Source organism: Dendropsophus ebraccatus, chromosome 2 (genome assembly GCF_027789765.1).
Source record: "Dendropsophus ebraccatus isolate aDenEbr1 chromosome 2, aDenEbr1.pat, whole genome shotgun sequence".
NCBI classification, from domain to species: Eukaryota; Metazoa; Chordata; class Amphibia; order Anura; family Hylidae; genus Dendropsophus; species Dendropsophus ebraccatus.
This window is the reverse complement of record NC_091455.1, coordinates 186252766-186541123: the sequence shown is the minus strand read 5'-3', so window position 1 is coordinate 186541123 and position 288358 is coordinate 186252766. Positions and strand designations below refer to the sequence as shown.

Here is a 288358-nt window from a genome sequence, read left to right as displayed (position 1 = left end):
CGGCCGTTCTGTTACTCGGCCGGGTCACAGAATTGCTGATGTCATACGCTGTGTGAACATGGTTTACACTTATACTATATTTTACTTCCAGAACTGTTAAAATTTTTGCTGTTTGAAATCTTTCAGGCCTCAGAGCTGCAATCTTCCAGCATCCCTTGCTGGATTGAACCTCGAGCGTGCTTGGATTTGTCCGAACCCGAACTCTCAGAAGTTGGATGCAACCCTAAGGCTGCCTGGAAAGCATGGATACAGCCATAGGCTGGGTTGCAAACTTTATAAACTATACCCCTCACTGTGAATGCAGCTCTGGAGTATAACTCAGGATCAGCACAATGCATTTATGATATCACTCATGCAGAGTATAGTAAATCTGGGATAACTTTTGTACTGGGGTCTGGTTGCATCAAGTTACATGCTAGAAGCTTTCTTGTCTAAAGCATGCAGTACATTGAATGCAGCTCTGGAGTACGCATGATATAACTCGGGATAATGTATTTACAAAGTAATCCATGTTTAGGTGTTCTGGGTGCACATTCACTTTAACTCCTGATAACAGCACGTTTCACCGTTTACTTCAGAGATCAGGAGGCCCGCCAATTGATAAACACAGGTTTGCTGCACTGACAAACTCAACTCTGCTCCATCTACAAAATCCTTGAATAATAGTGATAACAGTAGAGAACTCCTGAAAGGAACTAGATTTAGAATTAATTTTGAGCCCTGTCCATGGTGCTGAGAGCAGCAATGAATATTATTGGCTTTTAGAAGTGTAGTGCAGCAAACCCATGGTCACATCTACTGCATCACTATAGGACTAGACTAGAAGGGGTCCCCTATTGGGGCTCACAATCCAACCTCAGTATGTTTCTGGGGTGTGGGAGGAAATCAGAGTAGGAAAAGCCTGCAAGCTCGGGAATAACATACAAACACCTTGCTGGCATTGCCCTGCTTATACTTGTATCCAGTGCTGCAGGGCAATAGTGCTAACACTGAGCCACCAAGCTGCCTGCTGATTCCCATAGGGTTTAGATAGATAGACAGACAAACAGGAACAGGGGGACTCAGAATCCCTAAAGACAGAGGGACTCCCAGAGCTGGGGGTTCGGTGAACAGGGGATAAATGTTCATTCTATTTAGTCATGATTTGACATTTGAGAATATATTAGAGTAGATATATCAATGTATTTACAATTTATCAATGTTGGTGAATATTCTGCACCAGTAGGAGATTGGAATACCACTTAGTTGTTGTACCTGTATTAAGTCATACACACTATATAGACAGTATATAAAATATAATATATATATATATATATATATATATATATATATATAGTATTTTATTTAGTATTTTACAGCAATAAATATATATATATATATATATATATATATATATATGTTCTATTTGAAGACAGCCAATAAACCTATCTCTACTGCACTCACTTTTGTGCTGTAACAACCCTTGTAATAAATAGCCAAGGAATTTTTACAACAGTCTATAAAGGTTAAAACTCAGCTAATATCGCACGGCCCGCTCCACTGTCAGCCAGAGATCAATGGCACGTAGAAGTTACCTCTATCTAGAGTCATTCCACAAACTATTCGCTGATTGTTAAACAAAATGTTATGGTAAGTCTGAACTGTAAATGCCATTCTTATCATATAACTTCTGAACTACCCGCTATACAATAGCAACCTAAACAGACCGGCCGCCTGAGTATATGACCAGTTTCCATGTTCGCTTCTCATAAGATTTATTTTTTACCCCCATTTGGAATAGAAATACTGATTTCTGGGTGTAAAGTTTGCAAATTGGAACTCATGCAATTACAAAGGCTGAAGGAGAGGTTACATCTCTCTATATAGGCACACTTACATATACAGTGGTGCCTTGGATTACGAGCATAATTTGTTCTGGGACTGTGCTTGTAATCCAAATCCACTCTTACACCAAAGCAAATGTTTCCATAAGAAATCATAGAAATGTAGACAATTGGTTCCACACCCCAAAAATAGTTTTTTTTTTATTATAAATAACATGTAAACCTAATGAAAGAAACTTTTAGAAACAGCTGAATATATGATATTATAAGTTACTGTACAATATAGTATCAGCATGTGTATAATGCATAGTAGTGCATAAGAATGAAAACACAGCAGTTTGTAGATACAGGATGGAGCTGCAGATCCCCATAATGCAGTAGCCTAGTACAAGAGGCTAAAACGGTGAAGCAGGCCTCTGTTCAAAGTTTAGTGATTATTTAATATTTAAATAGGTATTCTCAGCACCTAAACTTTTGTTAGGTTAAAGATAAGGCAAAAGTAAAGAAAACATTTTGTATGTTGGCCCCTTTCTCTCTCCCTATAGTTGACAGCTTGTTTCCTAGGTCCCCAACCACTACTCTCCTCTCTGGTAGTGCTGAGTGCACTTTGACTTTGTCACTCAGGTGGTCAGGAGTGGTAAGTATGCTTTTATCCTGCATTCTATGTCTCCCACTGAGATCATGTATGTCTCCAGAGCTTGTGAACAGTCCCTGGAGGCATGTGTAATCCCAGCAATGCAGTGCTGATTCAGCTCAGCACCACTGCATCCTGTCCGCACTCCCCCTGTGACCCCCTGCCAAACCAGGGAGAGAAAAATACAGCGATGCCAAGCTTAAAGTTCTATAGACGAATATACCCTTTACTAAATACATTTACTGTACTTTCTTCCCTTTTTGTTTACATTTCTCCCCTATATCAGACCCACTGCTGCACAATCTATGGCTAAAACCGTAAGAAGAGGAGAATTTAACTTCCTCCATCTGTTAAATAACTCATGAACAGTGGCATAGCTATCATGGAAGCAGACCACGCTACTGCTAAGGGGTCCATAGGGCAAGGGGGGGGGGGATCCATGGGCCCAGGCCCCCATCGGCAAAACACATGTTTTTTCCCCATGGTATTAGCAGGTGGCACTGTCAGCTCACTGTACAACAGCACCTTCCTCCCCCAGAGTAACAGTGGCTCTGTGTGGCAGTGACAGGATCCGACACTGCCTGTAGTGGCCGCTGCCTGCACCTCCCGTCCTCCTGTCAGCAATCCCCGCCTGCACCTCACTTCTTGCCCCCTCCTCCCCCCGACAGAGACTCTGCCTGGCACAATCCTCCTTCAGGTCATAGGAGTATATGCATGGTTGGGCGGGACGTACAGGGGGCCCCGTACAGTTGCTTGCTATGGGGACCCATGAATCCTAGCTATACCCCTACCCACCACCTTCTACTAATCCCTACATACATTAGAAGGTTAGCTGACCCCACCAAAATCAGGTTTTGGCTAAGATTAGTCTAATGTGTATGGTCAGCTTCAAGGGGTTTTATTTCATGATTCGCATGCTAGATACTAGCTGATTGGTTAAAGGGGTACTCCAGCAAAAGCTTTTTCCCAGTAATTGAAACACTTTACAAAGTTATATAACTTTGTAATATGCTTCAATCACCTATCCGCCCCCCTTCCCTATCTTTCCCCCCCTCAAACCCCCCCACCACCACCACCACCACCACCACCAGGAAGTGAAGTAAACTCATTCTTGCCTAATGACTGTTTACCCCAGGTTGCTCTGTGGCAGCCATTTTGTGACAGACATCCTCAAGAGGAAGGCTGGTCCAAGCCCTGTTAAACCAGCCTCTCTTTGTCACATGACTTAGGTTGCTCAGCTCTGATTGGCTGAACAAGATGTAAGCCATCTAACAGTTTTGCAGAGTCAGTTAGACATCACAGGAGACAAAGTGCATCATGGGAAAGCCCAAATCAGGAAGTAAAGAAACAAATGAAGACGCCAACTGGAACCTCAGGGACCTGCAAACTGCGGGAAATTCAAAGGGAGACAGACTCAGGAGGGATGGTAAGTGGGAAAACTATGTTTATGATTGATTGTTTTTTTATCAGTGCCGGAGTACCCCTTTAAGGTCTGACCACGGGGACTCCAATGTCCCCCAAGCGAATTCAGCAGCAGTGCACATATGCTCGACCATTGCTCTATTCATTCTCTATAATAACCTCCAAATTTATCAGATTAGTATAATTATTGGTCTTAAACTACTCCATGTTTTATACAGTCTGGGAGATGATATCCTATAGATACACATATAAAATAGTAAGTAGAAACATTTAACACAATCCAATAGAAGTATCTCTGATTAATTCACAACCAGCTAATGACAGTCATAAGTAACAATAATGAATACATTCTAAGCATTTCATTATTTAACTCAGCAGGAATCCAATTCAGGTCCTCTCATTATGGAGTCAATAATACTTATTCTTTCTGTCTCTATCCTAAGTCTTAAAGATACATTCTTTCTAGTAGATTTTACCAGGCAATGTGCAACATGTGTGAGACAGTGTAGACATTTTAATTTGCTCTTTTAATCTTCATTTTTATCTGATATATTTGATGTATATTTTATCGTATTATTATTATTATTTTATATAGCCTTAAAGGGTTCTTCCCAATAACATTTATTCCCCATCAACCGAGCGGAAGAGAGTGGTAGGGAGGAGTATTAGGTTGATGCACTTGGCTGAATTCCCAATTAGAGTATACAGCAGGAACAAGAATTCTGTTACAGGATGTACATGAGACAGGGCAAAGAAGGCAAAGAAGAAAACAGAGCTAGCAGGAGAAAAACATGAAAGACCACAGAAATGTACAAATATATGTCCCATATATTAGACAGTAGAATTTTTTTTTATTAGAAACCCCCTTTAAGTTGCCTTGCATATTGACATACTAGGTTCAAGCCTAAGCAAAAGTAACATATGAAAGGAGTTTGCATATCTGCATATACTGTCCACACTTCAAAAACATTATGCATTGTCTCTAATGGCCGATTATAAGCTGAATGAGGGTTCCTAGGAGTGCCTGCTCCCAATAATGCGTAACCTGCATAAAGGGGCTAGCAATAAGGCAAAAAACGAGAAAAAACTTGTTTGGCCTTTGATTGCGTCTTGTGTGCACCAATTTAAATCACTATTATCGGTCATACAGGTAATGTTTGTCCAACAGTAATGCATTTAAAAGAATACTCCAGACGGGAGCCTTTTTTAAAATATGCCTAGGGATAGGACGTTTGGAAATAATAAAGTGCACTTACCTCCCTGGTTCCTGCATCGATGCCGGTACCTTACCAATCCATCCCATCGTTCGTCCGCTTTTGGGTCCTTGGACCATGACATTCCAGGCCCGCCCCAGCCAATCAGTGACTGAGGCAGGACACCACTTCCATCGCTGATTGGCTAGGTAGGCCTGCAACGTCACAACACCAGGTCCTGGAAGTGGCCGAACAGCAGGATGAATCGGTAAGATAACAGCGGCTCCGCAGGGGCCAGGGAGGTCCATGCCTGGAGAACTGCCTGTAGAACTTAGAGACAGGATTGTGTGAAGTAGGCTCAAATCTGGAGAAGAGGACAAAAACTTTCTGCTGCACTTAAACTTCCCAATAGCACAGTGACCTCCATAATGCTTAAATGAAAGACGTTTGGAACAACCAGGACTCTTCCTAGAGCTGCCACTCTACCAAACTAAATTGGGGGGAGAAAGGCCTTGCTAAGAGAGGGGACCAAGAAAACCAATGGCCACTCTGGTTGAGCTCCAAAGATCCTGTATGCAGATGGGAGAAACTTCCAGAAGGTCAACCATCCTACAGGACTCCATCAGGCCTTTACTGCAGAATAGCGAGAAAGAAACTTCTCCACAATAAGACACAGGAAAGCACCTAGGGAGTTTGCAAAAGAGCACCTAAAGGACTCTCAGACTGGGAGAAAGAAGATTTTCTAGTCTGATGAAATTAAAGGTGTTATTCGGTGCTGACACATTTTAACATGTTGTTGCCACATAAGAAATCATAACAAACATGTTGTGCTTACCTCTCCGTGCTTCCCCTATGTACTGATGTGGTTGCCGCTGTCCAACGTGGTTACTTACAAGACGAGCTAGTCTCGTGAGTGGCAGTCTGCTCAGCCAATCACTGATGGGACTGCGCCGCAGCCAGTGGTTGGCTGAGCGTGCTGTCACTCCCGAGTAGAAGCGGCTATGGGCAGGGGACAACGGCGACCACAGAACACCAGGGGAGTGCGGAAAGGTAAGCATAATATTTTTTCTTATATGGCAGCAACATGTTAATAATGTCCCTTTGGGATTAACCATTTTAGAATTAAAGGAGAAGTCTGGGGTGTGGGGCAAAAGTAATTACGGGCAGGGGGAAAATAAAAAAGACACTAAGCTTACATGTCCCTGTGCCCACGTTGTGCCCCATGACCGTGCTCCCATACCCCACCGGGTTTCATCTTCTCCTTGGTTCTGGGTATGCCACAACCTGGCTGAAATGTCACTAGCGGGTGGGATTTAGCTCTCTCAGCCAACCAGTGACTGCAGTGGTGTCCTGTCCCAGTCGTGACATAGCCGCAGGGTAGCTGAGAAGACAGCCATCTGGGGTCCAGGAGTGGGACGCGGTGCTGAGCGGGCCCTGGGACAGGTGATTATAACCTTTAAAGGAGAAGTCCGGGCAAATCGATTTTTTTAACAAGTGCTGGGGAGGGTGCTGATAATAGAAATAACATTTTTTGATTTCCCCCACTCCAGCCCTGGTGGTCGCTTACTGCCACTTCGGTCCCGCTTCTTGGTCTAAGCCGGACCCGGGTCATGACACGTGCTGTCCCCTCAGCCAGTCAGCAGCCAAGGCAGGACCCCCCTATGGCCACTGACTTGCTAAGTGGACCACTCACATCACGACCCGGGTCCCCGATCAGACCAGGAAGTGGCTAGGGACCCGGGTACTGGAGCGGCGGTGGGGAAGGTAAGAACGTGGTATTACTTTTATGCTCCCCAGCATCGATTTGCCCAGACTTCTCCTTTAAGTTTAAGCTTCATGTCTGGAGGTACCCAGGCACTGCTCATCACCTGTCCAATATCATCCCTACAGTGAAGCATGGTGGGGTCTGCATTTGGCTGTGGGGGTGTATATGGTCATCTAATTCCAATGCTAATGATAGCTGAAGTCCTCTATATACCTGAAGCACCACAGGCACTTACCAGCTTTATCACCGAAGCGCTAGACCTGAATTTCCTTTCTTATGTTTTAATCCAAAGTATATGCCCGATACCAATAGTCACGGGGCTCCGAAGTGGCATGAAGTTTATAATTCAAAGGTGCTTAAAATTTAAAGAAATATATTCTATTCCTACAGACAGTGATAAAACATTTGGCTGGCCGTATTATACGGCAAAGGACTTTATTTGTGGATTCTCATCCATCACATCGTATCCGCGCTAGATAAAAGTTAAATTAGCATTTTAAATAGCATATTCCAAACTCTAATGCATATGATGAGTAATTAAGCAGCCGGCATAAATATCAGACAAGAAGTATTAGCCGGGTCTTGTATTACGGGATAAAACAGCTAAATCTGATTAATGGAGAAAAAAGAGAACATAGCAAAATTGGGAAGAACGACATGTTCAGTATAGGAATCGAGAGTAACGGAAATCTTTCCCTGCCGCTCTCTGCCTAGAATGTTATGATGCATAATACAGCTTCTTACACCCTAGAAATAAATCTTCACTATATGGTTGGTTGTACGTCGGTTCTGTTGGCAAAACATTTCGATGAGGTAATGAAATTGGAAGCATTTTTTTTTTCTTAGGTAGTCCGATGCAGAATGATGTCAACCACTTTTTTTTCTACATCTCAAAATTGATGAAGAGACAAGATTTGCAAATGGGTTGGCTGGTATCCTCCAGAACATTTTGAATGTGATCAATATAATGAAAAGGCTTTAAAATGATTTAGCACATGGCGCCGATTTGGCGTATTCAGTCTAGTTGACATCTAGTCTTAAAGGACACTATTACCAACGTTGACTGGTCTGGTTTTTTTTTTAGGGAGCAGCGTGGGATGGTCCAATGCCCTTTGCTATTAGATTGCGAGAATCTACGCAGGATTATCCTCTGCACCCTGCAGGGAAGAAGTTGAAGGCTCAGGGGTCATGGAAAGGGTGTGAAGGAGGAAACAAAAACCAGACCCATCTGTCCTGGGTGGCAAAACTTGGCACCGTAATGAGAAGTCCATTTTCATTGTTGCTATTGCCTACACAAACCATGCCACATCTATAGGGCACCATCATGGCTGCTATGCCTGGCAATTCTAGTATCACAATTTTGCCTCTGTAGGAACCCCTAGTCAGACCACACATGGAATACTGTGTACAGTTTTGAGTACCAGTATATAAGAAGGACACAGCTGAACTGGAGCAAGTGCAGAAAAGGCGACTAAAGTCATTAAAGGAGAAGTCCGGTGAAATTTTTTATTAAAGCATTGTATTGCCCCCAAAATTTATACAAATCACCAGTATACACTTATTACGGGAAATGTATATAAAGTGCTTTTTTCAAGGATAAAATGGTGATGTCAAGAGCCGACTCCCAGAGCTGTGCGGGCTGTGGCTGCTGGAGAGGATGATGGCAGGGGGGCACTGGAGGGACACTAAGCATCCCTCTGCCATCATCCTCTCCAGCAGCCACAGCCCGCACAGCTCTGGGAGTCGGGTCGTGACATCACCATTTTATCCAGGAAGTGACATCACCATGTTATCCAGGAAGTGACATCAACATGTTATCCAGGAAGTGACATCACCATGTTATCCAGGAAGTGAAGCCTTGATGCAGTAGTAAGTGCAGGGGAAAAAGCACTTTATAAGCATTTCCCGTAATAAGTGTATATAGGGGATTTGTATAACATTTGGGGGGCAATACAATACTTTAATAAAAATTTTCGCCGGACTTCTCCTTTAAGGGAATGGGTGGGTAACAGTACGAAGACAGGTTATCGAGTTTGAGGCTATTTAGTTTCGAAAAAAGACGGGATAATAGGGACAACTTTAACACATTGTAGAAATATATGAATGGACAGTACAGAGATCTTTGTAGTGGTCTTTTTACTCTTAGATCTGTATCTATGACAAGGGGGCATTCTCTACGTCTAGAGGAAAGAAGGTTTCACCACCAGCACAGACAGGGATTCTTTACTGTAAGAGCAGTGAGACTGTGGAACTCTCTGCCACATGATGTTGTCATGGCTGATTTTAGATTTCTGGTCATAGGATGTTTAGGGATTTATTCAGATTACCATATTTGGAGTCAGGAAGGAATTTTTCTCCCTGCTATGGAGATATTGGCATCTGTCCCATAAGGGTTTTTTTCTTCCTCTGGATCCACACAGTAGGGTTTTAGGTTGAACTTAATGAACTCTCTTTTTTCAACCTTATTAGAGGAGAAATCAGGCCATTTTTGAAATCTGGCAGCCAGCAGGGAGGAATTTGATAACTAGTAGGAACTTAGCTCTCCCCATGCCCATGGTGAGTGGTGGGCTGGCCTCGAGGCCCCCCGCACTCCCGGGGTGCAGGATCTCCAGTGCTGCACACATCACGACCCGGCTGATGGACGGACTGACCACTCAGCCAGTCGGTGACTGAGGTCAGCACAACTCAGGGCACAAGGAGAGGTAAGTTCCTATTGGCTATCAAAATCCCCCCTGCCCTGCCAGCTGCCAGATTTTAAAAATAGTCGACTTCTCCTTTAACTACGTAATATTCAACTAATCACTAAACATACAGAAATAATGATACAAGTATCTAAAAATAACAGTTTTTAATTTTTGCAATATACATGGATTAGTACAACTATTTTGTGAAAAACATTATACAATATTATAATCTCTAACTGCAGGAACTAGAATCAGAATGTCAGAACTAGAAGACCGGACCATTTCAGGGAGAAAATGAGAGTAGCTTCTGAAGTTCCTATATTCAGCGAACTGTCAGGTCTACTCACTGGTCTATAGATACAAAATGTTATTTCAAGAGACAAGTGAGGCATACACTACAGACATCCCCGGATACCGAGAGAGACAAGAAATGAATACGAAGATTTTCTAAAGTTTACAGATTATACTTAGTAATGATAGAAAATATAAAACATTTAGAGGGTTTCACATTTATGTATCATTACATAACTTACACAGAACATTACTTATATTCTTATTTTCATGTTTCTTTGGGAGGTTTACAGTAAATATATAGGTAAATAGTGAGAGTAGGGTAAGAGTGGGACTTAAGATCCTCCAGTGATCAGTCTGGCAGAAATCAGTCTCATTTTATACTGACTTGTAGTTATTTACTATGTCATTGTTGATGAACCAATGCCTGAGGACCACATCCTGGTCCCTGACCCAACATCCAGGAAATGCCCGCTCAGCCAATCAGAGACTGCAGCAGTGATCCAACTAAACCAGTGATTGGCTGAGTGTACATGTCCTTGTATTTAGACAGGGAACATGAGATCAGTGGGTCCTGAACGCCATCAGAAGACCAGCAGGTGCTTACTGTAGTCCTGCCAGACAAACCCTTTGATAGAGCACATGCACAAGTTCTGAATGGAGTAAAGGTAGGCCCTTAAAATTATTTCCTCCAGTAAACTTAAAGGGGTTTTATGGGGAAATATAAAACTGTGTGAACTGCCTCTCTTTGCATTAAGAAAAATAACAGAGCCTATACTTACCCCCCTCACTGCTCTGCTGCTCCCGCTGTGGAATCTTCCAATCCCAGTTGCACTTTTATTCTGCAAGCCTCCGCTCCCCAGCTCAGCTCTGTGGCTGCTAAGGAAGCGGGATGTCACCTGATGCTGGCAGAATGGAACACAGCCAGGGCTGGAAGATCTCACAGTGGGAGCAGCAGGGAAGAGAGGAGGGTAAGTATGAGCTCTGTAAATATATTTTAATGCATGAGAAGGCAGTTTTATATTTCCCCATAAACCCCCTTTAAGAAACTCCTTTCTTACATTGAATAGGATGGTTTGTGTGGGGGGAAATGCATTGCTTAGACCACATACCGAGTACAGCGTTAAAGGGGTTATTCAGCACTACAAAACCATGGCCACTTTCTTCCAGAGACAACACTACTCTTGTCTCCAGTTCAGGTGCAGTTTGCAATTAAGCTCCATTCACTTCAATGGAACAGAGTTACAAAATCCCACCCAAACTAGAGACAAGAGAGGTGCTATCTCTAGAAGAAAGTGGCCATGTTTTTGTAGTGCTAGATAACCCCTTTAAAGGGTCAGGTTACTGTCAAATAAAGTTTTAACATTTTATACAGACATGTCAACATTTTTGATTGCCCACCAATCTTTAGAGATGACTGGCCGACTTGTCAGTCGAATCATCTCATTGCAAGTGATGGGTCAGCTCCATTATAAGTCAAGCAGTGAGCTGAGGAAAGAAGTGCACAGAAATGGGTTTCTCCAGGCTATATGTAGAGATCATATGGGGGGGTCTCAACACCCATGACATGTCTTTGCAAAATGTCAAAACTTTATAGAAATGACAGTAATGCTTTAAGCTGAAGAAACTGAAATATGAAGTGGAGGAGCTGGCACTCCCGGACAGCAGCAATTAAAATATAACTTTTATTCGTGCATTTAAAAACATAAGTGCTTCATGATGGGACCTACGCGTTTCGCTCGGTGGCGCTTAATCATGGTCTAAAAACAATGAGATCTCGAGTGAATAAAAACAAGTCACCGACCAATAGAATTGGGCTGCGTCCATGATCAAGTGCTAGAGACTAAGCACAGGTGCAACCTTGACCCATTACTATACAGATAATGAAAAGGCTAAATAGCCTACTATTCACATTGACTTGGATGGATTAAGCGCACTAAATTAAGGATACATTAAACAGCAAAACAGCAAAACCGTAATAGCAATTGCTTGTAAGCAAAATATATCATATAAATAAACAAAGCTTATGAAACTTACGTTTTTAAATGCACAAATAAAAGTTATATTTTAATCGCTGCTGTCTGGGAGTGCCGGCTCCTCCACTTCCAATTCCAGTTTCCTCTGCTTCAAGCGCCTGGCCAATGCCCAGGAGTCTGTGCACCCACTCTGGTGGATCCACTACTGACTGATGAGCTGTATTCTTTCCTTTTTTCTTTGTTTACAATGCTTTAAAGGGACTCTGTATCCACAATCCTCCCCCCACCCCCTCCCCCAAACCACTTGTACCTTAGGATAGCTGCTTTTAATCCAAGATCTGTCCTGGGGTCCGTTCGGCAGGTGATGCAGTTATTGTCCTAAAAAACAACTTTTAAACTTGCAGCCCTGTGCCAAATTGGCATGGCATAGAGTATCTATGCCCTAGGATTGCACCGCCTCCCGTCCCTCCTACCCACCCTCTTCATCATTAGGAACGTCCCTAGAACAATTTCTCCTATTCATCACCTGTGTGATCATTAAGGCACCTGTGCAGTGTTCAGGCAGGTGATGAATAGGAGAAATCCTGCCCGGCGGCGTTCCTACTGATGATGAGGGCGGGGAGGAGGGACGGAAAGGTGGTGCAATCCTAGGGAACTCATACTTTAGGCCACGCCAGTTTGACACAGGGCTGCAAGTTTAAAAAAAAAATTTAAGGACAAAAACTGCATCACCTGCTGAACGGACCTCTGGACAGATAAAAGATTAAAAGCAGCTATCCGAAGGTACAAGTGGTTTTGGGGGGTCAGATTGTGGGTACAGAGTCGCTTTAAGCTGCCTATAGCTGTACCAGTATCACCAATAATATGACTCACTAGCCATAACCACAACCTCAAAATAACTGGTTCGGATTGATATTTGAGGGGAAAGGGGAATAATTATTGGGCAGGGTATCAAAACTAGTAGATGGCCAAAAATTTGACCTTTATACCAATATAATTTTTTTTTATGAAGATAGAATCAACGTTCAGTGAGAAAATGATCATTCTATTTGTGTGTAAATCAAGAATATTGAAATCCTTATTGGATCAGTCTGAACACTAAGTTCTGCCTAGAAATAATATATGAGAGCAAAAACGAATTAATAAAGCATGGATGAATCCCTCATTAGGTTCTTTCTATCCATCACCAGTGTTATGTAAGACGGAGCTTCTCATTTATCATATCTGTCTGTAAAGGGGTTATCCAGCGAAAATCTTTTTCTTTCAAATCAACTGGTTTCAGAAAGTTATAAAGATTTGTAATTTACTTCTATATAAAAATCTCAAGTCTTCCTATACCTATCAGCTGCTGTATGTCCTGCAGGAAATGTTGTTTTCTTTCCAGTCTGACACACTGCTCTCTGCTGCCATCTCTGTCCGAGACAGAAACTGTCCAGGGCTGTAGTAAATCCCCATAGAAAACCTCTCCTGCTCTGGACAGTTCCTGTCTCGGACAGAGGTGGCAACAGAGAGCACTGTGTCAGACTAAAAAGCAAACATAATTTCCTACAGAACACACAGCAGCTGATAAATATGGGAAGACTTGAGATTTTTATATAGAAGTAAGTTACAAATCTATATAACTTGCTGAAACCAGTTGATTTGAAAGAAAAAGATTTTCACTGGATAACCCCTTTAAGGCCAGGTTTACATATGTCTAGTGATCTGGCATAGCTTTGGCTGTCTAGGAATGATGGTAATTGTAGTTTTACAACAGCTGCAGGTCCCCCACCCCCAAATGACTGATATATCCCAACCCTTTTACAGCCACGAAATAATGTTATTCACTTTACTGGTCAGTGGTTTTTATATTATGGCTGATACATGGTAATATAATTTGTGCTCTATTATATGATACCAATAGCATTTCACAGCTTTTGCACTAAAATTGCATGAATTTCAGTCTGTTTGCTGATAGGACCAGACTGCTACAGTCTATACAGCTTCATGTTTATGCAGACAATGGACCTGAAATGGATTTTTTTTTTGTAATCCTGAGACTGAGAGTAATCCCTTTAAAGAAGGCGTGGCTGTCCGGTTTTAGGCCATAATAATCCCCAAAACACAGTCACTCCAGGTGAAATGTGATGGTGCCTCTGGTTCCTGGGAGTTGTTTGTGCATGTGACTCCAGTATTTCCAACCACTTCTGAGCACCAATCCTGAAACTTGTAACCACAAAACCACCAAACAGCATGATCACACCCACTGCAGCTCTTATGTAATGTGCAATCAGATCTGTCTACTGATCCTATGACATCACTATGCGGCCGTCTCTCCCCACTAGGTTACCCGGCTGTCATGACTGTGTCACACCTGAGCAGTATCACACTAGCTCACATATACAGAATAGATGATTCAATGTCTTTATTAGATAATCAAGGTACAGCGACAATGCATACTCCAGTCTCTACATCAGTGCAGTCTCCTGCATGCAAAGTAGAAGAGGAGTGATCAATTGTACAAGGTTATTAATGGGGGTGTCTCACCAGCCCCCCCAAAAACATGAACACAATAGTGCCGTACAGTTCTTCTCCCTCCTGATATGAACTCAGATGCTCATTGCAACATGGTGTTCACTGACCATTATCATGTGGCTATTATACCTGGCAAGGGATTTAATATATAAGGCTGGGTTCACACACAGTATATTTCAGTCAGTATTTGGTCAGTATTTTGCAATCTTAACCAGGAGTGGATTGAAAACACAGAAAGGCTCTGTTCACACAATGTTGAAATTGAGTGGATGGCCGCCATATAACGGTAAATAACGGCCATTATTTCAATACAGCAGCCAACAGCAAATATTTGCCGTTATATGGCGGCCATCCACTCAATTTCAACATTGTGTGAACAGAGCCTTTCTGTGTTTTCAATCCACTCCTGATTGAGGTTGCAATATGAGGACCAAATACTGACTGAAATATACTGTGTGTGAACACAGCCTAAGGCAGCAGGTAAATGATCTGTGGTCGGGTATACTCTGTTACATTTGCACTGTCAATTTTTATGCTGTGAAACTGTGACGTACCTGTTAAGGCTGAAAGCACTAAGGAGTAACCCACGCACAGCCAGTGCAGTTTAGAGTCTAGCCTCTATGCTGAGAAGAGGCCAGCCTCTCTGAAAAGAGGCAGTCTAGAGCAGCTTCTCTGTAAGTAATTTAGTACAGCTTAGAATGATGCCAGGTCCTGCCAAGAATTTTGTACAATATACTATTCTTGCTTAGTCCTAATCTGTGAACAGGAAGGACGAAAGTGAGAAACCTTCAGACCTGCATCCCACAGTTGGGTATGGCAGTACTGGACAGTCAAGTGGAAGCATCTATGAGTTCTTCCGTGATGTAGGTACGGCCTGCTTAAGGGAAAAAGCTAAAGGACTAGTGACAAGCGCTCGAGTAAAAAAGGACCAGCTCCTGGGACCCTAGAAAGACAATAAGGCTAGGGGTAGATGGTGATTTTAGGAAGGATTCCTGTAACTGTTGGGTTCTGATCGTGGCCAGTTGTGGGTCTCAATGCAATCTCATTCCAGTACCTTAGCCCTGACACAAGACAATCACTGCAGTCATTGGACGCGCAGATCCTGTCCACGTACCATTCCCACCAGCACCTCTATCTACACACCACCTGGACTTACCTGATTAGAGAGGGCACCAGGATTTACTATGGAGACAAATTAAGCCAGAAACGGCCGTGTGATAATCTGGACAATATTCTGCTGGAAATACTTGCATCCCAGCATTCCTTTGGGTATTACTTTGGCACATACCAGCTAAAGGAATATTCTTACAATGGCAGGGTTCTATCATACTGAAAAAAACTTTTTTTTAGGAATGGTTTAAGGGCCATAACAAAAAGCTGACTTGGCCAAGTTGTACAGATCTCAACCCAATCAGATATCTGTGGGATGTGCTAGAAGAACAAGTCCCATCCATGGAGGCAACCCCACTCAAACTACAGGCCTTAAAGGGGTTATCCAGCGCTACAAAAACATGGCCACTTTTCCCCCTCTCTTGTCTCCAGTTCAGGTGTGGTTTGCAATTAAGCTCCATTTACTTCAATGGAACTGAGTTCCAAACCCCGGCCAAATTGGAGACAAGAGAAAAAGTGGCCATGTTTTTGTCGCACTGGATAACCCCTTTAAAGGATCTGCTGCTACCATCACAGTGTCACATACCATAGGACTCCTTCAAAGGTCTTGTGGAGTATATACCTCAGTTGATGACAGCTTTTTTATATACCTATACACTTTAAACTAAGGTTTTTTATAAACCTGTATGGTTTTGTTAGATTAGCCCCTCAGAGTGGTGACAAGGGCCACTGGACTACTGTTTGCCAGTAGTGCACACTCTGGTATTTCTGCCCTTACTTTTCCAGCCAATCACAGTGCAGTGCAGCACAACACAACACAACACATATTCCTCTTTCTTACACATTGATAAGCAAATGAAGAATGTGCATAGGACTGCACACGCTGGCACTGTGTTAAGCTAATAATTTATACATTACAGCACTAAATGGTATATGAGGGTAGACTGGGTTACTGAGGCACTGGGTTTGCAAGGTGCTATGTGAGATGAAAGGAGAGAAACAGTAGCAGCAGGATGACAAAGGGAAAGGGTTAGGAATCACAATAACTATCACAGTGACTATTTAAGCAATATGACAACTCCATTGGAGACGCGCTAACAATGGAAGCACTGATGTAGAGGGGTGTTCTCTATTTTATATACCTGCATCTATACACTAGACCCAGTCCCTTACCTTCTCATTCTTTCTGACAGGGCAGTGTAATATTTGCTACAGTCGTCTTTCCCTTTATCTAATGTGAAGGAATCTATGGACATTTAGATTTCCCTTCCATCCTCTGTTAGAATAAGATATGCAATGTGAATATTTTATTCCCATTACAGTTCATATGCATTTGGCCCATTGTCACAACTCTACAGATTCCACCGGCAGAATTAACACTATACAGCCTCACACCTCCAATATATACTTGCACCAGTGCACAGTCAGCACAGCTAATATACTGATTGTTTCACAACATGAAGGCTTCCAATGTCACTAAACAAATATCTAATTCTGTCCGTTTGTCATAAAGCCTCTTAGCGATCAGCAGTAAGACCTCCAGTCGCTTAAAGGGGTACTCCAGCGGAAATCTTTTTCTTCCAAATCAACTGGTTTCAGAAAGTTATATAGATTTGTAATTTACTTCTATATAAAAATCTCAAGTCTTCTCATACTTATCAGCTGCTGTATGTCCTGCAGGAAGTGGTGTATTCTTTCCAGTCTGACCCAGCGCTCTCTACTGCCACCTCTGTCTGAGACAGGAACCGTCCAGAGCAGGAGGGGTTTTCAATGGAAATTTGCTATTACTCTGGAAAATTCCTGTCTGGGACAGAGGTGGTAGCAGAGAGCACTGTGTCAGACTGAAAAAAATACACCACTTCCTGCAGGACATACAGCAGCTCATAACTATGGGAAGACTTGAAATTTTTATATAGAAGTAAATTACAAATCTATGTAAATTTTAGAAACCAGTTGATTTGAAAGAAAAAGATTTTCACCAGAGTACCCCTTTAACACGTCCATTACTATAATACGAAGCAACCTAGAACTTCAGGGACTATGTATACTGAGACATACCCATGTATAGGCCTAGCACCTAAGCATCTCTCCTTTGCTAGACTCCAAATGGTGTTGTACCCATATTATATACTTCACTTATACACAACTAACTTATCCTCGATAGGCTATGTTCACACAACATCAAAAATAGAGAAAATAACGTCTGTTTTTGCCACGATCTAACTGGCTGCAATGGCAATGCAGTGAAGTCAATAGGAAGATGGACGTCCAATGCACACAATGCATTGAATAACAGACGTTTTTACCGCGGACGTCAAAATAATGAACATGATCATTATTTTCGGACGTCTTTTGCAAACAGCGGACGTTTTTTATTAGTTGTTCACGCGCAGTTTTTCTTTTGTCACCGTTCTTTCTCCGTTTTTACTATTAAATTCAATGGACTTTTCAATAAAGTCGCATCCAAAGAGCAATTAGTAGCCCTAAACTAGAATAATGTACAAACACCCGTCAGTGCACTGAGGGGAGGTCAGGCTTCTAAATAACGTCCGTTATCTTAGACCCAAAATGACTGATGTGTGTGAACATAGCCATACTCTGTGGATGAGTTTGTGCAACTTTTCCAGTGTTGTCCTCCTACTATTTCTGCAGAATGCAGGTAGGTAAGTACCACCACCTATGTATTCATCTGTAGGGTCCTCCAGGCAACTCTATAGCCCAATTACCCAAATGATTGAGACTAAGGCTATGTTCACACAACGTAAGAGACCGCCGTTCCGTGACCCCGGCCAGGTCACGGAACGGCCGGTCTCTGCACGGATCATCCTGGCCGGTACTTAAGTATGATGATCTTTCCGGCCGCAGAGCTCTGATGCGGGCGCATCAGAGCGCGCCCGCATCAGAGCTTCCCATAGCACGCTTCACTGTGTGAACTGACAGGTCTTTCTGTGGCCGGAATTCACTGAATTCCGGCCGCAGAAAACTGACATGTCAGTTATTTGCGGAGGCGCATGGGATCCCGGCCGGAGCGTATACAGTAAGGCATTGTTCCACCGCGGTAAAAGTACAGCCGTTGTTGCCATGGGCAACAACGGCCGTAGTTTTACGTAGTGTGAACATAGCCTAACACTCCTTTTTTTTTTTTTTTTTACTATATATACGTACGGACTCCTATATACTATGGTCTTACGTGCAGAAATGATAACTAGTCATAAGCATAATCCCAGGTCATACAACCACCTCAACCTGTGAAATACGACCTGGAGCGGCTGTAACCCAGAGAGCCCTGTGCTGCCTGGTATATTGATCCTTGCCACATACAAGGAGTGTTCAAAGCCGGCAGCTGAGAGTATAGAACAATCCCACAACATTGCAGGCGGGTTTTATACTTTGGCACAATTCAATCATCTGTTACATCAGCACTGGAGACCACATCAAACAGCCCCAGACTTCCCCTCCTCCCAGCTTTTATTTTGCTTTTATCTGTTTGAACAAACAGCCGATAGCAGACAAGAAGCTGCCTGGTGACTTCCACATATTCCTCAGAGCAGAAGACAAGGGATCACGCAACCAAAGCAAGAAATGGGATTCACAGCATGGCAGATATCTGGGTCAAGGCGGTGGCATCAGGCGTGCAGGTTTTGGTAGCCGTGCATAGACTTGTAGTATTCCAGTGGCCATGATCAGAATGACAACAGCCAGACTAGTAGTTCCAAAATACTTGTAGCTCCACCTACACTATGCTTAGACTAGTAGTTTCACAAGACTTTTAGCACCACCTATACATGCTTATACTAGTAGTTCCACAAGACCTGTAGAGCCACCTAAACTACTATGTTACACTGGTAGTTCCACTAGACTTATAGCTCCACTTACACTATGCTTAGTCTAGTAGTTCCACAAAACCTGTAGTTCCACCTACACTATGCTTAGACTAGTAGTTCCACTAGACTTATAGCTCCATCTACACTATGCTTAGTCTAGTAGTTCCACAAAACCTGTAGTTCCACCTACACTATGCTTAGACTAGTAGTTCCACAAAACCTGTAGTTCCACCTACACTATGCTTAGACTAGTAGTTCCACGAAACCTGTAGTTCCACCTATACTATGCTTAGACTGTTAGTTCTACGAGACCTGTAGTGCAACCTACATATGCTTAGACTAGTAGTTCCACAAGACCTGTAGCTCCACCCACACTATGCTTAGACTAGTAGTTCCACAAGACCTGTAGCTCCACCCACACTATGCTTAGACTGGTAGTTCCACAAGACCTGTAGCTCCACCTAAACTATGCTTAGACTGTTAGTTCTACGAGACCTGTAGCTCTACCTACACTATGCTTAGACTGGTAGTTCCGCAAAACCTGTAGCTCCACCTACACTATGCTTAGACTGGTAGTTCCACAAGACCTGTAGCTCCACCCACACTATACTTAGACTGGTAGTTCTACGAGACCTGTAGATCTACCTACACTATGCTTAGACTGGTAGTTCCACAAGACCTGTAGCTCAACCTGTACTATACTTAGACTGGTAGTTCTACGAGACCTGTAGCTCCACCCACACTATGCTTAGACTAGTAGTTGCACGAGACCTTTAGCTCTACCTCCACTATGCTTAGACTAGTAGTTGCACGAGACATGTAGCTCCACCCACACTATGCTTAGACTAGTAGCTGTGTAAACACTAGCAATTCTACAAGATGTGTGGTTTGACTTTAGCCAAGCATAGTGTAACAGATCCACAAGTCTATATATGTTCCATTAGGAATAAAGCACTAACTTTGATAATAAACAGTGGAAAGATTCCCATATAGGCTTAGCAATGTATGGCTATGTTCACACATAGTATTTCCGTCAGTATTTATTCAACCACATAAGGAGTGGAACTGACAGGTCAAAATTATAATGAAAAAAATTGCAGTTTATTGAGTTTTCGACCCATTCCTGATTTTGGATGAAAAAAGGACTGACCAAAAGATTGACGAATATACCCTGTGTGAACACAGCCTAAACCTGAGCAATGAAGGAAGGGGGCGTCTTCCTCCAAACACTATAGCTAGTAATAGGTTATTAGGGGTCAGGACAAATAGATCTTCACCTGAACCAATGAGATAACAATTCCTCTGCTGTTTTGTCACCTTCTTCCCCGTCTCTTCCTCCGGTATCAGGCGGCAGAGCTCACGTTTGCGGACGTTTTTAAACAAGGTTTAGGCTTAAACTTTAATGACTCCCAATAGGGGGCCCAGGATGACGCCTCTGCAAAAGAGGAGAGGGGATGAGAGAGGAGGAGTGCAGAGTGTGATAGACAGATAGGTACGTGCTATATAGATAGAGCTAGGTTACACATCCTATCCTTGTCTCTGCATTTCTAGCTTCCCTGGAATTAATCTTTCTCTTTTCCATACATAATCACAGGCCTATACTATGCTAATGCCCAGTACACTGCAATCCCCATGCATTGCATATTATTGGTACATATTGCTACTTACATCTAGTGCACTATAGAAGTAGTGTACACAGATAATAAACACATAGGGGGAGATTTATCAAACATGGTGTAAAGTGAAACTGGCTCAGTCGCCTCTAGTAACCAATCAGATTCCACCTTTCATTCCTCACAGACTCTTTGGAAAATGAAAGGTGAAATCTGATTGGTTGCTAGGGGCAACTGAGCCAGTTTCACTTTACACCATGTTTGATAAATCTCCCCAATAGTATGTATTGGGTGTGTACACATACATACAAACAATAAACACACGTACATAAAATAAACACGTACATATACACACCCACATATAATATCTACATGCAATACACAAATGCACAAAGCACATACTAATAGATGTAATACACACGTGAATGTAAGCTATAGATATACTGTACATATAAAACATATAGGTATGAATAAACTACAAACAAAATACATACATATAATATAAACACATTCACGTTACATATACACAATGGGTAAGGTATACATACATATAGACTGGTCACATACATATACATAGCACATGCACATACCTTATATATACATATACATACAGGACACATATGCATGTGCCATCATATAATACACTAACATACATAAACGGTAGACAGGGGATACATATAAAGACATGCACATAATATGTTCACATACATTTTATACACGCAGGATACTTACACACAATGCACATAAATATAACATAATATACACAGAATATGTACATTCAGCAACACTACAGAGAGAGCGAGAGAGAAAAGAGATGTATACATGTAATACTACATATATACATACATACATACATACTTGTAAAATGTACACATATAGACCCAGGATATGTAAAAAAGCACATGCATATAATAAAAATACATATAAGCACATACTAATTGTTATATGTGTAATACACATACAGACACAATACAACATACTGTACAAAATGCACACATACAGTATAGATAGATAGATACGATAGATAGGTACGGTGGGGATGCCTTGTTGTGAAGATCTGTGTGCACATATAATGTGTTCTAATTACGCCGATTCAAGGTTTTTTTTCACTTTTTCACCACTTTGTGCACTCTAACACTGGGAGTGTGTGGACTATATTTGAGGACACTTAACAATATGAATGAATCTGTGTCGGGAATATACACGGAATTGCCTGGAGGCTCGTAAAAGTTTGAGTGACATTTCACCACACCAATGGACTTTGATGGGGCCGAGTAACTGTCCGTTAACACTTTAATGTCTGAAAGCTGTAGCACCAATCACTGCTTTGTAATAATTAACTTTGATGTATTTAACCTGAGTGAGTTTGCTGTTGTATTTGCACTTGAAAATGGCGTAGGAGACGCCGAAACGTCGTGTACCACTTGTGCTGTTGCTGTTATATTTATGGAATAAATCCACGTATTGCACGTTTTTTACACTATCAGTGTGCCGCAGAGTTTTTTACTCTATGTGAACTGCTCCTTGGTCTGGGACCCGTCTGCAGGCACCTAATAAGAATCCTCGGGAGTGCTGCTCATTTTCTCTACATAGATAGATAGATAGATAGATAGATAGATAGATAGATAGATAGATAGATAATAAATAAATAGATAGTTTGAAGATAGGTAGATAGATAGATAGATAGATAGATAGATAGATAGATGATAGATAGATAGATAGATAGATAGATAGATAGATAGATGATAGATAGATAGATAGATAGATAGATAGATAGATAGATAGGAGATAGATAGAAGATAGATAGATAGATAGATAGATAGATAGATAGATAGATAGATAGATAGATAGGAGATAGATAGAAGATAGATAGATAGATAATAGATAGTTACATAGGAGATAGATAGATAGATAGATAGACAGAAGATTGATTGATTGATTGATTGATTGATTGATTGATTGATTGATAGATAATAGATAGTTAGAAGATAGATAGATAGATACATACACAGAATATTGATTGATTGATTGACGATAGATAGATAGACAGACAGACAGATAGATAGATAGATAGATAGATAGATAGATAGATAGATAGATAGATAGGAGATAGATAGATGATAGATAGACAGATTGACTGATGATAGATAGATAGATAGACAGATAGATAATAAATAAATAAATAGATAGTTCGAAGATAGATAGATTGGAGATAGATAGAAGATAGATAGATAGATAGATAGATAGATAGATAGAAGATAGATAGATAAATAGATAATAGATAGATAGATAGATAGATAGATAGATAGATAGATAATAGATAGATAGATAGATAGATAGGAGATAGATAGATAGATAGATAGATGATAGAATACAAGCACATAATAAGTGCATATACTGTATATACACATAAATCAGAGCTCCATACAGACACATTATAAGTGCCCAGCTATATAACAGAGCCGTGCACAGACACCTGATCCATACACACACTATCTGTGCACACACACTCACCCTCGCTCACACACCTCAGTGCAGGCCACGCCCCCCTCCTCCTATACACACAGCACAAGATCTTCATCTCTCCCGTCTTCTATTAGAAGGAGAAGAAGCTCCTCGCAGCCAATCAGCTGGGGGCCCCGCTCGCTATAATATAGAGGCTGTAGCCTCCCTGCTCTCACAGCTCCTGAGTCCTCATTGCTCCTACACTTACTGTCAGACCTTTTTTTTTTTTTTTTTCTTTTTTTTTTTTTTTTTTTAGTTTTTTTTTTTCTTTTTTTCTATGTGTTTTTTTGGGAAACTTTTGTTGGCCCCTTTTCTGCAGCCCCTGCCCTCAGTGTGATCTCCCATGTGCAGCTCACTCTTGTCTGAGCACCTGTCCAGGAGGGAAGCGCTGGATCCTATCACAGGAGGACGTAGTCGGCTATCTATCTGATACTACTACTACTACTACTACTACCACTATTATTGTTATTGTTATTGCTGCTGCTGGGAGTCGCTGGATTCACATGGACGAGATGCTGCTGCCGCTGAGAGCTCTTCTCCTTGGGGTCTTCATCATCAGTGCCCTGCTGCTCCCTCCTGCCTCAGCCTGTGGACCAGGCAGGGGGATTGGCAAGAGGAGACACCCCAAAAAGCTCACCCCATTAGCCTATAAGCAGTTTATCCCCAATGTGGCAGAGAAGACCCTGGGGGCCAGTGGAAGATATGAAGGAAAGATCACTAGGAACTCGGAGAGGTTTAAGGAGCTCACCCCAAATTATAACTCTGACATCATATTTAAAGACGAGGAGAACACAGCAGCAGACAGGCTCATGACCCAGGTACATGGCTTATATCTATATACTACTCCTGTATACATGACCCAGGTACATGGCTTATATCTATATACTACTCCTGTATACATGACCCCGGTACATGGCTTATATCTATATACTACTCCTGTATACATGACCCAGGTACATGGCTTATATCTATATACTACTCCTGTATACATGACCCAGGTACATGGCTTATATCTATATACTACTCCTGTATACATGACCCAGGTACATGGCTTATATCTTTATACTACTCCTGTATACATGACCCAGGTACATGGCTTATATTTATATACTACTCCTGTATACATGACCCAGGTACATGGCTTATATCTATATACTACTCCTGTATACATGACCCAGGTACATGGCTTATATCTATATACTACTCCTGTATACATGACCCAGGTACATGGCTTATATCTATATACTACTCCTGTATACATGACCCAGGTACATGGCTTATATTTATATACTACTCCTGTATACATGACCCAGGTACATGGCTTATATCTATATACTACTCCTGTATATATGACCCAGGTACATGGCTTATATCTATATACTACTCCTGTATACATGACCCAGGTACATGGCTTATATCTATATACTGCTCCTGTATACAGTCTATCCAGTGCTGACACTTTCTCTTCTCCAGGTGTAACTTCTCCCTGAATGCAACATGTTCCCCCAGGATAACTGATAACCGATACTTTCATATCATTCAATCAATCAGATACATTGTATCCATATGACTCACTCTTATACCTTGTATCTCATCAATCTGATACATCGCATCCATATAGTTTAATCTTATACATTGTATCCTGTCACTCAGTCTGATACACTGTATCCATAATCACTCCATCTTATACATTGTATACTCATAGCTCACTCTGATACATTGTATCCATATAGTTCAATCTGATGCATTGTTTCCATATCAATCTGCTCCAGTGTATCCATATCACTCAATCTGATACATTGTATCCTCATCCTCAATCTGATACATTGTATCTCATCCTCAATCTGATACATTGTATCCATATCAATCTGCTACAGTGTATCCACATATTTCAATCTGCTACATTGTATCCATATAGTTCAATATGATACATTGCATCCACATAACTCGGTCTGAAACATTGTATCCACATCCCTCCATCTGATACCTTGCATCTATAAGACTCCACCTGATACATGTACATGGACTTTCTTCTAGTCTTCCTTGTTCCATTTGATGTCACTGATTTACCCTGGACCCCTAGAACCACCAGCAATGAACTCCTGCAATAATCTGCTATATTGTACAGACTGACAGACACTGACCTCCTTGGATGAGGCTACTTTAGTATTTAGTGGCCAGTTATCCCTCCACAATAGCTCAGTCCAATCTCAATCGACCGCCTGCTCCTTTAAATCTGACTCCAGCATTATATCCAGCATTGCCCATCGGAGCGTGAATATATTGATATGTATTTAAGGATGCCCAGTGCCATCCTCTGCTCCATCCTCAGATCCATTCTCCTTGTAACTTGGCTCCATGACATCATCCCTTCTTACATGACATCATCCCTTCTTACATGACATCATCCCTTCTCCAATGAGATACTGTACATGAATAGCTTCCCAGATAGGAGTAGTTGGAGATTTTACCCCATCCACATCCGCAGGACTTTCTTGGGTAGCAGTAGGGGGTATACAGAGGTCAGGGAGCTGTCCCTATGATTGATATATATATATATATATATATATACAGATAGATAATCTATTTGCATTGTGCATCTGGATGATTTCTGCAGCTCATCCATGTGACATGCTCTCCTACGAATCTCTGAGCTGCCACCTTAAATTTCCCTGTCCCTTAAGGAACTGACTGCCAGATCAATTGAATGAGCACAGATCAGACAGCCGGCTTGGGGGTCACCCTTCTTAACCCCAGTCCTGCCACAGGGCTAAGCAGCAGCAGCTTTTTCTTAGCTATGTATGGATCACATCTGTTGATAAGGATACAGGATCTTATCTATATATATATTTATATATGTATGTAGAGAGACAGTAAATAATGTGCAGAGCTGTGCAGTGGTAGGCTGCTATCTGCTGTTATGCTGTATACAGTACAGGCAGTGTGAGGAGCCTCCTCTGCCAGACAGACACAGCAGCTTCAGCTCCACTTACTCCTCAGCTCTGGTATCGATCGCAACGGCTTGTGTTACCGCTTGTGTGACTGTGGACTGCACGAAAATGGACAATGTGGGAGCCCAGGGGAAGAAGAGCCCATACCCCCTGCCAGGGAGGAACTGGGGGGGAGAGACAGCAGACTAATGGGACTGATAGATAGATGATAGGGAGAGACAGCTAGATAGATAGATAGATAGATAGATAGATAGATAGATAGATAGATAGGAGATAGATAGATAGATAGATAGATAGATAGATAGATAGATAGAAAGATAGATAGAAAGATAGATAGATAGGAGATAGATAGATAGATAGATAGATAGATAGATATACAGATAGATAGATAGATAGATAGATAGATAGACAGATAGGAGATAGATAATATATGAGTGAGAGATTAGATTATGTTGATCAAGACAGATGATAAAAAGACAGACAGGTAAACAAATAGATAGATAGATAATGACAGACAGATGGATGATTGATTGATTGATTGATTCATAGGTAGTATATGAGGGAGAGAGTCAGATGACTAACAGATATATAAATAGATGATGATGATAGATAGATGATAGATAGATAGATAGATAGATAGATAGATAGATAGATAGATAGGAGATAGATAGATAGATAAATAGATAGGAGATAGATAGATAGATAGATAGATAGATAGATAGATAGATAGATAGATAGATAGATAGATGTATAATAGCAGAAAATGTTTGTAAATCTAAACAAATGTAAATTTAAATATTTAGATTTAGAAAGATCTGAAAGGATAATGCAGAGCCTGAGTGGGGAGGAATAGGTCCACTGCCCATCTCCGGTTCTGTGCCCGGACATCTCTGTGCCCACTCCTTCCCTTTCTATGAGATGGGTGCCCGCTTCTCCTCTCACCGCAGTATCTGAACTCCTGAACTGCTGTCAACTTTTCTCAGCAGCCCTTCCTCTCCATCCTCTCCTTCCTCTCCATCCTCTCCTTCCTCTCCATCCTCTCCTTCCTCTCCATCCTCTCCATCCTCTCCTTCCTCTCCTTCCTCTCCTTCTTCTCCTTCCTCTCCATCCTCTCCTTCTTCTCCTTCTTCTCCTTCCTCTCCTTCCTCTCCTTCCTCCTCCCTGGCCCTCCTGTAGACAGGGATGATGCTCCCAGGTGGCACTAGATGCCAGCAGCCTCTCTCCCTGTACTGGCACCAGGGCACAACCTGCTGCCTCACCACTTCTTCACCCCATGTAATGAGGCCAATGATGTCTTGCTCAGGGACACTCCTGGCAGGTGCCCGGACCCGCCTCACCAGTCTATCTAGTATGTAAAGATTTTCCCTCAATGGCCCTGTTAAACTTTCAAAATGTTTGTTTAATGCTTTAGTTACTAGTTAATATTAACTGGAGTGGGAGAGACAGATCTGAGAGAGAGAGAGAGAGAGAGAGAGAGAGAGAGACTGGGCAGAGAGGTGCTCCCAGGTAGGGGATGGCAGGAGACTAGTTACATTCTATCTCTATTCTGGGGTGAGAACAATGCATTTCTATGAATGAGGTGACACTTAGGTGCACAGAGCCTATAGGCAATGTGAGGGGGTCAGCCTGGTATTCTGGGAGCCCCCCAGGTTGTTTCCCCTGTCAGGTAACTGCTAAGTGTTTCCATTTGTGAGGAGATTAGGAGCTGGCAGGGAGATCTGGTTGGACAACACAAAGCCTTAGGTCTGGCTGCCCTGCTGAGCTTCTCTCTGGCTGAGCAGAATTGGGGCTGATCTGTGGCACACGACCCAGTGAATTCATGAATAGTCTTAATCTTCACGGTTAGGACTTTGACAATACAACTGGAGCTGGCACAAAGGGACCAGGCCATGCCTAACCCATTTACCCAGGTCTATCTGAGGAGCCTCAGAAATCATGGCCTTGCCAATGTGTAATGAATGAGAGGAGATTTCTGTAACAAATCAGGAAGAATTTGCTATGTATATAGCCCAGGCATGCCTTACATATAGTATAGTAATCCAAAGAACCAGAATACTCATCAGTCCTCTCCAAAACTACAACTCCCAGCATGCCCTGACAGCCAAAGCAGCAATCCAGCATTCCTTCTCAATTTCCTAGATCTCATGCAAAAGTATACATCTAAAGTAGTAGTCGATATGATTGTGTAGAATATCCTCAATTTGTTGGATTTCAAGTAAAAGTATAAATCTAAAGTAGTAGTCGATATGATTGTGTAGAATATCCTCAATTTGTTGGATTTCAAGTAAAAGTATACATCTAAAGTAGTAGTCGATATGATTGTGTAGAATATCCTCAATTTGCTAGATCTCAAGTAAAAGTATACATCTAAAGTAGTAGTCGAGTTGTAGTTTTAGAACAGTGATGGCTAACCTTGACACACTAGCTGTTTCAAGACTACAACTCCTATCATACCTGGGCAGCCAAATCCATATCTATGGTTGCTCAGGCATGATGGGAATTGTAGTTTTGCCACAGCTGGAGTGTCAAGGTTAGTTATCACTGTTCTAGAAAGAAGTCAGGAGACACCCATCTCACTTCTGTGTAGTTCTTACTTCTAGGACAATGTATAGATATGCATAGAGTATCCAAGATGTATGGATAAAGCTGGTGTTAGGATCATGGGAAGGAAGACATCTCAATTCATAGTATCCAAGTTATTTGTCTACAGTAAATGTTAGGACCATGCAAAAGTATCAATATGTGCATCTCAGTTGATGGCCTCCAAGATGTTGGTATATATTAGAGTATTAGAAGTATATAAAGGTATACATCTCAAATGTCTATTACACTGGGTAGACTACATTTTACAGCATGTAGCAGAACCAGAAAAAATATATAAAAAATAAATAAATAAAAAAAAAAAAAAAATATATATATATATATATATATATATATATATATATGTGTGTGTGTGTATATATATATATATATATATATATATATATATATATATATATATATATATATATATAATTTTTATTTAAGGCTAGGAAGGACACCCCACATTTTAGCTTCAACTTCTATAAACTCCCCCCCCCTTTCCATGGTCAGGTCCCACTTTCTAAAGAGGTCCTTGTGAACATGGACTATCCCTGGCTATCCTCTACATTGTAATATGCTATCATGAATCATGCAGCTTCTGTTTGCAGTCCTACCCCAGTCATTTATATTGCTCTTTCTTTTGGCATAAATCCTTTAAAAAAAAAAGTCTTGTGTGACCTGTAGAAAGGAGATGGAGGGTAATAGGGGAAAACAAATGTATTGATGTCATACAACTGAAGGAGAATAGTGACATTCAAGATAAATAATGTTTGTTCACTCCCCTGTCTTAAAGTACAAGTCACCTGTTATTTTAACATTGTTATCTCCTCAGCCCCTGCCCTATCTGGTTTACAATTCCCAGCATGTTTTCTTCGCTGGCAGAAGCGATGGAGTTTTCTAAAGTAGTGATCTCTATAGATGAGTGTGTCTGAGGCACTTTACAAGCTAGAAATACCTCCTGCACTAAGAAGCCTAGTGAGTGATCTGCAAGGCGAGGGCTTGTCCACTACATAATGGTGTGTCAGGGTATTGAGAAAGTTTTCAACAAGGAATTAATGGGAAAAGGATCCATAGACTTTCCGGTGTATAAATCCTGGGCTCCTATTTAAAGACCTGACAGCATTTGTCTTCTGGAACAAGTTTCATAGGGTTAAAGTCCATCATTGCATTAGTGTAAGGTGGCATGGTGATTGAGTGACGGCTTTAGATCCCAAAACACTTTCCTCGGTTCCTTGAACATTCCCAGGCCTTTGGCTTGTTTAGTTTGGTTTGCTAGGATGAACGTCCAAGGGGAGAGTAAGGGCCCTATTCCACGGGACCATTATCGTTCGAAAAATCGTTTGTAATTGAACGATAATCGTTTTGTGTAATGGCATCAACGATTAAACGACCAACGAGAAATGATAGAATTTGGATCTATTTTTGCAAATTGTTCACTGTAATAAGAAGTCGTTCGTGATAGCGACGACAGGACCACGGCAAGAACGATCATAAGTAACGATCGTCGCTTCGTGTAATCGGGTGAACAATTTCAGGTTGTTCGCTTGAGATCATTTATCGTCGAAAAAAATCCCTTTATGGAATAGGCCCCTTATGGACCTTTTACATGGAGCGATAATTCGCCCAATCGATCGTTTAACGATTTTTGAGGAACATTTTTGTTTTTATGCCGGTCAGCGTTTAGACGAACAGATAAATTGTTAGAAAAATCGCTATTACGATCGCTTAAGCCCATCTCACAAACTAGGGTGAACCTTTGAAAGACTGTTTAGAGGAAGGGATTTGCGAATTATCAGCGAACGACTTATTTGAGAACACGTTGAAAGACCACAATAAACGATTTCTCGCTCGTCGCTTGATCGTTCGCTGTGTTTACACAAATGCAATCGTTATCGGGAAAATTCGAACGATAATCGTTCTGTGTAAATGGACGATCAGGCAGCTAGATGATCACGTAGACTGAATGTACTATGATAGGACTAGATGAGACGTCATCCTCCTGCCTGGAGACTTCATGTGGTCCACGTGCGGTTGATGTCTCTGCTATTAGATTAAAAAGAAACATGATTAATCATTTGGTGTTTACCTGGGATCAAACCTCAAGGAAATTGTGTATTCACATGTGTTGTGGGTAATGACTCCTCCAAGGGATTATGAAATGCTTGAAGATGCAATAAGGAAGTTTGACTTTCAAAGAGAGGGGGGGAGTGTTAGAGTTAATGGCTTGAAAGAACATGGCTACTTATTCCAAAGTGAAATACCTGCTCTGACCAAATATCTAGATGCTGATACAACATGCACTAAAGTTTACTCAACAGAATCAAGTAGTAAAATACTGGCAAGTGTACAGGCCAATAAATGTCTTATACCTGAAGAAGAAGAAAAAGATGTCATTGAGCCCGTCTTATCATAAATGAGTAACCTCTATGGCACAAACCTGTCTTGCAGGTTAGTTAGGTAGTTTTTTTGTATCCTTCAAATAATACTCTTTACCTTCTTGTTTGCTATTGCCTTTTAGAGATGTAAAGACAAACTCAATGCCTTGGCCATCTCAGTGATGAACCAGTGGCCAGGGGTGAAGCTGCGGGTGACAGAGGGCTGGGATGAAGATGGCCACCATTCTGAAGAGTCCTTACACTATGAAGGCCGAGCAGTGGACATCACCACCTCTGATAGGGAACGGAGTAAATATGGCATGTTGGCCAGACTGGCGGTAGAGGCTGGATTTGACTGGGTCTACTATGAGTCCAAAGCTCACATTCATTGCTCTGTGAAAGCAGGTAAGAACCTTATATCCTATGATCTATCTACTACTAAGAAGGTCCATCACTTAAAGCGGTTATCCAGCACTACAAAAACATGGCCACTTTTCCCCCTCTCTTGTCTCCAGTTCAGGTGTGGTTTGCAATAAAGCTCCATTTACTTCAATAGAACTGAGTTTGAAACCCCACCCAATCTGGAGGCAAGAAAGGGGGGAAAGTGGCCATGTTTTTGTAGCGCTGGATAACCCCTTTAAATGTTCCTGGTGACTTTCACTTTATACCTATTTTAAGAGTGAGGGGGTAGAGGAAAGAGGGTAACATGAAAGGTTTTGACCCCTAAAAGAAGTTCTCCTTTAAACTATATATTGGTTTATCGTTTATTTATTTATTTATTGTTCAAGTATTGATTTATTTATTTATTATTTGTTACTGTTTCTGATATAGTAGATATAAAGTACTATGGGTGTCAAACTTAGGCCCTGCAGCTGTTGAAAGAACTACAATTCCTATCATGCTAAAGCTTTGGCTGTCCAGGCATGATGGGAGTTGTAGTGTTGTAACAGCTAGAGAGCCTGAGCTTGACACCAGTGTACATAACTTCTTAATCAGTGCAAAACTACAACTTCCAGCATTCCCAGGCAGAGTACCTGGAGAGTCATAGATATCACATATAGTAGAACTTTTCAGCCATTGCTTGTCTGGACATGCTGGTTCTTGTAGTTTAAGGTATTAATTATAGTAGATGTAAATGAACTATCACCTACAACGTCTAGCTCAGTATTCCCCAACCTGTGGCTTTTCAATCTGTTAGGAGTTGTAGTTACTCAGTAGCAGGAGATCCCCAGATATCATATATATATATATATATATATATATATATATATATATATATATAGCAGATATGTAATATAGTAGATATAACTATCGCCTATAACTTCTATAGCAGTTTTCCCCAGCAGTAGTTGATATAGAACAGTATTCTCCAACCAGTGGCTCTCCAGTTATTGTGGAACTACAACTTCCAGCATGCCCACAAAGCAAACGTCTGCCTAGGTATGCTGGGAGTTATAGTCTCCCAACAGCTGGAGAGTCACTGGTTGGAGAACACTATGTGCTACCATCCTTTTTACTATGAGACCCATAATAGGGATAATATTGTAGCTTGATGATAATTTTATGACTTGTAATAATATCTGCTTCCACTATTATTATCCATTGCATTATGTTTTATTGTTTCCAGATATTGTTGTTGTTCTTAGCAATGGAAGGGTAGTAAACCATCAAACGTTGAGGCTTTTCATGATGGGTAACAGAGCCTTTACAAGTCCCCAATAGCCCATAAAGGAAATATGTTTTTAATTTAAAGTATTCCCTGAGTATATGGCTATTTAGCAGTGATACAGCAGTTCATTAACATCTCACCGGCTCTGCGACATTCTAGGGCGCAGAACTTCTGTGGTTTCTGAGATAAACAGAAACTAATAAACTTAAAGACTTCCTTGACTGGCGAATGCATTAGGCTCTCTACCTGCTATATACAGCAGGCTGCTCCTAATGTTATCCAGAGGGACTGGACACAGGCTGAAGCTTTCTGGGACACTACTGCTCTCAGCAATCCTTAGAGTCAGAGGTTTGTTACTTGAGGCAATAGCCAGGGAAGTAGCTTTAGTTTGTATTGATTTTTTTTGCAGTTGTGTCCTCTTTGCATAGGATCTTCTCTTTATTATTCCGGGGGAAGGATTAGGTGTGTAGGCAGTTACAATGTAGCTATTATTATTATTATTATTATTATTATTATTATTATTATTATTATTATTATTATTATTTTAACAAAATTTACTTGGGAATACTCCCAAGAAAGTATATTACTTGGAGTAAGCACCTACCGGTTTTGTCTCTCTGATCTATCATCTATCTATCTATCTATCTATCTATCTATCTATCTCCTATCTATCAATCTATCTATCTATCTATTATCTATCTATCTATCTATCTCCTATCTATCTATCTATCTATCTATCTATCTATCTATCAATCTATCTATTATCTATCTATCTATCTTCTATCTATCTATCTATCTATCTATCTATCTATCTATCTATCTATCTCCTATCTATCTCCTATCTATCTATCTATCTATCATCTATCTATCTATCTATCTATCTATCTATCTATCTCCTATCTATCTATCTCCTATCTATCTATCTATCTATCTATCTATCTATCTATCTCCTATCTATTATCTATCTATCTATCTATCTATCTATCTATCTATCTATTTATCTATCTATCTATCTATCTATCTATCTATTATTCTATTATCTATCATCTATTTATCTATCTATCTACTTTATAATATGCTAAATCCCAATGTGATCCTATAACCAGGTCTGGATAGTCCCTGGAGCTTGTGTACTACGATCCCAGCCTTCTCCTACAGCATAGTAAGCATGCCCTGTTTTGTGGCTGACCTACATTGTGCACTGACCATCTGTCCCCTATGGCCAGCTCTTGCCACCTTTACACCTATAGTGGATGCTGCTGTATCCCTGTCTTTTGGTTAATAAGGATGTGGCTTCGGTTCTATATAGAAAGTTGCAGGCCACATGCATGGCTCACCTTCTGTAAATGAAAATGTGAAAAAAACGTTCACCGAGAAATCATAGGCGACTGTTATAGTCCTGTTTATGTATAGGAATATTATGGCCAGCTAGATGATTTCCTTGTTTCATAATAGAAATTTAGCTAGAACATTGCCCACTACTTCTCTTAGCTGGGTGGGTGCTTATTTGCCCATGTTTTCCTGTTGACACTCTCCCTGCATTAGCTGCCAATATCTGAATGCTTCACCATCTACTAACTTTACTTAAAGAAAATTATTAGATATTGTAAATAAATAGATAGATAGATAGATAGATAGATAGATAGATAGATAATAGATAGATAGATAGATAGGAGATATATAGAAGATAGATAGATAGATAGATAGATAGATAGATAGATAGATAGGAGATAGATAGATAGATAGATAGATAGATAGATAGATAGATAGATAGATAGATAATAGATAGATAGATAAATAGATAGATGATCGATAATAGATAGATAGATAGATGATAGATAATAGATAGATAGATAGATAGATAATGTGGAAAATAGATAGATAGATAAATAAATGGGAGATAGATAGGATCATTATATATATATATATATATATATATATATATATATATATTAGATAGATAGATAGATATTGTAATTATATTGTGACCTATTATGAAATTTATCTGAATATTTATGAATAGATCTATAATATATGTTGAGGTTTTACTATAGTGGTCCAATCCTCTGGCCACTGTTGTGCAGCTATAACTCCCAGTATGCCAGTGTATGCCAGTATACAAGTATACCAGTATGCCATGGTGAATGTTGGTGTTTCCCAAGACCTACAGACCCTAACACGTCAAAAATATTGCCAGACATTATATTTGGGGGGGGGGGGGGGGGGCATTGAGTTCATTGTAGAGACAGGGTGTAATATTATAAGCTGCCTGGGCACACACCAGTCAGGCTCATCCTAATACATTGTCCCCTGACTGTGATGTATTGCTGTGGCACATAGGGTCGTGTGACTGGGCTATCTTGAATTCAAGAGTAAATCTGAGATGCCTACAGCTAAATCTTGGCTGCCATTGTCCTAACTCCATTCCATGCAGGAGAATTTGATGAGGAGATTAACAGCCATAGTTCCTAGGAAGAAGAAGGAGAAGAAGAGTCTTTAATTCAGATATCTTGTTTACTGAAAGTATGATGGTGGACAATGGGTCCCTGAGATGAGAATTATTCTTACCATGACACAGGGGCAGGATGGGAGACTGAACTCTGGAGGGTATTTAGAGAGGAGAAAACCATTACATTTAAAATTCAAATACCAGTTCAGAGTGTCTTGGAAAGTGTCTGGACTGTGCAAACAGTCCCTCTTGGATTTTGGAGTGTATGTGTGTGAATTGGCACACAGTGTTCCTGCACCTGAGTAAATAGGGGGGAAGCTGGGAAGATATTGAACCATCCTCTCCTTCTAAGAGTGCCCCAATTTTCTTATAAGGAATCAGAATGACAATTGGATTTTAATTAGGGAACCCAAACAAGAGCTCCTCAAAGCCTCCAAATCTTCACACCTCAGCCAATTGAATGATGTGTTTGTAGAGTGGCTGGATGGGATGGGATCTATTCAACAGCTCCCAAAACATACAAACAAAGCTGCTCTCTGCTGGAGGCTGCTCTCATGGGACAGCACAGTAGCACAGGGGACACTACAACAAATGCACACATTGTTTCCTACAGGCAACTTCTTCTTTTTTAGTAACTTGTTTAATTTGTTAACTAGAAGTGATAAAGTCCTTAGGAGATACATAAAAGCTCGTTTTCACCCTTGGTTTTCTTCTGGAGAGAAGTAGAAGGGACGTGGTCACACAGTAGCTGGAGATGAAGGGTTAATGCTGAGTAACAAGGGTTCTGGAAGCCAAATCTGAGACTAAATCAACTAAATCAGAGCTTGTTACTCAGAGCCATAGATGAGATCCCCCCCATACACATACACACATACAGCCCACCATATCACTGCAATAGATAGATAGGAGATAGATAAATAGATAGATAGATAGATAGATAGATAGATAGATAGATAGATAGATAGATAATAAATAGGAGATATACAATGCAAGAAACTATATATATATATATATATATATATATATATATATATATATTACAAATAGAGAGATAGATAGATAGATAGATAGATAGATAGATAGATAGATAGATAGATAGATAATAGATAGGAGATAGATAAATAGATCATAGATAGATAGATAGATAGATAGATAGATAGATAGATAGATAGATTATAGATAGATAGGAGATAGATAGATAGATAGATAGATAGATAGATAGATAGATAAAAGATAGATAATAGATAAATAGATCATAAATAGATAGGAGATAGATAATAGATAAATAGATCATAGATAGATAGATAGATAGATAGATAGATAGATAGATGATAGATCGATTATAGATAGATTATAGATAGGAGATAGATAATAGATGCAAGATAATAGATAGATAGATAGATAGATAGATAGATTATAGATAGATAATAGATAGGAGATAGATAATAGATGATAGATAGATAGATAGATAGATAGGAGATAGATAGATAATAGATAGATAAATGATAGATAGATAGATAGATAGATAGATAGATAGATAGATAGATACATAGATAGATAATAGATAGATAGGAGATAGATGATAGATAGATAGATAGATAGATAGATAGATAGATAGATAGGAGATAGATAGATAGATAGATAGATAGATACATAGATAGATAATAGATAGATAGGAGATAGATAGATAGATAGATAGATAGATAATAGATAGATAAATGATAGATAGATAGATAGATAGATAGATAGATAGATAGATAGATACATAGATACATAGATACATAGATAGATAATAGATAGATAAATGATAGATAGGAGATAGATAGATAGATAGATAGATAGATAGATAGATAGATAGTAGATAGATAGATAGATAGATAATAGACAGATATATAGATCATAGAATATAGATAGATAAATAGATAGATAGATAGATAGATAGATAGATAGATAGATCATAGATGAATACAACACAGAGAGATAGATATAAATATGATAGGGAGGCCAATACTATGACTAGAGATACAATTTCCTTGCATTAGTTAGTAATGTCGCATGCCCTGATGACTGAAGGAGAACAGGTCATTCTTTCTATTGTTTCTTATTCTGGTTTTAACCAATCTTTTCTTACTGACAGGTAATAATTCATCCTCTAGTGATAGAGAGAACCAGGTATGTAGATAAGTTATTACAGACCTATTCAGGCTATTGGAGACTATAGAGGAGGATCGGGGGAAGTTACTGGGCTCCTGTATCTGCGACATTTCCACCTCTTATCCTGCATCTTATTTTCTCTTTTCCTTTTGCAGAGAATTCAGTAGCTGCCAAGTCCGGGGGCTGCTTCCCTGGCAATGCCACAGTGTGGACTGAGGGGGGTGGCACCAAAGCCCTGAGGGAGCTGCTGCCAGGAGAGCGGGTGCTGGCAGCAGATGAGACTGGCAGGATGGTCTACAGCGACTTCCTCCTCTTCATAGACAGACAAGAGAGTGTCAGGAAGTTATACTATGTCATAGAGACCTCTCACCCCAAGGAGATCATCCGCCTGACAGCTGCCCATCTAATATTCGTCTCAGAGAATGGCACCAAGTCCTTCAAGTCTGTCTTTGCCAGTGATGTCAGTCCTGGAGATCGGGTGTTCATCGCTGATCACACCTTGATGCACCTGAAGGAGGTGACAGTAGAGAGAGTCCACCTTGAAGAAGACATTGGAGCCTATGCCCCAGTGACCTCTCATGGCACAGTGGTCATCAATGGGGTCCTGGCCTCTTGTTATGCAGTCATTGAAGAACACAGCTGGGCACATATAGCATTTGCCCCTTTAAGATTTGCCTTTAAACTTTTCTCCTTCCTCACCCCCCAAGACTATAAATCCCCACCCAACCACCTTCACCTTGAAGGTGTCCACTGGTACTCCCAAGCCCTGTACCACTTAGGCACATGGCTCTTGGACAGTGACTCTCTTCACCCACTGGGGATGTCCAGCTGAAAGACCACAAGACTTTCATTTTTAATGTAGGACACTTCAAAGTAGACACTAAGGAACAAGACGACCCGACTACACCCCCCCCCCCCCATCTTATTACTATTATTATTATTTTTGTATTATTATGTTGCATCATGTACTTTGGTTTATTTGTTTATTTTTTTTTCCTACTGAATATTTTATTTATTTGTTTCTTCTTGGAATAGATGTTTAATAATATGAACTGGAAATTCGAGAAGCCTTAACTAGTTTCTTTGATAATTTATTGTCATGCGAACCTTCAATGAGCTCACTGAGTTCAGCTGGAACACAGCAGATTCTATTTTTCTACATTGTTAAGTCAGGTATTTTTTTTTTTTTTTAGTACTTATCCACTCACCCATCCTTGTCCTCTTCTCTTTCTTCTCCTGACAGGCCTCTATGGTAGGTGTCCCTAAGGATCTAGCTAGGTCTGGCTGTCACTAAAAAAAAAAATAATAATAAAAAAAAGTGTTAAATAATTGTAAGACTTGTCTTCAGCAGGAGGCTAGTAAATTATATTTTTCTACACAGAAATGTAAATTAGATTTTTTTTTTCTGAGATCAATACTGACTGAATTGCATTTTGTTTTTGTTTTTGTTTTTTTTTGGAAATAGTGTACAATACGAGAATATATTATTTTAATTTAAATAGTTTCACACGGTAACGTTATCGCTTATTATCTGTCGTTTGTTTATATGTTTTTTTTGTTTGTTTGTTTTTTATATTAATTTGTAATCAGCTTTGCATCCGCCCACATTTATAGAACGTTACAAGACTGTTACACCAAATTCCAAGGTTGGCTTTTTTTTTTTTTTTTTTTTGTATTTTTTTTTTTCTGTTTTCTTTAGAAATCTCCTGTTCATTTTAACCTAAAAAAAAGAGTTTATTTAGGAAAGTAATAAGAATATTTTTGTTGAAGAAGAAGATACAAAGTGCACATGGATTAGGACCTCCAGTGGATGAAGACTGTTGATGATTTGCGTTAATAAAAAAATAATTGAATAACCGCTGTAAATTGACTAAAAATGTATTTTTTTGGAAAATACTTTGTAACGGCTTTAATAGTTTTATAGAAATAAAGTGTGCTATGCACATCTCGCTTGGTATTTACTACTGACATCTTGTTCATTTCCCAGAATGCTATGCATTGTATACTTTTGTTTAGTTTTTTATTTTTATTTTATTGTGTTATGTCTGTGTTAGATATATAGCCAGATTCCTGCAAATTGCAGTAATTTATTAGAGCTAGATGTGTGGTTACAATTCCTTTAAGGCCACTTACACTGTATGACAATAAAGAGATGTTCTTCCATTCCTTTACACTTCATTCCTAGTCCAGGATTCCTGACTTGTATCCTTTATTATACTGGGACTCTCCTAACATTCTATCGGTTATACATAGGATTGCAATCATGACGTCATCGTTTTGTTTTCTCCCTATGACCAAAGCAATTAAAGATCGTTTTACAAGCTGACCATTGGTCCAGAGGGATGTCAGCCTATTTCAGGTGCTATACTGGGACTTTTCTAAGAGTAGGGGTTGTTGTGGGACTACAGATCCCAGCATACTGGCTAGTCCTTATTCCCTTCTCCTTTCCCACAAGGCTTTGCTTGGTAATCTGCACAGTTACAAAAATACTTAAAGGATGGCTCTGACATGGCAACTCTGCTTCAAGTGTGAATCAAACCCTATGAATAAGAAGAGGGGTTACACGTGACAGGCTCATTGTCTCTGTATACATTTCCCTCTTCATATAATTTATACATATACATGGGATGACATTTACCCCTGTACATAGCCTGTGTATATGTCCTGATGCTTATAGGAGAAGAGATGAGATGACATTAAATCCCTATATATAGCCTGTGTATATAGGAGAAGAGATGACATTTACCCCTATACATAGCCTGTGTATATAGGAGAAGAGATGACATTTACCCCTATACATAGCCTGTGTATATAGGAGAAGAGATGACATTTATCCCTATACATAGCCTGTGTATATAGGAGAAGAGATGACATTTACCCCTATACATAGCCTGATGCATATAGGAGAAGAGATGACATTTACCCCTATACATAGCCTGTGTATATAGGAGAAGAGATGACATTTACCCCTATATATATATAGCCTGTGTATATAGGAGAAGAGATGACATTTACCCCTATACATAGCCTGTGTATATAGGAGAAGAGATGACATTTACCCCTATACATAGCCTGTGTATATAGGAGAAGAGATGACATTTACCCCTATATATATATAGCCTGTGTATATAGGAGAAGAGATGACATTTACCCCTATACATAGCCTGTGTATATAGGAGAAGAGATGACATTTACCCCTATACATAGCCTGTGTATATAGGAGAAGAGATGACATTTACCCCTATATATATAGCCTGTGTATATAGGAGAAGAGATGACATTTATCCCTATACATAGCCTGTGTATATAGGAGAAGAGATGACATTTACCCCTATACATAGCCTGATGCATATAGGAGAAGAGATGACATTTACCCCTATACATAGCCTGTGTATATAGGAGAAGAGATGACATTTACCCCTATATATATATAGCCTGTGTATATAGGAGAAGAGATGACATTTACCCCTATACATATCCTGTGTATATAGGAGAAGAGATGACATTTACCCCTATATATATATAGCCTGTGTATATAGGAGAAGAGATGACATTTACCCCTATACATAGCCTGTGTATATAGGAGAAGAGATGACATTTACCCCTATATATATATAGCCTGTGTATATAGGAGAAGAGATGACATTTACCCCTATACATAGCCTGTGTGTATAGGAGAAGAGATGACATTTACCCCTATACATAGCCTGTGTATATAGGAGAAGAGATGACATTTACCCCTATATATATATAGCCTGTGTATATAGGAGAAGAGATGACATTTACTCCTATACATAGCCTGTGTATATAGGAGAAGAGATGACATTTACCCCTATACATAGCCTGATGCATATAGGAGAAGAGATGACATTTACTCCTATACATAGCCTGATGCATATAGGAGAAGAGATGACATTCATCCCTATATATATAGCCTGTGTATATATCCTGATGCATATAGGAGAAGAGATGATATTGATCCCTATATATATAGCCTGTGTATATATCCTGATGCATATAGGAGAAGAGATGATATTGATCCCTATATATATAGCCTGTGTATACATCCTGATGCATATAGGATAAGAGATGACATTAAATCCATATATATAGCCTGATGTTTTATAGGGGAAGAGGTGACATTAAATCTCTATACATAGCCTGTGTATATAGGAGCAGAGGTGATATTCATCCCTATATATATATAGCCTGTGTATATATCCTGATGCATATAGGAGCAGAGATGACATCCATCCCTATACATAGCCTGATGCATATAGGAGCAGAGATGGCATCCATCCCTATACATGCACTGATATACAATAGTTTGGGCCAATTTAAAGGGATCATCCAGGATTTTTAATAAATAAATAAGCAGCTGCTTTCTTGCAAAACAGCACCACCCCTGTCTTCAGGCTGTGTGTGGTATTACAATTCAGCTCCATTCACCCTATTGGAACTGAGCTGCAAAACCCACACCCATACTGAGGACAATAGTAGTAGAGTAGTGCTATTTCTGGAAGAAAGCTGCTGTGTTTTTCGCAGCCTGGATAACTCCGTTAGCACTGCAGGCCCCTGGCCATATTGCTATACTTCCCATACAACATAAAGTTGATTGTACATATAATGTAAGGTTTTCTTATGGCCCTAAAGTTGCTTTACCAGCTGTGGCATTATAAACTAAGGGGGAGATTTATCAAACATGGTGTAAAGTGAAACTGGCCCAGTTGCCCCTAGCAACCAATCAGATTCCTCCTTTCAGTCCTCACAGACTCTTTGGAAAATGAAAGGTGGAATCTGATTGGTTGCTAGGGGCAACTGAGACAGTTTCACTTTACAGCATGTTTGATAAATCTCCCCCTAAATCTGTAGACCCAAAGGGGAGCATGAAGACCAGCATGTCCTTATGTGAATTTGCACCAGCTTACACTATATATAATGTATACGGAGGGGCACGCCTCCTAAAAAATCAAGCAGTAAAGTGTAAAAAAGTGTAAAGAGTACGAACAAAACACTCCAATTTTTCAGAGTTTGACTGTGGTAGACTCCCTACAAAATCTTTCTATATTAAAGGATTTAAAATCAGAATAATATGGTTAATAGTTTTAAAAAACAGCACCACCCTTTTTTTTACTGGTTATGTGTGGTATTGCAGCCGGACCCGATTCATTTAATAGGAGTAGTAATATCAGGCCTAACTCATGGTGGCGCTGTTTCTTGAGGAAAGCAGCCTTGTTTTTCCAATCATGGAAACCCCCTTAAGCCACAGCTGTAGCTATACTAACTTCAAGACGACTGCAGTAGTAACTGTCAATCACTCCATAGTTATATACATTTGTAATTTACTTCTATTTAAAAAAAATCTTCCAGTACTTATCAGCTGCTGTATATCCTGCAGGAAGTGGTGTATTCTTTCCAGTCTGACACAGTGCTCTCTGCTGCCACCTTTGTTCATATCAGAAACTGTCCAGAGCAGGAAATGTTTTTTTGTTTTTTAAGATATTTTATTAAAGGTTTTTTGTTATAACTGTACAAATATTAATTCAGTACATTAAGAATGGTGTAGATCTAATCAGGCAGGAGATGTTTTCAAGGGGGATTTGCTCCTGCTCTGGACAGTTCCTGACATGGACAGAGGTGGCAGCAGAGAGCACTGTGTTACTGGAAAGATTACACCACTTCCTGCAGGACATACAGCAGCTGATAAGTACTAGAATATTTAATATTTTTTAAATATAAGTAAATTACAAATCTATATAACTTTCTAAAACCAGTTGCTTTGAAAGAAAAATATTATCACTGAATAACCCCTTTAAGGGACTGAACAGTCATTGACTGCAAATGTTCTATCTTTCAACTGATGTGGATGGTAACAAGTGGATCGGTGGCGCTATTTCTAGAAGAAAGCAGTCGTGTTGTTATGAACTCGTTATTAATAGTAATATTATGGGTATGAATACATAAGTAGATGCGTAAGATCAGTTTCTACATTATGAATAAATTAGACGGTGAAATATTCGGTTTCGGAATATTAAGCAACTCCAGGAATTTATATGAGCTAGCCATGTGGTAACCCTTATTAGCGAGGGCCAATGATTCATTCAAAGCTATGAGAGGAATCTGAAATGTCACCTTGTGCCCAGGTAGGAATGCTCCTATCCAGGAAAAACCCTTGCATGGCCTTCTTAGTGTTTACCTGTGAAATGCTGTGCCAGTGTGCAAGACGTCAGGGGCCGGTGATGAGGAAACCACTGGACCCCATAGAGACATAGAGATGCTTAGAGGTTCAGTATGGAGAGAGGGATCCCTCCCATCACTCTGTAGTAAAATAGTCAGGACATCCCATGAGAACGCAGTCCATAAGATTCCAGAAAGTTTTCACACTACCGTAAAAGTTTTCATACATTGATACAAAAAAAAAGTTCTAAACTCAAAAACATAGAGGCAGACAATAGTCCTTACATTCACTGAATGTCGTGTTCTGCAGACCAGTTAAAGGGGTACTCTAGTAAAAAATCTTTTTTTGGCAAATATCTGGTTTCCGAAAGTTGTATAGATTTGTAATTTACTTCTATTTAAAAATCTACAGTTTTCCAGTACTTATGAGCTGCTGTGTGTCCCGCAGGAAGTGGCGTATTCTTTCCACTCTGACACAGTGCTCTCTGCTGCCACCTCTGTCTGTGTCAGGAACTGTCCAGAACAGCAGCAAATCCCCATAGAAAACCTCTCCTGCTGTGGACACTTCCTGACATGGACAGAGGTGGCAGCAGAGAGCACTGTGTCAGACTGGAAAGAATACACCACTTCCTGTAGGACATTCAGCAGGTGATAAGTACTGGAAGACTGGAGATTTTGAAATAGGAGTAAATTACAAATCTATACAAATCTGACACTAGTTGATTTAAAAGGAAAAAAATGCTGGAGTTCCCCTTTAAATTTGTGTATTCTGCAGATTTTAGTCGCATTTTGTAACAGGGCTACTGTTTTGTTTGTTTTTTGCTGTGGATCCTCTGTGCTGCTGTTGTGCAGTATAAGAAGCCCCCTGGTTATTCATCATAAACCCTTACAAGAAGATGTGGACCTCTGCGGCATGGAAGTCCCAGGTCCTCACATTTTTTGTGGTCTCTATTGGCAGTTGCATAGTACAGAGATAGCAGAAGTGTAGTCATTCAGACAGTAGGTCAGGGCAGGCAGAAATGGTAGAAGGATAACAGGTGGGGTTCACAGGTCAGGATGGTCAGCAGGTAAAAGAATAGAAATTTATAAAGGCAGGTCCAACCCAGAGGAAGCAAATATGTGAACACCTAGTAATGAACCTTATTGCTAAGGCACAGAAAGAAGTCCCTTTAAATAAGTGCAGCAGGGTGAGGATTGGTGGAAAAAAATGGTGAAGAGACACCCTTTAAAACTATAGAAATAAAGGGAGAGATTTATCAAACATGCTGTAAAGTAAAGCTAGCGCAGTTGCCCCTAGCAACCAATCAGATTCCACCTTTCATTTTCCAAAGAGTCTGTGAGGAATGAAAAGTGGAATCTGATAAATTTGATAAATAAATTTGATAAATCTCCCCCAAAGTTTCCATGCTAGGGGCCAGGCAGCAGAGCAACAGTGAGAGAAAGCCTATGGCAAGAGATCAGCTGGTCTGGAACATCTGTTGTACACACCTGCGGGGAGATTTATCAAACATGGTGTAACTGGCTCAGTTGCCCCTAGCAACCAATCAGATTCCACTTTTCTTTCCTCACAGACTCTTTGGTAAATGAAAGGTGGAATCTGATTGGTTGCTAGGGGCAACTGAGACAATTTTACTTTACACAAGTTTGATAAATCCCCCCCCCCCCCCCGGATTTGAAACAGACAATGTACCAGATTCAGGCACCCTTTCTTATTTCTTGTATGTAATATGTCGGTTCTATTAGTCAGAACATTTTTGCAGGTATTACTGGGAGACTGAGCATCAAACTGACAAAGTTCTGAAACTCATTGTGAAGATGTTGGCTGCTCCAAAGGATACTGCAGCAATATTACTTATGGAATCACATGGTCCCAAGCTCAGGAACCTCCTACCATTTACATCTGCTGAGGATTTCCCATTTAGGACATGCCCTTTAAGTATGCATTCTCCCAGATTACCTAACAAGGCTCCCCCCTCAATGTCTTAGGGCCTCCATTTTGGGAGCAGTCACTACACCGAGATGGGTAAAACTTTATAACATATTGTAAAACTCCCTGAGTAGCCCTACATCAAATCTGACGATGATCCAGACAGTATTCCAATCTGGAGGCATTATTCCAATCTGCATACTAGCTGTTTCAAGCTTTCCAGTTGTCATCAGAGCAAGCTATGAAAATACTGGCCTAATAGAGGTATGGTCTGGCAGATCCTAATCCAAAGTAGGTAGAAAGATTAGGTTGAATAAACCTAAAGGAAACCAATTACTACCATGAATTAGGACCTTCTAAGCCCCACCCCCGAGGAGCCATGCTTTCTATAGCCTGCACTGATGAAGGCCTGTATGCTAGTTGTTACATCTCTGTATTTATCAGGCTCTGTCTGTGCTGTACACAGCAGTTCTTGATACATGTTTGAGCACAAGGGACAAGAACTAACGATTTACATGTCTCTGTCTACCATAGAGAGTGAGGATAGTCTACATGTAGTTTGGATATGTGTTGGTGGTGACAAGTCTACACTTACTGAAATACAATGGATCAAACCACTCTACATCATGTTATTGAAAGTCAAATAGATCAAATAGTTTAGGTTTTATAAGGTTTTTTTTTGTCTGAGACCCCAAATATTCCATTAATGTGAGATTTCCTGTTGAAAATGTATTGCAGTTATAGTGGCACGCTCTCCATGTTTTCCTCTATGAAATGGCATGAAGTAACATGTTTCTGTATAGTAACCTTCATTGCTGACTACTCGGAGGTATATTACTGAGCTATATTAGCAGGGTCACATTAACAGCTGCTGCTGCCCTAGGCACTAAACCTGAAGACGCCCCATCTTGGGGAGCGTGGGGGAGAGTGGTTTCGGCCACACGCATCTCTCTACATGTAGAAACATTGTCTAAATCACGTTTTTCATGGTTTTTAACGGCTTAAAACATAAATGAATTTCATTTGCATATTGCCTGATGGAATTCTCACCACAGATTTGGTAATAGCTCCAGGCATTACATTTAACACAGCCATACTAGACCTGACCAATACTGCCATAAACCTAGTTGCAGCATTTTCCCCATTCAAGTGAACAACGCAACACTGCAATGTCTTGCATCATCACTACTAGTAGTGCAGCAATGGCAAGGATGAGTGCAGGTCCACATTAAAGGGGTTATCCAGCGCTACAAACACTTTCCCCCTCTCTTGTCTTCAGATTGGGTGGTGTTTGGAACTCAGTTCCATAGAAGTAAATGGAGCTTAATTGCAAACCACACCTGACCTGGAGACAAGAGAGGGGGAAAAGTGGCCATGTTTTTGTAGCGCTGGATAACCCCTTTAAAGGGGCTTCAGAGTTCACACAAAAGCCGGTTCAAACAGCTGATCAGGTGTGCGGACAGTCAGAACCCCCCTCCCCCCCCCCCCACTTAACGAATATTGAAGGCCTAGCTGGATGATAAACCATCACGTTTTAGACACTAGATAACCCCATTAAGATTCATTATGAAAGTCTGAACAGTGTCTTAACACCGTGACCCCACTGATCCAGAAAATAAGCCATTTACCTGTTGTAATTGTATGTTCAGCTACGAGATATATATTATATTAATATATATATATATATATATATATATATATATATATATATATATATAAATAAAATGAATATGCTGAAGATCTTACACTATAAAACATGTCTGCCTTGTTATGCTGAAGAGTCTATGTACAGTATGTTACAAATAAAAATGATTTTGTTAATAATCTGTATAAAGCAGGCTATAGGCGCTGTCCTGTATGTGCTTTCAAACACTGCCACCTAGTGGTTGGCACTGTTGGTTACCCACACAGCATGATAAAATGGCCCGCTGTTAGACAGATTACATCATGTTACATGAGGTTTAGATTTTTAACATGTTAATTTGTTATTGAGGATAAAACTTGTCCAGTCTGACAGCTATTAATAGAACAAAAGGTTTTCTCAACTAGTTTCTAGATAGAACTAAGTACAGGCCATAGACAGTACATCATTTACATTGTTTTTGTGTTAATAGTTTAGTCATGTTGTTTGTCAATAATTGACCTACAGAGCACATTGTATCAGTAATCAATAAGGGAATTCTGGGGATTCCAAAGGGTTCACTTACTTTTTCCTGCAACTGGTGCCATACCTTATTCTTACTTCTCATTCCATGGGTGGGATGCTTGGTGCAATATAAAAACCTTGTTGCATCCAGGGTTACCATTTGAGTGTGTTGGACATACATCCATGCATACACATTGTATATAATATACATCATGTGTTTCTCTGTCAGTGACCGTGACCCAACAGTCACAAGAAAATCCATCACAGCCGCCAATCAGGTTAGATTTAGAGATATGGTTCTCCAGCGGTTGAATACAAGGCATGCTGGGAGTTGTAGTTTTAAAACAACTGGAGAATGCCGATAAACACTGCTTAGACAAATAAAAGGAAACACTCAAATAACACATCCTAGATCTGAAGGAAGGAAATATTCTCATTGAATACTTTGTTCTGTACAAACTCAAATGTGCTAACAACAAAATCACACAAAAATCATCAATGGAAATCACATTTATTAACCAATGGCAGCCTGGATTTGGAGTCACACAAAAATAGGCCATGTTCTTACTCTGTAAAACACCGGCCATTCCGTGACCCGGCTGGGTCACGGAACGGCCGGTGTCTGAGACGATCATCACGGCCGGTACTCCAGTATCAGCCAGATGATCTTCACTGCCGCTGAATTCCATGCATTCGAATTCCACGCTGCACATAATGGAGCATGCGGCTGGAGCTGCACGCTCCATTGTGTGAACTGACAGATTATCTGCAGCCACTATTCAGTAAATACCAAGTAAATACACTCTGGCCGGGATTCCTTAGAAGGCAGCACTACATAAGTTCCGTACTAATCACGGCCGTTGTTACAACGGACATGTTGGAACATGGCCTTAAAGTGGAAAAACACACTACAGGCTGCTCCAACGTTTATGTTTTGCCATTAAAATAAGTCAAAATGAGGCCGAGTATTGTGTGTGGCCTCCACGTTCCTGTATGACCTCCCTACAATGCCTGTGCTTGATCCTAATAAGGTGGCGGATGGTCTCCTGAGGGATCTCCTCCCAGACCTGGACTAAAGCATCCGCCAACTCTGTAGTGCAACATGACGTTGGTGGATGGAGCGAGATGTCCCAGATGTGCTCAATTGGATTCAGGTCTGGGGAACAGGCGGATAGTCCATAGTAGGGATGGTCCGAACCTGCCAAGGTTCAGGTTCGGCTGAACCCGAACACTCGTCATCGTATTCCCGATGTCTGCCCGCTCCGTACAGCAGGCGGCTACAGCGGGAGGACCGCCTGGAAAACTGGCATACAGCCTATGGCTATGGCTTTATCCCAGTTTTCCAGGCGTTCCTCCCGCTGGATCCGCTGGCTGCATGGAGCGGGCAGACAGCGGTAATCATTGCGGAGGGTTCGGGTTCGTACCATCCCTAGTCCATAGCTTCAATGCCTTCATCTTGCAGGAACTGCTCACACACTCCAGCCACAAAGTCATTGTCCTGCATCAGAAAAAACCCAGGGCCAACCACACCAGCATATGGTCTAACAAGGGGTCTGAGGATCTCTGTACCTAATGGCAGTCAGGCTACCCGTGGCGAGCAGTGCAGCCCTCCAAAGAAATGCCCCCCCCCCACCATTACTGACCCACTGCCAAACCGCTCATGCTGAAGGGTGTTGCCGGTTGTCTCCAGACTCTGTCACATCTGCTCAGTGTGACCCTGCTTTCTTTTGAGAAGGGTACAGGGCACCAGTGGCGAATCTGCCAATCCTGGTGTTCTCTGGTAAATACCAAGCGTCCTGCACGGTGTTGGGCTGTGAGCGAAACCCCCATCTGTGGACGTCGGGCCCTCATACCATCCTTATGGCTTCCTAACCGTTTGTGCAGACACATGCACATCTGTGGCCTGCTGGAGACCATTTTGCAGGGCTCTGGCAGTGCTCCTCCTGGTCCTCCTTGCACAAAGGCGGAGGTAGCGGTCCTTCTGCTGGGTTGTTGCCCTCCTACAGCCTCCTCCATGTCTCCTGGTGTACTTGCCTGTCTACTGGTAGCGCCTGCAGCCTCTGGACACTACGCTGACAAACCTTCTTGCCACAGCTCACATTGATTTGCCATCCTGGATGAGCTGCACTACCTGAGCCATCAACATTCAAAAGTGACCAAAACATCAGACAGAAAGCATAGGCACTGAGAAGTGGTCGGTGGTCCCCACCAGCAGAACCACTCTTTTATTGTGTGTGTCTCACTAGTTGCCAGAAGTTCGATCCACTTGGAGTTATATTGTGTTGTTTAAGTGTTCCCTTTAATTTTTTGAGCAGTGTAGATTAAAAAAAAAAAAACATGATACAAGCCATTGGTGTCAAACTGCGGCCCTCCAGCTACTGCATGCCGTCCAGGCTTGATGGCTGCGAGTCTGACACCCCGAAATAAGCCAATACTCCCTAAAAGTGACAAAATTCTAATTTTATTTCAGAAGTGGCCATCAGGGTTGCTTATTTTACAGACTGTAGTATATTGTATAACATAGCTGCTTACTACGCTGTTACCTGCACAAGGATAATAAACAATCAGGGGTAGGACCAGCAGTAGGAAACAATCTGCTTGTTTTATGCAAATTTTAAGCACGAAGCCCTACTAGCGTCTATTCAGCAGGAAGTTCTAATAGGAATCTCTAATCCAGACAGTATCAGTTAGTTTTGCAGAAAATATTGTGAATGGCGCCATCTGGTGTTAGAGGAAAAGTACGGTATGAAATACATGCTACAGTGAGCTGCCATGGTTGTTCAGCACAGCTGTCTACTTCTCCACACTCTGAATAGTGATGATGGGGGTCTAAACATCCAGACCCCAAGCAATATATTTTTTAAAATATTTATTTTATCTACGCAACAACTGACACTGGCTTTCCGCCAAGATTAGTGACTAGTTAGGAGCTCCGGACCGCCCACATGACTATGTTTCAAAAAGGACTTTTTCTGGACATATAAGTAACGCTCAAAGGGGGAGATTTATCAAACATGGTGTAAAGTGAAACTGGCTCAGTTGCCCTTAGCAACCAATCAGATTCCACCTTTCATTTTCCAAAGAGTCTGTGATGAATGAAAGGTGGAATCTGATTGGTTGCTAGGGGCAACTGAGCCAGTGTCACTTTACACCTTGTTTGATAAATCTCCCCTGCTGATAGTTCCCCTTTAGTAAAGTTATAATACTTTGCAATTTACCTTTATTTTAAAACTTTTTTTTAAAATAAAGTCTAGCAGCCCCCCTGTGTATTGTATATAACTATATACAGTATACGGGAGGAACAGGACCCTGCTCTGCTTAGTGATAGTGCTGCTCAGCAATGCAGTAGCAGAGGGGATGGGGAAGGGCTTAGATCCCTGCAGTTCTCGATAAGAACATTTGTGGCAGCAGAGGGGGCTGTTTCACCTCTTTCTGCTACAACTAAATGAAATTACATATACATATGTATATATATATATATATATATATATATATATATATATATATATATATATATTGCTATACTCGCATGCTATATGTTCCCAAGAGGCTCTGAAGATCAAAAAGAAAGGCCGTTGTTGCTAACCAATGGCCAGAAATAATATTCATGAACATTATTGCCGGCCGTTATTACATCGTGGGAACATAGCCTTAATAAAGTTTTATTACAAAAAAATAAATAAAAAAAAATCTCTCTTTAAGACAAGGTCACACTTATTTCAGGACAGATTTTTTAAAAACTAAATTCCACATCTCTAACATTGAATAGATTTTACGCATTTGCACTTGTGATTATTAAAATGAAGGACGTTTTTCATCTGGTACTTGTCTTATTGCAGAGGCTGCAAGACTTTTACTGAAATTCCTGGGTTTCTAACTAGTTTGCTTGATGCTTCGCAAGCAACACTGCCACCCGGTGGTCACATGTGATAGTACACCCTACCATTCAAAGTATTGCTGTAATATATTACCGAAATATTTTATTTAACCAGTTTTTGCTGCAATGAGTTCTGCATTCGCTCCTCACCTTCTCCATAACTTGTTTTCTATTTTTTCTGTAGTCAGGGCTTTTTTTTTTTTTTTCAGGACAATTTGCACTTTTTATTGACATCCTTCACTTTTTCACATACTATATAAAAAGTATTGGCTCCAGGTTAAAAGGGTGTGACTTTGGGTATGTCAAAAACCTCCCTACGCTGCCCCCCACAGAGGTACAGTCATCCTATGTTTTGGGAAGTGCAGAAATCTTTCTACTTTATATCATTGTATAAGATGTTATGGGCAGTGATCTCTCTTTTACCTTGGTCTCTTTAATCTGCAAGGTTATCTAGAGATTAGAAAGATCCAATATGATCAACCACAATTTTAGCAGACATCTTGGGTGTGAGCTGTTGGAAACATTTTCATAATATTTCATGGAAACATTGTCCAAAATCTCCCACTTCTTTGTAAAATGTATGCACGGCTTAAGGAATCCCTAGAATTTTTTTTCTGTGTCACTTGCAACAAACATATAAGGCAGCAGGTCATTGAGTTAGGGTGACCATACACATTAGATTAATATTGATGAAATTAGACAATGTTGCTTTACAGATGAAATTTGAAGGGAATGAACCTGCTGTTTAAATAAAGTCTTTACGGTAAATATATTTTCTCAAGAAGTTTTTTTTTCTTAACTGTCCTTTTTTTAAATTAGAAAATAATCATGAAATCTTGCAGTTTTCATTCTCACCACTAGGTCTAATACTAAGCTGTTTTGTCTGTGGTAATAAAGGAACTTGCTGTAAAGTGAGCTGTACAGAATTACAGCAACAGGTGGCACCACTAGATAGAATCAGTAGAAGACCCCCATGGAATGACCTTACGAAGGGTCACAGAGTATGCTTCATCTCAAGGGAAAAGATGGTCTATTGTGGTCTATGTCCATGGGCCTTGCTGTAAAGCATGTCACTAAATGCTGTTAACAGCAGCTCAGGCAAGATGGCAGCCCCATAATGTACAAAAACAAACACATAATGTACAAAAACAAACAAACAAAAAAACCCAACTAGGTTATAAATGCCCTTGAAGAACAAATGGTTTTGGCCACACCATGCAGTTTGCTATAATCTAGAACAGGGGTGGGGAACCTCAGGCCCGCATGTGGCCCCTGAGACCTCCTGATGTGGCCTGCGGCTCTCCCGTGACGTGCGCCTCTCTGGTGAGTCAGGAGTCGGCATAGACAGCATTCTCCTGTGTCGGCTGCCAGATACAGGAGGATGCTGTGAGTGCCGTCCCCTTGCCCACCAGAGCGGCGCACGTGTGCTTTCTCCTGCGGGTCACACACGATTACGTCATTTCATCACACGCAGTCTGCAGGAGAACACCGGCACCAACTAGAGGTAAAAGAAGAGGACCTGGGCAGCGTGGGAGCGGAGGAAAGGTGAGTGGGATGTTTATTTATTTTTTTTTATTTGGGACATACACTGGGGGTTAACTAGGCTACCAGGGAGATTACTGGGGGTTAAAGCGACTCTGTGCCCACAATCTGACCCCCCCAAACCCCTTGTACCTTCGGATAGCTGCTTTTAATCCAAGATCTGTCCTGGGGTCCGTTCAGCAGGTGATGAACTTATTGTTTTAAAAACTACTTTTAATTCGGCAGAGCTGTGTCTAACGGCCGGGGCTTACATTTGTATGATCCAGAAACATTTACTGCTGTTTTAGCTTAGCACAGGTGTATTAACAATCCAGCCCATGTTCATTATGCACAAAGCTGGGGAATAGGAAGCAATCTGCCTGGAGTATTCCTAATCATGAGGAGGGCGGGGAGGAAGGACAGAGAGGGTGTGCCAGCCTAATGCATATACTAATGTAAGCCCCGGCCGTTAGACACAGCGCTGCAAGTTTAAAAGTTGTTTTTAAAACAATAACTGCATCACCTGCCGAATGGACCCCAGGACAGATCTTGGATTAAAAGCAGCTATCCGAAGGTACAAGTGGTTTGGGGGGGGGACAGATTGTGGGTACAGAGTCACTTTAACTAGACTACCAGGGACATGACTGGGGGGGGGGGGGGGTAAACTAGACTACCAGGGACATGACTGGGGGTGTTAACTAGACTACCAGAGGCATCACTGGGGGATTAACTAGGACTACCGAGGCATTACGGAGGGATAACTAGGACTACCAGGGGCATCACTGAAGGGTTTACTAGACTACCAGGGACATCACTGGGAGGTTAACTAAACTACAAGGGGCATCACTAGGGGTTACAACTAGACCACAGGGGGCTTAGCTATGACTACCAGGGGCATCACAGGGGGGGTTAACTAGACTACCAGGGACATCAATAAGGGGTTAACTACAGCTATCAGGGGCATCACTGGGGGTTACCTCTGGCTACCGGGTATCACTAAGGATTCATATCAGGTACAAGAGGTAACTACAATAGCAGGGCCACTAGGGGAACAATACTTTGCCTTGCTTCGGGTGCTGCGAACCCACGCTACCCCACTGCAGCGCACAGTATAACTGAGTGCAGCGGCACTCGAATAATTTTATTAATGGCTGAATGGCCCTCGACAGGGAAAAGGTTCCCCACCCCTGATCTAGAAAGAAGCCGGTCATGTTTGAAATATTCAGCAGATAGAAAAATCTTTAACGTGGATAACCTCTTGTCAATGAATGATCTTTCGAGAAAGAATATTCTCAGAAAGTTCCTAGAATATTCTCACAAAGATCGTATATCCTTTTACCTGTATCACTGATCATCTGATGTTTGTAAAACTATAAGAGTCCAATAAGACTAAAACATTTACAGCCGTGTCTGTGAACTGATCGTTTAATTACTTGAAATAAACCTACTTCTCTCTAACAGGTATAGAAATTCCATCCTGGTACAACTCAATCAGCCAATGAGTGAGTAGTGGCTTTTTCCTCAGCTTGTCAGCCTGATTTGAGAGATAATTGACCCATGTAATAGGGGCTTAACAGTTAAAGGGGAACTCCACACAAGGAAAATTTGTTTTCTATTAAAAGCACATTAAAAGTTATATAGATGAGTCTGTATAATGTATTACCGTATCTGTGCGGTTCTGCCACACTGGTAGCTGATAGAAATCCAGGAAGTGAAGAAAAAAGGCCTCTGTGCCAATTCACATTGTCTCCTGCTCCTTCTGCTACCCCCCCCTTAGGAGACAAATCTTTCATGCCTCTGTCTCACATTGTGTGTGTTTGCTGAGATCAGGCTGATGATGCAGACAGGGTGTGATGTCACAGGAGGCTTGGCTGGAACCCCCAATCCCCTGAGTGCTTCACCATCTCTGACAGGCCAGAAGTAGCTGCTGCACTAATTTTGCAGATTGTGATGGGTGGGGGACTGTGATGATCAGCTGAGGGAAAGCATTGCATTCTGGGAACCGTTCAACCAAGAAGGACAGAAACACAATACAGAACAACCCCCCCCAAACAAATGGATTTTTGATAGTTTCAAAACTGGGATAGACAGGTAAGTAATGCTACATGCTTCTGCAGAAGTTTCATTGTTTTAACCTCTACCTGGAGCTCCCCTTTAAAGGATTTTTTTAAACATTTTTTTTTTCCTTAAGAGGCAAAAAGCACACCAATAATCGGTAACAGACATCCATGTGGTAAAAAATGGCTTTATTTATATAAAAAATGCAAATCCATACCAACAATGATAAAATACAAGCTTTGTTACAAAAATATACAAATTTTATTTGGTAATAAACAATAAAAAAACACGTTGTGGATCATTTTGTATTTTATTGTAAAGTTTAAAAACAAATTAAAAAAAGGTGCAAATCGTATTTCAGTACATTCATACATGTCCATAGCAGCAATTATTTATTATATAAAAGTCTTGTACGAATGTAAAATTGTGCAAAAAATAAACTAAAAATCTCAGGACATAATGTAAACCAATCTGACTTCAGTACCAAAACGCACCCGCTCTTGGGAATATCGGCAAACACGATTTCCAACTATTAAAGTTTAGCAACCAGTTTAAGTTAGGAAGGATCACATTCAACTTCATTGAACTCCCAGGCAGAAAGGTAATTTTGTAAAGTACGAAAATAAAAATAAAATAAAAAAAAAAACAACAAAATTTAAAAACAAAGAACAGAGTGAACACAACCTAAAATTAGCGGCTTGCCGTAAAGGTATCTAAAGGAGAAAATGTTACATAAATAGATTATAGTTAGTCTTCTCAGTCAGGAGCTGTAAAAGAGAACAATTACAGGGAAAAAAGAAATTATAGTTAAAGCATCGGCATTGCTAGCACCAAAAGTACCAATAGTATGGCTCTTTTACCCAGGGCCTAGGTCTCCTGACTATTATTGAGCGGATCTGTCAAAATTTTGAGTTTGGTTAACCAAAATCAAACACTCTGCCTTTGATTGCCCACGACTGCTTAAGTTGGATGGCACCCTAGGGAGTCCTGGAAGCCTGGCAGCCCCAGGGCTGCATCCATGGGGAATCAAATGTGGAGCGCTCATGTTCGGATAACGTTGCCAAACTTGAACATTTTGAAAGATCCACTCAACACTACTCTTGACCCCCACTATCATTATATTCCATTGTATCTGCACCCCCCCATCCTTCACCCTAGGTATCTTCAGAGTCTACCAACATCCCTGAAGTGTACCTGTCAAAGAAAAACATGACATGTCAAAAGTTTTGATCAGTCGGGGTCCGAGCCTTCAGACTGGGACTGATGAGGCAATGAGCCAAGAAAAGTCTGTGCGCATAGCACATTTTCTCCCTGCTCTGTTACAAGACCCCCAACGGCCCCCACAATGCAAGTCTATGGGGCCATCCAGGTTAGACGGACAAAGAGTGGGGAGAGAAGTGCATGGCAGCACGGTCTTCTCCTGTCTTTCTTCTGATCGGTCGCAATCTGAACACTCAGAGCGCGATAATCAAAACTTCTGACATGTTAAAAGTTTAATTTCGACCACTCGGGTAGAAGAAACCTGTCGGAAAGAGGTGATTTAATTCGGGGAGCGTCAGTATAAATTCTGCTGTAAAGAAAGAGAGTTAGGAACCGGGAGAGCTGCAAATAAACCTAAAAGTTAACAGCAACCCAATGTCTTTGTCTACAAACCTGTAACACTGTAGAGACCCGTAAAAGCAATTCACAGTAAGAAATGAAAAAAATAAAAGACACATTCACTTATTTAAATGATCCTTCCCAACCATAAGAACAAGCTGAGTATAGAAAATAACACGATCTAATGTAAATCAAACCTGCAGATGAGAATCCATCTTATATACGTAATCGAGTGTTATTGGCCAATCCATAGGATTGAACGTAAAAAGTCAATAGGGCAAAAACCATCAAAACTGTAAAAGCCGATTAAAGCAACAACATAATTTAGTACATTTAGAGAAAATAAATTCTACTGAACTGCTTTCATTGGATAGCATTACACAAGGATAGCTGTGCGTTATCTTACCTTACTGTAATTAACTGAGTGACAAAATAAAAGACTGGAACCGTACTTCTTAAAGGGGTTGCCTGGTTAGTAGAAACTTTTTGAAAGGGTTCAGACGAGCTTTAAGGGAACCTGTCATCACTAAGATGCTGCATGAACCATAAATTAGCAGAACGGTTTCTGGTGGCTTCTTCCTACATTACCGTTCTTGATCGATTTTCCCTATAACCGGAGAGAGATCTGTCAATCAAGGCTGGTGGAGCAGGAAGAAGCCACCGGAAACTGCCCAGATGGTTTAGACACCATGAAAGTGATGACGGGTTACCTTTAAAAAAAATAACAAATTAATAAGGGATATTCAGTTGCCCAGTTCCTTCTAATCAGCACTCGTTGGTCCCTAACAAAACAAGGAAATGTCTGATCACTCTATAGGCGGCTTAGTCAGGTCGAGACGGTGATAATAAACTAAGCATTTTCCTGTGTGCTAAGAGACCAGGGACTGGCAGTGGTGGTGGACTGGGCAGAAGAGTATCCCCCCTTTTATTTACAAAAACACCAGAAACCCCTTTAAATGCGCAAGCAAATATAAACTATGGCAATAATTATTACCATGTGTGCACTGTTCACTACACCAACCAAATGTGTACCGATGGAAAGCAAAGTAATACATATTTCATGCCTGCAAGTGGTTAAACCTGCAAAAACGTATGTATCCAGAATCCAGAAGCAAGTATACTCGTATGCATTTTGTGTATCATTTGGGAATAGATGAACAAATTTAAAATATTGTTCCAACACTAATGACCTATAGTGCCCCTCAACCATCTCATATAATTCATCTACTTGGTAGGAAATAAAATAACCTGTGCAAAACAAAAAAGTGCTGTTATAGAACTTTCCTTAAAAATTTTAAAAAAATAAATAAATAAAAAGTAATCAAGAAATTAACAGTCTGGTTTCTTTTGTGGAAGACTGACAACAATGTCAACACGATTTCAAAATTTCAAATCACCCTTAAATTTTTTTAAATTACAATTGTGGAATTCACAAATATTGTGTGAACACAATGCCATAGCTTATTTCCAGATTCTCAGAATGATAAGGAACCTTGAGACATAAAAAAAAAAAAAATAAAAAAATAAATTAAAAAGAGGTACCTAAAGGGGATGGTCTGGCACTGTGCTAGTCACACGAAGCACAGTGTACTATAAACTGTTAAAAGGTTTAAAAATAATTTTAAATTTATAAAAATTTGTGTTTATCAATAAAAACAAACTAAATTTGTAAGGAATGAATGTTGCAACAAACTGAAGTTAAACTTAAAAGACAAAATGGGTGTATGAGAAGGAAAAGAGGAGAAAGCAACTATGCCGAATAAAAACACAGATTTAACAAATATTCTATAAAAACACAAACAAAAAATAAATAAAAGACTACTCTAGGTGATAATTAGAGCACAGTACGTTGACCGCACAGTACGTTTTTGGAACAATCGGGCTCCCAATATCCAAACTGTATTTCATAAAAACTATTCTTTGGATTTATGAATTAACCACAGCTACCTTGTACTGCAGACAGAACTTCCTGGTAAAGAGGTTCAGCGTTTATTTCTGAGAAATCATTGGCGTGAGTTACTATTAACACTATATAGAATGTTTATACAACACAGGCTTATATTGAGCCCGTCACAGTGATAGAAACTGAAGTCGTTTACGCAGGATACAATAGGGAGATCGCTTACTACATAGCGACAGATGTTCTAAATTAAAATAAAAACAGACAAAAAAAACTGAACGGGAAATGGAGGCATAAATGACTCTGAAGACGAATGCTCAATGAACGAAACAAAGGCATTAGCACACTGTAAGAAAACACAAGTAAAAACGAGAAAAAAAATCTCTCCTAGTAGGCTTTACTCAAAATGCTATATTCTGCATAATGAACAAATACACTGGTCTTGGTAAAATGGGTGACTTACTAAGCAGCTTTATAAAATTGAAGAAATATATATAAGAAAACAAACAGAGGTCTCCGAAACGGAAGTCCGGGTAACACGGTTGTAGAGCAAAATCGTAAATGTCCTTCTCAGTACGTACAAAAGTGGTTAGAACTGCAGTTTGCATTCGGGTCGAAATGCACGGTAAGAGAACACAGATAATGGTTGCTCTACGTCCTTCGAGGGCATTTGCTTTAATAGATCATTTTAGGACTGAAAGGAGAGAGAGAAAAAACTAAGCTAAACCAACAACAATAAAGCCTATGTAAAAGGATATGACTAGGTAGTGTAACATCTAAACCACTGGGCTATACCAAGTGTAGTGTGCAGAAGGGCAGGATGGATGGGCCCTAACACCCCTTAAGATATTAAAAGTTTGAAACGGTCAACCCTCCACTGTACGGACACCTGAATGGAGATTCCCTATGTCGTGGGGAAAAGTTCAACTAAGTCGGCTGCCGGGAATTCAACTACACCAATGTATGGTCAACGAGAAGTCTACAGCCGTTGGTGAACTGCAGGAAAATCTTATGGAGCTCTTGCTCCAGGACAAGATGGCTCTTGTTGAAGAAACTGAATTGGTGTCAGCACCTTAGTAAAGTGCTCATAAACAAAATCTTTAAATCTTATTTGCAGGCAACCCCCCCAAAAAAAACACAAAACAAACAAAAACAAAACAAAAACCCAACCCCATAACTTATTTTTAGCCACTATGTTCCATTTAGGGCTAATAATTTCAATACCCAACACAAGACAAGTGATCGTCATATTTTAAGTCCAACATTCGGTTACGACTCCTTTCTTATTTCTTTATACATATTCTTTATATAGAGAAACCAAATCCACAGCATGCTACTAGCAGACACCACTAGAGGAAGCTTAATGCACATTTGTTTCGAGTTTAGGGTATAATAGTAACTTTCTTACAATGGTGGCTGCAGCCAGAAGGAATTATTTTTAAAGCACGTCTATATTGCAAGGGATTTGGTGCTCCGACCACTGTATTATCTAATAATGAGACAGTCACTAGGTTTATGTTGCCTGGGGCAGCATAACCTAGTGCTAGAAAGTGCTATGCTCTAAGTTCATTCTATTACGTGTGTGGGTAGTCCTCCGTATTCATGGGGTTCAGCTCATTCTGTCAATCCGCCACTGAAAGACAGCTGTCGGCCTGTATGGACAGCTGTCGATCGGCAGCAAGTAGGTTGGAGGGAGAGGCACAGCACTATTTCTCCTGTATAAGAGGGGACTGCAGCATAAAACAAAGTCAATTGTCATTCTGCTCGGCACATGTCACTAGGTTATGCTGCCCTCAGGGTGGATGACATACACCTAGTGACAGATTGCCTTTGAGATCAGCAAAGCATTTTGGCTGATTATAGATGGAGGTTTACTATGTTCTCAATGTGACTGGCAAATGTATGGTAATGTTACATTCACACTGAGAATAGAGATGGGGATAAAGTGGTGGGGGGAAAAATGAAGTGACCCGTCACTTCCTTCCATGTCAATAAGCCCTGAAGCCAATGGAGTCAATGGGAATACCAGGGCTTGTGACCAAGGTGGGCATGGGTTTTGCCCATGTGAACGTAACCACTGTCTTTGATCCTACAACTCAAGTGCTGTTTATCTGAAATCTCTGCTCACCCCAATGTCATGGCTTCTGTAGATAAGTTAAGCCATGAAAGCTATGGTGGACCCATAATTCTGTAGACCAAAATGGTCAAGGGTGGGCCCACCGATTTTAGGCAGCAGAAAAAGATAAGTCAAGCTTTCCAATAATTGCCTAAACCCTTGAATGCAGTTGTTTAGACCTAAGCCTATGTAATGTAAAGCTAGTAATGTAAGTTTGCAGTGGAAGTCTTATGTCAGCATGGAGTCAACATTAGGCTCCACTAGCTATATAGATCACTCAATGGATCATCCAAACGTTTTACCAGGTTGATCCATTTTATGTAAATAATAACAATCAACTTGTAGCTTATAGAATGGATACATTAACAGAAGTTCTGTAATGTTGTACGGGTCTCCTTTCTGCACACCCTTTCGCAATGCTGTCAACCTGCCAGGTCTTTGACTGCCTCCCTGGTAAGCAGGGTGCTAACAATATTCCAATGTACCATAAGGACTAACACATAATGATCATGTGCCATGGCTATGACCATCTCAGTTACAAGTCTTGCCAAGCATGACGCAATATCGCTTGTTCACCTTTGTATTCTGCCCTTTCCGCTAGAGAGTCAGTTATTTTTTTTAAAAACTGAATAAAGCCAACGGGATCAGTCAACATTTGTTGGAATCTACCTTAGCGCTAGTGTGAACACAGCCCAAAATACAGAATCCACTTACATGGTAGGTGGGTGCATAGCCTAATAATGGAAACTTTCATTTCAGATTCTGTATCCTGTAAATTAGACAGACTGGGGTATATATACTGTCCATCTTATAAGTCATGGACAGATATGGCCATTTTAGATTTAGAAGCTTTGCCTACATGACTGAGAATGGACTGATAACTTTTACTCTTAACACCAAAGCCTTAGGACATGGGTCTCCAAACTGCAGCCCTCCAGCTGTTGCGAAACTACAACTCCCATTATGCCTGGACAGCTAAAGCTTTGGATTTGGCTGTCCAGGCATGATGGAAAATGTAGTTTAGCAATAGCTGGAGGGCCGCAGTTTGGAGACCCATGCCTTAGGATATGGTATGTAAACCAAAGTATATACCAAGGAAGAGCTGGTGTCTTAATGGCTGTCATCACCATAACTGTCACAGCTAGTCCTCCGCCATTGCTTTCAGCTAGTTCACTATTTAGGTCTATGGGTGAAAATGAACCGCCAAGCCAGTAGTCACTCCTGGTCATCTATACAAGCCCATGGATGGTAAATGTAGAAATTCCTATTAATCTCTACTTCAAGACTAAGAGAGTAGACGGAACTTTCAGACAGTCACAAATAGAAGGAATGTCCCCGCCCCCCCTACAAATAAAGTCTCTTAATACTACTATGCTCCGATGGCCGTAATATACAGGAGTTTGGGGACACTTGTTTTTTTTTTTAGCATATACAATATAATAAAAGCTACATGTAATGGCTAGTAACTAGATTTACATGGTATAGTTATACCTCACTCAAAGAACTAAACAGATACTAGTAAAATGCCTATAGTAACGAAGAACCTAAATGTAGAATAGAGGGAATCGGTAGGTGGGATGACATATGCCCTGAGGAGAAGAGTAACCATTATCGTGCATTCTTCTCTATATACAACTTCTCTTGTGATCTTTTTTTTTTTCTTTCTTTTTTTTCCGCCAAGTCTGAAATGAATTTTTCACAGCGATAGCCTTACATGCAAGGGTCACAAAACACAACATAGCAGAGATCCATGTAGGAAAGTCCACTGAGCTAATCTCAGTCTTAAGGTTTTAGAAGTCTCCTCCGAGCCGTGTTCTTGAGTCAACAAGTCCAAGCTAGGAGCCAGCGCAGCGTCCAGAAGTCTCTCTTCAGCAGACTGTCAATGACGATGGGTGTATACGGTTTAGTTCATTCGGTAACCAGCGATACGTTGATGTGTGACAAGTCTATCATGTGCCTGAAATGGTTTGGGAGAAGTTATAGCAGGTAAAAGATTTTTTCCATACGTTATGTTTTTTATTTGCTTTTATGCAACATCACCGATCACTTGAGTGAAGTGCTCAGTGCTTCTCTCAGCTCTAAAAGAGTCACTGGAGAACATAGGCTCCATAGACTTACTATAGAACTTGACTCCTGCAACAAGTAGGATAAAGCAGTGAGCCAGGAGGTGAATGAAGCGCTCAGCCGACCTCTTTTCCAGGCTTTATCTAGCAAATCTAAAGGTCTAAAAATACAGATGAGCGATTGTACGGTACTAAAACAAAGTGTTTCACTAGGCTCAGCAGTCGGCTGCCTTTAAACTCCATGCACCAGGAAAAGATGGATCCAGTCCTAGGAAACTGGGAGAAGTTTCCCAGGACTGGATCCAGCTTTTCCAAGCACCTGGAGCAGAGCGACACAGATCAAAGGCAGCTGGCTGACAAGCTAACCACCCAGACTAGCGAGGTGGTTCGATAATACTGTAAATTTGCTTAACCCTAGTCTAAACACTCAGACCCTGACCGATCAAACAGTCTTAGGCTGGGTTTACAATTATCTGGCGATGCGGCAGCATTCCCCTCCAGCGCAGAAGCAGATCTTTGAACTGATCCCACAGTTCAAAGCATGCAGTACTTCAAGTGGGGTGCTAGATTGCTGGAAAGGCCTGATGGCGGAATGCAGCGTTCTGCCGCCCAGCGTTGATGGTTAGGGGAAAGAAGGATAGGATGGCTAATGGCAACTGTTGCATTTCTGCCATCAGATGTGGCATCAGTGATTAAAAGGAGGCCACGTCTGCCATGTCTAGGGGCTTGCCGTCCGAAACATGTCGGTTCAGACTATAGAGTGTTGGTTTTTGCATTGGAACCTTGGACTGGAGCTCGACATCAATCTTTTCTGATTAAAAGGAGGATGCCAGACCGCCGGATATATGTAAACTCAGCCTTAAAGGAATACAAGTTGCACAGATTTAAACGCACAAAACAGACCCATCCCAGTCCCTACTATAGTGCCACATGCAACTGCATTTAAGAGCCCGACCCACTTAGCAGACAAACATGAGAGCAGACTTGCCAAGATAAACACTCCTCCAATACATTCAAGGAATTGTCCTGTATTTAGGAATTACTGCTCTTCCAGTATGGGTAATGAAAAGGCTTTATACAGCAGTTTGCAGTGGCTTCTAAATTAATGTGGGTATACAGCCGCACTGCTCAGATTGTATTAAAGGCAATATATACAGTGTGGTCCTCACGTAGTATCTCTGTTCCGGTTTGTATCATTGCTTATTTAGTTTCTACTAAAAAGGACAAACATATTAAAAGGGGCATTCCATCTATTTTTATACTAGGGGGTTTACTTTTAGGGCCATCACTTATGATCAGACCCAGTCTCCCTCTTCCCCATTTGAATGAATGAGCACTGCCCTGTTTGCCTTTAATACAGAGGCAGTAGCTATTGCAGGGGAAATACAGTGAACGTGACGGCCATTTAAATAAACAGCTGACCGTGCCATATCTGTTCTGGCAAAATAAGAGGGCAGGTTTAATTGCAGGTCCCCTCTATGACATCTGCAGGCTCTAAAGTGTCATATAGGGTTGGGGTGGGAATTTTCAATGTAACGACACAGCATGCCCTCTATAACTCCTTAATAGTGATTAAAGAGAAACTCTGGTAATTTCCTTCATAGTCACCTGCCAGTCTGCTGGTGGTGCATATTGATAACCTACCCATCAGAATGTGCACTTTCAGGATTTCTCCAGAGAAGATGGTTGCCAGTTCTGGAGTGAAGAGGAAATGAATTAAAGAGAAGGTATAATTTTCACAAAAAATAGTAAAAAAATTTTTTAGAAGAGGGCTCAAAATGGAGACGTGTATTCTGGTCGCCAGAGTTTCTCTTTGGTGAACCCTATTGATTGTAAGAGGAATTAAAAAAGAAAGAAAAAAAAAGGTCAAAGGCGGTGAACTATACCTGTGGAACCTCTGCTGGAATTGGGAGGCATGGTGGGGATTCTCAAATGTTGCTATGGCTTTTCTCTGAACAGGAAACATCTGAAGATTCTGCAAGAAAGGAGGTAAAAAAGAAAAACTTGAGAAGGGCGACCACTACACGACTACTGTCTATCCACCATCACAGATTTACTTCGAATTAGAATAAACCTTCGCTATGGGACTGTTGGAGTAAGGAACCACAGACACACAGTTCATAACTATATAAAGGAGGTTAAAAGACAAACAACTTTTTAATTTTTTTTTATTTAAATGCCAAAACCTCTGGTCCTATGCCACATACCTGAAATGTTTTGTTCCATATGGCCCTGGTTCTCACTATCTCCAGTATCTGTAGGCTGCTCAGCATCATTATGCTACGTTCCTAGTTCTGAATTATGGATGGAATTACTCAGATATTCAGGAAAACTACCGCTGACCGTGATACAATGGAATCATCAATATAGTAGGTCATAAAAACTAGGGAGGGTCTTTATAACATGCAAGTGTGTTATATTTAGTTTCGGCATGTTTAAAAAAGAGAATGTATGATGACTCCACTGAATTTGGTACATGTGGCTGTGTCAGGTAGTGAAAGGTGGTGCAAAGTTACTGCCGAAGGGGGCCACATCCTGGTGTCAGATGCTCAATCACAAAAAGATTCGCAATCTACAGAAATGACAGCCCTCCTTATGGGAATGTGTCAGCTGCAAGCCATGTCTCAAACTGCTGACACCGTTAGATAGCTCTTTTGTCAAGGAGACACATGGTACCTTAACTGTATCGGTCTGTGCTTGCCTAATATAGAACAATGTTTTTATTCTGTGTAAAGTATCATATAGGTGTTTCCAAGCCCCTACAGTGCTGAAATCCCCAAATGTGTTGTGTAGCTTCTCCCGAGTACAGCAGTATAGGCATCATACTACTCTATGGGCACACAGCAGGTCTCAGTAGCGAAGGAGAGCCATCTGGTTTATTAAAGTGACTCTGTATCCACAATCTGACCACTTGTACCTTTGGATAGCTGCTTTTAATCCAAGATCTGTCCTGGGGTCCGTTCTTCAGGTGATGCAGTTATTGTCCTAAAAACAACTTTTAAACTTGCAGCCCTGTGCCAAACTGCAGTGGCCTAGAGTGTCTAAGCATTAGGCTGGAACAACCTCTCTGTCCCTCCTCCCCGCCGTCTTCATCATTAGGAATGCCCCAGGCTGGTATTCTCCTATTCATCAGCTGTGTGAGCACGACACATGGGCTGGATCATTAAGGTGCATGTGCAGTGTTCACAGAAGAATAGGAAACATCCTGCCAGTGTCATTCCTAATGATGAGAAGAGCGGGGAGGAGGGAGGTGCAAGGTTAGGGCACAGATACTCTAGGCCACAGCAGTTTGAAACAGGGCTGAAAGTTTAAAAGTTGTTTTTTAGGACAATAACTGCATCACCTGCCGAACGGACCCCAGGACAGATCTTGGATCAAAATGCAGCTATCCGAAGTTACAAGTGGTTTGGGGGCACCAGATTGTGGGTACAGAGTCACTTTAAGATTTTGCTGGAACCACTTTTAGCCATCATATGAAGTTGCAGCACACCAGTGGAAAAATGCTCCCCTAAAAGAATTTATATAGGGCTGCCATAAACTGTATCAGTAGGAGGTGCAATATGGGGTGATCATGTGCTAATGGAGTGGACTTAATGTTTTGATACTTATTTGTGTGGGGTGCTTGTGGGTGGTGCTCCCATAGTGACAGTTTCTTCAAAGGAAACATTTAACTTAAAAATAAAATTGTAAAAAGTACAAATAGAACTAATACTGTACTGATACGTCTCCACCACTGATGTTCTGTTCAACTTTATTTTACATGCCCATACCCCTACCCTAAGTAACCAGTGCAGCCAATGCAGAAGTCACGATCATCAGAGGGCTGGAAGAGTTATCAGTTTTGTTACTTTTTGTGTTTTTTTTATTTTAATTTTTTACTTTCTATTTTGGAAACCCCCTTTAGTTGCCTTCACACATACAGTATTGCAGCGAATTTCATGGTGCGAGATGCAGAGCTAAATCCACTGTGATACGCTGTACTGTTAACCACTGCCTACTTGACGCACCGCTCCCAGATGTCCCGATCAGCCAATCAGTGGATGCGATGGGATAGTGCACCCATTGGCTGAGGGATGTCAGGGAGCCGGAGAAGCAGGCGGGAGCACAGACAGGTAATGTATTAGCCTGGCAGAGATAAGTTACACTCACCGGCCACTTTATTAGGTACACCTGTCCAACTGCACGTTACCACTTAATTTCTAATCAGCCAATCACATGGCGGCAACTCAGTGCATTTAGGCATGTAGACATGGTCAAGACAATCTCCTGCAGTTCAAACCGAGCATCAGTATGGGGAAGAAAGGTGATTTGAGTGCCTTTGAACGTGGCATGGTTGTTGGTGCCAGAAGGGCTGGTCTGAGTATTTCAGAAACTGCTGATCTACTGGGATTTTCACGCACAACCATCTCTAGGGTTTACAGAGAATGGTCCGAAAAAGAAAAAACATCCAGTGAGCGGCAGTTCTGTGGGCGGAAATGTCTTGTTGATGCCAGAGGCCAGAGGAGAATGGGCAGACTGGTTCGAGCTGATAGAAAGGCAACAGTGACTCAAATAGCCAACCGTTACAACCAAGGTAGGCAGAAGAGCATCTCTGAACGCACAGTACGTCCAACTTTGAGGCAGATGGGCGACAGCAGCAGAAGACCACACCGGGTGCCACTCCTTTCAGCTAAGAACAGGAAACTGAGGCTACAATTTGCACAAGCTCATCGAAATTGGACAGTAGAAGATTGGAAAAACGTTGCCTGGTCTGATGAGTCTCGATTTCTGCTGCGACATTCGGATGGTAGGGTCAGAATTTGGCGTCAACAACATGAAAGCATGGATCCATCCTGCCTTGTATCAACGGTTCAGGCTGGTGGTGGTGGTGTCATGGTGTGAGGAATATTTTCTTGGCACTCTTTGGGCCCCTTGGTACCAATTGAGCATCGTTGCAACGCCACAGCCTACCTGAGTATTGTTGCTGACCATGTCCATCCCTTTATGACCACAATGTACCCAACATCTGATGGCGACTTTCAGCAGGATAATGCGCCATGTCATAAAGCTAGAATCATCTCAGACTGGTTTCTTGAACATGACAATGAGTTCACTGTACTCAAATGGCCTCCACAGTCACCAGATCTCAATCCAATAGAGCATCTTTGGGATGTGGTGGAACGGGAGATTCGCATCATGGATGTGCAGCCGACAAATCTGCGGCAACTGTGTGATGCCATCATGTCAATATGGACCAAAATCTCTGAGGAATGCTACCAGCACCTTGTTGAATCTATGCCACGAAGAACTGAGGCAGTTCTGAAGGCAAAAGGGGGTCCAACCCGTTACTAGCATGGTGTACCTAATAAAGTGGCCGGTGAGTGTAAGTGGGCATGGGCTACATTCTCACAGCGGAATGAGAATCCACTGACAGAACGTAGAGCCATAGGAAATGACACTAGAGTATGACAGTGGATATTATTGAGGAACTCGCAGCATGAAATTCACTGTGATACTTAACGTTTAAATAAAATATACTTGACCCTCCAGTTGCGGCCGGGGGTTACATTTACAATATACTCCCAATCCCTCAGCCTAATTTGCCTGGGAACAAACGCCCACTTTAATGGGACCCAAATAAAATATAACTTTAATCTTACATACGAATAAAATCTGTATCAGGCTGTAGAAAGTGTTAAAAACATAACAGTCGAACTGTTACAGTATAAACCATATGCAGTGGGACCAACCAGGTCTATGTCGCTAAATATGGTGGAGCAGTGTGTTGTTCCTTTTAAAAGTCTGCCTATAACCCTTTCAACATGTTTTGCTGAATCCTCAGCAATTCTTCCTGAAGACGCCGTGAAACACGTTGAAGGGGTTATAGGCAGATTTTAAATAGCAATAGCCCACTGCTCCACCACATTCAATGACATAGACCTGGTTGGTCCCACTGCATATTGTTGATATGGTAGCAGTTTGACTGTTGTATTTTTGAAACTTTCTACCGCCTGATACAGATTTTATTCGCATTTAAGGTTAAAGCTATATTTTAGTTGGGTCCCATTAAAGGAGGAGGCATTATGTGTATACTGTACGTGTGAAGGCAACCTTTAAAAAGGAATCAATCAGCACAAATGTGCTCATATAGCTCTGATACCACTGCAGACAATGCTGGTATGGGAGGGGTGCTGTATAGGAGATCTATTGGGTGCAGCTGGGAGTCATGTCAGCACAATTGTGCTGATTGGTTCCCTTTAAGAGTTAAGGTTTTTTTGTATATGTTCTCTGTACAGAGTTCCTTTGAAGTGATTTTTTTTTACTAGTCAGAGCAAGGTACTAAAATACATTCTTTTATTCTAATCTGTTTCTCAATAAGTATATAATTTTGTTTATTAAAAATGTCACACATTATTATGGAGGCTGCCATCTTGCCTGAGCAAGTTTAACATAATTTAGGAGATACTCTATACAGGAAGCCCCATGGACCATAGAGCTAAAATACACAGGATCTGTTTCATTTAGATGAATGAGAAAGGTTTTTGAGCATGCTCAGTGACCTTTACAGAGGTCATTCTACAGGGAGGGGACCAAGTTATGAGCAGCAGCTACTGCGTGTACCTCTGTTATCTGTATACTGGTGTCACCTGTCACTGGACTCCTGTCTGCAATGACAAGGAGGAGACTGCTGGGAAATGATCTTTATCAAACAAGGCGGCTTAAGGCCTTATTACACAAAGTGATTATTGGCAATGATCATAGAAACATAGAAGATTGTCGGCAGAAAAAGACCACTGGGTCCATCTAGTCTGCCCTTTTAGTATTTTCTTTCTTATTATCTTAGGATAGATATATGTCTATCCCAGGCGTGTTTAAATTTTGTTATTGTAGATTTACCAACCACCTCTGCTGGAAGTTTGTTCCAGGTATCTACTACTCTTTCAGTAAAATAATATTTTCTTACATTGCTTCTGATCTTTCCCCCAACTAACCTCTCACTGTGTCCTCTTGTTCTTGAGCTCAGTTTTTTACTAAAAACACTCCCCTCTTGAACCTTATTTAGTCCCTTAACATACTTAAAGGTTTCAATCATGTAATCCCTTTCCCGTCTTTCCTCCAGACTATACAGATTCAAATCTTTTAAGTCTTTCCTGATATGTTGCACCGTGTAATATGGGATTCGGGCAGCTATCTTCCTCCCCGCACTTACCTGCTCGCTGTCGGCATGTGTAATAGCACAGCGAGCGGGAACAAGGAGCAAGCGAGCGCTGACCTGAAAGGTCAGGGCTCGCTTGCTCCTGGAGATCACCTGTGTAATAGGGGCTTTAGTTTCAAGCCTAGTGGCCATAATAAAAGCTGCAAAGTTTCAAAATTTCACCACCAACAAAAAAATTCTAAATACTGTATGTAACATAAAAACTTGGTTTAAACAATAGGTCATTTTACTGATGACATACACTTTAAAAAGGATACTCAGTCACAATCCTCTCTATCCACATCAGCATGTAGTCACAGCTCTCCATGGACACATCTCACACTTAGCAAGTCCCATGCACAACCCCTATTAATTGGAACATGACTTAGGAACCTATAAGATGGCCCAATCATAAAATGTAAGCGAGCGTCAATCTGCTAGATCAGCGCTCGTTTTACTAAGCAATTACATGGGCAGACTATAAGGGAAGTAAGGGTTGCACGGACATTGTTAGTGATGTCTGGGCAGCCCTTGCCTTTAGTGTAAAATAATAAGTATTAACTTACCACGTTCCTGGGTGTCCTCAGAGGTCTCCCCCGATGTCTGCAGCTCTGCCTTCTGTTCCGGTCTCTACATTGACAGGCCGCCGCCTGTCTCTGCTCGTGATTGGCTGAGCTGCAGAGACCAGGGAAGGCCTCCGAGGACACCAGGGGAACGTGGTAAGGTAAGATAATACTTTATTATTTTATACTAAAATCATCAGCCGTTGGCCGCACATTGCTATTACATGTTGCCAGGCACACCCGTTAACCGATGGTTCTAGGTCTGGACCTAAAGAAATTACCGGTCTTAAAGGATACTAAAAAAAAAAAAAAAAAAAAAAAAACCCCTAATACTAGTAAAGAAGCACACAATGGACGTACTCTGAATTCTCATTTATTACAAAGATTAAATGGTTTACATCTTTTTGAAGTACAAAATAAAGTTCCTTCAGTTTACATTCCATACACATGTAAAGAATACAATACAGGGCGACAATCTTTGTCTCTTAACAAATCAATAGAAACAGCATTGGACTAGTAACAGAAACAGATCTTATTTCAGAAGTTTTACACCAAAATGTTTAGCACCCAATGGTTGATTTCTTTATTTCTTTTTACATTTTTAGGTAGCTCTAAACGGGGCACAATTTAAAAAAATAAAATAAAATTGTCCACCTATGTTATTCCAAAACTCTGTATGGTGTCCATTGTGCACCCTTGTAATTGAGTAACCAATAAAGGAAATGTCCACAGCCCTGGCCACCACAGTAATGTGCCCAACTACAGGGAAACAATAGCAAAACTTTTAATTTACCATTAGAAACTTAATGGTCAACTACTTGGCAAATATCTGTAATGAGATTAGGTACACCATATACCAATCCATTATTCAGGCCATCACGGCTGATCCAGGGAAGTGGTCTCAGACTATGAAGCAGAATACTTTTATTGTTCTTGCCAATGGCAAATGGCTCAAGGCATAAAACAGTGAAGAAACAGAATGAAGAATACAGCAATGAAGCGCACTGAAAAGCACTGTATTACCAAGAGAACAGACAAATGGAAGGACATATAGTAAGAAAATAGACAAACGCCAAAGGAGTTCTCCTCTCTAATACCTTACTAGTAACGTATAGTCACAAAAACATTACTTTCACCAAAACTGCATAGTAACCAAATTTAAAGATATACCCAAAAACTAATTCCGTGGCAGGGCATACAGTCTTTTTATGGGCCAGTGTAATACAAAAATACTCATAAAAAGGTCTGTAAGAGATAAACTGGGCCAATGAAAAGTTATCCAGAGCCAATGAAAAGTTATCCAATAGTCTAACCAATAATCAGACCTGTACAAATATTCAACAAACCCATGTAAAGAAAATGCTTCGACACAACAAGAGTGTATATAGCCCATTGGGAGTAAGACTAAGGGTGGGTTCACACTACGGAATCCGCACGATTCTGTGGCTTGTACCCATGCACAGTGGCGTGTCTATCCGCCCGTGCCAAAAACACCATTCTATGGCCGGGCGGATTCTGCCTTCCGCTGAAAGAACTGACATGTCTATTCTTTCGGTGGACAGCGGAATCAGCTCGCCATAGAAAGGTGTCTATGGAGCTGGCGGATATGCACGCCGCCGTGAACAAGCCACCGAATTTATCCGCGCAGATTCCATAGTGTGAACCTACCCTAAGAAAGCTAAATTTCAATAGTTTAAATAAACATCAACTAAGATCCCTCCATGCCGGCTACTAGCTGTGGCCCTCAGCTGCCGGATAATAGAGGGGGCCCAACTCCTGAGCTGTCACTAGACCTAATAATAGCACTATGATGTAACTATACATCAAGGAGTGAAAGGAGGTAAAGTGGGTTCCCCCCTCATCCCTATATTGTTTACCTTTTAGAAATTCTTTAGACAAAGGCATTTGATTTCTATATATTCCAAATTCCTTTTTTTATTTTTTATTTGTTGGTTCAAATAAAATTAGAGAAAAACAGAGAAACCTCACAGGGTAACCGTTCTTACCCAGTACTATCTAAATAAAAACTTCTCAAATATCAAACTCTTATACAACTCGGAGCATTAACACTCCGGTCCGGCTCACTATGAAGAGTCCGGCTCACTAAAGCTATCCTCATGCGCTGCATGTTACATGACCTCAGCAGGTGAACTTCACCGCTAAACTCCCATATACTTATGAGTTGTGGGGACCTGCAAGCCAACTAAAAAAAAAGAAACTAGGAGGCCGAGAATACGCCTGTGCCATCCTTCTTTCTTCTAGCCTTTTCTAGCCTATGTCTAATAATGAAGGGGAGCTCCTGAACCTGGAGCTGCCGGGATGTGGCTCAGCAGTGGCATGCAACAACAGAGACTCCACCATCCAGCAGCAGTGGCCGGTCCTCGGTGGAAAGGACTGAATCGTCATCAAGTAGCCCGACTCGCCTACACATTGTGTAGCCAGGTGTAACCACCATGCAATTCAGCCCTCGACAGAAGCTGATGTAGAAGATCCTCCACCTCTGTAGACAGCTAATGAATCATCTTCCCAACGCAGTTCCTGGTATATACACACCACACCTACACACTGCTCCTGGATTCGGTACAGGTATCACTATCTTTAGCTATGAGCAACCAAATGCCAGAAGCCTGTCCTTAGGACTAACTGAGTAACGTACATACCAATAACACTGAAGGGGGCGTGAGGACATATCCTAACTGAGATTAAAGATAATAGCTAGGTCCATGATTGCATGTGTGCCCCAACACCCACATATTTGGGTCATGGAGGTCCATACAGAATGCAAGGAACGCACAAGTAAAAGTCTCATTTGTGAAGACCCAAGGCACAGACATTGGTCGTCTATCATTAGAATATGACTAGGTCTAACAGTGATGACCTGCCAATCACTAGGATAAAACACGTCCACTAGAATGATGGTCGAGAAAAATCAAGCAGGTCATATTTGGGCCCAATGCTTTTCTAGAACCCCTGCCACTTCATTCTACCAAATAGGGTACTGACGGGCCACCAATGTCTGTAATGAGACAACTACTTTAATATAGTTACCAATAAAGCATACGTCCATGGACCTGGCTAGGACAGCAATGTACTTGACTACAGGTATCGGAGCAGATAAACTCCAATATTTCGTAAATGTAAGCAACTTTATTTTATCGTTTTCTTTTTTACCAGTTACTGGGAAAACATCTATAAGGATATTAGGTACACCATATACCAATCCATCATTCAGGCCTCCACTGCTGAGCCAGGGAAATGGTCTTAAGACTATGAACCAGAATATTTTTATTGTCCTTGCCAACACCAAATGGCTCAAGGCATCGAACGCTGAAGAAACGGAATGAAGAAGCTGCTGAAGTGCCGAGAACAGACAAACAACCCAGGGAAATATAAGGAGAAACAGGGGCAAAGGTAACGTCTTTAATGCCAAAGTAGTTCTCCTGCTTAACATCTTACTAGTAACGTATGGTCACAAAAACATTAGCTTTTCTGTCGCGGCTTTTAACTAAGTCAGTGCAGCCTTCGTATGCGGCAAGTCCGTCACACCTGTCAAAGTTACAAGAACAGAATGGCTTAACCATCAGGTTACATATAATATAAGGGAGTATACTGTGTCAGAGCAGACTACTCAACACATAGAAGCAGCTCTTCTGACATTGTTCGTGAACCTGACTCCACTAAAAGGTCTAAAAAGTAATTGCAGAGACCCCCAATATCCATCTTCAATATTATAGTCAAGGGGAAGAAATGATGATTAATGGGAGGTAGTTTTATGAAGTGCTATAGGTTAGAGGCCAATATAGTATACATACAGATATGCAAGGCCACAGAGAGGGGAAAGCATGCCATCTCATACAGCTGCCATAAAGCGGCACACACCCTGCTGGACTGTCTACACAGACAATTTAAGAAGGAGGAGAATCTCTAATATGGCGTCTCCTGGATAGCCAGGTCAGGCTTTGTTGGTGGCCTAGGAGAGGACAATGAGGGCTCTCTGGAATGGCAGCCATCTGGTAAGACTTTTTGGGAAGGCAGAACTTCAAGAAACCAATCTAAATTTTAGACTTTGGCTAGACTTACTTTTAATGGGGAAATCCATCCCAATCAGATAGGTGTTATAGGATATCCATGATCTAACACAACCATTGATTTCCAGAACTGAGATACTCTATGTTCTCAGACAGATTCCTCAACAGAGATTTTAATTACTGGAAACCATTGTTTCACTTTTAGATGGCAGCTTACCCAAGACGAAGGATGTTCTGTAGACAACGTCAATAGTTCAGTGGACTTCCCCTTTAACAATATAATGGCGGAGGGATTACTTTTAGACTTTAGGTGGAGACAAGCTCTAAATAACCATAATCAGTGGAAAAAAAACTAAAATTTATGTAGAAAGAAGAAAAGCCAAAGTCAAAAACACTTCACTGTATTCGAAAATAATAAATCAATATTCAATATGCCACAAGTGGCAATGAGGGACATTAAGCCCTTTGCTCTAGAAGGTGTACTCATCCAAAAGAATGGATTCTAAAGTCAGCACAAGTGAACAGGATTCTTTTGGCAGATTCATAGTTTTATTCCTCACAATTGGAGGCTTGAAGTGTTTTATCTTGTCTTTTTCCCAGCTGAGTAATTTGGATATTGTTTACTGACAAGCAGAATATGCTTGATGCCCATCAATCCAAACACATTAATATCAGCTATCCTCCCCATTTGACATGTTTTCCCAATTAATTCTATGATAAGTACATAACATATCCGAGATCCTAATGGTTGGGATGATGGAGCAGAACACTTTTTTTTTTTTTTTTATCTCCCCAACCCCTTTGGGTAAAAGGCCATGTTAATGTGTTTGCATGTAATGGCTGTTTATATATTTATATATTAAAAAGAAAAAAAAAAAAATCGAACTAGGTCTGTGTGGGAGGATGGAGTATGCAATTTCAGAATGGACACAAATTGTAGCTAAACAGCTTTATTTACAGGGAATCTTTGGCTGAAAGAATGACCACACATAAATGGATGTGTACACCAAGAGGCTGTAGTAATATACTGTACTGCATCAGCCATGAGTGTATATAGTCTTTTCGTACTATTTACAGGTCTATATCAGGTGGCAATTATTTTTTTTGAAGGTTTCACAGCTGTATTCTAATCCAGAGCTGCACTCACTGTGCACACAGAGTGGACTGCCTGGTCTAAGGTTTAGTAAATCAGGTCCCACTGAGTCAGTAAGGAGTACTGTAAAATTTCCGCTCTGAAGCCCCTCCAATTGTTAATGCAGCTCTTGGCTGTTGTACACTAGGATTGTTACAAGTAAATTCATTCAATGTAAAATGTTTTGATACATTGGAAATAAGTTTCCCCCACAGAAATAGTTAGATGTGTTACTCTATGTAAACCAGTTTTAAAGGGGTTGTCCAGCGAAAATCTTTTTCTTTCAAATCAACTGATATTAGAAAGTTATATAGACTTGTAATTTACTTTTTTTTTTTTTTAAATCTCCAGTCTTCCCATACTAATTAGCTACTAAATGTCCTGCAGGAAGTGTTGTTTTATTTTCAGTCTGAAACAGCGCTCTCTGTTGACATCTCTGGCCTTTGAATCCCCATAGTAAAACGTTCCTGTCTCGGCCAGAGATGTCAGCAGAGAGCACTGTGTCAGACTGAAAATAAAACGTTTCCTGCATGACATACAGCAGCTGATAAGTTTGGGAAGACTTAAGATTTTTTAATAGACGTAAATTACAAATCTATATAACTTTCTGACAGTTGATTTGAAAGAAAGATTTTCGCTGGCCAATCCCTTTAAATACTTAGTGACTTAGACATATATGAAAAAAAAAAAAATTATATATTTATTCACCTATGTTGTGTATTCAGTCACATTTTCATTTATTATACTAGAAGATCCAGACATGAAAGTTCTCTTTTACCTAGATGATCCAAAGTTACTACCGCAAGTTCTAAGAATAGAGAGCAGCAGAGAGGGATGGACATTTTTTAAAACTTATTGATTTCTCCCCCTTTTACATTCATACATTTGATTTCCCACACTGATCACTTCTATGCCATAGCATAGCGGGGATCAGTGTTATCTGTGAACTGCCACAGGCCCCAGGCAGGCTCTATCAGAAGATTGGACTGCACGGAGGAAGGAAAGGGATCCCCAGCAGTCAGACAGTGCTATCTGCTGGGATGCCATTGAGGGTGAGGGCCTGGCTGCAGATAGCAGCCAGTCCTCACCCGCTATGGGGCGAGCTCAGCTCGTGAGCCTGCTCCACAGCCCAGGACCGCGGCAGGGCATACATTTACGTCCTCCTGCCTTAAGGCCCAGGCAGCGGGGGCGTAAATGTACGCCAGTGGTTCTTAAGGGGTTAAAGGGGTCCTCCAATCCACAGTAGTTTATGATACAACAATAGGCTACTCTGACCATGGAAAGCCGCCATTGGTTTAGTGAACAGCAACAACTCATCTAATTCAATGGAGAGAGACTTATAAATAGGACTAAGAAACCCCACGACCGGTCAGACTCCAAGATTTAAATCCTTCTAGAAGCATGTCCCTTTATTGTAGCCACATATGCTAAAGTTACTGAACAGAATTATGCCGACATATTGGATAGAAAAGAAATGTCATGTCTGTCTCTTCTAGTGCAAAAGGTCATTCAAAAATCAACATTAGTTATAGCCTATAGTCTTGGAGAAGATAAAACCGTATGGCCTATGGCATTAAAGGGGCTATCAAGGATTACAAAAGCATTGTTGCTTACTCCCTGTAACAGCATCACACCTGACCTCAGGCTGTGTGCGCCGTTACAACTCCTTTCCATTCACTTCAATGGATCTGAGCTGCAATAAAGCACATATAATGAGGACACAAGTGACGCTGTTTCTGGAAGAAAGCGGCTTTGTGGTTGTAATCCTTGATAACCCTTTGAAGTATAAACTTAACAGGTTACTCAACCGTTTGAAAACCCTTTTGACAAGTCCCAGAGACCACCGCTGATTGCTGGAATGAGCAGGAAGAAGCACTCAGCTTGGAGCTTCTCTTCTCTCTTCACTGCAGCAACCAGCCCCCAACCAACCCAAACTTTTGAAGTGTCTGTAAAAAGACAATGTGTGGATGGGTCAAGATCAGAAGCAAACTCAGGATAAACTATTAAAGAGACACTAAACCTACAAATAAAGGATAACCCCCCCCCCCCCCCCCCCCCCCCCAAAAAAAAAAAAAAAACCAAACAGACTGTAAAAGCAAGGTTTATGTTACAAACCTTGCTTTATTGTACACAGAGGGGTGGGGGAAGGGGGTTACTTTCTACAAGAGCTTACACCGGGCCAGATATGTTGACCTCCTCCTGCCGCCACACTGTAAATTAACGTAGCTGCAGTCTATGCCTGATGCTGCAGCAACGATAATTTACCATCCAGGACGACACAGGTGCAGTAGCTGCGCCTGTCATCCCCGGCGGGTCCCGGCTATCAGTGGAGACCCGCTGCAACTCTCAGCACTGGTGCTGAGAGTAAACCCTATAGATACTGCGGTCAGAACAACCGCAGCATCTATAGGACTTATGACAGAGAATTCTCCCTCTACAGAGGAAGAATTCTCCGTCCGCTGTCCATCAGGGCTCTGCAAAGTGATCGCAGAGCCCCAATGGAAGCCATGGAAACCGGAAGCCTCAGGCTTTCGGTTTCCTGGCTACGGAGGCTGGCAGGGGGAGGAAGGGAAGGCAGGCTCACATCTCTCCTTTGCCGCTGTCACAAGATTGTAACAGCGGCAGGGGACAGAGGAGAGGGGGCAGACATAGGAACATCAGCTTATGGGATCATTATGATCCAATAAGCTGATGTTCAAAAATGAACTGGGCATTGAAAGTGTCGTGAAAGGGTTAAATAGCTGTTTATTCAGTGCACAGTTACCTCTCTGATCCTCCCCACCCCTATACACATGTACACTCGGCTAGACTCCTTTAGTGGGAGCATAATACCCTGAGAACAAAAAGATTGGGCATACTGAATTTTAACTGTTCTCTCCTCCAACATCTGTGGGACAGGGAGAGCCATTGGAACCCGCACACATTAGCTGCCCCATCCTGCCAACATTGGCTGGCTTGGCTGACTTTAATTTGCATGGGCGGCTTAAGCCCCAGCACTAGAGAAGAGCGAACCTGATTGTGCGGCATTTGAACACCAGTGGTTGCAGAAGTTTGATGCAGCCATAGGGACTCCTAAAATATATGGATACAGCCTATGGCAGCATCAACTTCTGCAGCCATCAGTAATCAATCAAATGCTGCACACTTGGGGGTCACCCGAAAGAGTGTGCTTCAGGCTCCCTCATCTCAACCCATCACATACTCTTAGGGTAGCTTCACACGTACCGTATTGCTGCGTTAATAACGCTGCGAGTCGGCTAGGTCCTGGCAGATCACTCACTACATACACAGCGGTCTGAACGACCGTTTTTCCTTGCTTTTTTTAACTGAATGTGATGACCCTAGCAGAATACTAGTTTTTTTTTTTTTTTTTTAGTGTCCCTTTAACAAGTTGAGCTCCAGCCAAAGTCTAGACCCTTGGTTACGTTTATGTGGTCTGCATGCACACAGCTTATAACCTTGATAGACTGAATACGATATATCATTATAAGTTTCTATTTACTAAACAGTGACAACTAATTAGTAAATAAATATTTTGCTAATGACATTTGCTGGAATGAACTTTTTTTGCATAAATATAGGTAGCTTAGAAGGGACAGTTCACACTGAGTAAATTCGATCAAACAGAGACTCTTATGGGAGGGCATGCGCGCCTCCCCTCTCCGTTTAAAGAATTTAAACCTTCAAAAACCGGTCACCAATGGTCTAGACTTGCATCATTATATAATACAATAACCTGATGACTTAACACCCAACTACAAAACTTACTGTACGATAATTTCTCTCTGCGGTTCCAAATTCACGTGCTGGGAAAGTATACAGATTACATTACCGGCTAGACCAGAGGAAGTCCAACACATACAGAAAGCAGGGATATCAGACTGATGTAAGTGAAATATTCAGTCCTGTGTCTGACTGCCTAAACCATTACTTACCTGTGTTCCTGCGATGTAGACACCTCTAGGAACTATAGAACTGTCTCCCGTATATGGACACTATATAGAAAACTCTTTGCTGGATGGAGTAAGGATTTTTTACTCAAGAGTGGAACATCTCAGTATCCGAAAAGCAGCAGGACAGAAAGAAAATGTTCCTCCAACCACCATATTGAACAGTCTACGGACATCTAAATGTAGCCACTGGGCTGTGCTATAGTTCCATAGGAATGGATACTATATACGTCAAGTATCTTTTAATAGAAGAGCGTGCGCTATTTGCACCATAATATAAGATGTACCAATGTGTCGTGGCTTTGTAGGACTAAAATATCCGCTTTTTGGATGGCCATCAGGATCTACTACGTCACAGGAAGGATCTAAACTATATAACTTTAATGACGCAGCCGTGCAGGGCTTCCCAGCCCGTGTTTCACGGATGGTGGGAAAAAGCCTTAACACTTATGCGCTTTCCACAGGAGGGTCTGACTGATGTAGACTGTAAATTAAAGCCCATTAAAGGTATAGTTCACAAAAAAAATGTTTTCTTTTAAATAGACTGGTGCCAGAGATTTGTAGATTTACTTCTATTAAAATCTCAACTCTTTCAGTATATATCAGCTGCTGTATGTCCTGCTCTCCAGACTGGAAATTCCACCACTTCCTGCAGGACAGATTTTCTAGGTTCATGTTTTTATTAGTTTTTTTTTTTTTTTTTAAGAACAGAGGAGGCAGCAGAGAGCACTGTGTCAGACTGGGAAGAATACACCATTTATTGCAGGATATACAGCAGCTGATAAGTACTGGAAGATTTTTTTTTTAATACAAGTAAATTACAGACCTCTGACACCAGTTGATTTAAATGAATTTTTTTTATTGTGTGAACTATCCCTTTAATGTAACGTTGTAACACAGAGTGACGGAGCCATGCATTAAGGGGTTAATGCATTGAGTCAGCTAGCAGCAAAGTTGCAATAATAATGGAGATTCAGACTAAGTGACTGTTTCCGCATAGGACACTCTGGAGGAGAATAGAGAATAAGCCACGTTCTTTCCCCATCACCTAAGTAATGCCGGCCCATAGTGACAATGCGGTAATAAGTCACTTCAGTTCTGCAGACACAATGTCTCAGCTTCATTGTTAATTCCCTAACTTTAAAGATCTCTGCAGAGTCAGACATTTCAGACAAAGGCTCGCTCCGAGGGTGACCTACCTGAATTGGTCCTACCGACATCAGCAAATTTCTCAATTGGTGTTCATTGGTTGATGAAGAAAGCCCTTCAACTGACACCACGCACGGCTGAGGCTTGCACTCCACTACGCGAAGGTTTTGTTTGTTTGGCATCATGCGTCCTCGGCCCATCTGTCCACCTGCACCTCTGCCTCTACCTCGCATAATAACCTGCCAAGAGAGCAAGACACAGTTAGCGGCGTCTTCTCGCTTAAAGTGTCACTGTCGTATTTAATTTTCTTTTTTTGCAGAAATCAATAGCACAGGCGATTTCAAGAAACTTTGTACTTGGGTTTATTAGGCAAATATGCCGTTATCTGCATTCAAAAAAGACTTTCCCCAGGTCCCCCCCCCCTTCCTCTCTCTCATCCACTTCTCATTATTGGAAAATCTTGACTCTTTTACATCAGTCGAGCCCTATGTAACCTATGGAGAGGGGAGGGGGGAGGAGGGAGATTAGTTGCCAGCAGAGAACAAAAGATTACACAGCGGGAACTGTGTGAAAGCAGATAGCCCGGTGATGTAGCTGAAATTAACTCTTTGTTGTCCTGTTTTGAAGCCTCATCTCCCTCCACCCCTCCCCTCTCCAAAAGAGAACCATGAAGACAGGGGGGAGAGCTTCAAACTGCTTTTTCATGATAAAAATGCATATTTCAGCTAATAAACCCAATTACAAAGTTTCTTAAAATCGCCTGTGCTATAGATTTCTGCAAAAAAAAAAAAAAATAAAAAATAATTTTTTAACAGTTACACTTTAAATGTTAAAATCAGCACATGCATTATGAGTTATCCAGGGTAAAATATGCACAGCTTCTTTCATGCAGAAACAGCACCACCCCTGTCTTTAGGTTGTGTCTGGTATTACAATTCAGCTCCATTCACTTCAATGTAAGTAAGCTGAAAACCCAGAGGATAGGAGAGGTGCTGTGTCTGGATGAAAGCGGCCATGTTTTTCTAAGCCTGGACGACCACCACTCTATCCTGCCATACCTTATTGGGCGGATGCTGTCCGTGGATACTATTCACCACATGGTGGGGTGTGGACTCCATCATAGAAACCAGTGGACGGGCTTTGATTTGATACTGTTGTGGATATGGCTGGTTTTGATGCTGCTGAACGCTTCCTTTCCCCAGCGTCACTTTCCTCACAGGCCCCGTTCTCTGCTGAAGCCGCTGCTGATACTGTAGCCTCTGCTGCGGGGATATCCTCTGTTGAGGCTGGACTCGGTTTTGGGTTATCTGTACTTGTGGACTGTTGCCTTCTGTGGTTTGCAATGATATGTTTTCCCCCTAGTAAAGAAAAAATGGTGTCAGAAAAGGTGTTCACTTTGCTTAATAAATCCGCATAAACATCATGGCTGACACCCTATAAATAAAATGGGTAGTGCGGCGTTTAATATTTATTCACTAAATAACACATTACAAAGTTATACAACGTTTTAATGTGTGTTATTTATGTGAATGGCCCCTTCCCCATGTTCCCCTCACCCCGGAAGTGTGGTGCATTATACTTACGTATTCACTGTCGACCTCGGCTGCAATCTTGGGTCGACGACATCATCCTCGAAGGCCGGACAGATGGCACCAGCCGGCCCCCCTCTAGCGCCTCATCAGCTGCAATCGCAGCTAAGCAGCTGATGACGCAGCAGAGGGGGGCCGGCATGAAGGAGGGCTGGAGTGGGCCTCTGAAAGACGACGTAGTCGACCCAAGATGGCGGCCGGGGTCGACAGTGAATACGTAAGTATAATGCACCACACTTCTGGGGTGGGGGGGGGGGGGAACAAGGGGAAGGGGGCCATTCACTTAAATAACACACATTACAACGTTGTATAACTTTGTAATGTGTGTTATTTAGTGAATAAATGTTAAATGCCGCACTACCCCTTTAAAGGGAACTTTTCACAGTCCAACCTGCAGGCAACATGTTAGAGAGCAGGAGGTGCTGAGAAGATTGATATATAGTAATGTAAGAAAACTTTCAGGTTAACCTGTCATTTATTCATTCTGTGCTAAGTAGTCAAGTGGGCGGTCCTACTCAGTGATAGATGTGTGTATAATTGTGCATGTAGAGAGATCTATTAAACAGGACCACCCACTCGACTACTTGAGTCAGTTATATATGACTGATTTCTCCCTACATAGATGTCAGTGGGTGGGCACAAAACTAGACCCCTCCCACATATGGAAATCTGTTCAATTAACTTCATACTAATCAGACGATCTATTGCTGCATTTACACGAACGATAATTCGCCAGATTGTACGATTAACGATGGAGTAACGTTTTTTTTTCATAACGATCAGCGTTTAGATGGTACGATATATCGTACGGAAATTTTTTTTGCGATCACTTAAGTCTATCTTACACATTGGTTAAATTGGCGAATGACTGTTCACACGGGACGATCTGCGAGTTTTTTGAGAACGATCAACAACGATTTGAGAAGTTGTTGAAAGATCAAAATGAACGATTTCTCGCTCGTCGTTTTATTGTTCGCAGCGTTTACACGTACGATTATCGTTCGAATTCGATCGTTAACGTGCAAATTTGCACGATAATCGTTCCGTGTAAATGCAGCAATAGACTATGGTTAAAAAAAAATAAAAAATTGCTCTTTAGTGCCACCCACTGGAGATCACTTGTCTAAAATACAAGGCTCAACCCCAGAACTTTGAATTAGTAGCAGGGATGGTAAGCCACACCAGAACCTCCAGCCTCTTCCTTATTCTCGTTCTTTGCTCTTATAGGGGTTTTCCAGGCTTAGAAAAACACGGCCTCTTTTTTCCAGAAACAGCACCACTCCTGTCCTCAGGTTGGGTGTGGGTTTTACAGCTCAGTTCTACTGAAGTGAATAGTGGTAAATTGCAATACCACACACAACCTGAGGACAGGGGTGGCGCTGTTTATGGAAGAAAGTAGCTGTTTGTATTTTATATAATCCTGGATAACTCCTTTAAACTGTGGCACTAGAGGGCCAGAACTTTCTTTGGGAACTACAATGCAAATAGATCTACACTGCAGGTTGTTTAGAGGGGTTGCTAGAAAATACTCGAGATTAAAGGGGTTATCCAGTGAAAATCTTTTTCTTCCAAATCAACTGATTTCAGAAAGTTATATAGATTTGTAACTTACTTCTATTTAAAGATCTCAAATCTTCCCATACTTATTAGCTGCTGTATGTCCTGCAGGAAGTGATGTTTTCTTTTCAGTCTGGCACAGTGCTCTCTGCTGCCACCTCTGTCCGAGACAGGAACTGTCCAGAGCAGGAGGGGTTTTCTATGTGGATTTGTTACTGCTCTGAACAGTTCCCGTCTCCGAAAGAGGTGTAAGCAGAGAGCATTGTGTCAGACTGAAAAGAATACACCATTTTCTGCAGGACATACAGCAGCTGATTAGTATGGGAAGATTTGAGATTTTTAAATAGAAGTTACAAATCTATATAACTTTTGGACACCAGTTGATATGAAAGAAAAAGACTTTCACTGGACAACCCCTTTAATCTTGAGTATGCTCTAGCAAGTTATGTAATCATCGTGTTATCATCAAGCATAAAGCCGGGTCACTGACTACTATGGAAGCCACACAATACCAACAGTCCTAAAAACACTATAACCAACATACAGACAAACTAGCAGTTGTAATGACTTGAAGGGGACCAATTCAACGACTTAGGGCCCTATTACACGGGACAATTATTGTGCAAAAAAGCGTTATATCGTTCACATTTAAACAATAATCGCTCTGTGTAATTGCAGGTAACGATCGAAACATTGTTCATATGTCGTTGATTTAGAGCTGAACCTAAAATTATCGTTAATCGTTCGCTGTAATTCCACATTCGTTCGCTCAAGGTCCGCATTTGTTTACTAATCGAGTAATTGCACATTGTTCATTGTTTTGCTGGGATCAGATGGAGTAAACGATCATAGTAACGATCGTAGTAACGACCTTAACTAACAACTATCGTTCTGTGTAATATGGTGAACGATTTCAGGTTAATGATAAACAATCTTGTTTGCGATCGTTTATCGTTAGTCGTTAAAAATCGCTCTGTGTAATAGGACCCTTAAAGGGGTTTTATCCTGGCTTCACGCTCCTGTCCTCAGTTTGGGTGTGAGTTTTGAAGCTCGGTTCCATTGGGTGTGAGTTTTGAAGCTCAGTTCCATTGTAGTGAATGAAGGCAAACTGTAATACCACACACAACCTGAGGACAGGAGTGGCACTGTTTTTGCAAGTAATCCTAACCCCTACATAACTCCTCAGACTACATGTTTGGGCTGGAAAACGTGAAAGCAGACGTGATCGGCCACGGCGACGGAGAGAAATATAAGCCAGACGCCTGATAGAAAAATAAAGATGTTTCCAATCGCTTCTGTTCGCGATGAAGACGAAGAGAGCGGCCAAGCCTTCAGTCGACGCGTTAAGTGCTCGGATACAGAGTGCCGTCCCTGTCAGCTTCCTGCAATTTGACAGATCAAATCTTATTTTCCCTCTCAAAAACCCCAAGAAGAGGAGATAGTGGCGACATCCATCCGGAGCCGAGCAAATTGATTAATCCCTCTCTACAGAAATCACATCTCTTGATTACGACGCCGGGACGTTAAGCGGCATTATTCTGAAGTGACAACACTTGACAAATTCCCAACCCGCCCGGCTCAGCCCATTGTCGCCGGCATTAACCCCGATGAAAAATTAATTTCCCTTATCTTCCTCTAAGCCCCAAAATCCAAATCCTCCAAACAGGCTCGTCTTTCTATGCAGGTATTATGAGACCCTCGGAAAGATTAATTGCATGTCTTCAGGTGACAGTAAATTAATTTGGCTGCCGGTGACAGACATTTGATAGTGCATATTGAGAGGACAGATAACATTGTCAGGATACACAGCAGGACACCGGAGCCTTGTCCCAGGGCAGCCGCTCCTGAATTGTGCCGTGATAAGGCCGATACCTCGCTGTCACTGGCGCCATTACCGATCGCCCATCTTGCAGATTTCTATGAGGTCTGACAATGCTGCGGCCTCGCAATAAACACGTTTCCCTAACCAGTCAGGGAGATGAAATGGAAGATGGGAAATCTTTGCCAACACTCGGTCTCCAAACAATATATCACAGGATGGGAATGGCTCCGTGGCTCCCGGCCTGCCATCATGAAACGAATGTGAGAACCGGTATGGGGGACTGGAAGCAATAAAATCCTTGAGATACTGCGGCGATAGGAAAAGTCGCCTAATCGGAGGGGATAAATAATGCTTCATATAAAGACTGCTGTATATTAGTAGGAGGAAAACAAAGACAATGAAGTTAAAGAAGAAGTCTTTTGAAAATTTTTCCAAGTATAATAGTGTCCCCCGAAAGTTATGCAAATCACCAATATACACTTATTACAGAAAATGCCTATAAAGAGTTTTTTTCCCTGCACTTACTACTGCATCAAGGCTTCACTTCCTGGATAACATGGTGATGTCACTTCCTGGATAACATGGTGATGTCACGACCTGACTCCCAGAGCTGTGCGGGCTGTGGCTGCTGGAGAGGATGATGGCAGAGGGATGCTCAGTGTCCTCCCAGTGCCCTGTGTCCCTCAGTGTCCCCCTGCCATCATCCTCTCCAGCAGCCACAGCCCGCACAGCTCTGGGAGTCAGGTCGTGACATCACCATGTTATCCAGGAAGTGAAGCCTTGATGCAGTAGTAAGTTCAGGGAAAAAAAGAACTTTATAAGCATTTCCTGTAATAAGTGTATAATGGTGATTTGTATAACTTTTGGGGGGCAATACAATACTTTAATACAAATTTTCACCAGACTTCTCTTTTAAATAGTAAGTCTAGTTTAGTAGGAGACTGTGGCCAACTGCACCTCAAGAGAACCACAGCCGCCATTTAGTATGTCTTCTTAAACCCTTAGGGCCCAAAAACTTTTATTAGAGCTAGGACTTTTAAGATAACTAAAAAAGAGCACCACTCTTATCCTCAGTTTGTTTGTGGTATTGCAGCTCAGTTTCACTAACTCTCTTTCACACGCTATGTATATCTATCTTTTTTAAGTTGTCACCACATCACCTGTAACTTTTCGTTTAGAACTTGATGAAGTGTTGGTTGACCTATCAAAGTTGAAAAAAAAGGAGTGCTCTAAATCGTATCTTTTAATAATATACATGTTAAAAGTATTGCCCAATTGATCAATAAAATACTGATGGACAAAATTTCCCTACAATAGAGGCCCTATCCAGGCCCTTCCTGACAGGTGTTACTTGGGGGGGGACCCACACAGGATCTTCTCTCACATATATGTCCCCCTTCTCCCTCCCTGTTTTGGCCATGGTCCACCGTAGAGAGCTCTCTGCCACTGCAGGCATGAGCTCTGAGCTTCCAGGCTAGCGGAGTGACCGCAGATACAGTACTGGTTGTAGTAGGCCATATTAGTCTTGGGGATGGTGTGAATGCTTATTTTCTCCCATCTCTAGCAGACACTCCGCCATGATCTCTCTATCTAGGAGCAATGATTGCTAGTCATGCAGCATTATGGTTAGCAATCTGCTCTGTGAGTTTTAGGGGAAATGGGAACCTTTTGCTGCACTTTAGGCTGAATTACCCAGTTTGGTCAGGTAAGGGTATGTTCACACTGAGCAAAAAAAGGCAGAATCCCACCTGTCTCAGTGTCCCAAAGTCCGTTCTCCACTCAAAGAAGTGACATGTCCGCCATATTTGCTCAGTACCCTCACAGAATTATCTATTTGCACCTTATGTTGAATTGCCCTGTTTCACTTTATACCCCACAGTTTTGCTTGGTGGGAAACCGCCTGCACCTTACACAATGTAAATGTCCAATCATTATCACATGGGTGTTGTCAGCAATTGTGGTCAGTCTCAAAAAGTGTGTTTACTAGGGATAAGAATATTTACAGTAGTAGTGAAGCGCTTCGATATGCTCAGCTTTGTCAGCCGGCTGCCTTTGAACTCTGTGCCGCTCCGCTTTGGGTGCCTGGAAAAGCTGGAGCCAGTCCTGGGAAACTTCTCCCAGTTTCCCCGCACTGGATCCATTTTCTCCAGAGCAGCACTGAATTCAAAGGCCAGCCATCTGAAAGCCGAACGCCGAGCATAATGAAGCGCTATGCTACTAATGTAAATTCGCTCACCCCTAGTGTTTACAATAGTTTCACTATAAATTTCGTCTTGTATGCCGAGTCTTCAGCTCTCCTGAGGAGGCCATAGTATAGGTGGCCAAAACACGTAGGAAGAATAGGGACATACAGGAGACTGGGGAAAGTTCCTGTGTGGGGGCGGACTCATCAGGGCAAGTAACAGTTGTTGGGATAGGGACTTTATTGTAGGGACATTTATTCCATCAAGTACTGGAGCATGTGACCAGTATGTTACTGGTGGACAGAATACTTGTACCATGTATGTAATGAAATGGTAAGTTTTGCGGCACTCCTTTTTTCTTGCAACTTGGTCTTACAGCTTAGGAGACCTTTGTTAATGCCTGACCATATCATACCTATATTTTTGACCTATCATAAAGCCCATTATTAACCACCATAAAAGCAAATGTGGGTTGTTACTTAGGGTTTAATGCCCAGAAACTTTAATTATCACACATAACAGTGACATCAGTCTCCATGAATCCATCTCCCTTTCCCCATGTCTTTCTAAAGACCCTGCCAGTGACATCACAGATCATCATACAGTGCTGCTGCGTATACATGTCTATTGCTTAACATATTGAAAGTATTTCTATATGGCAGTAACACTTTAACCCCTTCCAAATTGCCCCATATTACCAAAGTAAGCAAGGGAGAGGGGTCTATGGAGTGGGCTCAGGAGCTTAGCCTTGTCTGTACACTGCAGGTGTCTGCTGCTATGTGCTCATCTATGACAGCAATGGTGGCATCTCAGGTGTCTGATGGGCATCACCACAATTGATTGCTTTACTTCTGCAGATGGAGGCTTGTACTTTCTCTCCGTGGCTGCCTCAGCCAGACTCTGCTAGCAGAACATCTATTTAACCGATACATAAAATTCTATAATACATAAATTCTTTTAAAAATCCACCGCACCATTACCGAGATTTGGCCATCATTCTGTATATGAAAATGAGTCAGTCTGGTGTCCTGGAGGTGGGCCCAGTGCCCCCAATGCATCTCTTTTCCCTTCTCATCAATAAGGCAACTAATAGATATTTGTGGCCCAGATGATCAGACTTCCTGGCTCCGCGAGATTCCGTGCAGTCACAGTATGTGCAGTGTCAGGGCTATGTGCGATGAGAAACAGATCGCTGATCTCAGGGAGACCAGCCAAACGACAACACTGCTAACTGCTAGTTAAAAGCGCTCAATGCAGTGAAGTCTTAGGTGCATTGCCCCCTGGGAAACATGAATATGCAAAAGAGGAGCCCGTGGAGCCTCATCAAAGAGTCTCGAAACACAGGACTAGCCAGGTATCCCTCTGGGAAGCACCCAGCCAAGGGGTGGCTCCTGTAAGGAAACCACCAAAACCACCATATTAAGTAGCCCTATAAGTCAGTGTAATGACAAGGGAAAAAAACCAAGGTCATAAATACATAGTGGAACGCAGCATCAAATCTGCAGATATGCTATAGGTGAATACAACCCATAGGGTGGGTTCACACTACGGAATCCACGCAGATTCAGTCACTTGTTCCCGTTTGCGGCGGCACACCTCTCTGCCTGTGCTATAGACACCATCCTATGGTTAGGCGGATTCCGCCTTCTGCCGAAAGAACTGACATGTCAATTCTTTCGGCGAACAGCGGGATTGGCCGGCTGTTGTCTATAGAATGATGTCTATGGAGCCGGCGGAGAGGCACGCGACTGCTGCGTTTAAGTGTAAGTGACAGGAGCATCTCCTGTCCTTAACAGATCAGGACCCCACAGCGTGTCTGCCACAGGCAGGCTCTATATCAGTAGATCACAGATAACACTGATCCCTGCTATGCTATGGCATAGCAGTGCTCAATGTATAGAATCAAATGTTTTAATGTAAATGTCCCCTAAGGGGACTTCAGTGTAAAAAAAAAAAAAAAAGTTTTAATAATGTCCCGATGCCCCTGCCCCAATTGAAGTGAAAATCACCCCCTTCCCATTTACTACATAAAACACAAAAATAAACAAGTTAATTAACATTTAATATACCGTAATGTGTGTAATCGTCCGATCTATTAAAATAAAAATACTATTCCCGCATGGTGAACGGCGTGAACAAAAAGTGGTAAAAAAAACGCAGATTGCTTTTTCTAAATTACATTTTATGTATATATAAAAAAAAAAATTATAAAAAGTGATCAATACATCTGATCTAGAAAAAAAATGTTAATAAAAACTAGAGATCATGGCGCAAAAAAAATGACGCCCCATACGACCCCGTAGATGAAAAAATAAAAGCGCTATAAGAGTCACATTAGGGCCATTTTAGATACACCTATTTGCAAAAACAAGTTTTACCGCTTATAAAAATAGTAAAACGTTAGAAAACCTATGTAAAAATGCATATCGCTGTGTTCAGACCGACCTACAGAATAAAGAAATAATGCCAGTTTTACCATAAAGTGCATTACCTAAACATGGAACCCCCTGTAAATTTGTGAAATCACATTTTTTGACCCAAATTCAACCCCTTAAATGATATTTTGGGGCTCAATCATTCCTTTTATGGGAGATTGAAAGATGCCTTTATAAAGTACACCTGTTCCTGAAAAAAACAAGCCCTCACATGGCCCGGTAGGTGGAAAAATAACAGTTATGGGTCTTAGAAGGCGAGGAGGAAAAAACGAAAACGCTAAAGTGACAATTGGCCCGGTCCTTATGGGGTTAAGGAACATCTGGCCACAGCATTTTACAAAACAAAAGAAATAAAACGCAGCACAACTGTGTGTGTGAATGCAGCCCAAAGCCATTAAGGATTTAAACAAGCTGTAAACTTGGTCATAGCACAGAACACTGTAACCAGATGGGAAAGGAGGGAGACTTGATTAAATAAGGAAATTAATATTTGGCAAAAGAAAAATGCTTCCCTATACTGAGCCGACAACATAATGCGGCAAATGGCCTTTCCATTCGGAGAATAAGCTTATTCAAGCAAAGGTAATGTATTAATCTAGGGGACAGATTTATGCCCAGTGGCCTTAAGGAAGGATCTCTGTGGGGGTTTCCTTTGTCTCCAGTACAATTTTCTGCCATAATAATCTGAAACGTGACTTTAAATCTGCAGCAGAAAGCGGCTAATATCCTCTAGAAGGAATAGGATTGTGGCTCCACGTCCTCCCCATCTCACCAGCCTGTGCTGCTATCTCTCCATTTCTCTACTTCTCCTATGGGGTTAAATATCTTTGAAAACATATGGGTGATCAATCTAAAGTGTTTGGAGAGCGGTGACATCCTCGAGAGGTGGGCACAATTAAACCTCCATCCGTCTGCCAGGACGGCTTTCCTACTCGCTCCCCGCTGGCGTCTGTCACTCTCCCTTGTATTCAATTGGCCCATGATCTTTTCTTAAAAACCACGTAGGCCCTCGACTATCTGACATGTACCGAGTGCCCGGGCATCTGTGCGCCTCTATGTTACTGATAAGTCTACAGAAAACCGCTAAGGGGGGGAAAATAGCATGGGAAAGGTCTCGCATATCGGAAGAAGCAGAACCTGATTGTATATTCTCATGACCCTTATATGAGAACGTACAAAAAAAAAAAAAAAGGCTAGTACTGGAGGAGTCTGCGTACAGATCATGGATACCATCAATAAAACAAATAGGAAGACTCCTGATGTCTAGTGTAAGATCCTAAGAGCTAAGGTTTCTTACGAATAAGACTTTTAGGATAGCTTCACATGCACCAGAGTCGTAGCGGATTTCACACAGCGAGTTTGAGGCAAAATTCTCTGCAAATCCATGTACTGTAAAGTTGAATGGGTCACACCCGGAGCGGCTGCATGTGAGGCTGCCAGCTTCTGTCGGTCCCCATCAGCCAATCAGTGTGCACTGATTGGCTGATGGGGACGGACGGGAGCCTCACATGCTGCCGCGCCGCTGAGCAGGTAATGTAGGCTCCCGGGTACGGACGGTTAAAGGGGTCGGTTCACATACTAGCAGCGGAATGAAAATTCCGCTGTGTGTATGTGACCCATTCAACTTCACAGTACATGGATTCGCAGTGGATTTTGCTGCAAATTGGCAGCGTGGAATCCACTGGGACTCCGGTACTTGTCTATTACGTGTCCGGTCACTGTCTATTGGACTTTAGAACATTGCAGAGTTCTGCTGATCGTTTCTTTAGGCCCTAACCTACAAATCATTGCCCGCCGACCATGCAACGCTACGTGTAATAGCTGTGCGTGGCCGACGATTAAGCAGTTTACATTACCTGTCCGTCACAACCAGTGATTGGCTGAGCAGCCTGTCAGCTCAGACAGGCTGCTCTGAAGCTACATCGCACAGGATCGGGGAGGAAGACTGGGAACATGAACAGGTAATGCAAAATGTTTGGGAAAAGGCTGCACAGACATTGTTAATGATGTCCCCGCAGCCCTTGCTAAACGATTATTGGGCCGTGTAATAGGCCCAAAAAACGAGCGCAGATATAGCAGATTGATGCTCGTTTACAATATTGATCGGGCCCCCATTGGCCTGTGTAATAGGACCCTTATACTGAAGGAGATAATACAACAGAAAATCATGGTTCCTATTAAGGTTCCATATTACACCCCGTAATGCACAGACGATCCTGTTTAACCTGTTCAGTCCACACGTAAATGGTGGTGGGGACCACGACAGCAATGTAATATTGTTACACAGTAATGTTCTAGTATGGAGTTGGCTGTTCAATAACATATTCAAGCACACAAACGGTTCACATGTATACAGCTTATACATGGGTATGTCCTACAAAAACTTTCTAAACGTTTCAAATAAAATCAGTATCAGAAAAAAACAAGATCAATATAAAAGTGTACATACTGTGCAATGTAATCAATGGATGCGTTAACTGTGGATGGCACGACACCTGCAGTGATTGGGTATATTGCAGTATAAATGATCCCATGATATGAATGTAAGTCTATTGCTTATTATGCTGCCATCACACTGACACCTGGATACTGGATGAAGATACGGATTAGCAACATCTAACCTGCTGCTAGGTCCCTATTGTGCACGGGGCGATGAGGATGGAGGTTAATTTCCTTCATCCTCTGTGTCCTTTCTGCGCAGTTAGAAGTAAAACTTTTATACTAATTAGGCACTTTGGGCGCTGTCTGGCTCTATGTATTCATTAGAAGGAATGGACCACCGGGGGCAGTCCGGAGCACTTTAAGGGTGCCTTCACACATACCGACTAGCAGCAAAAAACTCGCTGCGAGTTTCTGCTACGAGCAGAGGTCCTGGAAGGCCCCTATCACTACATACAAGCAGTGGTCTGAAAGACCGCTGCGTGTATGTAATGCAGCCGCCCCCTTAACCGCTTCGGCTCCCGCACTGCTGTCTCCTTACATTACCTGGCTCTGGCTGCACAGGGTCCCGGGGTCCTGCTCTGCCGCCCAGCCAAACAGTGGCTGCGGCTGGGCAACACACTGATTGGCTGGGCGGCAGAGCAAGACGCAGCCAGAGCCAGGTAATGTATGGAGACAGCGGTGCGGGAGCCGAAGGGGTTAAGGGGGCGGCTGCATTACATACACGCAGCGGTCTTTCAGACCACTGCTTGTATGTAGTAATAGGGGCCTTCCAGGACCTCGGCTCGTAGCAGAAACTCGCAGCAAGATTTTTGCTGCGAGTCGGTATGTGTGAAGGCACCCTAAGGGAATTTCTTGGAAGAATGGCGCCACCCCTACCTCAGGTTGTGTGTGGAATTACAATTCAGGTCTATTAAAATTAATGGAACTGAGACAACCAAACTGAGGACAACCAAAGTGCTGCTGTTTCTGAAAGAAAGTGGCCACATCTTTCTTGGTGGCTAAACATTTAATAGAACACAAAAATGTAAACCAAGTATGTGCGTATTACTCTCATGGCAAAAGTTTTTGCTAACTATAGTGACAGTAACAGCATAGTCTTTGTTTTGTGCTATTGCTGTAAACTGATACACTAAACAATTGAGCCTAATTCTGAGCTCCAAATCAAACAGGTTTTCACTGGAAAAAAAATTTTCTTTTTTTTTTTTTTTTTTTTTTTTTTGGGACTTACCGGTCCGGCCATCTTTATTACACGAACTTTCGTGGCAAAGTGTGCTTGGTCGCCGCTACTGCTGTTCGTCCTCTGCATGACAGTCCTCTTAGTACCTGTGGGTCTTTGCTCCTGCTGCCTCCCCTGAACCGAAGCGATTTTTAAAGTCTGTTGTTGGCCAAATGGGGCGGCAGTGCCGGCAGGGCGTAGCGGCTGCACTTTTAACGCCTGGGTCTCCACCGCTACCCTATTCTGTACAGTCTGCTTGATGACTTTCTTCTGCATTGGTACACTGGGCCCAGCACTCTGCAGAAGAGGGATTTTCTGTGGCGTCATAGTCACTAACACGTCTGACTTCTTTGCGACGAGTCTGTGTTTCACATTAGGCCGAGCCTGCTCGGTCACGTGAGTCATTATTGGACTGCTATTTTCCACTTTAACTGTCTGTTTATCGGCCTCCGATGGGGCCTGCTGGGCTGTGTTGGGCGTCTGCTGCTGCTGGGAAAGCCTCTCGAGCAGCTCCTTCTTCCTCGCCCCGGCCTGCTGCTGCCGCCGGAGCTCCTTCTGCCTTAATATCTCCTCTCTTAAGCGCTTTTGTTCTTCAATCTTTAATCTGTATTTTCTAGTCTCTTCATCTTCATCAGGGAACTTTAAAAGGAAAAAAAGAAGAATATTTGTGAATATTTTCTCCCACCTCTGCTTTTTGCTCCCATCCCCTCTCTCAGCACAACCGGGGCAGCAATTGGCAGTCTGAACACGCACAGAGATTGTTTGCGGCACTCTATAAATACAGGATGAAACAAGTATGGAGATACCGGAGCGCCCTTCTGTCAGATCGCTTTATCTCGTTCCCTCCTGACAAACTAACAAAGGTAGTGAGGTAAATGACCTGAAAAGGTTTCATTAGAAGTATTGATTTTTCTTACAGAATTTTACAGCATGATCTCCAAGTCATTTGTCACACAATAATTGCTTATAATGAACAGCACAAGGCGAGAGGCTGACCTTGAACTCGTGCTCCCTTCTCAAGAATCAGAATCGTGTCAATTGCAAAGCTGGAATATTAATGGTATACAACAAAGACTTATTATTCCGTCTTCATGCCTTCTGTGGTGGAGGACAATAATAAGCATCAAATAACCTTTGCTCGCTCTCTGCACTCTAATAAGAAGCCAAAGGCACTGGACTGCTCGGCAGTTTATTAGGGGACAAGTGGACAGGGCGTCTTACTTGAAATTCAGGAAAGGACACAAGGCCCTTACAGGAATCCTCTAAGGAATAGTATAAATGAAGCATGGGCTGGGTACACATAACCGGACCACTGCAGTAATTTAATACCAAACATGTCTGAGGCAGGCATCTGTCACAGAGAGAGATCTCTAAATTAGGCCGGTTTAACATGAGCAGGCTACATGCGGATTTTTAAGTCTGTATAAAGAGACATGCGTCTATGATATAGGCTCAAAAATACACATGTAACACAGGAAACCTTAACCTAGGGGGTGCAATGTCCACCGCTAAATAACTTTCCTAGATACCCCATGATAGATGGGAACCTGGACATGCTCGCCTATTATAAAGCAGGAAAACACGGTAAGTCCTAGTCTGTATATAAGATACCTTTTAGGAAGAGAATTTCGGGCAAAAAAGTGTGGCAGCGTCCTATATTCCACAGATAGGGCGATCCTACAGTGTCACCAGCCACCCTGACTGCTTCCCCTACTGTCTGGTAAAGCACTAATCCATCCGAGAACTTACTCAGAATGGGAGCTGAAGACCTGCAGGACCTTAGATAGTGTCAGTCATGTGATTAGTCATATGACTGCGAGAAATGTACAGTCCAGAGACAGATACTGTATGTAGGGACAATGTGTATTAAAATTTCTGTGTGTGTCTGTGACTGCATGTAAGTAGCAGAACTGTTTGTGTATGGTGATGTAGCAGAGTAGTTTGTGTATGGTGATGTAGCAGAGTAGTTTGTGTATGTTGATGGTGAGGTGTGTGTTTCTGTGGGTATGTTTATGGAGCAAAGCTCAGTATGTCTGTATGTAGCAGAGGTGTGTGTGTCTAAATTGATGTATGTAGCACTGTGTCTGTGGGTCAGTTTATGTAGCAGAACTGTGTGCATATTTTGATGTAGCAGAACGAAGTGTGTATTGTGTATGCTGCAGAGCTGGGTATGTGCAGGTATTAAGTACTGTCATGGAGATTTTTGAAGTCCTTTAGAGACCTGTCATTTTGACCTACTTTGACTCCTCTGCTGCCTTAGACCACCAGAGGAGTTTAATTCGCATTATTTTTTTATTTTTTCTCCAGTTTTTAGTTGTCTAAACCAGGAGCGAATCTTATAAAGCGAAAAATATGGTACTGCTATATTTACAAATTATAGGTTAGAGATGATCCGAGAACGGGGTGATAAGTGCGGTCCTGCTGAATCCTCCCCACCAGACTGAACTTGATTGATAGGTTTCTCTCCATGTATGAATCAGACCTACAAACCAAGCCTGAAGAAGCAGGGAGATGAAGCGATCCAAGTCCAGAACATGTGACCAGAGCCTGCACAATGTATGTGACATTGGAGCACTATTGGTTAGGGACAAAAGGTGTGGCTGCCAACTAAGGAGCGAGATTAAAACGAATGGAACTGCTTTAAAGGGAAACTAATAGCAGGTTATATAAATCTAACCTGTTGATAGCTCCAACAGCACCCGGGACGCTGAGGAGGAAGGTATATCTCTTACGATGACGCTGTGGGGGCGGGGCAGTGCTCCAAACAGTGCTCCTGCCTGAAGATTACACTGCTAACAGCGCTGGGCCGGTGCCAGGGAGGAAGGTAAGAAACATACCTTCCTCCTCAGCGTCCTGGGTGCAATAAGGAGCCGTGTAGCTGTGTAAGCAGCACGTTATCAGGGGAAGCTTTATACCTTTGGAGGCAGAAAGGAACATTTCCATAGACAAACACCAACATTTTTTTCCTTATTCAGGGATTTCCTGTAATTGTCCTATTTAGAGTCATGAAGGTTCCCCTCCCCCCTTTAGGATGAAGAAAGTTTCCCTTACCTCACAAAGGGGTTTTGCAGAAGACCCTTAATGCAACTTCCTAAAATAATTGTGTAGGTTCAGCAAAGAACAACTGCACATTCAGGCTATGTTCACATTCCATCAAAATGGCGGGCATTTTTACAGGATGGTAGTCAGTTAATGGCAAATAACGTCAGTCATTATAAAATAATAAAATATAGGACAGCGCTCCATAGCGTAATTCAGACAGGGCTAAAGTGGTGAAAGTAAGCATATAGAACTGTCACCTTAGTAGGTTGTGCTTGTGTAAGGCACAACTCTTACCGATAGCATGTGAATGAACCGCAGCCACTCCCGACTAATCCCCACAGGGATTAAAGACGATCAGTATCCTCCTCCACTCCAAGGCGGGTAAAAAAGGCACAGGTCCAAGGGGTAATAGTGATATAAAATATTATAAAATGTATTAAAAGAATTCCAGCGACAACGCGTTTCGAGACCGGTCCGGTCTCTTTATCAAGTGTCTAATTAGACACTTGATATAGAGACCGGACCGGTCTCGAAACGCGTTGTGTCTCTGTCATAATTCTTTTAATAAATTTTATGATATTTTATATTACTATTACCCCTTGGACCTGCGTCTATTTTACCCGCCTTGGAGTGGAGGAGGATACTGATTATAAAATAATGGCTGTTTACCGTTAAATTGCATCCGTCCAATAAAAACAGACGCCATTATAACGGTGTGAACATAGCCTTAAAGAAGTTTTCTGAGCTCCCAACACCTTTGGCCTAAACTCTAGCATTCTGTGGCAGAAATGCAGGGTTGTCCCATTCACTTGAACAGAACAAGGTTGCAATACTCTGTACAGCCACTGTAAAGTGTATAGTGTGCCGCTTTAAATAGCTGATTGCTGGAGATGCAGAGAGCCGGCCCCTCTTTCATCTGATATTGATCGCCTATGACAATGGTCCATCAACAGCGGCTTTTAAAAAAAGATCCTTTAGGCGATAAGATATATAATTCATGGACCACTACTTACCTGTTCTTCAATCTTAAGTTCTTGTTTGATCGGGCTGGGAGTGCTGACAGATGGAGTTGCCTGTGTATTGCCATGAGTTTCTGCCTTTGCTTGTGGTGTTGCGGTACCAAGAGGCTTAACCTGTGCAGACCTCCTCCTGTTGGTTTCTGCAGCTGGGTTGGATGGTGCGATGGGTAACTCCCTTAGGTTGCTGTTCCTCTGATGTGGTGTTTGTGCATTGTGAGCCTTGGTCATACCTTGACCTGGAGTATTCTGTAATAGGAAAAACACTCAATTGCAGAAACCATGTGTATGGTTTAATTTTATTCTTGGGCTACCAAATTACTTTTTTCTTTCTTATCTTGTTTTATAGGGGGTAATGAGTACAAAACCTCTGTCTCTACCTATCTGTATAGGCATATCATGGTATCTGTTGGCATATCTGGTTCAACAGGTCACCTATTCACTTTCTCCCCTTTTTTATTTTGCAATTTTCTACTATAATCTGGAAGGGCATAATGGCATCCACAGCAGTCGCTGCATGCGCTGATATGCGGTGCCCACATAATCATCATTACTTTTATTTATTAGGCTAGGTTATTGCTGCCAATTTAACTGACCCGTTTTCAAACATAGAACTTTAAACGTACAGAAGAACATGGTCAACCACATTTTTGTGTACACTAAAAAATAAAAAAAAACTTTACGTAAAATTTTATTTTATAATGTACGGCAATAAATCGGATTTTGATGGATGGTATACAACTGCATCCGTTTTATTCCATAAAATGAATCCATTAAACAGACAGCAAAAACGCACTATGCCCCTAGCCTAACACAGTGCTCTCTGAACACTAAGTAAAAAAGGAGACGATAAAATTACCTAAAAATAACTTCTTTATCTTCCTTTGGGTACCCAGAGGGCTAAGACAGCCAAGAACCAACCTGTTCCTGCTAGACTGCACCATACAGTTACAGTGGGATGGGTGTAAAGGCCAGGACCATGTTATCAAGTTAAACAACAAGGCCGTACTAGCAATACAAGGATAAAGAACACTCTGGATGCCACATACAAATATACAGCATATAAACATCACCCACCAGTCTTTGTTTTGGAGGACCATGTCTTTGTTGCCCAGTCATTCTATGGGAAGGCGTCTGAGGAGTCTGTGCTCGAAACGGAGGTGGTTGTTGGTTCGATCCTAGAGGTTTTGGTGGTACCCCATGGTGGTGATGCTGATGTAATGGCTGCATTGGAGGCTGCATATTGCCCTATAAAGAGAAAAACATGCTAAAGTCGAACAAAATAAAATATAAAAAAAAATAAAAAATAATAATATATATATACACACACACAAATGGATAAAAGTTACTTGAGAATATGAAAAAAAAACTGGACCAGCCATATGTTCCTTAATTTTTTTTTTTTATATATAAATTTTAGCACTTAGACATAAGAGAAACACATGAAAACATGCATGCACATAAACAAACCTGCATGTTTGACTGGGAATGGGGCATGAACGGTTGTCCCGGGCCTGATGGAAACTGCTGCCTTGGTGGAGGGAAAGGTCTTATGTTGCCTGAAGGTTGGTTGAAAGGAGGCATTCCCAGTGGATTCGGAGAAGACATGTTGATGCGAACAGGTCGCTCTCTAGAAAATCCTGGGGTGGTAAATGCTGGCTGCGGTCCAGGGCCAGGCTGAGGGAAGTTGGGCGGAAGACCAGATCCTGGTTGGTTAAACCCTGGCTGTGGCCCAGGGTTTAATGGGTTGAATCCAGGCTGGTTAGGTCCTGGTGGATTAAATGGTGGTTGAGGACCGGACTGATTAAACCCTGGCTGTGGTCCTGGTTGGTTGAAATTTGGTGGGTTAAATCCTGGTTGGTTACCTGAAGGGTTAAACACAGGCTGAGGACCAGGTGGGTTAAACCCTGACTGAGGGCCTGGTGGGTTAAAGCCAGACTGAGGACCAGGTTGGTTAAAGCCAGGCTGATTGAAGCCTCCTTGTGGCCCAGGTGGATTAAATCCTTGCTGTGGACCAGGTCCAGGAGGATTGAAGTTAGACTGGGGCTGATTGAACCGGGGCGGCTGGTTGAAACCCTGGCCAGGTGGATTGAATGGTGGAATGTTTTGGTTGGGAACTGGGTGGTTGGTATTAATAAGGGGTGGAGGAGGAACGGGGGGAGGATTTCTCTGATCAAAGATATGGTGGTTGGGAAACCGCGGATCTGTAAAGCATAAAATACAGTGCTAAGCTTAACCAGAAACGTGAAAATATGACGTAAAAACAAATAAATAAAATACATCCACTAGAGCTAATACTTACATTTACTAATACCATAAACATATAGCCTACATATATTTTAGAATAAAAATGTTCTTTTGGGAATTTAAAGCAACACTCGGCATAGTGTCTCTTTAAAGTAGAAGTGCATCCATGGGAAATAATAACTAACTAATATACTAACTCACCTCTCCCCATGCCTTTCCAGCACTGGATCACAGCTCCGAGACATCCAGCAGAGCTGGCGTCACAACCTGGCTGATGGACTGGCTGCTCAGCCAGTCACTGGGGGGGGATGCAGCTCCAGTCACTGATTGGCTGAGCGGGCTGTCCATCAGCCAGGATGGGCACATGTGACATCATGAAATCTTAAGGGGAAATGCCTTCCGGCTGGGACCCTGGGCCCATCACGCAGCACATGGCAGGCACAGAGAGAGGCAAGTAATGCTTGCTTGTTATTTTCTCCCCTGCCACCTGACATTTTTAAAATGGCGGACTTCTCGTTAAATCCACTTACTCCTAAGTGCAGCAGGTCATAGATCAATCACCTACAAGGCCTTACATCTAACTCCTATATCAGTGTCTCAGTGTATTCCTTAGAGACGCAGCTGCAGCCTATCACCTTGTGATACTCACAGTCAGCACGCATCAGTCATGCAGCAGGCAGTGTCAAGCTGCATCTCATAGGAATATACTGGAGATTCTGCATAGAGAAAATGGCTGAGAGAAAGCATTAACCAGGGGAGTTTAACAACTGTAGCTAACCAATGTGGGGACTTGCCTATTATACTGATGATACTTTGGCTACAGAGAAAAGAGCATAGTTTACCAATCACAAGAAGGGGGATCAAAGTATTTTAGGGTGGCAATAAGGCAAGCATGCAGCTATGTAATTTATGTCTATGGAGCAATGTACTATTTATGGCAATGCATGGGGCAGTGGTGCACATGTGGAAAACCCATTCAAAACATAAGGGTCCCCATTCTAGAGAACACAAAGGGGTAGTAGGTCAGCAAAACTACAAGACCCGGCCTGCCCCAATATCCAAAAGCCACTGATTGAGGAACAGCGCTGTATGCAGTTGTACCGGGCAACATTCACTACAATTTATGAAAGAAAAACCACTGTCAATTTTGTATCAGCTGAAGAGCCACAGGTTGGAGAATGCGGAAGAGATGAGCGCAACTCGAGTATGCTCAAGCCAGATCTTTTGGCATTTGAATACTGGTGGCTTAAAGGGGTTACTTATGTAAAATAGGTCAGTATACAGTATTAGTAACTGTACTCACTGTATATACTGACAGCAGCTCCCTGTGTACCTCAGAGCTAAAATCAGACTCCCCTTCTCCAGGCTGGGCTGCCCTGCTCTGTTTTGTTTCTGTCCATAAAATGGCTGACATGGAGGAGCATGTGACCATGCCCCACCCCCTGTGCCCTCCATAGGCATATACAGGCTCAGTGGTGGACACTGGGGAGCGGGGCACGGTCACATGCTCTTCCATGATGGCCAATGTATGGACAGGAACACTACAGAGCAGGGCAGCCCAGCCTGGAGGAGGGGAGTCTGATATTTGCTCTGTAAGGTAAACAAGGAGTTGCTGTTGGTAACTGCTGTGAGTACAGTTACTTATACTGTACACTGAACTATTTTACTATAAAGTGGCCAATTCCTTTAAGTAGTTGGATGCAGCCCTAGGGAGTCCGGGATAACATGGATGCAGTCTATGGTTTTTCCAGACTCTCTAGGGCTACATAAAACTTCTACAGCCAACGGTGCTTAACTCAAATGCAGAACAATTAGACTTGAGCATGCTCCAGTTGCACTCTAGAACACGATACTAGGCAGACCATCTCAAAAATTCTTAAAAGGTGTCAAGTGCTTTACCTCCCATGAAGAACGGTTCTCGCTCAGGCTGTGGCGGTGGTGGCGGCGGCGGCTGACTTCTCCACGGCTCCTGAAGTCTAGGTGGCTGATTAAAGTTCCCCGACACAGGACTCGAAGGAGGCTGAAAATCTGGCATGCCCTTGTAAATAAAAAAATCAAATGATAAACTTCATGAGGGTCAACAGCCAAAAAAAACATAAGTTCACAAAAACTACTTATGCAACAATGGACAAAAATGGCTACTTAATTCTAACCCACCAACAACCAGATAATTTACTTTAAATGAAAAAAAAAAGTTCATTGTTATATGGAGCCAATTCGTAAGAAAACGACAGATTCCTCATTAAACGTGGCTTTGGGCTTCATAATATGCCAAACATCCCACCACCTCACGAACAGGAGATAAGGTGGCCTTAATCCTTTTATAGAATTATCCTCTATTTTTCTGGCTCTTTTATCCCCTTAAATATCCATCTAGTTAAGAAATTAACATTCTCTCGCACACAATCACGACACAAATTATACTTTACATTTCCACATCTCTTGTTAATTACATGATGCTATCTGCGCTAATCTATTCAGGGCCCCGCCGATAACTGGGCCTACCGGTGAAAAGAATGGAAACTTAGCATAAATTGCTTTGCGCACAGTTCATCGGAAAGAGAAAACTAGAAGGAAAAAAAAAAAAAAAAAGAAAAAAAATCTAAGAGCTATTATGAGACTTATCAGCTTTACGGGAAGGGTCACTTCTACTTTCAGAGGACTAATTAAATGTGTTAAAGTCTTTGTAACTTAATGAATCTCTCAATAAATTACTTCCAACGTCTACAACATGTTTTCATTTATTAATTTCCCTTCATATGGAGCGTTCTATTAGAATTCTAATGATGGTTAAACAGGGTCAGGCAGACAATGGAGAGCGCGGCTCAGAGATTAATGACCAATATAGCCCGCCACGCACATTCAGCTCTGCGTTCGGGGGAAAATTAAACCTTTTAAAAAAGTATTTGCTCTTTAACTTTGTGACGGCGATACGTCTTCTGCCGGCCCTTATGGAATCTATTAGTGGTGAAAGCAAATGGGAAGGTTAGCGCCTGGAGGAAATTAAATGGTGCCCATTTGCTTAAAGGATAGACGAGATCCTATTTCTACCTTTAACTGGCTCTACGGTTGCTGGCCGTACAGACGTACACAGCTAGGTCTCGATTTCCCATACACATTGGGCCAACGTTCACGTTCTGAATTGCCAAGTCCATTTTGTCTTTTTATCTATAGTGCATGATAATATTCAATTTTCCCTATATCCACAGTTGGGATGCTCCATACAGTACAGGTCAGTTCCACTTAAATTCTGTACGGCCACCACTAATCTAACAGCAATAGTTTTAATCTGCAGTCGTATTAAAGGGGTTATTCCACTCAGGTAAAATCCATGTTGAATCAATCCCCTCCTGGAGACTAACAATTCATTCCATACTTATCTTTTCAGTCTCTGTCCCCCAGTTCTGAGGCTGCTGCTTTCTGTTCACGGCATAGAAAACTGTGCGAGTCCTTATTGCCATCTTTGCTCTGAACCCTCTTCCTTCCAAGAGAGTTCATGTAAACAATGTCCATGGCCAGCTGTCTCTACATTTTGTCATGTCGGGAGGGTCAATTTTAAATCAAGTTGCATGTGACCTCACTGGGATTAACACTCCTGGCATCACAGAGTGCAGAGACAGCCGGCCACACACAGTTTTCTGTGTCTTCAGCAGAAAGCTGCAAACTTAGAACTGGGGGGTGGGAATGAAAATATAACAGGTATGGAACAAATCCAGGAAGAGGAAGGGTGATGATTCTGCATGTATTTTATCTGAGCAGAAAAGCCCTTTAAGTTGCTGGAAAAAAAACAACTGACTTGTGTAATCAGCATTTGCAGATATACTTTACAGAAGTCACAACTGAAGAAACAACAGACTTGAGCTGACTTATGGACTACTATAAGTTTTCTGGGCATGCTCTGTGACCTGTGCAAAGGTCACTGTGCAGTAAAGGGAAGGAGTTATTGCGAATGCCCTCCTCCCATCTTATCTCCAAGTGTTACAATGCATACTTTGTAATCCTGCCTGTGATAAGGAGAAGACTGCTGAAAAATTCTCTCTACAGAACAGGACTTTTCAGCTTATTAAGTTTAGTAACCAGAACTGCAAGACTTCAGGATTTGTAACATTGAAAAATATATTTAAAAAAAAAAAAAAATCACCAAACTTTATTACAACAGGTAATTTTTCTGATGACCAGTCCCTTTTATATATTAAGCCACCTATTGGTATGTGTGGGACTTTTTTTCTCAACGTACCCCAACAACATGAACCCAGTGTGAACACAAGCCTAAAGACGAAAAAGTCTTTCATTCCATAATTCGTATACATGTTAAAAGCTAAACCTTACCAACAGTCCTCTCTCCTGACATCGAACAGCCAGGTGACCACCATACACGTTAGCCAATCCCAACAAAATAGGCAGTTTCAGTCTAACTTATGTAAAGTGTATAGCTCCCTGTACAGACAGCTGATAACCAATGATCACGATAAGTTATTGACTCTACATCTAAGTGTCACAGTTTTTTTTTTTTTTGCAGAAATCAATAGTAAAGGTGATTTTTAAAAACTTTGTAATTGGGTTTATTAGGCAAATATGTCATTATCTGCATTCAAAAAGACTTTTCCTAGCCCCCCCCCCCTCTCTCTCATCCACTGCTCATTATCAGGAAATCACGTCTTGTTGCATCAGACATGCCCTGTGTAACCTATGGAGAGGGGAGGGGGGAGAAGGAAGGAGAGAGCAGAGAACAAAGGATTACACAGCGCCACCTGTGTGAAAGCCTCTAGTTAGGTCAGTGCTGACTTCAGAGGAGATGTAGCTCAGTGATGTAGCTGAAATTAACTTTTTGTTGTCCAGTTTTGGTGCCTCATCTCCCTCCACCCCTCCCCTTTCCATAAGGGAACCATGAAGACAGGGGAGAGAGCTTCAAACTGCTTTTTTATGATAAAAAAATGCATTTTCAGCTAATAAACCCAGTTACTAAGTTTCTTAAAATCGCCTGTACTATTGATTTCTGCAAAAAAAAAAAAAAGAAAGAAATTAAACGTGTGACACTGAGTGCATGTACTTGTGTCTGCTACCATGGCATCCAGAATAAACACCTACCATAGGATTCCTAGCAGTAAAGCTGCACCAGCTCTGGGTCTTAATCACGGTAGAAGCTGGAAAGCATAAACTAGCATGGTGAATGGCGTCTTATTGAGATGAGCCAACAGCTGAAGGGAATTCATTGATATGATTAAATGTGATGGTATGATAATGTATGGTAATTGTAATTAATCAGAGGCCCACAAGCAAATGGAGGCTGTGCAATATTATGTAAGCTGCATTCTAAGCTGCATCCCTTCTGTACTAGCCTGACAAGATCTGACAGCTGGATGAATCTCAGGTTGCATCTGTTCACCAGCACTTTTGCATCACATATGACAAAATGCCCAGTGTTACTTTTTTACTTCAACTGGCATCATTATGGAGCTTTACATGTGTGTGAAGACAGTAGGTGTCCAAAATCAAAACTTCATGTTGAATCCAATAAGACGATACTGCTTTGTGTATCACTGCAAACATAGGCAGCCGGGAAAAGCCGCTTCATTCAAGGATAATTTCCATGACATGCCATGTAGAACATTGAGCAGGAAATGTCAGCCTCTGCCACCTGATACCACGGCCTCTGCTCACGGACGTGACAAGTCACAGACACATTGACTTCTATCCTCCTTACTGGACCACCAAAAGCAGGAACGATTTGGAATTACACTGAGCGATTAGTGAAAGAATGTGGAATTACAGCAAACGATTAACGATTATTTTAGGGTCAGATCTAAATCAATGATCAACGACACACAAACAATTTTTCGATGGTTGCCTGCAATTACCCAGGGCGATTATCGTTTAATTTCAAATGTTATAACTATTTTCCGCGCGATAATCGTCCCGTGTAATAGGGCGCTTACCCTCAGCATACCGATACGTCCATCTATTCCTGCACAGGTGGGCATAGTGATACAGTTTTTGAATTTTTTTTTATTATAGGCCAAGGAATGTTAACTTTTTTATTTTCTCCAACTGAGAACTATGGCATCCCTTACCCCCAGCAAAATGTAGTGTCACAGAGGCATGTCTGTGACACTGATGATGCTGTGCTGCCCACCTCTACCACACAACATCCTAAAAGGCCCCTCGCACTGTGAGCTGCAAGCTAAGCACCAACAGCCCTGATGAAATCCCACTTGTCCAGGCAGTCTTCAGCTTTGGTCTCAAAGACTCCGACAGCTCAACCATTAGAGTGAGATTAGCGCCAGCAGTGGACCTTTGAGGCTGCCATTAAAGACCAGACACACAAATTCTTATTTTTAGCAATAATAAAGGAATGAATGGGCAAAATGCACACACATTTTATTTATATTATTTTTAAGAGTAACTTGGTTTAAGAGTGTTTTGGTTTAAGAGCTCACAGTTTTTCAAAATTGTGACTTTGTTTAAGAGCATTGCTTTGGTTTAAGAACTCCCTGTACTGGGTGGAAGCGCGAGTGGAGGAGGGGCATGGCCTGCATAGCGGGGTCTACAGCCCTGTACTCTGACCCAGGAAGTCTCCCTCACCTTCCAAATAATAGCAGATCCACTTCAGGCTGAGGCTTACATCAGGGGACAGGACTGTGGAGGTAATCTCTCCATAGCTGTAACCCCTCTCTCCCTGGACAGAGAGCGCTGCATGTATGTGCCCACATCTGTCCTGCTCATTCCTTCATGCTCCCTGCAGTCTCTGTCCGCCCTTGTGTTTCCCATCCTTTCCATTACTGTACAGTAACTTATAATATCACATATTCTGCTGTTTCTGAATGTTTGCTTAAAGGGGTTGTCCGGCGATAAAAAATTATTCACAGAATAACACACATTACAAAGTTATACAACTTTGTAATGTATGTTATGTCTGTGAATCGCCCCCTTCCCCGTGTTTCCCCCCACCCACGCTAGACCCGGAAGTGTGGTGCATTATACTCACCGCATGTCGTGTCGTCCACGGTCTCCGATCGTCAGCAGTGACGTCTTCTTCGTGAGTCCGGCGGATCTTCCCGAGTGCCGGCAACCCTCTGCAGCGTCATCCGAAGCTCAGCCGCGATTGGCTGAGCATAACTGTGCTCAGCCAATCGCGGCTGAGCGGCTGATGACGCGGCCACGTCATCAGCTGCTCAGCCGCGATTGGCTGAGCACAGTTATGCTCAGCCAATCGCGGCTGAGCTTCGGATGACGCTGCAGAGGGCGGCCGGCACTCGGGAAGATCCGCCGGACTCACGAAGAAGACGTCACTGCTGACGATCGGAGACCGTGGTCGGCACGTGAGAGGTAATGTATAGCGCATCACACTTCCGGGTACACGGGTGGGGGTGGTGGGACACGGGGAAGGGGGCCATTCACAGACATAACATACATTACAAAGTTGTATAACTTTGTAATGTGTGTTATTCTGTGAATAATTTTTTATCGCCGGACAACCCCTTTAATTAGTTTTACATGTTAAGAATAATAAATCATTATTTTGGGAGTTTGGAACCAATTGTCTGCATTTCTGATTTCTTATGGGAAAATTTGCTCTGGTTTAAGAGCGGAATTGGATTACAAGTGCGGTCCCGGGACGAATTATGCTCGTAATCCAAGGCACCACTGTATGTAATTTTATTTTTAAAAATTATATGATATTTTTATATTATATATTTTTTTTTTTCCTTTTTTTAACATAATCTTCTATACACTTCAGTTAATTTTTTTAAAAATATTACAGTGTGTGAACCAATTCTAACAGAAACTGTGTCATGGCTTTCATAAAGCCTACCCAGCATCTTGAAGAGGCTAAAGACCAGATTCATTTTCATTAGAAATAGATTCTCCAAGTTCAACCTACAAATTCTCTAATGAATCGCTCGGGTCACCAAATGGTACTGAATTATTCAGCACAAGCTGACTGTGGATATGCCACATTTCACACTCATCAATCATTAGATTCTGCCAACAAATAGACGCGTAAAAAGTGGGCAGCGAGCATTGTTCCTTTTATATATCAATTTTAGTGACATTTTAAGCAAACTACTTTATATGAGCAAAGCTTAGGTCCTATAGGGAAATGCACAATCCTGAACATTCGTAACAAAAGGTTAAAAAATAAATAAAAATACAGGAATCCTATAGGCCTACGAACATTGCTAAGTTTTTTAAAACATTTTTAAAGGGGTATACCCATCTGGGTTAGTTATGGCCTATCCAGAGTATAAACAGGATAGGGCATTACTAACCCAGATGTGTATTTTCTGGGCTCTGTATATGGTTACAATCTAGCAAGTGACTAATGTGGCCAATCTACAGCCTCCAGCCATGTGCCATACCATTAAAGAGGTTATCTAGCGAAAATCTTTTTCTTTCAAATCAACTGTTATCAGAAAGTTATATAGATTTGTAATTTACTTCTATAAAAAAAATCTCAAGTCATCCCATACCTATTAACTGCTGTATGTCCTGCAGTAAGTGTTGTTATATTTCCAGTCTGACACAGTGCTCTCTGCTGACATTTCTGGCCGTGACCGGAACTGTCCAGAGTAGGAGAGGTTTTCTATGGGGATTCATAAAAAACCAAGAGAGTTCCTGTCTCGGCCACAGATGTCAGCAGGGAGCACTGTGTCAGACTGAGAATAAAACAACATTTCGTGCAGGACATACAGCAGCTGATCAGTACTGGAAGACTTGAGATTTTTTAATAAAAGTAAATTACAAATCTATATAACTTTTTGATATCAGTTGATTTGAAAAGAAAAAGATTTTTACTGGACAACCACTTTAAGTGATGTGAGCCATGACGCTGGTAATATGACACGTAGACCAAATCAAGGGACAATGAATCGCTTAGGTACTGATAAGGGGGGCATTATTTTACTTTTCTAAACCTATATTAGGAAGTGACAGATACTCACAGAAAACCTGGGTGGCCCCATGGGTGGTCGAGACTGGTTTGGGACAGGCAGAAGGGGAACTGCAGTGAAAAAAGAAAAACCCATCAGCATTTTTATCCTCTTTAATATGACGGTCGCTCAATGTTCACATCTTCTATGACCTAATTATATCGGCTCCGAGGCTTAAGGGCAATTAACTGGTCAGTTTCATTAACACCGAGCTGTTCCCTTTTTTTCACATAAAGACAAGAAATATTAACACCAAAAAAAAAAAAAAATTAATTGTGGATCAAATACATTAAAGCGGACCTGTTGGTGGGTAAACAGGAATGTGAATACGCGCATGGCTAGACAGGACTAGTCATCATGATACTGGGCACACCTTATCGCCATACTGGTCTCCATCAGCGAGATAAGCCTATTTTGTTAATATGTAAATAAGGCTCAAAAGCCTAGGGGTGTACCCCAGCACAGCTAGATGCAAGTAAAGGCACTATTACACCAAGCGATTATTGGCCGTGCTTGGCCGATTACTGGCCGTTCCGGTGGATAATCGCTTGTAGTAATAGCACATGTTAAAAGAGCATGATCAACCGACATGCACAATGTTGGCCGATCACGGTCTTTTAACATGTTGTAATTGGAGTAATAGCACCATTAGGTAATAGGAGGGGCGGCAGCAGACAGCCATTGATTACAATGGTCCACTGGGCCCAAGGATCGTCCGGGCAGTCCCTCTCGCTGTCTGTACATGTAATAGGACAGAAAGCAAGCGAGCGACAAGGGGCAAGCGAGTGCTCAGCTGACAGGTCAGTGGTTGCTTCCCCCTGAATATCGTGCTGTGCAATACAGCCTTAAGTCCTGTCCAGGTCTTCTTTATCTAGAGGGTGCAAGCAGGTACAGAGGTGGTGAATAAGAGGACATACCTGGAAGGTGATGAGGAATGCCCCATGGCTCTTAATTAGGCCATTAACAAAAAAGCCCTAAGTGAAACTGACGGCATAGATATGCATATATTTGTGCTGCCAAAATCCATATGCCTATCACACAAGCAGTGCATATATAATTTAGTGCTGCCGTGTGATCTAGAATCTTTGGTAATAACGTTATTTCAGACTGATAGTGTCCAATGGTCACCTCTCGCCTTGCTCTTTGGCCAGCAATACGTTTGTCAGGCCGCCTCGCCTCCTCCAGAATGATTGACAGGCGGCTCATTTTTGGCTGTGTGGGATATTTACGTGAGTGAGACGTCAATCATTCTGAAGGAGGCGGGGTGGCTTAAGACACAGAAGTGGTCAGAGAGCGGGGCAGGAGCAGAAAGTGTCACAGACCCGCCTCTGTGAATGTTTTTACCAAAGATACTGGATCACCGAGCATTGCTAAAAGGTAAGTTTGCACTGTGTGATCGCCATCTGGAAACTGGCAACACAGATACAATGCATATTCATGCTGTTACCTTCCTTTTAAATCTTCAATGGAGAGAACAATCGCTTTTCCTGCTGACAGGTCCGCTTTAACATTATCTCAAAAAAAAAAAAATTAGCTCATATAGTAGAAGTCAAACGCCCTACGAGAGTGCCCAAAAATTAAGGGACCAGCATAGTAACTGTGCACACGATCCACTGTACTTATATGTACATGCCAATGACTTCTTACCTTGGACTGGAGCCACATTCCCTTTAAAATGTGGATTGATATGAATATTTTTAGGCTGTTGTGGTGGTGTGGCCAGAAGAGAGTTATTCCCCATCCTGGACTTTTCACGTTGTGGAGAGTGCAGCCCATCGGATGATGATGGGTTCCGAGATCGCGGCATTGGAAGGAGCGGCTGTATATGCTGCTGCTGCTGGAACAGACTGCGAACAGGCTGCTGGGAAAGGGACACAGAAACCCATTAAGTACCAATCAGATATTCTAGTGCACATCAAAAACCTAGTGAACCTGCAACTGAGGGGAAGGTCTAATACTTGGCGTGCACCACTCCCAGCTTGTTCTAGTGATCGGTTGGGATCTGGACACCCAGACCCCAACCCATAAAAATGTCTGATATGTCTCTATGACAGCACCTATTTGATTGTTTTTCTGTGCTATATTTCTTTTTATTATCACTAAGTCTTTTTGTTTCACTGTAGATGCCACAGTAAATGTATCATATGGCGGTCATGCGGATGGTTAACCATGCAAGATGGCCTAAATATGCAATCTAGAAATATAAGTAAAATGAATAGTTACCCCTTGGTTATGCCGATCCCTCAGGTTGCGTCTGTCATTGTCATTTCTTTGATCTCTCATACCACGATGCATTCCATGACTGACCCCTCTCCCCCGGCCACCTCTTCTAGCACCGTAGTTTCCAAGTTTGCGCTGACGTTCCATCTCTTCAAACTCCATCAACGACGCCTTGGCCTCCTCAGAAAGCTCTGTATTTTGGGGGGGGGGGGGGAAGGAATTCTGTTAACAGAGAGTATATAACAGCAAAGCAGCTCAAGGGCCACAATGGCCTTATACCACTGGGATGGGATTCATAGAACAGCACATGTAGCATTTACAAGGGTAACCAATGGCGTTTTCCTGAACTTTGAGACTAATGGCCTATCCACTTCTGTCCCTGGTATTGCAGCTCACTCCTAATGACCACAAGGGTCACAATACCAAGCACAGTCACTACAGGATTTGGTGCGGAGCATAGTAAACTATTAAAGGAATTCTGCCTAGAACAAAACCATATTGCATAAAATCTACCCGTACTACTAGAGAAAAATCTAATCCTAACACCAGATTTATCATAGAATATTGTTTTAAAGGGAATAGGTCATCGTTTTCTCACATATAACTATACCAGTACATCACAGATGTGGGCTCATACAATATGCAGATGTCCTTGGGTGCCAAAAGCAATGCCCCTATACCAGAAAAATGCACTTTTCTGTTGTATGCCATTTAAGCATATAAATGTCAAGAAGTAGGAGATTTATTATTCTCTAAAAGAAATGTATGTATATTAGGTGTCAAGGTGGAGATGCTGCTGCTTAAAGTCCACCTGGGGCAACCTCTCTGATACCCAATACATTGCTGACAAGGAATTACAATTTTTGGGGTTATGGGGACATTGCTTTTGTCACCTGTGGACACTTTAGCAATCGGTATGAGCAGATCACAAGAACACAGAATAAATGCCCCCCCCCCCCTTAGTTAATAGGGCACGCCCCCACTGCTTCTTATGAACTAATTTACATATAAATTTTTTATTACAATTCACGAAAATTGGCAAGACCGATTAATGGTACTTTTACACGGAGCGATAATTCGCCCGATCGCACAATTAACGATTTCGATTTGAAAATTTTTTTCATAACGATCAGCGTTTACACGAAACGATACATCGTACGGAAAAATCGTTTTGCGATCGCTTACGCCTATCTCATACATAGGTGAAATTGTTGAAAGAATGTTTACATGGAACAATCTGCGAATTTTTTGCGAACGATCGACGATTTGAGAATTGTTGAAAGATCAAAATGGACGATTTCTCGCTCGTCGCTTGATCGTCCGCTGCGTTTACACGTATGATTATCGTTCGAATTCAACCGTTAACGTGCAAATTCGAACGATAAATTGTTTCGTGTAAAACCACCATTAGAAAAGAAGACCAGCGCTAGAAAAAAAAAAAGGTGAACAGCTGCAGGGAGATTGCATGAACCTGCTCACAGTTTCCCTTTTATCTTTGAATAACTCTATAAAGACTAAACCAGGACTGAAACTAAACACCAAAAACAGATTCTTGCTTATTAATTTCCTTCTAATTTTGGCTTTAAGTGTGTGACGTGTAGCGTCTGGCAGGAACACTCATTGCTAACAATTAGCCAATGATGTGCGGCACATAGGATTTTCCTTACTTACCGTAAACACTCTCTCTCCTAGCCTTCATTGGTGGGGGGGGGGGGGGGGGGGGGGGGGGGACACAGATACCATGGGTATAGGCTGCTGCCACTAGAGGGCGCTGACATTAAGTGAAAAATAGGAAGTGATTCTCCCGAGCAGGATATACCAGCCCACTGGCAAGGAGCTAAACTGGTTTGTGACAAATAAGGTAGGAAAACCAGCAATTGAAGCAACCACAATACCAGAGAAAAACCTAAAAAAAAAAATTTGTGGGTGTGGTGTCTACAAAGACTATATGGTAAGCAAAAAAAATAAATAAAAAAATCCTCTTTTTTGGGCATCTTATTGGGGGACGCAGATACCAAGGTAATAAGTCATATAAAATCATAACTAGCCTATGGCTGTATCCATGTTTCCCAGGACTCCCTAGGACTGCATTCAACTTCTGCAGCCGTAGGGAGTCAAATCCCGTGCGTTCGGGTTTGAAGAATGTTGCCGAACCAGGACACTTCGGGATCATCACTAACTGGCTATGTAAACAGGAAGGTGTGGTAGACACTATGACGACATTATTGGGTCACATGAATGATCCACCAACCATGTGTGTGGAACAGCTGCACGGTTGAGTAAAAGCTCTGCAAACAGGCATCAATCTCACTGATCGATGCTCGTAAGGCTGGGTTCACACTACGTTTTTGCAATCCGTTTTTTCCATCCCTTTTTTTTGTGTGCAAAAAACAGATGAAAAACGGATGCATGTGTGTGCGCATCCATTTGGTCAGTTTTTCCACTGAATTCCATTATAAAAAAACTGATCAAAATGGACACAAAAACAAGGTCAACTATGTTTTTGTGTACGTTAAAAAAAATTTAAACGGATCCGTTTTGATCCTTTTTTATATAATGGAATTCAATGGAAAAACTGATCAAAACGGATGCACACACACATGCATGCGATTTTTCCATCCATTTTTTGCAAAAAAAAAAAAAACGGATTGAAAAAACGCATTGCAAAAACGTAGGGTGAACCCAGCTTAAATGGTCTGTATATTTCCATTCTGTGACGTAAAATGACACCTATATTTCTCTATGAGGTTGTTTCTACTACAATCATATGAAGTTTTGCAAGCCCCACAAATTTTTTTTTTTTTTTTGGGGGGGGGGGGGGGGGGAATCTTTATAGTCCTAAACAATATTCTAAAACGTGCCCATAGAAATAAGAGAAGCGAGGGCGCACATAGCAGAATACGTAGCGCTCCAAGAGATAATGTTGAACACTTAGCCCTCAATAAGAGAGGTCATCATGAATAGTGGATGGGAGTTCTCCACTGTAGGAAAGTGTTAATTAGAAATCCCACAGATAACATGAGAGCTGCGCTCTTCACCCCCCATGCCCAGCCCCCTTCTCTCCCCGGCGCTCCTGCCCGCTCTGGACTACCATTCACAGTTAATGCCGTGAATCAGCAATTATTTTTCATCTGGCTCCAAGTGTCAAGATTAATTTCACCATCCCTGGTAATAAAATGGTTTCAAATGACATCTTTAATCAGCACATAAAAATCCTCCCCTCCAATAGAGACAAGCTGTCACAAAAGGTCACCAATATGTGACAGGATGGAAATTATGTTTGTTACTTCGGCTGAAATGTTAATTCATCCTTTTAAGTGTTTCTTTAGATTGCTCAACAACGAAAAGTTGAAACTTCTGTCATTGAACTAGGGCAGGATATATATGTAAAAATAAAATGATTTAAAAAAAAAAAAAGAAAAAAAAAAAAGGCCATTCTTAACTATTAGGTTGTTTCTCCATAAAAATGAGAAGTAAATATAATAATCTATTACATAAAAATTAAAGAAAGATACCCATCATCCGCCTTTACCAAGTTACCCATTACATTAAAGGGGTACTTCAGCAAATAAAAAAATAAAAAATAGTAATCATAAAATAAAATCATAAAATAAAATCTCAAGTTTTCCAGTACTTATCAGCTGCAGGAAGTGGTGTATTCTTTAAAGTCTGACACAGTGCTCTCTGCTGCCACCTCTGTCCATGTCAGGAACTGTCCAGAGCAGCAGAAAACCTTTCCTGCTCTCCATACAATTTTTTTTTTTTTTGCTGGAGTATCCTTTTAAATGCTATGGCCCAGAACAAGAAAAATCCCAGAAGACATTTATTGTTATCATACACCTTTAATAAGTGTTAGCCGAGCATAGGGCTGGGCGATATGGGCCAAAATCAATATCGCGATTAATCGCACATGTAGCCGCGGTAACGATAACTGAACGATAATTATGACACGCCCCTTTTTGCAAACCACACCCACTTGCTATGAAAAACTGTCAATATCAAAAAAGTAAAAAACTCACTGAGCATGACTATACAGGGGTGGCGGACAGGGGTGTATAACTATACAGGGGTGGCGGACAGGGGTGTATAACTATACAGGGGTGGCAGACAGGGGTGTATAACTATACAGGGGTGGCGGACAGGGGTGTATAACTATACAGGGGGCGGATAGGGGTGTATGACTATACGGGGGGGGGGTGGACAGGGGTGTATGACTATACAGGAGGGATAGGGGTATATGACTATACAGGGGGGATAGGGGTGTATGACTATACAGTGGGGGGGGATGGGGGTGTATAACTATACAGGGGGGGGGGGCAGGGGTGTATGACTATACAGGGGGGGTAGGGGTGTATGACTATACAGGGGGGACGGACAGGGGTGTATGACTATACAGGGGGGACGGACAGGGGTGTATGACTATACAGGGGGGACGGACAGGGGTGTATGACTATACAGGGGGGACGGACAGGGGTGTATGACTATACAGGGGTGTATGACTATACAGGGGGGATAGGGGTGTATGACTATACAGGTGGGGTGGGCGGACAGGGGTGTATGACTATACAGGCGGGGTGGGCGGACAGGGGTGTATGACTATACAGGGGGGGGGGACAGGGGTGTATGACTATACAGGGGGGGGACAGGGGTGCATGACTATACAGGGGGGGGGGACAGGGGTGTATGACTATACAGGGGGGGGGGACAGGGGTGTATGACTATACAGGGGGGGGGACAGGGGTGTATGACTATACAGGGGGGGGGGACAGGGGTGTATGACTATACAGGGGGGGGGGGACAGGGGTGTATGACTATACAGGGGGGGGGGACAGGGGTGTATGACTATACAGGGGGGGGGACAGGGGTGTATGACTATACAGGGGGGGGGACAGGGGTGTATGACTATACAGGGGGGGGAGGACAGGGGTGTATGACTATACAGGGGGGGGACAGGGGTGTATGACTATACAGGGGGGGGGACAGGGGTGTATGACTATACAGCGGGGGGGGGGACAGGGGTGTATGACTATACAGAGGGGGGACAGGGGTGTATGACTATACAGGGGGGGGGGCAGACAGGGGTGTATGACTATACAGGGGGGGGGACAGGGGTGTATGACTATACAGGGGGGGGACAGGGGTGTATGACTATACAGGGGGGGGGACAGGGGTGTAGGAGTATACAGGGGGGGGGACCGGGGTGTATGACTATACAGGGGGGGGGACAGGGGTGTATGACTATACAGGGGGGGGGACAGGGGTGTATGACTATACAGGGGGGGGGACAGGGGTGTATGACTATACAGGGGGGCGACAGGGGTGTATGACTATACAGGGGGGCGACAGGGGTGTATGACTATACAGGGGGGCGACAGGGGTGTATGACTATACAGGGGGGCGACAGGGGTGTATGACTATACAGGGGGGCGACAGGGGTGTATGACTATACAGGGGGGGGACAGGGGTGTATGACTATACAGGGGGGGCGGAGAGGGGTGTATGACTATACAGGGGGGGCGGAGAGGGGTGTATGACTATACAGGGGGGGCGGAGAGGGGTGTATGACTATACAGGGGGGGGACAGGGGTGTATGACTATACAGGCGGGGCGGAGAGGGGTGTATGACTATACAGGGGGGGGACAGGGGTGTATGACTATACAGGGGGGGGACAGGGGTGTATGACTATACAGCGGGGGGGGACAGGGGTGTATGACTATACAGCGGGGGGACAGGGGTGTATGACTATACAGCGGGGGGGGGGGGGGGACAGGGGTGTATGACTATACAGAGGGGGGACAGGGGTGTATGACTATACAGGGGGGGGCAGACAGGGGTATATGACTATACAAGGCGGCGGATAGGGGTGTATTACTATACAGGGAAATGTAGTTCCCTAAGTAACAGTACAGGGCTGTAGCATAGGAGGAATGAATGGGCTGCAGCAGGATGTCTCCTATAACTTATCCTGCCTGCTGCAGCCCATTCATTCCTCCTATGCTACACTCCTGTACTGTTACTTAGGGAAGTACAGGACAGCCGCCCCCAAATGCTGCTCCTCCAGCTCTGACACGCCGGCGCCCCAGCACACACAGGAAAACATGGGCAGTGTTCGCCGGACGGGTGTGTGGGGGAGGAGCCTCGGAGGGGAGAGGTGGGGGGCCTCGGACAGGACGGGACCAGTGGGGGGCATCGGACGGGACTGGACCGCTGGGGGTGGGGTGGTATCGGACAGGTGAGGAGCCTCAGACGGGACCGGACGGGTAAGGAGGGCGGGCGCTTGGACGGGACTTGCGGGGGGCGGGGCCTTCTTACACTGCTGCTCCTCCACCACCTCCCGCTCTGATATTAGCGCCCCTGCACATAATGTACAGCGCTAATGCCAGGCGGCGTGCGTGTGTGCGGGGGGCGCTCTCACAGGATGGGCGCAGTGAGGGGGCACTCTGACAGGGAGATAGAAAAGCAAAAATACCGCAGATACCGTCCTGGCTAAGTTGAGGTCGGTTAACCGACGCCAGTGACGGTATCGGTATTTTTGCGGTATACCGCCCAGCCCTAGCCGAGCAACAGTTATCTCTCTGACCCTCCGCATATACAGGAACATTCAACATGGCAGAACATTCCCGAGTTCTCTATGGGAAGGGGTAAGCCGCAGCCAGAAGGCTCCAGCAGCAGCTTATTTCTTCAAGAACAAAGGGGTCAGGCAATGGTTGTCCATCATGCCCGTCCCCTATCTCCATTATCATCATCTGTGAAGCCTCCCCCCCCATTCACTTCATATCCACTTTGACCAAGTTTGACCACCATATATACAGTATACAGTATTTGGGGACCTAGGGACCTCAGATCGGTCCAATCTCTTAAGACAGAAACCTGCCCCTACTTATCAGTCTTCACTTGGCAACCAGGTAATGCTTTTCACGCAGTTGTGTAGTGTCCACATTTGGGTACACCCGATGGAGGCTACTTAGTGGCAATCATACATGAGGTCTCATGTTAAACATGCTGGGTTACTGCAGCTCAGACACCACTAAAGTGAAGGAGAACTGAGCTGCAGTAACCAACCATGGCCACTACACAATGTACGGAGCCATCTGCTTCCGGATGTGTCCACTGTGTACATGTAGACATATGTATCAGAACAAGGAAACTGAGCACCCGCTAGGAGAGGGGATCTGGGCATCAGCCTAATGCTGGGAGGGTACAATGCAGGCAATAGGGGAACATTACAAGAACACAAGACTTTGTTATAACAAGGAAATTGTGTTAGCAGTAACCAATGAAAACCCAGGTTTTAATTTCAAAAAAGGATATTCACAATACCTGTCGCTAAAAATAACCTTTGACACATCAGACATGTCAAAAGTGTCTGAGTGCACTGCAACGTCCCCTCCCTGGCTATGTCTCCTAATCCAATCCGGTCTCAGCAGCAAGATCGGTGGGATCAATAATTTGTGACATGTCTAATGACATATCAAAATTTATGATTAGCGACAGGTACTCTAACTTATCCCCTATTCACAGGATAAAAGATAGGTGTCAGAATGCTGGAAGTCTAACCATTGTGAGCCCTGAAACGACACTTATCCTCCATCTTGTGAGTAGAAGATGACTTAACATTTCACCCAGGCAGCAAGACCCAAGTGCAAAACCCTGTCAACTCTGTTGTGGATGTCCTGCTGGATGTCCTATAGACTTGCATTGTAATACACTTGCAATGCAAGTCTACGGTATACAGAATCGGCTGTAGTCCAATGTACAGTAACTGTAACAGAGGAGAACAGAGAGGACAGGATCTTGTGCTTGGAACTTGCTGCCTGGCAAAGCAGCCATATTTTTCTAACTGTGGATAACCAATTTAAAAAAAATCTAAAGAATTTGAACTATAATAGTAAACATATTTATGATAATATTTACAACCATTCTAGTCCCATTCTGGAGAATTTGTGAGGGTTCTTACATCTGAATAAAGCTCCCAAAGCACATAATACAAGATGATCCAAGTCTAGCCATATGATACACCTGAACAGGTAGCAGTTACCTATACAGCACCATTTTAGAAATTTCCCTATTTTCATTCTTTGCTAGTCCATAATTATAATCATGGAAACTTCACAGTGCTATTAAAAGCCACCCACATATGTATGCGAAAGAAGAACCGGTGGAGCCTCATCTACTAGGCACTGCTCCCACCAGAATCCTGCTCCATACTGATGAGGGGAAACACGCCGAAAAAGCTTTCTGTGGATGGAGACCTGGCCTTTGTTTTTCCCTCGTCATTGACTTATGGGGCCATCAATATGTTGGTTTTGGTGGTTTCCCTATAGGAGCCACCCTTTGGCTTGGTCCTTCCCCGATGGATATCTGGCTGGTCCTGTGTTTTGAGACTCTTAAATGAGGCTCCACGGGCTCTTCTTTTGCATATTCATTTTTCCCAGGGAGCAATGCACCTAGGATTTGACTGTATCGAGCCCTTTTTTACTAGCAGCAGACCGTGTTATCGTTTGGCTGGTCTCCCTGAGATCAGTGATCTGTTCCTCTTATGACCCACATATGTAGTATCAATATGGTCTAGTAATATGGAAAAACTGGCTTATATCAAATAACAGGTCACCTTTCATTTGTCAGACAACTTATAAAGAGACCGTGACCTGAACACTACTGTGTAAGAACTCATCAGCATGAACGAATAGGAATCCACCAATACTCTTCTAGTAACTGATCACTAAACTAGTCAGCCTGTAAGCACAGAATAGTAAGGTGATGTCAACAATGGATGTCTGGAAAAAAAATACCTAAAGTTTCCGGAATATTTCGCCTTTCTCGGTTGGTGTCAGAAAGCCGGATTATTGTTCCCTCTTTACGCTCAGTCTTGAAGCGTAAGCGGCCGCTCTCTTCCTCCTCTTCATCTTCGTCGTCTTCATCAAAGGCTTCTTCTTTAGTGTGTGAGGGATGTTCTTGGGACTCATTGAGCACCTAAGAAACAAGAAATTTATTAGAAAGACTACAATGGTCAATGATAAAATATATTACATAAGCCACAAGACACCTAGCCAGTCCAAATAACAGACTTTGAGGGGGTTTTTGGAGGCTTCTATCAGGATGACTTATTCTTGCAATATCAGGTCTGATCCCTAGAACCCCCTCAATCAGCTGATTGAAGGGGCAGAGGCTGCAGCATCTCCATTTCTTACCAAGCATAGCTCTGAACGTTACACAGTGTCTATAGGTTTGCAGTTCAGTCCCATTCACTTGAATAGAACACAACTTTAGCTAATTGAACTAAAGGTCCCCATAGGCCTTATACTTTCGTCTGCTGTACCCGCAACTCACTGAGGGTTGGGATAGCACTGAAAAATCAGACTGATCCCTTAGTTCTGGAAGAAATAAGCTGCAGCCATGGAGAACACAGGAATGCTTGTAGAGCTGAAAATTCCTGTATATGGGGAGGACAGGAAAGATAACTAAAGGCTGAGCAATCATTTGGCACTCAGGTATTAAAGGTGTATAGCCACCTTAAGACAGACTACTGAGCCATGTCTAGTAACCAATACACTGTAAGTGAACAGGGCCCTCACTCCCCTTAAAGTGTCACTGTCGTTTAAATTTAGTACAGCCGATTTTAAGAAACTTTGTAATTGTATTTATTAACTGAAAAATGCATTTTTATCATGAAAAAGCAGTTTGAAGCTCTCCCCCCTGTCTTCATTGTTCTCTATGGAGAGGGGAGAGATGAGGCATCAAACCAACAGGACAACAAAGAGTTATTTTACAACTACATGACCCGGCTATCTCCTCTTGACAGTCAGCACTGACCTCTCTGACCTCTGAATACAGCGGTCAACCAAATCCATGCCTGTAATCCTTTGTTCTCTGCTCTCTGCTGCAGACTCATGTCCCCCCCCCTCCCCTCTCTATAGAACAGACAGGGTTGTGTCTGATGCAACAAGTCACAGTTTAATGATATTTTGCAGTGAATGGAAAAGAGGAGGGAGGGGGGGACCTGGGGAAAGTCTTTTTAAATGCAGATAATGACATATTTGCCTAATAAACCCAATTACAAAGTTTCTTAAAATCGCCTGGACTATTAATTTCTGAAAAAAATAAATATATATGACAGTGACTCTTTAACTAATTAGTGTGCAACTCTGCAGAGTCCATTTATGTACCCACAGAATTATACAAAGATGCTGAATATGTCAGCGCCATATAAATAAAAATTATGGGGATTATTGTGGCACTTGTCCCCAATAAGAGCTGATCAGCTGAGGTGCTATGAGTTAGAACCTCACAGTCTAATATTCATGGCTCATTCTAAACAAAAACATAAAGGGACTAGGAGACCCCTGTGACAAGGTTACCTCTTCAGATTCATTTACAAGGTCTTGTGGTTCCTGTATGTTTTCAACCGTTTCTTCCTCAAAGTGTTCTTCTGTGGTTTCTTCCACATATTGCGGTTGTTCTTCACTTGTTTTCTGCCTCTTGAATGACTGTGAATATTCTTCATCCTTAAAGATGTAAAACATTAACATTTTTACTTCCAGGTGTGCACCAAAATGACTGTACATAGAAATCAAACAGGGCATTATATAGGTAGGTTATTTTCCATCTTTAACCCCAAACACTCATAAATTCTTATACCTGTATAATGCAACATGTCACATGCTAAGTGTTTGAGGGGTACTGCAGCAAAAAAAAAAAAAAAATCTTTCAAATCAACTGGTGCTAAAAAGTGCCAGGGATTTGTAATTTACTTCCATCTACAGTGGGCTGTGGCTGCTGGAGAGGATGATGGCAGGGGGACACTAAGGGACACTGAGCATCCCTCTGCCATCATCCTCTCCAGCAGTCACAGCCCGCACAGCTCTGGGAGTCGGGTTGTGACATCACCATTTTATCCAGAAGTAAAGCCTTGATGCAGTAGTAAGTGCAGGGAAAAAAGCACTTTATAAGCATTTCCCGTAATAAGTCTATATTGGTGATTTGTATAACTTTTCAGGGACAATACAATACTTTAATAAACATTTTCGCCGAACTTCACCTTTGAGGTAGGCTGAGTATTGCTAGTGCTCCATGCAGCAGTGCTAGTGAAATGTAACTGCTGGAACCAGGGCTCGTGCAGTCCTGCAGTCCCTGACACAGCCACTGGGGGCAGCAGAGGGGCTGCTGCCAATGTAAAAATTTGCCAATGTAATTTTTTTGTGTACAATTAATAGATAGAGACATATCCGACCATATAAAACTTAAATTTTAATAAAGTTCAAAGAAATAAAAAAAAAACAAAAAAAAAACGATTTTCTCCAGAATCCTCCTTTAATACCACATTTTCCTGTATTCGCCTCCACTTTACCAAAACTGGAAAGTAAGACAGCTGCAGCATAGGACACTATTTTTCAGAACACAAATTTAGAGGGATTTTGGGCCTTGACCCATAGTTTTAGGATTCACAGGTCAAGCTAGAAAAACAAATCGCTCTGGCCTGAAAAGCCTCCTCCATACATTACACAAGATTAACTCTTTTTGTAAAAGCACAAAGGAAGCATCTTTTTATAAATCTATTATCTCGGTGGGTAAACATGGATCTCCAATCTCTTCATTCAGCCTTGGACAGCTATTAGTTACAAAAATGACCGGCGAAAGCAATCAATCATTCCCTCCGAGTAAGCACCTTAAAGATGTCTTTAGGAAGTCAATAATCTTTTAGCTTTAGATGACTTTATCAGATCTTGCTCAAAAGCCTGGATAATAGCTTTTGCATTAAACAGTAGGAACAATTGCGAGTGGACCTCAGAACACAAAGCGGTTTTCATCCATGAGGATACAATCCTCAAGGTCATGATTCTCTCCTGCCATCGAGCGGAACAAAGGGCCGCTACCTGACGACAAACAAGCTGTCAACGCAAACTTTGTCACCATCTAGATAAAGAAACTGGCAGCCACTGATAATAGGTCTAATTTTCATCTCTCCAACTGGAAGGGAACACATCTCACACTGTCCTCCAACCCAAGTCCCATGAAAACCCTTGATCAACACAGATACAAGACGACTTACTTGGAATTCATCCAGAGGTTCATTGATCTCAATGTCCAGCACCTCATCTGTGGTTTCCTCTTCTTCGTATTCTACCTGATCCTCGCTTCCCTCGGCATAGTTTTCTTCATAGGCCTCAACGAGGTCTTCGGGACCGGTCTCCAGCTCCTCAGTTTCCTCATAAAGTTCTTCGGTCTCTTCTTCAAACTCTGCTTCTTCTGCCGCACACTCTTCATTCACGCTTTTAGAAAGGTCAAAGGATGACATGCCGCCGATGGTTGCATTAAGACTAACTGTGACTCCTTGTGAGCTAGAATTAAAAAGCGCATGTTACGTAGTGGCATTAGATTCTGGTTAGGTCACACGAAGATCTAAATTTTTTTATATTTCCAGTATTAATCCTGTGTAGCTACTGTCCTTCAAAGGGGTTTTCCGTTCAAAAAATACTTGTCCCCTATCCACAGGATAGGGGAGTAGTATGAGATTGCAGGGGGTCAGACCTCTGTGCCCCAGGGGATTTTCTATCAGCCCCAGGCTTTTTTATATTAATCGAGCCACAAGTACAGCACATGACCAGCTCCAGAAAGAGTGGACACACTCTTATCTCTCTGGCAGCTCCATAGAGAATTTTTAAATTGGAAAACCCCTTTAACGTGGAACTCCAGCAGGTTTCACTAGAAATGTAAAATGATCCATCACCTTCCAACAAAATGGTAGAAGTTTATGTAGCTTAAGAAAAAGGCCTCATTCTCCCCTCACAACCCCAACACACCCATATTCATCAGTCTGTAAAACTGCTAGAAATCATCCTAAAATGATTACTGAGGGATAAGGTTATATGCTGCCCACAGATGTGTTAGGAAATGGTAAAGAAAGAGACAGTGAACACAACAGAGGCACAGACAGAGAAGGTGCTGAAGGCTCTACTGTATGTGTCCCGGTACCCAGCTTACTACTGCTCTAGAATGATTCCGGGGTGCTCCTGAAAATTTAATCTGCAAAGAGGAAAACTGGTGGTGAAAAACTGTGAGCAGTGATGGACTTTTACTGTTCTAGAAGCAGAGTGAGCAGTCATAGTAGTCACCGCTCCCTCTGTAGAGGCTGCTGCACACTCTTAGGTACTGTATATAAGAATGAACAGTACCTGGGGATAATGGGACCCTGCTGTGCCACACAGCGCTAGATCAGAGCAGGGGATCAGGCTCTGCAGTGCCCAACACAAACACTGGTGGCAGCAGAGGGGGCTAAGTCTCCCCTTACTGCTGGCCAGTCAACCAAAGGGAAAATCAGAGTAAAACTATAAAGTTTTTTTCTACTACATATAGAAATGATCGAATTTACAGTAATAGGGAAGCAAAGCGCTTCGCTTCTCAGTGGTCGGCATGTCACCCGGCGGCCTTGAACTCAGAGCTGCTCCTCCCCGGATGCCTGGAAAAGCTGAATCCAATCCTAGGAAACTTCTCCCAGTTTCCCGGGATAGGAACCAGTTCTTCCAGGTACCCGGATCGGAGTTCAAAGGAAGCCAGCTGACAAGCCGACGGCCAAGACTAGGGAAGTGCTTCGCTTTGCTATTACTGTAAATTCCCTCATCCCTAATTACAAAGTAATATACCTTTATTAAAGCAATGTATTAAAGGGGTTATCCAGTGCTACAAAAACATGGCCACTTTCTTTCAGAGACAACTCTTGTCTCCAGTTCAGGTGCGATTTGCAATTAAGCTCTATTTACTTTAATGGAAACCTGCCCAAACTGGAGACAAGAGTGGGGCTGTCTCTGGAAGAAAGTGGACCTGTTTTTGTAGCGCTGGATAACCCCTTTAAAGACTAATATTTAGTCTGCGGAATCCCCCTTTGGAAAAAAACAAACAAAAAAAGAACCTTTAATGTCCACACGATTTCTGCCACCATAAAGCAGCAGTTCAACCCCCAGTAAGAGAACAGAAATCAACACAAGTTGAATAGTGGTTCAGAGGTTACAACTATACCTGTAATTGGTTAAGTCCAACTCCTCTTCATCGCTCTGGAGAAGATCATCATTAAGTTCTTCATCTGACAGATCTACAGAGGTCTGGAGACCAAACACATACAGTCAGTCATTCAGTTTACATACCCTGGAATACCACCATACACGACATGTTTAAGATTAAGAGTTTACCTTCTTCCCAGGTAAGAAGTCCTCCTCAAGTAGATCATCTTCTAGTTCACTAAAGAAGAAAACAGAACAGGTAAATTAACAAAAACCATGAGAGAAATATGATCTATACAATATATCTCACAGCAGCCATCCCCTCCCAATGCTCTGACTGCAGGCTCACCGGTAAGATTAGTCACATACTCCATTATTTGCCGACATGTAGCGCGCGTCTAACATCTTCATTAGAACATGTATACTTAGTCTGACAAACAAGGTGCCGTCGCTGCTGTATAATGGCTTATCAGAGGGGGGGGGGGGGGACATATCTACCTGTCCCAGTCGTCATCCTTAGTTCTTCGTCTCCGAGACCGTTCTGCGCCAGGCTTATCAAACTGATCAAAGTCGTCATCTGCAAAGAGAGAAATCTTGTTAAGACGACTATTTAATAGATCGCTCAGAAACACTTAGACAACGTTCAAGATGCATAAAATATTAAGGTAAGATGCTGTAGAAGAAAACCATCTCCGCTGTATACTTTCTGCATGTTAGTTATGTGACTAGGGCAGAAGAGTGCTCTGTAAACAAACTATACTCAGATTGAAGAATTCACACCTCCTGTCCTGGAGGTTGTTGTTTTTGGCCCCTATATGTTGCTATATAGCATAAGATGTGCAGACGCGTTAAAGGGGTTATCCAGTCTTGTAAAACTAATGGTCCATGCTCACTATATGACATCGCTATTTTAATAATGCAGGTCCGATTTCCAACAGGGGAACATGGAAGAATGCGGCTGTCAGAAACCTTTGGCAGCAGCTGATCTCCCAAAGAACAAAGGGATCAGACATACTGAAGTCCAACAAGCCCAACTTGTCTCATCCGACATCTGCAGTTAGGAGGCCCCATGTACATTAGATAGTCAGCCGATCCAATGACCTGAATGGATGTCTTATAACATGTCACTAAACATCGAGGGATCTGCTGGGTAAAAGTAAATGCACACAAAGCATTCAAACTGCATTCAGACCCCGAAGGATATAGATTATTCCCCTCCCGGTATAGAGGACACAAGCACACTCAGCCGAGCAGAGTACATGTTTACAGGGAATCTGACGGAGTACCTGTCAGTCAATCGAGCATTATCTAATGCAGGGGTGCCAAACTAGCAGCCCTCTAGTGCTTGAAAAACTATAATCCTCCATCCCCTGGAAGAAAAGGATTTAGCTGGTCAGGCATGATGGTAAGGAACTGTAGTTTTGCAACAGCTGGAGGGCCGTGAGTTTGGGACCTGCAACCTAATGTATATGGCTGCCAAAATCGGCAGGAAATAAGGAAATAGTGGAGCACTAACAGTTTCACTGACTTAAAGTGTCACTGTTTGTTTTTTTTTGCAGAAATCAACAGTACAGGTGATTTTAAGAAACTTTGTAATTGGGTTTATTAGGCAAATATGCCAATATCTGCAATCCTTCCTTCTCTCTCTGTCATCCACTGCTCATTATCAGGAAATTTCAACTCTTTTATATCAGTCGGGCCCTGTCTGCTCTATGGAAAGGGGAAGGGGGAGGAGGGAGATTAGTCGCCAGCAGAGAACAAAGGATTACACAGTGAGAGCAGAGTAAAAGCATATATAGAGGTCAGTGCTGAACTCAGAGGTGATGTAGCTGTAAATTTACTCTTTGTTGTCCTGTCTTGGTGCCTCATCTCCCTCCACCCCTCCCCTCTCCATAAGAGAACCATGAAGACGGGGGGGAGAGCTTCAAACTGCTTTTTCATCAGGGGAAATGCCAAGATAATAACTTGAAACCACAGGACTGGTTTCAACATCTGATCCTCAGGGGTCCAGATACTGGGACTTCAGGGGTCCATACTGGGACTACCTACAGATCTCCTTAACAGGGGTCCCTTGCACCACAAGCAGTAGAGCTCACATACTCGACTGCACTCCATAAGAAACCTGTCATTTCACAGAGGGGGCCGGGGGTCTGTGTAAGGGGCCCCCTTCATGTGAATGGTTGGGTCACATAGGATTCAGGGCTGACCAAAGTTGAAGTAAGAACCCACAAAACCAAAGCATCATCAGTGGATGCATTCTGTCGTTCCGCATTACGATTGCTTGGTAGGACTTCCCCAAGGAACTGGAGCACCTGAAGAAGCGCTTGTCAAGTAAAACTTCTCGCCCCCCTGCCCCCCCCCCCCCCACCTGATTCTAGTTTGGCTCATCTCTGATTATATTTTTGGGAAACCCCTTTAAACGTGAGCTCCGGCAGCACTTGTGCGACTACATACAGCTATAGTCCATTCCCCACCGACACTTTTACTATCTGATATCCGAGATTTTCAAGGCATATTTAAAACCTGATGCAAACTACAGCGAGAGATCCATATATGCAAAGAGAAAGCGTCAGCTGTTTGGCGGTATTATTCAGATCTGTCCCCACACCGATCGCATGTTTAATGCCGTTCTTTCTTCCCGTATCGCATGACCTTCAGCTGTGAATCCGGGTGCTCCCCGTTCCCAGACCTTCCCCTCTTGTAGCTAAAGATAACAGCAAAACAGAAGGGGGGGGGGGACTATAGAAAGAACCCAGAGGATTATCCCAAGCCAAGTATCAGGTTGTAATCAGTCAATCTGTGCGGATCATTAGCATAATCAATGACAGAGAATCATCATGATAGCATCTGATCGCACAGAGCGCCCGCCGCCGAATGAATAGTCATTCTTCCCCGGGACAATTATTATTCATCGCATATACATTTTTGTATTGATCGCTGGTCGGAGTGGTATAGCTTGTTGATAAGAGTGGAGCCAAGGGGGACCTGGGGAGCTTCTTGTAGAAGGATCACAGCGATATAAAAGCACTTATAAACACATTCGCTCTGCCTTAAGAAGGTCCCGGGCGGATCTTAGCATATAATCACCTACAAGAGAGTACGTCCGCTACATCGGCATTTTAATCAGGACTCCAAACACGGCCTGGTGTCCCACGGGTAAAGCTTTAACATAAGGAGATGGGGGGGGGGGGGGGGCATGTCAGCGATCGACGAGTCATTCTCCGGCTACACAACAAATACCAGAGCAGCAACTCATTAAAAACGTAAAAGAATGGCATGAAAATTGGATAACCTTCTGTGGATTCACAAACTACATTATAGCCCTGACATGGGGAGGGTCAGCCGGGGCGCGTACTAATCTGCCCCTGACTTACGTACAGCTTCCATTTTTTATTTTTACAAAGAAACAGTACACACGTGGCACGCGGATCTAAAACCACCATCCAGAAAAACTGGAAATCTTTCACATAGGGCTGGACGATTCATACAATTAATTCAATCTTAACGTCAAAATCGATTACATTTTTTGTAAAAATAAAAACAATTAGAAAAAAAAAAAAAAGTGCGAGCATGCTGCAAATTTTAAATACCCAATGCATGTACATTCTATTGGGTAAAGGCAGGATTTGTATTCAGCAGAATAATCGACACACATCCAATTTCACCCTAAACACCTAAATGAGAAGTCCGGCGAAATATTTTATAAAGTATTGTATTGTCCCCCAAAAATCTTATAGAAACCCTATATAAACTGATGATGCTTATAATTTACGTTTGTACATGCACTTCCTACTGCATCAAGGCTTAACTTCCTGGATAACACGGTGAAGTCACTTCCTGGATAACACGGTGAAGTCACTTCCTGGATAACACGGTGAAGTCACTTCCTGGATAACACGGTGAAGTCACTTCCTGGATAACACGGTGAAGTCACTTCCTGGATAACACGGTGAAGTCACTTCCTGGATAACACGGTGAAGTCACTTCCTGGATAACACGGTGATGTCCCTTCCTGGATAACACGGTGATGTCCCTTCCTGGATAACACGGTGAAGTCACTTCCTGGATAACACGGTGAAGTCCCTTCCTGGATAACATGGTGATGTCCCTTCCTGGATAACATGGTGATGTCCCTTCCTGGATAACATGGTGATGTCCCTTCCTGGATAACATGGTGATGTCCCTTCCTGGATAACATGGTGATGTCGCTTCCTGGTTAACATGGTGAAGTCACGACCCGACTCCCAGAGCTGTGCTGTGGCTGCTGGAGAGGATGATGGCAGAGGGATGCTCAGTGTCCCTCCAGTGCCCTGTGTCCCTCAGTGTTCCTCTGCCATCATCCTCTCCAGCAGCCACAGCCTGCACAGCTCTGGGAGTCAGGTCGTGAATAGAGATGAGCGAATTTTCCTAGGTTCGGGTTCGTATGAACCTGAACTATCGGCTTCTGATTCCCGCTGTCTGCAGCCTCTGTAAATAGGGTGGATACAGCCTAAGGACTGCCTGGAAAACTGGGATACAGCCTATGCCAATGTCTGTATCCCAGTTCTCCGGGCGGTCCGTAAGGCTGTATCCACCCAGACAGTAGGAATCAGAAGCCTATAGTTCAGGTTCATACGAACCCGAACTTAGGAAAATTCGCTCATCTCTAGTCATGACATCACCATGTTATCCAGGAAGTGAAGCCTTGATGCAGTAGTAAGTGCAGGGAAAAAGCACTTTATAAGCATTTCCCGTAATAAGTGTATATTGGTGATTTGCATACCTTTTGGGGGTTTAATAAAAATATTTTCGCTGGACTTCTCCTTTAGGAGTACTGTACACGGCCTAAACACCAGTGTAAATGAGAGACAATCTACAGCTAGAGCTACACCACTTATCACTTAATGATTGTGCAGCCAGGACTACATGTTCATGCAGCCCTTTCCTTTAAAGGGACACTATCAGCAGGTTAGAAAAAAACCTTATCCTTAATCTTCATCCTATGCGCCATTTCTATGACATCAGCAGTTTAATTACTATGGTAATTAGGCATTTTGGTGCACTGGGGGCAGGACTTTCACTCCCATTGCACCAATCCACCCTGGCAGGCCCAATGCACTGGGAATGGTAGTCCCACCAGACAATGGTTACATGTAATAAGACCTTTACTCACAAGCCACTAACTAGTACAGACTAGGGATGTCACCATACCAAAATTTTGAGTTCGATACCGATACCAGCTTTCGGATTTCGATACTCAATACCAATTCGATACTAAATAAAAAGTTTGAGAAAAAAAAAAAAACACGTAAAAATACAAATATAATTTCCCTCCTCCCTGACTACAGATATGTTCCCCCCCATGCACAACATTTTTATTTATGTGACTTCTTGATCACTTTGTTACATTTTATAGTTCGGACAATTCACATGTAAAGGATGCCGAATTTTTTTTATTTTTTTTTTAAAGGGAAAAGGGGGGATTATTAGAACCTTTATTATTTTTTTATTTTAAAAACACTTATTTTTACATTTTTTAATTCCCCTCTAACCTCAAACATACCTTCCTGTGCACAACAACTCCCAGAATACCTTCTTGTGTGGAGTTGTAGTGCACAGGGAGGTATGCTAGGAGTTGTAGTGCATAAGAAGGTATGCTGGGATGTTTTGAAAGGCTGCTGCCACGCAACTGCAACTCCCAGCATACCTCCTTGTGCACTACAACTCCCAGCATACCTCCTTGTGCACTACACCTCTCAGCATACCTCCTGGTGCACTACAACTCCCAGCATACCTCCTGGTGAACAACAACTTCCAGCATAATTCCTTGTGCTTTGCAACTCCCCACAAGAAGGTATGCTGGGAGTTGTAGTGCACAAGGAGGTATGCAGGGAATTGCAGTTGTGCAGCTCCTGACACATACATGCATACAGCATACATTCTTGTGCACTACAACTCCCAGCATGCCTCCTCGTGCACAAAGAGGTATGCTGGGGGATGTAGTGCACAAGGAGGTATGCTGCTGGGAGTTGTTGTGCCAGGAGGCTGCTAATGCATTACAACTCCCAGCATGCCTCCTTGTGAACAACAACTCCCCACAAGAAGGTATTCTGGGAGTTGTTGTGTCACTGTATCGGTGGGCCCTGCGGGAAGGGGGGGGGGGGGCGACAGGATTGTGGACCCGGAGGTTGGGGAACTGGCTGGTGTAAGGGACCGCTGCCGCAGCACTGGCGGGTCCCGTATTTGGAATGGTTGAATGACTGCCGCCCGCGGGATTGCGGGCCGCAGTCATTAGCAGTGAGGGGCCGATCCATATGCAGCAGACTCGTGCTGCATATGGATCGGCTCTGCGGGGGTTAAATGCCGCTGTCGGTTATGACAGCGGCATCTACCCTTTAAAATAGCCGGCACTAGCGATCGCTATGTGCCGCCTATTTAAATTTGGCGCCGCCGGGAGCGGAGAGCGTGCGGGCGGAGGAGGGGACGACAGGGGGCGGCACACAGAGCACACGGCCGGCGCTCAGGTAGCTGCCAGCCGTGTTCTCTGCACCATACTTCATGTTAATCTGCACTATTATGCAGAATAACATGAAGTATCGATACCAGGAAATCCTGGTATCGAACCATTTTTCTGCCCGAAATATCGATAGTAGTATCGATATTTCGGTGCATCGTGCATCACTAGTAGAGACCAGGTGCTCCCTGTACAATACTCAATGGTCAACAGAAGGTTTTTGTTGGAATTTACAGACCTTTTGGAAACCTGTTCCAAACTACTTGTGGTTCTACATTTAGCAGTCAATGTAAGAATAGAGCAGGTGGATAAAAACCCGAGGATACATCTGGCATACATTAATTTTATATATAGTGCCATAAATGTTAGCGTGGTTGAGGACTGGGGGTGGTTTCTCTCTCAAGAAGAAAGGGGTCAGGCAAAAAATTCTATCACACCAACATCATCTGTCAGTGGAGTCCCCAAACAATTTATACTGACGGCCACACCTGTTATGTCGCCCTGTTCACAAGTATAAAGTGTATAGGCACCATCAGTCTATAGATGGGAGAAAACTGCATCTTGGGATAATCCCTTTAATAATATTAACATGTAAAAAAATAACACTTAATCCTGTAGGAATATTTAGGGAATGGTTAGGGGTTCCTATACGCCAGTGATCATAAACCCAATAACCCCTGGATCACCATGTGGATTGACTTGTGGCACAATGACACTTCCCCATTTAGCTTCCTTACACCTTGGAGATTTGTTCCGGAGTGAAATCAGATCTGAGACATTTCAAAGGAATTCCACTGGGAACCGCAGCAGAACCCTGCCAGGAGGTGATAATGTAGATACAGTCAGGACGAGCGGATGAAACAATGGCATTTTGATTGAGTTGTAGGAAACGTCCCTGCAAGGTTGACTTCAAACTCTGGGTTACAGAAGGCCGACATCAGGAGCAAAGAGACGACTCTGCCAAAGCAGAACCTCCTCCATGGTGGACCGTCTCATCTTATCCCCAAGTACACCAATAACCAACATTCTCAAAAGTAACCGCTCCCTACTCATTCTTCTACTTCCGCTCATCCTCTAGTCCAGGAACAGGAAGAATCCTTGCAGAAAAAAAAACGCGGCAGATTTTTAGATATTCTGAATTACTAGACGCCATATAACAAAGTCCCCATGATGTCTACAGCTAGAACTGGAAATGTCACTGGTGGACTCTGGTCAAGAGAAACCATATTATACTGCAGGTCGGTGATACAAAGTTTGGATTATGGGAATTCAGGATTTATAGATGCACAGCTTTAAAGGAGAAGTCCGGCGATTAAAAAAAAAAAAAAAAACGGGAAGCCGGGGGGGGGGGGGGGGGGGGGACTTACCTCTCCACATGCCCATAGTGAGCGGTGGGAACGGCCTCGGGACCCCCACCAGAAGGCATTTTGCCCAAGCTGTGATGAGTGATGATGTCAGGACTCAGGAGAAAAGACCTGTCCTGGCTGATGGACTGGGCACTCAGCCAGTGACTGGAGCGGCGTCCTGCCCCAGTCACTGACTGCCTGAGTAGCCAGTCCCTCAGCCAGGTTGTGATGTCTCAGCATCGGAGACCCTAGAGGCTGGCAGGGGTCCCAAGACTCACGAACAGCATGGGTATTTGTAATCAATTTTCCCCCTGCCTAATTTCATAAGTCGCCAAACTTCTCCTTTAATTTTTACTGTACATAAAGAAGTGACTATAGTGTTCAGGTCACTGTATTGGGTGTCCAAGCACAATGGGAACAATCCATGGGAGCCAAGTATGAGCCAATAAAGGCCACCATACACATTGGATACATGTTAGCCAAACCAGTTTCTGTAAGATGGGCCGACGTATGACAGACACAACAACATAACTGCTATAAGGGTGCATTCACACTGTGTATAACTCTGACAACTGCCAGTATATACAGTGACAAGAATAGTCTATAGACTCCAACGTCACTGGAAGTCTACATATAAGATGTGCGAATGAAGTCAATGGCCCAGTCCCCTGTTGGGTGGCCAGGAGGGCTGCTTTACAGGGACAAACATAAGGAGAAGTAGTGCTGACCGTCCTTCCTCAGGACTGGTGGGGAATCCAGATGTTGACATCACTAGGACACCACGTTAAAACTGGTGAACCTGGCAGGCACATCTGATGGGTATTATGGTAAAGATACGATAGAACAGTGTTCCCCAACCAGGGCCTACAAAGCTACAACTCCCATCATGGCTATAGCAGTCGTGTGTCACATCTTCACTACAGTGACATAAAGAGAGGCTGACAGTGAAAGCGGACCAGAATCTAAATAGTGGTTGGGGGCAACATTGTTATTTAAAATGACTGTACCACCAGGCCCAGGCCGAAGCACTGGAGGCAGGCCAACCCACCCCCAATGGGAAGAAACCCCAGCCCCTCCATGACGTGACTCAATTAGAATCAATGGAACCCTATCATAGAGGGGCTAGGGTTTCCTCCCACTAAGGGTGGGTCGGCCCGCCTCCGGTGCCTCAGCCTGGGCCTGGTGGTACAGTCACTTTAACTATAAATGATTGTCTGGGGGTTTAACCCCTTTTTGCCCCTCTACTTATACTGATGTGGTTGCATGAGGCCTTGTTTTCGGCCCAGTTATACTTTTCAATCGGATCTCTCGAGATCCATTATGCATCGGAAGACCAAGCACCATTTTTGTGTTGTGCACGGACTGTGTGACACAGATGTGAGCTCAGCCTTATGGCTTCTTCCTGTGTCGGAGCCATGATGCACACTCAGCCAGTGACAGGTTGAGCTGGCACAACACTGGACTGGACAGTGAGTGTCAGGTTCTGCCTCAACCCACTGTCCTGGTCACAGGGAGCAGAGTAAACAAGTGGGGGACTGGGGTAGGTAAGTATCACTTTTTTTCCCATCCATTAGCCACATGTATAATATATATTTTTTTTACCATACTGGAATACCCTTTTAATTTCTTTGCTGACTTTGTTATACGCTTTGATATTTTTTTTCTTTTTCCATCCCATTATAAAAATACTCGTTATCAATTTATTTTTTATAAGTAAAGTATCAGCATAGTCCTCTATGGTTATATCATCCTGTGTGCAGCTATGGAATTGCCTGATGTTAAGATAACACTTTATGGTCATATAAATAAACTTCTGAGCTGTCACACAGACACACAGTGGGGTGCAGAGACCACTACGATCACTAGATACAGCCAGGTAAAGCTTGTGGCAATGGGCTTCACTCCCTGGCACATTGCAGGAGGGGGCTCCATAGACTTATAATGAAGCCAGTCTCCTCCAATCAGTAGAGGGCGTAAAAGTAAAGCACAAAGGCCGGCGCTTCACCCAGCCATGTCTGGAGATCCTGGGAGTCTCAGCACTAACCTGTTAGGATGACTTCTCAGAAGTTTAGTTAAAGGAGAAGTCCGGTGAAAATTTTTAATAAATTATTGTATTTCCCCCCAAAAGTTATACAAATCACCAATATACACTTATTACGGGAAATGCCTATAAAGTACTTTTTTCCCTGCACTTACTATTGCATCAAGGCTTCACTTCCTGGATAACATGGTGATGTCACTTCCTGGATAGCATGGTGATGTCACTTCCTGGATAACATAGTGATGTCACTTTCTGGATAACATGGTGATGTCACGACCTGACTCCCAGAGCTGTGCGAGCTGTGGCTGCTGGAGAGGATGATGGCAGGGGGATGCTCAGTGTCCCTCCAGTGCCGTGTCCCTCAGTGTCCCTCTGCCATCATCCTCTCCAGCAGCCACAGCCCGCACAGCTCTGGGAGTCGGGGCGTGACATCACCATGTTATCCAGGAAGTGGCATCACCATGTTATCCAGGAAGTGGCATCACCATGTTATCCAGGAAGTGGCATCACCATGTTATCCAGGAAGTGGCATCACCATGTTATCCAGGAAGTGGCATCACCATGTTATCCAGGAAGTGGCATCACCATGTTATCCAGGAAGTGGCATCACCATGTTATCCAGGAAGTGGCATCACCATGTTATCCAGAAAGTGGCATCACCATGTTATCCAGAAAGTGGCATCACCATGTTATCCAGGAAGTGACATCACCATGTTATCCAGGAAGTGACATCACCATGTTATCCAGGAAGTGGCATCACCATGTTATCCAGAAAGTGGCATCACCATGTTATCCAGGAAGTGAAGCCTTGATGCAGTAGTAAGTGCAGGGAAAAAAAGCACTTTATAAGCATTTCCTGTAATAAGTCTATATTGGTGATTTGTATAACCTTTGGGGGGGCAATACAATACTTTAATAAAAATTTTCACTGGACTTCTCCTTTATAGGTCAGTAACACTTTTAGGGTACGTTCACACTTACCGGATCCGCAGCGTAATTTCTGCTGCGGATAACTGAACACAGCATCAAATCCTGTAGGTGTTAACGCACCCTAAAAGTGTTTTAACGTACACAATAGTAAGGTCAGCTAGGTTTTTGTGTACGTATGATATGATTGCTGGGGGTCTGACCTCTGGGACCCCCAATGATCAGGTGCATGGAGCGACAGCTCCATCTAATCTCTGTGACTTATGACCACAGACGATCACTGGACAGGACACTGGGTAGAGCCCCCATGGGAATGAATGGCGCGCTGGTTGTATGGGTGCCTAGGCTGCATCCCATTCACATGGAGAGAATATTCCTCTGCTGCCATGACTGGGGGGATCCCACTGACCAGCCTATTTCCTACACTATAGATAGGATGTGATATTAGGAAGACCCCCTTTAAATCCCCTATTACTCCAGTATCTGCTGTTATGACATCACGACCACCCATGTGCAGCCAATCACCGTCCTCCATGGTGATGCCACCAGACTGCAGGGGTCACAGGTGATGTCATCACCACAGCAACAAAGACCAGCGGGCGGTACCAACTGCACTTGGGCCTGGGGGGGGGGGGTCAATAATGGGGACTCTTCATATGTTATTATATATCCTGCTATCAGCTTATTGTTACTAACCCGAAGACAAACCCTCTAAGAAACATCCATCATGGCGGATAGAAGGAGATGAGAGACACAGATAGGAGGCCTGATAGACAGCGGATCCCCAAGGCCTCAGCCCGGGCCTGTGCGTCACAATGTGAAGAGCCCCCCAGCAGGTACCTTCCAGCATAGCGGCCATGCTGCTCCGGCTTCTTCCCTCTCACATAGACTAGATAGAAGCTCCGATCCTCTGTCGGTGCGCTGCTGTCCCCCCGCCTCGGTCAGGATACCGGGACTGGAGCAAGCTAAAGCGAAGGGGGGAGGGAAAAACAAGCAGCAATCACAACATGGCGGCCGTCAGCCACCGCTCTCCGGCCTCGGCGCTGTGCATTGTGGGTAGGATTTGGAAGGAGTCAGCGCGAGCCGGAGAGGGGGGCGGGGCTCGGGGGAGTACTGGTAGTGAGCGCGCATGCTCTCGGCTGTTACTGAAGCGGGGACGCGCACGTCGTGAGGCGACAAGTGAGTAAGAGGGCGGGCGGAGTGGACGTGTGTGGGGTGCCGGCAGTTCTCACTACTTATCGATACTTATAGCCGTAGTTCTATGTGAGTCCAGGGAAGCTGGATGTCACTAACGCTATCACAGTACTTGTCCTAAGTCCAACCTGCGTTTTATTGGAAGTCCCCGTTTTGCCTTAGCCCAGGGATAGGGAACCTTCGGCCCTCCAGCTGTGGCAGAACTACAATTCCCAGCAATGCCTAGCTAGCCCAATCTCCGCTTTAGTTGTCCAAGCATGATGGGAATTGTAGTTTTTTAGGGTCTAGGTTCCCATTGCTGCCTTTAGGTCTCCAGCTGTGGTAAAACTACAACTCCCATCATCCCCGGACATGCAGGGTCCTAAGCGGGGGCTGTGTCCAGTCCCTGAGATTAGGGGGACAACAGCTTCATATGGAATCTACTAGGGTGCTATTACACAAAGGGATAAACGAACTCAAACGACCGCATTACAAAATCGTAAATCGTTACTGCGATCGTCCGAACATCTTATTTCATGCGAACGATCAACAATAAAAAATGGCTCCAAATTCTATTAAACGACCAACGATTTCTCATTGGTTGTTTAATCGTCTTCTATTGCACTTTTGAACGATTATCGTTCAAATCCGAACAATTTAAAGATTTTTTGAACGATAATCGTTCTGTGTAATACTACCCTTACATTGACAAAATAATCCGTCACTATCATGGTATACAGTATATAGATACAGTATATAGATATGGAAAAAGTACCTGGATAATTTAGCAATTTATTTCATGCTAGAATAGTCAAGTGGGCGGTCCTTATGAGTGACTGATAACTATAAGCACACCTACACAGATGTCAGTCACTGAGTAGCTCCGCCTACATGACCACTTAGAGCAGATTGAGCAGAGATTAAAGGAGAAGTCCGGCGAAATTTTTTATAAAAGTATTGTATTGCCCCCCAAAAGTTATACAAATCCCCAATATAGACTTATTATGGAAATGCTTATAAAGTGCTTTTTTCCTTGCACTTACTACTGCATCAAGGCTTCACTTCCTGGATAACATGGTGATGTCACTTCCTGGATAACATGGTGATGTCACTTCCTGGATAACATGGTGATGTCACTTCCTGGATAACATGGTGAAGTCACTTCCTGGATAACATGGTGATGTCACTTCCTGGATAACATGGTGATGTCACTTCCTGGATAACATGGTGATGTCACGCCCGACTCCCAGAGCTGAGCGGGCTGTGGCTGCTGGAGAGGATGATGGCAGGGGGACACTGAGGGACACAGGACACTGGAGGGATACTGAGCATCCCTCTGCCATCATCATCTCCAGCAGCCACAGCCCGCACAGCTCTGGGAGTCGGAGCGTGACACCATGTTATCCAGGAAGTGACATCACCATGTTATATAGGAAGTGACATCACCATGTTATCCAGGAAGTGAAGCCTTAATGCAGTAGTAAGTGCAGGGAAAAAAACACTTTATGTACATTTCCCATAATAAGTGTATATTGGTGATTTGTATAACTTTTGGGGGGCAATACAATAATTTAATAAAAAATTATCGACGGACTTCTCCTTTAAGGGTCCATTTACACAGAAAGATTATCTGACTATCTGCCAAAGATTTGAAGCCAAAGCCAGAAACAGACTATAAACAGAGATCAGGTCAAAAAGGAAACCCTGAAAGTTTTCCTCTTTTCAAATCCATTCCTGGCTTTGGCTTCAAATCTTTGGCAGATAATCTGTCAGATAATCTTTCTGTCTAAATGGGCCCTTAGATGAATCTATAAGTTATCAGCCTAGAGAACACCGACCTTTATTAACTCTTCACAGATGTGTCGTTATGCCATTATGCAACTATATGACTATGTCTGGTAGACAATGGCACCTACCTTTTTGGGGTACTGAAGAGGAAAAAAAAGCATTCATTTTAAATTAACTGGTGTCAAAAAGTTATATACAGATTTGTAAATTACTTCTAAATAGAAATTTTAATGGTGCGTTTACACAGAGAGATTTATCTGACAGATTTTTGAAGCCAAAGCCAGGAATGGATTTGAAAAGAGGAGAGATTCCAGTCTTTCCTTTATTACCCGTTCCCTGTTTATAGTCTGTTCCAGGCATTGAATTCAAAGATCTGTCAGATAAATCTCTCTGTGTAAACGCACTATTAGTCTTCCAGTACTTATCAGCTGCTGTATGTCCTGCATGAAGTGGTGTATTCTTTCCAGTCTGACACCTCTGTCCATGACAGGAACTGTCCAGAGAGTTCATAACAATAAGGATATTGGAGGGCATCAGTATAATATTCAGAATAAACTGTATCTCAACATTTGGAACTGGCAATTTGTAATTGATTGAAATCGTCATGACGTATGGTAAGTACAAACCTATTGGAGATCTCTGGAAAATCGTATAAGATAAAACTCATTACCTGGCAATATGAGAACCCCAAGCACATTGCTGTAAAGGTTGGGGGGGGGGGGGGTATATTGAGCAAAGAGGCAGAATCTGCAGGACATTGCAGCTCAATTCTATTCACTTGTCAGGGCTCGATAGCACTACAAACATGGCAAACCTAGGATCCTCTTTGGAAACCCGAGGGCACCCTGTGGACATGTTGCAGGGGGGTGCAAGTGAGAGTCCTCTCTCCTTGAAACCACTAATGCCATGGTCACTATTGAACTGGTCATCTAAGGGGTTAAACAGGATCAGATGTATTATGAATCTCAGCAGGTAGAGCAAGATCCTGGCCGCCATTAGCTGAGCCTCTGCTATGCCCTGTGTGCTATGTGTGGGACGCTCATGATGGTCTATTCCTGCTGGTTATCCAGCGCTACAAAAACCTGGCCACTTTTCCCCCTCTCTTGTCTCCAGATTGGGTGGGGTTTGAAATTCAGTTCCACTGAAGTAAATGGAGCTTAAAGGGAACCTGTCACCCCCCGTGCCGGGGTGACAGGCTCCCGACCCCCCGTTAGAGCCCCCTATACTCACCTAATCCCGCCGGGTCCCGCTTCTGGAGGTGGTCGGGTGATGAAGATCTCAGCCGCTGCAGCCCGGCGCGCGCTGAGAGATGAGTCCAACACCCATAGAGAATGACAGGAGAGTCCAGCGATCCGTCATTCTCTATGAGCGTTGGACTCATCTCTCAGCGCGCGCGCCAGGCTGCTGCGGCTGAGATCTCTGTCACCCGACCACCTCCAGAAGCGGGACCCGGCGGGATTAGGTAAGTATAGGGGGCTCTAACGGGGGGTCGGGAGCCTGTCACCCCGGCACGGGGGGTTACAGGTTCCCTTTAAAGGGGTTATCCTGCGCTACAAAAACATGGCCACTTTTCCCCCTCTCTTGTCTCCAGGTCAGGTGTGGTTTGCAATTAAGCTCCATTTACTTCAATGGAACTAATGGTCCTGTTAGACGAAGCGATAATTCGCCCAATCGCACGATTAAGGATTTTGAATGAATGATGTGTTTTTTAGAACGATCAGCGTTTAGACGGAACGATACATCGTACGGAAAGATCGTTTTGCGATCACTTGAGCCTATCTCACACATAGGTGAAATCGGTGAAAGACTGTTTACACGGAACGATCTGCGAATTTTTTAGCGAACGACCAACAATGATTTGAGAACATGTTGAAAGATCAAAATAAACGATTTCTCGCTCGTCGATTGATCGTTCGCTGTGTTTACACGGAAGGATTATCGTTCGAATTCGATCGTTATTGTGCAAATTCGAACGATAATCGTTTCGTGTAAAAGGACCATAAGTTTGAAACCCCACCCAATCTGGAGACAAGAGTGGTGCAAAAGTGGCCATGTTTTTGTAGCGCTGGATAACCCCTTTAAGATGAGCGTATACCTTCAGTAGCTTTTCTTTCCCAGCCTCCCCATGCAGGGTACCGTTCGCCATTGCCAAGCATTACCATATTCTCTTTAACTCGTGGCTTATCTCTCTGGGATCAAAGGGGTCGAGCACTGATCTTCTATCACACCCTTATCTTGACCAACAACATCTGTCATTTTTAACTCAAATTAGTTACATAGGGGGACATTTATCAAGGGTTTTGTGCCTAATTTTCATGAATAATTGCATTTTCCACCCACTTTTGGTCTATTTTTGGTCTAAGTTCTATTTATGAGCCAGCATTCGACAGGTGAATATTTTTTAGATGCAACTTTTTTTTAATCTGCCTGTTTTAAGTATTCACCCAAAAGTTCGCATAATCTGGGATTATCGCCCAATTTATCATTTTGCGACTTTTCAAAAAGTCACATAAACAGGCGCAGGCTTACATCTGGTCAGTACCAGGTGAATAAAACTGCGCAATTTTTTTTATTTTTGCGCCTTTTTATGCCTTTTTAATTAGATACATTTACTATGGCAGGGCTACATGTTAATAAATCAGTCACAAGATATTGGAACAAAATACACACCAATCTCCTTTAGAATAGTTGCACATATTAGACTCCTTAGTAAATGTCCCCCATAGTCTCATGTAATAAAAGACCCTTTTGTCCTTTTGTTGATTGAATAAATCCATGTTGGAAGGGCTCCCTCCTATCAGGCTAAGCATAATAATGAAGGACAAGTCCAGTACAAGTGTCCACCGCTGCATCAGCGTATGTGCATGGTTGTCTATTGTCCACTTAGGTCCTGATCACTGCCATTTAAAGGGGTATCAAATGGTGTCAGAAAACTACAAATGTGTAAATTACTTCTATTTTTTTTTTTTAATTAAGCCTTCCAGTACTTATCAGCTGCTGCATGTCCTACAGGAAGTGGTGTATTCTTTCCAGTCTGACACAGTGCTCTCTGCTGCCACCTCTGTCCATGTCAGGAACTGTCCAGGAAAGGTTTTCTATGGAGATTTCCTATTATTTTGGACAGTTCCTGTTATGAACAGAGGGGGCAGCAGAGAGCACTGTGTCAGACCGAACATTATACACCACTTCCTGCAGGACATATAGCAGCTGATAAGTATTTGAAAACTTTTTTTTTTTTTTTTAAATAGAAATAGTTTACAAACCTCACGTCAACGTGACCGTGAAATCCAGGGGTCTTCCCATTTTTCTGCAGAATTTAGCTGAATATATCCGCACCCGACCATCTGTTTATCTATAGACAGATATATATCTGCTGCCGGTTTGGTTTATTACGTGTCGTAGATTTCTAAAAGGGGATTGATTTGTATGGTGCCAACGTAAAGAAGAGCGGCCTAGGGGGACCTGGCTGACTCCTACCCTGAGAACGGTGCTGACAAGTACAATGTGGAGAAGGAGAGGCTTAATACTGCTCTGTTACCAGCTCCTTGAAGCCTGACAACAAGAGTCAGTACCTTTAATAAAGTAAACTTTAAAAAGGTGTATACAGGGACCGGCAGACAGGCTATGACACCAGGTTATGAAAAGTGGCAAAATCCTATTTAGAAAGGTCTGTGCCCTGCTGGGACGCGGTTTTTGGCTGTAATGCATGACAGGTAGAGCTGCTCCTGACTTCATACAAAACTCAGCTGGATTTTGTTGTCCAATAAGGCTTTTTAATTTGTGGTAAGAGCCTCGGGAGCGCTAATAAAAGTCCCATACCATCCTGTCATCTCCTACCAGCGCAGTATATAAACACTGACAAGATGGAAAAACACCGGCCCCACGGGGGATATTTAATCACTCGCAGATTGATTCCAGGTTGACCCCTAGAAATTGTGGTACAAAGAGATTGTGTCAAATGCTGGCGCTCCGCTCTGATGGTGTCATCTGTATCTAGTCGCGTTCAAGCCCCAAACCCTTTCACGGAAGCAGAATTTAGAGGATTACAGAGAGACGTCTAAACAGTCTTATAATAATAGCGGTATATAGTAAATTACCGACTCATTCTTTACTGTTACATCTATTCATTTCAGTATCTCAAATCCCTGCAATCACAATGACACCGTAGCTATTGTCATAATAAGACCTTTGTATTGTGTGTACTAATGGTCCGTGTACACAAAGCGATAATTTGCCCAATCGATCGTTTAGCGGTTTTGAAGCAACGATTTGGTTTTTATAACTATCAGCGTTTAGACGGAGAAAAATCGTTATTAAGATTGTTTTTTTACACATAGGGTGAATCTTTGAAAGACTGTTTACACTTAGTGATCTGTGAATTTTTAGCAGCGATTTGGGAACATGCTGAAAGACCAAAATTAACGATTTCTCGCTCGTCGCTTGATTGTTTTCTGTATTTACACGAAATGATTAACGCTAAAATGCGATTATCCTGAAAATTAGAACAATAATCGTTCCGTGTAAACGCAGCATAAGATGTCATCATTGATGCAGTGCTAAAATATGCCTGTGCCACAGACATACCTATTACAACACTAATATTACCCCATAACGTCCCCATATTATTTTTATTTGGCACCACATCCTTAGTACACAATTATTTTGTATTATTTTAAAATTTTGTGTTTTTGGGAAGAAAAAAAAAAAATGAATACTTGCCAACTCCTGTTCCTTCTTGGTTCCCCCGCCGTTCCTGTTCAGCTGCTTCCGTCCCCGATCTTCTGTCTTCTGCTTCCAGGACGAGAGATCGGAGCAGGACTGCCCGCACTGGTGTGTTGTCTGGGCCAGTGTTTGGCTGAGCGGCAGGTCCTGCTCCAATCTTGGCACAGGGGTGGAATGAACAGGACAGCAGAGGATCAGGGGAAGGTAAGTATCTGGGGTTTTTTCCCCATTTTTGACAAGCGATATATAAATTTATGTGAAACATCAGAATACCCCTTTATTGTTTAGGATGTTGTGTATGTATTGTACTGCTGCAGATTTTTTTTTTGTGCAAAGTGCAGGACACGCTTTTAGGCTATCTTCACACAATGTATTAATTTAATAAACAACGGCCTTCCTTTGAATGACCGTTGTTAATTAAATTAATACAATCCCTTTTATTTCAATGGTACAATGGCTGTAGTGTATACACACTGTATACACCACACCCATTGTTCACTGTGGCTGCCGAAAATAATTGACAGGTCCATTTTCTACGGGTGCAATTCGGTGAACAGTGGCCGTAGAAAGTTGTCCGGGTACACAATGTAAAGTACGGCTCTCATCTGTACTTTATATTGTGGTCAATGGCGAATTAGATTGCGGGCACACTAAAAGGTTCTCTCAATCCAAATAGTGAAAAGATAATGTTCCTACGGGGGATACTCTAGAACATGCTACATGCCGGCTGGTCACTGTGTCGGCCGTTGTATTGCAGCGTGTGAACATAGCCTTAATGCTATTCCTATACATATCATTGTTGACTTTCCACTGTGTTCATTATAATTCTTATCAGAAACATTGGGAAATGTGAGTAGATGACTTATTAGGCTTTCCCCGATATTAGAATTGTAAATCAGAATTTGACATGTCATTCACACTCAGCAGGACCATTGTTATATGTTCATAGGTTTCTATTACTCCCTTTGACTTCACAGCTGCCTCTTCACATAACACACTAGTTCAGGATGTCAGCTGGGATCCTGGATCCTTCCAATGTCATATTCTGGCAGGCTTGATTGACATGTCATAAGCTTTGGGAGAAATGAGTTTTAACATGGATATTCCATCAGTATGTGACCATCAAAGATCAACAGAATAAAGGGGCCAGAGCTCACCTCACTGGGATCCCCATCCATATACCATTAGCATTGCAGTGATATATGGGACAGAGCTGTAGTCATAGGCAGAGCTGCACACCTATGGGCGACACTGCTTATGGGTACAGCTAGTGGGGATCCCGAAATTGAGAAACCCTAACGATCACATTTTGATGGCCTCTCCTAAGGTTGGCCCTAAAACCTATACACCCCATTAACCCCTTAAGGACAGAGCCTGAAATGGCCTTAATGACAGAGACAAATTTTATGAATATGACCTGTGTCACTTTATTCATTAATAACTTCGGGATGCTTTTACCTATCCGGCTGATTCTGAGATTGTTTTCTCGTGACATATTGTACTTTACATTTCTGGTAAATTGGAGTCGATAATCATAACAAATCTTTATGAAAAAAACCCAAATAATGTGAAAAAATGCATTTTTCCAACTTTGAAACTTTTTTGCGTATACAGAAAGTGGTTATACCACATAAATTATATATTAAATAGCATTAGCAACATGTCTACTTTATGTTGGCGGCATTTATTAAACTATCTTTCATTTTTTTTAGACAATAGGAAGCTTAAAACATTAGCAGCAAATTTCCAAATTTCCAGTAAAATTTCAAAATCAGATATTTTTAGGGACCTGTTCAGGTTTAGGCTGGGTTCACACACAGTATATTTCAGGCAGTATTTGGTCCTCATGTCAGGTCCTCATAGCAACCAAAACCAGGAGTGGATTAAAAACACAGAAAGGATCTGTTCACACAATGATGAAATTGAGTGGATGGCCGTCATTAAGGGTACAAACCCACTTGACGTATTTGCTGCGTGAATCAGTCTTAAAAATAAGCAGGCAAAACGCAGGTTGGCTTTATACGATTGTTCTGCGTTAAAATACGCAATTGCGTATTTTTGAAGCGTGAAGCTTGTTGTTAGTAAAGCATCAGTTGTTAACAACCTGTGCGAAAAACGCATGTAGCTTCACGCTTCAAAAATACGCAATTGCGTATTTTAACAACTGATGCTTTGCTAACAACAAGCTTCACGCTTCAAAAATACGCAATTGCGTATTTTAACGCAGAACAATCGTATAAAGCCAACCTGCGTTTTGCCTGCTTATTTTTAAGACTGATTCACGCAGCAAATACGTCAAGTGGGTTTGTACCCTAAATGGCAAATATTTGCTGTTATCTTAAAACAACGGCTGTTGTATTGAAATAATGGCAGTTATTTACCGTTATATGGCGGCCATCCACTCAATTTCAACATTGTGTGAACAGATCCTTTCTGTGTTTTTATCCACTCCTGGTTTTGGTTGCTATGAGGACCTGACATGAGGACCAAATACAGCCTGAAATATACTGTGTGTGAACCCAGCCTTTAAGTGTATTTGAGGGGCCTGTATGTTAGAAAGCCCCACAAAGCACCCCATTTCAGAAACTGCACCCCCCAAACTCTGCAAAAGCATATCCAGAAAGTGTTTTAACCCTTTAGGGGAGTCACAGAAATAAAAGCTAAGTGTGTAAGGAATTTGAAAATTTTTATTTTCTGTGCAGAGATTTTATTGTAATCCAATATTTTTCATAATTATAAACCTATTACCAGAGAAATGCACCCCAATAATTATTGCCCCGTTTCTGCAGTTTATAGAAATACCCCATATGTGACCCTATTGCGCTATTTGACGCAACCACAAGCCTCAGATATAAAGGAGCGCCTAGTGAATTTCAACGCCTCCGTTATATTTGGTCATTTCTGACTGTACCACTTCAGGTTGGCAGAGGCTCTGGGGTGCCAAAACCTAAAAAACACCCCTAAAGGGACACCATTTAGAAAACTACACCCCTCAAGGAATGTAACAAGGGGTGCGGTGAGCATCTGGACCCCATAGGTGCTTCACAGATTTTCCGAACAATATGGCGTGAAAAAAGAAAAATTTATTTTTTACACTAAAACGTTGTTCTAGCCTTCAATTTTTCATTTTCTTAAAGGTATAAGAGGCAAACAAAGACAAAAAATGTGTAGCGCAGTTTCTCCCGAGTACGGAAATACCCCACATGTGGCGATAGAGTGCCAAGGGGGCGCAGGACGAGCCTCCAAAGGGAAGGAGCGCCAATTGGCTTTTGGAAGCTGAATTTCACTGAAAAGGATTTCAAGGGCCATGTCGCATTTACAGAGCCCTCGTGCTGCCAAGACACTGGAAACCCCCCACAAGTGACTCCATTCTGGAAACTACACCCCTCAAGGAATCTAACAAGGGGTTCAGTGAGCATATGGACCCCACTGGTGACGGGCACAAATGTGGAACAATGTGACGTGAAAGGGAAAAATTTCATTTTTTCACTTTCATGGCACAAATGTGCCCGTCATCAAGGGGTCCATATCCTCACTGCACCCCTTGTTAGATTCCCTGAGGGGTGCAGTTTCCAGAATGGGGTCAACTGTGGGGGGTTTCCACTGTCTTGGCAGCACGAGGGCTCTGTAAATGCGACATGGCGTTCATCATCCATTCTAGCCAAATCCAACCTCCAAAATCCAAATGGCGCTCCTTCCCTTCGGAGGCTTGCCCTGCATCCACATGGCGCTTTATGTCCACATGTGGGGTATTTACGGACTCGGGGGAAATTGCTCTACACATATTGTGTGTTTTTTTCTCTTTTAACCCCTTGTGAAAATGATAAATTCAAGGCTAAACCAACATTATAGTGTAAAAAATGTAATATTTCATTTTCACGCCACATTGTTCCACATTTGTGCCCATCACCAGTGGGGTCCATATGCTCACTACACCCCTTGTTACATTCCTTGAGGGGTGCAGTTTCCATAATGGGGTCACTTGTGGGGGGTTTCAACTGTCTTGGCAACACAGGGGCCTTTTGAATGCAACATGGCCCCTCGAAATCCATTCCATCCAAATCCAGCCTTCAAAAACCAAATGGCGCTCCTTCCCTTCGGAGGCTTACCCTGCACCCGCATGGCGCTTTATGTCCACATGTGGGGTATTTCCGTACTCAGGGGAAATTGCTCTACACATTAAATGTTTTTTTTTTTATCTTTTAATCCCTTGTGAAAATGAAAAAATCATGACAAGATTAATGATTTAGAGTAAAAATTTTACAAAAATTACACTAAATGTTGGTCTAGCCTTGATTTTTTTCCATTTCCACAAGGGGTTAAAAAAGAAAATGAACACAAAACGTGTAGGGTAGTTTCCCCTGAGTACGAAAATACCCCACATGTGGGCATAATGTGCCATATGGGCACAGGGCAAGTCACCAAAGGGACAGAGCGCCATTTAGAGGCTGGAATGGAGGATGGAGGCCACGTCGCAATTACAAAGCTCCTCTGCTGCCAGGACAGTAGAAACCCCCGACAAGTGACTCCATTCTGGAAACTACACCCCATAAGGAATCTAACAAGGGGTGCAGTGAGCATATGGACCCCACTGGTGACGGGCACTTACGTAGAACATGTGCCGAGAAAATAAAAAATAAAATTTTTTTCATTTTCACGTCCCAAATGTGGCCGTCACCAGGGGGCCATATCCCCGCTGCCCCCCTTGTTAGATTCCTTATCGGGTGTAGTTTCCAGAATGGGGTCACTTGTGGGGGGTTTCTACTGTCCTGGCCGCACAGAGGCTTTGTAATTGTATCATGGCCTCCTCTAATGGTAATGGCGGCCATACCTACTTAGCTGGGGAAAAGGGACAATTCTAATTTATTTGGGGGTATTAGGCCAATTATTAGTTTATAAGGTTGAAAATGACAGGTGTCCATCAAATTCAACCTGTGTTGATCCAGAGGAAGGCAAAAAACCCTCGTGAGGCAGACGACAGTAGCCTCATCACAGGGGAAAAATTCCTTCCCGACTCCATAATGGCGATCAGAATAATCCCTGGATCAACGTGACCCCTGAAATAGGAATAAGGAACAGAATTTAGATAATGTAGAACCCCAGTGACGTGTGGTGCGCCTTGAAGCGATCCAGTATGCAGAGGCCGGGGTGATCAGGACAGGTGTCACACTGGAAAATGGTGTCCTTCCTGATCCCCCTATTACCCCACACTCTGCACTTCTTCTGGGGTCTCCTGTTTTCCAGTGTGGGGGACGTCACCTGGAAAATGTTGTTCTGGTGCGATACGGTGTCCTTCATATCCAGAAGCGCTGGGTCCGCTCCATGGCTGCTAAATATTAGGGCTCTATTACTACTTCTGATATGTTCGGATCGTGCCGCAAGCTACAGTAGCTCGGGCAGCGAGGGACCAGAAGAGGGGGTGCTGGTATAAAAGTTATCCCCGTACAGGTGGTAACCTTTATCCAGCAGTGGGAAGATCAGTTCCCGGACGATCTTCCCACTAACTCCGAGGATGGGGGGGGGGGGGAGGGGGCATCTGGGGGCTGCATTCGGGTGTCCCTTCCTACATACACTCTAAGGGTACATGCACACTGCGGAATCGCGACAGATAACCCTTCGTGCATTCCACAGCTGGCACCCACCGGCGGACTGATGCAGGCGCACGTCTCCGTCCGTGTCATAGACTCCATTCTATGCACGGGCGGATTCCGCTCTCCGTCCAACGTGTTCATTCTTTGGACGGACGACGGATTCCGCCCGTGCATAGAATGGAGTCTATGACACGGGTAGAGACATGCGCCCGCATCAGTCCGCCGGCGGGTGCCAGCTGCGGAATGCACAAAGGGTTATCCTTCGCCATTCCGCAGTGTGCACGTACCCTAAATCTGCAAGTGTACCCTGAGGTACTCTTACAGAGTTTGTAGAATTTCACACCATACCGTGATCTCTTATTGGGACGGTACTGGCGGAAAAGACGTGTCTGGGGGGCAGCGTACGCTACGCTACCCCCAGACACGTCACTGGATGATGAGGATGATGAGGATGAATGGAGGAAAGAAGGATCCCCCCATTCATCCTCACTGGCTGTTTTGGTGTCGGAGGCAATAATAACGTATGCGTCTGACGCCGAAAACACCCTGGGGGCCATCTTTATATGGGGATTGGTATATGGGGTATGTAGTGGTGTAGTGTCAAACTTTATTCAATGTAGTGTGGTGTAATGTAGTGTTTTTTACGTGTTTTTTTACAGTAAGTATAAAAAAAAAACCTACGCCAACAAAGGAGTTGCTGATAAATGCCGCACTTATGTGCAGCACTTATTAGCAGACTGTGGCAGTAGAATATAGAAAAAAAACACCCTACGCCAAAAAGGAGGAGTTGCTGATTAGCAGCGCACTTTCGTGCGATGCTGATCAGCGGCGATAGGGTGCGGAAAATAGAAAAAAAAAAATTTGAAAAAAAAAAAAAAAAACAAATTTCTACATCCTGAACATCCCTGTAGCTGCTGATAAGTGTATTACACATATCAGCCGCTAGAGGGCAGCAGAGCGCAAAATACAGAAAAAGCCGACGCTGGAGCCGAAAATAGCCGAGAGAAGCTGAACGTGACGTCACGGAAGAAGCCGAAGACCCGAACGAAGACGAGGACGCCGCGAACCCGGAAGACGCCGATCAGGAGCCCGGGACAGGTGAGTAATGAACAAATACCTGCTCTGGACCCCTCGGCTACCTAGCTGAGGGGTCCAGGGCAGGTATTTACTATATTGTGGGACTCTGATCGCCGTGCCACCGGCCCGATCGCCGGCCGGCCGTTCACGGCGATCGGGCCGGTGGCACGGCGATCACCATTACTTTTTACAGTAATGGCGGTCGGTGCCGTCCTCGGACAGCACCGACCGCCATTTTTTTCCGGGTCATCGGGTCGCCGATGACCCGGAAAGGTTCCGATCGCCGCTATTGGCTGATCTGAATTGAGCAGCCTATAGCGGCGATCGTAAGCACGGGGGGTGTTAACCACCCCCCGTGCCGAGAAGCTATGATTGCCTGCTATGATTTATAGCAGGCCATCTTCCCCGACCGCTGTGTGTGAACACGCAGCGATCGGGGAAACATCGGGCGTAAATTTACGCCCTGATGCGCCAAGTACCAGGGCGCGAGGGCGTACGTTTACGCCCGATGTCGTTAAGGGGTTAAGAGCTGGATTAAAGGAGAAGTCTGGCAAAAATGTTTATTAAGATATTGTATTGCCCCCCAAAAGTTATACAAATCACCAATATACACTTATTACAGGAAATGCACATTAAGGACTTTTTCCCTGCACTTACTACTGCTGATGTCAGCACTTACTACAGCACTTACAACATGCTGATGTCACTTCCTGGATAACATGGTGATGTCACTTCCTGGATAACATGGTAATGTCACTCCCTGGATAACATGGTGATGTCACAACCCGACTCCCAGAGCTGTGCGGGCTGTGGCTGCTGGAGAGGATGATGGCAGAGGGATGCTCAGTGTCCCTCCAGTGCCCTGTGTCCCTCAGTGTCCCCCTGCCATCATCCTCTCCAGCAGCCACAGCCCGCACAGCTCTGGGAGTCGGGTTGTGACATCACCATGTTATCCAGGAAGTGACATCACCATTTTATCCAGGAAGTGAAGCCTTGATGCAGTAGGAAGTGCAGGGAAATAAAGCACTTTATAAGCATTTCCCGTAATAAGTGTATATTTGGAATTTGTATTACTTTTGGGGGGCAACACATTTTGATACATAGTGTTGCCATAGATAACTTTTTTTTTTTTTTAAATACTCAGAATTACCTATATGTAATATTGAAAAAACACAGTTACACTGTAGAGTGTTAAAGGGAACCAATCACCCAGAAAATCAATGTAAAGACAAGGATATGTGCTGATAGATCACCCAGCACACTTCCCAAATATGCCCCTGTAACCTCTGTGCCCCCCTCAATTAGACAGTAATCTTACTTTGTTCAGGTCACGCGCTGTATGTAAATTTTTGCTAAGTAGTCCTGGTGGGCGTATGTAGTCCTGGTGGGCGTATGTAGTCACGGTCCGGGGGCGTATCTAGTCACGGTCCGGGGGCGTATGTAGTCACGGTCTGGGGCTGTAATCACGCCCAGAGGGGCGTGATTCGGAGGCTTGCGGTCCAGTGACGTCATCCGGCGGCTTGCGTTCCGCGTCGCGGCCGCGCCGACGTGTTCGGGAACCCGCGCATGCGCAGTACGTCAGCATCGTCTCCCGCCGTACTGCGCATGCGCGGGTTCCCCAACACGTCGGCGCGGCCGCGACGCGGAACGCAAGCCGCCGGATGACGTCACTGGACCGCAAGCCTCCGAATCACGCCCCTCTGGGCGTGATTACAGCCCCAGACCGTGACTACATACGCCCCCGGACCGTGACTAGATACGCCCCCGGACCGTGACTAGATACGCCCCCGGACCGTGACTACATACGCCCACCAGGACTACATACGCCCACCAGGACTACTTAGCAAAAATTTACATACAGCGCGTGACCTGAACAAAGTAAGATTACTGTCTAATTGAGGGGGGCACAGAGGTTACAGGGGCATATTTGGGAAGTGTGCTGGGTGATCTATCAGCACATATCCTTGTCTTTACATTGATTTTCTGGGTGATTGGTTCCCTTTAACCCCTTAAGCTCTTATGACCTATCTTCAGGATAGGGAATAAATCATTATGGGGGGTCCGACTGCTGGGATCCTGTGTAGTCTCGAAGACTGGCTGCCCAAAGCTCAAGCTGGGTTAGAGGAGAGATTGAGGCCACAGAGTGATGCCGTTATACTCCAATAAGAGCTTTAGGAAGCTGGTTCTCGAGACTGCGGGGGTCTAAGCGGTTGGCACGGCTGAATATTTATGTGTTCCCTATTGCTCTGGCACTGGCTTACCCCTCTGAGCACAATAGTGTCACACGTTGAGAATTAACTCTTCCTGACCCGTCTCTTAATGAGGGTTGGGGAGAGTTGGGAGGCCTTAAGGCCCTATTCCACAGAACGATTATCGTCCGTATTCGGCTCATGGAATAGAAGGCAACAATCAGCCGAAATGTCTGCTGAAAGTTGCAGTTGTTTGTTTTTCAACATGTTTAAAAACAAACGACTCATACAGCAACGATCTGCTGCCATCGCTCCGTGGAACAGGAGTGGCGGCAGCAGACCGCTGTTATATGCTATGGACTGCCCGGACGATCTAGCGAACACCCAGACAGCCCCCCTGCAGCTCCTCCGCACTCACTTGCTGCTGCCGCCGTTTGTGCTATCGTCGGCAGCGAGCGGGAAACAAGGAGCAAACGTTTGCTCCTCACAGTCGGCCCGTGGAATATGGGCTTCAGAGAATTATCTGGAAGGTTAAGTCGACTTTAGTATAAGGTGTATGAGCACCACCAGTGTTTATGGTGGCATAACTCATTTAAACAGGGGGTCTGACCTCCGTACTCCTCGCCGATTACCGTATCGGGAACCGGTTTCTGTATTATGAATAGAGCTGTGGGTTCGGCACGTGACCCGCGGCTCTATTCATTCCTATGGTCTGACCCCCGTGATCTCCTACTTTTGGATAGGGGAAAAGTTGTTTTTTCCTGGAACACCCCTTTAAGGGCGTGATACAACTAGAATGTAAATACATAAAAAATAAAGACAATTTATATATCACTGATATGTTAGACAATTACATAAAAACTTTTATTTCCGTTGCTGGTGTAAACAGCGTCAGAGCTGATCATCCTCCATGAATTTTGATGTAACGTTTGACGTTCATACACCGGTGTTATTCTTCTAAACTAGGTTTATTGATCCGCAACCAATGTACAAAAACCATAGCACATTGTTGAACACCATACAGAAGTCCTCAGCAATCAATAATGACTATTATATGGCGGTAATGAGACACTTGACTGTTTCTGTAGGTGTCAATCTTGCTGACAGTTTCATATAAATAAAGCAACGCAGACAATCCGATTAGAAAAAGTGTCAATCTTCATCCCCCTCTTACTGTTTGGCAGCTGATAAAAACATAAAAGATGATTTTCTCAGGGAATGACTGGGAGAGTATTAAAGCGAGCAGCTAAATGTGATAGCCTAACCTTTGTAGAGGGAGGGTATGAGCATATGTTTAACCCCAAGTGTCCCTCTCCCTGAGACAGCTCTTCTCTTGGCTTTATTCAATAACTCGTCCTATGATCTCCAGGATTGATTTATATCCCCAGGATTGTTCTCGCCCCAAAATAACTATATAGTACCTAATTGTTTTACAGGTTATTAATCACTTCTGATGAATCCTGTAGAGTCTGTTCACATGGAGCTGAATTCTGTAAATCAGAATCATTTCCATACATAGGTTTTTTTATATATATAACAGGTAGTGTTGAGCCAACCTGTCAAAATGTTCGGTTAACGTTGCCAAACCCGAATGCTTTGCGTTTGCTTCCCTGTAGCTGCATAAGTTGGATGCCACCCTAGGGCTACCAGGAAAACATGGGTATTGTCTGTTGCTGTGTCCATGTTTTCCAGGACTCCATAGGGGGGCATCCAACTTAAGCAGCCATGAGGAATCAAACGCAGATCTTTGGGGTTCGACTAACGTTGTCATGGTGCTTGTTCCAGTAAAAAGTGATCTTTTATCATCTGCGGATTGTGCTACCTGGGAGGGCTTCATGACGACCGCAGGGCCACTTAGCCCAGCCCACATTGACACCGTAGGCCTGCCCCTCCGTGACGTCATCAACGCATAGCCCCCCCTCGGTGGCCATTGGTATGGGCTGACCTAGAAGGGGTGGGGCCTAGACCTTTAGGCCAGCCCGTGCCAATGTATGATATAAAATAGGGTATGAAAACTGCAAAATTTACCCATTTCACCTGTGTATTAAAGTCATAATGCAAAAAGGGGGTGACAGTATCACTTTGAATTTGTCTCTTGATAAGGTTGTCTTATATAAGGATCTTACATAGTCATAGGAGGATTTCTGTTTTATTTTACTTAAAGGGAAGGTCTGTGCATTAGCAGTGCATTTAAAGGGGTTACAAAAACATGGCTACTTTCTTTCAGAAACAGCACCACTCCTGTAATCACTTTGGGTGTGGGCTTTGCAGCTTAGTTCAACTGAAGTATATGGAGCTGTGGATAGGGGTGGTGCTGAAGGAGACATCTCCAACATCTCCTTGATGTCTCCAGTATCATTGGCAGCCAGAATTTCTGTCTCAACTTTCATCAGTAAACAGCACTGACGCCCACTTGTTCCTTGTCCAGCGTAATAGGTATTATAATTGGGGCAGGTGTGTTTAATCAATACAGAACTACCCTACACTTATGGTACACTGACAAGCCTATAGTACTAGAATAACATCAGTAATCCAGTCATTGTGCCTCTGCCTGAACAGATGGAGGACAATGCTCCAGCTCATTGAGATCACATCATTAGGGAACGGCTGCTGGAGACTGGGGGACCTCACATGGAGTACTGCACTTTCTCTAGACCTGAATCCCATAGAAAACCTATAGGAGTCACCGCTAACTGCCAAAGCCTCACTTCAATACTCTGTTCTCCTTGCCCGACCTATCTTCTGCCTTCGACTCAGTTGACCATTCTCTCCTCCTACAAACTCTTTCATCCCTTGGTGTCACTAGCTTAGCCCTCTCCTGGATCTCCTCTTACCTCTCCAACCGCACTTTTAGTGTCTCCTACCTCCACACCACCTCCTCTCCTCGTCCCCTTACTTTTAGTGTCCCCCAAGGCTCTGTACTTGGGCCTCTTCTCTTCTCCATCTATACCTCTGGCCTGGGACACACCCTAGAATCCCACGGCTTCAAGTAACACCGCTATGTTGATGAAACTTGGATCTACCTCTCTAATCCGAATGTCACCTCTCTTCTATTCAGGATCCTAAATCTTCCTCCTTCTCCTCCTGCTTTCTAAAACTCAACATGGACAAAACAGAACTAATCATCTTTTCCCCCATCTCGCTCCACCCTGCTGTCTAATCTATCAATCACTCTCAATGGCTACACTCTTTCCCCTGTCCCCCAACTTTGCTGCCCGGGTCACCTTTGACTCTGCCCTGTCTTTTAAACCACACATCCAGACCCTGACCACCTCCTGCCAACTTCACCTCAAAAACATTTCCCAAAATTCCACAAAACTGCTGGTACACGCTCTCATTATCTCTCGCATAGACTTCTGTAACATCTCCCTCTCTGGCCTTCCATCTAACACCCTCGCTCCCCTCCAGTCTATCCTTAAAGCAACTCTGTAACCACAATCTGACCCCCCCCCCCTCAAACCACCTTCGGATAGCTGCTTTTAATCCAAGATGTGTCCTGCAGTCCGTTTGGCAAGTGATGCAGTTATTGTCCTAAAAAAATACGTTTAAACTTGAAGCCCTGTGCCAAACGGGAGTATCTGTGCCCTAATTTTGCACAACCTCTGTCCCTCCTTCCCGCCCTCCTCATCATTAGGAATGCTCCAGGCAGATTGCCTCCTATTTTCCACCTGTTTAGCTGTAACGCCTGGAGTCGTGGATCCACTGAACCGTCACTAGCGATGGTATTAACCGCACCAGGGAGCGGAGTCTAAGGGGCCGCTGGTTTTCACCAGAGCCCGCCGCAAGGCGGGACGGACTTGCTGCGGCAGGCGACCCCCAGGTCGCTACCCCTGGTTTGGTTGCTAGTGAGGGCAGGCGAGGCGTGGCAGGAACAGTAGGCAGGAGATCAGAGAGGTCAGTAGGCGTAATCGCAGGTGGCAGACAGAACTCAGGAACAACGGGTAAAGCAGCGGACAGGAGCTAGGGACCGGGACCTCGGACAGGGACTAGGAACAGGGACTGAGGTCAGGAACAACAGGGAGCTGGGCCAAACGCTATGGGAAGCATGTAGAGGCTCCAACACGAGGGACAGGGCATGCTGGGATTATATAGGGAGTGATTGGTGCAACTACCAATTAGGGGCGGACTGGCCCTTTAAATCTGAGACAGCCGGCGGGGACGCGCGTGCCGGCCGGCACAGCGGGTGACAGGAGCGGGGCGAGGTAAGGTGTCCCCCGGGGCCGAACTAGTAGCAGCGCTGCGGCCGTGACAGTACCCCCCCCCCTTTGGCCTCCCCCTCTTTCTTGCCTGCAGATGGAGGCAAATCAGTGATGAAGTCCATCCCTATGTGGCGCCAGGGACGGTCTGGAACTGGCAATGGCTCAAGTAGGCCGGCAGGTCTTTGACGGGGTGACTTGTTTTTGGCACAAACGGCACAGGTGGCCACAAAGTCCTTGGCATCCTGGAGGAGATTGGGCCACCAGTAGTGGCGAGAGATCAATTGCCCGGTCTTTTGAGCTCCCCGATGTCTGGCCACAAAAGAGGAATGACCCCACTTCAAGATTCATCTTCGAAGTGCAGGGCGCACATAAGTCTTTCCGGGAGGCACTCTCTGAAGAGTAGAGGTGGCGATTGGCACTAGGCGATCGGGAGGTATAATGTGGCGAGGGGTTGTGGATTTGCGGATGAAACCCTAAAGTTCTCCCGGATGTAGGAGGACATGGCCTCAGTCTCGGGTACGGAGATAGGGTACACCCGACCTTGTGGAGGAGAAGTTCCAGGAAGGAGGTCTATGGGACAATCGTACGCCCGATGAGGTGGTAGAGAGTCCGCCTCAGTGGCAGAGAAGGCATCAGGCAAGTCTTGGTATTCCGCCGGTAGCCCGGATAGAGGCTTGGCGGGGTCGGGTGATGACTAGTGATTAGGGCTGGGCGGTATACCGCAAAAATACCGATACCGTCACTGGCGTCGGTTAACCGACTTCAACTTAGCCAGGACGGTATTTGCGGTATTTTTATGTCCTTGCGCCCGTCCTGTCAGACACACACACACGGCCCGGCACGAGCGCTGCACGTCATGTGCAGGGACGCCGGTATCGGTGCGGGAGCTGAAGGAGCAGCAGGGCCCAGGTGACCGCTAGCACCGCCCCTGTCTGGTCCAAGCGACCTTCCCCCCACCCCCCACCCCGTGCGCGCATCTGTCCGCCCTCTCTGAGGCCCCGTCCTGCCGCACCTTCCATGTGCCCACCACCAGTCCGGTCCGCCGTCCCTGCTCACTGAGGGGAGTACAGGACAGCCGCCCTCACGTGCTGCTGCTCCTCCAGCTCTGACATGGCCGCGTCCCTGCACACACAGGACAACGTGTGCAGCGCTCGCCGTCCGGGTGTGTGTGTGTGTGTGGGGGGGGGGGGGCGCTCGGACGGAACTGTGCTGGTCCCCCCCTCCCGGACCAGTCCCGTCCGAGCGCCCCCCCACTCCCGGCCGGCGAGCGCTGCACATGTTGTCCTGTGTGTGCAGGGACGCGGCCATGTCAGAGCTGGAGGTGGAGGAGCAGCACTTGGGAGCAGCTGACCTGTCATCTCATCCCCTCAGTAACAGTACAGGAGTGTAACATAGGAGGAATAATGGGCTGCAGCAGGCAGGATAACTTACAGCTGTGTGTGGTATCCTGCCTGCTGCAGCCCATCCATTCCTCCTGTGTTACAGTCCTGTACTGTTACTGAGGGGACTGCAGTCATACACCCCTGTCCTCCTCCCCATACAGTCATACACCCCTGTCCTCCTCCCCATACAGTCATACACCCCTGTCCTCCTCCCCATACAGTCATACACCCCTGTCCGCCCCCCCCCGTACAGTCATACACCCCTATCCCCCCCTGTATAGTCATACACCCCTGTCCCCCCCCCCTGTACAGTCATACACCCCTATCCCCCCCTGTACAGTCATACACCCCCCCCCCCCTGTACAGTCATACACCCCTATCCCCCCCTGTACAGTCATACACCCCTGTCCCCCCCGTATAGTCGTACACCCCTGCCCCCACCATATAGTCGTACACCCCTGTCCCCCCCGTATAGTCATACACCCCTGTCCGCCCCCCTGTATAGTCATACACCCCTGTCCGCCCCCCTGTATAGTCCTACACCCCTATCCGCCCCTGTATAGTCATACACCCCTATCCCCCCCTGTATAATCATACACCCCTATCCGCCCCTACCCCTATGTGCCCCCTGTATAGTCATACACCCCTGTCCCCCCTGTATAGTCATACACCCCTGTCCCCCCCCGTATAGTCATACACCCCTGTCCCCCCTGTATAGTCATACACCCCTTTCCCCCCTGTATAGTCATACACCCCTGTCCGCCCCCCTGTATAGTCATACACCCCTGTCCGCCCCCCTGTATAGTCATACACCCCTATCCGCCCCTGTATAGTCATACACCCCTATCCCCCCCTGTATAGTCATACACCTCTATCCGCCCCTACCCCTATGTGCCCCCTGTATAGTCATACACCCCTGTCCCCCCTGTAACCCCTGTCCCCCCCGTAGTCATACACCCCTGTCCGCCCCCCTGTATAGTCATACACCCCTATCTGCCCCGCCCCCTGTATAGTCATACACCCCTATCCCTATGTGCCCCCTGTATAGTCATACACCCCTATCCCTATGTGCCCCCTGTATAGTCATACACCCCTATCCCTATGTGCCCCCTGTATAGTCATACACCCCTATCCCTATGTACTCCCATGTATAGTTCTGTACCCCCATCCCTATGTACCTCCCTATGTACCTCCTGTATAGTAATACACCCCGATCCACCCCCATATAGTCATACACTTCTATCCCTATGTACCTCCTGTATAGTAATGCACCCCAATCCATCCCCCCCCCCTATAGTCATATCCACCTATCCACCCCCCATATAGTTATACACATGTATTCCTATATGACCCCCTGTGTATACACATCCTGTAGAGGCTGTATACCTGTATATACACATCTAGGTCTCTGCTGAGGCCCCTAATAATGACAAATAGTAATAATGATAATAGACTAACCATGGGTTGCTGTTCAGTTCTTTTTTACTTTTTCTAATCAAAATATCGCCAGTTTGGCATGGCTAGTGGGTGTGGTTTGCTAAAAGGGGCGTGTCATAATTATCGTTGAATTATCGTTACCGCGGCTACATGTGCGATAAACCTCAATATTGATTTAGGCCAATATCGCCCAGCCCTACTAGTGATGCACGATGCACCGAAATATCGATACTACTATCGATATTTCGGGCAGAAAAACCGTTCGGTACCAGGATTTTCTGGTATCGATACTTTATGTTAAACTGCCTAATAACGCAGCTTAACATAAGGTATAGCGCAGAGAACATGGCCCGCGGCTATCTGAGCGCCGGCCATGTTCTCTGTGTGCCGCCCCCTGCCCCCACCTGTCACTTTCTCGGCCCGCTCGTACCCCGCTCCCGGCGGCGCCAAATTTAAATAGCCGGCACATAGCGATCGCTTGTGTCGGCTATTTTACAGGGTAGATGCCGCTGTCACACCTGACGGCGGCATTTAACCCCTCCTGAGCCGCTCCATATGCAGCAGGAGTCTTCTGCATATGGAGCGGCCGCCACTGCTAATGACTGCTGGCCGCGACCTCGCGGGCGGCAGTCATTTAACTATTCCCCCCCCACACACTCAGGACCCGCTGCTGCAGCCGGGTCCCCCGTACACGCCAGTTCCCACTGTTGCGGTCCCTCGCAGTGTCACACCCTCCAGTGTCCACAATACTGCGCCCCCCCCCCTTTCCTTTTGGCTGTCCGGTACAGTGGCACAGCAACTCCCAGCATACCTTCTTGTGGGGAGTTGTTTAACACAAGGAGGTATGCTGGGAGTTGTTGTGTCAGGAGGCTGCTAATGCACTACAACTTCCAGAAACACACCTTCTTGTGCACTACAACTCCCAGCATACCTCCTTGGGCACAAAAAGGTATGCTGGGGGTTGTAGTGCACAAGGAGGTATGCTGATGGGAGTTGTAGTGCATTAGCAGCCTCCTGACACAACAAGTCCCAGCATACCTCTGTCCACTACAACTCCCAGCATACCTTCTTGTGGGGAGTTGCAGTGCACAAGCAGGTATGCTGGGAGTTGTTGTGCACAAGGAGGTATGCTGCTGGGAGTTGTTGTGTCAGAAGGCTGCTAATGCACTACAACTCCCAGAAGCATACCTCCTTGTGCACTACAACCCCCAGCAAATCTCTTTGTGCACAATGAGGTATGCTGGGGGTTGTAGTGCACAAGAAGTTGTGCTGCTGGAAGTTGTGTCAGGAGGTTGCTGCTGCACAACTGCCACTCCCAGCATACCTCCTTGTGCATTACAACCCTCAACATACCTCCCTATGCACTACAACTCCCAGCGTACCTTCTTGTGCACTACAACTCCCAGCACACCTTCTTGTGCACTACAACTCCCAGCATACCTTCTTGTGCACTACATCTCCCAGCACACCTTCTTGTGGGGAGTTGTACACAAGGAGGTATGCTGGAGATTTGTAGTGCACAAGGAGGTATGCTGAGGGTTGTAGTGCACAAGGAGGTATGCTGAGATTTGTAGTGCACAAGGAGGTATGCTGAGGGTTGTAGTGCACAAGGAGGTATGCTGAAAGTTGCAGTTGTGCAGCAGCAGCCTCCCGACACAACATCCCAGCATACCTCTTTGTGTACTACAACTCCCAGCATACCTCCTTGTGTACTACAACTCCCAGCATACCTCCTTGTGTACTACAACTCCCAGCATATCTTCTTATGCACCACAACTCCCAGCATACCCGCTTGTGCACTATAAATCGCCACAAGAAGGTATACTGGGAGTTGTAGCGCATAAGAAGGTATACTGGGAGTTGTTGTGCACAGGAAGGTATGCTGCGTGGTAGAGGGGAATTAAAAAGTTTAAATTAAAAAAAAAAATCATTATAAAGGTTCTAATAATCCCTGTTCCCTTTTTTCAAAAAAAAATATTATTTGTATTTTTACATATTTTTTTCAAACTTTATTTAGTATCGAATTAGTATCGAAATAAGAAAGCTGGTATTGGTATTGAACTCAAAATTCTGGTATCGTGACATCCCTAGTGACGACATAGAGTACTTGGGCTGAGGTGACCTCAGACACCGGTTGGAACAGTCCTGACCCCAACTGAAAATCTTCCCGGTTCTCCAGTCCAGCTCAGGGGCATTTAATCGCAGCCAAGGGAGTCCCAGGAGGATGGTGGAAGAAGAATGGGGCAGGACGTAGAAGGAGATCTTTTCCTGATGTGAAGTGCCCGCCTGGAGGACTAGAGCTGCGGTCTGGTAGTGCACACGGTCGGTAAGAATCTCGCCCGTGACCGAGGAGATAGTCAGGGGTCTGGCTAGTTGGGTCAAGGGTAGCCGCCACCTTTGGACCAATGGTGCTGCAATAAAACTGCCTGCTGACCCAGAATCGAGAAAGGCAGTAGTCTGGTGATTTTGTCCCGTGGGTGTCTGGATGGAGACAACCTTGGAGAGGTGGCATTCACACTTAGGGAGGCCTCTCCCACCGGACCTAGGTGCTGGCGTCTCCCGGACGCTTGAGGACGTTGGGGACATCTCAGCCGAAAGTGATCCGGACCACCGCAGTAGAGGCAGAGATTCAGCTCCAAACGACGAATTCTCTCATCAGGCGTCAGGTGAGCCCGTTCCACCTGCATAGGAATTTCAGGAGTCGGCTGGGACACCGGAACGTCAGGCTTCTGGAAGACCGGGACAGGCTTAGTCGCCGTTCATGCCGGACCTCCTCCTCTCTCTCAGAAAAACGAGTATCGACCCTGGTGGCCAGTAGGATGAGTTCGTTCAGGGAGGTAGGTAGGTCTCGGGCGGAAAGCACGTCTCTCACCCGACTGGACAGGCCCTTCTTGAAGGTGGCTATTAGAGCGGCCTCATTCCAGTCTAATTCTGCTGCCAGGGTGCGAAACTGGATGGCGTAGTCGCCAACGGAGGAACTCCCTTGTGAGAGATTGAGTAGAGCAGTCTCAGCCGAAGACGCACCGGCAGGTTCCTCAAAGACGGAGCGGAACTCGGCCAGGAAGGTTCGGAGATCGGCAGCAGCAGGGTCATCTCGGTCCCACAGCGGCGTGGCCCAAGCCAGAGCTCTACCCTCCAATAGGCTGATGATGAAAGCCACTTTAGAGCGCTCGGTGGAAAACTGACTACTTAAGAGTTCAATATGCATGGTGCATTGAGTCAGGAATCCTCTGCACAACTTGGAGTCACCACCGTATTTGCTTGGGAGAGCCAGTCGAAGTGTCGAAGAAGCAGCAGGGGGTGGTGTGCGCTAGGCTGTAGTATGCTGCTGTAAGGCGGCAGTGAGTTGCTGAATCTGCTGCGACTGTTGCTGGATTTGTTGAGCCTGTTGGGCGACCACCCTGGCTACGTCGCGGATATCAGGCACCTCGCCGGGATCCATGGTTGGAGCCTACTGTAACGCCTGTAGTCGTGGATCCACTGAACCGTCACTAGCGATGGTATTAACCGCGCCAGGGAGCGGAGTCTAAGGGGCCGCTGGTTTTCACCAGAGTCCGCCGCAAGGCGGGATGGACTTGCTGTGGCAGGCGACCCCCAGGTCGCTACCCCTGGCTTGGTTGCTAGTGACGGCAGGCGAGGCGTGGCAGGAACAGTAGGCAGGAGATGCAGGCAGAGGTCAGTAGGCGTAATCGCAGGTGGTAGACAGAACTCGGAACAACGGGTAAAGCAGCGGACAGGGACTAGGAACAGGGACTGAGGTCAGGAACAACAGGGAGCTGGGCCAAACGCTATGGGAAGCATGTAGAGGCTCCAACACGAGGGACAGGGCTTGCTGGGATTATATAGGGAGTGATTGGTGCAACTACCAATTAGGGGTGGACTGGCCCTTTAAATCTGAGACAGCCGGCGCGCGCGCCGGCCGACTCAGCGGGTGAAAGGAGCGCGGCGAGGTAAGGCGCCCCCCGGGGCCGAACTAGTAGCAGCGCCGGGTCCCTGCACAGGGACCCTGGCGGCTGCATGGAGAGGTCGCGGCGGCGGCCCGGAGCACAGGACGCCGCCGCGGCCGTGACATTAGCCCAGCACATGGGCTGGATCGTTAAGGACATGTGCAGTGTTCAGCATGTAGAAAATGTTCCAGTGGCATTCCTAATGATGAAGAGGGCAGGGGGGAGGGATGGAGGGGTGGTGCAAAGTTAGGGCACAGATACTCCCGTTTGGCATGGACCCCAGGACAGATCTTGGATTAAAAGCAGCTATCCAAAGGTACAAGTGGTTTGGGGGGGTCAGATTGTGGGTACAGAGTCGCTTTAACTCTGTTGCCCGACTAATCCACCTTTGCCCTCGCTTTGGGTCTGCTTCTCCCCTCTGCCAATCCCTTCACTGGCTCCCATTGTCCAACATATTCATAAATTGTTGACCGTGACGTACGAGGCCATCCACAACCTGACTGCTCGTACATCTCTGACCTGCTCTCCTGCTACCATTCCTCACGCAACCTCCAATCCTCCAACAATCTCCTTTTGTGCCCCCCTCCCCTTGTTCGTACCACACTCAACCGCCTCTAAGACCTTGTCCGAGCCTCCCCCATACTCTAAACACACCCGAGTCTCATCCACCATCAAGACTAGGGATGGTCCGAACCGAGTTCAGTTCTGGTTCGTACGAACCCGAACTCTCGGTAATGATTCCCGCTGTCTGTCCGCTCTGTGCAGCGGGCGGATCCAGCAGGAGGACCGCCTGGAAAACTGGGATACAGCCATAGCCATAGGCTGTATCCCAGTTTTCCAGGCGGTCCTCCCGCTCTATCCACCCGCTCCACGGAGCGGACAGACAGCGGGAATCTGATGCCGAACGTTCGGGTTCATACGAACCCAAACCTTGGAGGGTTCGGACCATCCCTAATCAAGACCTTAAAAAGTAACCTGAAAACCCATCTCTTCAAACTAGGCTACAACCTATAATAATTCTGCATCATACTGGCTGCACTTTACCTTCTGTCTCTCTCCCGTTACCTTATAGATTTTATGCCCTCGCGGGCAGGGTCCTCTTCCCCATGTATCAATTGGCCATTTGCCTTCAATGTGTTTTGATCTTGTATTGTTCTTGTTTGTTACCCCTATCACTTGTTTAGCGCTCTGGAATTAAGGGGGCTTTATAAATAAAAAATAACAATAATAATAATAGAGGCTCGTAACTCTGTACCCCAGAACCACAATGACCTCAGGGCTGCCCTTCAAGAATATTTGGATGCCATGCCTCAGCAGACAATATGTCGACTTTTGATCAGCATGAGACGTCATCATCAAGCTGTAATGGATTCTCAAGATCACGTGCCACATTGACATGATTGGTGGGGGTATACCCACCACTGTTGTTGGCTTTTGTTTAAAACATTTTTTAGATGGGGAACTCACCATTGCTGCTTCTACTTATATGCCTTACTTTCACAATATAACATCACTGGAGCCAGAACTTTCTACGTTTTCATACATTTCATCCGCAAGCCAAATATTCCTAAGTTTTTGTTTGCAGAGTCATTATTTTTTCTTATATTTACCATTTATATAACTGTTTATTAGGACTTTAGAAATCAATATTTTTTGTCCCTAATACATGAAAATTTTTCCAGTGCGTCTTCTGGTTTTACAAAGATAAATGTATTAATTTTAAAGTTTTCCTTCCTGCACTAGTTTCAAATTTGTGGGCACATACGTGGCCTTTATGTGATGCCAAGTACATCCTTCTGACAGTCCTCTCTGTCAGCAAGTTCGTTTGCCAAGCGCAACTCCTGTGCAGACAGAGAGCGAACCATGGCTATGATCCCTGCATGGGATCAGACTTTTCAAGTTCTCTGCACTGTGCCTGGAAGGAATCTGCATGAAAGCTGGAAGAATAAAGGTGATCGGACCTCATAGAGAGAACACAACAGAGGTCAGAGGAGTGGAAAAGAAAGCCTTAGATGAAGTTTTGTATGCATACCCAAGAACTTGCCGCATGCCGCATAAAGCTCTGTTGATTAAATTATGAGCCGAGTAATTTCATCAAGTATTATTTTATTAATACAAAGAGCAAGAGCTGTAGCTATAAAGTGATGCGTTTTTTTTTTTTGTTTTTTTTTTAGTCGGAAACTTCCATTACTTTAAATTCTGAAGAAAGTTTTGTTAGAAGGGTCAAGCCGCTCATAGGGTGGTTTCCCCAATACCACCCCAAGAGTGATGAAGTATTACACAAATATCTTATACACCTTGGTGGGTGCTTCAGTCACATGCAATAGTCTCATGCAGGACATACTACTGGCGTCACTACCTGCTTCATAGTGGGTGCCATGAGGCCAGTAGTACGGCAGATGACCACTGCTTGGTTTTACCATATATGTAAATAGGGTCCATGGCGCCCATCAGAGCTTCTGTGTGTCGGATCTTTTTTTTTATTTTTTTATTTTTTTTATTACAATTGCGGCTTTTTTATGTTCTCAAAACATAGATAACCATATTAATAGTATGAGAACTGCATTGGTACCGCTTTATGGCTAAAGATCTACAGCAGTACCCATGAGTTGAGGTGATGTTGCAGCATTATCACAGCATATAGTAATAAAGTTTTTTTTGTTTGATCTTGTGCCATTCTCTGTATAGTGGCCTGATGTCCAAAGGCCACAGTACGTTAGATTCCTAACATTACAAAGAGCTCTGTTTGCTGTCTGTGAAGAAGAACATTGAGGCATATATCACAATTATGGAAAACCCGTACACACTGCTGTGCTTAGTAGTTATCTTTCTATCACATTCGTGTATCCTTGTGCGTAGTATTAAACACTTATCCTTGTGCATAGTGTTTAGCTTACTATTGTGTATACTTGTGCATAGCATTAAAGCGACTCTGTACCCACAATCTGACCCCCCAAACCACTTGTACCTTCGGATAGCCGCTTTTAAACCAAGATCTGTGCTGCGGTCCATTTGGCAGGTGATGCAGTTATTGTTCTAAAAAAAACAACTTTTAAACTGGCAACCTGTGCCCTATGGGAGTGGCCTAGATTGTGTATACATTAGGCTGGCACAACCTGTCTGTCCCTCCTCCCCGCCCTCCTCATCATTAGGAATGCTCCAGGAAGATTGTCTCCTATTCCTCACCTATCCTTGTGCCTAGTTTTTTTCTTACTATTGTGTATACCTGTGCATAGTATTTAGCTAACTATTGGGTAAACTTGTGGTGCATAGTATTTAGCTTAATATCACATATGCTTCTGCATAGTATTTATCTTAATATCACGCATACCTGTGCATAGTGTTTAGCTTACTATTGTGTATGCTTGTGCATAATATTTCTTACTATCGCGTATACCTGTGCATATTGTTTAGCTTACTATCGCCTATACCTGTGCATAGTATTTACCTTACTATCGCGCATACCTGTGCATAGTGTTTAACTTACTATCGCCTATACCTGTGCATAGTGTTTAACTTACTATCGCGCATACCTGTGCATAGTGTTTAACTTACTATCGCCTATACCTGTGCATAGTGTTTAACTTACTATCGCCTATACCTGTGCATAGTATTTAGCTTACTATTGTATATACTTGTGCATAGTGTTTAGCTTTTTAACGTGTATACTTGTGCATAGTATTTAGCTTACTATTGTGTACACTTGTGCATAGTATTTAGCTTACTATTGTGTATACTTGTGCATAGTATTTAGCTTACTATTGTGTACACTTGTGCATAGCATTTAGCTTACTATCGCGTATACTTGTGCACAGTATTTATCTCATTATCCTGTATACTTGTGCATAGCATTTATCTTACTATTGTCTATAGTTGTGCATAGTATTTATCTCATTATCCTGTATACTTGTGCACAGTATTTATCTCACTATCCTGTATACTTGTGCATAGTATTTATCTCACCATCCTGTATACTTGTGCACAGTATTTTTATTGGTATTACCTATGCTTATACGAGTCATGGCAGATGCAATGGCAGAAGCAGAGTGACTTCATAGAAAACTTCAGCACACGTGTTTGTTCTTCTCTGTATGATTGAGTTTCAAGGTTTCTCTCTGGAATCCCAGATGGGACATTCTCACCGGAGAGGTAGTAAATGATTTGCCAGCAGCTTCCCTGCCTTCCTTCTGATTGGCCTTTTCACATGTCAATCGCCTGAACGTGCATGCTCCTGCAAGTTCGTGGCAGACGTAGGAGACACCACGTGAATAATGAATGGACTCTTGAAACACCTGTTATTCTTGTATTACTCTACAAGAAAGCTATAAATGCAGATGAGACCTGGCAGCTCCGTCACAACAGGTTACTATATATTGTGACTAATAAAGTGGTCGGGCTCGCACTGTGATCAGAGGTAAGTAACAAGATCCTTGTACCAAGCTGAGATTAGAGCCAGGAAGTCGGGTGCAGGGAAAATACTGATATTTATTGAGTAATGGCTGTGCTCGTTCTACCTATAAATGTATAGTACATACCTATATGTGGACTAGTGGGTTAAAGTACAGGTACAGAGAAGTATTGAGGCTCAGGCAATGTGCTGCTTATCATCCAGTGAAATCAGTAAAGTGTAACATAGGACACCTCTATTACCTGAATCACACCGGGCACTGGTTATATAGAGTCTTTATTGTATGTCTGTGTTATTACATGTGTACTCTATAGCAGGCAAATATAAGAGATTTCACATCTAAAGGCCCTATTATACGAAACAATTATCGGCCGTATGCGGGAGATATCTGTCATTACGGACAATAATCGTCTTGTGTAATAAAAAACATCGATCAGCCGACATGCACGGGACAGAGATAGTAAGTATAAAAATATTTATTATGAGGTATAGGGCTGTTTGCCTCGATCTCCACATGAGAGGTTCTGTGCCAAGGGATGAAAGAGCTGAATAAGCATAACCTTCAGTGTAATATCATTGTTTCCTGTGGTTAATATTGTTTAACCCCTTAAGGACGGAGCCAATTTTCGTTTTTGTGTTTTAGTTTTTCCTCCTTGTGCTTAAAAGGCCATAGCACTTGCATTTTTCCACCTAGAAACCCACAAGAGCCCTTATTTTTTGCGTCACTAATTGTACTTTGCAATGACAGGCTGAATTTTTGCATAAAGTCTACTGCAAAACCAGAAAAAATTAAAGTGTGGTGAAATTGAACAAAAAAACGCATTTCTTTTATTTGGGGGTATTTGTCATTACGCCATTCACCCTGGGGTAAAACTGACTTGTTATATATGTTCCTCAAGTCGTTACGATTACAACGATATATAACATGTATAACTTTTCTTTTATCTGTTGGCCTGTAAAAAATTCAAACCATTGTCAACAAATATACGTTCCTTAAAATCGCTCTATTCCCAGGCTTATAGCGCTTTTATCCTTTGGTCTATGGGGCTGTGTGAAGTGTCATTTTTTGTGCCATGATGTGTTCTTTCCATCGTTACCTTGACTGCGCATATACGACTTTTTGGTCGCGACCAAAAATGCGCAATTTTGCACTTTGGGATTTTTCGGCGCTTATGCTGTTTACCGTGCGAGATCAGGAATGTGATTAATTAATAGTTCGGGCGATTACACACGCGGCGATACCAAACATGTTTATTTATTTACTTTTATTAAAAACATGGGAAAAGGGGGGTAAGTCAAACTTTTATTAGGGGAGGGGGCTTTTTTACTAATAATAACACTTTTTTTTTTTTTTTTTTTTTTTTTTTTTACACCTTTACTAGAAACCCCCCTGGGGGACTTTTAGTATAAGTATACAGATCTCTCACTGAGATCTTTGCTGTATAGTTATACAGCAAAGATCAATGAGATCGGCACCGTGCCAAGCCGGGATCAGCGCCATTTTGGCGAAGACCCCGGACGGCACCAGTCACGGAGATCGCTCCTCCGGGACAACGTCCGCGGGGGGAGATCTCCGCCACTAGACACCAGGGAACTGCTGCGTCCGGTAATCGGATGCAGCTGTCATCTTTGACAGCTGCATCTGAATACTGTATTAGCGGGCACGGCGATCGAAACGTGCCCGCTAATACCCGTGGTCCCGGGCTACAAATCCGTGTGCTCCCACATCCCAACTCACTGCTGCACACAATGGAGTGCGCGGCCATTGTGAGAACTGACATGTTTTGTGCGTCCGCTATTCAATAAATAGCGGCCACAGGAAACTGCCATGTCGGTTTTTCGTGCGCCCAGATGGAATGCCGCCCGGAGTGTATACTATGTGTATATGCTCAGGCTGGGATTCCATTTATTCACATACAACGTATATGTTTTGTATAAATCACGGCCGTTGTTGCAAATTGCAACAACGGCTGTGATTTATGCAAAACATATGTTGTGTGAACATAGCCTATTTCTATAAAGGGGTTATCCAGCATTAGAAAACATTAGAAACATGGCCTCTCTTGTCACCAGTTCAGGTGCAGTTGCACTTAAGCTCCATTCACTTCAATGGAACTGAGTTGCAAAACCTGCGCCTAAACTGGAGACAAGAGTGGGGCTGTCTCTGGAAGAAAGTGGTCATGTTTTTCTAATGCTGGATAACCCCGTTAAAAGCTGCAATCAAGGCTCCATATATTAGACCATTGGCCTATCCTGCCAGTGGCTAGTATGTATGGCCAGCTTTAGGGTTGACGTTTTGTGCTGCCGTTTCCTTTAATGTTATCACAGTAGCTTATATCTACCTAAACGTCAGATGTTTTAGTATTAGAGCAGGCACCACCATCTTTTCCATAAAGGTCACCATTTTATGCCAGAATGGAAATAACGTGAACTCGAGGAGTATTCCATCATTAAAGATCAAAAGTGACAGCTTTCTTGATGTTGTTGGATGTGGTTTGATCAATGACCTTTAGTGTCTGAAATCTGATGTCAGTTCTGTGTCTTCAATAAACAAATTGGTACATTATCCTGTATTGTAGCCAGGTAGCTTCTGAAGCATAGATGACGTTTCCATCTTGGACACTGGTGACACTGGTATAAGACCTAACTCCGGCAAATAAAATAAAAAAACTCCTGTTTTTTAAATATAAACACACTTAGGTTATGTTCACACTAAGTATAACACCGTCCGTTGCATGGCAACGGACTGTGTTATACTGCTAGTCACTGGGCAGCGTTTGGCACATTCCTGCAGCGTCCATTATTTTCTGCAGCAGCGGCATTACATTGAATTTAATGCAATGCCGTCCGCTGTGTTCCGACTCATACACCATAATACATCATTACAGCACATATACTAGGGATGGACATACCGTATACCGTAGTGCACATTTACAGGGCAGTCAACACTGACATTCCTTGTAGATCTTTCTGATATCAATTGTTAATGTAAATGCTGAGACTTTGGGGTGAACTTATTTTTTTTTTTATTTTATTTTTTTTTAGGTATTCAATATGACACTACTTTTGTTCCAAATTGGAATGCTATTTACGACTGTTTTATACCACAGTGTGGAAGGAAAGAGAGATCTAATCACATATTGTGGAGGTTAGTAAATCTAAGCTTTCTAAACATATCTTACGTTGACATACATGTTAAGCAGAGAGAACAGTGCCAGAAGTAGTGGTGGCAGCATCCTACTGCAGCTTTGGCTTCAAGTAAATACAAGCCAAGGCTGCAGTAACCTGGTGCCACCACTACAGAGGTGCAAACACCAGCTGTAGTGCTGTACCATCCCTGTCAGTGATTGGTTGAGGGGGCTCTTGCTGCCAGACCGTTCAATTTCGGAAGTGGAGGCAGAATGGTTCAGCAGGGGACCTAAGCTGAATTAGGAGCACATCGGGGGAGCGCGGAAAGGTAAAAATAGCTTGTTTGTTATGTTCTGTACCAGGGCATAAACATATTAAGGGTACAAACCCACACACCGTATACGCAGCAGATACGCAACAAATACTCAGCAGATTTGATGGTGCAGATTTGATGCTGTGTTCAGTTATTTAAATCTAATCTGCTGCGTATTTGCTGCGTTTTGCAGCAGTAAATACGCTGCGTATACGGTGTGCGGGTTTATACCCTCAAAGTTAATTCTGAGCAGAATACCCCTTTCATTTAACATAAATTTTATAACAACATGGACATAAACAGATGACCATTGACTAATGCATACCATTAAAGTACATCCACTGAGTATAGTTCTTGAATGCATTCCTAAAGCTGCATTCACACATCCCGTAAAATTGTCCATGGTCACGTATCCACGACCACTGACAATTTTAGGGACCATTGAAGTGAATGTGGCCTTTCACATGATCCATGCTGCGACCCGCACCGCAAAAAAAACAGGACATGTCCTGGTGTGGATCGCGGCACAGATCACCTTGCCCCCCCACACACACCCCTGCCGCCCGGCAGCAGAGATAACAGGAGAGAATGATGTGCTCTTCTGTCATCACATCCACTACTCACCTACTCCCCCGTGCTGACTGGCTTCATGTTCACCTGAAGTGGCCTGGAGTACGCTGCTTTCTTCTCCCGGGAGCGTAGTCCCAGCTACTTCCAGTGATCGCATGTAGCCGGCCTGCACAGGGGAATAGGCGAGTAGTAGATGCGATGACAGGAGAGCACGTCATGCTCTCCTGTCATCTCTGCTGCCAGGGGGATCCGTGGTGGGCGGCGGGTGGGCTCCGGTTAGGGGATCCGTGCTGCCATCCGGAGTGTGAATAAGCCCTAATGTGATGTTCACACAGTGTTGTTTTTTTTTACTGTATGTTATGTGTTTTTTAAAGCAAAAAAATAGTCCTGAAAAAGAGGATGAAATAGCCCAAAAACAAAAAAAAAAAAATAATGTTTCTCACTAGCTTATTTGTGTAGATGTTTTTGGGCTGTAGCAAAAGCTAGAGCCCAAGGAATGACTTTTGATTCGGGATTCATTTTAGGCTATTACAGTCCAAAATATGTATCACACTACTGCATGTGCTGAAGTCATAGCCATAGCTGTAATGAAATCAAGTTTTGGATTATATATTATATATATTTTTGTGCGCTAAAACAATTAACTTTTGTAACTTAGTGATTTAAGCCAAAGGAACAAATTTCAGGGCCACCACTCTGAAGGGACCCTCACAGGGCAGATCTTCATGATAAGCTCTTTTCTTCAGGGATCTGATATGTACATGCAGATCATCACTAAAAGATTATGCTTATTTATTTATTTTAAATTATCTTTTAGGTCGGCTTTTTATGTGTGTGTAAATACGTCCCCAATACAGATCTGTAATACCGATATATTTCAGATGAGGTGCCATCAGTATTTCATCCTTCTATACAGTAAATACCGAAGAGGAGATTAATTAACCTTTTGAATATTTTGATGCATTACAGATTTTGGGTGTATTTTATCCACAAAACAAGTCACAACAACAACACATGACTAGAGATGAGCGAATCCAGAGTTTGTGCCATTTGATTCCCTTTGGCTACAAAAGTTGGATGCAGCCCTAGTGAGTCCCGGAAAACTGCTGCCAACGATAATCAAATGCTGCACACTCTGGTTCGGATGAACCCGATGGTGCTCGAGATTCGCTCACCTCTACAAATGATGCATTAAAATTGGTGCATATTTTATGCAGCATATAGATTAAGGCTATGTTCACACTACGTAAAAGACCGGCCGTTCCGTGACCCGGGCGGATTATCTTTCCGGCCACAGAGCTCTGATGCGGGCGCATCAGTGCGCGCCCACATCAAAGCTTCCCATAGCACACAGTGAAGCAAGCGGCTGGAGCCACGCGCTTCACTGTGTGAACTGACAGGGCTTTCTGCGTCCGGAATTCACTGAATTCCGGCCGCAGAAAACTGACATGTCAGTTATTTGCGGCCCTGTATGGGATCCCGGCCGGAGCGTGTACGATGTGTATACGCTCCGGCCGGGATCCCATTGAAAGTAAGGCATTCTTCCACCGCGCCAAAAGTATTGCCGTTGTTGCCATCGGCAACAACGGCAATACTTTTACGTAGTGTGAACATAGCCTAACTCTGTATTACAGGCTTCTTGTAAAACCGACCTTAGGTATCCTAGAATCACGGAACATCGTTGATATTAGGAATCATGCATTATGCCTGAATACAAAGCAAGAAAATAGCACTAGATCGACCTGTTAGCTAATGTTCACCTGCTGTCACTCGGCACAGCCAGGCTTATACTCCTAAAGTAAATGCAGATCTCTCTCTATCCTATATAAAAAAAATTAACTAGATTCTCCAGGAATATATAAATATCAAATAACAGAGAACTAGACTTCCTCTAACTTTCTATTATAGTCTCTTCTAATACAGCCCCAAGACGGCAGGCCAGGATTATTTGTTTATTTAAGTCTTGTCCATTTGGAGTGGCTATGTACATAGATTCCTTCTGAGGAATCCCAAGTCAATGGACAAGTATACATAAACATAAAAGTCTTCTCCCGCAGCCTTACTGCTCAAAATCAGTGCTCTGCAACTACAACTTAGTACACTGGGAAACTAGAGCACATATAGTTCTGTTGTTTGAGCTATATTTTATGTATTCCCAGAGAATACCTTTAAGGCTGCATGCACAGATATGTCATCTTACTTTGTGCTATTATTGTAACTTGTCAGTGTTGTAGGTCAACAACTCTGACAGAAAAGAAAGAGACAGGTCCGTACCCGAAGTACACAGATGCAATGTAACAAAAAGGTCCAGACGGCATCTTAAGGCCCTATTACACCAATCAATTATCAGCTGTTTTTGCACGATGTCAGCTCATCCGTGTCTTTCAATGTGTTGAAAAAACTTGAGCAATAATGGCGGTCTGCTAGCCGTTGCTTCATGTAATAGGAGCGGCGACAGCATACTATCTCCTATGGGCTCCCGGATGATCTTTAGATCGTCCATGTAATAGGCCCTATTACATGGGCTGATCAGGAGGAGCAAGCAAGCGCCGACTGTCAGATCAGCACTTGCTTGCTCCTCACTCCCCGCTCACTGCTGCCACTATTACACATGCCGATAGCGAGCAGGTAAGAGCGAAGGGGCTGCAGGGAGCTACGGGAGGGGCTCCCCAGATGATCTTTAGATCCTTTAGTCCATAGGCGATAGTGGTTGTCTGCTGCCGCCTCTCCTATTACACAGAGAAATGCACAGCAAACCATCATTATCGTTGAAGAATTTTTCAACATGTTGAAAGACAAGGACGATGACGGCTGATCGTTGCCATTAACCACTAGCTTTTACACCAAGCAATTATTGGCCATAACGGCTGATAATCGTCCGAATACGGACGATTATCGCTTGGCGTTAAAGGGCCTTTAAGAGTCGAGACTGTGCACATTATTCTCCTGCTGAATAACATTAAACAGATGTAAATGAGTCTAATACACGTGTCTTTGTTTTCCGACAAAGTTGCGTGCAATTTGGGGAGAAAAAAAAAAACATTGCCAAAATTATTAGTATAATATTATCGAAAGTGGAACAAATTAGATATTTATCTCGTTTCTCCAATCTTCTAACTATCTGGCACGCTGAATGCAGAAACTCACTCAAGGTGAAATTGCAACAAAACATATATGAGGGGGGCAAGACCTTTAAAAACCACATTTTCCAGACTGTGCCCCCCAAAATAGGCACGGTTACAGCTGTCACTCTGATGCTAAAGAAATGCAGCAGCCAGGGTCATTGCCGTGCCCTGCCAGCAATGTACACTGCATAGGATAAAGAGAAGCATGAGAAATTGGTGAAACAAAACCGTTCAGAGCCAGAATGAGTCTCTGCAGAGCAATCAGCAGCTCGGGAATAGACAGGAGCACAAATATTTGTTTCACTATTTTTTATTTTTTTTTTCTCTTCAGTTCCAATTGACTTTCTATAAGCGATTGAAGCACAGAATTGGCAACACTTTTATTATTGTTAGGAAAAGAAAGGGGAAAAAGCTCTGCATTATAGTTTAAAAAGAAAATCGGAACTTGTTGATTTTATATTAAGCACTCCTCTAACAATGCACGCAATGGCTATCAGTGATGTCTATATTAACAAAAATTAGCCAACAAAAATTATAAACTTTTACAGTTCCTTCATAGTTATTGAAACTTTGTTAAAGAAAATCTCTTTTTTATTTTCTTACATTTTTTTTTCTTTGGAGTGGCAGAAGTAAAGAGCAACAGAGCCCCTCTGCTGCCACCAGTGGTTGTGTTGGGAACTGCAGGGCTGCACAAGGCCTGGTCCTGGCACAGTTACATATTGCTAATGGCCGATAGTTCGGCGCTTACTGACCCTATTACACAGCTCGATGATCGTGCACCAAGGGCTGCACAGACATTGATGGTGTTGTCTGTGCAGTCGTTGCTCTATATATAGAAAATAATAAAGCTTTACCTCTCCATGCTCCCCAGCTTCCTTCTGCGCTTTCAGCCTCTCTCTGCTTCCCCTGCAGTGCCGCTGGCACTTCAAAACGTCTGTGAAGTGACAAGCCACTCAGCCAATCATTGGCCGAGATGGGACAGAGCCGTGGCCAGTGATTGGCTGAGCGGCCTATCACTTCCCAGACGGCTTCAGCGGTGGCTGCGGTGAGCCAGAAGAAGCCAGAGAGACATCGGGGAGTGTGGAGAAGTAAAGTATAGCTTTATTATTCTTTCTGCACTCTTACTGACCACACGCCTCCTATCACACGTAGCAATACACGGTCAGCAGCCATTACTTTTTAAATCTTCTGAAAGAGAACGATCGTCCGATGTCTTTATTAACACGGGTGCATAGTCTGTTCTTAGAGTTGCTTACTCCTGATCTTCAGCAGTGGCCTATGAGACCTACTTCTCCTGCACTCTCCCTGACAGCCCAAACACTAGTGCCAGGTCTCCTCTAGATTTTGGCCTTTCAGTGCGAATTTGTGGCTCGGGTCATACAGGCCTTCTTGAAACACACCTCAAACAAATAGAAGAAAATTGTTCGTCTTTCTACATGAAGTAGAATTAAAAAAATTATGAAATCATTAAACGTTGAGAAAAAATATGGAATCGGCTTTGCGTGTGCATTTCTAAAAACAAATACCGGCACAAGTTGGAAAATGCAAATAAGTCTGCAACTAAAAGGGAAAGTGCTTACAGACCTCACCAAGCTGTGGACTTGGCTAATTGAAAGCAAACATGGCCCCAACAAGAGAGTTGTCAGTTGAAATAATGGAAAGGATTAGAAAACTCATCTATATGTATAGGGCTGGCACCATGAAAATAACGTCTGGTGCCACAAATACTGCATACCCAGCAATGTAGAACAAACAGCAAAGCAAAAGATTGTATGCATCGTAAAAAAATATATATATATATTGACACAAACAAAAGCATTAAATGCGCATAAAGTTACTTGTTCATAACAGTATTAGGCTAGGTTCACACTGCGTTTTCAGCATCCGTTTAACGCATCCGTTTTTTGCAAAAAACGCATGAAAAACGGATTGCAAAAAACGGATTCATTTGTGTGCATCCGTTTTTCCATTGACTTCCATTATAAAAAAAAACGGATCCGTTTTTTTTGGCGGACCAAAACGGACCAAAAAACGTTGCTGACCCTATTTTTCTGGACGTTAAAAAAAACGGATCCGTTAAACGGATGCTAAAAAAACGCAGTGTGAACCTAGCCTTACTTGTATAAGCTCTACCAACGTGGAGGCTTCATGTCCTAATGGTGACAGCGTGCTTTCGTAAGTATATATTTTTTAAAATAGTGCTTGCACTATTAAAAATGCAATCTGCACGTAGGGTTTAAATAGATGTACAATGAAGCAGTGGATGTATACTGATATTCAAATATACAGCACAGTAAACAAAATGCATAGGACAATATGTTGAGCAGAGTAAAATAAAGGTGCAAGTGACAAGAGAACAATACGCTATTTATACTAACATGAAGATAAACTACATAGTGAATGAAATTGCTTCAAGCTGGAAATATAACGCAGAGTGTGGCTAAAGATGTTGGTTGTTCCCAGTAAGATGTGTGTAAAATATGGTGCATGTACAATCAAATTTGGAGAGTTTATAAAAGGAAAACATACAGGTAGACCAAGAAAGACTCCATAGTTAGAATTGCACACTGAAAGCAGTATGGCTTGAAAATAGAAAACGCACAAATCTAATTAAAAAAAAAAACAGGCGGGAATATGTGACAGAGTCAGTGTTTGTGACAGATAGAGATGAGTGAATTTACAGTAATAGTGAAGCAAAAAATTATGTCTGCAATTTGTTCATTAGCTACTTCTATTTACCTGACTGCTGATCGATGACGCTCCTCCCTGGGTGCTGGGAAAAGCTGGATCCAGTCCTGAGAAACTGGTTATAGCAGTTAAGGGCTGGGTTCACACTACGTATATTTCAGTCAGTATTGTGGTCCTCATATTGCAACCAAAACCAGGAGTGGATTGAAAACACAGAAAGGATCTGTTCACACAATGTTGAAATTGAGTGGATGGCCGTCATTTAATGGCAAATATTTGCTGTTATTTTAAAACAACGGCTGTTGTATTGAAATAATGGCCGTTATTTACTGTTATATGGCGGCCATCCACTCAATTTCAACATTGTGTGGACAGATCCTTTCTGTGTTTTTAATCCACTCCTGGTTTTGGTTGCAATATGAGGACCACAATACTGACTGAAATATACGTAGTGTGAACCCGCCATAAAGTGTAAATAGGCCAGTGTAATATCATAATGATTGGATAAATGTATAAGGACTCTGGTGAAAAGTTTACATGCTAAGCTTTCCGATAGCAAATATGTGTATTATTACAATATCCTTGTGGTGATTAATCCTTAGTGGATTTTTTTGCGGGAAATCTGTGTTTTTGTGACAATTTTTTATATTTGCGTAAAATTTGACTAAAGGAAAAGTTGTGAGTGCACTGTTATACATTCTTTTACTGTATTGAAGAAAATTACATTTCCCTACTCATTTATGATATGGGGAAACATGGCATCAACAGGGATCATAGCTACATAGTACAGGAGGCAGCATGGGAGCCAGGGGAGGTAAGTGCGTGTTATTTTTTATTTTTTTACGGGTATAGTGCTTTAAGAAGTTCTGGCCAGAGAACCCCTTTCAACATACTCCTCCGAATCCATTTGTTGATAAGTCTATGTTCACATGTTCCTACGATCACACCATTCGACAAAATTTAGCTTGCTATATTTTTTCAGCAGCTTCAATTTTTCATTCTTTGTGGTTGACTCATTGCTGCTAAGTTCTTCCTCTGCCACACATCTTCGCTTCATGACTAGTTCTAGCAGAGAAGAAATTTGACAAGATTACTTAGAAAACAGGCTTCCTATGATTGAGCTTCTCACTTTGGCCCATTCTTCTCCCATCATTTCAGGGTGTACTGTATTTCCATTTGCTACCTTGAACCGGGGTATTTTATTTAGTTGTTGAATGTTAATATAAACCATCTTTCGTCATTGGGGAATATGTCATGGTTATACATTACCATACAGCGGCACACATTGTGGAGTTGCACAAACTCTTTTAGTTTTTTTTTTCCACACTCTGGAAACTCTGTTTGCCTTTATTGTGCTATACCGTGTTAGCAATTGACGTCAAATGAGCTAAGACTACAGATTTAGTCATTATCTTCCATTACTGACAAGCTCTAAGTAAGTCATGAAACCAACTCACAAATTTGTATTAGCAGATGGGACTAAAAGAGGTCAAGTACCCTCTAAAGGGACAGTTGCTGGATTGTTAATACTGTGCCAGTTAGCCTGAAAGGCCAATATTGTTAGCCGTGCATGACATGTATCACTATATTCATCTAGAGTGAGTGTGGCAGCCCTGGCACAGTTGTTGCAGCACTGCGATATTACTCTGTCATCTATAGAAAATGATTAACGCAATGTTCTAATTTTGACTGGCGTGAGCTTGAAGCGCCAGAGCGGCGCAGACAGGTGTGCGGGAATGAGGAAGCATCTTAGTTTTTATTTACTTCTCCGTCCCAGAGATACTTCATTTAGGTGGCATGACATGTTCATTTAATGTTCCCCTCGCTCCTATTCCTGTCAGTGCAATGTCTCCCACTCCATTCTTCCCCCTCAGTCACTCCATGGCACTGCATACTCTTTCCACCTCTTTTATTTTCTTACAAGATCTGTCTCTAGAAAAAGCCTTGAAATAATCTCCGATTCAGGCACCTGCAGGATAAGAAGCCTTGTGCAGCTTATGTGACATGTCAGTCTCTTCCAACCCTTCTCTGCTCAGAGGGAGAGATTTATCTAGTTATACGTATTTCTTTTAGAAATCGGCACCAGTGATTTTTTTTTTTTACTTTTTTCTCTTCGAGACCCAAAGTCATTCCTATACTTGTACTTATTATGTATGCAAGTTTTTGCTACAGAACCTAAATTTAACTCTCATAGTAGAGAGTTTATTTTTTTCATACGGAAAGCGGCACAGACGTAATTTACACAATGCTTTCCTTTTAATTGAGGTTCATTTTCTACAAGAATACGTGAATTAGCCTTAACAGAGCCCTTGTGCTCCCTTGTAGGCAGCGTAAATTAGTTAGGCCTATTCTGATGCATTTGTAGCACATTTCTGCTGTTTTCAGGTGGATAAAAAGATTTCTGCTCCGTTTCCCCTCCCCCCCTCGCCACCTGTCATTTTGGAAGCTTGCCACCCCTCCCTTGTGCCTGGCATCAGAACAGAGAGGGAATGAGCTCTGACTCTATATACAATCAGCAGCCGGCACAAGGCATTTCAACCGGCTGTAAAGTGATGTACCTGTGGTTTTTTTAGGACTCCTGTGTCAGGACAGTGAGTTGTTACAAGTCCATGTCAGACGTTATCAAAGTTTAAGTTTATCCTATTTTTTTTTTTTTTTCAATTTAATTTTGGTCTTTTTATAGCGATTAATAAAATTGCTGTAGAATGCATAATTGTAGTAGATTTTAGTCATTTTGCATTTCCGTGACAGCTCGCTCTTCACCTTCCCCCATCCGGAAAAAAAAAAAAAGATCATGAACATGTCACTCTTGATGTAATCAATTTCCATTGGGAGATCATTGTTTTTAATTTAGGTCTTTTTTGTCTAGCAGGAAGTCATGCAAGTGCTCTACTACCAGGGTATCACTTCATTCATTTTCAATTTTACGCGAAGGAATAACTGTCCTCTCGTAGTCCATCGCCAAAGGCTATTGGATGGGTCTTTGTACTTTAGAATTCTGGGGAGAACATTTGAACATTTGGGTACCAGACTGTCACAGGTTGAAAGGTAGTCCCTCTATTTGTTTGCTAAAGCTTAAAATATCAATTATACAAAGTACCTAAAGCAGCCTTACTAGCACGCTTTGCACATAAATTCGCCATAGAAAACATTTTGACTGCAGATGGGTCAGTCTCCTTTGGTCCCATAAGGACCACCTCCAGTTCATTGTATTATAGTTAGCTGATTTAAGAATAGTAGTCATAAAAAGAAACTGCAAAAAGGGGTGACATCCTAAAGTTGTTTTTCTACCTCTTTGTTTCCAGTCCAGGAGATAATCAATGACTCCACAGACACAGATTGTTATAGGATTATGCAAAGGGAACACCTATATTTATAGAGAGTATGGTTGATTCATGAAACCACCCACTAGAAGTACTAAAGGTCATAGGTTTGTTATTTACAGATTGGCTGGCTGGCAATCCACATTAGATTTATGTCCAAATTTACTGGTTTTGACAGTACTGGTAAACTATCCAATGTGTATGGGGACCTCCTGACTCATTACGGCTGGCATCTGAGGAGGGGAGTTAGAGTTCCTTTTGCTCTGAAGGAAAACAGAAACGTCTGGTAGAAGTATCTTCTTTCTATTTAGAGCACATACACACTATGATAGTTTGTCAATTCCTACCAACATGTAATGCTTTGAGGATTTCCTTAGTATTTCACAGGTGTTCTTAGCATGGGATATCCTCAAAACATAACCTGTTGGTTGGTCTTGAGGACTGGAGTTTAGAAACACTGTGCTGTGCCAAGGGCTCATTGTATGGGGTGTTTGAGAGAGAGAACTCTCAGCAGATGTTTAGATGACCGCTATCTAATTTGTGTGGCTAGCCTTATTCCTATGTAAAAGAATAATTTGTTGTGGAGAAATTCCCCAATGTAAGTCTTCTATATGTCTAAATTTGTGGGGACATTTGATTGACAGCACTACTAGAGTTGAGTGACCTTCGAGCAAGCTCAGGTTTGTCTGAACCCAAGCGTGCAGCATTTTATTAGCGGTGGCTGCTGAAGTTGATGCCACCATTAATCAAATGACACAAGCTCGGGTTTAGACAAACCAAGGCACCCTCGATGTTCTCTCAACTCTAAGCACTACCTACCTAAATAGTGAAAAGGAAAAAAAAAACTTTAAAGGGGTATTCAGGAGCTTTCAAAAAATTGAAAATAAGTTGCTGAGACCATAGGAAAACAATATATATTTACCAACGTCCGGTCCCTTACAGGTCTCTCCGGTTCGACTCCTTATAATCCTCTGCTGCTCCTGTCTGATACCTTTGTGCCTTTGTCATGAGAGCTCAGAGCAGGACCAACGGTGTCCCATCATGGTCAGTGATTGGCTAAGTTGGCAGATAGAACTCTAAGCTCATATCTCGGAAGCAGACAGAATAGATGACTGGACCGGATAGAGATGAAAGAAAGTTACAACAGATCAGGGCTACAGCTTTATTTCTGTTCTTCAATGACCCCAAAAACATATAAACTTTTTTTTTTTTAAATTTCAGAATACTCCTTTAAGTAAAATTTAGCAGGCTGAGAGCTTTTGGCTTCATCTGCCTAAAGCGAGAGGGAATGACTTTCTTATCTCAGTCTGATACCCATTCACTGTAAGCCCCAACATGGCAACATCTGTAGTATTCATTGAATGCCACAGTTCTATCTTGACCCTTCAGAAACCTTAAGTCATTGTTTCCAAACCTGTGGCTCTTCAGCTGTCGCGGAACTAGAGCTCTCTGCAGTGGTCAGGGCCTGCTGGGTGTTGTAGTTTTGCAACAGATGGAGAGTCACAGGTTAAGGAACATTAAGTAATAAATGGCTTACGGCAAATAAAAGATAAGGAAACAAGGTGTCGAGCTACGATGTTTACTTTGACTAAAAGAAGACAAATTTCTTTTTGGAAAAGGCGCTTCAACAAATGCTTGTTTTGTAATGTTGACATTACGCATGTAAAGAAGAAAATAATACAAGAACCAAATATCGTTATCGTTTTATACGGATCGGATACGATGGGATGCAAAGACCCTTGGTGTTAAATAAGTATACTTTTCTTACTTCTGTAATTGAGAATAACATAAACTAATTCCTTGTAAGGATCCTGTTGATGTTGGGTCATTCGAGGCACAGAGGGAAAAAAGCCTAAATGTGTCAGTTTTAATTTCAACCAAAAGTAATCCATCTATTTGCAGTCAACATATTTGATTGCCTTCAGAGGTTTAATTAATTAACTCTCCATAGACCTCTCTTGTTACAGCACGGAGGTAAAAATTCCGACTCCGGAGGTATTCTGAGAATATTTTTCCTATGACATCAAATGACTTTTATGGTTTGGAGATTTATTTTTTCTATCTTTTTCTATTTTTGAAAAGTTCATGGTCGAATATTTGCACTTTGAGATTATAACACCATTGACCACAAATAAGCGTCTGTTGGCAGTAATTGTCAGCATTATCAGGCAAGAGGAAACTTTCCATCTGTGGTCTCGAACCAAAAGACAAGAGGATACATTTCTTAACAGATGGCAGTGCACAATAGCACCAAGATGAGCCACCGGAGACACTCAGTCAGTCACTAGATATTTTCAGCAACATCTTGAAATAAATTGTCCCTTAAGATTTGCAAGTCTTTAAAAAAAAAATAAACCAAGAAATTGACAAATTTCAAAACATCGCATGCTCAGACATATCCCGTCTTAGATGTAGCAGAAGATTAGGCTGACAGGAAGAATAAAGAAATGTGCAGACTGCTTGTAGGCAGTATGTTGGGTCATTGTCTGTAAAAAGCTATTTTTCTGAGCACGCATCTCAATGGTGTTGGTTATTTCATGTTTATGACAACTCAATGGATGGCTTAACCACTTCACTACCAGGGTATTTTATCCTGTTACTCACCGTACAAAGTTGACTGATTTTTCTAAATGTAGATTCGATGGCTTTGACTTTTTATTGTTGGCCTGTGTAAATAACGTTTGCATATTTTTTTGGCTTTATCTATGTACTATTTCTTATAGAAATATAATTTTTTTTTTCATTTATTTACTCATTTACATATTTTCTCTTTCAGGTTAGGTTGTAATACAACTTTTAATGCAGGCTCCATTTGACATTAGGGTTTTCTGGATATAAAGAATGTATAGTTTTAGATCTGTTGTTTGGGCTTGTAGTGTTTTGTTTGTTTTTCTAATTTTAAATTTTTTTTATACATGTATTCTTCTTGACAAACATTTGAGGAACATTTTTCTTGGGTAGGAAGAATAGAATGGTGGCCGAAAACTGGCAGCCTGGAAACTGGCAGCGGCCGGAGAGCTGGACGGGTAAGTATCCATGTTTGTTATGTTACCCACAGCCCCAGCAGCATGTTTTATTATCAATCATGACCGGACAACCCCTGTAATATAATTTGTCTCAGAGCTGTTAGAAGCTGTATTTGGGTAGAAACTAGTTAATTATTTATATATTCCCTTCGGTGGTTTATGTGGGTTATCGATTTTTTGAAGACCAGGCCAAATTTAGTTTTTGCACTTTCGTTTTTTCCTCCTCGTGTTTAAAAGTCCATAGTGCGTGCATTTTTTTCACGTACAAACCCACATGGTCCCTTATTTTTTGAGACGCCAATTGTACTTTGCAATGACAGACTTAATCTTTGCATTAAAGGGAACCTGTCACCCCCCGTGCCGGGGTGACAGGCTCCCGACCCCCCGTTAGAGACCCCTATACTTACCTCATCGCGCCGGGTCCCGCTTCTGAAGATGGTCAGGTCCCGGAGATTTCAGCCGCCGCAGCCTGGTGCGCGCGCTGAGAGATGAGTCCAACGCTCATACAGAATGACAGGAGAGTCCAGCGCTCCGTCATTCTCTATGAGCGTTGGACTCATCTCTCAGCGCGCGCGCCGGGCTGCGGCGGCTGAGATCTCCGGGACCCGACCATCTTCAGAAGCGGGACCCGGCGCGATGAGGTAAGTATAGGGGTCTCTAACGGGGGGTCGGGAACCTGTCACCCCGGCACGGGGGGTGACAGGTTCCCTTTAAATATGCTGCAAAACCGGAAAAAAATTTATCTGTGCGGTAAAATTGGAAAAAAAAAAAAAAATCGCCTGTTTTTTTATTTCGCAGAATTTCGTGTTTATTCCATTTTTCCTATGGTACAGATACCGTTCTTAAAATTGCTCTATTACCATCCTAAGGCTGGGTTCACACTATGTATATTTGAGGCTGTATTTGGTCCTCATGTCAGGTCCTCATAGCAACCAAAACCAGGAGTGGATTGAAAACACAGAAAGGATCTGTTCACACAATGTTGAAATTGAGTGGATGGCCGCCATATAACAGTAAATAACGGCCATTATTTCAATACCACAGCCGTTGTTTTAAAATAACAGCAAATATTTGCCATTAAATGGCGGCCATCCACTCAATTACAACATTATGTGAACAGAGCCTTTCTGTGTTTTCAATCCACTCCTGGTTTTGGTTGCTATACAGCCTCACAAATACAGCCTCAAATATACATAGTGTGAACCCAGCCTAATAACGCTTTTATACTTTGGTCTATGGGGCTGTTTGATTTGTCATCTTTTGCACCATGATAGGTACTTTCTATCGGTACCATGGTTTTGTATATGTGACTTTTTTATCGCTTTTTATTACAATTTTTCAGCAATTTTGCACTTGTGTATTTTTTGGCGCTTACGCTGTTTACCGAAATACAATAATATAATATTTCAGGTGATTACTCACACTTCAATACCAAATATGTTTATTTATTTATTTTTATTTATAAAATGGGAAAAAGGGGAAAAATCTGACTTTTATTGGGAGAGGGAATTTTTTTTAATAAAAAATATATAATTTATTAATTTTTTTTTCCCCCTAACTAGAAGCCCCCCTGAGACTAGTATAACTACATTGATCTCCCACTAAGATCTATGCAGTACATATGTACTGCATAGATCAATGAGATCGGTGATCTATTGCTCTGGCCGGTTGCAGCTGAGAACAATAGATTGCCCAGCCAGGATTAGCGCTATTACAGTGCAGAGGCCCAACCCAGCAAGAAGCAGGGACTGCCCCTCCGCGGCCGCGGCCCAGGGCTGCTGAAAGCTGAAATCCTCTAGCCAAGGCGTATATGAATGCCCTAGGTCCTCATGGTGTTAAAGGGCTATTCTGGGCAACAGTGAAAAATCCAGAGGGGACGGGGGTGGTTTTATCATAATAAAGAAGTCCTATTTACATGTCCCTGTGCCCCCGCAGTGCAGTGTCACTGCTCATGCTTCTCTGCCGGGCTCCCGATCCTGTGATGTCATGGCCACACTCAGAAATGCCCACTCAGCCAATCAGAGAGTGAGGCAGGACACAGCTGCAGTCACTGACTGGCTGAGTGGGTAGTTCCTTTGGGGCCGTAATGATTCAGGAGCACGGACTCGTATCACTATGGCTTACTCCTTTATATCACTATGGCTGACCTCTATATCACAGGTATCTGCCATTGTCAGCAGTTTTCCTTTGTGTATGGTGAATATTAGTTTTGACTTGTTCAGGACATGGAGGCTGGAGACTAGCTGCATCCATTGCGCACATACACACACAGGAGAATCTGCTTTATGTCATTTGCCAGATTCCCCCAGGATCATAAAAGACATTAGAAATAAGCTGCTCAGCCTGTTCTACTTCACACTAGTGTGATAAATAACTCCCCTGGTGACTGGCCATTTATGAAGGAGCTGGAGTCGAGAGTCTGAGTCAGCCCCTGATAAAATTCAGGAGTTGGAGTTGGAGCTGCGGCTTACTGACTCCACAGCCCTGGTCGGCAGCCTGTGGGCTATGAGCGTAGATCAATCTTGCTTTGTAAAAAGCAAAACTAATCTCTACTGGGGAGCAAGGACAGGTAAGTATAAAAACTATATTAAGCAAGGGCTGCATGGACATCACGAACACTGTCTGTGCAGCCCTTGCTGATTGATAATCGGGCAGTATAATAGGTTCTGTAAGCGATCACAATGTAGCAGATCAGCTCTTCCTAACCTTGCGTACTTCACCATTTAATACTGCCCTAAGGCTGCACAAACAATCTAGCAGTTGTTCGTACAGCACTGTCTGAAGATTATGGAGCCATGTATTAGGAGATTGGCGCTTCTTTACAGAGTGGCGCAAGCCATGTAATACAACCTTTAGACTAGACAGTCTAAGTATAGGATAGATTCCTCAAACAGCGTTGGTAAACGTGGCTCATTCTTAGAATGTCTAGACTAAGTTTACACTGTTTAAGAATTACACAATGTTAGCGCATCTGGGCCACTATGTTTGGAGCATGTGAGGTCATTTAATTAGAAAGGATATTAGCATAGCAGTATTCTCTAATTAATCTCTATGTCTATACTTTTCTCTTAAGATACTGCTTATTGGAGTCTCATCAGGTTTCTAAAAATCCTGAGAATTACTGAGCTGATATTGTGGCTGTCAGTATATACACAGGACATTTAGCTTCCTCTAATGCTTCAGTGCAGTATGAGTTTTGCATCACAAATGTTACTAATTTCTTCCTAATAAAAACTGTTCTATTCATAAAGTCTCTCACCACCAAAGGCCAAGTCACAAAGCAGTAAAAAAAAGAGGCTCCAAGGGGTCGACTATCCCTGGAATTAGCTTTACAAAATTGTCTAATTTCATTTACACTCGGACACCACAAGTATAAGGATTTTCAGTGATTTAAAGGAGCATTTTATTTTTACATTTTTTACCAGGAGTATGTATAGGGCTTTACATTTTATTAATAGGCAATTGTACTCAGGGCCCAGTCAAAAAGGAAACAAACTTCTTACCTTTCGCACTCTATTTTTCTTCTATTTGTCAGCAGCCTGCATACCTATACAAGTACATTACCTATAAAAAATACTCTCCTAGAATGCTTCTATAAATAGACTGTCAAATGAAATGGGGGGGGGGCAGGCAGGTATGACTGCTAGCACCCCATAATCATGAGTTGGAAATTGGGGGCTGAAGTCCCCCATTTCAATGGGTTGGCCAAAAAGAGAGCCCGTGAAGCCTCAATTAAGAGTCTCTAAACACAAGACTTACCAGATATCCCTCCGGGAAGGACCCATGGCTGGGTCCTTCCCAGAGAGATATCTGGCTAGTCCTGTGTTTCGCGACTTTTAAATGAGGCTCCTCGGGCTCTCTTTTCGACATAGTCATGTTTCCCAGGGAGCAATGCACCTAGGATTTCAACGTATTGCACGCTTTAACCAGCAGCTTGACAGTGTTATGTTTGGCTGGTCTCCCTGAGATCAGTGTAATGTTTCCCGTATATATCAATGGATTGGCAGCCATATGTGTGAACTGCTGTTCCATGAGAAAAATGTGGAAACCTGTAGCTGAAATACAAAGACGGAGTAAAAAAAAAATAGGTGCAATATACAATAGGACAACATATATGCTGAAAGGTTGTGACTTAGCAGTATTAAAAAGCAAGCCTTGGTTGCCTACTATATATTTTTATAATAGAGCCATCTGGTCTTATGTGCTCCCTTGTCTGACAGAAGCACAGAGGGGGGAAATGTGTTACTTCAAGCCAGGGATGGAGATCTCAAATACTCTCAAGCACAACTAGTGGCTTTGAGGTTAAACTGTGGGGAGTATTTGAGGTTCCTCAAAGGAAGGAAGGACAACCCATGAGTAGACAGCCCTACTCAAGGTCAATATGTAAAGCTTGAGCTGTCTTCTGCCTACGGACAACCTCTTTAAAGTACTTTTTGAGGATTCTACTGTACAACTGTCATTACTATTTAATGTGACAGTAACTAGTGCCCATAGATAACAAACTGTGCCAAGTACATTGTCTACTGTAAAAGCTATGGCATTGTCAGACGTGGCAAATAAACTTTGCTATTTATCTGTTGCTAAAAAGTGAGAAATCTGGGTTTTGGGGCTGCAACATCACAGGCTCCCCTAAGCCAATCAGTGGCTGAGGTGGGACACCCACTAATTGCCGATCCTCTGCTTCAACTCTGCTACATGCCTTTCCCCTCTTAGTTCTCCTCCTCCTAGGTTCCCATTAAAAGGGGTTATCCAGCGCTACAAAAACATGGCCACTTTTGCCCCGCTCTTGTCTTCAGATTGGGTTGGGTTTGAAACTCAGTTCCATTGAAGAAAATAGAACTTAATTGCAAACCACTTCTGAACTTGAGACAAGAGCGAAGCAAAAGTGGCCATGTTTTTGTAGTGCTGGATAACCCCTTTAATTAAAAGTTTTTACACAATGTGTAAAACATTTGGTTCATTTAACTAATACTACTAATTGATAATGGGTGAAATTAGCAAGTGAAAGGTGGTAAAAAATCTTTGCTATTTTATAGAAAATTTAAAAAATAAAATCTTGCATTAACACGAGTATTCAGAACTTTTACTCAGTACTTAGTTGAAGCACCTTTGACAGAGATTTCAGCCTCCAGTCGTCTTGTCTATGATACCATAAAGTTTGTACTCCTGGATTTGGGGATTTTCTGCCATTCTTTGCAGAACCTCTCAAGCTCTGTTATGGGGTGGATGCCATTTTTGGGTCTCTCCAAAGATGGTTAACTGTGTTCAAATCAGGGCTTTGGGCGGGCCACTCAGGGACATTCACAGAGTTGTCCCTAAGCTATTTTAGTATTGTCTTGACTGTGAGCTTAGGGTCATTATCTTGTTGGAAGTGAATTCCAAAGCAGTATGAATCAGGTTTTCATTAAAGGATTATACCCATCTGCGGAGAATCCATCTTGGCACCACTGCTTTTCTGCTAACGGGACACAATGGTGCCTTGATGGATGAGCTCGGTACTGCTGTGTCTCCATCTGACAATACACATGCCTCCAGGGACAATCCAAGTCCTGGTTACATAGAACATGTAAAAAGATACTTACCAGGTCCCAACCACCCAAGTCACATCACTGCCTGGCCACTGCTCCAAAAGAACGGTAGTCAAGATCCTAGGCAATGAGTGGTCAACACTACAGTAACAGAAGAGGGTAAAAATGCTAAACGAGGCAATTTTGCTAATGAAATACATTGGCAAAATTGCTTCGTTTTGCATTATCTACAACATATCAAATATTTCACAGATGACAATACCCCTTTTAGAAAATCTCTGTACTTTGTACTTCAGCTTTCCCTTGACCCTGTAAAAAAAAAAAAAAAAAAAAGAAAACACAGCATTTTGCTGGCACCACCACACTTCACTGTAAATAATCCTGTCTCTGAGCTATACAGGCAGTTCTTTCTCCTCATGACTTGGTTTTTGTTCTTATATACACTACCGTTCAAAAGTTTATTTTTGAAGGAAAAGCACTGTACTTTTCAATGAAGATAACTTTAAACTAGTCCTAACTTTAAACAAATACACTATATACATTGCTAATGTGGTAAATGACTATTCTAGCTGCAAATGTCTGGTTTTTGGTGCAATATCTACATAGGTGTATAGAGGCCCATTTCCAGCAACTATCACTCCAGTGTTCTAATGGTACAATGTGTTTGCTCATTGGCTCAGAAGGCTAATTGATGATTAGAAAACCCTTGTGCAATCATGTTCACACATCTGAAAACAGTCTAGCTCGTTACAGAAGCTACAAAACTGACCTTCCTTTGAGCAGATTGAGTTTCTGGAGCATCACATTTGTGGGGTCAATTAAACGCTCAAAATGGCCAGAAAAAGAGAACTTTCATCTGAAACTCGACAGTCTATTCTTGTTCTCAGAAATGAAGGCTATTCCATGCGAGAAATTGCTAAGAAATTGAAGATTTCCTACAACGGTGTGTACTACTCCCTTCAGAGGACAGCACAAACAGGCTCTAACCAGAGTAGAAAAAGAAGTGGGAGGCCGCGTTGCACAACTAAGCAAGAAGATAAGCACATTAGAGTCTCTAGTTTGAGAAACAGACGCTTCACAGGTCCCCAACTGGCATCTTCATTAAATAGTACCCACAAAACACCAGTGTCAACTTCTACAGTGAAGAGGCGGCTGCAGGATTTTGGGATTCAGGGCAGAGTGGCAAGGAAAAAGCCATATCTGAGACTGGCCAATTAAAGAAAAAGATTAAGATGGGCAAAAGAACACAGACATTGGACAGAGGAAGACTTGAAAAAAGTGTTGTGGACGGATGAATCCAAGTTTGAGGTGTTTGGATCACAAAGAAGAACGCTTGTGAGACGCAGAACAAATGAAAAGATGCTGGAAGAATGCCTGACGCCATCTGTTAAGCATGGTGGAGGTAATGTGATGTTCTGGGGTTGCTTTGGTGCTGGTAAGGTGGGAGATTTGTACAGGGTAAAAGGGATTCTGAATAAGGAAGGCTATCACTCAATTTTGCGACGCCATGCCATACCCAGTGGACAGCGCTTGATTGGAGCCAATTTCATCCTACAACAGGACAATGACCCTAAACACACGTTCAAATTGTGCAAGAACTATTTACAGCAGAAGCAGCAGCTGGTATTCTATCGGTAATGGAGTGGCCAGCGCAGTCACCAGATCTGAACCCCATTGAGCTGTTGTGGGAGCAGCTTGACCGTATGGTACGCCAGAAGTGCCCATCCAACCAATCCAACTTGTGGGAGCTGCTTCTAGAAGCGTGGGGGGCAATTTCTCCAGCTTCAACAGATTAATAGCTAGAATGCCAAAGGTGTGCAATGCTGGAATTGCTGCAAAAGGAGGATTCTTTGACGAAAGTAAAGTTTGATGTAAAAACAATGTTATTTCAAATACAAATCATTATTTCTAACCTTGTCAATGTCTTGACTTTCTATTCATTTCACAACGTATGGTGGTGAAGAAGTGTGACTTTTCATGGAAAACACAAAATTGTTTGTGTGACCCCAAACTTTTGAACGGTAGTGTACACCGTGGCACCGTGTATAGACAGGGCTGTGTCTTTTCAAATTATTTCCAATTAACTGAATTTACCACAGGTGACTCCAAAGTGCAGACAGATCTCAGAGATAATAGAAATAGGAGACCCCAGAGCCCCAGAGCTAAATTTAAAGTATTATAGCAAAGGGTCTGAATACTTATAACTTAATTTTTTCACAATAGCCCCAAGCAGCCTCCGGTTGTGTGTCGTATTACAATTCACCTCCATTCACTTCAATGGGGCTGAGCTGCAGAACCACACAAGAGTAGAGCTAATTCTGGAAGAAAGCAGCCATGTTTTTCTAAGCTTGAAAAACCCCTGCTATAAACTTGCAAACAAGTTCTCAACATAACAAAATGTGAAAAAAGTGAAATACTTTCCAAATGCATAATACCTTCCTTTACTGTCAGCCTTATGTGCACCAGTACACACGTAGCAACCTTTTGGTTTGTTCATCCATTCATGAAGCTGATTGTCGAAAAACCTTATGTCAAAGACATCCAAAATACCCTTAGAAAAGGTATAGGGGGTTATTACGCTCTCTGCCTTTGTGAAAAATGTATATGTATTGCTTTGTGATCACCATTTATTTAATACAGTAAGCACCAATGCTGCTTGTTGAGATAGGTACAGCAGTCGTAATGAATTGCTAATGCTGTGTGGTCTAAGCAGACGCAGAGCAGATGTATGCTATCAGCAGGAAGGGGCTGCATCGACCCTGTAACTGGATAAGAAACAATTTATATCAGACCCAAATCTTCCAAAAATGACCTTCCACTTATAAAACTTTTTTTTTTTACTATATCTATTAAATAAGTTTTAATGAGTAACATTTATAAAATTACATTTCTTCCAACTCCATGACTTCGACTCCACAGCCCTGCTGCAGAGAGTGGATACTGCCCGGAGACCGCTTGGAAAACATACAGCCTTGCCTCACTGGCAAGTAGTTGCTATATAGACACAATTGATGTATTTTGACATCAAAGCCCTCCATCCAGTTAAGATTTAAAATATAGTTACCGGATACCGACCTGTTTGTCTTTTAGGTGATCGTTTACAGGTATTTTTTTTTCCGTATAAATAAGATTGTTAGACTAAATTGAAGAATTCAGTAACTTAAATGGTTATTCCAAATTAAATTGACTTACGCCCTATCCACAGGATAGAGGAAACTTGTGAGATGTTCGACTTCTGTAATCTCCAGAACCGCACCTTGACTCCTTAAGTGGTTCTCTTTGACGGCTTCGTAGACAAAAGCGTGTCAACACGTGTACTGACCTATTGCTTCATTTAAAACAAGAGGCGTCACCGCACCATTGTGGGGATAGCAGGGTGGGGAGGTCAACAAATTAACAAATGGGGTCTATATTGTATTTTTAAACCCTATAACCATTTCTATACACTTAATTATCTCCCACTATGTTCCTGAGCACCCCCTCCGCTGCACCATTAATTTCACTGCTCTTAAAGGACAAGTGCCATGAAAAACTTTTTCCCAGTAATTGAAGCACATTAGAAAGTTATATAACTCTGTAATATGCTTCAATCACCTATCTGCCTCCCTCCCCTGTCTTTTCCCCCCTCCACCCCCCACCAGGAAGTGTAAGAAACTCACAGATACCTAATTACTGTCGTCACCGTCACCAGGCAGCTCCTTCTTGTAAGGATCAGGAGTCATCAGCAGGAGGGCTGCTCTAGGTCCTGTTACAGCAGCCTTCCCCTCCCCAGTCCAAATGATGGTTTGCAGTTGTTCAGCCAATGTGAGCTGAGCAAGCTGAGTCACCTGACAAGGCAGGGGAGGGGGGAGGCTAGTGTAACAGGAGAAGGAGCTGAGAGAAGAGCTTGGTGACGGTGACGACAGTAATGAGGTCTGTGTGAGTTAGGACACTTCCTGGTGGGGGGTGGAGGAGGGAAAAGACAGGGAAGGGAGGCAGATAGGTGATTGAAGCATATTACAGAGTTATATAACTTTGTAATGTGCCTCAATTACTGGGAAAAAGTTTTTCATGACACTTGTCCTTTAAGGAAATATTGCTTGCCTTTCTTGTTTCCCCTTTACCCTCAGGGTCAGTCACATCGACCCCTTATTCATTCCCTTTCAGTAAAAGATAGTCTCAGTCTCCTTTAAGGGGATGCCATGTATGATAGTCCCCTATGGCTCCACTGTAATAGACTGCATTACCTTAGTAAAACATATAGACAATCTACTACTTTGAACACTAGAGCAGAACCCCCCGAATTTTGCACAGTTGCTAGTCACTTTCTCTTACAGAAGGGATGAAGTACGGACACAGCACATCATTTACACAATTGTCTTTAAGCTCTCTGGGCTTTTCGCAAAATAGTGGGTGTTTAGTTTGTGTGTTTTATAATGGCCAGTCGGAGGATCGGAAACCTCACTACCAAAAAAAAAACAACTGAGACCAGCAGGTGGATTGTTAGCATGAATACATTTGACCAATAGCTGCAGGAAAAAGAGGAATCATAAATGACAATACATATTTTCTGGGGTGACTGCCAACCCGTTGTTAGCCTCAAAAATCTGGAAGCCATATGACTGTAGATAAGAATGCTTTATTTGTATACTCTATGGTCAGACTTGTTATTAAGGCTTCTTCTAGCAGCTGTGCATTACCATTATAAGCTTTACAGTCTTATCCTGCTGTAAGTTGCATGCAGCTGTACCCTTTACCATGAAGCCCTCTAATCACTACCACTGTATAACTGAGATTCGCTTGCATCATTTATGCTGTTCGGAGTCAGACTCGCCCGAGGCTCTGCCCTGAGGCAAATAAAAGATTATCTTATTTGCAATACATTCTAATATCTTAAGGTACTTTGCTGGGAAGTTGCTTTCTTCCTTAATATTGTGTAGATTGAGAATTGTCATCGATTTAGTATGTCATCAAAAGAGAAGAAAATCTGAGACTTCTCACATGTTTACTAACATAGGTTTTACTCCTATGCTAGTATCGGACTTGCCTAGATAGTTTAGACTGGCAATGATTGGCCGTCATTGGGGTCGAAAAGTATTGGAATTCTGAATTTCCCCCTTTGGCTATGTTCACACAATGTTTTTTCAGCTCCGTTTAAAATGACGTCTGTCATTATGAGTCTAAAAAAACGGACATCATTTAGCAGCCTGGCCTCCCTTTAGTGCAATGACTGGTGTTTGTAAATTATTCTAGTTTGGGGTTACTAATTGGCCTTTGGGTGTGGCTGAATTGAAAAGTCTATTGAATTTAATAGTAAAAATGGAGAAAGAACAGTGACAAAAGAAAAACTGCGTGTGAGCAGCTAATAAAAAATGTCCGCTGTTTGCAAAATACGTCCAAAAAATAATTATGTTCATTATTTTGACATCCATAGTAAAAACGTCCGTTATTCAATACATTGTGTGCATTGGACGTCCGTCTTCCCATTGACTTCAATGCATTGCCATTGCAGTCAGTTAAATCGTAGCAATAATGGACGTTTCTTTAAATATGAAAATCGGCCTTTTCTCTATTTTTGACGTTGTGTGAACATAGCCTTTAACTGGAGAACTAAATGCTTCATTTTAGGAGGAGCAGATTGGTGAAAGGTGAAAATAAATCAATAATGTTATTTATAAGAAGGTGATCCCATACCTGTGGTTCTCCAGCTGATGTAAAACTCTATTGGATGTCAACACATGCTGGGAGTCACAATTTTGCGACAGCTGGAGAGCAACAGGTTGGGGATTGCACTTATAGGGTATATAATACAAGTGCTGAGTTACTTTAGAGATGTCGCGGTTTAAAGGAGTACTAGTTTTTTAATTAAATGGTAGCACTCCCACCCATAGAGGTTGCATAAGCTGCAGCGATTTACCCTGACCACTGATTCCAACAGTCAAACATCCGGGCAGAGAAATGGTGGGTGATAGTGTCCAAGTAGAGGGGGAGATGGGGTAAAAATAAATCTTTTATTCCTCCTTCAATAAAAACTGCAGTAACGTTTTGACTCTGAGGATTCTTTGTTCAGTTTGACAAAGACTCCTTTGAGTAGAAACGTTAATGCTGTTTTTATTGATGGTGTAATAAAGATTTTTTTTTTACCCCGCTAATTAGACTTTGTCATCCACCATTTTTAGAAACGGATATGAAGAAAATGAATGGAGCGGTTAGAGAGAGCTGCGTACAGCACTTGGCTGTTTCCAATGGCTCCATAACAATCAATAGACCGCACTTGACCCGCGGCTGTATTCAAAACAAAGGAGCCATGGGCTGATACAGAGATCGGTGGGGGGTACAGAGGTCAGACCCTCATGATCTTTCACTTCTCCCCTATCCTTTATCTTGGAATACCCCTTTAAGCCATAGGTTATTGTCTGCTGAAACTATTCCTTTTAATGTCGGTAGCTTTATTGAAATCTGCAGATTTTTAAAAATTCTATTTGAAAGAGCAAAGGTTGTTTTTTTTGCAGGCCCTTAATAAAATATAATATGGTCATAAAACAGCCAAAACAATTTGGCAAAAATGGCCCACATTCAAAAAGAGGGCTGAAACCATTGAGCCTTTAAGAAATGGTGTGGGATCGTTGCCAAAGAGTCAGCTTCACACTGCATGAATACTAGATGACGCTAGATAATACTACGAGACGCCAACTCATATAATGTTACACAGCAGCAGATCTATTCCTGTTATTGACCTGAAAGTAGAAAGTGACCATGGTTCGACTATTTTCTGCAATTATGTTTATTTTACTGGACTCAATAGAGTGATCTGCGGCACAGTAGAGCCTAGCTAAATAAAAAGAATGCGAATGGGAAGCGACCTAATCGTAGTCACTTGCTTACTATGTGCAGGCCATTAAAGGGGTATTCCCATCACCTCAAGTTTTGTTTGGTGATAGAAAATGCAAAAGAAAGCTATTTTGCTCTAACAAATTTGTTTACTTTTGAAGTTTGGCCCCTTACTCGTAGCCTAGGTTCCTGAGCACCGCTCTGAGAGTGGTGGCCAGGCTGCAACGCACTCAGGTGACTGGGATCCTCGGGAACAGTAATTATAGTTTCACTTCCTCTCTCCCATTAAGGGTCCGTTCATTCTATGGAAAACAGCAGGAAATTCCGAGCTGAATCCTCGCCGCAGACTCCCGACTGCCTCACTGTCTTAATGTTATGTATAGGGTGCCTCCACTCTCTGTGGCTTTCCCATGTCATTTCTTTGTTGTACATAACATTGAGAAAGCAAGGCAGACGGGAGTCCACGGCGGGGATTCCGCTCGTAATTTCTGGCTGTTTTCTACAGTATTAACGGGCCCTAAGGGTCTTATTAGACAAAGTGATTTTTTGTTTTCTCCAATTAACGAACGGAATAACCTGAAATTATTCACCATAATACACAGAATGATAGTCGTTAGTTACGATTGTTGTCATATGCTAGTATAGGAATGATCGTAATATCGAACTAACGATGTGTACATACACCTAAAGATTTGTGAATGATAAGCAAACACTTAACAATGATTTTTATGGTCAGCTCAAAAGATGCGATCAATAACATCTGAACAAATTTTCGTTAGTCGTTTGATCACTGCCTGCATACACACGGAAAGATTATCTCTTAAATTTGAACAATATAATGATTTTCCTCTCTGAGAGTCACAGAGTTAAATTCTTGGCAGATGGGACAACCCCTTTAAAGTGACTTTGTACCCACAATCTGCCCACCCCAAACCGCTTGTACCTTCAGATAGCTGCTTTTAATTCAAGATCTGTCCTGGGCTCTGTTCGGCAGGTGATGCAGTTATTGTCCTAAAAAACAAACAACTTTTAAACTTGCAGCCCTGTGTCAAACTGGCGTGGCCTAGAATGTCTGCGCATTAGGCTGGCACAACCTCTCTGTCCCTCCTCCCCGCCTCTTCATCATTAGGAATGTTTTAGCAAGGTTTTTTCCTATTCATCAGCTGTGTGAACACTGCATGTGGGCTGGATCGTTTAGGCACCTGTGCAGTGTTCACTGCAGAGGAATCGGAAAAATCCTGCCAGTGGCATTCCTAATTATGAAGAGGGTGGGGGGGAGGGGGGAGGGGTGGTGCAAAGTTAGGGGACACAGACTCTAGGCCACGGCAGTTTGACACAGGGCTGGTTAAAAGTAGTTTTTTAGGACAATAACTGCATCACCTGCCGAACAGAGCCCAGGACAGATCTTGGATTAAAAGCTGCTATCTGAAGGTACAAGTGGTTTGGGAGGGTCAGATTGTGGGTACAGAGTTACTTTAAAGTCAATGGGCTTAGTACAGGCGATTTTAAGAAACTTTGTAATTGGGTTTATTGGCCGAAAAATGAATTTTTATCATAAAAAAGCCGTTTGAAGCTCTCCCCCCTGTCTTCATTGTTCTTCTATGGAGAGAGTCAAATGAGACACCAAAACAGGACAACAAAGAGTTAATTTACAACTACATGACCCGGCTATCTCCTCTGACAGTCAGCACTGACCTCTCAGACCTCTTAATACCGCTGTCACCCAGCTCCGTGCCTGTAATCCTTTGTTCTCCCCTTTCGCTGCCGACTAAGTTCCCCCCCCCCCCTCCCTTCTTTATAGAACAGACAGGGTTGTGTCTGATGCAACAAGTCACAATTTCATGATATTTTGCAGTGAATGGAAAAGAGGAGGGAGGGGGGGGGACCTGGGAAAAGGCTTTTTACATGCAGACAATGGCATATTTACCTAATAAACCCAATTATAAAGTTTCTTAAAATCGCCTGGACTATTAATTTCTGCAAAAAAAAATAATAAAAAATACGACAGTAACTCTTTAACAAATCCAATTCCCTGTATATTGCCCCAGACTTCATCAATCTTTGACTAGTCATTTACGCATTAGCTCCCATAACAATGGTACTCCCAGACACAAGCAGCAATTAGAATCCATGTTGGGCTCTTTCTATGATTTCCTGCCATCCTTATGCTGCTCTTATTGTGGTTGTACAGTTTTGACACCACTCCCATCAGCAGCCAATAGAAATATCTTCTGGTATCATCTGAGCCTCGTACGCATGATGATAGGTGTTATTGGAAGCATATTGCTGCCCAAACTTAATTTCCTCACTTCACCTTTTGCTGCACTGTTCTCAAAATGAATCGATTTTATCAGGTCAATATTTTTGTATTTTATCTTGATGTAGTTTTTTTTTTTTTATCTCTTTGACTTACCGTATATTAAATTACGCTCCAGTGCGTTTTGCTGGTAGTTTATTTTAAGTAAAATATTTATTTAGTCTTAGAATTATTCATATTATTCCTTCAAGAATTACACATGATTGTGTCTATTTTTATCATCATACGGTATTTGGTCTAGTGAATATATTCAATCCTTCCATATCTTGTCTTTTTCTGGCAACATCTAAAAAAGAATTCTAAAGCTTCTTTGTTCACCATGACTGTCTGCTGTTCTGCTGTTTTGTCGAAAATGATTCATGTTTTACATGTATAAACCGAACCGGTGCCGAGGCCTATCTCTCATTGTGAAGGCTGATGTGTGCGCATATATATATATATATATATATATATATATATACACACACTGTCGTTACAACATTCTGAAAAAAATTCTACTAAATTAATTTTTTTAAAAATAAATTATATATAAAATAATTTTTTTGTAAAATAATTTTGTAGAAAATTTTTCAGAATGTTGTAACGACAGTGTCATGGCTACCAAGGTACGAAAAAGTATGAAATAAGACCACTTATGCCTGTATCTGGATGGTAGTCTACAACTTAGACGTAGGGACGTTGCATTCTATCTCAATTGGAAAGAATCAATGATGTCAAGGGTCAGGCTTTTCAGGTCTAGACGACTAGGACAGGTTCTTGCTGCCCTTTGACCCCAATAGCCTAGCAATCTATAGAGAGAGGGCTAATCAAAATGAGATCTACATTAAATATTTTACCCTGTCCTAATTCCTTTTAAATTGTTAGCTTCTTTTTCCCTAGTATCTTTTCATGATGGGTTCTGCTGTGTCCATTATAACCTATGAAAGGGCGAGGGGAATGAGTCAGCAGAAGTTTGGTGCGTGCAGTTTGGAGACTGTGGGGGGAGATTTATCAAACATGGTGTAAAGTGAAACTGGCTCAGTTGCCCCTAGTAACCAATCAGATTCCACCTTTCACTCCTCACAGACTCTTTGGAAAATGAAAGATGGAATCTGATTGGTTGCTAGGGGCAACTGAGCCAGTTTCACTTTACGCCATGTTTGATAAATCTTCCCCTGTGTGTCTGGGCACATAAAACACTATCTTGTTATATAGACAGCTGCTACTAGTGGCTATATACAGGGTGGCTATACAGGGTGGCCACCTTTGCCCGATATGTTCCTGAAGTGGGAACAAAGCCTAAAAGTGGCAGGAAAACATTGTATGGTTCATGCCAAGATTATCTTATAACCTATTCAAAGGATAGGTAACAAGTATTTGACTAGTGAGGAGGCAGTGCAAAGTTTGCTAAAATGTCAGTGACTATTTATATTACTTCCTCAGTGAATCCTGACTCTGTGTTTAAAGGGGTACTCCAGCGGCGGGTCCTGCATTGCGGCGCTCCGGTGCCCGGTTACCGGCCGCTTCCGGGTGTCTGACGCGGGCCACTCAGTGAAGGAGGTGGGATCCGTTTCAAGTTCGCTCAGATCCCATCTCCTTCACTGAGTGGCTGAGCGGACCTGAGACGTCACGTCTTGGGCCCGCGTCAGACACCCGGAAGCGGGCACCGGAGCGCCACGATGAGGGACCCGCCACTGGAACCGGGGAGGTGAAAGGACGTCTTTTCCCTAGGCCACCTCCTCCCCGGTCCCAGCACAAAAGTGCCCCCCCTGCTGGAGTACCACTGCTTAACGACTGCCCATAGACTTTGAAGGAAATATGTCAGATCCGTACCATGTACAGAGCAGCAGACATTGGCATATAGGTGATAGGGAGATAAAACCTATGATGCTTTTGTCTTTGCTGATGACCATTGCAAAGTTTTAGAATTACATTTTTCCTTGGAAGCTGCTGTATCTGCAGCTCTGTACCTGGTAGGGATCTGACAGATTCCCTTTACCAACCAGAATGTTGGCAATTGACTCTATGACTGGGATTTTTATGTTGGCTCCAGGAGAAATCGGTGATAAAGTATTACATTGTTAAGTGCCTCTAAGCGTTTTCTTTTTAACCCCTTAAGGACCGGGCCAATTTCAATTTTTGCACTTCCGTTTTTTTTCTCCTTTTGCTTAGAAGGCCATAGCAGTTGCATTTTTTTACCTTAAAACCCACATGAGCCCTTTTTTTTGCGCCACTAATTGTACTTTGCAATGACAGGCTGAATTTTTTCATAAAGTACACTGCGAAACCAGAAAAAAAATTATTGTGTGGTGAAATTGAAAAAAAACGCATTCTGTTTATTTTGGGGGTATTTGTTTTTACGCCGTTCGCCCTGGGGTAAAACTGACTTGTTATGGTAGTTCCTCAAGTCATTACGATTACAACGATAACATGTACAACATGTATAACTTTTCTTTTATCTGATGGCCTGTAAAAAATTCAAACCATTGTTAACAAATATATGTTCCTTAAAATCGCTCCATTCCCATGCTTATAGAGCTTTTATCCTTTGGTCTATGGGGCTGTGTGAGGTGTCATTTTTTGCACCATGATGTGTTCTTTCTATCGGTACCTTGATTGAGCATATGCAACTTTTTGATCGCTTTTTATTAAATTTTTTCTGGATTTGATGCGACCAAAAATGCACAATTTTCCACTTTGGGATTTTTTTGCGCTTGCGCCGTTTACCGTACGAGATCAGGAATGTGATAAATTAATAGTTCGGGCGATTACGCACATGGCGATAGCAAACATGTTTATTTATTGATTTATTTATTTTTATTCATAACATGGGAAAAGGGGGGTGATTCTGACTTTTATTAGGGGAGGGGGCTTTTTAATAATAATGACACTTTTTTTTTTTCTTTTATACTTATACTAGAAGCCCCCCTGGGGGACTTCGAGTATAAGTACACTGATCTTTCATTGAGATCTATGCTGCATAGATATACAGCATAGATCAATGAGATAGGCACTGGATTGCTTCCCGGCTGCTGCAGCCGGAAACAATCGAGTGTAGAGCCGGGATCAGCGCCGTTACATCGCAGACCCCGGCCCGAGCCAGATGTGCGGATCGCTCTTCCGGGACAACGTCCCGGAGGAGCGATTCACCCCACTGAACACCAGGGATGAGGCTGCACAACTTTGACAGCTGCATCTTAATCCTTAATTAGCTGGCACGGAGATCGGACCGTGCCCGCTATAACCGCGGTCCTGGGCTACATGCGTCACCTGGGGCTGCGGCGGTTCAGAGCGCCCACGGTTGTTAAGGGGTTAAAATAAAGTCCGTTATTACCGCATTTTAATTGACGTCAGTGGAATGACGGCTGCCCAATGCATACAGTTAAAACGTTATGTGAACATAGCCTATGTAAGAAAATAAAAAGTGTGTGTAAAAATACCTGAATGGAAAATAAACAAAATGTTATAACTATCAAATCTTCAATTTCAAACCTTTTTTAAAAGCTGTCTAGTAAGGACTGGGAGTTTATCGTTAACCTTAAATTTTTCACCATATTACACAACAATGGTCGTTAGTTACGATAGTTATTGCGATCGTTACTATGATCGTTTACTCCTTTTGATCCCAGCAAAACAATGAACAATGTGCAATTACACTGAACGATTAGTGAACAAATGCGGAACTTGAGCAAATGAATGTGGAATTACAGCGAACGATTAACGATAATTTTAGGTTCAGATCTAAATCAACAACATACAAACAATTTTTCGATTGTTGCCTTCAATTACACAGAACGACTATCGTTTAAATTCGAACAATATAACAATTTTTCACACGATGATCGTCCCATGTAATAGGGTCCTTACGGAATCGGACGGATGTTCTTCACTTCTGCTGAATTCCGATGCGGGTGCATCAGTGTGCGCCCGCATCCGAATTCCTCACTGCACACAATAGAGTGTGCGGCTGGAGCCGCACGCTCCATTGTGTGAACTGACAGGTTTTGTGCTGCCACTATTCAGTTTTTTTTGCGGGGCAGCTAGCGATCCCGACTGGAGTGTATACTATGTGTATACACTCCGGACGGGATTCCCTCTAGCTGCAGCACAATGTAACTAAAGTATTAATCATGGCAGTGTTGCAAATCGTCAACAACAGCCATGATTAATACTTTACTTACGTTGTGTAAACGCGGCCTTATAGGGGGCTCGGTTCACACGTTGTAAGAGTGCGGCTGTATTTGCGGCTGTAATTGTGCGGCGGTATTTTTGGTGGTTCGTGTGTATGCTTGGAAGTATAGGATATGCGGCTGCACAGTGCACACTATGTATGAATCTACGGCCCTATCGTAAACGGACCCGTAAAAAATGAACAAGACCATTGTTTGCGGCTGAATATGCGGCCGTGGATTGACAGGCGGTCCGTACGGAGTACTTCAAAAATAGCCGGCAATGATGCCGAATGCCGATGCCTCTAATAGTTAATATATTAAATTAATCAAACACATTTTCTTTGTAATCAAGACACTTTCGTTGATCAATAATTTATTTCTAACGAATCCATCATTTTGCAATTAAATATACTGTTAAAAAAAATAGATATATAAATAAATGTATATTTATCTATATATTTATTTTTTGACAGTATATTGAATTGCACAATGATGGATTCGTTAGAAATAAATTATTGACCAACGAAACTGTATTTATTTCAACGAAAATGTGTTTTTTTAATTAAATATTAATTAGTACAGGAAGCTCTATAAGCCGTTAATTCATATGCCGGCAATAGAGCATTCTGTACTAATCATCACTTTACTTTAATGAAAACATCAAATGTTTCTTCTAATTATGTTGTGACAATAACATTATTAGAAGAAACATTTAGAATTATATGTGCGCTCAGCTGATTGGCTGTTCGGCTGAGCGCACATATAATAAGCCGGTCCGCAGCACACTGACTTCATTGTGCTGCGGACCAGCGAAGAGGACGCATCGGGGTGAGTATAGAGCTCTCCCCACCCCCTCCCCGGCACTGCACCCCTCCCAGCAAGGAAGGGGGGTCACTTAACCCCTTCCTTGCTGGGATGGGTGCAGTCTGACATCAGTCTGGCCCCCAGGGGGTTAAGGGGGATGCAATACATCCTCCCTTAACCCCTTGGGGGCCAGACTGTAAGCAGCGATCTGTAAAGATGCTGCATACTGTAAGGAGCACAACACCGCTCACAATGATGGGTGTTGTGCTCCTGTTTGTGTGTTTTTGTGTGTTTCTCCCTTTTTGTTTTTCAGATATCGGTATCCTGGGGATTACGTCGGATTCCATGGACTACGTCGATGACCAGCGTTTTTTTAATGTTTTTTTTAATAAAATAGTTAATGAGGGGTGTGGGGGTGTTTTTATTTGAATAAAAAAATTTGTAAACTTGTGTCTTGTCTTTATTTCTTTACTTTATAGACTTAGTAGTGGAAGCCGTCTAATAGACGGAATCCATTACTAAGTCGGGGCTTAGTGTTAGCCGGTATAAAATGGCTAACACTAACCCCCCATTATTACCCCAGTACCCAATGCCACCAGGGGTACTGGGAAGAGCCGGGTGCCAGTGGTCCCGGAGCGTCAAAATTGGCGCTCCTGGACCGGGCGGCAGCAGGCTGGTAAGATTTAGGCTGGGGAGGGCCTAAACCAATGGCTCTTCCCACCCTGGTGTTACCAGGCTGCTGTCGCTTGGTTTTTAACCCGGCTGGTTCTAAAAATAGGGGGGACCCTATGCGGGTTTTTTTTTTAAATAAATAAATAATTAAAAAAAAAACGCATAGGGTCCCCCTTATTTTTATAACCAGCCGGGTTAAAAACCAAACTACAGCAGCCTGGTAACACCAGGGTGGGAAGAGCCATTGGTTTAGGCCCTCCCCAGCCTAAATCTTACCAGCCTGCTGCCGCCCGGTCCAGGAGCGCCAATTTTGACGCTCCGGGACCACTGGCACCCGGCTCTTCCCAGTACCCCTGGTGGCATTGGGTACTGGGGTAATAATAGGGGGTTAGTGTTAGCCATTTTATACCGGCTAACACTAGGCCCCGACTTAGTAATGGATTCCGTCTATTAGACGGCTTCCACTACTAAGTCTATAAAGTAAAGAAATAAAGACAAGACACAAGTTTACAAATTTTTTTATTCAAATAAAAACACCCCCACACCCCTCATTGACCATTTTATTAAAAAAAACATTAAAAAAACGCTGGTCATCGACGTAGTCCACGGAATCCGACGTAATCCCCAGGATACCGATATCTGAAAAACAAAAAGGGAGAAACACACAAAAAACACACAAACAGGAGCACAACACCCATCATTGTGAGCGGTGTTGTGCACCTTACAGTATGCAGCATCTTTACAGATCGCTGCTTACAGTCTGACCCCCAAGGGGTTAAGGGAGGATGTATTGCATCCCCCTTAACCCCCTGGGGGCCAGACTGATGTCAGACTGCACCCATCCCAGCAAGGAAGGGGTTAAGTGACCCCCCCTTCCTTGCTGGGAGGGGTGCAGTGCTGGGGAGGGGGTGGGGAGAGCTCTATACTCACCCCGATGTTGTCTCTTCGCTGGTCCGCAGCACAATGAAGTCACTGTACTGCGGACCGGCTCATTATATGTGCGCTCAGCCGAATAGCCAATCAGCTGAGCGCACATATAATTCTAAATGTTTCTTCTAATAATGCTATTGTCATAACATAATTAGAAGAAACATTTGATGTTTTCATTAAAGTTAAGTGATGATTAGTACAGAAAGCTCTATTGCCGGCATATGAATTACCGGCTTATAGAGCTTCCTGTACTAATTAATATTTAATTAAGAAAACACATTTTCGTTTAAATAAATTCAGTTTCGTTGGTCAATAATTTAATTCTAACGAATCCATCATTGTGCAATTAAATATACTGTCAAAAAATAAATATATATATAAATATACATTTATTTATATATATATTTATTTTAACAGTATATTTAATTGCAAAATGATGGAATCGTTTACATTTAATTATTGAACAATAAAAGGGACTTTATTAGACAGAAAATGTGTTTTATTAATTCAATATATTAACCATGAGACACATCGGCTATAGTGCAGAGGATCGCAAACCCCGGTAATAGCGATTCATGTAAACTGTTTTCCTGCTTTCCCAGATGCATCCAGAGGTGTTTCCATCACTTTCTTAACATTTTATTTGTTATTTTTAGTTGAACCAGATTTCCAAGTAAATGACCGTATGTTTTGAGCCGCATGTCTATTTTTTCCCACGGCCGGAGTTTCACCCGCACATTTACAGCCGCATAAAAAATACAGCCGCACAGTTACAGCGTGTGAACCCAGCCTAATTTAGGCTGAGTTCACACACTGTATACTTCAGGCAGTATTTGGTCCTCAAGTCAGGTCCTCATAGCAACCAAAACCAGGAGTGGATTGAAAACACAGAAAGGCTCTGTTCACACAATGTTGAAATTGAGTGGATGGCCGTCATATAACGGTAAATAACTGCCATTATTTCAATATAACAGCCGTTGTTTTAAAATAACAGCAAAAATTTGCCATTAAATGACGGCCATCCACTCAATTACAACATTATGTGAACATAGCCTTTCTGTGTTTTCAATCCACTCCTGGTTTTGGTTGCTATACAGCCTCACTAATACAGCCTCAAATATACATAGTGTGAACCCAGCCTAAGGCTGCGTTCACACTACGTATATTTCAGTCAGTATATGTAAATTTCAGTCAGTATATTTCAGTCAGTATTGCAACCAAAACCAGAAGTGGATTAAAAACACAGAAAGGATCTGTTCACATAATGTTGAAATTGAGTGGATGGCCGCCATATAACAGTAAATAACGGCCATTATTTCAATATAACAGCCGTTGTTTTAAAATAACAGCAAATATTTGCCATTAAATGGCGGCCATCCACTCAATTTCAACATTATGTGAACAGAGCCTTTCTGTGTTTTTAATCCACTCCTGGTTTTGGTTGCAATACTGACTGAAATATAAGTAGTGTGAACGCAGCCTTATAGTGTATGCTCCTCAGAACTGCTGATAGTATTCATCAGTAGAATAATTTTGACCTTGTATCTGACTGTATTGGTCACCAATGTCTGTGCATTTTCAGGAACCTTGAAGATAAAGGTTAAGGTAGATTTACGTAGAACAGATTGGAGGTTAAACTTCTGCGACTACTTTTATCGATTATGTTATACCTACATTGGTATACGTTTGTACTGTTTAAGTTGTACTATATGTAGCCATGGCATGTACAAGCTTACCTGCAAGTATTATGTTCCAGATATTCTGCAGGTCTCTTTTTCTTTTTTTTTTTTTTTGCGTCCAGTAACAAGTACATGTACATTACATAAAGGTGTCTCCACATGACAGTTATTATATAGAGATTACTGGAGCAGAACTGGAAAATAGTATAGCGTGAGATGGCCTTTCTCATCGACAGCCGGAAAGGTCAGTACAAATCTCTTGGGATTTCTCTGTGGTCTCTCTTCCCTTCTCTGACCTCAATCACAAGTATGAATGGGAAATAACGTTGCAGGGTTACACTTACCCTTGTTTCTAAACAGGGAACTGGCCAGCACTTTGTAATGGCCTTATGTTTGTTCAATAGGAAGAAGAAATAAAAAAACAAAAAAAAAAACAACTTCCTTTCTTTTAAGCACTAAATGGAAAAAAATGAAAATCATCTGGAATCAATGTATAGTTTACATGAGAACTAATGTGATTGTGAAAGGTGTGACCTTAAGGCTGTGTTCACACAGTACAGATTTTACTTGAATTTCTTCTTTTGGCTTTAAATTAGAGAAATATTATAATACATAATATATATTATATATATATCAGGTACATCGCTTTTTTTTTATATTTTCCTGTTGGCGCTGGCTTGTGGACCACAGTGGCACAGTCCAGGAACGCTGCCTGGTTCCTGCACTTGGCGTCTTTCTCTTCTCGTGCACCGGCCCGGCTCTGTGCACTGGAGGCAGACCCAGGAGCTGACCAAAGCAATAGAAAATCCTTATAGAAAACCTCACCTGTTTTGGACAGTTTCTGACATGGACAGAAGTGGCAGCAGAGAGCACTGTGTCAGGCTGGAAGGGAATACACCACTTCCTGCAGGAAATACAGGAAATCCCCGACTCCGCTCTTCAGTGCACTGATTGGCTGAAGAGGAGCCGTTTGAAATTCCCGGCTCCCCTCTTCAGCCAATCAATGCAAGGCGATCAGAGCGGCGGCGATCGAGCCGGCGCAGGGGGCTGCGGATGAGCGGGGGGCCGGGCTGCGAGCAGGGGGGGCGGGCGGCCAGACTATCGTGCGACGACTGTTTACACGGAACGATCGGCGAATTTTTTGCGAACAACGATTTGATAACATGTTGAAAGATCAAAATGAACGATTTCTCGTTCGTCATTTGATCGATCGCTGCGTTTACACGTACGATTATCGTTCGAATTCGATCGTTATAACGCAAATTTGCCCGATAATCGTTTCGTGTAAACGCAGCATGACACCAGTTGATTTGAAAGAAAAAGTTCCCCTTGTGGAGTTTTGTTGTGGATTTTCAATTTGATTTGCTTTTGGATTTTCAGTTTGATTGTACCATGAAAAGTCACCCGAATTTTTAGGCAGGTTTTGAAAATGCGCCCCTAGAAGTTGCACTATGCTATGTGACCCGAAGAACACCACCTATCTTCCTACAGACTCTTCATTTCCAGGCTTAGCTGGGCACAACATCACCTTGTGAAGTGTACCCTTGTGGCTATGGTACACTCAGGGCCGGATTAAAGGGAGGGCACCAGGGGCACGTGCCCCGGGGCCTCCACCACTTAAGGGCCCCCACCAGCTCGAACCCTAGCAGAACGGTGCTGCTTACCCAGGATATCAGGCCATGTAATAGGGCCCTAACACAGTGGGCGACAGAGTGCAGAAAGTGCTGTGTTCTCACATTGCGTTAACACAAACACAATGTGGGAATACACTCTGATACTTAGTCCACCCCCCCCCCTGCTCCTGTCTCTAGGGCCTGGCATCTTCCCCTGTACTGCAGCCTCTAGTGACCACGTGCATAACAGAAGAGGATGCTGACCCACATAGCCAGGAGCGAGGAGGGGTCTGTGCTAAATCACCTACAGTAAGCAGCCATCTGTATAGATCGCGGTATAGTTTATTTATTTCTTTGGGGTAGTGGGGGATTGTCGCCCGGGGCCTCCACCAACCTTAATCCGGCCCTGGGTACACTCTATGGAAGGTGTTCACCTGTGCACTGCAGTTAGTTAAATTTATTTTGCATGTGTTCTCCGCAAGTACAGGACTGTAGAAAAGTTTGTCAGGTGTGGAAAAAATACTGCAAAGCTAGATGCCTTGTTTCTACAGAAACTTTTGCCATCTACTTCTGTCGTCTCATAGGTGCCATGCCCTGGCAACATGCCTGCATCTCTAATAAGCAGCCTGGTGAACACTGATGGGTCTTCTGTTACGATTGATCTGATCACCACTGCTCTGAAGATGGCAAGCCAAGTCTTTATGCATTTAATATAGTATTATGAAGACCATTTCACTTTAGCGACTTTAAACCAGAAGTCAACTTTTATTATTTTAAAGGTTTATTTAACCACTACAAAAAAAATCTATTGTCTATCTTTTATATGCAACTGCTAAGGGCTTTTCCTATTTCCTGATCTGCTGCAGACTAGAAAGTTTCCTCTCCCCCCTCCCGGCTTGATTGACACCTGGAAGCTGAGCCCCAAGCAGGCTCAGGTGTTGGAGGTTGTGTGACACTTTGCTGCATCTCAGGAGTTTAGGAATGCCTCTTTTACCCTTCCTACTATATAATAAAAGCTTTTTTTTATGTTCTAGAAGCACAGATGCATATATGAAAGTTACTGTGAGTCTCCTTGATCCGACAGCTATCTAACAGTGTCTGCAGTTTGAAACATGAATTGCAATTGACACATTCTCTTTCATTTTAAATTAAATATGAATTAAAATGGCTATTTATTAAAAAGACATGAAGTGAAGTATTTTAGATCTAGAAAATGAATGTTATGATTATGAAACCATGAAAGAAAATCTTATTTATCTTATTACAAATACCTACACCCCATTTTTAAACTTTCAAGCACTCTCTTGACAACACTCCCTTCTCTTTTTAACCAGTTACGTACACTTTATCACCTCACATATCTTAAAGCAAATCTGTACTGACATGTAGCTGCCCCCAAACCATCAGTACCGTGTTGTAAAGGTCCTTGCCCTGCGTGCAGTTCGGGGGTCTGCCTTACTCCCAGTACCAGTATTTTAAAGAAAGACTACTTTTTTTTTGTCAATCTGGAGTGGCCTAGAGCATCAGTGCCCTAGGCCTGCGGCGCCTCTCCCTCCCACATATATACAAGACCAACATACATCCATATCTTTGGTCTTGGTCATGAAGCTTAAAGTTTATGGGCTCTAGTCAGGTGCTCAGAGTACTCTGTATTGAGAGCATTCCGAGCCCCCCAAGACTGATAGCTCAAGCATTCCATTGGGACCACTTGAGCTGTCAGTCTTAGTGACCACTCCTAATGTAGGGATATAGTAAAAAGGAACTATAATTATTAGTGGGGAATGGTGGGACAGAGGCTGAAAAATTAACGGGTCAAATTGAAAGCAGGTGGACACTATCTTAAAGCGATTCTGTACCCACAATCTGTCCCCCCCAAACCACTTTGACCTTCGGATAGCTGCTTTTAATCCAAGATCTGTCCTGGGGTCCGTTCTGCAGTTATTGTCCTAAACAACTTTTAAACTTGCAGCCCTGTGCCAAATTGCCGTGGCCTACAGTATCTGTGCCCTAACCTTGCACCACCCCTCCGTCCCTCCCCCCCACCGTCCTCATCATTAGAAATGCCACTGGCAGGATTTTTCCTATTCCTCTGCAGTGAAAACTGCACAGGTGCCTTAACGATCCAGCCCATGTGCAGTGCTCACACAGGTGAAGAATAGGAGACAATCTGCCTGGAGCATTTCTAATGATGAGGAGGGCGTGGAGGAGGAACAGAGAGGTTGTGCCAGCCTAATGCACAGTCATTCTAGGCCACGCCAGTTTTGCACAGAGCTGCAAGTTTAAAAGTTGTTTTTTAGGAGAATAACTGCATCACCTGCTGAACGGACCACAGGACAGATTTTGAATTAAAAGCAGCTATCTGAAGGTACAAGCGGTTTGGGGTGGGCAGATTGTGGGTACAGAGTCAGTTTAAGGCTATGTTCACACTACGTAAAAAACACGGCCGTATTTCATAACAGCGGCTGTAATTGTGCAAATGGCCGTTATTTGTGAAATAACGGCAGTTGTTTGCGCAATTACGTCCGTTGTTATGAATTACGGCCTTGTTTTTTATGTAGTGTGAACCCAGCCTAAGGCCTTATTACCGCCAATGTTTAGAAACAAGCAATTGCCAACCTGTCAGGTCAGCGCTCTCTTGCTTCTCGTTCCCCACTCGCTGTTAGTGCTATTACACAAACCAACAGCAAGTGGGGAGGGCTGCCTAGACGATCCTGGTGGCCCATAGGAGAGACCTTCTTTATTGATGTAGTTTTTTTCAACATGTTGAAAAACAAGGATCAACTCACATCGTGCATGTTTTGCTGATCGTTGCCTTTTAATAAGAACTATTACACCAAGCGATTATCGGCCAAATGTGGCTGATAATCACTTGGTGTAATTCGGTCAGAGACAGGATGTTGGTGGTGCAGGAAAATACTCACCAGTAACCCTCAGTTCAGACTGTGGCAGCCCACTTTTATTAAAAGAAAAGCTAGTCTGTCCATACCAACCAATAATAAGTCAGTGTTTAGTTTTTCATAGTAAAAACTAAAATTTAAAAATAAAACCAGGTTTTACTGATTGCTTTATTTATCTATTAAACAATGTACAGTATTTGTTCTCAGAGTTTTACACCCATCCACCATAACATTAAATCACCTGCCTGGTATTTTGTAGGTCCCCCATGTGGCACCAGAATGGCTCTGACATGTCTAGACATGAAGTCTACAAGACCTCTGCAGGTGTCCTTTGTTATCTGACGCCAAGATGTTAGCAGAAAACCCTTTAAGTTGTGATGTGCGGCCTCCATGGATTGTGGCTGTATTTCGTGCACATCCCACTTGATCTAGTTGAGATCTAGTGGAATTGAGATGCCAAGCCGCCACCTTGAATTTTTTTTATCTTGTTCCTCACACCTTTCCTGAAATATGTATGCAGTGTGTTGTGGCATGGTATCCTGCCGAATTAGGAAATTAGGCAATACTGATGTCAAGAAGGGGTGGTCTAGGTACTTGGTCTGATGCAATGTCTAAGTAGGTGATATATGTGAAAACATGAAAACCAGGACCCATTTTGTACCCAAAGATCATTCCTCAGATCATCAGACTGACCCATATCCTTTAGTCATCCACTTTTATCAAGTAGCAATCATACTGCAAAGACCACTCAAGACCTGCCATTTTGAAGATGCTCTGACCCAGTCATCTAACCATCACATATTGGCCGTTGTCATCCAGATCCTTACATGTCTTCATTTTTACTGCTTTCAACTTTAAGAAATGACTGCTTACTTGCCTAATATATCCTATCCCTTAATAGGTGCCATTGCCATTAAATAATTAATTTCTAATGCTTTTAATGTTATCACTGATTGGTGTATACCGACCTCCAGTACGATTGGCAGCATGTTAATCTATTTCCATGGTTTGTTGCATTATTGGCATGCCCAAAGTATATGCACAGGAGCTAGGACTCCTGTATCTGTATAGCCGAACTCACATGGTCGGGTGTGCCGCGGGGAAAGTTCCCCAAACTATGGTGCCCCTGCAGATCGCCCCGCTGCTGCTGTCCGCCTCACCTACTGGCTGCCTGTAGCGCCCGGACGTGCTCCTCCTATCCAATCAGCGGAGACCGGGAGCGTGGTGCGCTGCGGCAGGCCGTGATGCACGCATCCAATCAACGTGTGCGCTACGGCCCGCCGCAGCGCACCCTGCTCCCGGTCTCCGCTGATTGAAGGAGCACTTCCGGGCCCTACGGGCGGCCAGTAGGTGAGGCGGACAGCAGCGGCGACCATCTCGGAGGAGGTGAGGAGGAAGGGGGGGAGAGAAACCTGGGGATGGGGGAGAGAAACAGGAGAAAACAATGGGGGGGAGAAACCTGTGGATTGGGGAGAGAAACATGGGGATGGGGGAGAGAAGCATGGGGGAGAAACGGGGGGAGAGACAGGGAGAGAAGCATGGGGGAGAGAAACATGGGGATGGGGGAGAGAAACATGGGGATGGGGGAGAAACGGGAGAGAAGCAGGGGGGAGAGAAACATGGGGATGAGGGAGAGAAACAGCGGAGAGAAGCAGAGGGGAGAGAAACATGGGGATGGGGGAGAGAAACAGTGGAGAGAAGCAGGGGGGAGAAGTATGGTGGAGAGAAGCATGGGGGAGAGAAGCAGGGGGGAGAAGTATGGTGGAGAGAAGCACAGGGGGGAGAAGAAAACAGGCCCAGGTTTCACACTGAGTGAGTATAAATACATTTAGAATCTATATTATTAACTATATGTATAATATGTACTGTTTTAGTGTCATTTTGTGCCATTTTGGTTGGTGGTGTGCCCCGGGATTTTTTAAGTATAAAAAGTGTGCTGCGGCTCAAAAAAGATTGAAAATCACTGCTCTAGAGCACTGTGTATACATTGCTGCTCATATGCACTGCTTTTGATCAACATCCGTATTTACATACATTTTTCCTATAAAATCTGTGATTTGCTTATGAAAATATATTTTACTTTTGCATGTCGTGTTCCCGACCAAGGATGGAACTGGACATCCATTTTTGTGGTGCTTTACCACTCCAGTTGTGTCCTTGAATTAAACCATCTTCCATGTTCCATCTGCAGTGCATCCCAGCTGTCCGTGATAGCAGCTGCTGAAAACCGAGCCGGTTGCGGCAGTTAACCTTATAGATGAACAGTGAATACTTCCTCTGTTCACTGTTGGGGATGCGCAAAGCGATCACACAGCCCCGATGATAGTCGTGACTACCGGAGGCCTTCCTGAGGCCTTCAGTGTCATAGCTACAGTCACTTGGCGGAGTCTGATCAACAATGCCTATGATAAGCAGAATACAGTGCAGTCCTCATGGTGAGACAGTAAAATAAAGTAAAAAAGCAAAAAAAGAAACAGACAAAAAAAAAAAAACAAAGAATAAAGCTCAAATGCAAATACTAAAGTAGAAAAAATATTTGTGTTTGGTATCATCGCATGCATTAACGCTGGCAATAAAATGATCACATGATCAAACCCCACACAATGACTGCAGAAAATGCCAAGTTAGAGAAACCCTAATTTTATCATTTTTTCATGAAATGTGGGCATTTTTCACAAGAAAATTGTACAAATATTATCGAAAATTTACCACTAACCTAAAGTACAACATGTCTCGAAAAAAATTATCTTCGAATTGCTAGGATAAAATACAGCATCACAGAACCATAACCGCATAAAGTCAGTCAGAACTAAATGGTTTTTTATAGTCCTTTATCAGTAATAAAGTGTTTGTTGCAAACGTCCATTGTTATTTTCTAAAGAATCCATTATCAATGGTTAAAATTGCCATAAGTTTACCCTTATGAGGCTTTCATATAAAATAGAAAATTTATGGTGCTTTCTAGATTTTTTTTCTTTCAATACACTGATGTGTTATTAATAAAAATCTACCAATAGTGATAAAATTCTTTGGGGATTTTGCATACAACATAATAAAAGGACAATGTCTCTATGCAGAAGGAAGTAGAGCAGCAAAACAAATAATACCAATAGTAATAAATTAATAATTTCATGCCAGGCTACCTCTCCAAACCCTGTGTCCATATGTGAGCAGTGTGGCCTCGGGTGACAAGCCATTCAGTGTGATGTCACAAGCCGCAGTATCAGATGCCTCTAGGATTGACTCATATAGTCACATGACTTCAAGCTCGTTTGTAAAATTGTTGTAAAAATTATTTTTGCATATATAAATGAGACTGATAGAAATTATATAAATTCTTCATATACTTAATCAGGCTGCAGTCGCCATATGATTATAGGCAATATTATTTGCGTAAGGCAGATCATTTAAAAAAAAAAACTTTTTAGATATTTGTGAATTTTATTGTTAATAATATTATGTGTGTGTGTATATATATATATATATATATATATATATATGTGTGTGTGTATATATATTTATTTATTTAATATTTATATATATAATTGTTATTTCTACATTTGTTGTTAATATTATTATTATAATTATATTTCTTTATTAATTGTGTGTGTATATAATATATATATATATATATATATATATATATATAAATTTGTTATTGTTTTTTTCTTTTTTTATATCTATTATTGTATGTATTGAGCCGTTCACAGGTTTGGATTTGGCCTGCTTATTACCTCTGTATATCACAATGTTATTAATATGTATCCTGTGCCCCAGTGGAGCTTACGGTCTGATTTCCCTACTTGAGGCATTAGGGTCAATATAGTTAGAAGACAATTAACCTATGTTGTTATGTTCCTGGACCGTGGGAAGAAAGCTGAGCACCTGGAGGAAATGTAGATGGATGCCTGGGCATGGAACAGGCAGTGCTAATGTTAACAAGTCTAATAAATGATGAGAACCGTACCCCTGCCCATCTTACATAGAAATAACATTTGTTCTAATAAATATAACTCTCGCTTCTCTTAAGAAAAAATTCTTAAAATTCTCTATTTTTTCCTCTTCTTCCTCTGTAGCCTGCAGGGCAATGGTAGATGAGCTGCTGTACGAAATTAGGAAAGTGAGCCCAAGTAAGACAATCGACGTAGGGTCATTCAGGATAAATCCGGACGGGACGCAGGTACAGAATAAGGTAAGGGAAAAAAAAAGCGAGTGACTGAATTGAAGATGATGCTAATATTAACAAGCCGGGGGTTTTGGTGTAATCCTACAGCCTTCATGATTGGATTTATTCCCTCCGAGAGCTGACATAACCTTAAACTTTCCTTTCTAATATCTTATGTAACTCTTCTGTTCCTGGTAACCATTTTGATCTGTCTTTTCTTTCCCTCTCTGAAGCCTTCAGAAATGTATTGAATACTATTGTTTTTCGCATTGTTTGATCTTCATGCATATTAAGGGATATCATGATAGCCGGCACAATACACGAGTTTTATGTATAATTGCATAGAAATAAAGGCTAATTGAAATCTGCAAATGAAGGCCCTTCAGGATTCCTTCAGGGAATCTTTCAAGGCCACTGAAGTCAAATTCTTTTTTGAGATTAATGTTATGCGTATGATCTGGTATACCCTCATTCACCTCTTCTCCTCTGCCAAGAAGACGGCACAATCCTCAATCGTAGATCTCTCGCTTGCTGGTGCAGCGTCTGCTCTTGGGCGATTATGTTGCTGTTTTGCTTGGGTTTAGTATAATAAGAGAAATTGATCTGCTCTAAATGTGGGTTGCAAAGCTTTTCTCGCAGCCTTGTTATGTTTAGAGAAGTCTTGTAATGCCGTCTTGGGCGTTAACGTTTGTGGGATCCATAAATTATTTGACTGACACTTTCCCCCCCCCCTCCTTATTGTTCTCCTAAATCATATTTACACTAGTGATAGCGTTAATATATGTAAAGGGTTGAACAATGTGATCCTTATTATTTAGGCCAGTGGGGCCTATGCTCTTACTAACAATATAGTAGAGAAATGCATGCAATACATAAAAAAGCAAATTTCACTAAAAAAGCTTATAGGACATAAACAGCCCAATTGTGAAATTGGGTGCTACGTTGCTAGCAAATAAATAAGTATACACTTCTTTCTCTGACTTTCCCTGTACTATTAAAAGAGTGATTGTACCACAGCATTAAAGGGGTACTTAGGAAAAATCTTTTTCTTACAAATCAACTGGTTTCAGAAAGTTTTATATAGACTTGTAATTTTTTTTCTATTTAAAAATCTCAAGTCTTCCCATGTTTACCAGCAGCTGTATGTCCTGCAGGAAATTGTTTTTTCTTTCCAGTCTGACACAGTGTTCTTTGCTGCCATCTCTGTCCGACACAGGAACTGCCCAGACCAGTAGCAAATCCGCATAGAAAACCTCTCCTTTTCTGGACAGTTCCTGACATGGACAGAGGTGGCAGCAGAGAGCAGTGTGTCAGACTGAAAAGAAAACACCACTTCCTGTAGGACATAAACAGCTGATTTTTAAATAGATGTAAATTACAAATCTATATAGCTTTCTGACACCAGTTGATTTGAAAGAAAAATATTACTGCCGGAGTACCCCTTTAAACTGCAAACCTAATGACATTCCTTTCCATCTGACCAGTCTATAACTGACCTCCACCAGTCTAAGCAGTGGCGATTATTTGGCTTGTATTACATAACCCGAACCACGGGGTAGATGATCGCTGATCTGCAGTGGCTTACAGATCCTATTACATGGCTCGATGATGGTGCATTAATCAGCTGTCGGCCGCACATCCTCTATTACACGGACAGAGGTTAGGCAAACGGCAAATTATTCTTTAACAGTTTTAAAGGGAAACTAGCAGCAGGTTAAAGCATCTAAGCCGCAGATACGTCATTTATAGATCACAGGGTGCTGATGATGAAGGTAAGTTCCTTAACTTTATTCTTGGCACAGTTTTTGGGATATCGGCAGTTTATTTAATATGCTAATGAGGAGTTTCAGTGCACTGGGGGGGGGGCACTGTTCCGTCAGGGAGGGTCAGTTGCCATATTAAACAAATGCTAATATCCCAAAAACTGAGAAACTCACCTTCAACTTTAGTGCCCCGGGTGCTATAGGGACATAGATACCCCTAACCTGCTGATAGTTTCCCTTTAAAGTGGGTTTGCTAGTTCATCAGCTGATCGCTGGCTCTATTACACATTTAATCTCTCCATGTAATAGGGCATTTAGTTGTGGAGCATCTATCTAAAATTTCATGTGATAATAAAGAGAAGACAAGGCACACATATTAGAGATCAGAAGATTCATAGCTCATTATATATATATACTTAGGATGATAACTGGTATGAGGGTATATTATTTGCCCAAAATTGCAGGAAATTATTTTAGTAACAGGAGGGTTAAAGGGGTTATCCAGCGCTACAAAAACATGGCCACCTTTCCCCCTCTCTTGTCTCCAGTTCAGGTTTGGTTTGCAATTAAGCTCCATTTACTTCAGTGGAACTGATTTTGAAACCCCACCCAAACTGGAGACAAGAAAGGGGGAAAACTGGCCATGTTTTTGTAGCACTGGAGAACCCCTTTAAAGAGGCCATCTAGGGTCTTTTTTGTGTGAAAAGGCTAGAAAAATGTTTATATGGTAAGTCCAAGGGCTTCTTTAAATGTCAGGCCAAAAAAATGTATACTCGTCAGCTGGGATTCCCTATCGCTCAGGATTTACAGTATTGATAAAAGGAATTGGCCATCACTAAGTGGGCAAAGGCAATTTGTATTGTCAGGAAGTGCCTTGCAGAAAAATCGGAGCAGGTGGGCACACATTTTTTAGATTAGCCATATTTCAAAAACCTATATAAAACATCATATAAATATATAAAGAGTATGATATACCTTAAAAACACCTTCAACACTTTTTTTTTCCCAAACGCTGGCAGACAAATACATGGTAACATCTTGTAATATTGATCCAGAGAAAAGCAAAACAACCCTCGGGAGACAATTTCCAAACTCATTGTGTTAAGAGACAACCCTTTTCAATGTAAATACACAAAAAAGATGATATAAACAATGTTGATCAAAAAGACTTTCCCAGGTTCACTTGGCAATAACTATCAAACAAGCAGCCTGTGCAGTGTGGGGAAAGGTAAGGGGTGTATGTTAGATTGCGGAATCGATCATTGTGACTGGCTTACAACTCCCCTTTATCTGTAACATGGTAGAAAACGGCAACTTTTTGTTAGTCAATTAAATAGAAATTAAAAAAAAGATCTGCAAAGGAAATGGCTGAATGAAAATACTCTACAAAGGTTCTATATATCATGATCTAAGAGCATGGGGAAGTTCTTGGTTTTTACTTGAGGCCTTGGCCTGAAGGAGCATACAGTAGGCCCAAAGGGTTTCTTTTTAGGAATATCTTTCAGTCGCCATTTTTCATGATTTAAAAAAAAATGTCTTTTTAGGTTTTCTTTACCAAGCACCAATCTTAGTACATTTGCAGGCACCAGACATGAGTGCAACTTGAGCATGCTTGACTTCGATTGTTTGGCATTTGAATACCGGTGGCTGAAGAAGTTGGATGCAGCTCTAAGGAGTCTGGGAAAATATGGATACAGCCATAGGCAGACAGTAAAGGAGAAGTCCAGTGAAAAATGTTATTAAAGTATTGTATTGCCCCCCAAAAGTTATACAAATCACCAATATACACTTATTATGGAAAATGCTTATAAAGTGCTTTTTTTTCCTGCACTTACTACTGCATCAAGGCTTCACTTCCTGGATAACATGGTGATGTCACTTCCTGGATAAAATGGTGATGTCACTTCCTGGATAAAATGGCACAAATGCCACAAAAGAGCAACACTATTACACATGGTGTTTTTAAAGCACAAATAAAACAATGGAGGACTGAACTGTGAAGTCACTAAACAGGTGAAAAAAACTTCGCCAAAGCGAATCAAAAAGAGACAAAAAAAAGAGTATTGTAGGTTGAGTGTTCTATATTTCCCTACTAACATCTGGAGGCAGCGTTTTTTGAGCAAAAGAAACAAAGCAAAAACACAATGTGGAAATGTATCTTTGCTTTCACAGAAAAACTAGTGCAAATAAAGTTACAAATTTTTAACAACGCTGTAAATTTTTGAGCAAAACATAGGAAAAGGTGCCTATTTTCAAGGAAATAAGCCATTGCTCCAAAATTTGCAATAATTTTTACTCCAAAAAGAACCATTGATAAATTACCCCCAATGTTTTACAGAGAGATGCTTTGTGTCACACCAGCCTTTATAATCTCCAGTTTTCAAAGTCACTAAGTAACTGGTGGACTTGTCTGTCTGTAGCATAAACATTTATACACCATTGTTGAAACCTCTTTTTGATCAGTTGTTGTTGTTATTTTTTAAGCAGCCTTGAGTCCACAGCGCTATACAAGTGATAGGGGAGGATAAATAAACATTTCAAAATATGTTACATGAATAAGGTAAATGGCAGACTGGCACATAGGGATAGAGGGCCCTGCCCACGAGGGCTTACATCATTGTGACCAAATACCATGAACAATAAATTTTTACATATGCACAATTAATTTTGATCATTCAGGCAATAATTATAACTTTTCAAATACAAATGTATGTATGTGTAAACTGACCCTATCCAATAGGAAATATTAATCGCCCATTGAGGTATAAACTATGATCAAATAACACTTTATATAGTTACTTTACAAATGTCCAGTTTTAACTCAGTTAAAAAATAGTTAAATGATTAAAATAAAAAACAATAAAAACTAGTTCTAAATAAATACCTTTTTTTTTTTTATAAAATATTTTCAAACATTTTTTCAGTTGAGCATCAAAGTATAGAACTTTTTTTTAATAGATTGTCAAATTGACTTTTGTAAAAGCCAGAGGGTTTAAAGTGAGTCTCCACTGTGGCACTAGAGGGCAATAACATCCACTCTACTCCGTATACCCGGACGGCTCAAATTAGTCCAATTTTTTTTTTTTTTTTTAAACCTTCGTTTTATTTACAAGAAAATTGACTTCCCACTGGATTCATTTACAGTCTACTTTTTATACAGGAGCGGGAAGTCTCGTTTATAAAGCAGAGAATTTTATTTTTTTTTGGTCTGAAATCTCAACAAACAATTGGAATCCTGGACCAGGTGGCCTCTCGAGGTGGGACAAACCTTAATGCTAAATGCAAGTTTCCCTAGCTAAGCCTGTTCAGCTTCATCAAGCTCTGAAAAAAGGCAGAGGCCACATACGAAGAAGAAAGAGAGGATTGTTGAAAAACATTGAGTGCGAGAACAGTTAAACACAGCAATGCTAGCTAGTAAGCCGAACTAAGGTCAACCCAACATCAGCTAGTGTTAGCTAAGATTGCAGCAAATGTGATTTACACCACCTGGTTTGTAGCGTGTCACCCTTCTCAGGCTCTTTACAGGTTTGCTGGCGGGCTCCATTAGTGAACGGTTACTTCATCATCCTGTAAGATTATGTCTACTATTTAAGCCTTGTTTTCATTCCTCTTCAAGAGCATTTGGGTTGCTCCTCGGCCGGTGCTGCCATAAGCTTCAGACTCTAGTTGAGAGACAATCTCAAGATCTCTGAATTTCCAGATGACTCGCTATGGAAACTTGCTGCAGTATTTCACATTTTCCTTATAGCTTTCACCATTTCCCTAAGATAAGGCAGCTGGCCTTTAATCTATGGTTAGTGTCTATGATGATAACAAGGTTTTCTATATAAACTAGAGTATACCATGTATTTTTTATTAAAAAAAAAAGTTTTTGATTTTTCTATTAAACTTTTTTTTTTTTTTTTTACTTTTATAATTTTTTTTACTTATGTTAAAAAAATAATATGTTGATAGTCATGTGAACTCAGACCCATAGCACATAGTAATAATAGATGCTACATGGGACTAGATGATGATGTGCATTTCGTATGTAATATATATTTTTTTTTACGTTCTTTTTCACCGATGTTTGACATCTCCATCGATCCTGAATTAGGGCTATCCGATTACATTGCGTTGCAAGGTAGATCTTCGTATGATAACATGAAGTGGAGAAGGGTTTTTTTGTTTTTTATCTCCTCTAATTTCTAGTATAGCAGCAAAGAGTAAGTGAGAATGAAATGGACGCAAAGAAGCGGCAACATCAGAGATAAACACTAATATGTAGTAATGCCGTCAGTGTCGGGAAGTGAACATTCTTGATTAAAATGTAATTACTGCGCTTGCATTTCTCTCTAGGGACATCCAATATCCATCAACTTTCCCCTGCCGCTATACACAGGCAACATACACTGCTTACAGTTCATCCAAGAAAAGAAATGCTATTGATCGAGAGCTCGGATTCTACTATTTAGCACTTTTACAGGGTCAGCAGGAGGAAAGTAGGAAATTTCAGCTCAGTTTTGAAGCCTTAAATGGAAAGGACTTATCACTTGTCTAGTATATTAGTGGTGCCGGCCTAAAAACTATTTAACTTAAAGAGATTGCATTAAAGAGACCCCGCTAATGTAAATGTTCCTGACCAAGAGCTCTGTTAGCCGTCAGTGAATGGGAATATTCTTGTTCAGATCCAGAGGCTAAAAATCTTTACAGGCCCTAACGCGTTTCACAGATGTTCTGTTGGTACTGTCACGTCCAGTACAGAACAACACAAATTTTACTTGTTATAATATTGTTGTACGGTGTATCAGTATATGGGAATCCTAGGCTGGATACAAAGGTACTTTACAAGTTTTTATGTAGACAAATATATATTCTTTACTGATGGCAAAAGGGGTCTTTAAATTGGGAACAGATAGTGGGTATATTAGAAAGTTGCTTAATTTACATTAAATTTTTCTACGATTCTATGCAATTCTGCCTAAAATGCGTTGGATTATGTCCAGTCGGCTCCGGTATGGATTTTTACAAATATGAATACAGAGTACAAGAAGCTTGAGCAGTGCTGGATAATTTTTGTACAGTTTCCACTTTTTCTTTTAGGGTATGTTTACACAAAGCATATACGCTGTGGTGTTTCATGCCGGGTAATGTACAGGTAAAATCTCAGAGCTTTAATATCTTTTCTCACAGTCTTTGGACTGTGAAATCCTCAGCGTCACAGCAATGGGTGCAGATTTTATGCAGAGAACCTTGCGGAATACAGGCTGCGGATCTCCTTGTACGAAATCTGCAATCTGCAACATATACGCTACGTGTAAACATATGCTTAATTTTTAGTATACATAATCAGTAAACTCACTGCTTTCTTTTACACTTTGACATTTAGATTTCCCTAGTTTATTTACATATTACAAACTTTTTTAAAAAATCAAAACTATCAAAAAATCAGAGTTTGGGAAATGGAAGCCATATTTTCTCCTATAGTTACTACTGCTCTGTTTTAAAAAAAACATAAATTTGTGTATGTTTCCCATAATAAACTTCACCAGAATGACGTCCGTTTTTACTGGATGGCCGTCATTTAACAATAAATAACCGCCGTTATTTTAAAACAACAACTGTTATTATACGAATTTCCACAATGTTTGAAAGTAGCTCAAGTCTGGATTCACACTAACATAATATGGGAATCTGTGTTATTGCCCTAGGTCCAGGGCCCAACCGTGGGTCCAATGACCCAAACTGGTCTTTAAGGCTGTCAGTTTAGTTCATGAGTGCCGCAGTCAGTTCAGGAATTGCGCCTATAATATGGGCACAAAAATGCATCTGTGTTATGCTTATGTGAGTCCCGGCTTATGGTAATCTTCCAGTTTTTTTGCAAAATAAGAGCGCTCCTGACTGCTGTTAACCTACTGTATGCACGCCTTTTATTATTTGCTATACCCCCCACTTATTTAATCCACAGACGCTTGCATGACGTGAGCTCCAGTGTTTATTATGGAGCCTTATAAATAACTTATGTGACAGAGTCCAGACCACTCATATATCAAGTCATATTTTTAAGCGCATGACATCAGGACTCCTGAAAGTACAGAAGAGCATGTGGCTGCTCACTGCAATAAAGATATATTTGACTCCATGCACAGTATATTCATAATATACAAAATATATTATTTTATATATCTACATTCATGGCTCCAGATGGAAACTAACTTCATTTTTGTCAGTGCAACAAAAATATAAATTGACTCCATAATTTTTAGGCTTAGGAGCCAAGGGCAGCCAAGCATTTTTTTTTACCCTCGAGCCCTGCTGACTAGTCATAGATGTAAAGCATATCATGCGGGTTGCCTGCAGCCACCACTAGAGTGATGATGGGAGCTGACTGTGCAGTATATTATCATCAAGTTTAGTGTGATAGTATGTAGTGTAGTATGTAGCTCCTATGCGCCCTCTACTGACAGGTGCAAGGAGCCAGAATGTAGAGAGAGTATACACTGCGGTCTTTCCACTGTTGTTTCTTAATGCGAATGTACAATCAGGTACATCACGTTTTTTATATGTATCGATATGGGGATGCCGGTGGCGTGGTCCTTTTATTTGAACCATTGGCCTGCTTACTGCCCCAATCTCTTCTGGGGCACCGGCCTGAAGCACTGACGGTCTCCCCTCTGTGACGCCTCCCCTCAGTCTTCCCCTCTGGAGCTGCGTCACAGAGGGGGAGGGGTTTCATCACACTAGGGGTCAGGAGGCTCACCTCCAGTGCTTTACGCCAGTGACTGGGAATAGACCGGCGAAGTGCATGGGAACTGGACCGCAGTTAAAAAAAAAGGAACGGCCGGCACATTCACTTTAAGCACCATTCCACAGTCCATCGTGAACCCCTGCAGGTCAGCACACAGTCGTGTGTAAATTCTTTCTTTTATTTTAAATAACGTATGATCAAGTTGGGTTTTAAAGTGGTCCCAGCCAGAGTACCCCTTTTATTTGGCGGCAATAAAATATAATTTGACCATGTTTTTCATGTTTAGTAATATTGATTAAGATTGAGTGAGCTTTAGTTAGAACCACTCCTCTATTATCACTGCAGCAGATTAATTCACAATAGTTAATCTTTGGTCAGCTACAAGTCATGTTCATTGTCTTCTATTATAGTGAATGTGCAAGATCTTAGGTTACGAAGCACCTAATACCGTTCCGGTCCCTTTTTTTTTATCCCATCCTATATATTTTAGTTATGGTAAACATTTACATTGTATTATTTCTGGTCTGGATTTTTGAGGATTTGTGTTCAGTTCCAATTTACTTTGTGGGACATCATCACATCACATCTTGACTTATAGTTTTCCACCCCTGACTGAACAATTGATGTCATGAATCACTGAATTACTACATGTTCAGAAAGCTGTTCCCCTTTTTTTGCACCATAGTCTAATACCATTTCCCATAATTAACTTCGTGCGATATATGATGGAAACTGCAGCATACTCCTGTGGCACTTTAATTGATCAATGGGCTCTGTATACTTAAATTGATTAATTTATTATTTGTTATAAATGGAGCTGCGGGTCAACATGTGACCCGTGGCTCTATTCATTCTCTATGGAGCCGCCGAAAAGAGCAGAATGCTGTACTCATCTCTCTCCGGAAGTTCTATATAGAATGGTGCTGCGTGTCATGTGCTGACCCACAGCTCCACTCATAACAAAGAGTTGGGGCAATGATCTAGAGATCCCAGGGGAGCACGGTGGTTGAAACCCCTGCAATCTCATACCTATCCTCTATCTAACCTCTCTTTTTTTATTTGTTTATACATATATAAAGAAATCCAAAAAATACAAAATTTTTAATCATACGACATCAGAAAATTACCTTTTGAGTTATTTCAACCATAGGGGGAGAAAAAGAAATACATCAGTATCAAGTTTCGAGGGGGGGGGGGTATCCCCGAGAATGCCTCCAATGTTATATATTCCAGACTCTATTCTAGCATATATCACTTAAAAGAGAGCACTGCCTTACCTCCACCCCTACATATTATCTACACTCTATCTAACCTCTCTGAAATATAATTCCTTCAAAACTGATGTCTCGATCAAAGTACTTATCACAGTCTACAATTTCAAAATTATTTGGCAGTTTTCCGACAGATGACAAACGCGCAGAAAGTGTGAAGAGGAATAAAATCAATGCATGATAAAACTAAGAACATATAAACAAAAAGATTGATAAACTGGGTATACTCATAGAATGATTTTGTCCGTATTTAAATGTTTTTCCAAAAATATATTAAATAATGTTTGTAGATACTGCAGTGAAAAAAAAGGCAAAATAATCATAAAAATATTTCACCAAAAACAAATAGACTTGTAATAAACTATGACAGCATATTACACAACTGCTCTTTTTAATATACTCTTACAAGCAAAATTACTTTTACTTAAACTTACAATTGATCTGCATTGTATACAACATTAAGACCTCATCTGGCAGAGTCCCGCTACCTGACCGGGATATCTCCGTCCCGGGAGCGGGACTCGGCCACATGAGGTCTGTATAAGGGGATCTAGCTGAGTTATTTTACACAAAATAACTATGTGTAAAAGCCAGTGCCGACAACTCAACAACCAAATATAAATATATACAGTGGTGCCTTGGATTACAAGCATAATTCGTTCCGGGACCGTGCTTGTAATCCAAATCCACTCTTATACCAAAGCAAATTTTCCCATAAGAAATCATTGAAATGTAGACAATTGGTTCCACACCCCAAAAATCATTTTATAATCATTATAGCAGCAGTGTGTATAGCTGAGTGTGAGTGCAAGCACATTATAGCAGCAGTGTGTATAGCTGAGTGTGAGTGCAAGCACATTATAGCAGCAGTGTGTATAGCTGAGTGTGAGTGCAAGCACATTATAGCAGCAGTGTGTATAGCTAAGTGTGAGTGCAGGAACATTATAGCAGGAATGGAGAGGATGGGAAACACAAGGACTGACAGAGACTGCAGGGAGTATGGAGTAAGGAATGAGCAGGGCAGATGTGGGCACATACATGCAGCACTCTCTGTCTGGGGAGAGAGGGGTTACAGCTATAAAGAGATTACCCCCCACAGTCCTGTCCCCTGATGCAAGCCCCAGCCTGAAGTGGATCTGCTGTAAATTGGAAGGTGAGAGAGACTTCCTGGGTCAGAGTACTGTGCTGCAGACCCCGCTATGCAGGCCATGCCCCTCCCCCACCCACGCTCCCACCCAATACCAGGAGCTCTTAATCCAAAGCAATGCTCTTAAACCAAGTCACAATTTTGAAAAACTGTGAGCTCTTCTTGCAAAACGCTCTTAAACCAAGTTACTCTTAAACCAAGGTACCACTGTATGTATATATATCCAACAAAATGTTTTAATGTTAGATAATAAATAGATAATGATAGATAATTAAAAAAAAGCTAAAAAATACAAGTCGGCCTAGTGTTGTCATAACGAAAAGATAAAAAGAACAGCCTGTCAAATCTGATGTAGACAGATAGCAAACATATAGATGATGTGTACAGAACTATGAGCTGGTCAGACAGGATAGAATATGGATGTAATACAGAAAAGCTAATAACATGAGACAGCAATAGAACAAGGGTGCTGAGAAAGATTAATACCCTCCCGATGTACAGAACACGATATGTCTCTGAATACAAAAAATCCCATAGATATTCATAGGTACAATACAATGAATACCTTGGAACCTACTTTTCCTTACATCGAAGCCGTGTAAAATTAAAATTGAACTGAAGAAAAAGATCTTTAAAATGTATAAAAATGAGAATATAGAAAAAGAGGTAATTTTTAGGTAATAGTTTAACATTTGCCTACCACTCATTGTCTACAGCTCTTATTCAGATCTATGTATCTTTGTGAAAGGTTACAAACAGATCCTGTGTAGTATCATGTAGTATCGTTAGTATAGTCTTAGTGCAGGATCAGACTACAGGATATGTTTGTAGTCTGTAACCATGGAGAGACATAGAATGGCAGCTGTGTATTACCAGGTTCATCCTGTAAGTATGTTATTAAATTACATTAAGATTAGATCTCACAGTCTCTTATATTAGCATGTTAGCTTAAAGGCCGTATTACATGGCACGATATTGAGGGGGAAACGAGCACCAACCTGTTAAGTCAGCGGTCACTCCCGCCTCATTCCCAGCTTGCTGTTTGTGCGTGTATTAGCAGTGGGAGGGGCCACGGGGAGCAGCTAGAAGGGTGGCCCTGACGATCCTTAGATCATTTGGACTGCCCATTGAAGTCAGCGCCTGGTCCTATTACACAGGGCAAGAAGCAGCAGATCATTGCTGATATAATCAGAATGTTAAAAGACCACGATCAGCCAACATCGTGCATGTTCTATTACATCAAGTGATTATTGTACGGAATGAACGAGAATCGCTTGGCGTAATAGGTCCTTGAGATTGAATACAGAGTTTGTCTGCTGACTTTTTTATTTTATTTTTATAGTGGCTTCACCACTATACCATGATCCTTCACCACTTTCATTCTGATGGTACCCAATCCCTGTTGGTCACTACTTTCTGGTCTGCTCACAAGTGGAAGTCACTAGCTGAGGAAGTTCACTGCTACAACTGCCATGTAGTTATATATGGTGGCCATTCATATAGCAACCCTTATGGTACTGCATAGAGCTTTTGAGTGGGGTCTGAACTTACATAGAAGTTTATAGAGGCAGAAGACCCCCTCTATGACATCCACCATACACATGTCCTAATAGGACATACAAACAGGGGTTGTCTTTAATTGAGAACCCCCTTTGAACTTTCGCTATTGCTATTTCTGGTAAATTTCTGGTAAATATGTGTACATATATCGTGTTCTTCCAAAAATAAGACCTAGCTTCAATTTACAAGCATTTTGGAATGGACCCAAAATATAGGTCCTACTTTAAAAATAAGCCCTAGTTACAGTCAGCTGACCAGACAGTGGGTGGCTGAGCATCAGCCAATCAGTGCCAGACTTGTTATGCTCCACCCCCACCTGCTCAACACAAGCTGCAGGGGAGGCAGGAGCGGTAAGTAGATGTATAAAAGGTGACACTGAATATAGGGGGGAAAGAGAGGGTATAGAGGGGGAAGGATAAAGGTATGTGGGCCAACTACAGAGAGTAGAGGGAGGTATAAAGAGACAATGTAGGTGTTTCTCTGAAAATAAGTTCTTGCCCTTTTTTAAAATAAAAAAAATAATAGACCCTGTTTAATTTTCTGACAAACAAGGGGAAAAAACCCAATATGAACTAGGTGGCTTATTGTCTGACAGTAACTCTCTACCATTCAACATACATGTAAGTCAAATGTCAGGTCGTCAAGTATGGAGCAAGCCCTGATCCTAAAAAACTTATTGTGAACGATAGTTTACATGCATGGAGTGAGGCAGTCGAGTAAAAAAATGCACCACCCAGTGTGAACAGTACCCAAATGGTTTAGATGAGCGTCGCTTTACTATTCATGAGGAGTAGTAGATGTCAATGAAGTTGATAAGCAATAATTAAAATAAATAGGAGTTTTATATTGTATTTGTGCCCTCAGAGTAGTCAGAAAAGCTAAAAATTTAGTAAAAAAATATAACAAAAAATAATGGAAGCAAACTTCATAATGCCGATGTAATACTGTATATGTAGAGAATAGTACAAGTTTCTACAAAAATCCACTTTTTCATGAGGTAGGTCTGGTATTGGACCCGAACCCTGTTTACCTTAAAGTGATACTCTGGCAACTTTTTTTTCTTTCAAATCAATTAGTTTCAGAAAGTTATATAGATTTGTAATTTACTTCTATTTAAAAAATATCAAGTCTTCCAGTACTTATGAGCTACTCTATGTGGTTTATTCTTTCGAGTCTGATACAGTGCTCTTGCTGCCACCTTTGTCTGTGTCTGAAACTGTCCAGAGCAGGAGAGGTTTTCTGCGGAGATTTGCTACTACTCTGGTCAGTTGCTGACATGGACAGAGGTGGCAGCAGAGAGCACTGTGTCAGACTGAAAAGAATACACCACTTTCTGCAGGACATACAGCAGCTGATAAGTACTAGAAGGCTTGAGAATTTTAAATAGAAGTAAATTACAAATCTATATAACTTTCTGAAATCAGTTGATTTGAAAGAATTATTTTTTGCCGCAGTACCCCTTTAATGGTCTAAGCCAGTGCTTCTCAAACTTTTTCTACTGGAGCCTCACCCAACAGACCAAGGCAATGCCTGGGCCTCATCAGACTGACCAAGAGGGTGTCTGGGCCTCACCATCTGTGATGAAAGTCCGTTTAAAAGCTGGAAATAATGCTAGGGCTACCTTTCACCCATCTCCCAAGCTCTATATACTAATAAAGCAAGTACAATATAAATTAATAATGTTGCTAAAATGGATATTTTTGCGAACAGCAAAATGACTGTGCAGATCATAGTCACTTTTGTGAAAACTGGCTCCTCAGCTGGGCCTCACCAACAACTAGGGGGCGCCTCACTGGTGGTTTGAGAAGCACTGGTCTAAGCTACAGTACTGGATATGGCCCAAAGACCAGAGTGGTGCTGTTGCTTTTGGGCAGATAAATCATGATTTAGCTTTTTTTTTTTTTAATCGGATACAGCCCCTTTAAGGCTTTAAAACTGCTTGCAAAAAGTGAATGCTGGCCTTTACTTTGTTTATCAGATGGGCGATTTTGTATCGTGAACTTAAAATCTATTTGAAAATTGTCCATGTCTTACACAGCCCTTGACTTTGCCCTCAAAACTTGTTAAATTAAATTTGTTTAGGAAAAGCTCCTCAGAGTGGAGAAACATTTGGCAATTACAGCTGAGTAATCCTATTGGCTCTTCCATTTAACTTACTGGCTCCTGTTCTCTATATTCTATATGTGGGTATACGGAACCTGTATACTAGACCATATATTAGTGCCGAATCCTTGACATTTTTAGGTTAGGGAAGCTTTTTATGACTTCCAAAATCCTATTTTTAGCAAGGAAATATGGATAGCTACAGCACTCTTTTATAATATGTTATGTTTTGGCTGTTTTGTAATTTTTTTAGATTTTTTTTTTTGTATTTTTGCCTTATATATAGATTCCTAGTATTCCAGCCTATGGCTCTACCACTTTTGAAGTAATAAAGTTCCTGTAACAAGGTCCCTCCAAGAGATAACTGCTATAGAAACAGTTTTCATTCGAGTCTTTCCAATATTTTAATCCCCTTAATTAAATAAGTAGAGTGCTTTTATGACAACTTCATGATAACTAAATTACAAGCGTACTTTCGGGTTTTTTTGCACTTAATCAAATATTCCTGCCGAATTTCCTCCGTAATATTCTGGAGAGGTTGTACGCCTGTAATTCTCTAATTGGATGTGACTTTAAAATTAAAATGTTAAGACTGTTACTGGGTGCATGGGTGAGTCGATTACAAAATAAGAACCGATGCAAGCATTTATCTGGCAGACATAAACATATTACTCCTTTTAATTGAACATTTTCTTAATCATTTTCCAGCCAGGGGGATCTCCAGAATACAGAGCGCACTGCAGAATAGGTCTAAAAGCTTCTTCATTAACCCCATTGTCCTCTTCTTCCTCACCGGGAGGCACAGTTCCTCAACGGACTGCAGATGTTGACCAGCAGATAGAAGGTTAAACCTAAGCGGCATCTGTACGACGCATGCTAACGCGTTTCCCCAATATCCACATCCTTAATGATCTCCAGCACCGGTTTTTAATTAATTTAGTAATTTTGCGATGCGGTGATCAAACCGGCTGCTCAGGGGAGCTTGAAGTTAGTGAAAGCCAAGCTGAGTTTATCCTTTTTAACTTGCAGCCAGTTAAAGAAAGCCGCTTCCTCCGAATGAATCGATAAGCGGCTTGAAGAGTCGCATCGGAGAGTACAAAGCCGCATTTTGCTTAGGAAACACCTGCTCTGCGTTCGCTTATCTATACGTGTATCACGGCCTACCTACGAGGTATATGAAAGGCCGCTTATTGATTGAACCCAGATGTTTTTCTCATTCTCTATTACTCACATCAAACCTTTTATTATGGCTCATTAAAATTCACCGCATTAGATGATTTCTAATTATATTATCTAATAAACCAAACCTTTAGAAGCTATTTGCATATTATATGAAGAAATCTCACCCAACAAAATCGCTGTGGATTCAATTAACATAATAGCTAATTATGGTACTCATCATCCCTTTAGTGTTACTGTGTATTCATCTTCCTCCTGTTCTAGCCTACAGCGACTAAGGTTTGAATTGCATCTCCTAAATATTGACTTTTAACTATGTTTAAAGGGGTTGTCCGGCGAAAAAAATTATTCACAGAATAACACACATTACAAAGTTATACAACTTTGTAATGTATGTTATGTCTGTGAATGGCCCCCTTCCCCGTGTCCCACCACCCCCACCCGTGTACCCGGAAGTGTGGTGCGCTATACATTACCTGTCACGTGCCGACCACGGTCTCCGATCTTCAGTAGTGACGTCTTCTTCGGGAGGCCAGCGGATCTTCCCGAGTGCTGGCCGCCCTCTGCAGCGTCATCCGAAGCTCAGCCGCGATTGGCTGAGCATAACTGTGCTCAGCCAATCGCGGCTGAGCAGCTGATGACGTGGCCGCGTCATCAGCCGCTCAGCCGCGATTGGCTGAGCATAACTGTGCTCAGCCAATCGCGGCTGAGCGGCTGATGACGCGGCCACGTCATCAGCTGCTCAGCCGCGATTGGCTGAGCACAGTTATGCTCAGCCAATCGCGGCTGAGCTTCGGATGACGCTGCAGAGGGCGGCCGGCACTCGGGAAGATCCGCCGAACTTACGAAGAAGACGTCACTGCTGACGATCGGAGGCCGTGGACGACACGACATGCGGTGAGTATAATGCACCACACTTCCGGGTCTAGCGTGGGTGGGGGGAAACACGGGGAAGGGGGCCATTCACAGACATAACATACATTACAAAGTTGTATAACTTTTTAATGTGTGTTATTCTGTGAATAATTTTTTTCGCCGGACAACCCCTTTAATTAGGAATTGAACATCTTTATGCAACCAAAACGGGCGGGTAATTGCTATTTTTCGTCGAAAGTTGCTGAGCGCACATTTTCGACTGATAACTTCATATTAAAATTATAGAAGGTAGAAAATAGCATCGTAGAGCAAAGAGATTTAAAGGTGAATAGATGTATAAGAAGGCATTAGTGTAGTTGGTGTTCTTGCAAAATGCCCAGTTGCTGTATAGTGAGTGCTGGACCTGCAGGGCTGGTTATGTTCATATGGTCATGTCTTCGACCTGGCACTAAAATAACATTAATTTTGTGCACAATAGGGCATGCCTACAATGAGATTGTGATAAAGGAGGACCTTTCTCTCCAAGGAACCTTCATTGGTAATACCCAGAGAATAGAGAATTGTACTAGGGTCATGAAGAGGAAAACAAGCACCAGGCCAAATCTTGACACCATATTGTGGGTCTCTTTGGTGTTTACTATGTAGCTGCCTTTTTATCGGTGTATGCCACTGTGCGTCACTGTTGCAAAAAGCAATTATTAACCACTTTTATGAAAAACATAGGCCAATGTGGATGGTTTGTCTTAAATGCATCATTTAAATGATTTATGTTACAAAACCTACTAAAAGTCTTCACATCTCCATGCTGTGGGTTTCTAAGTTCCCAATGGGAATTCACCAGTAAGCTATATTCCCTAATAGTTGTTGAAGGGGTACAAAAATGTATAATAGTAAAGAATGGTAGGCTCTCAAGAATTACTCCTTATAAATTTACTAGAAATGAATTAAATGTTATACATCTTTAAACAAGAACTACATTAAAGGGAGCCCTTCACCATGAAAATACCACCTGAACTATCAGCATCATGTTATAGAGCAGAAGGAGCTGAGAAGATTGATATATGTATATATATCTTTATGAGAAAATATTTTGTATAGCTTGTAATTTATTGATTGAACTCCATGCTAAAGAGTCCAGTCCATTGAGTGACATCGCCCACTGGACTCCTTAACACAGAATGAGCAAGGATTTCAATCAACAAGTTACAAGTTATATTGAATCTTTTCTCACAAAGATATATATCAATCTGTTCAGTTCTTCCTGCTCTATAACATAATGGCTATAGATTAGATAACATTGTCTTGGTAACATGTTCCCTTTAAGCATATTAAAATACAGATAGACTGAAAAAGCATATCATAAGATACAATAACTAAAAATGACTGGAGTTGTGGATCCAGTGGACCGCCGCTAGCGGTAATGTAAACCGCACTAGGGAGTGGAGTCTAAGGAGCTGCTGTTCTTCACAAGAGCCCACAGGAAGGCAGGATGAGCTTGCTGCAGCAGGTGAACCCTAGGTTACTAGCTTGGTAGCGGGCGAGCTGCAGCAGGAGGCAACATAGACAGTTCAGTAGCAAGGCAGGCAGGAACACGGCAGGGTTCCCGGGAAGGATACTCTTCAATAGACACAGGCTGGGATACAGTACTTAGGGATGCACAATGAGGCTCCAGCAAGGGAGCTATGAAGAACTGGACACTTATACCCATGTGCTGCATAAGCAGCCAATTAAAGGTGCACCACTGGCCTTTTAAATCTGACGGAGCCGGGGCACACGCACCCCAGAAGGCGGGATGCACAAGTCTGCAAGGAGAATGGGAAGTAGGGGCCTGGTAAGGAGCTGCGGTGCCCACAGAGGAGGAGCGGGTACAGGGACAGGTAGTTGCTTAAATAGCTATTACCTTTGGAACATGTACTACAGGGCCCTTACAGAACACCGTTTTTGTGTTTATATTTAAGTAGCTACAGTCTGGATACTGGATATAGTCCATAAAATGGTAAATAGAAGATGCTGTGAATAGTATCAACGTTGGGGAAGAAAATATCAGACTTTTGGCACTACTGTAGTGCATTGATTATGTGTCAAAAAAATTATAAAGTTCTTGTGCACGTACAATAATAAAGAAGTTATTACTGTTGTAGATGCCTACCGCTCACCACTCTGCTGGCAGGATGGGTCTCGGCTGAGCTGAAACAGCCTTTCCATATGTATGGATAACATGTCTGGCTCTGGGGAACAAGAGGGATGTGCCAGGGATCGCGCCAGTGGTGGTGTGGGATTTACTAAGCCAAGTTCCTGCTAGTTTCTCCATGCAGTGGTGGTTCCTCCTGCTGGTCTCCCAGTGTCGTATGCCATGTGGAGTGCTGGCAGTGTTCTCGTCCCAACTGGCAAAAAAATTGCACGGCCACACAAAACCCTGCAGCAACGTCATGGTCAATTGACTGTTTCTGGTATTTGTCATTTTTTAAAATTATTAAAATTAGGTTAATTGAAGAAGCAATAAAATAATTAGTTGCAAAGATGGACTCAACGTGTGGACAAAAGGTCCCACAGTTGTTTTTACCTAACTTACCGTAGTGAAACTGCAGATTGGCCAGTTTATGCAGTAGTTCAGTAAGAGAGAGGTCTGTCTATCAAACAGTTACCAGTATTTTTGGCAGATTTACTAATTTAATACATGTTTAGACAATGGTTTTTATGTTTTAACCACTATGCAAAATATTGGTGTATTGTTTTGTGTACAATTTTGCATTTAAAGCGTAACTGTCATGTTTTTTTTTATTGCAGAAATCAGTAGTATAAGCGATTTTAAGAAACTCTGTAATAGGTTTCATCAGCCAAAAAAGCCTCGTCTGTACTCAAGAAGCAATCTCCCAGCCTCCCCCCCTGACTTCTTATCTGTGCATTATCAGACAAACACGTCTTTATTACAGAGAAGCCAGTGAAGACGGGCTCTGCTCTCTCCATTGTAAGCCTATGAAGGGGGGAGGGGCTGAGCGAGATGAGGGAGCAGGAAGAGGTGACATGAAGGTCAGCTGTTTGTAGACTCTCTGGGCACCTAAAACGCTAAATTCAGGTGTCAGAAAGGTCAGTGCTTATCTATGAACTTACTGAGAGAAGATTGCAGGGTGTTGTGCTGTGCAGAAATCCTCCGTGCTCAGTCACTCCTAACAGCCCCTCCCCTCTCCATAGCCACATAATGGAGACAGAAATCCTGCTTCATTTGATGTGAGGGGGGAGGCTGGGAGATTGCTTTTTCAGTCCAGAAGGAAACTCTTTTAGTACATAAAACCTATTACAGAGTTTCTTAAAATCGCTTGTACTGTTGATATTTAATGTTTTCAGAAAAATGACCCTGAAATGACAGTTACGCTTTAAGCCACTTCCCTTAAGCAACACCACTTTTTTCAGCGAGGAGCAAAAGTGTCTATAACACAATAATAAATCTGCCTCAGGGTTTGTCTGCGCGTGCTCAAGCTCGCTCATTTCTAGTGATAGAAATATATATAGTATAGTGGTACCTTGGTTTGAGAGTAACTTGGATTAAAAGCATTTTGCAAGAACAGCTCACGGTTTTTCAGAATTGTAACTTTGTTTAAGAGCATTGCTTTGGTTTAAGAGCTCCCTGTACTGGGTGGGAGTGGGGTGGTGTACAAGCACTGTACTCTGACCCAGGAAGTCTCCCTCACCTTCCAAATCATAGCAGATCCACTTCAGGCTGGGGCTTGCATCAGGGGACAGAACTGTGGAGGTAATCTCTTCATAGCTGTAACCCCTCTCTCCCCCGACAGAGGCTGCCACATATGCCCTGCTCATTCCATCATACACCCTGAAGTCTCTGTCAGTCCTTGTGTTTTCCATCCTCCCCATTACTGCTATAATGTGCCTGCACTCACACTCAACTATACGCACTGCTATAATGTTCCTGCTCTTACACTTAGCCATTCAAAGTGCTGTATATAAAGTTTCTGTCACTGTCCTCCCACACAGCTCTGTGATTCTTACTTCCTGATTGGTCCATGCTGAACTCCCCCCCCCCCCCTTCACCATTGCTGTCATGTGACCACACAGACCTTTGACAGCTCTATTCTAGCCTGTTGTTCTACGCTACTGCATTATGGGAATCTGCAGTTCCACCCTGTATCTACTAACTTCAGGTTTATGCACATAGTATACATTATACTCCACATGCTGATTGCTATACTGTACAGTGACTTATAATATCACATATTCTGCTGTTTCTCATTGTTTGTTTCATCTGTTCTACATGTTATTCAGAAAAAAAAAATTATATTATTGGGGTGTGGAACTAATTGTCTGCATATCAGTGATTTCCTATGGGAAAATTTGCTTCGGTTAAAGAGTAGATTTGGATTACAAGCACAGTCCTGGATCGAATGATGCCTCTCATCCAAGGCACCACTGTGCGTGTGTGTGTGTGTGTGTATATATATATATATATATATATATATATATATATATATATATATATATTAGAGCCAGATACTCAAGCACTTTTTTGTCTTCTGATTGTAATTTTATTTTTACTTTATTTTTACTACAATTTACATGGGCAACATCCTACGGGAAGCTGTTTATAACCACCTTCAGTCATTAGCCCCACGGACATATCCGCAATTAACATCCCCAGGTTCCTTTGGTAGGGGCAGGTTTGTAAGAGTGCCTTGTGACGTTTGCAAAGGTCAGTCTACAAGAAAGTGGAGGTTGATCTGCTAATGTTTTATTTAAATACTGGTGTCACCTTTTGTATGATTTTTACAGATTGATCACTTTCCAACAGTTTCCTCTCTCTATTTACAGACAGAACAGGAAGTATCAGCTTAATTTTAGGCCTAGTGGTGAGAATGAAAACTGCAAGATTTCAGGATTATTTAAAAATATAGAAAGTTAAAGGGGTTGTCCAGTGTTGGAAAATCATGGCCACTTTCTTCCATAGATAGTACTGCTCTGGTCTGCAGTTCAGGTGTGGTTTGCAATTAAGTTCCATTCACTTTAATGAAACTGAGCTACAAAACCTGCACCCAAACTGGACACAAGAGTGGGGCAATCTCTGGGAAAAAAAATGGCCAGATTTTTCCAACTCTGGACAACCCCTTTAAGTGGAAAATTAGAAATCACAAAACATCTTATATATTGTATTATAAAATTAGATTTACGATTAGATTTTCATATTGGGGCTGATTTACTACCGTGTTCCCATCCACAAATTGAAATTTTTTCCCCATTATCCCTGTCTGTTCGGTGTTCCAACATTTACTTAAGGTGTACAACACAGTTTTTCCAAAAATTCGACAAACTTGTCATTTTTGTCCAAAAACCTGCCAAATTGGTGCGCGTGAGTGTGTCATGGGTGTGTTCTTTAAAACCCGTCACAACTAACAGATTTACTTAACAAACTGTCATTTGGGTTTTTTTACGGGTTTTCTATAAAAAACAGCCATTTCTAGAGTTGGGAGACGGGCGGGTTTTAGTTTTGTCCTGTTTTGCCACATTGAATTTGATGTGAAAAACCATACACAACCGACAGCATAACGGCTTAAAATTGACGGATTGTTAGTAAATGAGGCCTCTAAGTGTCTCTGCATTACAGTGACTTGGAGAGGTCAAGTGTTAATAAAGCTTTATCCTTGATAACAAAAGATTATAGAACTTTCTGACATATTTTATGCATTGATTCTTCTTCCCTTCCAAGATCTCTATATCTAAACTATTTAAAGTATTTGTGCGCTATATTTTAAGTTGCTATTAGAATGATGTCCATGTCTTTTATCTGTTAGGTTTTTTTTTTTGTTCAAGTGGCCAAGAATAACAGCAATTAAGTGAAATGTTTAATATATACATAGCCGCTGTGTAATGTACCCGAAATAAATGCTCACTGTCTTATCCTCTAAATACAGATAATGGTTTTGACTTTGGTCAAAAGAATTTCTACTGCTACTATAATGGTTCAGTCCGCATTGATATTTTAATGAGTCTGATATCTCTCTGTTCTGGGTGGAAAGCCTTGTCTCCGGCATAATTACAAAAGGAAATTGTTCATTGACAAGTGCCATTGAAAAACCATCATACTTATAAAGGCCGAAAGAACTTATTAGTTTCCTCCTTTACCAAAATAGATATTGTCCGCGTCACTTTAGTAACAGATAGTGGATCAGTGTCTTTCAAATATGTAGACTCATTCCTTCAGAACCAGACAGGTAAGGCAGGGTTCACACTACGTTTTTGCAGTCCGCTTTTTTTTTTTTGCAAAAACGGATGCAACTGTGTGCAATCCGTTTTGATCATCTTTTCCATTGACTTCCATTATAAAAAAAAAAAGGATTGAAGCGGATGCTTTTTTCAGCGTACACAAAGTGTCCATCTGCTTTTTTGTGTACGCTAAAAAAACGCATCTGTTTTGATCCTTTTTTTTTTTTTTTTTATAATGGAAATCAATGGAAAAACTGATCAAAACGGATTGCACACAATTGCATCCGTTTCTCCATCTCTTTTTTTGGGGATGAAACGGATTAAAACGGCTGATGATTTACACAGTACATTATTATAGATGGTATGTGGTAAACAGTTACTGATGCACTGGTTTTGCACTGAGCTATAATCAGAAATAAACAGCAGCAGTAAAGCAGGAAAGGGTTACAATCAGTGCTGATTCCGATATGAGAGGGAAGCCTTGATATACCTTGCATGGAGAGTGCAGATCCTCTGAACACCCGAAGATACAGGTGTATAGTCTTTTTCTTTTTCAAATACAGAGCACATGCTAAGCCCCATCTATAATGGGAGATTACAGAAAATGGGGACATCTATATGAAAAAACAGTGACCATTAAAAGATAACCTGTCACCAGCATTATGCTGACTGAACCATGGGCAGTAGTGATGGGCGAACTTGTCAAACCCCAATAATTGCCCTTCTACTCCTGGTAGCTGCAGAAGTTGGGTGCGTCTGTATCCATGTTTTCCTGGACTCCCTAGGGCTGCATGCAACTTCTTCAGCCACCGGGAGTCAAATGCCAAGTGTTCGGCAAGTTTGCTCATCACTAATGGGCAGCATTAAAGACAGGCTGCCTCTGTACAGTGATATATAATATACTCTGAAACATTTGTGTTTCAGAAGAATAATGTATAAAACACCAGCCAGGAATGTGACTCGTAGTCATGGAGATGGTCCATGCTGCCCATGGCTCAGGCAGCATTAAAGTGATGGGCAAATAGAAATAAGACCACTATTAAGTGGAGAAAACAGCAATTCCATTTAGTGGACCAGGTGTATAGCACATACTGCCCATTATTAAAGGGTTACTCTGGGTAAAACAGACTGATTAGCCATCAAAAACATAGTCACTCCAATCTATGAAATTGAAATACAATTTAAGGCTATGTTCCCACACAGTATTTTTGCTTAGTATTTTGCAACCCAAACCAGGAGTGTATTGAAAACACAGAACGGCTATGTTCACACACTTTTGAAATTGAGTGGATGGCCGTCATTTAATGGCAAAAAATTACTGTTATTTTAAAACAACAGCCATTGTGAGCTATTTACTGTTAAATGATGGTCATCCACTCAATTTCCAGTTTGTGAACCTAGCCTTTCTGTGTTTTCAATCCACTCCTGGTTTGGTTGCAAAATATTGACCAAAAATACTGTGTGGGAAAAACACTGTGTAGGAGCCTAAAGGGTATCTGTTATGTTAACAGAATTTCCTGAGTAAATTGATGTATAGTTTTGTGAGTGGACATTGGCGTATTATAATGTGGGAAGTTTGGGCCGCTGCCCAAGGCTCAAAACTGCCAACGCTGGAGCTGTCCCAGCCCACGCAGTACTCTTCCAGCACAGACAGTGTGGGTTACTGATGCTGCCTCTGCTGGAAGAAGGAAGAGGACAGCATGGGTCGGGAGAACTGCAGCCACAAAGGAAGGTGAGTTGTTCCCCCCCCCCATTATTTATTGCTATCATGGGGGCTATCTATTTACACTGGGCTGCACACGGGGCCATCTAATTAAAGGGGATGATGCAGGGGGCTATCTAATATAACATGACTATACAGGGAGCCATCTACTATAGGGACACCTACATAGGGAGGACATCTACTATAGGGGCACTATACAGGGGACCATCTACTTTACGGGGACTGCTTCTTCCCTGTCTCTTTGTATTTCAGTAACATACCCGGGCTGGATTATGTCCCTTTTCACAGTACACCACTGGGGTGTCCCCACACTTTAACATTATCCATTTTGTGCTGTCATTAAAACAACAAGTGGAATGGAAACACCCAGTTGTCAGTCTATTCAGAACTATGCAGACAGAATGGCACAGTAAAGCTTTATGGGAAAAGATGTTCCAGAAGAATAGTATTTACCAGCACAATAATATCAGGAGTGATGGCAGATCATCTCTGAACCATTGTGTAGCTTACATGCAGAACAGTATATGTTAAGAGTTAAATCATCATATTATATTTATTCTGAGTTGCAGCCTGTGTTACAGTTGTTGTATGAGATCAACTTCTGACATTTAAACTAAAATATCTAATCATTCCCTGTTGACACAGTATCTGCACAAAGTTTGGTTGGTTGATTTGTATTTTAGAAAGTAGAATGTATACCTGGTCTTCCTGTGGACTTAATGCAGATTTTGCCCTTTGCAAAGGGTGAAATCCGTAATAAATCAGCATCCAGATTAGCAACAAAATCCTTTTTGGAAGATTTGTCCATGGCATAAAATAAGGCCACTCATGAATCCACACTTACAGGAGCTCGGCTGATCCTGTAGTAATACTTCCCTTTTGTCTTCCATAGATCTATACATCTTTTACATAGAATTTTCTATTATTCACAGTATGAGTGGACAGAGTTGGTTTATGATATATCACCACAGAGATACAAAAGTTTGCCTTAGGCTGGGTTCACACTACTTTTTTGCAATCAGTTTTTGCAGTCCATTTGTTGCAAAAACGGATTGTAAAAAAAATGGATTGTACCCTGCTACAATGCCCAGGGGTAGACATAATGCCAAGCTCTGCCTTTTAACTTATTAGGTACTGCGACATCAAAGTGGTTTGATGGAGGAGGGGCCCACATTTTGTTACAATCTTACCGACTCAGAAGTAACTATCTTAATTATACCTTATGGTGAATGCTGTGGAAACGAAAAACCTAAAAACAATATCTGAAATACCAGAGAGGTGTAATTGGAATTCCCATGGCCCAACACTAGTTATAGGAGTGGGAAGCCTACTTAGGGGACATTTGCATATGGCACAGGAAAAAGTAAAATTAGGTCTCTGCCCAGTTGCTGGTCCAGTCAAATGGAGGAAGTATATGTTAGGAAAGAGCGCATGAAAGTTTATTAGGAAGCATTTTTAACTTTATATGCAGTTTCCTGAATTCACACAAAATAAGGGTCTAAGCAGTGTAGAAATAAAGGCAACATTCAAAGAGGTTGTGCCATTAAGCAAAGTTGGTGAAACCAGATTTGTATCATGTGCTTTTAGTAAAATAACTTACATCTCTGTACTGTTTTTCTCCCCCATGGTTCCAATCTGTGAATCTTGCTGTTGCCATGTAACAGTGCACACACTTTCCCACAATCCGCCTTGCTTGCAAGCTCCGTAAAATCCAGCTACTAGTACTTCCTGGAGATTGCAGTTGAACTCAGCATGTCTGGCTCACCTTACTGGGTTGTAACAAAGGGACATGAATAAATGCAGGGACAATGGGGATTAGTAAGGGCCCTATTCCACCAGACGATTATCGTTCAGATTATCGTTAAATCATTCGAATCTAAATGATAATCATTCGGTTGAAATGCAGTTAACGATTAAGGACCGAACAAGAAATCGTTGATCGCTTTATAAGACCTGGACCTATTTTTATCATTGCTCGTTCGCAAATCGTTCGCATTGAATAATGCGATGTTTGGTCGTTCGCAGTAGATACGAAAGCAATAGTGAAGAAAAAACGAACGCAAATACGATCATAAGTAACGATTATCGTTCCATGGAAATGAGTGAATGCTTTCAGGTCTTTCGCAATAGCAGTCGTTTGAAATCGTTAACGATTATGCAAACGATAATCGTCCGGTGAAATAGGGCCCTAAGTCTAGTTTCAGAAATGCTTGTACATTTAAAATATTTTCTATTTCACATAATGTGTCGGTTAAGACTAAGTTTTCTTAATCACACAATTCCGTTAAGTGCCATTTAACATAATACTTGTGCATCATTTTCAATCATATCCATTGGAAAAAGGTCACAAAGGCATTTTGATCAGTTGGGGTCTCAGTGATAAGACCGCCAGCAGAGCAAGGAGAAGCACACCTTATGGACATAGGCTCAATGTATAGAGATGAGGGAACCTCGAGCATGCTAGAGTCCATCCGAACCCGAACTTTCTGCATTTGATTAGCGGTGGCTGCTGAAGTTGGATAAAGCCCTAAGGCTATGTGGAAAACATGGATATAGTCATTGGCTGTATCCATGGTTTCCAGACAACCTTAGAGCTTTATCCAAGTTCAGCAGCCCCCGCTAATCAAATGCTGATTGTTCGGGTTCGGATCGACTCGGACTCGAACCCGAACCCGGTGCGCTCATCTCTATCAATGAACATCTCCAGACCCTATTTATTATGAAACACCTTTGTAAGCATGCTCTGTAACCTCTGTAACATGTGTAAGAGTCATTCCATAGGGAGATGGAGGCTGAGCTGTGAGCTTTATCTAATTTCATCTCTTTTCTATTTATTGGTGTCACCAAGTAAAAAATGACGCTATTAAGCACTCCGCATTCATGGTCACAACACTTATGGAGGCACTGTGGCGGGCCGCAGCTGGTATAGGGTACTATGAGGCGAAGGTAACAAAATAGCTGTTTGTCTACTATATCTGGCTGTTACTGGTAGATAGGTAAAAATGATCATATACCTTCAGTAAGGCGTCTTTTACATGGGCTGATTATCGGCAAAAGCGTTGTGGCTCCTGCGGCCAATAATCAGCCTGTGTACAACGCCCAATCCATGGCTGATCGTATCTTTTGGGCCGTGCTAACATATATAGCTATCTGCCTCACATTTCCTTGTGTAGACAGGGGGTGTGTGGCCACCGGCGATATATTTAAATGGCTGCCGCTGATCGGCGCTCGCCTGCATCCTTGCACAGCCCAATATCGGGCCGTGTAAAAGGACCCTAAGGCGCAGACATAATGTAGATGAATCGCGGAAGTAGCAGCCATCTTTAGGTTATCGGTGTCCAGTCATCTCCTATAATAGGAATGGCTCTTGTCTCACTCCTCCCTCTTTTCCTCTCTTCACCTTTCTAGCTCCTCTTACCAGATTTTACATATAACTAAAGGCAATGTCTGAGACTAGTGAAACGCTATAAGAATCGGAGACAAACCTTCAGTCTTCCCAGAACATTTACGACGACTTATACATAATTTTTTAATACGTTTGTACAATGTTTTGTTAAAAGCAGCTTTTAGATCTGTGGGCCCTTAGGAAATACATTCTAGTGTTTTCTTGATACTTAAACAAACCAGACCTCTTATGGGAATGGGTGCAATACTGAGATGAAATGTATCCTTGTTCTACATAGTACATAGTACAAAATATCTGATCTCAAGGGACATCATTCCTACCAGGGAAGCAAGCAGACCTCCTTGACAAATCAATGCTGGACTAGCAAAATGTTGGTGTTGCTTGAGCTTAGTCAATTCCCTGGATATAGAACTGATGTACATTATATTCCTTCTATGAACCCGTTTTGGAACTAAAATGTTTAGTTTGTTGTTGCTACAATACAACATTAATAAACTATTTAGGTTTGATATTTTATATTAGTAGTTTGGCAAATAGAAATATTAGTTTGCATGTTTATCCCTTAGCCAGGTTCTGTTTAATATTTTAGATGATATTGCTGTATAGTTTATAGTTAGGGTTCCTACCTACCAATATTTTAGCCATGTAACAGGACCCTCACTGCCACTATTCGGCCCATGTTAAAGGGCCAACTATCGACCTTTGAATGAGAACTCTCTTGTTCATAGGCTGATCGCAGCTTTTGTGCTGGCATTAAAATCATCTATTAACTTTGTCTATTGTGCATGTTTACACGGGAAGATGACCAGTTGACTATTATACAGTTATTAGGCCACACAATTAAGCCTTGTAAAGGTTGTGCAAACAAGCACCTAATTGGCCCTTGTAGAAGACTCCTTAGAGGCGGGGTGGGGAAAGTTTTTCCTGTCGAGGACCATTTGGGTATTTATAAAATAATTTTAGGGCGATACACTACATAGCCGCCAAACCCAAGGTTATACTGTGTGCAGCAGTGGTGTAGCGTAGATTGGCAGCACCCGGTGCAAGGCAAGGGTAAGGTATTGCAACTGGTAGCCATAGTAAACCCCCAAAATGAAAAGAATGTCCAGCACTCTAACACCTCAGTTCACACTATGCAGTTTGCATGCTGCCGTGGCTAAAATACAAAGACAGAAAAGTGCCACAGCAACCTACAAGTGCCAGGACTTACCGCACATACTGCCACAGCGTACAGACGATAAAAACCTGTTCTAAAGATTTAAATAAATTAGGTTCTTAGCAAACGCTAAGGTGAAGAGAGTTGGTTCCTACACTAATAATGGCCTCTCTGGGGCTGACATTAAACCTTCAAACTGGGCATTAAGGATCCAACTAATCTCTGTTTAAAACACCCACAGGAGGTGGGTAAAGTACAAGCCAACAGGAGGTTGCCACACACCCCTACTTGTCACACAGAATGCAAAGAATGGCCAGCACTCTAACACTCCAGTTCACACTAGTATGCATGCTGCCATGGCTAAAATATCCCTTTTTTGTAGTTAACCTATTGTGATGCCCCTTGTAGCCATAGGTAACCTCAGTTATGCCCCTGTAGCCATTTTTAACCCCCAGTTATGCCCCTATTAGCGGTTGTTACCCCCAATGATGCCCCTAGTAACCATTGTTACCTCCCAGTAATGCCCCTTGTAGTTGTAGTTAACCCCCAGTGATGCCCCTTGTAGTTGTAGTTAACCCCCAGTAATGCCCCTTGTAGTTTTTAACCTCTAGTGATGCTGCTGGAAGCTGTAAGTAACCCCCAGTAATGACCCTTGAAGTCATAGCCCTCCGCGGTGCCCTAGTCTCTCCAAAATAAAAAATAAAGAACCCACTCACCTTTCCTTTACTCCAGCGCTTGCCAAATCTTCTCTCTCCTGTAGTCTGTTTTGGAGCAGCGCAGGTCTTCTGCAGGTGGGGCGAGATGAAATGACGGTGTTGCGCGTGACTAGTTGGAGTAAGGAAACGTGTGCTGCTATGGCTTACAGAAGGCCGCATGCACTGCACCTTCCTGTGCACTCTGTGTTCCTGCGGCTGATGCACTCTTTACGGCACCCACCGGACTAAAGATGATCTTGGAGGCCTTAGGTTCTCCACTCCTGCCTTAGAGCTTGAAGTCAAGAGGAACTTTGACTGTGGTGGACTTGGCTCCTCATTCATATGATAAGACATTAGTTTGATAGGACAGGATACACCAAAAAGGTATTCTACTAACATGGTAGAAAAATATGACTTCCTTTCACAGCATGCATGATAAGCTGTAACATTAAAATCAGTGACTGGTTAAATCAATGATAAAGAATCTCATGACATTGGCATCTGTCAAGGGGTGATATATATTAAGCAGCAACTGAACAGTCAGTTCCTTAAATTGATGTGTTCGAAACAGGAAAAATGTCAAAGAGTAAGTGAGTGATGAGTGTTGTGATTGCTGGATAACTTGGTCTGAAATTGCCAAAATGGCAGATCCTGCAGTTTGACCCAGTATGCAGTGGCTAGTGCCTTGCAAAATTGGTCCAAGGAAAGACAACTGGTGAACTAGTGACAGATCATTTATGTGCAAGGCACCTTGATACACGCGGAGAGCAAAGGCTAGGCCTGAATGGCAGCTGTGCGGTAGGCCAGCAACTACACACTGAACGGACCCGGCTGCTTGAGGCCCCAATATCTGTGTAGTGCAGGCACAGAACAGCTGATCGTCGACATCTGGCACCCCACCGACCCTGTGATAGATCATCAGTTTATTATGCCAAGAAAACACCTTTAAAAGTAAATATTTAGGGCTAGAAAATACACAGCTATTTACTTGGAAAAACAGTGCCACCCCTGAGATGCAAAACCACATCCAAACCGAGGACAAGAGTTGTGCTGTTTTTGGAAGAAACATGGAATATTGTTTTTAAGACATGATAACCCCTTTAAACAATTGGCTTCTAATATTCGTCGTGTTTTTTGGAGTGTGTGAAGATTCTCACACAACTCCATGCAAATGGTTGTTCTTGGTTGGATTTGAACCAGGGACCCCAGCATTGTAAACTGACAATGCTGACCACTGAGCCACCATGCTGCCCAATTTGTGATGGTGTTACAGCTGATCGGTGTATAATGCTCATGGTAATGCATGGCCAAATGAAATTTCCCCCCTCAATAATCAGCTGCTATGACGTGGGGTGGGGAAGGGTGAGAACTTGAGGGGTTGGTGGTTACTGTCTCCAGAGAAAAGCCCACAAATCACTGTCTACAGGATATAGTCACATCCTGCAGTATAGGTATTTACAGTGCTGAGAGAAATAGGACTTTTGTTCTAAATCCATAACTTGTTCTCTGAATTACAACAGTAGAAACAATTAACGTTTTCACTGTTTGCCTAGACCACGTCCAGGGACGTGCGAATAAATAAAAGAAAAAAATCTGTATGGCATTCTGAACAAAAATGTTTCTTACGTTGTTTACACTGCAGAACACAAAATTGTACATAAACCCCCCTTTTTTAAAAACATATGTATATTAGCAGCTTGACCTTAAAAAATAAAATCCCCTCTATGTACAGTCCTCTTGCAAAAACTTACGGTTTTGGTGCCATAATGTTCTTGTTGGCTGACAATTTATGGAGTGGTGCCATATTGTCATACCTCAGTCTCTGCATAAAGAAGTGCTCTGTTGATCCACAGCTCAGGGCAAAAGACTGAAAACACTCTTTTTTGCCCAGAGATTGACTTTACTTATTCATAGCTATTCTGCATCAATAATCTGGGAATCATTATTGCCATATGTGACAAGCACACATTTTTGAATTGGATAGAACTGACTGGATTCCTTGTCCAACTGCTGATTTTTAATGACTATTTAGGATACAACTCAACAAAAGTTCTTTACCACTTTTTGGACAGTATGGCCCCATTCAAGATGGACAAAGCCTATGGCAATGGGACTCAATTCGAGATGGATGAAACTTATTGCAAGGGCCTGTTCACTCTGCAGAAAACAGGCAGAAATTCCACTAGGAATTGTCAATTCTTTCAGCGGAGAGCGGATGCGCCTTACACTTAATATTGAGGCAGGTGGAATTCCGAGCAGAGCTCGCAGTGGGGATTCTGCTCAGAATTTCCACCTGTTTTCCGCAGTGTGAATGGGCCCCAAGAATGGACAAAACCTACGGCAGTGTGACTCAACCCATGTGATGTTGATCCAGGGACCAATTTTCTCCCTGTGATGGGGCAATTGTCATCTGCCTCAATGGGGTTTTTGCCTTCCCCTGGATCAACACAATAGGTTTTCTCTAGGTTGAACCTGATGGACGATGATGCTTTCATTTACGACTGAGCTAGGGTAGCCCATATATTTTTTTCCTAAGACCAAATGAGATTTGGTCTAGGGACTACCCAGTGTTCACATGCTTTTATTCAAGGAAAACATGTGCACTACTTGTCTGAGCCTTACAGACATTTATATATAGCGGTAGAATTTTTCTGCACGTCAACTATGATGACATGCATAACTATAGACATTCGTTTTATGCGCAGGTTTAACATTTGTCAAAATAAATATTGACGTCACTTATTTTTAGCACTTTTTAATTTTCATTTTATTTTAGTAGGTTTTTATAGTTCATTAAGTTTTCGAAGGACTCTAGTTATCAGTATGGTCTTATAATCGAGTATTAAAGCTTCTTCAGGGGTGACAAAGTATATTAAACAGTCAGATTCAGAAATTTACTACAATAGGCACATTCATCTAAACATTAGGTTTTCTTGCAACTTTTTAGTTTTTGTTATGTTTTATTTCTGTAATCAGTCTCGCAATATGAAGAAATATGCCAGGGAAAAAAAATATTGTTTTCCTTTGTGTTCCCTTTTTTTTTTTTTCCAGTCTGAGAAACAAATGTCACATCCAGAAGGCTGAATTTTAAATGGAGCATGAATGAAACAATAAAAGCTAGCCACAAATTTTAATTCTCCAGCCTGTATTTATTTGATTTGTGTCCAGATGGTGGTGAAGCAAGGAAACCCTTTGTGTAAATGAAGCACACATGTGAAAGTGCCTCTATAATGTAGTCATTGAGACCGGAAGGGTTCATACTGTGTCTGAAAGGAGACAATAGAGACTGGATATATCAACATTGCAGAAATCTAGTTCATTTGTGATTCAACCCCTTTGACTGTGGTTGTCATGAAAACTTCCTACTTTGATCAGCAGAGGGTGGAGAGAAAGCCTTTGGAAAGGCCCAAAGATGCATCAGTATTGTTTACTGTGCACTTGGCTTCACTTCACACCCCCATTCCGGAAGAAGCAACAGAGATAGGACCATCTTGCACCTTGACCTGTCTAGACTGGGGAGTGGGCTTTTTGTCCCAGTTACCAAGAGTACTGGGTGCTCTTTGACCCTTTGAGTATTTGCTGTGGAGACACTCGCTAAGTATGTAGGTAGTTTGTAAAAGCTTCTTGAACTCTTACTTAATTCAGGAGGAAAGCGAATGAGACAAAGACATGGACCAGCTGTTATGAAATAAAGCTGAAACAGTAGAACCTGGGAGAAGTTACATTTTGTAAGCTATTATTTTCTACACAAAGCCCCTGGGAAGCAATATAACAGCTGCATTGGAGATGGCGCACAACAACTAATCTGAGCACAGGTTTTCACAACTCTTACACATGCAAGTAGTATGGAAACTATGGAACTGTATTTTTGTGACCTATAATTCCAGATAGGTTGCGTTTCCCTCGCTTTTGAAGTTGTCTTTATCACTATAATGTATAAGTACTCTATGTCTTGTGTAGTAATAATCTGTTCTAAGCTGCTTATCTGTTTCTTTTTTTCTTTTTTTTTCTCTTGCAGGTTCCATTAGTCAAATCTGAGGTATATCTGACAGAGGTTTTAGAAGGAATATGTGAGAAAATGGATGACTACAGCCTCTACATAGACCCTGATACCAAGGAAAAGACTTTCAAAAGGTTTGCTCCCAGAGATAATGATGCGTTACCTTCATTCGACTTTAACAATTTCCAGTTCAATCCTGCAGAAGGCAATCCTCTAAAGTTTGCGGTAAGACGTTTCAATACAATAACTGCCACTGTTTGTATCAGTTTAACAACAATAGGGTTCGGAATTTTAAGTGTGTTATTGTAAACAATACAGCTCTTTGTGGTTTAAATTCATATCTAGCTGTATAATATGTAAACTTTTTCATGTTTTAGGTTGTTTTTGTGGTATATGACCAGTATTTAAAAAGAAATTCATATAAATTGCATGCAGTTTTTGAATGGTATCGTTCAGTTTCGGGGTCATTTATACATATTTAGATTTTTCTTTTTTAAGATCGTCTTCATTGTTGATTTAATAAGATGCATATTTAATTATTTTAAATCTATTCAAATGTTATTGAAGTGTCATTGCTTTATGCAAATAATATAATTTTTTTAAATTATTTTTATGTCTTGTTTTTTTATTTCATTCAAATTGCATTTTTTTTTATTTTAATCGGCAAATTCTTAGAGGTAGTTAAAAAAAACTTTCTTGAAACTAGACATTTTTTGTACTTTTAATAATATGACTAATTGTATATGTATACATGACAACTTACATATTTTTAAGACATGTCAAAAGTTGGATTCTGTTTCTCTTTTGTTTCTACTTTTTTTTTTTTTTTACAGTGCGAGCGTGTGGTGGAGGAGAATGATGAGGAAATAATTTCACTTGTTAACAAAGATACAGAAAATTTTGCTGAGAAGCTGTGCAACGAAGTAGCAGGTAGGTTGATGACTAACATCATTTATAACCTCGCTCCAGCTCCGTAGCTGGACCACCGATTTGGTGCATCTAACCAAAATCATAATTTTTGGACAAAATCTTATAATCTTGTAAAATTGTCTTTTTTGCCCAAGATTCTTTTGCCAACTCATTTCTTTAAATGTGTATAATTCAGTGTTAAACCCAAATATTTGGTCATCGTGCATACTAGGCCTCATCTAAAATTTGCAAATTTACATTTCTTAGATTAATGTTACACAAATTTTCTTCTATGAACATATATATATTTTTACAGCTGTCTAAAATCCTACAAAAAAAACTAGTTACCATTTATCATCCTATAGAAAATATCCAGTCGGAACCTCCTATAACGTAAAATTGCTTATCCACCATATTGCTTATTTTGAGATTTCTCTTTGAGGATATAAGACGCTGGCCATAGCATCTTTCGTCCCTTCACCCCGGATAATTTGTGTATTAAATAAGTGTCATGCTTTGAAATATTAATGACCAAGAAGAATAACAGAACGCGATGCACTCTAGACAATTTGGTCTTTTTGTAATGAATAACAAGTACACTTTTCCAGTGTTCAGCAGTCAGGCGGTGTAGTTTGCTTCGCCACGTAGAGCCAGTCTGTTTTAGGGGGAAAAAATGCATTATGTATCCAAGATAAAATATTGATTTTAGAACCAATGACATCTTAAAATGAAGGCTTGAGATCTTGGTATGTAAAAGAAAAAACCCTGAGGTTTTAAATAAATATTTAATCCTAACAGTATGTGCTTATAGATCTCCTCTCATGCAGCTCCAGTTGTAAATGAAGTTGATAGGAGTTTTGACATTTTTCTATACAGTCGTGCATCTATGGCGGCTTTCAGGTAAACTAGCACACTATCCCATAAAAATGGCATGGACAACTCGACGCGCGCTAAGTAGATAGCGCGCATGTTAATAGGACATCACGCATTATCGTAAACTTGTTTTAACCAATTATAATCTCCCATATGGCCATGATTTTGTCATCGAGCACGGTTCTACTTTTGTAAAGGATTTAAAATAGCAAAGTATTTCTATTAGTATAATGATTTCTTTTATATTATTCTGCCTGCAGGATGTAGGCCCAAAAGCCTGAGCTAGATTAGAGAAATGACCTTGAAAGTACAGCTAAACACTCCTTGTGTTTATAGCAAAGCTCACGAAATAACTTTTCTTAGTATGAGTAATAAATGTATGAGGATTCGAACACATACATAAATTATATATAGATGTATAGATATGTCTGCAGAAATGATTATATGCAGATTTACGTACTGCCTATTCACTGACAGATAGGGTCAACACATTTAATATTTCTAAAGGTTTCTTTAGGCCTAAGCACTGGTAATAGATGACAAGGAATATTACACATAGGTTTGTTAGCTGACTTACAAAAAATTATTAACAAAATATCCAAAATTCAGCTCAGACGTTATATTATTTGGGCTGAAATAATTGACAAATGCAAAAACCCTTATAAGATTTCCATAGCTTTAAAGTCCATAATTTTTATGTTTTTTTTTTCCCTAATTAATTTCTGTCTTGCTCTGGTTGAAATGGAAGGGTTACTAAATTCTATGTGATTTTTATTGCACTTAGTTACTTTTTATTTGTTGAATATACTTCCGTTTATATAAGATACATTATTGAATATTCCTTCTTTTCCCATGTTCCGAAATCTAATTATAATGCATGCAGCCAGTACTAGTTAACAACTCCAGTTGTTACAACTACTGCTGCTTCGATGCTTTGCAAGGCATTCTGGGACTTGTAGTTTCAACACTCATCCCCTATAACTTGTCCTTTATGATCCTTAAGCGTTATAATGACTTCATTAGACATCCTATGTTCATTTTTAAGAAATCTACGTGCATGATACATTTTCCCTACTTTGTGCTTTATTTTTTTATATATTACAATAATCTATATAGTGTTTTTAATACTCCTTACTCATCTTGCCATGTATTATATATAATGGATTTTACATATGTGTTCATTGATATTGGTTATCATGTGCCAAATAGTTAAAAAAAAAAAAAATTGTAATAAAATACTGTATGTTATACAAACTAAGTATAAAATCACCAAGTTGAATAAGGATTGTAATATTTAATACAATTAAAAAATACAGACGTATTATAAATCTAAGTGGTGTACTGAAATATTATTCAACTGTTTATTTTAAAGTTCTTATTTTCGGTATTAAGAAATTCTAAATAGGCATTTCATACACCTGAAAACAAAAAGATAATTTTTATATATATATATATATATATATATATATATATATATATATATAATAATAATAATAATTAAAACAACAAAAAAATTAGCTTAGACTTACCCAAAGAAATAACGTAAATCATGAAATTGAAATGCTTGAGATGTTTGCTTCCTCTACCAAGAGTCCAGTATTCCTTACATATGTCTGAACAATTGGTTCATGTACAGATACCAGTAATGTTTTACGCAGTAGAAAGATTTCAGACCATCCCAGTTATCCTTTGCCTGGGTATGTGGGACATTGCACGCAGCAAGTGTCAGGTGTGTGGATGACAATGGCTTTGGCATAGTTCTATACACGTACTTAGGCCATATCCAAACACTTCTGTGCTATGTGCTGAGGAACTTTACTTATGTCATATCGAATTGTTAGGAAAAGCTTTTATACTGCAAAGAACTCATTTAATGACATAAGAAAAAAAAATCTTAGATCTCTTGGGGAAGGAAATTAGATGGCATTTTCTTTTAGGATACATAGCATTTTAATATTTATAATCGCACTTTCTCTGTCATCGCTCTCCATTAAAGAGGAGGAAAGTTTCACTTGGAAATTCTGTTTGACGTGAAATGGTTGCACATGTAACGCTCTTTGATCCTATATCTTGTCAATCGATGGATTTTTTTTTTTTTCAGTGTACTGTGAAAGGTGAATGACTCACATACTACTTATATATGTCTTTAGCTACGTCCTAGGATCTACTTTATCCCAGTACATGTTTTCCACCATTACTATTAATTTGTCTAATATGTTATTTATACATCATGTTTCTATTAGCGTAGCATTTACAAGACCAGCCGCCTTCCTTCTGACAATAGATTGTCCATGACAATAGATGTAAGCTAGACACAACAATGACGCTCTCTTCTGGGGGTCTGATATGAGCTATGTAATAATGGTTACTTATATGTACTTCTCTTTTTTTTTCTAGGTTTGTGTAATGACTTTCCACACAGTGAACTATAGAAGAACCCTAAAACAGACCTGCTGGGTTTTCTTCTAGTATTCTAGCCCAGCAACATGTACTATGGCATCTTATTGCCTGTAGGAACTGAGTCATATATCCAGTATGACTTCTCAACCAAGGATGACACAATGGGTTCGAACTTTGTTAAAATGATCAATCTGAAAATGGATAATTACCCTTTCTCTAGACCAAAAAAAGGCAATTTGGCCTGACCTTTGTAATACATACCTAGTTAGGTTTTGCTTTTTTTATGTAATCATTTATCAATAAACTATATATTTTAAGAAATTTTGTATTGTTAATTGCACGCCCATTACAATACAACGGTATCACATACAGAGGGCAGTCATCCGGAGATATGCAGATATGGGCGTTGCCCCCGCTAAAGAATGCTTATTCCATGTTGAATAATTATGTCGAAACATTGACCTGAATAAATTAAAATCTACGTTCCATTATTCTTTCTTCCTTACACAGCAGTGTATATTATAACAATGCATACCGGTTTAATTTATACCATGTATCACTCCATTGTAGGGATATTTTGTGCTGTACTGTATCGGCAACCTTGTTTGACCTTGATGCACATCATCCTATCTCTTGGCTGCCAGCACTGTCCTTCTTAACTAGAGCACACAGAAATTAACTGTACCCGGCTCATTTCTATGCCCTCTTCTTAAGTTACAGTGGTTTCGGCATATATTCATAGAATTGGTCAGTAATTGCTAGTGTGAGTTAATCCAGGGAAATCCATTAAGTCATTGTCAGATTTATCCCTAGATGAATCTTAAATTTCATGACTTATGATTGACCAAAAAAAGAAGCACTAATGTCTAAGAAAATAGGCTGCCTATTGTGTGCCATACGATATGGTTGGCAATGCCTAATTAAAATACCAAGGGATATTCGATGCACGTATTACGTCTTTTATCATGTTGTTGTTGTTGTTTTTTTTATAGATTGGACATATGACGAATGAAAACTTAATATGATGGCAGATGACTATGTAGCGTGGACTGTTGATTTAGAGCTGTTTAACAAAACCGGCTATGGTACCTTCCCAGTATAAACATGTTTTTATGTAGCAAACAGCACCGCCGCAGTCAGATTAGCAATGCATTTGAGCGTGCTATAAAACAACCACATTTAATTAATTAACTCAACCACTAATATATTTTATCGTGTGGCCATGCCTAGTTGACCTCTAACGGAGAGGGAATTGATTCTAGTAATGTCATGTGGTCTAAACGGAGCTGTAGAGACGCTCCACCTTATAATAAAAAATATATTTCTCGCAGAATTGCAATCTTTCCATGTCGTAGACTTAACTTATAAAAAGCTTAAAGCATATACTAACCTTGTATATAGTCCATTATATATTTCCTTTTTTAGTAAATTATTCCATTATAATGGTCCCATTCCAATGGTCACTTCACACGTGGTGTCAATACACTTTGGGCTAGCAATGTCAATGAGAAATGAATCACAAAGTGGTACACCATCCTAAGAATTGTAGATATGGATTGGCTTATCTGCAAAATACTTGAATCTACAATTTTAATGCATTATAATGTTCAGGTATTATGCTAGGATATACTCAAGCTGAGGCCATACAACAGGTTTCGACTTAATAGCCACTGACTCTTATCTTTTAGTGTGTAAGTGAACGTTTTATTATAGCCGGGAGGTGAAATTATTTATTTACAGCCGCTTATATAGTGACATTGTATTTCACAGTAGTGTACAAGGATTGTCATCAGTCACGTCAGTTCCTGGCCCTACGGTCTAAATTCCCTTCCCAAAACACACATTTTAATAGGAAGCCAACTAGCATTGGTGTGCAAGAAGGAAACCCATAAAAACAAAAACTCTATGTTGTCATTGGTTTGATGTCCGTGCTTAAAGGTGTCTGTGCTAACCAGGTAAAATATATTAATAATTTTATATATAGCATAATTTTTTGGTCTTTATTTTATTACACACTTTTATTATGCATTACTAACCCCTTTGGTTCTCTTGGTTCTTCAATAAGAAATTCTATGTATACCAGGAGACTTCACCTTCCATAAACAAAAACAAGACCATACCAAGTTACTTTATTACCATTCCATGCTGCTCTGGGGATTGGGTGCAAGGTGTCTCGTAATTAAAACTCTGCCCATACAAGTTTGTGACAAAACTAGAGATGAGCTAGTCTATGGCTGTTTCCATGTTCTCCCAGACTCCCTAGGCTGCCACAAGTATTCAAACGGCGGACGATTGGACTTTAGCATGCTCAAGTTGCGCTCTTCTTTAGATAGAACATTAACAAGACAGTCGTGACATATTCAGTAACTCCAGACAAAAGGGCAAATCTTATAAATTCACACTAAAGATGGCTACCTAGGAAATTTATATTTGAATAACTCATACCAGTATTCACAACCTACAACAAAACACAGCGCACCATTCTGTCTATGGACTTATACACACCAATGTCCTATGGCTAGAGTAATCTTTGGTCTGCTGCATCAAGGCTTCACTTCCTGGATAACATGGTGATGTCACGACCAGACTCCCAGAGCTGTGCGGGCTGTGGCTGCTGGAGAGGATGATGGCAGAGGGACACTGAGGGACACAGGGAACTGGAGGGACACTCAGCATCCCCTTGCCATCATCCTCTCCAGCAGCCACAGCCTGCACAGCTCTGGCAGTCTGGTCGTGACATCACCATGTTATCCAGGAAGTGAAGCCTTGATGCAGTAGTAAGTGCAGGGAAAAAAGCACTTTATGTGCATTTCCCGTAATGAGTGTATATTAGTAATTAGTTTATTTAGTTAGTTTAAGTAATTATAACTTTTGGGGGACAATACAATACTTTAATAAAAAATTTCGCTGGACTTTTCCTGTAAGAAAGACTTTGTTAAGACATTGAGGTTACCGGGATGTGAACGCATTTAGGGATCCATGAAGCAGACACCCTAACCTTTGTGCACAGTACTGTTCCATTTACATTTTTCTACATTCACTACTTACATTCTTCTACGGAAATCTACGGAACTATATCTTGTAATATTATCATAGTCACGAAAAACACACAGGCCCCTTTTGAACTCTTGATAACTTGATAACTTCACTCTGTCAGAAATATCTATAGTCTCACTGCTCTTAAAGGGAACCTGTCACCCAAGAGGGAAGATCCCCCCCCCCCCCCCTGTGGAGCTCCGGATACTTACCTCATCCTGCAAGTCCTGCTCCTGAAGGCGTCCCCTCCATGGAGAAATCACCGCCCGGTGGTCTGCGCTCCGGTAATGTAAATGAGAAGAGATGAGTCCGACGTCCAGTGATTTCCTATGGATGTCGGACTCCTCTCTTGTCGTAGGGTGGCGATTTCTCTGCGGCAGGACTGCCTTCTGGAGCGGGACTTGCAGGATGAGGTAAGTATCCAGGGCTCCACCAGGGGAGGCGGAGGGGCTCTTCCCTCTCTTCTCGGGTGACAGGTTCCCTTTAAAGTAACAAATTCTGTTTTATGTTGGTGTAGAAACCTTTTATGTAGATGTAGAGGATGCCCGCTTGTTACAGACGATATAAGTGGTTGTTTATTATTTTTATGTGCATGTAATGATGCCTATACACATTCAATGACTGAACAATAGTTTGTTTGACAGTTATCTCTCTCATCCTCCCCATACACAAACGAATATTCGGCACAGACAAACATTTATGTGTTCCCTATGGGGAGAGGTAAGCTGTTGTTGGACAGCTCTAACTGTGGCTTATTTCTCTAAGAACAAAGGGGTCAGGCAGTGATATTCCATTATACTCAACTCCTTTCTCCATCAACATAATCTGTTGGTAGTGATTGGAAAGACCTCTATGTAAACTGAAAAGAGGGACAGGAAAAATGGGGCAAAAAAGTCAGGCGCACACCAGTAAATAACTACAGTGGTAATAAACTTTATTGAAAAAACGGCAAAAGGTTAAAAACATTTAAAACCCCATAAGGGGAAAGAAACATTGCAGCACCTGTGATAAAGGTAAACCGCACTGCTACAATGTTGCAGGCCTTATGGACCCACAGAAATGGGACTCAAGCGGGAAAAAAATTAGAATGACACAAAATAAGAAAAATGCACATACGGTCCTATACAATAAATATATAATACCCACAAATGATAATACGTCCCCCAGTAGCAGACCAAATTCTCCACGCGTATCGCTGCTACATTGCGGCTTCTTCAGGAGTTAAGTACAATGTGGCTGATAGCCGGTATTTATACCTGCAAGGCGTTCTAATCCATTGATGGGTGACATGGCGCATGGAAAGAACTCTAGGCACCTTATACTGACGGACAAATCTGCCGCAAGCATTGGGTTCAAACGACTATCTCAGCTATCAATGACTATCTTAACTAACATAGCTATACTTTGTAGGGCTTGTCAAGATAAAAAATTTTGACAAATACATTCATTTAGCAAGCTTGCCTGCTTCTCCTGATATAGCCGTGTTATAGACTTTTGCATGATAAAGGCCCTTTTAATGACTGACAACATACTTTTTTTTTTCCAGTTTCAAAGTATGTTATTGGAAACCAGTTGGAGTTTTGTTTTAAGGCCCTTTTACATGGACTGATTATTGTTAAGAACCATTAATCGTCACATCGTCAAAGGCCAGCAATCAGCTTACAAGTGAGCAAATGGTCTCTTGTTGGCTGATTAAAAAATTATTGTTTTTGGCTGCACCTTGCTCTGTCTAAACAGGAGATGTGCGGTCAATAACTGCATTTAAGGTCTGAACAAACGATACAACCTTGTAAAGGGCCCGGCATCCAGTGCTCATCTCACCATGCACAGCCGTGTAAAAGAGCCCTTGCTCCATTTCTTTCCCATTATATTTCAGAATCTGGAAATGCCAATACAGAATAAATTTTTCTTTTCTTTTTACATTATTTGTGTTCTAATAAAGGAGAAGTCTCAAGAAAGTGAGAAAATCAGAAAAAAAAACAGACAGGCCCTGTAGCACCGCTTTGTTGACAGACACTGGTATTGTGCAGCTCTTCTAGCTGCAATGTCACGTACTAGGCCATGATGTTGCAGCTGGGAAAGCTGGGTACGTGACATACCCGGTTTCCAGCTGAATATTATAGCCAGTGGTCGTCAACAGGACCCAGGAGTGGCGCAATGGAGGCACAAGGAGGGGTGGGTTTACCTGTTTATTTTCTTGTGCCCCCCTACACCTGCAGTTTTTATTTTGTTAGGACTTCCTCTTTAACCCTTTCCCGCCGTCACACTGTAAATTAACGTCACTGCAGCCTTTGCCTGATGCTGCAGCGACGTTAATTCATGATCTAAGATGTCGCAGGAGCTGCGCCTGTGTCATCCTTGGCGCCTGTGTCATCCACGCTCTGGTGCTGAGAGTTAACCCTATAGATACTGCGGTCAGCACGATCGCAGCATCTATAGGGTTTCTGACAGAGAATTCTCCCTCTACAGAGGGAGAATTCTCTGTGCGGTGTCCATCGGGGCTCTTTGAAGAGATCGCAGAGCCCCGATGGTAGCCATGGAAACCGGAAGCCTCAGGCTTCCGGTTTCCTCACTACGGTGGCTGGCGGGGGGAGGCAGGGAGGGAGGGAAGGTCGGGCGCGTGACCGTGAGCTCTGCCCCTTCCCCTCTCTCCCCTGCCCAGGTCATTTTAGGACATCAGCTTATGGGATCATTATGATCCCATAAGCTGATGTCCTAAAATGACCTGGGCATTGAGGAATCAATGACCCCTGGTCGTGAAAGGGTTAAACCTGTTTTTAATACCATATCCTAAGCCTATGTTCGCCCACAATAAAAGAATTTTGAGGTTAAAATACAGCTGTATTTTCACTATAAGGCTATGTTCCCACCCAGTATATTTGCTCAGTATTTTGCAACCAAACCCAGGAGTGGAATGACAACACAGACAGAAAGGCTATGGTTACACACTGTTTAAAATTTAGTAGATGGCCACCATTTAATGACAAATAATCCACTCCTGGGTTATAACGGCTAACGGTTATAATTAATAACAACCTTCCAAATAATGAACACGCTCAATATTTACCACCTGCTTTTGCAAAATACACCTGTTCACACGTTTTTTTCCCTCAAAATTACGACCATATTTTTTTTGTTTTTTCTGTGTGTGAACATAGATGACATGTTTAGTAGTGTAGATCTGTAATTATAGTTGTTTTTTTTCCTGTAACACTGACAGTATTCAGCCATATCCGGCCAAAGTAGAACAGTTACTGAAGAAAAAAATGTAATAACTACTGTTAGTACTGTATAAAGGTCAAACGGGCAATGGCTTGGGTATTGTATTACACGTGTGTAAACTATTTTACCAAGTGTCCCACCTGACAGTCATGTTCAAAAGACGTTATGACCTTTCTTTAGAAGATAATCACTAATGTAGCTGCAATGCTCTCTGTGGACAAGTCCTTTAATAAGAAATAAGAATAGATGGCATTCCTTCTTATTGCTGGACAGGACAGTATTGCTCATAGGGGTATTTGTTACCATTTTCTTTTACAGATACCAACAGAGAGAGGCGGTGGGTACTTGTGTTAATACACGTTTATAGGGCAAGTACGGTACATTTGCTTTACCTAGCGACAGCTCTACGTTGAAGGTACTATAGGGACAGGTTGTAAGGTTGTAAATACTTAAAGGGGTACTCCAGAGAGAAAAAAAATCAATGTTATATGCTCTGCAGGAAGTGTTGTATTCTTCATACTTTGACACGGTGCTCTCTGCTGCCACCTCTGTCCATGACAGGAACTGTCCAGAGCAGTAGCAAATACTCATACAAAACTTCTACTGCTCTGGACAGTTCTTGTCACAAACAGAAGAGGCAGCAGAGAGCACTGTGTCAGACTGGCAAGAATACACCACTTCCTGCAGGACATACAGCAGCTGCTAAGTACTGGAAGTCTTGATAATGAATTGTAAATATGTATACATTTCTGACCTTGCTTGATTTAAAACATTTTTTTTTTCTAAGGCTATGTTCACACAACGTTTTTTCATCTCTGTTTAAAATTACGTCCATCAATTTGAGTCTAAAATAACGGACGTCATTTAGCTGTCTGGCCTCCTCTGGTGTTGGCACATTATTTTAGTTTGGGGTTACTAATTGACCTTTGGATGCGGCTTAATTAAAAAATCCATTGAATTTAATAGTAAAAACGGAGAAAGAACGGTGACAAAAGAAAAACTGCGTGTTAACGGCTAATAAAAAACGTCCACTGTTTGAGTGACGATGGCATAGCACTTACCAGTATAAGCAATCTTGTTTTATAAGTCCTCCAGGACTTATTACAGAGCCCCTCCCCTAATAAAAGCTGAAATCACCCCCTGTCCCATTTTACAAATAAAAATATCCTAAAAAAGAAATAATAAACACATCTAGTATTATAGTTGGTGGAATTGTCCAAGCTATTGACATATAATGATATTGTTGCTGCATGGTGAACAACATAAATTAAAAGGGAAATTGCATATAAATCACATTATATATTAGAATACACCAATGCGGAACCAAAAAGAAAAATTTGGCTAAAAAAAAAGAAGAGAATATGCAAAAAAGGAGTCCGTGGAGCCTCAGTTGTGAGTCTCAAAACCCGAGTGGGACTTAAGGGGTTACCTATCAGGGAGGTGTGGTGCTCTCAGTATCTGGAGGCACCCCGTGGCAACAGGCTAGGGATATCTGGCTATTCCCGGTTTGAGACTCACAACCGAGGCTCCAGGGACTCCTTTTTTGCATTTTCACATTTTTGGGGGCATCAGTGGAGACTTGAGTGATTACTTAATTGGAATTTTTTCACTGATCTCCTTGAACTCAGTGATTGCTGTGTTTTGTTGGTTGATTTGTCATTGCCCCAAATAGCCAGAATCCTGCTCCACACTGATGAGAGGCAAATACCCCGAAACAGCTGTCTGTGGATGGATGCCTGCCTTGGCAAGCCCTTGTCATGTCGCAATACTCGCACCTTGAGTTAGACTTTGACATAAAAGGGGCCACCCTGGTGTTTCCCTATGTATGTTCCAATACTCGCAACCGAGTGAGACTTAAGGGGCTACCTGTCAGGGTAGGCACCCTGTGGCAACAGGCTAGCGATATCTGGTTATTCCCATGTTTTGAGACTCGCAACTGAGGCTCCACGGACTCCTTTTTTGCATTTTCAAATTTTTTGGGGCATCAGACTTTTGATTGAGTACTTCATTGTAATTTTTTCACTGATCTCCTTGAGCTCAGTGATTACTGTGTGTTGTTGATTAGAGATGAGCGAACCTCGAGCATGCTTGAGTCCATCCAAACCCGAACGTTCGGTATTTGATTAGCGGTGGGTACTGAAGTTGGATAAAGCCCTAAGGCTATGTGGAAAACATGGAAGACATGGTTCAGCAGCCACCGCTAATCAAATGCCGAACGTTCGATTTCGGATGAACTCGAACCCGAAGCCTGGTTCGCTCATCTCTATTGTTGATTAAAGAAAAAAAGAGACCCCCCCTTCAATGAAAAAAGTAAAAAGTTACGGCACGGAGGATAGCATTGTTTAAGTGTTACCCTGGACATATGTGCATCAATGACCTTTGGACATGAGGGGGTTAAAAAATGCTCTGTTTTGTTTTCCCTGTTTCTAACCATTCATTCTTATAAGGTATGTACTTTTCAGAATGAAAATTTAAGATGATTTTAAAAATGCCCCTTTTATTATCTATACCCTTATTTTTAAGGACATTGTCCCAGTCAATAAGGTAAAGGGCATCTCCAAGCTTAACGTATTTCACCATCGAAGTTCACTGTTTTTGTGAGTCCTCCAAAAAACATCCCATTAAAAGACAAAATGGAAATTTATCATATTAAGGTCATGATTTCCTAGTAGTTCCCCATTAGACAAAGGTTCTGTCAGGTCTACTAGTAATATTAACCCTTTCCTGACTCCGCTAATACATATAATGTATTATAAAGGTAGAAAAAAATATTCTTAGGGCAAAAGTATTACATTTTTGTTTTTCCAGCTATTTGTGAGGACTAATTTTTTGCACCATGTTCTGTATTTTTTACCGCTTCCATATTTGGGAAGATGACACTTTTTGATCACCTCTAATTCCATTCTATGTTGAATATGAAATCTGAAAATTTTGACTTTGCTATTTTATTATGTTTACACTGCAGGATCAGGAATAAGAAAATTTTATAGGTCATGTAACCTCTCCATTGGTAATGCAAAGTATGTTTTTCTTATGTACTCCATTGGGTTGGGAATGGGTTAAATTCCCTAACTTGGGTCTTACACCAGTAGCAATATATAATTTGTTTAGACAAAAATCTGTTTCCTTCACGAGATGCATAAGTATTAGTTTTCCAGTTTATGTTGGGGTAGTTGACATTCTCCATAATTATTATTTCACAATGATTGTTATATTTGTTGGCTTTTAGCAAAAATCCATATTTATTATTTATATAATATAATTTATTATTTCTCCCTCACTTATATCTCCCTATACTGTTGGCGTTAGACAGAACTTTACATAAAAGGAAACCCCTCCCAGGCTCAAACTGGCCCACGGTAGGCCCCACCGCTTGGGGAGCCCCTTAACAGGAGGTGGGCCTCCCTGTTTAGCTATTCCAGGATGACATATAATCCCACAGCACTGCTCCACATGCCAAGTCACCAAGTCCCTCACTGCCTCTATATAGTAACCTGGAGTTTCATCTTATTATATAGAGGTAGTGATTGACCAAAATGACAGGCAGCGGAATGTAATGTGCAGAATCAGCCCTAGGACCCTCTTCCACTCCTCAGGCTGCCTCCATATGCTCTATGTGCTGCTTCTGGCAGTCAGGACACTGGAGAAGGGGAAAGGGAGGGAGAGTACAGATCCGTCCTCTCAGTTCAGGTAAAGCAAATTCTTACTGAGGGCCTGTAGCCAACAGAGAAGTCTGACATTTATTCCCATAACCCAAACCCCTAATACATCAGTCGATGAGCCACTTGTTTTCCCCACTAATCTCCCACTGCCACCAAATACAGGTCATATGTCTGAAAATATTACATGTTAGGTCCCTACCCTAGGCTTATGTCCTAATCCCTAAAAATGAAATGACTAAGGCTACGTAAAAGAGTACTCTAGTAAAAAAAAATTCTTTCATATCATGTGGTGCCAGAAAGTATCAAATATTTGTAATTTAATTCTATTTCAGCTGTTAAATGTCCTGCAGGAAGTGGTATTTTCTCGAGTATGCTACCTCTGTCCATGACAAGAACTGCCCAGAGCAGTAGTAAATCCTCATAGAAAACCTCTTCTGCTCTCTAGACTGGAAAGGATGCACTACTTCCTGCAGGGCATACAGCAGCGGATAAGTACTGGAAGAGTTGTGATTTATTTATTTTTTAATAAAAGTAAATTACAAATTTCTGACACCTTCCTGACACCAGGTAATTTGAAAGAATTTTATTTTTGCTGGAGTTCCCCTTTAATTTTTCGATTCTACCCTCCTAAGATGCTCTGTTCACCGTCCATGTACAGGAAGATTTGATTTGCTAGAGGGCTAAAATCTGTACCACATGGCAGTTTTTCTCTGCACATTTTATCATTGTGAAGTCATATTCAGGGCACCATCCAATCAGTGCCACCCCCGCTTTTCTGACTAAATAGCATAGCATGTTGTACTTTTTAGTTCAGTAAAATGATGCAGTATATAACAATGGGGGTAAAAATATTTCCTAATGGATCATGACAAGTCTGTCAAATAGGCCATAATGGATTATCATTTATTGGCTTGTATAAAAATTAAGGACAATGATATACCGTATTTTCCAGTGTATAAGACGACTGGGTGTATAAGACGACCCCTGACTTTTAAGAGGATTTTCCGGGGTTTGTCCTATACGCTGGAAAATATTAACCCCTGCATGACTGCAGCAGGGTTTACTAGCTCAAGCCCTGCTGCGGTCAGGCAGGGGTTAACTGAAGTTGAAGGGGAAAAAAAAAAATCTACTCACCTGCGACCCATTCCCGGCAGCCGCGTGTCTCCCGTCATGTTCATCACACTGCCTGCACTGGAGGTCCCCCAAGCATTTCCAACAGCCAAGCGTCTCATCGGAGAAGCTCTGAGACGCTCGGCTGCCAGGAGAATGACAGAGGCTTTGGGGACTTCCGGCGCCTCTGTCATTGTCCCGAAGCTGAGGATTGTGCATCACACTGCCTGCGTCGGGAACATGATCGGAGATGCGTGGCTGCCGGGAGAGCTTCGGGGACCTCCGGTACAGATAGTGTGCCTCACTCTGCCTGTGTCGGGAACATGATGGGAGACGTGCTGCTGCCGGGAACGGGTCACAGGTGAGTGGAATTGTTTGTTTTTTATTATGTTGCCGTATACGGTGGGGATGCGGCCATTTTTTTTTTAGCTCCCCCACCGTACTGTTATATCCTCCTCTCTGGCCTTCCATGTAACTCCCTTGCTCCCCTTCAGTCTATCCTAAACTCTGCTGCCCGACTTATCAACCTTTCCCCTCGATTTGCCTCGGCCTCTGCCAATCCCTCCACTGGCTCCTCATTGCCCAACGTATTCCCTTTAAATTGTTGAGCATGATGTACAAGGCAATCCACAACCTGTCCCCTCCGTACATCTCTGACCTGATATCCCGCTACCGTCCCTCACGCAATCTTCGATCCTCCAGTGACCTCCTTTTGCGCTCCCCCTTGTTCGTACCTCGCACCTCCAAGAATTTGCCCGAGCCTCCTCCATACTATGGAACTCTCTACCCCGACACATCCGGCTTTCATCCACCATCAAGTCCTTCAAAAGTAACCTTAAAACCCATTTCTTCAAACTAGGCTACAACCTATAATAACTCTGCATCACACTTGACTGGCTGCACTTTACCTTCTGTTTCTCTCCCATAACTTTATAGATTGTAAGCCCTCGCGGGCAGGGTCCTCTTCCCCCATGTTCCCATCTGTCTTTTGCCTTCATGTAATGTGTTTTGATCTTGTATTGTTCCTGCTTGTTACCGCTATCTATTGTATAGCGCTCTGGAATTAAGGGCGCTTTATAAATAAATAATAAGAATAATATTGCGGTGACCATACCCGGCGTATAAGACGACCCCCGACTTCTGAGAAGATTTTTCTGGGTTAAAAAGTCGTCTTATACCCTGGAAAATACGGTAGTTGTTCACAGACAGATAAAACTGCACAAGGACCGAAACTATTCTGTATTTTGAAATTGTTTAGGAATTTTGAGCTTCATCAAGTCTATTAAAATCATAGAATTCTGTTTGTAGGGAAACCACATAAAAATGTAGAGTTTGTACAAACAGCGGTCCGCATCAAAGGCAACATAACCAGAATCATTTTTATCTATGTTTCATTGGAATTTTGAACTCTTGTCTTTATGAAGTTCTTACAAGTCCAACAGGCAAAGTTACTAACTTGCCCTAATATGCCCTTATTGTCAGATAGATGCAGGTGCCACTTCTGGGGCTCACACCTCTCTTAAAGGGGTTATCCAGCGCTACAAAAACATAGCCACTCTTGTCTCCAGTTCAAATGTGGTTTGCAATTGAGCTCCATTTACTTCAGTGGAACTGAGTTTTAAACCTCAACCAATCTGGAGACAAGAGTGGTGCAAAAGTGGCCATGTTTTTGTAGCACTGGATAACGCCTTTAAAAACAAGGGCATCCGTGCCCCAGCTGCCTTGTTCGTGACAGAGGTGGCCCAACTGCCAAGAACAGTGTTTACCCACTGTGCAATTTACATAACTCTAGGCTATGTTCACACAACATCAAAAAATAAGAAAAGTCGTCCGTCTTTTCTATTTTAAAAGACGTCCTTTATTGCCATGATTTAATTGACTTCAATGTAATGCAATGACGGACATTGTCTGCGCAGATATCAAAATAATGATTATGACAATTATTTTTGGACGTCTTTTACAAATAGCGGACGTTATTTTTTAGTTGTTCACACACAGGTTTTTTTTCACCGTCCTTTCACAATTTTTACTATTAAATTCAATGGCTTTTCAATTAAAGACAGAAAGATTATCTGACAATTTATCTGCCAAAGATTGGAAGCCAAAGCCAGAAACAGACTATAAACAGAGATCAGGTCATAAAGGAAAGCCTGAGATGTTTCCTCTTTTCAAATCCATTCCTGGCTTTGGCTTCAAATCTTTGGCAGATAATCTGTTAGATAATCTTTCTGTGTAAATGGACCCTTAACTACAATAATAAGTACCAACAGCCATCATTACACTGACGGGCGGCCAAACAGCAAAATGACGGATGTCATTTTAAATGGAGAGGGAAAAACTTTGTGTGAGCATAGCCATACTGCGTAATGCAAGTTGCATAAACTTTTCCCTTTAAATCAAATGCGCCACGTTTTTTACATTTATTTGTTCTCTCAGGAGTAAGCTACCTTCTTTCTGTTATGTTCTTAAACTTTTGTGTCAACCAGATAAACAATGTGCCTATATATCAATTTGTCTTTATTTAATGATACACTATATACACCTATCAAGCTCCTTTGCACCACAAATGCATCATTCGTTTGGCTAAATTGCTAACAAAATTGTCTCGAAAGAGAAATAAATAGGACATGGACTCACTATGGATCTTGTTACATGCCGCCCATACAAGTCTATACAGAAAAAGGGGGTAAAAGGGGGAAATGACAAGAAAGAGAAAGACATGGCAAAATGCTTGTAATAATATGTAATATCTCACCCCAGTTTAATTCACATCTTGTACTACTCAGTACTTCTGTTAAAGGGAATCCGTCAGTTCCAGGGCACTACCCAGTGTGCTGTAGCTGGCGGTCCCCCAGTAAGCATGGTGCCTTTTTGGTAATTTTCTGTGCAGTGGATTATGTACAATCTTATGTCTCCTACTGTCACAGAGCTGTTGTTCATGCCACACTTGTCATGTATCCTCCTCCCTCTTCATTAATAATCAATGCTGCCCGGCCTCCTGCTTGCTCAGCTGTCAGCTGATTGCAGATCAGTCCTCTGTAGGCAGGTTATCTCTGAAAGAATCTCTCCTCCCTAATGTGTTGGAGCTGTGGTCTAGGGGTAACTCACCTGTCTAGAGACCTGTCAGCAGTTCCCTGGTTGGACTCCCCTGATGGAAATTAAATAGATGTCTTTTTTTTTCTCATTATTGTATCATTTTTAAGGCTATGTTCACACACAGTATTTTTGCTCAGTATTTTGGTCAGTATTTTGCAGCCAAAACCAGGAGTGGATTGAGAACACAGAAAGGCTATGTTCTCACACTGTTGAAATTGAGCAGATGGTCGTCATTTAATGGCAAATATCGGACGTTGTTTTTAAAAAACAGTAATTATTTGCCATTAAATGACAGCCATCCACTCAATTTCAACAGTGTGTGAACATAGCCTTTCAGTGTTTTCAATCCACTTCTGGTTTTGGTTGCAAAATACTGACCAAAATACTGAGCAAAAATACTGTGTGTGTTAACATAGCCTTAAAAATTATACAATAATGAGGAAAAAAAAGACATCTTTTTAATTTCCATCAGGGGATTCGAACCAGAGAACTGCTGTCAGGTCTATAGACAGGTGAGTTACCCCTAGACCACAGCTACAACACATTACAGAGGAAAGATTCTTTCAGACATAACCTGCCTACAGAGGACTGATCTGCAATCTAACAGCTGAGCGAGCAGGAGGCCGGGCAGCATTGATTATTCATTAAGAGGGAGGAGGATGCATGACAAGTGTGGCACGATCAACAGCTCTGTGACAGTAGGAGACTTAAGATTGTACATAATCCGCTGCACGGAAAATTACCAAAGGCACCATGCTTACTGGGGGACTGCCAGCTACAGCACACTGTCACCACCTTAGGTAGTGCCGGGAGCTGACGGATTCCCTTTAATGTCTTCCATGCTCCTGTTTCTGAGGGATTGATATAGAGCTAGGGGAGCAGGAGCCCCTCCTCTGTGTGTGTGCGCGTGCGTGTGTGCAATGTATAGGAGACATCATAGTAGATAATCTACCCTCTAGTTCAGAAACCGCCGAAAATTACAGATCGAGCAAAACTAGCAGAAAATGTTATATGCAAGCTATGTAATTGCCAGAAATAATGCTACTTCTATGTACTCTGACTTTAAAGCCTATACTGAAAATTATTTAAAAAGTTAAAGGACCATTTAAAGGAGCTGCTGCTAATATCTTGGTGCCAATACAACATGTCAACTTCAGAGGTCTTTTAGAGTCACATGTAAAAGAGACAACAATCAGCTCATGAAATAATCATCGGCGGATTGTTTCTTAATAGTGCGTTTACACAGAGAGATTTATCTGACAGATTTTGTAAGCCAAAGCCAGAAATGGATTTGGAAACAGGAGAAATCTCAGTCTTTTCCCTGTTTATTGTCCGTTCCTGGCTTTGTCATCCAAAATCTGTCAGATTTACTCTAACGTGTAATAGTGAGGATAGGAGAAGACCAGAAACGTGTACAGGTGATATATTAACTGTTTGGGCAAGGGCTGCGCGGACATCCCTAACAATGTCCATGAAGCCCTTGCTAAATTATCAGGTTGTGTAATAGGCCCAGTAAATGAGAACCAATTTAGTAGATCGTAGCTCATTTACAATATCAGGTTTTCAGCGGACCATGTAGTAGTACCCTAATGCTGCATTTACACGGAACGATTATCGTGCGAATTTGCACAATAACGAATTCGAATGATAATCGTACGTGTAAACACAGCGAACGATCAAGCGACGAGGGAGAAATCGTTCATTTTGCTCTTTGAACATGTTCTCAAATCGTCGTTGGTTGTTCGCAAAAAATTTGCAGATTGTTCCATGTAAACAGTTGTTCACCGATTTAACCTATGTGCGAGATAGGCTTAAGCGATCACAGAACGATTTTTCCGTACAATATATCGTACCGTCTAAACGCTGATCATTATAAAAAAAAAATTGGTACTTCGAAATCGTTAATCGTACGATCAGGCGAATTATCACTCAGTATAAATGCAGCATAAACCTCAGCGGGTTAGAGATATTTTGGCAGCATGAGGGGAGATGCACAATATTAGGTAACTGATTTTAATGTTATGGTTGACCGGTGTGTAATTTGGAAAACATATTGGGCTTCTAGTATAATGATATAATAAATAATATAATATAAAATATAAATAGCAATATATAATATAGTAAATAGTGATGACAAAAACTTGGTGTGACCCCTTGGGATCCATCAGATTTTTGCCCATTCAGAATAATGAGGATAACCTAAATTATAACCTACATTTATGCTTCCATATGTTTATACAGGACGTCTTGATGGGTGTTAATAGTTACAGAAATACAGTGCAAGGTGCTCAGACTGTCTGAAGTGATGCATCATCTTCCCATGGAAGACTTCTTCTCCGCTCCATATTTCAGGCCAGTTAAATCAATTTATTTGTGATACCGGGTAATATTTACTAAGGAGAAAATTCAGCAAATCATGTCAGACAAAACACAGACAAGGAAAGTACATGATTTTTTAATGACATCTCTGCATATAAAATTCTTAATGACTACAGCGAGAGATCTAATCTTGTCTGCGTATATCTCCGTCTGTTACACCGCATTTGTATTGCAAATCAGGCTGCTAATATTATTGTAATTTATTTAGGAAAAGTTTCACAAATGGGTTAGGTTGGGAACGGTGTGTGTATATATGAGTAATAGAATGGAGAAAAATGTTTAATTCTGGGTAAGGTAATAAGCTACAAATAGGATTTAAACCCATGACCGTAAATCTGGATACTTAGCTAAACCAACCAGAAAAATATAGACCGAGGCTCAAAAAAGTGAAAATTGTTCTTTAATATCTTATTTCTATGATCATTTTTAAATGGGTTGTGTGGTCATTTGTTAATTTTTTAAAAGTAAGTGGGTTGGCCGAAGGAAAAAACTTAAAGGAGAAGTCCGGCAAATTATAAGATCCGACAGCTGGCAGGGGCAGGGGGAATTGATTAAAAGTACTAACTTACCTCTCCCTGTGTGAGCCGCGGGACCGGCCTCAGGACCCCCGCCGGGCTCTGGGATCTCCGGAGCTGGAACGTCATGACCCAGCTGATGGACTGGCCACTCAGCCAATCGGTGACTAGGGCGGGATGCCGCTCCAGTTACTGATTGGCTAAGAATCCAGTCCATCAGCCGGGCCAGATCTTTTCCCCCAAGTCATCACAACTCGGGTAAAAATGCCTTCTAGTGGGGGTCCTGCGACCAGTCCTGCCACTCACCTTGGACATAGAAAGAGGAAAATTAGTACTTTCAGCTGAACCCACTTCTTGTGTATAGGGCCATTAGTATAAGGCTTATGGGGCTCTCCCAAGGCTCCACCGACATCATCTGTGATCTGATTTCATGATGTCGGTGGAGATAGGGGTTGGTTGTGATGGAAAATCACTGCCTGACCCTTTGTTCTTGGAGAGATTATCCACCACTAGAGCTCTAGTGGTGGATAATCACATAGGAAACACAGCAATGTTCAGGCATGCTAAGTGCTCATGTGTATGGGGAAGACAGAAGAGATTGTTCGGCCATTATTGAATTTGCATGGCCACCTTAGCCTGCTGCAATTCATTGCTACCACTATGGTACCCAATCCCTACTGGAGAAAGTAGCCATTTATAGGAAATAGCCCGCAATCCTGGAAAAGGTCCAATATATTATTTATTCAAAGCTTTGCAAACAAATACAGACTCCACAAATGACTAGTAGCTACTCTACCAATCGCTGGCTGATGCAGGTCAGCGCTGTAGTTAGCGATTGACTATGTACCAGAAAGTGGTGAGCAGTGGAAACATAACTATTTCCACAAAATATATAGCGTCCTAATTCACCTTTAGACATAGGTTTGAAATTTTTAAGATCTGCATTACATATGCCAGTCTTGAATGGAAACTATCACATTAAAGCTGAAGTCCAGTCTGCTGGCAGCATGTTATAGAGTAGTAGGAGCTGAGCACAAATATATATATATTTTTTGTAACCTTTCATTGATATATATTTCCAGGAGATATGAACATCTCTGCTCATCATGGGTTAAAGGGGTATTCTGCTCAAACCAAAATTTTGCTGCCCTAAGGGAGAACATAACAGTCTATTCATATCAGTCCACGTGCTTATCTGCCTGCTGCCTTTTAACTCAGTGCCCCTCCTCCCTGGGTGCCTGGAAAAGCTGGGTCTAGTCCTGGGAAACTTCTCCCAGTTTCCCAGGGATGGATCCAGCTTTTCCCAGCACCTGGAGCAGAACGACATGGAGCAGCAGTGAGTTAAATGGAAGCAGGTTGATAAGTGGATTGCAGAGGTAACAAAGCGATTTGCTATGTTATTACTGTAAATTCACTCATCTCTGCTGATAATGCTTCTGCAATCAAAATATGGTCAGTTTAGCATTTAAATGGATTTTTTTTTTTAACATTTGGTAAACTTATAGTGAAAAGGGTATTCCACTGAGAGTTAACATTTAATATGTTGCTGCCCAGATACAGAAAATAACAAACAGCCTATTCGCTGGAGGTGGTAATTTACCAAGTGTCTCACAATGGTATGATTAATTAATTGGTATTATCATGTGTGAATAAGGCAGAAAAACAATCCAGCACTCACCTTTGACTAAATCAGTATGCAGTTTATTGGAGACACAGTGTCAGCGGCTTGGACGGGGAAAGGTGGTCTACAAGCGCGTCCTGGGATGGAAAAAAATAGTTTCATGCTAGGTGGCGTAACTAGGTAACTAGGTTCCTGGTTAGACAAAGTGCTACATAGCGCAAAACAAATTTTACCATCCCGGGGGCACCTGCTCACCACCTTCCAAGTCACTGACACTGTGTCTCCAATAAACTGCATACCGCTACAGTCAACGATGCTGGACCATTCATAATAATGACGTAGCTTTATGTGGCAACGGGTTACATTGACAACCTAGACACTGTAGCCTAAAGGTGACTGTTCCTTTTGCCCCCCCCCCCCCAAATCTATTTCCAGAGAGGGCACAGAGTGGAGGCACAGCCTAAGCGCATGACTGGGTCAGCTGGGGTAGAAAGCAAGGGTTTTAAAGATAGTGAACGGTGTGGGAGACTAGGGAGGGGTATTAAGGGGTTAAAGACAGGTCAGGAAGGGAAGGGCCAGGTTGGATAGGAAGGAAAGAGTCATTAGGACACTTACCAGAGGTGGAGCAGGGAATGTCAAAGTGGAGTCTGTTAAACGGGGAACCGGTAAAGGGATGGTATTCCCCCACTACTTATGATGGTGTGAGTTGTGGTGATATGGTGTTGTTCCCACTGGAGTAGGACCTGGGGAAGTTGATTTATTGTCAGTTCCTGAATCGGCGGCGTACGGCTAGGGGAATAGTTTCAGCTCCTGTGCTGCTAGATGGCACCCTGCCAGACCTCCCTTTGTTTTTGTGGATCTGGATAGGTTTTATGTTATATTACAGTATTTATTTCCTTGTTCTTATAAGCACTTTTATAAAGAGGCTGTTAGGGCCATTTACTCCAGCTCTAACTGATGTGTCTGTGGTTTTGTGGGATATGTTTGGGAGAAGGGGCAGTTGGGGTAGATGGAAGAGTTTATGGTAGGAAGGGGGAGTTAAACATAGCCGGAGGTAACTCAGCAGTACCCCGAGTCATGATTCAGGGGCAAGTGGTAACAGAAGACCAAGAACTAAAACTAAAAACAGACAAAAGAACAAAACCTTGTACCATAGAAAGAGTTTCCCTTTGTTTAGTCATTGCTCACTTGTCCAACTTGTATTCCGCACATTTACATTCGATTTGCCAGTTGTTGTCTATGTTAAATTCTCCCGTGTTGACTTTTCACATGAAGGAGTTGAGGTCTCGAGTGTTCCAGCAATGAGAATTACAAGCACCAGGCGGGAATACAAGTTATCTTTAAAGCACCATAAGGAAAAAAATAATAATTTTCTTAATTAGTCAGAAACACTTGAGCAGAAGGTCCATGGACCATGTGAAGAGGCAAACACAATTTAACATTATGTTTATTTTCATTAAAGTGTTTAAATAGAAATCAGTTCTGTGAATAAAGGTAATTTACAATTACCTGACTATCTGCCGGGGTTACTTTCGGCGGCGTTCACTTTCCATCCTTAACTTCCAAATGGTAAAAAATCATTTGCACAGCCAAGTCAAGTATTGTCTTAATTTAATTATCTAAGGCAGAAACAAAGAGCTCTGCTCCGTTCCATTTACCACATCCTCAAACACCAGCTTAATGAAAGATGGAGGCTTTTCTGAGAATATCATTGTGCAGTATAAATAATAAGGTCAGCCTACGCTGCAAATGGTCCGGTATGGCTTTAAAAAATGTACTTCTGCACATTTCAAAGTAAAAAAAAAAAATTCACCCCTTCCCACTTGGTAACACATCATAGTCAATTTGAGAGATAATGCAGAAGTGTATTACGGTAGGAATCCCATGCAGTGTGCTAATTTGGTATGCAAATGAGCAAATTTCATCAAATTAAGGTTTCACATGATAACCAATAAACTAAGAAATAGGAATTGACAGGTAAAATATTGCAATTTCCTTTCCCTGACATCATGCTGTTTAGAGTAATAGTTTTTCTAAACATAAATTTTGCACATGGGGTCCGGGCTAATGTTCAGGGGATGGATGTAAAGCTTTGAGATTGATTAGAAATGTATTAAAGACTGTGAACACGCATGTAGGTTGTAGGCGTCTGCTGCAGATAGACTTGATTACATTAAATATATTTCACCCCAAACTAGTAGATCCTGCCTGCCAGACTGCTTGTATCCCTGTGTACACAGTCATTAGTGGTACAGTCCTAATATAGCTGGCCATCCCCATCTTATAGAGGGAATTTACATAGGGAGTTGAACATTCCAAATTGAAATGTTCTGCTTTGGAATACATTATGGAATTGCATTATCTGCAGTTCTCAAATATTCTTTCACCAGCGGAATTACAGAAAAGGGAAATCTGCATCTAGAGCAAGAAAGTGAAATGAAGTTCCCCATGGCTTCCCTGAAACACTTTAAGAGGCCACTGACTGTTTTATAAAAAAAAAAAAAAGTAAGGCTATGTTCACACTACGTAAAATGACGGCCGTTGTCTTTGACGTTCCCTATAATGACTGCAATGCAATGTAACTACGGCCGTTGAATTCACACTACGTACCAGATAACGGCCGTTGTTTATACGCCCCCGTGAAAAATTAACATGTCAATTATTTCCGGCCGGTAATACTACAACAACGGACGTGGATTTCAATGCGGCCGCGAACGTAAAACTTATATCTGCCGAATTAAACTTGATTTTGATGTAAAAAAAATTCTGAGTGGTTTCTCGGGCTGGGCAGTATTTAAAGTAAATGACCTGTTTCATCCCGTTTATAAACATGCTTGGAATCAAAATTAAACAACGACCGTAGTTTCACGACTAGCCTGTACGATCGTAATTCTACGGCCAGAGTTTTTGTCGCAAAAGTCCGGCCGGTGAAAACAATGGCCGTTATTTTACCTAGTGTGAACATAGCCTAATAGTATATAGTTTAAATTTTTTTTCTAACTTATGTTCTTCTATAGCCTTGCAGTACAAATATGATGCCACAATGCAGAGTATTCAGCAATATGTGGAAAAATTTAAGGGAATCTATCATCAGATTTGGATGTCCTTTTTTCCACACATTCACTATCCTCATAGAGGACATTACACAGAGACATGTAGTGCCTTTTATATGGTGGTCTAACTGGCCATTTTTAGGAAATAAACATTTAATACGGCTATGGTAATTTGGTGCCCCATACGGCTGCTTGCCCACTCATCTTACCAAACCCTAATGAATAATCACTTCAGAGGGGCGGCCTCGGTATTCATTAGGAGAGCTGTATAGCTAATAAGTGCCCAGGATTCCAACATTAAAATATACAGGGCAGTTTCTAGGCCATTTTGGCAACAGGGCAAATCCTGACAAAAGCGCCCCCCCTTGAACCTCACTCACTTCAGCCCAGGGGAAGGAAGGGGCTTTTATCAAGATTCTGGTTACTAGGAAGAAGCAGTATGAAGCAGCATAGAATAGTGTGGCACCCCTACCTAATAATGTTCTACTGAATACAAAATCATTATACAGTGACTCACAGATGACGTCTTCTTTGATCTGAGGCGTCACTTTCCCTTTCCTCTCCATCCAACCCAGACCACCAGGAAGATTTTTTTCCAGCTACAATTCTCTTCATCTCTTCAGAACCTGCCAGACATTTTAGGCTCTGCAGTTTTCCTTCAACTTCCTTCCCTTTTCCCATGTATAGAGTCCCATACAGTAGAAATTGCACTATTTGGGGTCACGTGCAGTAAAGTAAGTATGCCTCCTGCTGTGCTCACATATAGTAATAATGTTCCCTGCTGTGCCTGCATATAGTAATAATGTCCCCTGTTGTGCTCGCATATAGTAATAATGTCCCCTGCTGTGCCCGTATATAGTAATAATGTCCCCTGCTGTGGTTGCATATAGTAATAATGTCCCTTGCTGTCCCCTTATAGTCAAGTAGGTCCACTGCAGACACATATGCCCTTATACTCCACCCTGCATCCAGATTTTCCCCATGTAGCAAGACATGCACCTTATAGCAAGATGTAACTTCTGTATTTTTAGATGAATAGATAGGGGTGATAGATAGATAGATTGGAGATAGATAGATTGGAGATAGATAGATAGATAGATCTGACAGATAGATAGATAGATAGATCTGACAGATAGATAGACAAACAGGAGAGAGAGAATATATCAGGATAGAGAGGACATAGACAGGCTTACCAGCAGGGGCACAGATAGGCATGGAGAGGACACTGCACAGGGAGGAGAAGGAGGGAGGACGCACACGGCCATGCAGAGGTCACCAGACAGATAATGCCGAATCTGCCCACACACAGTCGGCTGATTTATGTTGAGCACACATTTAGAAGAAAGTTAGCAGGCAGTGAGTAGGGCAGCCGCAGCGCTTTCTCCCAGAGCCCTTTACTTCCTCACACACTGCACTGTCAGCTACATGTGACAGGAGCCGACAGTGCTCTAACTGCTCAGCCCTGGCTTGCTTTTTTAAGTTAACGTCCTCTCCATGCCTCTTGCCGGCCCGTACCCCCTCAACTTGCGGCACCCTGGTCTAGAGGGAGGACGGAGGGTCGGTGCTGGCTAATGTTAATACCTCAGGGGGAGGGGGGCCTGGCGGGGGGCGCTGTTGATGTGCTGCGTGAGGCACTGTTTATTTGGTGAGTTTACTTGGTGAGTTAGTGGGGGGCTGGGCACTGTCGGGTGCCGCCGGGCGCCCCCTAGCTGTCGGCGCCCCATGCGGTGGCCTGGCCGGCCCGGTCCTAGAAACGGCCCTGAAAATATATATATCTGCTGCCAGTCCCCTGCAATTGCTGGTCCCCTCTGTCAATTGAATAAACCCAAAGGACTAATGTAATGTAATGTTGCCCCACAATAGTACTGGCTCGTAAGAAAGCCAGGCCAAGGCAAAGAATATCACAGGTTGAATACGATATACCATCAAGAAGCCAGTTGTTCAAAATATATCCACCTATAATTTAAACAAGTTAACATATGCTCCCAAATAATATGTAAGAGGGAAACATACCGAATATAAAACACCTACAATCTCTCAAAAATAATGAGCTGTAAATATAGCTTTATTGTACTAGCCACAAAAGTTTAAAAACATCCCCTAAAAACAATGCAGAATACAGTTGCGGGGTCCCACCTATCCATAATAATGTAATTTACACCAGCAAATTCATATATTGTACAAATTAAAATGCACATGTAAAGCACATAGTGCAAAGACAGTTGCAAACCAGTATAGTTTTGGGCAAGTAAAAAATGAGCACTACAGTTCAATGTTAGCAGCATAAATACATATATGTGTTAGGACTAGAAGACAGGGTAAAGACACAGACAGTGGATCCTGCATTGAATCCCGCCCATTGTCCCTGCCCATTTGCCGCAATATGCCCTAAACAGCAGCGAGCAACTGGGTGACAGTCTCTGGCTTGGGTAAGTAGAACAAAAAACACAGGCAAGACGTACAAGCACAATGAAGAAAAGTGGACAGTCTGGGTCGCAACAAAGGGGTAGCGCAATACAGAGATAAAATCCAAAAGCAAAGTCACAGGCAAAGCAAACGGTCAGGGCTGGCTGCAAACAAGGATTGTCAGGAAACAAACCATGGTCAGAGTAGTAAGGCAAAAGCAAAAGACACAGATGCAGGCAGAGACAAGCTCAATAACTGGCAATGCATCCCAGGCTGGAATACACTATATAGGAGACCAGAGATCCTGTCCTAACAATGATTGGACCGGACCACTGATCCCCTCCAGGAACACCTGAGGCAAAGACACTGACTGGCAGGTATACCTACCAGTCAGACTAATTCAACAGCAGCACAGCTGACGTCACCTGGAATTCCGGGGATGGGGGAATGCTCCAGCAGCCAAACGCCGCCGAGGTGGGCCTCTGAGAGTCCAGGGTGGCACCTCAGCAGGCTAGGAGGACGCCACAGGATCCTGCCAAGGTAAGTTACTAACAAGATCATAAAGTGCTAAATAGCAATGATAATAAGTGCTGCCAAAATAGCCAAGTTTATCCTCCTAGCACACATGTTAGGCACACATTTACCCAGTACTAGTATTTGCTGGCTACACCATGTAATGGTGGAATGGAGAGGGACCCAACCTCAGACGCACATTTTAATGCCCCATTTTCACATACCAATCAGCATCATGATTTTCTAGTTTCTAGTTTGAACCTAATATTGATATCTGATCAGTCTTGGGCCGTGTTCCCACATTTACTGTACGTCACCACATGCAGCAGATGCTAGACACTCATGTGGTAACCAAAAGGCGTATGGCCAATAATCCTGGTAACAGCACATGACTACTGAGGAAGAAATGCGAGTCTGGTTTCGGCCACATGCATTTCTCTACATTGTGTTTTTCATGGTTTGTAGCGGCTTAAAACATAAACAAATGTCTGCATTAAATCAATGATTAGAGCCGTCTGTAGATTATCTGAGGGAATTCTCATCACAGGATTGGTAAATTGGTAGGTAATAGCTCCAGGCATTACATTTACCCCCGCCACACCAGGCTAAACCAATACCACCATGCTGTGACTGGATATCACTGCCATACCTGAACTGACTAATACCATCATACCCCCCCCCCCCCCCCTTAAAAAAAAAAAAAGTTTCCTTTTTTCCGGCTCCCTGGTGCTGCCCTAGGCACCAGACCATGGGTGCCTAATGGTAAATATGGCCCTGGAGATCAAGTATAAAAATATGCTTGGCCGAGGAGACGACTACTGCTGTACCTGATGCATATTGCTGGGCATAAGGCCCAGCTCTTATGCTTAGTAACAGATGATGTCACTGATAGGTGCCTATTTCCAGTCCTTTAAAACTTTGCCTTACTTTAAGTTTTAGTATTACACTAAGGGCCCGATTCGGCCGATTATCGCTCCGCGGAATAAAGACAACGATCAGCTGATGATCGTGTAAACGGATGATCGTTTATTTAGGTTCAAACCTAAAATCATCGGGCACCTACTGCGCATTGCTGCGTGGAATAGCGATGCGCAGCGGGCACCCGACGATTTCACAAGCACTATGCTTACCTAAGCATGTTACAGGTCTTCTCCTGAGCTCCTTCTCCCTCCCGGTCCTGAGCACAGCAGCAGCTTTGGTGCGGCCTGTCTTAGCTGACAGTCCGCTCAGCCAATCACTGTCCAGGACCGCCACTGCCAGTGATTGGTTGAGCAGTCTGTCAGCTCAGACAGGCCACACCGAAGCTGCTGCTGCGCGCGGGACCGGGAGGGAGAAGGAGCGCAGGAGAAGACCTGCAACATGCTTAGGTAAAGTATGGTGTTTAAACAAGGGCTGCAAGGACATCGGTAACGCTGTCCCTGGAGCCCTCGCTTAACAATTATCAGGCCGTGTAATAGGCCCAGTAAACGAGCGCCAATCTAGCAGATCGGCGTTTGTTTACATTATTGATCGGGCCCCCATCGGTCCGCGGCATAGGACCCTAAGTGCTAATTATCTTTTGTGGATCCAGTTAATTGCTGCTGATGACCTTTGTGTCTTGGCTATTCTTCTGTTCATCTCGTGGCCTGCTGTGACTACTGGTTCTGCTGATTTGACCTCTGACTAATTTATTTGACTTCACATTCACTACCCTGGTACCTCCCCTACCTTTGCTATCACATTGCTTGTTCACTATGCTTTCTTCTCCGCCCTCATTTCTGCCAATCCAGGCCAAAAACCCAGAGACATATCAAAGTCTTTATTTAAGGAGACCAGCAGCAAGTCATCAGCAGGCAGCATTTAATAGTAACTGTAAAACACCGGTCAGAAGGGAAGAAGGCACTGAAGGTCCGGAAAAAATTAAAACACTGAAAGCTGACATTCCGTTTTGCATTGCCATGACATACCCAATTGGATAGTTAATTTCATCTATACAGGACCTAAGTAATAGTCAACTGGTACCCCGTCTGCAATGTGTTGGCCAACATAGTCACCGGATCTCAACCATATGAAGCTGTGGTGGAAGATGCTTTACTGTATAGTACCAGAAAAGTGCCCATCAAGCCAAGACCTGGTAGACAATCTCTGCAGATTACCCCCAAGAAATTATCCGCTAGACTACCAAAAGTTTTAGTCTAGTATGCAAGCTCTAAGTAGTATTTTTCTTAAAACATTGTCACCATATTTTATATTACTTATTTTAATTGTGCACTTCAACAAACCTTGGATTAACCAATAGTACAAGGGAATATCAGACAGTTTGCAAGATATCTTATCAGACAAAAAGGAATGATCTTCTTCTCTTATCAGACAAAAAGGAATGATCTTCTTCTCTCAGTCCTGTCCTGTCCTGTAGCAAGCCAAAGGGCCCTATTACACCAACATCTTCTTCTTCTCAGCTCAGTCCTGTCCTGTGGCAAACCAAAGGGCCCTATTACACCAACATGGGAAGTTAAAAAACATGCCGACACGTTGCGAGGATAGACCTCTTAATCATGGCCTTTATTACCTGTTCTCTCTTTATAGTCCATTCCTGTCAGATCTGTCAGATAATCTGTTGGTGTAATAGGGCCCTAAGAATCAAATAATAAGCAAGACCGCTCTAAAGGAAGGGGTGGGGGATGTGAGTGGGAGAGCCTGGACACACAAGCATAGAGAGTGACAGCTATAAGACAGATCTCTAAAAGATCTCACCCTTGCTCTTTATACACAGTTTAAACTGCTCACTACAGCTTTATAATGTCTTCCAAGCAGCCACTGCTGCTGCTTTTTAGGCTCTGCAGAAAGACAGTGCAGGATGTCCTTCTCTGTGTGTGCAATGTAGGGAAGACACCATAGACATTTACCTTCATCCACCAGCTCTAGGAGAACTGAAGATTACTGATTTAGCTTGGAAAGCAGAAATACTTAAAAAGATATATGATAAGTAGATATAGTGTTAATCTTCATGGACACACATACAAGAAAACAAGATTCCAAATGTTTGATCCATGGTGGATGTTGCACACAATAGACCTTTAAATTCTGTGTGCAATTTTGTTGAAACTGATACAGTAGAAAAGTAGTCTTGTCTTTCCTTTTATTTTCCAAGGGGCCTTTGAAAATTAGAAGCCATAATCTGAATGTTTTAGAAGAAATTAAATAGTAAATAGCTCACTTTGGCACAGACTGCCATGTAATACACTCTCACTAAACACCAGGATGGGATTAAACACTTTTTTTTTTTTTTGGGTAACATTTACTATTATTAGCTTTGTATTTTGGGCTCACTGTTCATTTACATAAATTCCTTCCAAACAATTGGCTTGACATCTGTGACAATGACATGAAGGTATCCATTGGCCGCGCTGAATGTAAAAGTCACAGCCCTGTTCCCGCAGAGTACATTGAATAGATTGACACAAATCCGTCCAGTAACTTAACATTTCTGGAAATAATATTCAAATATCAGCAACGACCCTATAGATTGTAATCGTTATTTATAAAATTATCATTAGCATATTTGTTCTTACCAGTAAATCAGATGTCTAATTAATAGAGAGAATTATATGCCGGCAGAATTAATTTATTCCTCAGATTGCACTTTCTATTCTACAGAGATGATGAAGCAGCAGATATTTATGAAGCTTTACCTGAGCAGTTTTTGCTATCATCTCATTGTAATACAATTAATCACACCCCAGCCCCCATACTCCACAGACAAGGCAGAAACCCTGGAATGAGAATAAACTGGATCCTATCATTTCATTCCAATAGGAAGTAGCCCATTGTATAAAGGTCTATATGTTTTATGTTATGTATAGAATATTTTAGGCTCAGTCCCTGCAGTGACAGGCTACAAATTAATGTCAATGTTTCAGTGCCCAAAGGCAAGAGAGAAATTCCTTGCCCACAGTCATGTACAGCGTATGTCTACAATAAAAATCCCAGCCCGATTTCTTCCTGCGAAGTTACTGTCACTTGCTGAAGTCGCCATGAAGAACGGGCTCCAAAGTGCCTTTTGGTTGAAACACGGTAAAAAGACGTAACTTGATATTAAGGATCCAGAGACAAAAGCCGTGGACTAACGTGACCACATTGTACTGGACTTTGAAAACATCTAAAGGTAAAAGCTGTATGGATTGCCATAATGGACTTGTTATCCTGACATCATGTTCCTGGAGCAGAATGTAATATTAGCTATTATGATCCTTGTATAGCGCAATCTGTTTGGTGCTGGTTAGACTGGGGAGCATAGTCTGAGGATCCTAGTAGGCGGCCCAATCATAAACTATAAAGGAGCACCAATCTGCTAGATCGGTGCTTGTTTACTGAGCAATTACACAGGCCGACTATCGGGCAGCAAGGGCTGCACGGACATTGTTAGCGATGTCCATGCAGCCCTTGCCTTTAGTGTATAATAATAAAGTATTGACTTACTTTACTACATTCCCTGGTGGTCTCAGAGGCCTTCCCCGGTGTCTGCAGTTCTGTCTTCGGTTCAGGCCTCTACACTGACAGGCCGCCGGCCGCTCAGCCAATTACTGGCCTTGGCCTGTCTGGACATAAAGAAACAATCAGCCGATGATCGTTTCATTGGCTGATCATTCTCTCCATTACAGGGAGCAATACTCGGCCACATCGGCCTGATTCAGCCTATTATCACTCCATGTAATAGGGCCAAAGGCAGTGTTCCCCAACTCCAGTCCTTAAGGACCACCAACCAGACATGTTTTAAAGATTTGCTTAGTATTTCCTCGAATCCTGACCTGTTGATGGTCATTGAAAATAAAAGCATATATACAAGGTACCATGTGTCTCCTTGCCCTAAGAGTTATCTAACTGTGTCAGTAGTTTGAAAAGTTAATTTTACCTGACAGATTCACTTTAACTAACAGGCAGTAAGCATCTGGATTATGTCTATTTATGTCTATCTAGGCTTCTAGACCCTACATCATCTTCCGGTTTTTGGTTGACTTAGAAGAAAAAATACACCACTGTGTGTATCAAACAGACACTTTCCAGTTCAAGGTGGCAAGGTCATGGAAGCCAAGGTATGGAACACAAACAGGAGGAGAAAGAGGTGAGTAACAGTATCTCTATTTAGGGCATCTTCCAAAGGGATTTCATGAGGCTTGAGAGGAAATCTCTAAATAAACGTATTTCTAGGGAACCCACTTTCTCTCATCAGGGCCGTATTCCTTCCAGTCAACAGGAAGGACTTTCACATCTACACTTTGCTAGATTGATTAATGTGTCTTGATCTTAGAAAACCTGTTGATAACCTGTAGAACCTGTAGAAAAACCTGTTGATAACCAGAGGATGCAGAAGAGATACATGGATACTATCAAGGATTAGTGTTGAACGGACTTGTCGAACTGTTCAGGTTCAGCAACATTCTCTGAACCCAAACGTTGGGCATTTGATTCCTGAGAAGTTGGGTGTTGGGAAGTTGGGTGCCACCCTAGGGATCTCTGGAAAACATGGGTACAACCATACCTTTTCTGGCTGCTGGGAGTCAAGTACCAAGCATTTGGGTTCAGAAAACGTTGCTGAACCCAAACAGTTCAGCAAGCCCCGAAGGTGGCAGCTGGAAGTGGCCCGTAACAGGTTTATTGATCCTTAATACTAGAAATGGCTCATTGAAGAATGGAACCTTTAAACAGATATTGCTTGTAGATAACCATAACTATAATCTCCATAATCTTGGAAACCAGGTTCTCAATGCTTCTCAGCACTCCTGTTCGCTTCTATTTTTTTGTGAACCTCTCTCCAGGACGGGCAGAGTAATAGTTGGCCTTTATCTACTCGCTGTTTCAAAGGGTAAAATTTTTCTCTCCGGGATCATAACTGAGGACAAAATCAAAGCACAAGGAAACAAGGGTTCAATCTGCATGCCGAAGATTCAACCTGCTAGCTAAATGAAGGTATTCCAGATTCCTGTGATTGGCAAAAGCTTGATTGAAAATCTACAAGGTGACACCATTTCTCCAAATCAAGCTTCACAACCAGTATCTCACACTTTCCAATGGAGTTGTTCTTACAGACAGCTCCAATGCCTTCCTTATACACAAACTACCCCCCCCCCCTCCCTCCTCCCAGACTGCTTTACCCCTTTCTCCTTTTACACTACATTCTCATGGCTTCTGTCTGTAGCAGAAAGCTGAACACTATTAATTCAGCTCCCTGTTTAGTTCCTGCAGTGATGTTACAGTTGAGTAGGGGGGTGCAGTGCTCTGCCTGATCAATAAGAGTTGTTCAGCTATAGTCCGAATGTGTTGGAGCTAGAGGTATATCACTTGTGTAGAGACTGTTAACAGTTTTTTTCCCCTTGGTTCAATTCCCCTGATGGAAATGAAATATAGGTATTTTTTGACTAATTTGGACCTGATTGGAAATTCTTTGTACTTTTACAAAAAAATTACAATAATAAGAAAAAAAATATATATATAACTATATTTCATTTCCATCAGAGGAATTGAACCAAGGGGGAAAAAATTGTTGGTCTCTACACAGGTGATTTACCCCTAAGTCAGAACTCCAACACATTTGGGCTAGGAGATTCAAATACATCTGAGTGTTTCTTTCAGATATAAACCACCTACAGAGGACTGATCTGCAATAAGAGACACAAGCTGACAACGTGAGCAAGCAGGAGGCCGGGCAGCAGAGATTATTTATGAAGAAGAGGGAGAAGTAAGCAGTGGTGAGGTGTGCCAGAGTGCAGCACAAACGTTGAGTCACAACTCCTCTTTGACTCTTCATTACAGTAGGAGACCTGAGATGTGCAAAATCCACTCCACAGACAAATTACCAAAAGGTTCACTAAAAAAAAATGTTCACTACGGGACTGCCAACTACAGCACACTGCCAGCACCTCGGGTAGGGCCCGGGTGCTGACAGAATCCCTTTAAATTTTTTCTGTTGGACGATCCCTAGATCATACAATGCAGTAATCGCCCTTTTACATGGCCCAACATGGACGCCAATGAACTCCAATCAACAAGATCAGTTCTTAAGCAGGCTTGATTATTTGCATATCCCCATAGATGATCACTGTATCATTTGTTTTTTGCCATTTAGAAGTGTTGCTATTGTTTACACAGGGAGATGGGAGGCCGATAGCGATACATTTCACAGTGCTCCTTTTCGAAGAGCATTTTCCCGATACTTGGCTGATCACTGACACTTTAAAATGGGCCGATTATCGTTTCAAGCAATGCTCCTTGCCAACAAGCGGCCTTTGTAAAAAGCGTTAAATGGATTTCCATCCATGAGATACACCTAGACGACTGTAGTAGAAGTGGCGCCACCTCTCAACATTTATTATATTGCCACACTTCTCTGCGCTGTCAGTATAATATTTACAACGTCTCCTAATTAATCACTAGGAAACCACGAAAGATAAAATAATGAGGTTTATCACTAAATTGCTTTGATATCTCCCTTTAATCCATCTCTGAAGTCGGCAGAACATTGTTGCCTCTGTCGGACATAGTTTAATCCTCGCTCAGTGTATTTCAAATAGACTTCTCAGAGCTGGTAATTTTTTTATTTTTATTTTGCACAGACATAATTTACCCCTTGCAGGAGAAATAATTAAACTTTTGCCTGTCCCGTATATCCATATTTATGAGCTCATTTTTGTTTATTGAAATAAGAATTAGAGACACTGATTTTGATTTGCAAGCAATATTCCAATGCTGGTTATTTTTCTGTAGCTCATCCTCTGTGTATTAGTATGCCGGCTAAGATCATACTAGTGCTAAAGGATCTTAAAAGGATAGAAAGATTATTGGTACATAGCAAAATGTATGGCTCTTTAGCAGCCATGCTAAGGCTATGTTCACACAACGTATATTTTTGTAAAATCTAGAGAATATATATTACGAGAATATACGTTGCATTGTTGTTTATGGGATCCTGGCCGGAGCGTATACACATAGTATACACTCCGGCTGGGATCCCTAGTGGCGCCGCAAACAATTGACATGTCGGTTTTCTGCGGCCGCTATTCAGAAAACAGCGGCCACAGAAATCCCTTTCAATGCACACTGTGGAGCGAGCAACTCCAGCCGCTCGCTCCATAGTGTGCTGTGGGGAGTTCTGATGCGGGCGCACACGGATGTGCCTGCATCAGAACTCTGCGGCCATAAAGATCATCCGGCCGGTACTACAGAGACCAGCCGTTTCGTGACCCAGCCAGGTCATGGAACGGCCGGTCTCTTACATTGTGTGCACATAGCCTATAACTGTAAGGACTCTCTGTAAGGAGTATTTGGCTGAGAATAGGCTTCAGATTATTCTTTTTTTTTATTTTTTTTTACATTTATGGCCAGTTTCACACAGAACGGAATAGCAGCAGATTTTATGCTTGCGAGTTTGCAGCTAAATCTGCTGCGTTTCCCGTCACTGTCAGTTTTAATTGGTTTATGTACTTGCAGCGGAATTTTCATTCTGATTAGAGTATGTAAATGCCGTCCCCCCGATCCACGCTCTGGCCTGCTTCTAAGGTTTCCGGCATCCTGCTGTCCCGCTCAGCCAATCAGTGTGCTGTCCCGCCGCAGCCACTGATTGGCTGAACAGGACATCAGAATGCAGGGAGCCCCAGAAACAAGCGGAGTGTGGACCGGTAATGTACTCACTGGGCTGTTGCAGGTTAAGGGGGACGGCATTTACATACTTGTAGTGTGAAATCTGCTGCAATTTCGTTACGTATGAACCCACATTTTGGAGGACACTTGTTTCCCCTAGACATCTAGTCTGTGTAGCTTCCATCCGCTTCCACCACTGATCACTGGTGAGACTTCCCTCATCAGATTACCCAGGTCATCCCACTTCTGGTGACCCACCAGGGCCCATACTCCAGCTACATAGAGCATAAGCACTTCAATTTTTAATTGCACTCAATTATAAACTTTGTTAAAATTTCACAGTGACAGTCTGCTGCTTGTTGCTCTGTGTAATAGAAACGATTGAAGCAGACCACCACTGACTTCAATGGGCCACCTGAACGATCTAAGGATCGTTTGGGTGGCCCCCTCCTGCTGCTCCTCGCTTGCTGTCTGTAAATGTAATAGTACGGACAGTGATCGGGGAAAGATGGGGAAGCAAGCACTGAGCACTGTTCTGTGACTTGGCCGGGTCACAGAACGGCCGGTGTCATATGTTGTGTGAACATGACCTTAAGGTGTACCTGTCATCATGATAAACTTTTGACATGTCTGGGTCTTAGTGTTAAGACCCGTACCACTCTGTGTCAGAAAAAAAAACTTGGGCTCCATAGACTTGCATTAGGAACTCGACTTATCACGTAACATGGAGCCAGGAGAGGATTGTGCTTAGCGCGGTCTTCTCCCAGCTCGTTCTCACAATCGGTATGGGTCTGAACACTGAGACCTGGACCAATCAAAACTTTTGACAAGTCTCTATGACATCAAAATTTACAAAAGATACTGTCAGGAATGTTCAGTAGCCTGGTGTGAACTGGGTCTGTTTTTACTCTTGTGTGACACACCCGCTTGCTTCTCAACTTCTGGCAATGCATGAGTTACAATGAGCTCTGCTAGACTTGATCGCTGCAGCTGAGCAAGTCTTTTGTTTGACATATTCCTCTGCCTGTCCGGAACCTTGAGGATGAGCGCCAGTCCAATGAGCAT

At 42.3% G+C, this 288358-nt stretch overlaps 3 protein-coding genes across 10 annotated transcripts; 2 read left to right on the top strand and 1 right to left on the bottom strand.

Annotated features, from left to right (window-relative positions):
- Positions 1 to 23610: 23610 nt before the first annotated feature.
- Positions 23611 to 39496, top strand: SHH (sonic hedgehog signaling molecule). The gene is made up of 3 exons (XM_069958890.1): positions 23611 to 24172; positions 31407 to 31668; positions 37691 to 39496. Exons 1-3 carry the CDS (start codon positions 23858 to 23860, stop codon positions 38365 to 38367), a joined length of 1254 nt encoding a protein of 417 aa, XP_069814991.1. The 5' UTR covers positions 23611 to 23857; the 3' UTR covers positions 38368 to 39496.
- Positions 39497 to 61886: 22390 nt separating this feature from the next.
- On the bottom strand, positions 61887 to 137495 carry RBM33 (RNA binding motif protein 33). 6 transcript variants are annotated; one of them, XM_069958883.1, is made up of 20 exons: positions 137257 to 137495; positions 126108 to 126186; positions 125799 to 125847; positions 125629 to 125711; positions 123665 to 123953; positions 121974 to 122120; positions 120408 to 120588; positions 111618 to 111805; positions 111042 to 111255; positions 109407 to 109465; positions 102364 to 102502; positions 99688 to 100421; positions 99295 to 99465; positions 98215 to 98466; positions 94172 to 94798; positions 81974 to 82273; positions 80966 to 81154; positions 64806 to 64894; positions 64528 to 64614; positions 61887 to 62813 (listed from the first exon to the last, which is right to left on the bottom strand). In XM_069958883.1, exons 1-19 carry the CDS (start codon positions 137273 to 137275, stop codon positions 64560 to 64562), a joined length of 3864 nt encoding a protein of 1287 aa, XP_069814984.1. In that variant the 5' UTR covers positions 137276 to 137495; the 3' UTR covers positions 61887 to 62813; positions 64528 to 64559. The 6 variants fall into 6 exon arrangements, with proteins under 6 accessions (XP_069814984.1, XP_069814982.1, XP_069814983.1 ...); XM_069958881.1 differs by having other exon boundaries at positions 64564 to 64614; XM_069958882.1 differs by having other exon boundaries at positions 64564 to 64614; positions 111042 to 111252.
- CNPY1 (canopy FGF signaling regulator 1) lies at positions 137125 to 254388 on the top strand. 3 transcript variants are annotated; one of them, XM_069958889.1, is made up of 6 exons: positions 137125 to 137252; positions 171375 to 171477; positions 215981 to 216096; positions 249904 to 250110; positions 250719 to 250815; positions 254065 to 254388. In XM_069958889.1, the coding sequence occupies exons 2-6, from the start codon at positions 171384 to 171386 to the stop codon at positions 254097 to 254099; spliced, it is 549 nt and encodes a 182-aa protein (XP_069814990.1). In that variant the 5' UTR covers positions 137125 to 137252; positions 171375 to 171383; the 3' UTR covers positions 254100 to 254388. The 3 variants fall into 3 exon arrangements, with proteins under 3 accessions (XP_069814990.1, XP_069814989.1, XP_069814988.1); XM_069958888.1 differs by lacking the exon at positions 137125 to 137252 and adding an exon at positions 137528 to 137595; XM_069958887.1 differs by lacking the exon at positions 137125 to 137252 and adding an exon at positions 168183 to 168335.
- Positions 254389 to 288358: the final 33970 nt, after the last annotated feature.

Excerpts from the sequence above, each read along its gene's own strand:
- CNPY1 (XM_069958889.1), top strand. The coding sequence starts at position 171,384 with ATGACACTACTTTTGTTCCAAATTGGAATGCTATTTACGACTGTTTTA. Across the intron at positions 171,478-215,980 it reads TCTAATCACATATTGTGGAG|CCTGCAGGGCAATGGTAGAT; the intron begins GTTAGTAAATCT and ends CTTCCTCTGTAG. Across the intron at positions 250,816-254,064 it reads GCTGTGCAACGAAGTAGCAG|GTTTGTGTAATGACTTTCCA; the intron begins GTAGGTTGATGA and ends TTTTTTTTCTAG.
- SHH (XM_069958890.1), top strand. The coding sequence starts at position 23,858 with ATGGACGAGATGCTGCTGCCGCTGAGAGCTCTTCTCCTTGGGGTCTTC. Across the intron at positions 24,173-31,406 it reads CAGACAGGCTCATGACCCAG|AGATGTAAAGACAAACTCAA; the intron begins GTACATGGCTTA and ends ATTGCCTTTTAG. Across the intron at positions 31,669-37,690 it reads TCATTGCTCTGTGAAAGCAG|AGAATTCAGTAGCTGCCAAG; the intron begins GTAAGAACCTTA and ends TTCCTTTTGCAG.
- RBM33 (XM_069958881.1), bottom strand. Across the intron at positions 125,848-126,107 it reads AAGGATGACGACTGGGACAG|TGAACTAGAAGATGATCTAC; the intron begins GTAGATATGTCC and ends TTTCTTCTTTAG. Across the intron at positions 81,155-81,973 it reads GACAGCATCCGCCCAATAAG|GTTATTATGCGAGGTAGAGG; the intron begins GTATGGCAGGAT and ends CTCTCTTGGCAG.